This window comes from Balaenoptera borealis (assembly GCF_965194805.1).
Source record: "Balaenoptera borealis genome assembly, chromosome: 8".
Lineage (NCBI taxonomy): Eukaryota > Metazoa > Chordata > Mammalia > Artiodactyla > Balaenopteridae > Balaenoptera > Balaenoptera borealis.
Genome location: NC_138865.1, coordinates 29,572,023 through 29,859,199, shown reverse-complemented (window position 1 = coordinate 29,859,199; position 287,177 = coordinate 29,572,023). Strand labels below are relative to the sequence as shown.

The window sequence follows — 287,177 nt, the reverse complement described above, 5'->3', positions numbered from 1 at the left end:
CCCCATTATTATGTTTCTTGAAGAAATTCCATTTCTGGTTTTCCATCGGAATGCTATCGGTGTACATTTGCGGTCACTCAAAAGTGTCATTATATGTATTGAATATGCTTTGCACAATAGGTTGTTTAGGAGCTGATATGTGGCAGTGGCTAAGTCAGTGGGACCTTCTTTTCAGAGATGGGAAACTATTTCTAGCCTGTTAATGAGGCTGTCCTTGAGATTTACTAAAATAGCCAGGTGACTGGTTTAAAACAACTAGAAAGCAGAATATAGAGTTAGAAAGATAACCTGGAATTCTCTTCCCTCAGAAATAAAAGTGGTAAAGATAACAGGTGAAACCCCTTCCTAACAAAAAATCCCCAAAAATAGCCCATTGGTAATAAATGGATAGATATTTTACCCCTGAGTTGTAAATATTTAAGATCAATAAATAAATGGTCTTTTAAAGCTAAAAAAAAAAAAAAAATACACAGTGTATCTTCCATTTAATTTAGGCTAAGAATGTTGTATAACTTAAGAAATTTTTTTTCTTAATTGTCAGAGTAAGAAGAAAATTGTCAGCTAAAAAGCCGTTATGTCTTAGCACATAGCTTATCTATAAAAGTAACAGGCAACAAAATGATAATATTCGTTGTGTAACAAACTGCCCTCATTTGAATTTCCTTAGAACTCTGTAACTTATTATAACTTAATAGATTGTGGTCTACTTAATTTCTTTTTTCTTTTTTTTTTTTTTACTTCTTTTTTTTTTTTTTTTTTTTTTACTTAATTTCTTATCCCTGGAGCTTTTATTAGTTAGTCAATAAATGTTGATGCAAATTGAATCAAGAAAAACTAGTTAGTTGTCTAATACTAGATAAAAGAACAAAGTGGGAAGGGCTATGTGAGTGTTTTTAGGGCTGGCTGAAGTAAGGTTTCCAAACAAGTAATTGCCATGTGTATGATCCGAAGCAGGTATTAATGTTGTGCTTATTCTAAGAACACCAAGTCCAAAGCAGGGTTAAGGTCAATATTGCTTAAGTGAGTTAAAGCTTAATGAAACATCTACTTACATAGAGAACTTTTGTTCAAAATTAAATATTATTTTTCAAAATTAGTTAACTAATAGTTAATGCCTACTTATTCTTCATTGTATTAATTAAGGTTCATATTTTCGCCCCGCTCCAATCCCATTTGATTGAGCAACTCTAACAATTCTTGTTTTTAGTTAAGCAGGTTGGAGAGGAATCATATGTAAGCATCACCCTCTGCTGATTTCTTTAAAGGTCAGGCACCCTTGGGGAAGTAGGGTCAAGAATATAGTGGCATTATTAACCCTAGATCATGCAGGTGAGGACAGAAGTGGACCCCTCAATCCTATCCATCCTATCACACAATAAACATGGGTAAAGTGGCCTGCCTTACACTCCTGCTGAGCTTGCATCCCTCCCTGTGTCCCCAGCACTTCCTGGTGCCTGGGGCCGAGCACGTTGGTAAATGTTTGCTGAATTAAAACGAATGAGTGGAATCTACGTTCTGGCAGGATGCCTTCCTTAGCTCCCTGCTCTGTGCTTCTCTGTAGCCCTTGGTCTCAACTTAGTGATCCTTGAAGCTCCAGTGGAGGTGTTTCTCCTCTCTTACATTTTGAGCTCCTTTAGGAAAAGGGCTCATCCTCACATCTTCTGCGTGCACCACCGTGGGTTAAGTGAATTCATCTCCTAATCTGGGCCCGACTGTACACAACTGGCATTGACAGCAGTAAATCACACTAGTTGATGATTCTGACATTATACTCACAGTTTCTTTAAAAAGATTGGGCTGGTTTGGCTGCTTTCCAGACCTCTCACAAAATGTCAGCTGCTCTTAAAAATCAACCATACACCTTACCAGAGGTTCTACCCCTTCACGTGGTTGTTTTAGATATGAATTGCTGATGTTAACTTGAGAATGAATTTAAGATTTTAAAAAATGTCCTTGAGATATATACTCTTCATTAGTGAAAGTAATATGTTTATTCATGGTGCCATTTACTTAATTTCCGATCACTGCTTTAACAAATTTTCATGGATTTAGTGACTTAATACAAGACAGAGTTATTATGTCATAGTTCTGTAGGTCTAAAGTACAGTAGACCTGGCTGGGTTCTCTGCTTAAGGCATTTTTCCTGGAGGCTCTGGGGAAGACTTGTCCTTCAAGGTGTCTGGAGATTCCCAGAACCTTCCCCAGGTTCCATGATTTGCTGGGAGGATTCACAGGACCAGTGTGTAGTCATACAGCTATGATTTAGCAGAGTGAAAGGACACAGAGCAAAATGAGCAAAGGAAGAGGGTGCTTGGGGTGAAGCCCAGAGGAAATCAGGCCCAGGTTTCTACAGTCCTCTCCCAGGGAAGTCATACGGGACTAGCTTAATCCCCCAGCAGTGAGTTATAGAAACCCACATGGAATATAACCAACCAGCTGAGCTCATGTACTGGGGGCTGGTCATGTAGGCACCCTCTGCCTTGCATGTAACAAAATCCCAGGCTCCCAGAAGGAAGGCAGGTACTGAGTATGAACCACAGTGTTTGAGCAAACATTAGGCACAGTAAGCCACCTTTATCATTAGAGTCTTGGGAATGGGCCAGCCTTGCAAGCAGGCCTTTCAGAGGGCAGCAGTCAGGACTGCCCTCCTGATGCTTCTGCATACACACTCACTCACTTCCTTGTGGGTGTAGGACTGAGACACTGATCTCCTGTAGGTTGCCAGCTGGGGGCTGGTCTTTGCTCCTAGAGGTTTCCCACATCCCTTATGCTTTCTGTGTGGCCTGTTCTTGCAGCAGGGGGTCAAGTCCCTTTCATCTTTAAATCGCTCTTTGTTCTTGTTCTCCTTCTGCTGCACCTCTCTGATTTCCTCTTCTTCTAGCTGGAGAAAGTCCTCTACTTTAAGGGCTCATGTGGTTAGACTGGATCGACTTGGGTATTCCAGGACAGTCTTCCTAACCATAATCCCATCTGCAGAGTCCCTTTTGCCATGCAAAGTAACATATTCACAGTTCCTTTCTTTAGGGCCTGGACATCTTTGAGGCCTTTCTGCCCACCCCACTGTATTTATACATCTCTGATTTTTTTTTTTCTTTCTGCATTTGGTATCCTTTCCTAGCAAACACATTTCTCATTGGATCTGAAGATGTTTTCCAGAGTCATATGAAGTCATGTTGCAGGGGTATCTGAGCACCTGCTCGCAGTTGGTGTGTCCCAGGTGTCCTCCCTGAGAGGCTGCTGCCCCGCCATCACTAGTGTAGCTCTCACCCACAGCAGTGTCCCCAGCTTGTGGCCTCGCTGATGTAACCTTGACCCCCAGCAAGAAAGACTGTGTATTGGCTTTCTTCTCAGGAAGCCTCCTTCTACTTTTATAAGAAAGTCCAAATCAAGCACTCCTTCTCTGGCCTTAAAAGTTTTGTGGATGTTTTCCCTGTCATAATTATTTTAAGTGACTTTTCTTGTTCTTCTGGGTCTATCTGCTGTCTGTGCTAACTTTGTCCACTAATACATGTTAACTCTTTCCAAATTCCAAAAACTCTGAGAAAAAGGTCTATCCTAACTGCTTACTGAAAATGGACATGAGATGATAATAAGACAGAAGATCTTTACTTATGTTACTTTGGGCAAGTTGTCCATATGCTTTGCCACATGTTTGCCATGGAATATTAATTAATATGTGACATGCAAGGTATACCTCTCTAAATTCTCAAAATTATGAAATTGAGACATGGCTGGCCACAAAGTCTTTGACTAAAGGATTTGAGGACTGCAGGTCCAGTTACTGAAGGCTAGTTATCCAAATTGACTTTCTTAAAAAAAGAAATTATGTTCTTCACTGGTGATATGTTCCACTTTAATATTTTTTCTTAATGAGTGACTGCTTCCATGGCTGAACTGGATTTCTATGTGAAAATAACCCAAAAAATTAAACAAATACTCAGATCTGTGAAATACATTCCAAAAGGGTTTTATTTAAATGGAAATATAGGCATGTGTCTTACATGACAGAAAAGGCATCACCATCTCTCCCCAAGGGATGCACTACATCTCAGGACATACAAACTCTTTTGATGTGCAGAGTAAATGTCCTCACTTGAAATGTAGTGGAAGAAGTATCACTGTTTGAACAAGTTTAGAAGGGGTGCATTTCCTATACGATGTGAACAATCATGGTTTATATCGGTCATTTAGTAAACCAGGTGGCTTGACCAAGCTTGGTGCTAAACGTCCATAGGACTTAGAAGATGAGTTTGCAGCTTCAGCCCAACTAAATCAGGAAGTGGCCAGAGTCTTAGGACGCTGAGGATCATAGACCAGCAGTGCAGTGAGCAGTGCAGCAGATCGGTGGTCACTGACAGAGCTCACTAATGTTGAGTTTCTACTGTTTCCCTGAGAATATGTCAGCCAACACTTACATCAATCTACTGTGACTCTCAGATTCATTACAAGAATTTTGTGGGGCAGCCCTTGCGAACCAGGATTCTTACCTGCAAGCTAATGTGAGCTCTGAGCTCCCTGGGGGCCTCTGGACCGGGCTGGGGAGAGGTGTGGGCGCCAACCACTGTCCTGCTCTGAGTCTGTGTCTGTGAGCATCCTTGGTGGGCAGGAGAGGTCTGTGAGTGGGCAGCCTAGAGCGCTGGCAGTATTCTAGAGGGGTGTTGGGGCAGCTCCATCACCACCCTCCTGGGCACCTATTTGGTCTTCTTGGGACCCTCTAGCAAGCCTTGTCCTTCCCAGACCACCTGCCTGCCCTGACTCTGTCTCTTCTCCCTCCCCGTTCCAGTTGTTTGGGAACAATGGGCTGACTCAGTGAGAGCCAGGCCAATACCCACCTCTCCTCTCGGGAGACCGTGCCTAATGGTGCCCACTGCAATGGTGTCCTCTGTTGAGGCTTATCTGGCCCAGGGACCACTGGGTCCCTATTGGCCATGGGGACCTTTCCTCCTGCAATTCCTGGGTGTTTTTTCTTATATTTTATCAATACTTTGTCTTCATTCTCAGCTCCTTACTATTTCTCCCTCTTCTCCTCTATCCTTCTATTCTTTCCTTATCTATTTTTTCACCTTTCATTACATACTTTTCTCCTTATTTCTCTCTTCTCTCTCCATTTTCCCCTATATCCCTCTTCTATCTGTATTGCTACAAATTCTAGAAAATCAACTTGAATCAGTCTAGGTAATTTGGGAATCCGACCACACGGAGAAGGGGAGGATTTAGCTGGGTCTCTGGAATGGCTGTAACTAAGAGGCAGCCCTGCCCTGTGCCTTCTGTGGATTAGCTTCTGGCATTCATTTTCCTATATTGGTTCAAAAATCTGAGGAAATGCTCGGACTTACTTGGCTCTGGCTGAGGGGAGTCTCAGATCTCACTACCTGTGAAGAGCTGATCTGATCAGGACGGCTCCCAGGCCACCCTACACTTAGCACCGAAGCCCCTGGATTGGGGGGTGGGGCCATGTAAAGACTTGATGTCCACCCTAATGGGGGCACTTAGAAGGGAGGGATGCTGGGAGGGCCATATTATCAAATTTCCTGTTCTTTGTCTCTCTCTCTCTCTCTTTCACTCTCTCTCCATGACCTTTTGCTTTCTTTTCTATTTCTCTGCTTTCCTCTTCTTATACATCTTATCTTTCTACTCCTCACCTTCCTTTTTTGTCTATGAATTAAAGGACCTAGATTGCTATGAGTCCTGCTACTCAACATGTAACCTACGGACGAGCAGCATCACCTGGGATCTTGATACAAATATGGAATCTCAGCCCCCACCCCAACCTATTGAATAGAATCTGCATTTTAACAAGATGAGCAGGGGATTCCAGTACAAGGTAGATTGTGAGAAGCACTGACTGGGATGAACCAAGTCCCATCTGTGGGGGAAATTGTTTTGCCCCTTAACTATCCTCCAGCTGCCTGGATCAGAGGAGACTGTGCCGCCTGCTCTAGGATGCAGCTTATCCCACGCACGTGTTAGCCTGAACAGGTGATGCTCTCTGTAACAGGGCCTCAGGAAGCTTGCTCCAGTGCCCTCTGACTGCAAGACACCCTCTTTCTCCCTGATAGTCACCAACCTAGGGGGGCGGAGCCCAGGTATTTTCTCATTGTTATCAGTGAATAACAATCAAGTGGTTAAAGTTAGTCCTATCTTTGAGAACTATAATATTTCCTGAATCGCTATACTCTGCATTCATTAGGAGTTTATTCTTCATATTAAAAACTCATCAGAACTCTAATTCAGAAGTTATATCCTTTATGAATTTAAGATGGAAATTGTTATTCAAAATGCATTGAATTAAACTTAGAATTTAAGTGCATTTTTCTTCCTATGCAGGCCCTTTGTGTGAAAAAGGCATTCTTCTAGGAAAGGACTGGCAAAATATATTTGAGAAAAATAAGAAAAGAAATTACTTGAAATAAACATAAGTTCTAGTATAAATAATTCTATTTAATAGGTAGCAGTAGGTCCTTAAATGAATATAAAATAGACATAGCAAATCGTTTGAACCTTTGATCTTCTCTAGATCATTTCCAACCTAGAACACCAAGTAGACTAATTAATAAGGCTAATTAATATTGTATTGAAAGATTCACAACAATCTCACAGTGCTCTAAGAGAGCAACAAAGGTGACCCCAAATTTGCAGGGCAGAAAAAAGACACGGAAATACTGGAAGCATGGGGGTTGGGAAGGGGACTGTTTGTTATACCTGCACCACTTCATTTATTTAAGAGAAAGAGCTGATGCACATATGGCAAAATATTTACCTTGTTAAAATAAATCTAGATTATCAGTACATGCATATCTGTTTTGGGAGGATGTTTGAAATATTGCATAATCAAATTACTAAAGAATATTGGATTCAGGTTTAAAAGAATTATGTTTACTTGGTATAAATAGAAAGATCATATGACTGTGTAGTTTCAGAATAAAGAGGGATAAGAATAGTGTCAAATCATAATAAGAAAAACTGGACTCAGAGATAAGGAGGGTTTGTATGTAAGGAAGCAGACACTCTGCTAAGTGTGAAGCTCTATTGGTAGAAGGAGCAGAAATTCTCTTGACAGAGATTCCTGCTAATTCAGTCATTTAAATATATGTTGGTTTATTTCAGGTCTAGGTTAATACATTTATTGCTAATGAGTTGATGACTCAACAGAGCCAAGCCCCACATCAGGTAGGAGGTTGCAAAGAAGGGTCCATCCTACCACATCAGGTAAGAGGTTGCAAAGAAGGGTCTGCAGAGTGTGCCTTGGCTGTCTGAGGCTTGTGCCAGCTCCAGGCTTGCCGATTTCAAGTTTGGCTCTGAGACTGGGTGGTTTTGGGCAGAATAGGAGCAGCATTTCAATGATTCTGTATCGATCTCTTCCATGTACTTGGCCTTGTCAGGGACACGGCCCTCTCCTTCCTAACCATTCACCTCATTACGTCAAGCGCATTGATCCCCGAGGCAGTGACTTTGTACCATGGACAGTCTTGTTGATTGCACTTACCATTGTGGACCACAGTTGAATTTTCTGTACATGTCTCCCTCTCCTGGGCTCTGAGAGCCATTAGGTCAGGGATTAATCTCCCCAGAGGGCCAGGCCTATTACAGATTCTCAATAAGGAGTTGTTAGATTGAGTTAAGGAAAAGTTGCTGTTCTCAAACAGACCTCAACCCAGATGGTTAGTTAAGTGAAAACTTAGCCAACTGTGTGATGCTGCTTGTGTGATGGGAGGCTTTCGGTGCCAAGCCTAAGTGTAACAAGAGGCTTAACACTTCTTCCCCACAAAGTTGTACAAGGACGATGCCCTACTGAACCTGAGAGAGAGGTGGTTCCATTTGCCCTTCATTGCAGGTCTCAGTGACAATAGAGATAAAAGCTGGATTTGGTCTGTCGAAAACTCTCAGAGCAGCTGAAAAGGTTGAGGCAGAGAAGTGAATGAGACACCTGAGCTGCTACCACAAAGTAACCGATGGGTCCCTGGAAACCCAGGATCCAGTAACAACTGCCTCTTGCCAGGGCCAGCTGCATTCGGTGGGTGTGGAGCGTCCTTCCTTCCATTTGTCGATTACAATCCTTCCCAACTTGAAAACCTTCACTCAAATCCCTTTTACTCTGTACTAAAATTGTGTAGACACGCCCTTCTTTTTCTACTCCTAGGATTGTTCATTTTTATTTCTCAAGTATTACTTTTCTTTTGCCATATTTATTCACCTCGTGCTTATTTCACATCAATTCTGGCATCAGGGACTACAGCTTGTTTATCCCGATATCCTTTGTACCTACTTTATTGCTTTGCAAAAGTAATGATTTTGCTCATTTGAATTGCCAGGTGTTATCAGGTTGGGAGGGAGGGGTGTGGTGGTGAGTAGAATTTTAAATATGCAGCAGGATAAATAGCAACTCTTGAGACATCTTACAAATTACAGTTTTACTTTTCCTGGAATGAAGTAGTTCCAGAAGTGGTGTTACTAGAGATATATGGAAATTAGGATATATTTTATGAAAAAGGTAAATCTTAAACAGTAATATGAACAGAGTATGGCAGAGTTGTGGGGGAAATAGCTTTAGAAGTAGACTTTTTTATTCATTTGGGAGATGGCAAAAGTATTGTTTTTGATCAAGAAAAGTAAATGATGGAAAAAGTGAATTTTTACCAAAAAAGGTGCTCCGGCAGCAGACTCATTGAAAGGAAGTGCTGCAGAGCCAAGTTTTGGGAAGGTGGAAGGCAGGACAGCACAGGGAGCATCTCACCAGGGTTTCATGGAAATTCTTCCTCGTGACTGCAGTTCTGGCAGCTTAGCTTCATAGGATGTTGTACTAATAGTTGGTCTCATAGGGAACGACAGTCAAAGTCTACAAATTCTACAATTTGCACACATAATGTAAATGTACAGAAGGCACAGATATGGTATGTACTTCAGGCTATTCATGGGTGATTTCCTGGGTCTGTTGTTTTGACATAAAAGACTCAAGTGGTTTGGTACCAAACTAATTGGGATCTTGCGAAAATGGCCCCCAGCAGAGGTGGAGTGTTTGGAGCACTGCTGTGTTCACAGCCCTTGATAACTCCTGTGGTTTCTGCACTCTGCAGTCCTATGCCACTTAACACTTAGAACAATTTTCTGCCTTTGATGCAGACCACATTTTATATATTTGTATAGACAAAAGCAATGATGATGATGAAATTTTAAAATTTTGCAAAACAGGAAGACAGGCTTTGAGTACTTTTTTTAATATTAATATCACAGTCTCAAAACTCTGAGATGTTGAGAATTTCTGATCAGCAAACCTCAAACTTTCAGAGTGGCTAAGATTAGGGCAGCAGTTGAGAAGCTGGATGCTGTTCAAGCATGTTTAAGGGTCTCAGACAGAGAGAAATATTGGTTTAGACCAGGGGCCAGCCAACTTTCTCTATAAAGGGACAGATAATAAATATTTTTGGTTTTGTAGACCATGCAGTCTCTGTTGTGACTGCTCAACTCTGCTGTTGTGTGAAAGTAGCCAGAAGCAATATGTAAATGAACGAGTGTGGCAGTGTTCCAATAAAACTTTATTTAAAAAGCCACACAGCCAGCTGGTTCTGGCTTTAGGTTGCTTACCCCTGGTCTAGTCCACTTTGTATCTATTTAAGGTATGATGTACGGATTCAGTATGAAGAAATGAAAATTACAACATCAGTGTGACACAATGTAACCTCTCACACTTGAACTCCACAAAACCTTTGCTAATACTCTTGCTTAGGACAGTCCTTTTCAAACTGTGTCCTAGAAAAACTTTCTTTTCATTTTAAATGTATGCATGTAATTTGATGTCTTTCAGAATAAGATATAGATAGTATACATCTGATCTATGATATTATTACATAGCATTTAGCATAAAACTAAGGTTAAAAAGAGAATCAATTTAAAGAAAACTATTAAACCAATAAGAAGTGTTATACTGAGTACTTAGTGAGTGCCTGACACTGCTTCATGCGCTTTATACATATTTATTAAACACATCCTCACAACAGCCCTCTTATGCCCAGTTTACAGAAAAGGACACTGAGGCATGAAAAGTTCAAGTTCACTATCCTCAAATCACAGAACTAGTTAGTGATGTAACAAGGATTTGAACCCTAGCTGTCTGGCTGCAGGGCCCACACTCAAACCACCTTAGCACAGTAGAGAGGATTCATGTTGGAGGTGAATAAAGTGATGATACAGGATGGGGATCCTCTTCCTCAGGGCATGGGAATCAAGCACTCTCAGACAGTGCTGGTAGGAGCATAAAATGGCATAAGATGGGGATATGCCCAAAGCATATACCCAAAGCGGGATCTTGAAGAGATGTTTGTACACCCATGTTCATCACAGCATTATGCACGTCCTTGGAGGACAATTTCTATAAACCTAAGTGTTCAAAAGCACCCGCTATTTAGAGCGCTGAAGATGACAGCCCAAAAGGAGTAATGCTTTTAAGTCCTGTCAATATATCGTCTACACCAAGTAACAATTCCACTTCTAGGAGTTAGTCCCACAGGAACACTCAGAGGTACGCAGAAAGTGCCTGTAAGAAAACTAAGTGCATTGTTTACAGTCAAGATCCAGTTTTCTGTCAATAGGTGAACACAAAGAAATTACGATACTCCATTTTATGGAATAATATAGTATTATATGGAATTCATTCCTTTGAAAACAATGAGGTTATTTAATTAATTGATCTGTTTATTTATTTGAGGTAACGTTGGTTTAAAACATATAAGTTTCATGTGTACAAGATTATCAAATGCATTTATTCGTAATGAGATTTAAGAAACATTTTTTTTTTTACAGCTAGGAAAAGGGATGTATTTATTGTGCTTCCATTAGAAATTTCCAAGATGAACATATACGTATATGTGCATGTAAATATAATTAGACTATTTCTGGAAGCATACAAGATAAATTATTAATAGCATTTCTCATTCTGGGTAAAGATATGCCATGAGTACGTGATGAATGGTATTTTTAAACTACATGTGTATATTGCTGTTCAATTCAATACCAGGTTTTGAAAGGATTAGAGGAAAAAAAGCAAAGGAAATACAAAATAGTTTTTTAATTGTGGTAAAAAAACATAACATTAAATTTACCATCCTTACCATTTTTAAGTGTATGGTTCAGTGGTGTTAAGTATATTCACATTGTTGTGGACTAGATCTCTAGATCTTTCTCATCTTGTAAAGCAAACTTAAACCCACTAAACACAAATTTCCCTCCCCATCCCCTCAGCCCTTGGCAAGCATCTCTCTACTATCTGTTTCAATGATTTTGACTACCGTAGATACTTCATATTAGTGAAATCATACAGTATTTGTCCTTTCGTGATGGTTTATTTCAAGTAGCATAATGTCCTTGAGTATCCATATTATATAGCACATGACAGAATTTCCTTCTTTTTAGGGCTGCATAATATTCTATTGTATGTATATCCCAGATTTTGTTTATCAGTTGCTATGGTCTGAATGTTTGTATCCCACCAGAATTCATACGTTGAAATCCTAACCCCTTAAGGTGATAGTATTAGTAGGTAGGGGGTTTGGGGAAGTGACTAAGTCTTCCACTAAGAAAGGGCTTAGTGACTCATAAAGAGGCTCCAGAGAGATCCCTACCTGATTCCAACATGAGAGAATGCAACAAAAGTGTGAGACCCAGGGCTTCCCTGGTGGCGCAGTGGATGAGAGTCTGCCTGCCAATGCAGGAGACACGGGTTCGAGCCCTGGTCTGGGAAGATCCCACATGCCGCGGAGCGACTAGGCCCGTGAGCCACAATTGCTGAGCCTGCGCGTCTGGAGCCTGTGCTCCGCAACAAGAGAGGCCGCGATAGTGAGAGGCCCGTGCACCGTGATGAAGAGTGGCCCCAATTGCCGCAACTAGAGAAAGCCCTCGAACAGAAACGAAGACCCAACACAGCCATAAATAAATAAATAAATAAAATTAAATTAAAAAAAAAAAAAAGTCTGAGACCCAGAAGAGGGCCCTCACCCAAACTTACTGGCACCCTGACCTCAGACTGTCAGCCTCTAGAACTGTGAGCAATAAATTTCTATTGTTTGTAAACCACCCAGTCTGTGGTATTTTGTTATATCAACTTGAATGGACTAAGAGATCTATTCATCCATCTACGGGCAATTGGGTTGTTTGCACCTGTTGGCTATTGCGAATAATGCTGTGATAAACATGGGTATACAAATATCCCTTCAAGATCCAGATTTCAGTTGTTTTGGACATATACCCGGCAGAGGAATTGCTGGAGCTTATTATGCTAATTCTATTTTTACTTTTTTTGAGGAACCTTCATATTGTTTTTTATAGTGGCTGCACCATTTTGCATTTCCACAAGGGTTCCAATTTCTCTGCATCCTCCCCTAAATAGTGTTTTTATTTGGTTCCCTTACCCACTGAAATAGCCTCAAGATATGTGGGGAGATGCAATCCACATGGACCCTGAGTGCTTGTGTGCTCTTTCTAGATAGGCTAAGAGTGAAGGCTCTAGCTGCATTTTATCCAGGCCATTCTCAGGGTGTGCTAGAGAAACAGCAGTCCTGAGAGATGAGAGGCCAGCCTCCCCCAGGCAAGGAGCAGGTCTGCATCTTCTCATTACAAGAGCAGTGAATCCCCCGAGCGTGGTGCTCGATCCTCTAAGGCAGCCCACTGCCTGCAGCATCATCCGTCCTGGACCCTTTGCATTACCTGTAGCACATAGGGAGGTTCATGGGAAACCGAGGCAGTATTCACTAAGCCGTGTCTCTGCCACGTGAACAGCTTCCAAAATGGTGCCATTTCTCAGATGTCTTTCTGGATGACCATGAACTATACGACGCTCAGTCTCTCTGTGCTGGTGTTTGGAATGCTTTCAGTTATCGTCTTTTCTCTTTCATGGTGCTTTTGTGCTGATCTTGTTTCCCAGATTATACACTCGACCTAAATTATGTCAAATATAAGATCTGTGTACTAACTGTTAGAAGTCAAACCATTTATATGGCCTTTTTATTCAACATAAAAAATATAAAAATATGCTCATTACTTACTTGAGATTTTCAACTCAAATTGGGATTTAGACTTAAGTTTCCTTCATGTAAGTAGATTCTAAGTCATTTCCACAGTGAATATATTCCTAATACAGGCTTTTAGATGATAGAGATAAGAGTAAGTACTATTTCAACTTAAGAAAAACCTTTTTGGGTGACTTTCTTCTTTTTTAAAAATTAATTTTATTGAAATAGAGTTGATTTACAATGTTGTGTTCATTTCTGCCATGCAGCAAAGTGATTCAGTTATGTATATATACACATTCTTTTTCATATTCTTTTCCATTATGTTTTATCACAGGATATTGAATATAGTTCCCTGTGCTATACAGTAGGACCTTGTTGTCTATCCATTCTATATATAACAGTTTGCATCTGCTAATCCCAAACTCCCAATCCATCTCTCCCCCAGCCCTCCTCACTCTTGGCAACTTCAAGTCTGTTCTCTATGTCTGTGAGTCTGTTTCTGTTTCCTAGATAAATTCATTTGTGTTGTATTTTAGATTCCACATAGAAGTGATAGCATCTGATATTTCTTTTTCTCTATCTGAGTTACTTCACTTAATATGATAATCTCTAGGTCCATCTGTGTTGCTGCAAATGACATTATTTCATGCTTTTTATGGCTGAGTAGTATTCCATTGCATATGTGTACCACGTCTTCTTTATCCATTCATCTGTCGATAGACATTTAGGTTGTTTCCATGTCTTGACTGTTGTAAATAGTGCTGTAATGAACATTGGGGTGCATGTATCTTTTCTAATTATAGTTTTCTCTTGATATATGCCCAGGAGGGGGATTGCAGGATCATATGGCAACTCTATTTTTAGTTTTTTGAGGAACCTCCATACTGTTTTCCAGAGTGGCTGCACCAGTTTACATTCCCAGCAACAGCGTAGGAGGGTTCCCTTTTCTCCATATCCTCTCCAGAATTTGTTATTTGTAGACTTTTTAATGATGGCCATTCTGACTGGTGTGAGGTGGTACCTCATTGTAGTTTTGATTTGCATTTCTCTAACAATTAGCAGTGTTGAACATCTTTTCATGTGCATGTTGGCCATTTGTTTGTCTTCTTTGGAGAAATGTCTATTTAGGTTTTCTGCCCATTTTTCAATTGGGTTTTGTTGTTGTTGTTGTTATTGAGTTGTATGAGCTGTTTGTATATTTTGGAAATCAAGCCCTTGTTGGTTGCATCATTTGCAAATATTTTCTCCCAGTCCGTATGTTGTCTTTTCATTTTGTTTATAGTTTCCTTTACTGTACAAAAGCTTGTATGTTTGATTAGGTCCCATTTGTTTATTTTTGCTTTTATTTCTATTGCCTTGGGACACTGACCTAAGAAAACATTGGTACTATTTACGTCAGAGATTGTTTTGCCTATGTTCTCTTCTAAGAGTTTTATGGTGAGGTGGCTTTCTTCTGGCATATATCAGGGTAAGCTAGGGCTTCCCTGGTGGCGCAGTGGTTGAGAATCTGCCTGCCAATGCAGGGGACACGGGTTCGAGCCCTGGTCTGGGAGGATCCCACATGCTGCGGAGCAACTGGGCCCGTGAGCCACAACTACTGAGCCTGTGCGTCTGGAGCCTGTGCTCCGCAATGGTGAGAGGCCCACGCACCGCGATGAAGAGTGGCCCCAGCTCACCGCAACTGGTGAGAGCCCTCGCACAGAAACGAAGACCCAACACAGCCAAAAATAAATAAATAAATTTATTTAAAAAAAAAAGGATAAAATCAATCAGTTCAATTTAAAAAAAATAAAATAAAAAAAAAATAAAAGGATAAGCTGTCTCTGAGATTATATTACATTGGTTTGGATGCATGGACAGGAGTGCATCTGTCTGCCATGCACCCTAAATACCTATAGGGTGAGCTCCGGACCTGAAGCACATGACTCATCTTCCAGTCATTTTCCCAATTACCCTGTGGTATGCTTGAAAACCTCTGCTTATTTTATTGGCATACTCTACCTTTCACTTTGTCCTTGAGGAGGGATCAGTTAAGAGCTAAGGAAGAGCAGTTTTGAAGAAGAGTCGAAGGTCAGGGCATTTTTCTAGAAGGAGCTGTGCATAAGAAAGAAGAAGGGCAGGTGGTGGAAATACCAGAACTTAGCCTCACACTACAGCTATGGCCAAGGGAGAGAAGTTCAAAATAAATAATGTTTGATGTGCATTAGACAAATGAAGTTTATTTGGATTTGAACTCCTGCCTTCTCTTTTGTGTTTTTTAATGTTCTTAATCATTCAACCTGAATGGCTTACCTTCCTCTCAGAGCTTTGAACATTTTAATGATTCAGTATCCTTCTTTTTTAGAAGAGAGAGAAGAGAAAAATCCCTTGAGCAGTGGAAAGAGATCCCTGGGGAGCTCTTGTGTACGCTGCAGCAAATGCTTTATTAGCTAAAGTTCCCACTGATGGAAAATTCAGACATAGGAAAAGCTCCTACATATTGGAAGAAAATTTGAGAGTTTCCAAAAAATATCGTCAGAATGGAATGCAAAATTACTGTGGCAACACTCTTTCATCCATATGTACCCAAGTAATAATAAGTGAAATGGTCAGTGAATTACATCGCCAATAAGTTTTCTATCCTTAGATGAAATAAATAATAAATACATGAGTCACTTATTAAAGGAAGCTGACTGTGATATCTAGGGTCTTTTGAAAACCCTCCCCTGTCAAACAGTACAGGGCACCTTTAAACTGAAAGGAATTAAATCTCTCCCTGTATGAGTTTCCTAGGGCTGCTGTAACAAAGTACTGGAAACTGAGGGGCTTAAAACAACAGAAATTTATTCTCTCATAATTCTGGAGGCTGGAAGTCCAAAATCAGTGTCTTGGCAGGGCATGGGCAGGGCAAGGGTCTCGGGAGAATCTCTTCCAGGTCATTCTCTTAGTTTATGATGTTGTCAGTAATTCTTGGAGTTCTTTGGCTTGTAGATCATCACTCCAATCTCTGCCTCCACTGTCATGGGGTGTTCTCCCTCTGTGTCTTTATTTCATCTTCCCTCTGTGCATGTCTCTTCTCTTCTTGTAAGGACCCAGGTCATATTGGATTAGGGTCCACTGTCATGACCTCATCTTAACTTGATGACTTCTGCAAAGACCAGATTTCCAAATAAGTTCACATTCACGGGTTCCGGAGTAAGAACTCCAATATATCTCAACGTGAACATGACAGTGGCCTGGAAGGACAGAGGTGGCTATAGTCAAACGATGCTTATCGTAAAGGAAAAGAGGCACTTTCTCATTTTGTTTGTTGGGCCCACTTTTTGTAAGGGAAGAAGAAGATTAATCTGGAATTGATGAGAAATTGATAAGAAATGCTCTGGACACCATGGCAAATGGAATGTGAGAAAATGAGCAAACAACACCCCTGAGTACTACAAGGAGTGGCGTCTAGAAAGGGAGGCTGGAGTTTGTGTCAAGGTGAAGAACCGTGGTTGGTGTCTGACATTTACTGAGTGTTTATTGTGAGCCAGGCATGGTTTTAAGCATTTCAGGTGCATCATATCATTTAATCTTTCTCCATGAGTGTCTTCATTTTACAGACGAAGAAACTGAGGCTCAGAGTTACACAATGGTCAATTTCTGTGTTACTCTGGAATATTCTAAGGTATGATTGAAGTAGCCCTTTATTTTCCTGTTTATTATTATGATTAATTACGTGCAGTGAGATAGATTCCCAGAGCACAGAGAAGAAAGAGAGGATGAGAGGGAGGAAGACTGTACAACGCAATCGTGTTCTTGGTGGGGCAGAGGCAAGTCTGGGTCACCTTAGGGCTGGGTTTAGGAGGTGAGGGTGCACCCAAGGGCAGTGGTCAGAAAAGACCTGGAGAACTGCTGACCTCAGGATCCTGAATGGACACCTATGTGCTGTGGTTTTGCTGTTGTCCCAGCCCAGGCTGTGGCTCTGTTCTTAGGGATCTGCCATCTTTGCTCAAGGTTCCACATAGAAACAAAGATGCTGGATTGTTTGGTGCCTTTGTGAATTCTGTCTCCCTACTGGGAGTGAGATGTAGAATAGACACAGATGTTCCTGCCAGGTTTGGAAGCCAGCGATGAGGAGTTCAGCGTTGGACAAAACGCATTCCCTGCTTCATAAAGGGGTGTGGACTTGCTCAGCTCAGGACCTGGGGCGTCTTGGTTCAGGGAAATGAGAGACAGAGCAGTTCCAGGCCAGGCTTTGCTTTTCTGCCCTCTTATCTGGACACAACCTCTCTGAGCATCAGTTTTTCCTGAGTCTTTGTCCTTTACTGGTCCTTTCCTCAGTCATAGGAAGCCCTCAAGATGCATCAAGATGTATATTATTCCCTAAATCAATCTGAACCCAATGCTTGGTCCTCAAGAACTACCTTAGGCCAAGAATCAACCAGGGAAGGGGAGGAAGGATGAAAGGAGGATGCAGGGGAGAGGTGCACAGGTAAGGGTCCTAGCTCAGCTGTCACCTGCAGAACAGAAGCAAGTGGCCTTGATTGTTCACACCTCACTTTACCTGCCTCCAGGTTGGAGCCTGAAGAGCTTGACTGGATTCACTTCTCTCTATTAGAAAGTTGTTAGGTCATTTTCAAATTTCATTTTAATTTATTTTCTCATTTACACTTACTTTGGTTTTGCTTTCTGCTTTTTTCTCCTGATTTTGGCTTTATTACTTTCAAGTAACACTTTTCTTTCAATCACCATTTTCTTCTTCTTAATGCCAGTTTACGTTGTTTGCTAAGGGCTGATTTTGTTACCTTCACTCCTGTTTTGTCTATTTGACAGCCCCCTGAGATGATCTGTTTACTGCACTGTGTTCCCCAAGAAACAGTGGGGAAGCTGCCTAACAGACAGTCTCCTGGGAGACTTTCCGCTACCCGTTTTCAGTGGGAAACAGTTTCAGTCAGAACTGGCTCGCTCATCATAGCTGGGTAATATAAGCATCCGAATCACAGGGGGTGGGAGCACGTGGCCTCTCGGCGTTTATCTTGATTGAATCATGGGTGTGTAACTTTCCGTCGTTCAGCTCTTGATTTGTATTAATGATTCAGAGTTCATTACCTTAAGATAAAAAAGGTGTTCCTGCTGGCAAGAGCTAGATAAGATTGTGGGCAATTTGAGACTCTCACTGTGTGAAGTTGATGATGACTCTATTCCCTGGTAAGAACTGAGAAATTCTGTCCTGTCCTGCCACCGCGTGACACCAAACAAGGTACAGTCGCAATGGGCTTTGTGTCACTGACATGAAATTGAGGGTGGGCGTGGTGGCACCCACCCAGAGTGCCCAGGAAATCTGCAGCAGTGGCTGGGACGAGTAGAGTTTCCCATTACCACAGGGAGTTCATAGGCAGGAAACTTTCTGTTTCTCATTGTATCAGTCTGGGTCTCATTGCTAACATTTCACCTAAATGAAAATGCACTTTTACTTTGTTTAAATTTTTCTTGTGGTAAAATATACATAACATATAATTTACCCTTGTAAGTATTTTAAGTGGCATTAAGTGCACTCACATTGTTGTGTCACTATCACCCCACTATTCATCTTCAGAATTTTTTTGAGAGGTAAAACAACTAATATTTACTGTGTATATTTTTTATACAATTTTTAAAGGTTACACTCCATTTTCAGTTATTACAAACTATTGGCTATATTCTTCGTGTCGTACAATGCGTCCTTGTAGCCTCTCTTACACCCAATAGCTTGTACCTCCCACTCCCCACCCTTTTTTTGCCCCCCTCCCCCCGCTAAACACTAGTTTGTTCTCTATATCTGTGAGTCTGTTTCTTTTTTGTTATATTCACTAGTTTGTTATAGGTTTTAGATTCCACGTGTAAGTAATATCATACAGTGTTTGTCTTTCTCTGTCTGACTTCTTTCATTCAGCACAATGCCCTCCAAGTGCATCCATCAGAACTTCTTTCATCGTCCCAAACTGAAACTTGCTACCCATTAAAATCTAACTCCCCATTTCCTTTCTTTCTCCAGGCGCTGGTAATCACCATGTTACTGGCTTTATAAATTTGAATAGATACCTCATATAAGTGAAATCATATAATTTTTGTTCTTTTGTAACTAGCTTATTTCACTTAATGTTTTCAAGGGTCATCCATTCTGTGGCATGTGTCAGAATTTCCTTCATTTTAAGGCTGAATAATATTCCACTGTATGTATATCCCAGATTTTTTTAATCCATTCATCTGTTGGTAGATATTTGGATTGTTTCCACCTTTTGGCTATGGTGGATAATGTTGCTGTGAACATGAGTGTACAGATATCTCCTTGAGACCCTTCTTTCAACTTTTTTGGATATATACCCAGAAGTGAAATTGCTGGATCATATGGTAATTCTATTTTTAATTTTTTGAAGAACTGCCATAACGGTCTTGCAAGTGGCTGCACTGTTTTACATTCCTACCAGCAGTGCACGAAGTTTCCTATATATCCTTGCCGACACATCTTATTTTCCATTAAAAAAAAAAAATAGCCAATCTAAAGGGAGTGAAGTAGTATCTTAACTGTGGTTTTGATTTGTATTTCCCTAACAAACATCTTTTTCTGTGCTTATTGGGCATTTGTGTATCTTCTTTAGATAAATGTTTATTGCAGTACTTTGTGCATTTTAAAATCAGATTGATTTTTTTGTTGTTGAGATGTACAAGGTTCTTTATATATTCTGGATATGAACCCCTTATCATATATATGATTTGCAAATATTTTCTGTTGTTCCATTGGTTGCCTTTTTCACTCTGTTGATAATGTTCTTTGATGTATCCAAGTTTTAAATTCTGTTGTTATGTTTTGATATTTCTTCTTTTTCAATGTAAGCATTTATAGCTATATGTTATATTGTTATCTATTTTGGCTTATGTTGTCTGTACTTTTGGTTTCATATCCAAGAAATCATTGCCAAATCCAATGTGATGAAATTTTTATACTATGTTTTCTTCTAAGTGTTTTATAGTTTTAGGTCTCATGTTTAGGACTTTGATCCATTTCGAGTTAATTTTTGTATATGGTGTAAGGTAAGGGTCCAATTTTATTCCTTTACATGTGAATATCCAATTTTCCCAGCACCAATTGTTGAAAAGACTGTCCTTTCTGAATACATGGTACCCTTGTTGAAAATGATTTGTAGATCACTTTGTGAAACATTGACATCTTAAAAATATTAAGTTTTCTAATCCATGAACACAGAATGGTTTTCCATTTATTTGTGTCCTTAATTTCTTTTAGCAATGTTTTGTAGTTTTCAGAGTACAAGTCTTTTGCCTCCTTGACTAAGCTTATTCCAAAGTATTTTATTCTTTTTGATAATGTTGTAAATGGAATTGCTTTCTTAATTTTATTTTTGGATTGTTCCTTACTAGTGTATTGAATTGCAACTGATTTTTGGGTATTGATTTTGTATCCCGAAACATTGTTCCCTGATTAGTTCTAACAATTTTGGGGGGGGGGGTGGTGGATCTTTATGGTTTTCTACCTATAAAATCATGTTGTCTGCAGAGATAATTTTACTTCTTACTTTACAATTTGGATGTCTTTCATGCCTAATTTCTCTGGCTAGGACTTCCAGTATTATGTTGAACAGAAGTGACAAAATCTAGCATCCTTGTCTTGTTCCTGATCTTAGAGGAAAAGCTTTCAACCTTCACCAAAAATTATCATGTTCAGCGTGGGTTTTTCATATATGGCTTTTTATTATGTGGAGGTAGTTTCTTCTATTCTTAGTCTCTTGAGTGCTTTTATCATGTAAGTGTGCTGACTTTTGTCAAGTGCTCTTTCTGTATCAGTTGAGATGATCCTGTGCTTTTCCCCTTCATTTCATTAATACTGTATATGACATTGCTTGTTTTCTATATATTGAACCACCCTTGCATTCCAGAAATAAATCCCACCTGGTCATGGTGCATAATCCTTTTAATATGCTGCTAAATTTGATTTACCAGTATTTTGTTGAGGATTTTTGCATCATTGTTTATAAGGCATGTTGGTCTACAGTTGTCTTTTCTTGTAGTGTCTATGTGGCTTTGGTATCAGAGAAATGCTGGCCTCAGAATGAGTTAGAGAGTGTTCCTTCTCCTTTAAGTTTTGGAAGAGTTTGAGAGGATTGGTGTTGGTTCTTCTTAGTTCTTCTAAATATTTGGTAGAATTCGTCCATGAAGTCATCTGGTCCAAGGCTTTTCTTTGCCAGGAAACTTTTGGTTACCTATTAAATCTCCTTACTAGGTCTATTCAAATTTTCTGTTTCTTTTTGATTTAGTTTTGGTAAGTTATGTGTTTCTAGGAATTCATCCATTTCACCTGGATTATCCAGTTTTTTAGTGTACAGTTCATAGTAATCTCTTATAATCCTTTTATTTCTGTTAAATATGTAGCCATGTCTTTGTCTTTATTTCTGATTTCAATTATTTGAGTCTTCTTTTTTTTTATTTTCCTTAGTCAATCTAGCTAAAGATTTGTCAATTTTGTTGATTTTCAGAGAACCGACTCTTGGTTTCATGGATTTTTTCTATTGTTTTTCTAGTCTCTCTTTGTTTATCTCTGCTCTAATCTTTATTATTTCCTTCCTTCTTTGAGCTTTCAATTTAATTTGTTCTTCTTTTTCTAGTCCCTTAAGGTGTAAGATTAGGTGGCTGATTGTGATATGTTTCTTCTGTTTCAATGTAAGCTTTTACATTATATTTTCCTCTAAGTACTGCTTTCCCTGCATCCCATGAGTTTTGGTAAGTTGTGCTTTCATTTTCATTTTCATTTCATTGTTTTCTTGATTTCCTTTAGTTCTTTGTTGGTGTATTCCTTTAACGTTTTGAGCATACATAAGATAGTTGTTCTAAAATCTTTTTCCAGTAAGTCCAAAACCTGTTTCTTGAGGTATGGTGTCTGGATATTTATTTTGTTCCTTTGAATGAGCCTAGTTTTACTGTTTCTTTGTCTGCCTGGTGATCTTTTGTTGAAAACTGGGCATTTTACAAAACAGCCACCTCTCCCAGTCTTCTTATACTTGCTCTACACAGGGGAAGACCTTTGTAATCAGCCTAATGTGATGTCTTAGGGTCTTTTCAGACCTGTGTTGTCTCTGGACCAGTGCGTGTGTTTTTTTTCCCCAGTTCTCCTATTTATACATCTGCTTTTAAATGTCTTGCTTTTCTAAGAGTCTCACTCTTGCTTACTCTTGGGGCCTTAGCTGTCCTATTGTACTCCTCAATCAGTAATCTCTTGTCCTTGGTGTCTGTGGGTCTATAGTTACCTTTGCAACCGTTTTTACAAATCATACCCGCTGCTTCCCATGGCTCCCTTATTCTGAGATCTGAGCCATTTTTGTTTGTCTGAACTCTGAGTTAGGTGTCAAAAGACCAGTCCTTAGGCAGCCCACAGACAGGTTAGAACATTGCAGATCAGTCTGCTCTCTCTCAGGTTTGCAAAAGGGGGCTGGGGATCTGGCTGCCACTTTCCTCAAGCTGCACTAAAAAGTGACTAAAAAATGCCACAGGTTTCCTACCCTTTTAAATGTGACATTTTTTTGATGGTGCGTTCGCTTGGTTGTGGTAGATCTTTGACTCATTTCTAGAGTTTCTATAATGCCTTTTTAGTCTGTTTCTGGTTATGTACTTCAATCAAAACAGGAACATATTCTCGTCACTGCTGGAAGAAAAGAGTCTTTACTCTGCCAACCTGTCACGTGTGATGGATCAAAGGGCCCTTAGGACTGCACGTGGACACTGTCACTTTTTACAGAGAACCAATTGACCTTGTATAACTGGAGATGCTTCCCCTCAAACACAGCTCTGCTCCCTCTGCTGAGGGTGGTGTCAGTCTCTCCCGATGCTGCTGGAAATGGAACACTGCATGCCTGGACACCCCACAAAAATAAAGGGTACTGACGTGCTCCCAGGCCAATACTTGTTCAGGAAGTGAGAGAAGTACTGTAGATATAAAAACATGCCAGTTTCTAAGGCAGCCTTCACTCCACATAGGAAGTACATGGCCAGGATTTGATTTGATAAAAAATTAGTATCACAGTTAGAAACCAGACCTGACCCTGAGCTCCCTTAATGACTTCCTCTAATGTCTCCCTGTTGACCCACCCAGGCCTTATCTTATCCTGTGTCTGGCTATCATTGGCTCTGCCGGTCCCCTAAGCCCTTCCCTGCCCCAGGATCTCCTCTCTCTAGGTGCATTTCAGGTGACCTACACTTACCAATTTCTATCAGATGTTTCCTGAGGGCCATCTGGATGTGATCCTAACAACCCGGGCTGAGTGATGCCACTTTGTGGATTCACTAAATGACACATTTCTGTGGGTCACGTCCTCCCAGCCCAGCGGTCCTAACAAGCACCAGCACGGAAGCTGCTGGCAAACGCTGGGAGGAGCCCTTAGTACTGCAGGGAGCTGCCGGGGGCAGCCTCTCAGGGCCCCACACCCAGGGCTCATCCCAGGAGACACTCCTGAGGAGGGGAAGGCAGGGCTGTGCCCTTGAGGAAGGAGGGACCGCTCACCTCTCTGACCTCGGGCTGGAGAAGGACGAGGGCTCAGGACCGCGGAAGACGGCAGGGAGCTCGCCCTCCCTGAGAGCTCGGTGCCAGGCGAGGAGGTGAGACCCTGCTCACTGCCCCTCCCTCCGGAATGCAGTCACTGCTACTGAGAACTCTACCCCAGCCCTGATTTCATTGTGGCTGGTTAGAAAAAAGGGAAAACAAACAAAACTAAAACCAAAACCTGACTCTGCACCAGAAGATAAATGAACTTCCATGTGTATGTAGCACCTTTTAAGGATTTGTCTAATTCCAAATGAAATGATCTCTATTTTAACTCATTACTGATTACTAATTTTCTTCATTTCAGATACAGTCTATAACAGTAGATTCCCGTCTGTGTTCTGAAGCAAATCCCCCAGCCTCGCCTCCCACCCCTGTGGGGCCTGGGGAGGGGGGAGGCATCTTCCCCCAGAGAAGGTGGGCATATGCCCCCCTCTCCCCCGTGCCTCCCTGGGCACCCCCTTGCCTGGGGACTGCGGTCTCCCTTCCTTACTCTCACACTCAGGGCCCCTCACAGAGTGGCCCTGACCTGACTCCCCAGACTCTTCTCACCATCCTGTTCCCTAAACTTCAGCCAAGTTCCGCCCAGCATCCTGCTTGTCCGGAGAGTGTACCGCCTTCTTCCAAGTCCAGGCCTCTGCATGGAGGTTTGCTCTACCAGAAATGCCCCTCCTCTTGTGGCAACAGTTTAAATTCCTCGTTATTAAATTACAAATCTGCAGCCTCCTCCTCCTTGAGCGTTGCCTGATTTCCCAGCAAACGTATCTGCTGCAATTCCCTGCAGAATCACGTCAGGTCAGGGGCCACTTGGTGCTAGTTTCGGTTCCTGCATCCCAGCCCGTGCATCCCTGAGCGCACAGCTCCGTCTCATTTGTCTCTGCCGTGGGTGTTTCCTCATCAGTTAGTCTCCGTAAACGTTGTGAGTGAAGTATTTTCTACATTTCCAGGTATAAGCAGCTGCCATCTCATAAGATAACTTTCTTAAAAGAAGTGATTCACGGTGTATAGAGCATATTGTAGTTTAACCAGTGGTGGGGGGCAGGGTTGATACAAGTTTCTTCTCATTATTCCTAATACCAGCTCACCAGAGTGATGCTTAAAGGCAAGGACAGTTATGCTAATTTTTGCAGAATAATTTTTAATTCACAAAAACCATTAATTCTAAGACTGAAAAGTTGTATGTGAGATAAGCGTATGGTTACTACATCCACAAGCAAATTTTTACAGCCCTGGGACATTATGATGCCCTTAAATCCTCCTGGAACAGGTTGAAAGTTAAACTGCATTGAGGATTTCTGAATTGCTGATACTATGATATACTATAGTTTTGTTTTTTTTTTTAATTTTATTTATTTATTATTTATTTATTTATTTATTTATTTATGGCTGTGTTGGGTCTTCATTTCTGTGCAAGGGCTTTCTCTAGTTGCGGCAAGCGGGGGCCACTCTTCATCACGGTGCGTGGGCCTCTCACTATCACGGCCTCTCTTGTTGCGGAGCACAGGCTCCAGACGCGCAGGCTCAGTAGTTGTGGCTCACGGGCCCGGCTGCTCCGCGGCATGTGGGATCTTCCCAGACCAGGGCTCGAACCCGTGTCCCCTGCATTGGCAGGCAGATTCTCAACCACTGCGCCACCAGGGAAGCCCCCATAGTTCTATAGTTCATCTAAATTAATAAAATGAGATTTAAAAATCACATTCAAAATTGAGCAAAAGCCAAACTAACTCTTTTCGTATTAATTAAATGATAATAATGAGAAGTATGATTGTCCCTTTTGTAAAACATACCAAAATTGTATGTTAGATTACATTCACTTAGCACAAAATGTCTTTCAAAAATAAATTGTAAGCACTAAACCATCTGAAGGATACGCCTGTATAGTTTTAGTTGCATATCTGCGTGTATCTGACTGACATGCCTGACAGCTTGTAATTCATGTTTTAAAAAATGATTCAGTATTTTAAAAGAATATAGCAGAAGGATAGCTTCTTATGCCTAAATCACCTGTTGTGCAAGGTCCTCACTCTGGTGCATTTTACACAATAGGGTTTTATTAGTCATAAACCATGGCTGACAGTCATAAGCGCCGGTGTAAATGGGGAGAATGAAAATAAAGATGGGGCCTGAGAAACTGAGCTATTGTGAGCCAAGGTCCAGGAAGCAGACTCTCTAATAGCTTATTGGGTGTCTAGGAGCCAACAGAACCTTCTAGATAGTCTGTATAGGAAATCATCTAGCTTTCCCAAACTACATACATTTGGAGTTAAAATTCCATTTGCTGCCAGTATCATTGTAAATGGGGGAGTAAGTCCCCCTTGTAGGGTCTTTAAGGGCCACTGCAATATTTCTGCAGAAGAAATTACAGGGTTTATTATACTCACAGGTCCTAGAGGAGAAGACAGGGCGCACCTCACCATTCAGCAGCCACCTAGCAGGTGGGGAGTCGAGAGAGAGTGAGGACCTTGGGCAAGTCTGGGTGGAGCAGAAACAAGGCTTGAGGAGATTTCATTGTTTCTTGGAATGTCTAAGTCACAGTCGGGGAGGGCAAAAAGGGAATCTTGCGGCAGGAACCAGCCTGGGCACACCCACGCACCTGGTCCCCTGGGTGTTGAGGCAGCAGGAAAATAGGAAATTTAAAAAAAAATTTACAATCCAATCATCTTAACTCTTTATTCTCATTTTCAACCTTATTTTCCAAAATATACAATCCTTAGTTCTCCGAAAGTTAGGGAGAGGAAACTGGCTTCCTATTAGTTAACGGTGATGCAACATTGAAACACTGGACATCCTGCTGAGGTTTCCATGGTGTCTGCTGGGCTCTGCAGCACCCAGCTCCTGGAGCTTTTCAGACTCCTCAGTGAATTCATTATTGTTTAAAAGAAAAGAACACCCCGTCTTTCTGTTTTTGTTCCTTCTGTCACTGTTTTTATTCTACCTTGCCTCATTCTACAAACCATCGGCCATGGAACTCCTGTATAGTTTTTCACTGTACGTAAAACACCAATACATCTTCCATCGTGGAGGTAGTCAGGGCAATCACTGTTACCTCTCTTTTGCACAGAAAAATGGAGGTTCATGGAGATTAAGAGATGTATACAAAGTTGGAATCACAACAGGTCAGGAACTCTAATTTAGTTCTTTGGACTTAAAAAAATATTGTTTTCTCCACAAATTCATCACTGCCTCACTAAGTTTATATGTGCAGCAAACATGGACAGAAGGCTCTTAGGTCTGGGCATTCATCACTACCTCCAGGGAGGGAGCCCAGGGGCAGCGGTGCTGAGCGCTCTCACTGCCCTCAATCTCCCCCTTTGCTCCCCTGAGCTCAGGTAGGACCCTGCGGGCAACTCATATGGTCCCCCAGGGCTCTCCTAATGGGTCCAACATTGAAGCCAGGACACAGACCCCGTGGGGCCTGTAAACTGCCTGCCCATCTGCACGAGGATGACAGGCAGACTCAGTGATGGGACAGGCAGAGCCCACACAGAAACAGTAAGGAAGTCACCTGCTCCTCTGTGCTTCATTGAACCTTTGAGAGACAGGCACGGAACCGAAAATGCCATCCTTGTATCAGGACACCTACCACACTTATGTCACTTTCAAACACAAAGTCAAAGAGACTTTATGTCACTGAAAAACACAAAGTAAAAGCTTCTTCAAGACAGGAGGTGAACAGGAGAATTCTATCTTTGAATATTCCTACAATATTTGTAGTGAGTATTTAACATGAAAAAAGTAGTCAAAGTATTTTTCTTAAAATCACCTCCTATGCAGCTATAAAAATCTTTAAGAAAAGTAGTCCAGGATAGAAATATAATAGAGACTGCACACATTCATGAATTTATCTGCCTCCTAACAAGTCCAACTTGTGAAGTGTAGAGCATTTTATATGTTAGAGGCACAATTATAAATCGCTAAAATACCCGCTTGATCACACTGCAGTACATTGTCATTGCTTTACTTGAATGCTCACCTAAGATTTTTCTCTGAAATGTACTCAGAGCAGAGACAGTTATACAATGAAAGTGAGAAATTGTAAGAGCATAACACTGTCTTAGAAATAGTCCATGTAGAAACCACTTACCCCAGCACAGTCTTGCCACATGTTTTACGTTCTGTCCACAGAGCCAGCCCATGGCAGCTCATAGTAAGGCGGTCAAAGAGAGTGTGCTGTCCTTTCTCTCTTACCTACTCAGACATCAACATTTTCTCCTGCTCTTTCTGTGTCAGCTGCTCTCAGGTGAGAATAAAGGAGGTGAAAATGTGAGCTTTCCTAGGAAAGCACTGCCTCTGTCTCCCATCCTCTTCAGAGCCTTACACGGCGCCTGCTGGCAATTGTGGTTCAAGTAATATTGTTGGATGAATAAACGGATGAGAGACCCTGACTTCAAAGAGTCACTTTGTTGTACAACAGAAACTAACACAGTATTGTGAAGCAATTATACTCCAATAAAGATCGATTTTAAAAAATAAATAATTAATTAATTTTTTTTAAAAAAGAATGCCACAAAGGGTAGTTCCATTTCAGAAAGACACTTCTTAAGATTGGAAAGTCTTTGAGATTCACAGTAAATCAATATTTCGATGCCATGGTGGCCCCTTAGACACTATGGGGAAGACTAGAAGGGATATTTTGAAAGACACTGACCATTTCTAGTATATTTCAAATCGTACCTCATGGTTTGCCCAGTGATTATAAATTTGATGCTGTTCATCATATAGTCCTTTATAGTGAGGCGAGCGGGGGCTACTCTTCGTTGCAGTGCGCGGGCTTCTCATTGCGGTGGCTTTCTCATGTTGCAGAGCTTGCGGGCTCTAGAGCACAGGCTCAGTAGTTGTGGCGCACGGGCTTAGTTGCTCTGCAGCACATGGGATCTTCGTGAATCAGGGCTCAAACCCGTGTCCCCTGCATTGGCAGGCAGACTCCTAACCACTGCGCCACCAGGGGAGTCCCTGTAGTTTGTCTTCTATAGACGTTTATTCATCTGTAGTAGCCTGTAGTAGTCAGGTGTTAAGTTTAAAGCATTAATTCTGCTATCTTGCTTTTTAGCATTTTTGTGAATGAGATAAATCTTTGCTTTTACTTATTTGTAAAGAGTATATTATATTACATTATATATTTGCATTTCTGAAATTTTTATAGCTAAGACATGATAAAAACAGGGGAAGATCTGCTAAACTAAAATGGGGAATTTTCTTCTAAAACTTCGATCTAATGTCTGTGAAATAATCCAGAAGAGAAGTAATAACAAGCAGTTTTCTTTATACACCAGGGAACATCAGTGAACTCTTCCTTGCATTTCAACCAGTCAGACTGATTGAATTCATATTTAGGTGAGAGTGATTACGCTGTCGAGACAATTAAGTGAGGTGATCTAAGCCAAGTGCTTGGCTCAGGGCGTCATTTATGGGAAGCTCTCCACAAACACACAACATCATTATCATTATTATTTCATGAATAATTTGATAATATATTTGCTCCTGGCTTGGATTCTTCTCTCTTGGATACTTTTGCTAGCACAAAATTTTTTTTCAATTATTGTAAATTTCACTAAATTTTGGAAACTGATGATCTTTTGTTGCCTAATGGTAAAATACCATCGGATTCTGATTTGAAATGGTACATAGAAAAACTCCTCTCTCATGCAGTTAAGAAGTGATTAGTTAGCAGTGTGCAAAACATTCAGGTAGAAATAGTGCCTCCAGGAGTCTCTATTTCAGAATTCCCCAGATAAGGGTCAACTCCCTACTCCCTCATGTCAACCGACATGTTCATGTTATTGTAGCATGGTTTGTCATCCCGTTGGTTTGGAAGGAAACTAGGATGGTAGAAAGAAAGATGCAGTCCAACTTAAGTAGAACCTGTTTTTAAAAAGTGACCCTGTGATACTAGCCCATTAAAAGCTCCCTTAGAAACCTCTGACATCCCCAGGGTCAAACGTGCCTCATTCAGTGGCTGTTTCATTATCTCAGTCCAGTGGGTGTCATCCTAGGCACAAGCTCCACCATCACCTTTATTTTTGTTCTTCACTCTGTCCAGATCAGAAGCTGCAAGTTGTTAGGGAACCAAAAGTGCAGCCCCACTAGAAATGGGTAAAAAAAAACCCCAAATGTTTGTTTAGATGATATTATCTATCAGAGCTGGAGAGACAAGAAGCCAATCATGAGAGAAGAAGTCTCTGCTGTATATTAATGTGAACTTTTCTGGAACAACATGCTCTCTTTAGCTTTTCCACATGTCTATAATCACTAAGGGCTTGTCTAGCTACATGAAAAAAACAAAACCAAAAGCCCCACAACTGCCTAGAAGCTTATCAGTATCAGAAGGGTACATCATTTTAAGTCCATTCAGTATAACACCATGCAGCTGTTAAAAAAGAATGAGCAACACTGAGATGTTCTGACATGGAAAGATCTATAAGACTTGAGTGGTTTAAATGGAAACAGGAGGTTGGAGAATAATTTGCAAAATATGATTCCATTTCTGTTAAAATGCATGAAGACAGCTCATGAGTGTTTGCACAGATTAAAAATATGTATGACGATGATGGTAAAGGACTAGAAACACATCCACTGATGGTGACCCCTGGGAAGAGGGTGGGCAGGTGGGTAAGAGATGATTTACATGTTTTACTCTGTACACTTAGTCTTGGAATATTTTATAAGAATGCGTTGATGTCTATAAAGTAAATAATAATAAGAGCAGATGCTTAGCACTTACTATGTGCCTGGCACTGTTCCTCAAAGCATGCTTCTGAAGTGAGTACTGTAATCATTTTACAGATGGAAAAACCGGGACACAAATGGGCTGAGAAAATTGTCCAAGACCCCCCATTTAGTGATTGACAGTGAGGTAAACAAATTTCTTCAATAGCATAAAGAGGGTTGGATCACATGAGCTCTAAGATCTCTCTTATTTTTTTTAAACGTTCGTTGTTGTTCTATTTTATTTTTGGCTGTGTTGGGTCTTTGTTGCCACCCATGGGGTTTCTTTAGATGCACCCAGCTGGGACTACTCCTCGTTGCAATGCACGGGCTTCTCATTGCAGTGGCTTCTCTTGTTGCGGAGCACGGGCTCTAAGCATGTGGGCTTCAGTAGTTGTGGCCCACAGGCTCAGTAGCTGTGGCCCACGGGCTTAGTTGCTCTGCGGCATGTGGGATCTTCCCGGACCAGTGCTCGAACCCGTGTCCCCTGCCTTGACAGGTGGATTCTTAACCACTGCACCACCAGGGAAGCCCTCTAAGATCTCTTGAGTGATCATGTCTCAAAGGGCTAAGAGGCTGGGCTATGGATTCAGATGTCCCTTGTAATAATCCAGCTCTGAAACTGGCTAGTTGTTCACCGGGGGCAGGTAACTGAGTCCTTCTGAGCCAGTTTCCTTATCTGTACAAGGTAGAGTAGGCACTGCCTCACAGCATTACAAGTGAGGACATATAGGGAGGAATGCCTAGAGACCCAGTTTGACCCTCAGAGTTGGTATGGAGATTATTTTAATCTCAAAACATTTGGGAATCAACAGATGCAGAAAGAGCTTTCCTTATTTGACTAAAAGCAGACATTTCTGAGAAATGAGGCTTCTATGATTCCCTCTTCAAGACAGGTCTACTCCCAGGAGAGAACTCAAGAGTAAACCTACCACAAATCCCCTCTCTGGGGAGATTCGCATAGAAGAAGGAAAGACCCCTTGAACGTGCAGACACAAAATAATCACAAAATTACTTATCGTTCATTTATTCTTCTAAAAGAATAGAAGTCCTTTCTTCCACTTTCCTTTTCTCTGCTAAGTTAGATATATAAACCTCTAACTTTAAACATTTAGTGAGATAGTTACTTCTCGTTAGCTCCCATATATATGAATAAACTTCTTCTCCTGTTAAACTATCTTTTGTCATTTTAATTTGCAGGCCCCTAATTACTAAACCTAATAGGGCAGAAGAAAAGTCTGCTTCCTGACACTAGCAATTGGTTGGTGAATGATACCATCATTGCCTGTGACTCTGAAATCACAAGATCATAGATTAATCTGCATATCTAAAGAGTCCAACCTGTACTCTGAGGTTAAAAATAAGATCATCAAAGCATACTGAAGTATGGATATAAACATTTTGAAATGATAAAGATCTGGCTGTACACATAACATGTTTCTTCAATTCTGTAAAATTTTATGTAGGTGGAAATTTTACTGCAGAAACAAACTCAAAGACTGAAATTACATGAATAGAATATGGTGTAGCAAAATTTAGAGCTGAGCAAATGTGACATATAGTTAACGAGATGCATGCTTTTTATTATGTCACATTTTAATTAAAAATGAATGGTAATCAGTTCACAGTAGTGACTTCAGTTGATCCTGCTTCTAAATGGTTAAAGCAAAAATAAGCTCCTGATCTGCTCTTCAGAAGATTAACTATGGCCATGGTAGGTCTTTTTCTCTTTCCCTTTTGGAAGAGAAAAGGGGAGGGTGTCCCCAGGTGACAGGGACTGGAGTCTTGTGGGCCCAGCACACTTCCCTGTTGGGAAGAGGAAGGAGGAAGTATTTGCTTACGTTTCCCCCAGTGCCTGGAACCTAAGCTGCAGCTTCCCTAGAACATTGTTAATGATGAGAAGGATCTCATGGCAGAGGGATGGTGGCCGCCGTGCCTAAACCAGGAACCTGATGCCTTCCCTGTCTTCGATTGTGGACTTTCCTACCAGAAAATCTGAAAAGAAAGGATTTATGGGAAGCAGTAAATGCAGAAGTAAAAGACAATTTTTTTTAAGCAGATATTCATTTTTATTTATTTATTTATTTATTTATTTATTTATTTATTTATTTTTGGCTGTGTTGGGTCTTCGTTTCTGTGCGAGGGCTTTCTCCAGTTGCGGCGAGCGGGGGCCACTCTTCATCGCGGTGCGCGGGCCTGTCACTATCGCGGCCTCTCTTGTTGCAGAGCACAGGCTCCAGACACACAGGCTCAGTAGTTGTGGCTCACGGGCCTAGTTGCTCCGCGGCATGTGGGATCTTCCCAGACCAGGGCTGGAACCCGTGTCCCCTGCATCGGCAGGCAGACTGTCAACCACTGCGCCACCAGGGAAGCCCAGACAATTTTAATAAACCATAAAAATGGTTAAGTTGGTGCTGGGGGAAAGAGTGGCTTCTGTGTTCTTTAAGCTTTTCTGTACTATTTGAATTTTCTAGCCAAGTGTGCCTATATCTATTATTTATTTTTTATTTCACCAGGGATTTTCTGACTAGTGAGACCACAGACTACATTTTTTTTCATTGTTATTTTCTATCAAAAAACAATGCAATACATACCATTTTTAAAAAGGAAACAAAGAAGAATTTCTAATCATGCATCAATAAAAAACAAAAGAGCACAAACATACATATATATTTTAACATATTGAGCAGATCAATCTGTTAAAATATATAAATGTTTGCATAGTGACCTGAAATAAATAGATTATTTAGTCATAGACCTTTTCATATGCATTCTATAGTAAGTCTTCTGAGAGATGAACTTTAATCTTTCCATCCAGAACTTTGGAGTATCTGAGATTTTGCCCTATTTGCAACAAGTTAAGCTGCCGTTTTCCATGGATGCAGGTAGAAGACAGAAGACTTATGGGTCAGAAACAAAGGACTCTATTACTTACTTGGTTACTCATAAACCACTGCAGCCAGCATGGGCATCCGAATATTTGCCTTGGTTCTCCTTGACCCTGAGTCACACAGGGGCTGTGTGGATAGGCCCGGATGGATGCCTGCACACACAGTGGGTTATAATACAAGAGTTCAGGGCATCAGAATCTTTTGGGAGGGAAGCATGCTTGCCCTTACCTCTGGAAGAAGACATTATCTTACAAGGCTGTTTTCTATCTAAACATCCTTGGCAAGATAGCTGAGAATAAAGGGCTGTCGGTGCTTCTGTTTGTAAGATGTGCAGAAATGTGAGAAACCCATGGAGAATTGTCTTACCTCTGCTCTGACTAACACACAGCCTTTTACTTTTCTTCTGAAATGGCAATTACATGTTGCAAAGGACTTATTTCACATTTACTTAAACTTAGTTTTCAAATATATATTTCTTTGTCCTATTCTAAGATTAACTTCTCTTGTGTGAGAGTTAATTTTGAAATTACAGTGTGAACCGTATGACCCTAATCATTTTGGTTTAACAGTATTGCTAACTCAAATTTAAAATGCTGAGAAAAAAGCATCTCTATTTTGTCACTAAAACTACCAAAACAGCTTTAAATACACAATTAGTTTCAAAACAGCTGTTTGATCTTGACATATTTTTTTTAAAGAGCTTTTTGATGTGGACCATTTTTAAAGTCTTTATTGAACTTGTTACAATATTGCTTCTGTTTTCTGTTTTGCTTTTCTGGCCCTGAGGCATGTGGGATCTTAGCTCCCTGACCAGGGATTGAACCTGCACCCCCTTCATTGGAAGGCAAAGTCTTAATCACTGGACCACCGGGGAAGTCCCGATCTTGACCTATTTTTAAACATATTTGGCTAAATCCTATTTAAGTTAACACTTCCTCTGAAATCGGAATTGTGACAAACACTGTAAGAGAGCTACTATTTTTTGCATAAAGGAGAGCAAAATCTTGTGATAGTAAGTATGTTTCCCTTACAAACACAGTATAGGATAAATCTAAATATTCTGATTTGAGAAGAAAATTTTGAATGGAGGAATTTTTCATTCCAGTGTTGCAGGATTGTCTACTTTTCCCTAATATTAAAATGGACAGTTAGCCTCTTGAAAGAGGTTAAAAATCCATACGGAATGTCTCAGAAGGGTTTAGTTGTTCAGTGGCTTTCACTCTTCCTCACAAATTATTTAAAAATGGAATTTTTGTTCAAGATGTCTACCATTAGCGTGAAATATATTTTCCAGTTTTATTGAGACGTAATTGACACATGACATTGTGTAAGTTTAAAGTGTACAACATAATGATCTGATGTATGTATATATTGTGAAATGATTACCACAATAAGTTTAGTTAACAAACATCACTTCACATTGTTACACATTCTTTTTCTTGTGATGACAAGTGTGAAGTTTGATGCTTACCTGGTTCTCTTCTTTTGGACTTTGGCAAATCTAAGAATTAATCCTACCACACATAGCCTATACTAGTCTATCCAAATCTAACAGTTAGTAAAGACATTAACACATTTATCTGTTTGTATGTTTTATTGAGCACAAGATAATAATCTCATTCTCAGAAGCAATGAAATCACCGAAAGAGCCAAATCTTGAGAAAGCCTCGTAGAGTTGCCCTGTTACTAGATAAAGCGCTTGGAATATATAAGTATGTTGTGTCACGCGTCTTCCTGTGACCTGTGATTGTTACTTGAAAGTGTGGAAATGCAGAACAGATCTCCTGTTATTATGAAAGGCCCATCTGTGACAGGTGGAAAGGAGGACGCTATGTTAAGAGCTTGTTCTGTGCAGTTCTCATGGAGGTGACTTGTGTCCTATAGGGAATGTCTCCAGGCTGCATTCCACTCTGGGTTCTTTGCCTCTGGCAGTTCTCCGTGATCACTCCTGTATTGGGGTCCCCCACGCCACTCCCAGGCTCCATGATTCACTGGAAGGACTCACAGGAATCAGCCTAGCGTTATATTCACAGCTGTGATCTATTACAGCAGCAGGACACAAAGTACAGTCAACAAAGGAAAAGGCAAGTGGACCAAAGTCTGGAGGAAACCAGAGGCAAGCTCCCTCGAGTCCTCTGCCAGTGGAACCACACAGGACACGCTTAAGTCCTCCAGCCATGAGGACAACATGTGTGAAATGTTGCCAACGAGGGGAGCTTAGCCTCAGCCTAGGAGCCCAGGCTTTTATGGGGGATGGTCATGTAGGCATCCCCTCCCTGGTACATATCAAAATCCCAGATTCCAGAAGGAAAGCAAGTGTTCAGCACCAACCACATTGTTTGCATAAACATCTTAGGCAGCAGTGAGCCACTCTTATCAATTCTGGGAGTGGTGAAAGCCCTCCCAAAATTCAGGTTCCTAGACACCAGCAAGCCTTTCTCAGGATGGTGACTCAGGCCTGCGGATGTTATCACTGTTATCTCTTTTGGTTCTGATTTTTTTTCTTCCTTTCCTTCAGTCTTTCTTACCTTCAATCTTATATTCTATTATTTTAATAAGATGATCTGATTTAACACCCTTAGTTTCTTACATGAAAATACCAGCATGGTCCTGCGCTAAGGTGGACAGAACACACCAAGTCCTTCTGAAGCTCTGGAGGCTCTGCTCCCGAGGAGGGCACGACCAAGGCCCTTCATTCATTACCTAAGAAATGGTCATTCCCTAGTAAGGCGCTTAATCTGTCCCATTTCAAAAATAAGTGATGCCACATTTCAAAAATAAGGACTCAGGGTAATTTCCCTGAGTCCTTAAGAGCGATGACTCATAGAGAACACCTCTGAACTGGCCCCCTCTATAGGAGAAAACAAGGAGCCTGCGCTAGAAAGAATGGAAAGGCCTAGAAATGACCAATTGGCCCTGAAAATTGAGTCAGTGAACAAGTGTCTGTTAGGCACGGACGGTGTGGAATGTGGTTAAGGATGGTCTGAGTTAGCTAGGAGGTACCATCGTGGTCCTTCTCAGACACATACTCTTCCGGGAATTCAACTGGCAGACACAATTAAACTTGAAAACTTCCTGAATTTCAACAATGCCACCGAGTGCCTTCTGCTTGCCAGAACTAGACTGGTCAGTGATGGTCTGAGGAGAAACTTAAACTACTTTGAAAATAAGGCAGGCAGACTTAGAGAGTGGTAGCGAACATGGCACCCACCTAGCATACAAACCTTGTGAGACCCTGAGGGTCATGAGTATAACGGATTGTGGCTGAGCTGTAAGGGACTCACCGATCCAAGTCACTCAGCAAGGCCACCACAGGCCAATCCAGAAGCTAAGAGTATTATTTTCCTCGGGCTGCAGTAACAAAATGCCACATTCAGACGGTTAAACAACAGAAATTTATTTTCTCACAGTTCTGGTAGCTAGAAGTCCCAGATCGAGGTGTTGGCAGGGTTGGTTTCTTCTGAGGCCTCTCTCCCTGGCTGACAAATGACTGTCTTCTTGCTGTGTCCTCACATGGTCTTTCTCCGTGTGCACACTTCCCTGGTGCTTCTCTGTGTCCAGATTTCCTCTTCTAGTAAGGACACCAGTCAGATTGGATTAGGACCCACCCTAATGGCCTCCTTTTACCTTAATCACCTCTTTAAAGACCCTTTCTCCAAATACAGTCACATTCTGAGGTACTGGGGGTTAGGGCTTCAACATAACAGTAGGTTAAAGGAATTCCCTACCATTTGAAGTAGTTTAATGTTGAACTAAACACATATTGGTATCACTTTAAGTCAATGGAACTTCTTAATGAGAAATCTTCCTAAATTTTGTACAAATGACCCAATTTGCATATTACTATTTTCAACATATACAGGAGGCCACTGGGTTAGTGCTATTCTCCCAGTAGTCCTGAAACAGTCTAGACTCACAGTTAAATACTTTAATTCCTTTAATTTCATTGATTTATTTAATTCCTTGAAGCTGCTAATAGAATATGCCCACTACCCAGCACTCCTTTGAGGCATTCCTTAATAACACTAACCATACTTCATTTTCTTCTTTTGTGTTACTCTTGAAGTTTAGAAGCCAATTCATTTGTCAGAACTAAATTTGTGCCATGTATCAAATAACATACTTTTATTTGCAGTGTTCTAGTATTGTTTTCAACAGCCATATATTGATTTTGAGACAGGCTGGGACCTGGGACCCTTTGCTGCAGTGTTGCAGTGCTTGCACCTCGACACACCTCTCCTCGAGCAACAAAATAACAAAGAAACTGTATGGGACTAAAAATAACGACGTGCATGCCCAGTTGGGGCAAATTCTGGACAAAAGATACAAAGAGACCAAAAAACCCAACTGCCACTTTTGAAGATCCCAGAGCAAAAGCAGGGTACTGCACGTGCCCCCTGCACACAACACCACCTAAGCGGTGGGCAAACCACCTAAGCCACCCTTCTGGCCCGAACCCTGGACACACCCCTGCCCTCACGCCATATAACAGGGGTCCCCAACCCCCAGGCCGCAGCCTGGTAGGAATCAGGCTGCACAGCAGGAGGTGAGTGGCAGGGGAGCGAGTAAAGCTTCACCTCCTGCTCCCCATCGCTCACATTACTGCCTGAAACATCCCCCCCACGCCACCCCCTGCCGGTCCGTGGAAAAATGGTCTTCCATGAAACCTGTCCCTGGTGCCAAAAAGGTTTGGGGACCACTGCCATATAAGCAGCAAGCTCGCCCCCGCTTAGGGAGCACGCAAGCAAAGGATCCTGTTGTTTGTTCTCGCGCCCCCGTGCTGCAGCAGGGGCCCCAATAAAGCCTTGCCTGAATTTCTTGTCTGGCCTTTGATCAATTTTTATTGTTTAAGGACGCCAAGAACCCTGGTCGGTAACAATTTCAAAATACGGTCTTGATGTCATTGGAAGTAATTTTTTTCTGACTTTTTCTCTGTTTTCAACATCTTTGCCAGCAAAAGATATGTTCCCAGATGTCTTCTAAAATGTTTTCTTCCTGATCATTTAGAAAGATTGGGAAAGAAAGAGTATTGAGAAACTTGAGCTGTACTTTTGCTGCACAGGAAGGGTGAGCTGTGTTCCATCCTAGATTAATAATATTTCAAGCAGGAGGGAAAAAAAAAAGTAAAAGCCTATAACTTTAGCAATGTGTTTGAAAAAGACTTGATTTCAACAATGTTTCTATCATGCTTACGTTGCAGCTGTCTAAACAATACAGATAACAAAAGCATGTCAATTAAAAGCAGCATTTAGGACCCAGTTTCACAGATCTGCATTGGCCCTGGGTTTCGGATGATTTCAGGGCCAGGCGCTGGGAGTTCCTGTGTGGTGTAGTTGTGCTCAGCCATGGGGCAGGTGGGTTCCCTCTTGCTGTAGGAGAAGGTGGTGGGACACACGGAGATGGTTATCTCTTTCTGCTTTTGACTCTCCTGACTTGCTTCCACCAAGAGGCCATAAACCCAAACTGGAAATACTGATTAAGTGCATACTTTTTCCAACACATTGACCACAACTTGAGATTTTCATGGCGGAATATATTACATAAATGTCTGGAAAGCAAATATTTTAAGTGCACTTTAGGTAGATGTTTGCTTACTTTAATCAAGCAGAAGGAGAGATTATTCTTTTACCTTCTGGAACGTGTTGAGGTAACCTTATCTACAGAAGGGAAAACTTTAGAGTTCACCTGGTACAAAGCACCCGCATCCGGATAAACGAAGGTTGTTCCCGAGGCCAAGCTTGCTGTGCTTGCCGCACGACAGGCCAGTAAATCAGACATGACGCACTGAGGGAAAGAACACGACTTTATTCGGAAAGCCAGCAGACCGAGAAGACGGCGGACTAAAGTCTCAAAATAACCATCTTATCGGGGTTTGGATGCCAGTTTCTTTTATAGCACAGAGACGGGGAGGAGATGAGGAGGTAAAGTAAAAGGGCCATCAGTTTTGCGAATATCCCCTGGAATGGCCAGCCTCAGGGAGGGGATGTGTTAATTTCTTTTTAATTGCAGCCATCCACAGGTGGGCAGAGTCCGTATGTTTCCCTGAACAAAGGCACTTTGGTTTAACATTCAGGCAGAGGGGCAGGGTTCCAGGAGGCAGGCCATTATGTACAGACAGTATCCTTTTAGTGAACAAAAGCAGCGGAAGGCAAAGGTTAAAGTCAAAGAAACAGATCCACCGTGTAGTCAGATTTGGTTCTTCCCTGTAACAAGGTCTCAAAGAGTGAGTGCCTCCCTCCAGGTCACATATAATAATAATATATATAATAATAAAAATTATTCTGGTAGAGAAAAGAATGCAGAACTCTAGCCACTCTAACTCCTTAGTTAAAAAAATGAGATTTATTTGCAGGATAAGAATGATGCTGCTATTAAAAATAATAATAGCAATAGCAAGTTTGAAAACTTTCACGTGGACCTATTCAGGTGCTTAATTGGCATTTAAGGCCTTCTAAGTATCTGTACTAGCCTCCTTCAGGTCAGCCTGTGTTGCTGGGAAACTGCTTTTCTCACTACTCTCTGGACAAAACTCTGGGTCTAGTTGCCATTATTCCGTGGAGTGTTTTTAGATCCCACCCGTTGTTAAACACACCCACTTTTGTTATTAATACAAGAACAGATTTTTCAGAGTTTTTTCTTTGTCTTTTATTGTTAAAATTTTTTTAATTGAGGTATAATTGACGTAACATTACATTGGTCGCAGGTGTACAATGTCATGATTTGATGTTTGTATATGTTGCAGAGTGATCACCACAATAAGTCCACTTAACATCCACCACCTCACATAGTTACAACACTTTTTTTCTTGTGATGAGAATTTTGAAGAGCCACTCTTCTAGCCACCTTTAAATATGCAATACAGTATTATTAACGTACATAGTCACCATGCTGTGAAAGTTCCATCCCCATGACTTACTCATTTGATAACTGGAAGTTTGTACCTTTTAACCTCCCTCACCCAGTTGGCTCACTCATCCCCTGCCTCAGGCAGCCACCAGTCTGTTCTCTATCTGTGAGCTTGACATTTTTTTGTTTGTTTTATAAGGTCCCATATATGTGAGATGATATGGTATTTATCTTTTTCTGTCTGGCTTATTTCACTTAGCATAGTGCCCTAAAGGTCCATCCATGATGTTGCAAACAGCAAGATTTCATTCTTTTTTATGACTGAATAATCAAAAACAGATTTTTTATTGTTTCTTTAGTAGATGCCAGCTTCTGATATCAGCTTTTAGGTGAAATTATTGTTAATCTTTTTATGTGTGATTTTATGAGTCAGAGTTCAGAAGACCATTTGGATTTGCTATTGTAGGCAGATGTTGAAAATTCAGTTTTTTAATAGAATCTTGTACTGTTTTGTAGATTTTACTTTTTGGATTTGATTCTCAAAAAGAAATCTTAACCTGTAAAATGTTTCTTACTTCCTTTTCTTACCAGGAAGAGATATTAGGAATCATCTAGGAAACAAATGTAGCAGTTTTATGCAATTTAAGCAATAAAAATGAGTTTCAAAATCCTCCTTTACTACCAGTAAAGCTTGAATTTTGTACTTAAATATAATATTTTCCCCCTTCCCCTTTTACCCAAGATTTACCCGCCTATTAATGTGCTGCCCTCGTTGTCTCGGTGAATGAAGTCTGCTACTGGAGAAGGTATGACCAGAAAGGATCACGCCGATGTATCTAACCAGCTGGTACGTATGTTTTCTCCAGGATTGTGTTTAAAGAAATGAATACTTTCTCAGTTCATGCTGCTGTCTTATACCTCTTGTCTTTCTTCCATATCACTTTTCTTCTCCCCCCATCAAAGTAGAATTTTAATATAGAATATATAATATAGAATACTGGAATACAGAAACATTCATTAGAGCCAAACAGTCTTTTTCATAAGGATAACTGCTCATGACAAAGATTAAAGATCACATGCTTGAAACCCACCTCTAATGCTGTATGAGGTAGTTTTTAAATAAAAAAGGCATAAGACGATTAAGTTTTTATTAGTAACCTTTATTAGAGAGTATTTCTGAAAGACTATTCCAACTAATTTTTTGTTTAACATATTAGGCAATCACCAGAACGCTAAGGGATACAGCTGTGTATATTCTATGAAATCCTTGGTTTCTATAGTTCTGAGATTGTATACCAAGCATAATTAAAGAAAAATACATTTGACCTTAAAGTAGAAATGATAAATAAACCTACTGATAACCCAGATATTTTTTTTTGAATAGAATTTAGAGATGGATTTCTCCTATTGCGTAAGTTGTGATTTTTAAATGCTCTACAAAATGGAAGCTCATTGATATATTGAGGGAGTGTATTTTTTGTAGAGTGTTAGTAATGTCTATGTATTGCATGCCTGAAGACTCCTTCCTTAGTGAGACTGCTGTATAATAAAGTCTTTCCAATACTTGCATATGTGAATTATGTTTGGAAATAATGTGAAATACTGTGAAGATAGCTACAGCAATACACTTATAATGCCCAGAGTACCGTTACCATTTATAAAGGTTCATGTAAACCTTTTTTTCTCTTTAGTATGCATGCTATGCTATTGGTAAGGATGTGCAGGCCATGAAAGCCGTAGTTGGAGAAGAAGCCCTTACCTCAGATGATGTGCTTTACTTGGAATTTCTGCAGAAGTTTGAGAGGAACTTCATTGCTCAGGGTAAGATTACTATTTTCCTATGAATAGAAACAGCATCATATGTAGTTTTGAGGACTTCTTTCCTAGTCTGAGAGAATTTACATTGGTCGCCATACAAGTTTCCTTCTGATTAGAGAAGAGGTTCTTCCAGCCGCCTGCCATGTCTTTGTTCTTAGCCCTCTGGTTCCTTCCCCTCTACCTTCAATTTCTTTATCCATTTATTTAGCTCCTGTCTTATTTTATATCTTCCTTACAACCGGCCTTCTGCTCTCCTACCTCCATTGCCACTTCTCCTCGCTCTTAACCTCTCTGCAATGCTCTCCTCTGGCTTTGGGGGTTTTGGACTTTCCCAGTCCCTCTGTTTTCATCCTCCTGATTTCTTATCTTCCTGCTTCTTAATTGTTAATGTTCCCAAAGGCTTCATTACCTGTTCTTTCTGTGCTTTTTTTCCCCTATGCTGATGACTAACTTGCTATGTATGAGCCTTTACCCTCTTTCTGAAGCTCTAATCCCACATCTCCAGCTAGGAAGCCTGTGTTTATGCCACCATCCTCTCTGGCTCAGCGTGGTGAGAACCAAAGTCTTTTCCCAACTGACCACCTGCCTAGCAATTCCCTTTTCAATTTCTGTCTACCTCTGGCATGACCATTACCCTAGTTAGCCCAAGCTCAGGAATTAGGCATTCTTAAGCCTCTTCATTTATTCTCCAGTCATCAAATATTTGCTAATTTGCATTGTTCTCCTTTGAAACATCTTATCCTGTTCTCTTTTCATTCCTATTAAAAAAACTTAGGCCAGTGTTTCTCAAAGTTGAATATGCTTTTGAATCTACCAGGGATCTTGTTGAAGTGCAGATTCTGATTCGGTAGGTGTGGGTGGGGCCAGAGAGCCTGTATTTTGACAAGTTCCTGGGCGATGTTGAAGCTGCTGATCTCTGACCACTCTTTGTGTCCCAAGACCTAGTCCAGACCTTTGTCCCATCATCCTTGGCCGTTAGTGCCAGCATCTTCACCAGTCTCCCTGACTCGCTATGTGCCATTGCCGGGGTAAATTTAGTATTAATTTTATTGATTGTCCTTCTGTTAAAAAGTCTATAATGGTTTTTATTACATAGCATGTGTAGGGCTTTCAAGCTGTTTTGTTTGGTCTCTTCCCTACCACCCCTGCTAATGCTGGTAAACTCTATTTTTGACCTCACTGATACTTACAAACGATGTGTTTATTTTGGAATAATGCATCAGCTGCACACTTAGGATTTGTGCGCTTTTCTATTTGTGTGATACATTTTTTTTTTTAATTTATTTATTTATTTTTATTTATGGCTGTGTTGGGTCTTTGTTTCTCTGCGAGGGCTTTCTCTAGTTGTGGCAAGCGGGGGCCACTCTTCATCGCAGTGCGCGGGCCTCTCACTATTGCTACCTCTTGTTGCAGAGCACAGGCTCCAGACGCGCAGGCTCAGTAATTGTGGCTCACGGGCCCGGTTGCTCCGCGGCATGTGGGATCTTCCCAGACCAGGGCTCGAACCCGTGTCCCCTGCATTGGCAGGCAGATTCTCAACCACTGCGCCACCAGGGAAGCCCCGTGTGTGATACATTTTTTAAGTACCATTAAAATCCCCACAACATATGATTGTTGGGTTTTCTAAAAAAAAAAAAAAAAAAAAATTTATGCAGAACCTTAATATCTTAAAAAGATAAAAATTATTCTGGTAGAGAAAAGAATGCAGAACTCTAGCCACTCTAACTCCTTAGTTAAAAAATGAGATTTATTTGCAGGATAAGAATGATGCTGCTATTAAAAATAATAATAGCAATAACAAGTTTGAAAACTTTTACGTGGACCTATTCAGGTGCTTAATTGGCATTTAAGGCCTTCTAAGTATCTGTACTAGCCTCCTTCAGGTCAGCCTGTGTTGCTGGGAAACTGCTTTTCTCACTACTCTCTGGACAAAACTCTGGGTCTAGTTGCCATTATTCCATGGAGTGTTTTTAGATCCCACCCGTTGTTAAACACACACACACACACACACACACACACACACACGCACGCACGCACGCGCCCAACGTCTCGCCTGCGGGCTTTCTCGCTTTTCTCTGATTCCCAGGGGTACTTACTGTCTAGACCCTCATTTCCACATTTGGTCACATCCAGTCCTGGGAGACCTGACTGCTTTGTGTTTCTTTTTTATATTTCATGCTCACAGTGCTAGACCCATAACAATAAATTTTGAATAACGCTGATAAGTTGGAAGTACTTGGCCTTTATTCATCTAATCTCAATTTTTTGTAAGGTCCTTACGAAAACCGCACTGTCTATGAGACTTTGGACATTGGCTGGCAACTGCTCCGAATCTTCCCCAAAGAAATGCTGAAGAGAATCCCTCAGAGCACCTTGAGCGAATTCTACCCTCGAGGCTCTGCAAAGCATTAGCTGCTACTTCATCGCTGGCTCGATGCTCTTGTGAAATACTGGTTCTGTTTTCTTTATTCCTTTTGCACTCCCCCATCCCCACCTTTGTGTTGGAGTTTACTGTGTTACCCTGTAATTAAAAACAAAGAATAGGTAACATATTGTGCCAGTGTTGCAATGTTTTAAACTGCTAACAGACTTTAAAATATCCCCTGTTCCGAAAACCTGGAACTGCAGTGCTTTGTTTAAAGTAGCTGAGGGTTGGAGGTGAAGTTTTCTTACTGATGTGTGTATTTGTACGTAGTGGTGTAGTTAGCTGCCTAGTGTCCTCATTATTTGGGTCTCTCAGACCTTCCCTGTCCACCCCCTCCAGAGTATCACTATCTGAAGTTACAATGCTTTGATCTCCAAACTAGGGACAAGATAGGGTCTGAAAGACGCTTCCTCTCCTAGCCGAGACGCTTTCCTGAGCGCTTGTTTTTAGACTTTGGTGTGCCTCTGGGTCTGCTCTAAGCAGACGGCTTTTCCTGTCCACCTGCTGTTTCCTATTTAATGAATAGGTTAGAAAAGGAGTTTCCTTTTCCTCTTTGGTGCGCATAAGTTTCAACTCCTGTGTCTTACTGTTCTCCCTCCCTCTGAGTAACACAGAATCATGCAGCTTTTGCCCAACTGGCATTGATCTGATAGTAGTGAGATGCCCTGTCTTGATGATCCCTTACTGGGTTTCCATGCAGAGGAATCATAATGAAAATAATTAATAGAATTCTTGGTTGGAAAGAGTTGGGATACAATTTTTTAAGAAAGAAAAAACCTATATTGGTTCTACATTCGGACATGCTAACAGTGGTTTTAAGTTTCTAAAGTGTTGACCGGATGCTAAAGGCAAGGTGGGGAAGAGAAAGCTCTTCTGTGTATGGAATCTTTTATATATATATATAATCTATGGATATTTTAAACTCTGTTAGATAGCAGCCTTTGGAAAATCCCCTATTTGGTCCTGCTTTCTGACCTATCTGCCTTTTCAGGGTAATCTTGTGGCACAAGTGATAGCATTTAAAAGCTTTAGTCTTTTAATTCCTCCTCTTTCCTGCTGCGAGCCCTGAGCTGTCTTCTGTGCACTTCTGACATGTCTACTGTTTGGTCTCTCTGTGTTCTTTGTTACTTGGGTGCAGTAGCAACTTCTCTGTGCATTCCATCTTTCTTTCAAGTTGTGTAAAGTTCTTCACTTTTTTTCTCTGAGGGTGTAGGGGGTGGGGGGAGTCAGCATGATTATATTTTAATGTAGAAAATGTGACCTGGATATAAAATGAAAATAAATATTAAATTAAATGGAAGTTACCTAACGTGACTCTGTATCTTCTAATCAGAAAAGCAATAGCAACAAGCAAATATATAATAATGCACCTGTCTTTGATTGACAGTTTTGAACATCATAACCAGTATTGTGAACCAGCCCCTTGATTCACAATATTATGAACCATGTCCCCTTTACAGGGACATGGCCCATGTTCTGTACCCTCTGCCTTTTAGGCTGCCCTTTCAAGCTCTTTTCAGTAATACCTCTTCCAACATATTGTAGTTTGATCCAAGGTTGAGAGTTGCTAGGGTGTGGGGTTGTTTGTTTGTTTATTTGTTTGTTTTGCAGATCGTTAGTGGCTGTAAGTTCTCTGAAACTTGAAGTTTTGATTCAGGGTCCACTTAGCATTTTCGAGAGTTACTAAGGTGTTTTATAGCATTCTTTGTTTCAGACATTCTCAGGACCTCTAGAGCCTGTCTGCCATGAATGAAAGAGGGTAATAAATAGAAAATGAAATACATACTGAAGCAAGCCAAAACTTGCTTCAAATAAAATCTGAACTAGATGGTCCAGTATATAAAGGAAACATACTTGTTAAAGCACAGGGATGTGGCATCACGGTGGTCTCCCATTTCTTTCCCCTCTTCAACTCAGAGTGACATTTAGGAGATGTAGAGGAAGAGGCTCAGTCATAGCAAGAGTAGGTAGACCTGTGTTCTGATTCTGGTGCTGCCACTAACTGTATGGTCTTGCTTAGTCATTTAACAGATTTGTGTTCCTTTTAGGGTTATTATAAGGACTAGAGATTTTGCTTTTTATATCGCTTTTTAACTTATGTAAAAAAAAACCAGTTTGTTGTATTGGCATGTGTCTATTTCTGTATTCTCTATCCTATTCATTGAACCATGTATCTATCCTTCCACCAATACCACACTGTCTTACTTATAGCTTTACAGTAGGTCTTAATATCCTCTAACTATATTCTACTTTCTCAAAATTGTTTTACTTATTCTGGTTCCTTTGCCTTTACCTTTTGTTCATACATTTTAGAATAAACTTGTCCATGTTGACAAAAAAATTCTGTTGGAAGTTGACCTTTTATTATGTTGAGTCTTCCAATCCATGAATGTGATATGTCTCTCCATTGATTTAGGTCTTGTTTGGTTGTATCATACAGATCCTCTATTAAAATATTTATAATCAAATATTTCATGTTTTGGAAGCATTGTGTATGGCATTGTGTTGTTTTGTTTTTTTTTAATTTTTCTTTTTTTACTTTTGTCTGTGTTGGGTCTTCGTTTCTGTGCGAGGGCTTTCTCTAGTTGTGGCGAGTGGGGGCCACTCTTCATCGTGGTGCGCGGGCCTCTCACTGTCACAGCCTCTCTTGTTGCGGAGCACAGGCTCCAGACGCGCAGGCTCAGTAATTGTGGCTCACGGGCCTAGTCGCTCCACGGCATGTGGGATCTTCCCAGACCAGGACTCAAACCCGTGTCCCCTGCATTAGCAGGCAGATTCTCAACCACTGCGCCACCAGGGAAGCCCCGGCATTGTGTTTTTAGTTTTGGTTTCCAGTTGTTCATTGTTAATATTTGGAAATATGACTAATGTTTTTGTGTTGATCTTGTATCCTGAGACTTTGTTAAAGTAATTGCCACTTATTAATTGCTTCTTAGAGATTTCTTGGGATTTTCTATGCAGACAGTCATGCTATCCATGAGTATGGACAGTAATATTTCTTCCTTTCTAATCTGTGTGTCTTTCTTTCTTTTTCTTGCCATGCTGCACTGGCTAGTACCTACAGTACTAAGTTGAAAAGGAGAGATGAAAGAGGACATTCTGGCCTTCTTTTGAATTTAGGAGGAAAACATTCATTCTCTCACCATTAAGTATGATGTTCACTGTCGGTTTTTTGTAGATATTCTTTACTGGGTTGAAGTAGAGCCCTTCTATTCCTGAGAGTTTCTGACATGAATGTGTGTTGAAGTTCATCAAATGCTTTTTCTTCATTAATTGATGTGGCCATGTAGAGTTTCTTCTTCAATCTATTAATATGGCAAATTACGCTGATGATTTTTGAATAGTAAACCAAGCTTGTGTTCCGAGAATAGACTCCAGTTGATCAGAGTGTATTGTTATTTGCTGCCTTCTTCATGTGTTGATTTTATTGTGCAATTTTTTTCCCGTTTCCGTGTGTGAAAGCTTAGATTATTGATCTGAGACCTTCCCTCTTTTCTATTATAAGCATTTAGTGCCATTCGTTTCCCTCTTAATAATGTTTTCTCTGGATCCTTCCACATTTTATGTGTTGTATTTTCATTTTCACTCAGTTCTATTTATCTTAAAATTTTTCCTTGAAATTCCTCTTTAACCATGGATTATTTAGAAGTGTGCATCTTAATTTCCAAATGTTTGGAGGCATTCTACTTCTCGTTCTCATTTTTATACAATTTAAAGCTTAGACTTTGGACACAGTGGAATAAAATGCAATTATGTTTGTTTAGTTATTTTATAGAGGTTCTTCAAATATCACTGGAGTGAAGTTTTCAAATATTAGTTTTACATAGTAGTTCTCAGTCTTTTGCACTTGTAACCATAAGAGAGTTCCCTAAAAATATGTAACCCTGGCTGCTGGAGCCATGTTTATCAGGGGCAGTTCACAGTCACAGGAATAGTGGGGAGTTTGTGGGTCCCCACTGCACACTTTGTTCTGGGCCAGCACACAGGGATCCAGTAGGGATCCAGGGTCCAGGAGAGGGACCCAAACTTTGGGCTCTGGTGTTTCTATTGCAGAATCAGGGAAGCCCAGGTCCCGTGTGGGCAGGAACTAGGACCAGCACTGGGACACACAGGACCTAGGTCCAGTCCCTCTCCATGGAACGAGCAGTCAGGCTGAGGGAGGCCCAGCCTCTCTCCTGCTGGTCAGGGCTGAGCCAAGCTGCGGTTGCAGCTGTATTGCTCAGTAGACCCATGGCTGAGTCACCAGCTATGACAGCCGTAAGCCCTGGCTATGGGTAGTGTCCATGAAGTCTTGAGGAAGGCCGGCTTTCCTCCTGCAGGGAGGCAGTCTTGAACAAGTTAGCCCTGCCCTGTCACTACTTCAACAACCAAAATTTTCATTACTCCCTCTTGCTCCCCAACCCCACTCAGATAAAAGCATAGTTTCTCATGGGGTGGCCAACCTTTTATTTTTCAAACATTATCAACATCATTTCATACAAGAAAGGACATTCGAACCCCAATTAACTAAGAAGCACATATTGCAGAATAAGCTCGTTGGCCCTAAAACAAGACCCTTAGCTATTTCCATGGACCATCCTTGATTTCTCCATTATGCTGCTGAGTAGTGCAAAGTTGGTGCTCAAGAACTCCTTGGATGATGGTGTGCTATCAACAGCTGCTGTGAACGCCAGCACCTGGCACCCTCGGTGGCTATATGGGCAGAGGAGTTGAGGAGACAGTAGGTGATGGCTCTGTGCTGTCAGTGAGGGCTGTCCTCTGCCCGCACCCCTTTTAATCCCTTTGTATCCCTACCACCTGAGGAATGAAGGCAGTGATGAGTTATTGGCAGAATTGCCCTGTCTGATAAGAGGGTCACCTGCAAGCCAGAGGGCCCAAATCCTCCCTGGAACACATCACTCCCTACCCACCACTTAACAATTCCCTTCAAACAAAGGTGCAAATTTGTAATAGCTGCACCGTTAAGATATGCCATCTGTGATTCGGACAACTGTGACTCCTTGCCCTGTTCTTGGAGGAACATGACATTTTGTAGGGAGAACCCAGGCCAGGTGGCCAAAGTCTCTGTCAAGTCTGTTTCTTCAGCCAATACTTTGATTCAAGTTGAGGGTGGTGGAGATGAGTGGGCCTTCACCATGATAGCCTTTCCCTGGTATCACTGGCCAAGGTTCCCTTTGGTGAACATTACATACAAAAGCTTGCCCAGCACACGCCTCGCTCTCAGCCGAGCCGTGGCCATGCTGCTCCTAGGATTAGGCACCTCCTTTGCACACCCTGTGGATGGTGCTCATTTCCTTGATTCTGTGAATGGGGCATTTGTTAAACTACTATTTCTTGAGGCCTGTAAACTATTATTTCTTGATGTCTGTGCAAGTTTCAATTCTGCAATTTCTATTTTCTTCTTCTTACGGATTGAAAAACACTAGTGAAATTCCTCATCTTACAATCTCTGCTCCTTAACATTAACCGTAGTCTTCTTAAAGTCCTTGGTCTTGCTCTCTCAAAGGCTCCCTGGGGCTTGATTCCAGTGGGCTGGTGAGGTGGACACCACTGAGCTTGACAACATGCCATACTCCACCCAAGCCTGGAGATCTCCGGTGTCTGGGGGAAAAGGCAGGGGCCGTGAGACAGGAGACAAGAATAGAGGTAAATTCAGGGGTAAAGCCCAGGGAAGAGTCCATATGTCAGTTGCAGGTCAGCTATGTGCCCTGTGTCCGAGAAGACACCCCTCAGTGTGGGATGACCAGCTGCTCTCAGAGAGAGCGAGGCTCCTGGCCCCGGCTTCTCATGTGATACTGGGGCAGATCCTATGCACAGAGGCTGTGGCCTGCAGGGGGCGTGTATCAGCACCTCTGCAGGGTCGAGGGGCCAAAGGGGGCCATGGGCAACCTCTCCCAGGAGAAGTCACCTGCCCTGCGGCTGGGGCATCAGTCCCTCAGACCCACACCATCTACCTTTCTACCTGGGTTCCAAGCCCAGCAAGGCACAATCCTGACTTCCCCAGTGTAGGATTTCCCCAGTGTGTGACAAGCCAGGCTGTGGCCACCTACCCCGAGGGTATAGTTCAGCGGGGCAAAGCCCGTCACTGCCCCCTGGTGAGGCAACTACAACAGAAAGGTGAACTTTTGAGAGCAAGGGTCAGGAGGCAGGGAGGAGAGGCAGAAACCCAAGAAAGGACCCATCGCCTGAGCCCACATCCTTGTCCACCTCTGTGGGGTCAGTCAACCTCCAGTGTCTGCTCTGAGATCACAAGACCCCACAGTACTGGCCATCACAACCACCTGCCTCAGAACAAAACAAGAGGGCACAAGAGCAGGAGGCCCATATGGTAAGTGGGGTCTGTTGCGGAGGTGCTCCCTGGGCCAAGTGACAAGACATGGCTTCTCAGGGCACAGCTGCCCCCAGAATCAGCATAAATGTCTGGGCTGTGAGCCCATTGATTCTGGGAAGGGCACCAGCACAAGGTGAACAGATGCTCCATCCTTTGCGTCAGGCAAGCCAGGAGCCCAGCACTGACAAGCAGCCTGCGTTACACCCTCATGTTTCACAGGGCAGGAGTCTCGGGGTGGGGGTGGGGGGGAATGGGGCCTGCCCTGAGGTCACAGCAGAGAAGGTTTGCTGCTGGAGGGCCACACACAGGACAGCTGTGTAGAATGTGATCAAAGGCTCTCTGGTGCTTCATGCCATTCAAATCCAGGGGCTCTTAAACAGCCCGAGGGTGAGATACCGCCAAATCCTTGCTGAAATTTCTGAGCCCATCCTCAGATCCCAAATTTTGCCCAGATTGCCAAAAGATTCATGGACTTCTGGTCCAGGACCCGATTCATCTGGACTGCTCAGTGCACAGCAAGATTGCCAGGACGGGGCCTAGGGATCTTGCCCACACAACCGTCCCTGACATTTGCTCCTGGAGAACCACCTGCCCAGCTACCGACATCTCCTCCTTCCCTCTCATCAGGCTAAATGCAACTGGGAGAAAGGCAACACAAAAGGAGGCAAATGTGGAAACATAAACCCGACAGTGCTGTCTCCCCCAGCCAAGACTAAGAGTCCATGAGTCTACCCACTGCACTCACTTGAAAGCCCCCACATATCACCAGGAGCACAGAGAGCACACAGGCCATCAGATACACCTGACCTCAATTTCCTCCTGAGAGAGCACTCAGGGGCCTCCCTGGGATTTGGAGGTGTCAACAATTCACTGCATTGTGGCTTATGCCACAGAGCAATTTTGAACAAGGATTATAGTACCGGTAAACTTTAAGCACTGCTTTAAGTCCAATCACTTTATGTTTAAAGAGAGAGGAATTGGGACTTGCCTGGTGGCGCAGTGGTTGGGAATTCGCCTGCCAATGCAGGGGACATGGGTTTGATCCCTGGTCTGGGAAGATCCCACATGCCGCCGAGCAACTAAGCCCGTGCTCCACAATTACTGAGCCTGCGCTCTAGAGCCCACGAACTACGACTACTGAGCCCGTGTGCCACGACTACTGACGCCCGCGCGCCTAGAGCCCGTGCTCCGCAACAAGAGAAGCCACCGCAATGAGAAGCCTGCTCACCGCGACTAGAGAAAGCCTGCGCACAGCAACGAAGACCCAACGCAGCTAAAAACAAATAAGTCAATTAATGAATTTGAAAAAAGAGAGAGAGGAATGGAATATTTTAAACAGAGACATAGGAGCCCTTTAAAGGGCAAAAACATGTTGCTTACAGCTTTTCACATGGAAAAGGAAACAAAAAGTGACTGGGTTTGCCGTTTTCCTTGAATTTGTCTAGTACTAGCACTAGATAATATTGACGATCTTCACGCTTGATCACAAACAACATGATGCTGTAATATTCAAACTGTTGGTGAAACTTTTTTAATCTCATGATTTACTCTGGAACAATTGTGTTGACATAGGTACTGATGGTGCAAAAGCAAAGGTGGCAGAAGTGCTGGCACCTTAACCCAAATCAAGGAGTAGCAGCAAACTGTACTAGTTGGGCTTGTATTCACTATCATACACTTGTATTAACAGTGCCAGTTCCAGTTAAGAATGTTCTGTCTTCAACAGTAAAAATGATTGATGTTAGTAAATCTTGACCATTGAAATTGAATATTTTATAGTGGATGATGAAATTCAACATACAAACATCACACATCTGTATATCAAAGGGAGTGGGAAAAAGTTAGATCAGATACTGATAAAGAGGAAGTGGATGACACGGATGATAGATGTGAAAAATTAGCTAAAATGTAGCACAGAAAAGAAACGGTCAGAAATTATGAATGAGAAATCTATGGACCTAGAGTCTGCTGGTGGCTTGATTTTGGACTTTGCAGCCTCCAGAACTGTGAGAAATATACGTCTTTTGTTTAAGCCACCCAGTCTGTGGTAGTTTGTTATAGCCCTTTGAGCTAAGACATATTTTAGTACCAAGAAGTAGCAAATACCTAAATATGTGGAAGTGGCCATGGAATTGGATAGTAGGTAAAGGCTGAAAGAGATTTGAAGTGCATGCTAAAAAAGAGCTGAAATCGCCATAAAGTCCTTTCAGCCTATACCTATTAAAAGTGATTCTGGTGATGGCTCAGAAAGCAAAGAGGCACACTGGAGAGAAAGTCTCCATCTTTGTAGAGAATACAGAAATAATCATGAACAGATAGAAATATGGACGTTAGATGCTGTTCTGGTGAGGTCTCCAACAGAAATGAGGAACACATTATTAGAAATTGGAGGAGAGGCAATTCTTATTATAAAGTGGCAAAGAACTTGACTGAACTGTGTTCTGGCGTTTTGGGGAAGGTAGACCTTGTAAGTGATGAAATTGAATATTCATCTGAGGAGATTTCTGAACAAAGTTTGGAAGAAGTAGCTTGGTTCCTCATCACCGCTCCTAGTAAAACACATCAGGAGAAAGATAAATTGAAGACCAAATTGTTAAGCAAAAAGAAATCAGAACTTAGAGATTTGGAAACTTCTCAGCCTATCCATATTTGAAAGTGAGAAAGCTTGTTCTGAAGAAACTCTAAGGGTGCAGCTGAGCAACCCTTTGAAGAAGAGATCATAGGTGTGATATTAATTTAATTAGTCATCTCAGCAGAGGCCAGGAGTAGAGAAGGGACACTGCCAGTTTGAACTAAAGGGGACAGAGAAAGCCAGGCAGAATGAGGAAGGCTGTCAGAATTCTTGGATTCTACAGAATGGGAGACTAGAGCCATTTGGCTGTGAATGTGTACTCCTCTTGACGAAAAGGGAAGAAGGACCCCAAAGGTGATTCCGAGGTCATCGGGTCTGTCAATCCCACCACAGGCCCAGGGGGCCTCAGTTTCAAAGTGTGAGATTGTCGCCCTCACAGAGAGTCATGGTGTAGGTGGAGGCCCTACAGAGAGCTGCAGTGTGGGTGGCACCCCACCAAGCTGAAGGAGTGGGGCTGCCCCACCGAGCTGTGGGGATGATGTTGCCACCCCAGCGGGCCTGGAGGGCAAAGCATCAAACTAAAGAGGGTTATTCTCGTTCCTTAAGATCTAATGGGATTGGCCTTGCTAGGCTTTGGACTAGCTTGGAAACTGTCACCCCTTCCTTCTTTCCTGTTTCTTCCTTTTGGAGTAGGGATGTCTATTCTATGCCAGTCCAAGCATCGTATTTGGAAACACTTAACTTGTTTGGGTCACAGATTTACAGCTACAGAGGAACTTTGCCTCAGAATGAATAGAACCTCCAGTCTCACCCATATGTGATTTAGATGGTGTTTAGATCAGACTTTGGACTTTAAATTTTACAGTTGATGTTGGAATGAGTTAAGGCTTTTGAGGCTGTTGGGATAGAATGAATGTATTTTGCATACAATAAGGACACGAATTTGGGGTACCAGGGGCAGAATGCTATGGACGTATATCCCCCCCACCAATTCTTATGTTGAAGCCCTACCCTTCAATGTATTTGGGGATAGGGCCTTTGGGAGGTAATTAGGGCATGGGAATGGAGCTTTCATAATGGGTTTAGTGCCCTTAAAAGAAAAGACACACGAGAGATCCCTCTTTCTCTCTGCCACGTGAGGACGCGGTAAGAAGACAACCATCTGAAAAGGAGGAAGAGAGCTCTCACCAGGAACTGAATACGGCACCTTGATCTTGGACTTCCAACCTTCAGAACTGTTAAGAAATTACCGTCTGTTTTTCAAGCCACCAGGTCTATGGCATTTTGTTATAGCCGTCCAAGCTGATGAAGACACAGAGAATATATAAGATGGTCTAATACACATATATCCAGGGTTCTAGAAGTAGAGACAGGAGAGAATGAGTAGAAGTAACATATGAAAAAGATAATATTATGTTCTAGATGAGATGAAGAATGTGTATTATCAGTGAATGAAGCAAAATAGATCACATGGAGGATACATTTTTTTAACCTGAAACTAATCACACGTCAAGAAACTGGAGAACACAAAAGACAACAGACAGTCTTCCAAAAAACAATTAGCAAGGAAACTGATCACCCACCATGAAAGGGTGTATTGATGGCATAATTTGAAAAAAACAGTAACAAAAGCCATATTCGATGGAATAAATACTCAAAGTTCTGAAAGGAAAAACTTTTCCTCTGGAACTGATTACCCTGTCACATTATAATTTATAAAAGTTCACCAACAAGGGAACTGATAAATTATTTTTAATGTATGCATACAATGCAAAATTATAAATAATTAAAAAATTAAAGAACATCTAATATATCCAATTTTCTTAAAGTAAGAACGTTGAAAGAAGAAGCCAAAGGCAATATGATTTACATGACACCGTATATAACCAAAAATATTGTTATTATACATAATTTTGATTATCTACAGCTCTGCTAAAAGCATAAACATTTTTATAAGATGGATATATACCAAGTTCTTGATGGTGGCTATCTTTCTCATTGTTGGTGAGAGGTGTAAAATGGGACAACCCTTACGGAAAACAATATGAAGTTTCCTCAAAAAATTAAAACTATAACTACCATGTGATCCACTTCTGGGTATGTATCCAAAAGAATTCAAAGCAGGATCTCAAAGAGATATTTGCACACCCGCATTCGTCGTAGCATTATCCAAAATACCCAAGACGTGAAGAAACCCAAATGTCCATCAACAGATGAAGGGATAATGGGGTCTAAAAACACAAGGAAATATTTCCTTCCTTGAAATAAAAGGAAACCATGTCTCATGCTACAACATGGATAAACCTCTAAGACATTATGCTAAGTGAAATAAGCCACTCATCAAAGGACATATCATAGCCACTCACATGAAGTATCTACAGTAGTTAAAATCATAGAAACATACAAAGGTGATTGTCAAGATCTCAGGGAGGAGGAGGGAGAATTAGGGAGTCTCTGCTGTCCCAACCCCCGCCTGGGTCCTGGGGAAGGAGTCAGAACTCAGAACCGGGAGAAGAGGCTTTGGCCATCAGGGAAGGGGGGGTGAGGCCCAGGGCGGGTCCACAAAGGATCAGAGCATCTGAGTGCATTAGGAGGAAGGGGCTTCAGAGGTGGGCCAGCACAGGCCATGACGGGGGCTAAGCAGGCTGTGAGGGGGGGCAGTTCGGGGAGACAGCAGGGGTCTGCTCCCTGCCCCTCATTGTTTGCTCGTCTCACCCTTATGAGCGGGTCATTTCCCCTGCTCTGATGATTCAAAGTCTCTGCCGGCAACCGCAGGACGGTGACTGAGGCCTCCACACTCCTCAGCATGGATCCCAGCTCCCACCCAGATCTGGGGCCGCAGACACCTCTCCCCCACCCCTGCTGCCCCTGTGAGCAAGCTGTTCTTGTGAAACACGGTCATAGTTTGTCAGGAGGAACTGTTTTCTATGGGAATACAAATCAGTGTTGATACCAATACACACACATGTCCAGCCATGGGTGGAAAGGGAAGGGACAGTAGTTCTGGGGTGTCTTTGCACACCCCTAGGCCCCTAAGGCCAGTCCCCACAGCCACAGCCAGATGGGTCCTCCTCCCTCAGTTGAAAGAGATGCTGCTGCACAGAAATCCCACAAGTTCCACAAAGGGGCCCAACTGTCGTTTCCCTTAGACACACCTGTAACAGGTGCCCCATGAATTTCCCCACGCCCATTCCCCTCGTTGCATCCTCACTGGGATTAAGAGGTAGCTGCCTCAACCACTCTCCACACTGCAATAATCCCAGTGGGACTAGAGAACGCTCCCGCTATGATGAGGCAGACAGTCCTGTCCCCATGGCCAAGACTCTTCCTCTCTGGTCAGGCCACCCACACAGGAAACCCTGGATGAGCGGAGGGTCACCCCAGCGCCATCGCCTGGCCACTTCAGGGAAGCAGAGAGCAGCTCCATAAAGACAAGGGCTGTCTCCAGGCTCCGTCCTAGAAACTGGTTAGTGTCCAGAGGGCTGAGAGGCACAAAAGCAGCTCTCCCTCCCCAGACGGTTCAGGGATGCAGAAGATGCTACAGATGCCCCAGAAGGCCCCTAGCCAAGCAGGCTTTAGAAAAGGGGATGGTGAGGGGGTCCCTGGGGAAAGTGAGAGCTATGTGTTCCCAGGGGCAGCCTGAGGAGTCCTTGTCTATGTGGAGGAAAGGTTTGGCCACCTGTAGATCCATAGCTCCTGTGACCTCCCTCACCCTTCCTTCCTCTCAGGTTCGCTCTCTGTGGAGCAGCTCCACACGAAGAAGATGACAGTGGCCTGAGAGCATTTCCCACCAAAACTATCTTTATTCACAATTTTCATACATCACTCCAAAGGTCCTGCCCACACCCACCTCCCCCACCTCCCTAACCCCCCACAATCCCAGGATCAGCTCTGGGGTGAGGAGGAGCCCCTAGGCTCCCCTGGGGGCCGCCCTGGGGGGCTCGCCCTGGAGGGCCGGCCCGGCTGTTCCCTACTGGCTGCAGTGCTTCCTCTTCTTCCTCCTCTTCCCTGTGACAAACGGGTCACGCTTTCTCTTTCTCGGCTGTGAGGGGCGAGCCAGCCCCAGAGCCAAGGCTGGCCTCGCAGAGACCCCGTGGCCAGCCCCGGGGATGGGCAGCTTCTCAGCAGCGGCTGGGCGCCCACACAGAGCCCGCTTCCTCGACTTGGGAGCAGCTGGTGGAGCTGGGCTGGAGCCTCTTCTCTGAGGGGAGGGGGCCTGGGGAGCACTCTGGGCCCCCCAACCTCCAGGGGAGGCCAGGCCTGAGGCAGGGGCAGGAGTCTGGGACAGCCCGCAAGGCGGCAGGCTCTGCGGAGAGGCCAAGAGGGAGGCCAGGCTGGGGAGCGCCTCCTCGTCCTCACTGGACGCGTCCCTGGGCCCTCGGGCCTCCCAAACAGGAGACGCCTCTCTGAGAACAGACGCATCCCTGGGTCCCAGTAGAGGGCCAGTGCGCCTTTGACCCTGGGGAGGGGAGGGCCGTCCGGCCCGGAATGGAGAGACCTCCTGACGTCCTCGAGAGGGAACAAAGACTTTGGGCCCAAACGGGCCAGTGTCTGCTCGGATGGGCCTATGAAGAGCCTCAAAATCAATCTCTGGTGGGCAGGCTTCATCACTGACCCCTCGATGGCGGTCTTGGTCGTGCCTCTGGGCACCTTGGCCGGCGTGGGACTCAGATGGACTTGAGCCCATTCCGGGTGCACTGTGGCTCGGGGCTGCCGGCCCACCTTCCTCCTCTTTCAAGGCCAGGAGTTGTTTCTGCACCAGCTGGTAGGAGGGAGGAGGACAGTGACGGCTCCACGCGCACGTGTGAGAGGAGGAGCACTGGGCAGTGGGACAATGGCCCTGGGGGGGAGGAGGGGACGGGTGACCCCAGGACTAGACTCCAAATACAGACACGGTGGCATTCCTGCCATCCTCCTGCACCTTATTCCCAGCTGTGTGTCCTTCCCTCCGCTCCCGGCTCCCCATCCTCTCCTTCCTATCACCCTGCGCTGCACCCACCCCAGAGAGGGCCCTTCCCCATGCCAGGCCTCCGAGGCAGGGAAGGGACGGACAGAGCCATGTGGGCCTCCTGTTCTGGGGCCCTACCTCTCCCCTGCTCACTGGGGTCCCTCCGTGCCCTGGTCTTCCTGGGTGTCCCTTGTCTCCCCTGTTCTACCTGTGATCCCTCCCTCCTCTGGCTCCCCTGGGCCACCTGGTTTCCCCTGTCCCCTGGATCACCTGGGGTCCCCCCTCCCCTGGAGTCCCCTGGCTCCCTAAGTGTCCCTCTCCCTCCCCTGGCTCACTTCTTCAGGGGTGAGTCCTTCCTCCTGCTTCAGCTCCTCAGCAAGGGCCAAGACATCCAGCTGTGGGTCCGGGGAAAACAATTCTGCCGGGAATCGAGGATGAATGGCTGCCTCCACCTCGGACAGAAAGAAGAGGCTGTGAGCATCCTTGGCCAGGAGTGGCCTGTGACACAAGAAGACCAGGAGGGAAAGTGAAAAGCAGAGACCCACCCCCACTCTCCTCCACAAGGCGGGGATGGTCAGCACACACACACACACACACACACACACACAAACATGCACATACACAGTCACACACAAAAGAGCACATATACAGATGCACATACACAGACACACAAAGGCATACACACAGACACAAACATATACACACATACATCTCCGTAAACCTCCCCTAACACCAGGCTCAGGAACAAGGAGCTGAGCTTAAGTCCCATCGGCCTGAGCAGAACCCAGATCTTGGGTGCTGAGAGTTCCATGCCCTGGCATCTTGTAGACCCCAGGCTCCAGGCCCAGCCTACCTTGGTGACAGAGTGTTCCCGGGAACGCAGCTCGTCAGTGTAGCTCAAGAGACACGGGTCCAAGTAGGTGTCGTCCTCTTCCTGCTTCAGCTCATTTCCGTCCTTTCCACATTCTGCAGGTGACTTGCCTGTGGCTGAGTGGACGGGCCCCACCAGCGCCTCCATCCTGTCCACATACTCCCTCACAGTCTCAGGGGGAATCTCCTTGGGCGCCTTGGGCTCCGGGGGCCACTGGGATCTGTGTGGCTTCGGGTGCGAGGGCTGGGCCCTGGGGCCGGACATCCTGGGAGCACAGGCTGAGGCAGAGCAGGAGGAAGGGAAGGAAGGTGAGGGACTCCCGGTCCACCTCCTGACCACCGAGCGCACGTTGGTGAGGGCATTGTTTGGGGGACGTTGATGTGGGTGTGGGAGGGGTCAGGACAATCTGAAGCCTCATGCACAGTTGGAGAGGGGAGGTTAGGGGGTCATCTAAGAGAGTCACAAGTAAGGAAGTGGGGAACCTCCAATTTTCTAGGGGTCTCCCCATCAAGCCCACTTCTTAGGCAGACTTAGTGTGGGGTCCTTTGACAGGGAGGTGTGAGAGGAGTTACAAAACTGACCAAGTCAATACCCCGTAGTGACAAAGGGCAGCTGAGACCCCACCCCCCCACCCCCCGCCTCGGTGGCTGTTTTGGTTGAAAGACCAATGCCCCTGTCTTGAAGGAAAAGGATCCACATGGGGACGGTGGCCAAGCCTAGGCCCTGTTACCTGTGCCTTCAGCTCCAGTGGGAAGCTGGGTGCCTGGCTGAAGGCGCACTTTCGGGGCTGGGGGCCCCCGAGGATCCAGCTTCGGTGGGGCTGGAGGAGGCAGGTCCTGCGCGCACTGCATCCACTGCAAATGCTGAATGTGCGTCTCCCCCTCGGCCGCAAATTCCATGAACCTGGGGGGTGACGGAGGCACAGGCCACCCTGAGAAAAAGGCCTGGGTTCTGGAGCCCAACAAAGGCAGCCAAGAATGAGGCACTGGGAGAGGATGTGCCTTGGGGCCGTCAAGGCCCTGTGAGGTGCTGTCCACAGCAGAGAGCTGCTCCTGGAAGTGATAACAAGATCTGGGACCCTTCCTGCCTCACCAGCACTGGAGGGCATTCAACAGCATAGACCCAGGTCGCTGAATTGAACCAGGTCAACGGGACACATGGCTGACCCAGGGGGCACCCTCCTCATGCCCCCGTCCCCATCCAGAACCACATGAAGGGCTGACAGCCAGAGGCTGGAACAGGCATGTGTTCCCCACAGGGGTCCTTGCCCGAATCCAGGACCCTGGGCTAGGACTGAGACTCCTGGAACATAGACCTGGAGACAGGGCGCAGGAGAGGCTGGACGATGTGGATGCTGAGCTTAGAGGAGAGGCCTTCCCTTCCTCTGAGAGGCGCTCGTTTGTTTGCTTTTGTTTCTTAAACCAAGGGGATTACCATGGAGCAAACACTGGAAGGGCCGGAGACCCTTGGGCCGACGACAGCTGGCTTCCCCAGCCTCTTCAGGGATGCCAGGGTACCCACACAGGGCACTTTTCATGAGGAGAGGTGGTCCCAAATCTATGTTAGTGGCCGCCAGCCACCCACCACTAAGGAAGCAGCAGGCTGGCGGGTGGAGCTCTTTCCCCGGCCCAGCCCATATGGCCGGAGTTGGACCCCTACTGGACACACAGCTTCACCCTGCCCCGTCCTGAGACCTTCATGTCAAGGCAAGGGTAGGTCAAAATCAGGGGAGGGCAGAGCTCCTGGTGGAGGAAGGACAGAAGTCTCAAACTCTCAAGGTGAAGGATGGGTTTCTGGGGGACAGTAGGGCTCCTGGGCTGCGGGGACCCTGTGCTGGGTGACAGCCCTTCTCCTCTGTCCTCTCTGATGAGCACCCCCACGGCCAGACCCTGCCCTCACCCACTCGCCTCACCCTCCACGCAGCCCCTGGGCCCAGGACGCTGACTCACTTTTCCGCCCTCTCGTAGTAGATCATCCGGTCAAGGTTGCTCAAGCGCCGCCATTCCTGCACGGCCCTCCACAGTCCCTCCTCCAGCGGCATGTAGGGATTCAGGCGGGCCACGGATCGAAGCACTGGGCTGTAAGCCCTCGGGGTCAGTCTCCGGGCCCAGCCCAGCCCGCACCTGCCTGACCCCACCCGCCCATGTGGACCACACATCACTCAACCCAGAATGACTGAGCAACAGGAGGGTGAGAGGCGGGTGTCTGGGAGGGCAAAGACAAGCCTTCCCGGCCACTGCTGTCACCGCCTCACACTCACTCAAGGATGACCATTCGCTCCCAGGCTAGAGCTGGGACATTGTGCCTTGGGGAGCTCTTTTCCTCCTCAAGGCTACATTTTCATAATAAAAATCACTATCATCAATGAGGCATGGCATGTGCCAAGCAATCTGCTAACACTTCATAGATTAGCCCAAGGCGTCTTCTGCACAGTCCTCTGAGTGAAGTGTAATTGTCCCCTTTTTACGAGGGACCGGAGGTTTAGGATGGAAATGCCTGCCAGGCTCACAAGTCTAGTGGGAGAGAGCCCACGCCCTTAGGAGAGCTCTACCATCACCCTGTTCCTCGTGGAATTCTCCACAACGAAGTGGAGGCATGCATAAAGCGCCCTCCTGGGCCCCGCGCTCCTCCCCCTCCTCTGAAGTGACCTCCCCTGGCCATGTACGCTCAAGTCCTGTATGAAGGACACGGCACCACAGGAGAGTGCGGCATCCACTCCTTGGCTCCTCACCTTACACCACGACCCTCTCTGACTGCAAGTCTTCAGTCCAGATTACCATGAGAATCATGGAAGAGCAAGCTGGCCAGACTCACAGGGTGGTGGGGCCAGTTGAGATAGGGCACATTTCAGTCCTGATGTCACGGACTGGCAGGCCCACCCTTGTGACCGACAATGTGCCTTCTCATAGCATGGACATCGCCCTCACACCTTCCTTCCAGTATCCCTAGAAAGCTAACGTGCGAGTCCATCCCCAGTTCCTCTTTATCTAAAAGCTCCCATAAGCTCAGGACCCCCTGAGCGTTCACTCACATGAGAAAGCAGGAAAAAGCTTCTGCATCAGGACTCAGGTGAAAGTGTCTCCGGGCCAGGGGCTTGATGTGCTGCCAACGTCGGAAGTTACTGTACTCTCTCTGGGTGTTAGAGGAGCCATCCTGCGAGGCGTTGGACTGGTTGGTGGCCAGGCGGCCCTCCCTGGAAGTGCCATGTGGCCATGGCCCAGAGTTCACTGGGCGAATGATAGGGGCCAGCTGGGCAGCTGGTGGTGGAGCTTGAGGATGAAAGCCTGGGGTCCAGCCTCCCTTGCCAGCCTGACGTCCTCGAGAGGAAACAAAGACTCTGAGCACGAACGGGCCAGTGTCTGTTCGGATGGGCCTATGAAGAGCCTCAACATCAATCTCTGGTGGGCAGGCTTCATCACTGACCCCTCGATGGCGGTCTTGGTCGTGCCTCTGGGCACCTTGGCCGGCGTGGGACTCAGATGGACTTGAGCCCATTCCGGGTGCACTGTGGCTCGGGGCTGCCGGCCCACCCTTGTCCTCTTTCAAGGCCAGGAGTCGTTTCTGCACCAGCTGGTAGGAGGGAGGAGGACAGTGACGGCTCCACGCGCACGTGTGAGAGGAGGAGCACTGGGCAGTGGGACAATGGCCCTGGGGGGGAGGAGGGGACGGGTGACCCCAGGACTAGACTCCAAATACAGACACGGTGGCATTCCTGCCGTCCTCCTGCACCTTATTCCCAGCTGTGTGTCCTTCCCTCCGCTCCCGGCTCCCCATCCTCTCCTTCCTATCACCCTGCGCTGCACCCACCCCAGAGAGGGCCCTTCCCCATGCCAGGCCTCCGAGGCAGGGAAGGGACGGACAGAGCCATGTGGGCCTCCTGTTCTGGGGCCCTACCTCTCCCCTGCTCATTGGGGTCCCTCCGTGCCCTGGTCTTCCTGGGTGTCCCTTGTCTCCCCTGTTCTACCTGCGATCCCTCCCTCCTCTGGCTCCCCTGGGCCACCTGGTTTCCCCTGTCCCCTGGATCACCTGGGGTCCCCCCTCCCCTGGAGTCCCCTGGCTCCCTAAGTGTCCCTCTCCCTCCCCTGGCTCACTTCTTCAGGGGTGAGTCCTTCCTCCTGCTTCAGCTCCTCAGCAAGGGCCAAGACATCCAGCTGTGGGTCCGGGGAAAACAATTCTGCCGGGAATCGAGGATGAATGGCTGCCTCCACCTCGGACAGAAAGAAGAGGCTGTGAGCATCCTTGGCCAGGAGTGGCCTGTGACACAAGAAGACCAGGAGGGAAAGTGAAAAGCAGAGACCCACCCCCACTCTCCTCCACAAGGCGGGGATGGTCAGCACACACACACACACACACACACACACACACACACACACACACACACACATGCACATACACAGTCACACACAAAAGAGCACATATACAGATGCACATACACAGACACACAAAGGCATACACACAGACACAAACATATACACACATACATCTCCGTAAACCTCCCCTAACACCAGGCTCAGGAACAAGGAGCTGAGCTTAAGTCCCATCGGCCTGAGCAGAACCCAGATCTTGGGTGCTGAGAGTTCCATGCCCTGGCATCTTGTAGACCCCAGGCTCCAGGCCCAGCCTACCTTGGTGACAGAGTGTTCCCAGGAACGCAGCTCGTCAGTGTAGCTCAAGAGACACGGGTCCAAGTAGGTGTCGTCCTCTTCCTGCTTCAGCTCATTTCCGTCCTTTCCACATTCTGCAGGTGACTTGCCTGTGGCTGAGTGGACGGGCCCCACCAGCGCCTCCATCCTGTCCACATACTCCCTCACAGTCTCAGGGGGAATCTCCTTGGGCGCCTTGGGCTCCGGGGGCCACTGGGATCTGTGTGGCTTCGGGTGCGAGGGCTGGGCCCTGGGGCCGGACATCCTGGGAGCACAGGCTGCGGCAGAGCAGGAGGAAGGGAAGGAAGGTGAAGGACTCCCGGTCCACCTCCTGACCACCGAGCGCACGTTGGTGAGGGCATTGTTTGGGGGACGTTGATGTGGGTGTGGGAGGGGTCAGGACCATCTGAAGCCTCATGCACAGTTGGAGAGGGGAGGTTAGGGGGTCATCTAAGAGAGTCACAAGTAAGGAAGTGGGGAACCTCCAATTTTCTAGGGGTCTTCCCATCAAGCCCACTTCTTAGGCAGACTTAGTGTGGGGTCCTTTGACAGGGAGGTGTGAGAGGAGTTACAAAACTGACCAAGTCAATACCCCGTAGTGACAAAGGGCAGCTGAGACCCCACCCCCCCACCCCCCGCCTCGGTGGCTGTTTTGGTTGAAAGACCAATGCCCCTGTCTTGAAAGAATAGGATCCACATGGGGACGGTGGCCAAGCCTAGGCCCTGTTACCTGTGCCTTCAGCTCCAGTGGGAAGCTGGGTGCCTGGCTGAAGGCCCACTTTCGGGGCTGGGGGCCCCCGAGGATCCAGCTTCGGTGGGGCTGGAGGAGGCAGGTCCTGCGCGCACTGCATCCACTGCAAATGCTGAATGTGCGTCTCCTCCTCGGCCGCAAATTCCATGAACCTGGGGGGTGACGGAGACACAGGCCACCCTGAGAAAAAGGCCTGGGTTCTGGAGCCCAACAAAGGCAGCCAAGAATGAGGCACTGGGAGAGGATGTGCCTTGGGGCCGTCAAGGCCCTGTGAGGTGCTGTCCACAGCAGAGAGCTGCTCCTGGAAGTGATAACAAGATCTGGGACCCTTCCTGCCTCACCAGCACTGGAGGGCATTCAACAGCATAGACCCAGGTCGCTGAATTGAACCAGGTCAACGGGACACATGGCTGACCCAGGGGGCACCCTCCTCATGCCCCCCATCCCCATCCAGAACCACATGAAGGGCTGACAGCCAGAGGCTGCAACAGGCATGTGTTCCCCACAGGGGTCCTTGCCCGAATCCAGGACCCTGGGCTAGGACTGAGACTCCTGGAACATAGACCTGGAGACAGGGCGCAGGAGAGGCTGGACGATGTGGATGCTGAGCTTAGAGGAGAAGCCTTCCCTTCCTCTGAGAGGCGCTCGTTTGTTTGCTTTTGTTTCTTAAACCAAGGGGATTACCATGGAGCAAACACTGGAAGGGCCGGAGACCCTTGGGCCGACGACAGCTGGCTTCCCCAGCCTCTTCAGGGATGCCAGGGTACCCACACAGGGCACTTTTCATGAGGAGAGGTGGTCCCAAATCTATGTTAGTGGCCGCCAGCCACCCACCACTAAGGAAGCAGCAGGCTGGCGGGTGGAGCTCTTTCCACGGCCCAGCCCATATGGCCGGAGTTGGACCCCTACTGGACTCACAGCTTCACCCTGCCCTGTCCTGAGACCTTCATGTCAAGGCAAGGGTAGGTCAAAATCAGGGGAGGGCAGAGCTCCTGGTGGAGGAAGGACAGAAGTCTCAAACTCTCAAGGTGAGGGAGGGGTTTCTGGGGGACAGTAGGGCCCCTGGGCTGCGGGGACCCTGTGCTGGGTGACAGCCCTTCTCCTCTGTCCTCTCTGATGAGCACCCCCACGGCCAGACCCTGCCCTCACCCACTCGCCTCACCCTCCACGCAGCCCCTGGGCCCAGGACGCTGACTCACTTTTCCGCCCTCTCGTAGTAGATCATCCGGTCAAGGTTGCTCAAGCGCCGCCATTCCTGCACGGCCCTCCACAGTCCCTCCTCCAGCGGCATGTAGGGATTCAGGCGGGCCAGGGATCGAAGCACTGGGCTGTAAGCCCTCGGGGTCAGTCTCCGGGCCCAGCCCAGCCCGCACCTGCCTGACCCCACCCGCCCATGTGGACCACACATCACTCAACCCAGAATGACTGAGCAACAGGAGGGTGAGAGGCGGGCGTCTGGGAGGGCAAAGACAAGCCTTCCCGGCCACTGCTGTCACCGCCTCACACTCACTCAAGGATGACCATTCGCTCCCAGGCTAGAGCTGGGACATTGTGCCTTGGGGAGCTCTTTTCTTCCTCAAGGCTGCATTTTCATAATAAAAATCATCATCATCAATGAGGCATGGCATGTGCCAAGCAATCTGCTAACACTTCATAGATTAGCCCAAGGCGTCTTCTGCACAGTCCTCTGAGTGAAGTGTAATTGTCCCCTTTTTACGAGGGACCGGAGGTTTAGGATGGAAATGCCTGCCAGGCTCACAAGTCTAGTGGGAGAGAGCCCACGCCCTTAGGAGAGCTCTACCATCACCCTGTTCCTCGTAGAATTCTCCACAACGAAGTGGAGGCATGCATAAAGCGCCCTCCTGGGCCCCGCGCTCCTCCCCCTCCTCTGAAGTGACCTCCCCTGGCCATGTACGCTCAAGTCCTGTATGAAGGACACGGCACCACAGGAGAGTGCGGCATCCACTCCTTGGCTCCTCACCTTACACCACGACCCTCTCTGACTGCAAGTCTTCAGTCCAGATTACCATGAGAATCATGGAAGAGCAAGCTGGCCAGACTCACAGGGTGGTGGGGCCAGTTGAGATAGGGCACATTTCAGTCCTGATGTCACGGACTGGCAGGCCCACCCATGTGACCGACAGTGTGCCCTCTCATAGCATGGACATCGCCCTCACACCTTCCTTCCAGTATCCCTAGAAAGCTAACGTGCGAGTCCATCCCCAGTTCCTCTTTATCTAAAAGCTCCCATAAGCCCAGGACCCCCTGAGCGTTCACTCACATGAGAAAGCAGGAAAAAGCTTCTGCATCAGGACTCAGGTGAAAGTGTCTCCGGGCCAGGGGCTTGATGTGCTGCCAACGTAGGAAGTTACTGTACTCTCTCTGGGTGTTAGAGGAGCCATCCTGCGAGGCGTTGGGCTGGTTGGTGGCCAGGCGGCCCTCCCTGGAAGTGCCATGTGGCCATGGCCCAGAGTTCACTGGGCGAATGATAGGGGCCAGCTGGGCAGCTGGTGGTGGAGCTTGAGGAGGAAAGCCTGGGGTCCAGCCTCCCTTGCCAGCCTGACTAACTCCAACAGCTGGAGCAGTCACAACGGTCCCCATCACAGGGGTTGCTTTGAATACGGGTGCAGGACATGCAGCACTCCTGCTGAGGGCCCCTGGAGCGCTCCAGTTGAGGGGGGCCTGAGTAACGACAAAGGTCTGAGTCTGGGGGGCCTCCACTGTCCTCCCTTGTGACCTGACTTGGACAGTGAGGTTGCAAGCCCCAGGGGCACTGGGGCCACGGCCGCCATTAGCCACCATAGGCGTCCTGGGGAAAGCTGGCAGCAGCAGGCTGCTGCCAGGAGGGAATGCTGGGGTGATGGGACGTGGCAGGTGCTGCTGCCAGGGTGGCCGGTGTTGGGCGCCAGGAATGGGTGGAGGGAAGGGCACTGCCGTGAAAGTAGACAAGGAGGCACCGGGGTTCATGGTCACATCCGTTCCCAGCACTGGACATGCTGTTGAGGCAAAGGAAAGGAGTGAATGGAGGAGGAGAATGGGCAAGTGGGACTGAGGCTTTCTGTGGCATCAGAGTGTAAATCTCCACAGGTGAGGGACACTTGGACAAGGGAAACTGTGCAGCGTGCAAATGTCTTCAAGTGATTTTCATGCCCTGACCTCCAGTGGAGAATTATTCCACTGGTGACCCCGCGCCCATCCACCAAGGTCCCTGACCCCTGTCTGCCGAGAAGAAATCGCCTCAGCAAGCACTGACTTGGAGAGCCTCCCTAAGGCACCCCCTGGCACCTAAGCCTCACAGGCTGTCTCCCAAGTTCTGGAACTGTGTGGACATCCGCTCTGTGAGAAATGCCCCTCAGCCGGCGTACTAGCAGGTAGGAACCTTCTCCAAGGTAAGTTCTAGGCACCCAAAAGCCCTTTGTGGACAGGTATTGTGTAAAATATTAGGGCCCCACCTCCTCCTCAGTCCTCCTTTTCCTGATGCTCAGTAGAAATCCCCTCTTTCTTTCCTAGCCTCACAAAACAAAACAAAATGCTGGAAAATATCTCTCTAATGGAATCCCGATACAAACCCATAACACTGGCCCAGAATGCACCTGCATCTCAGAACAACCCACAGCAGACACGTAACATGGGCCAGGTCCTGCCACCCCCTCCCCAGTGCCCAGAGTCACTGTCATCACTCAGGAGTTCTGTTCCTAGGAGGCGGGGGTGGGGGGAGTGGTGTGTGAGAAGTAGGCGCGTGTCCCTTAGATTCTGTCATTTCACAGCCAGTGATGGCTGCAGAGGATTAAACAAGGGCCAGGGAATTGTCATGTTACATTGGTCATGGGACTACAGACCGCCTGTGGTCCTTCCCCCTCCAGCTCCCAATAACGGAAAGACAATCTGAGAAGCAGGCAGAAGCCAGTTGCCATGGCGATCAAGCTGTCTGGATCACATCCCTGTTCAGGAGAACAAGGTACCCACCACGGTGCACCTAATTAACCAGAACAGGTGTCATAGGACGTTTAATAATAACACAGAAGATCGTCTTCCTGCCCCTGGGCTACACTCCTTCCCCCTTTAAAAGAGGAAGCAGCCTTCACAGACATTCCACCCGAAACAACCCCACTCCACATCTGTCCCCTATCCATGAAGGAGTGACAGGAAATATGAACAAACTCTTCCTCTCAAGGCAGCCTGAGGGTCCACCATGAGATACTGGACGAGATGAAGTAGGTCTGAAGTACTGCGATTCCACAAAAGGAAGAACAATTCAGAGCAACTCAGGAACCTGAGCCCTCTCTTGGCTGAAGTTACACGGTTGCCCATCCCCTGTTGAATCCAAAGCAACAGTTGCCTGGACTGAGAAGTGAGCTCTGGGCTGGGAGGAGTGGACGAGGTGTGGGCTGCGGCAGTTAGAGTAACCTCCTGCCTAGCTCTCGGAGAGGACACTTCACTGCAGGTGTGGCCACACACAGCCCCACTGAATAGTTTTCTCACCAAGACCATCTCTCCCCACGGCCCCCTTAGATACAGTATGCTCCTGTTCAAATCCCTTAGAAAGATATGGTGAGGCAAGCTTCAGGTGCCTCAGGAACACAAGACACGTCTAGGCTTTCCTCATGACCCTCCTTGTGTCACCACCAGGACATCACACACATCCTTACACTCACGTTTCAAAGTGGCTTGTCTCCCTTCTAGAAAGAATCAACCTGCCTGCTGCCATCCTTTCTCCATAGCCAGGGCAATTCCTCTTGATCCACCTCCAATGACCCCTCCTCCCCAGTGCAGTCTCGGGTTCCTTCAGGCTCCCCAGTCTCCCCAGGTGAAATGTCCTCGTGTGTCCAGGGCTCTCTTCTCCCTCTACTTCAGTCCAACTGTGTGCCCACCGTGAAGTGTCACGTGTGAACCCGAAGGATGTGAGGGATGGCAGGGTCTCTGAGAACACACCCCCAGCCTATAGGCTTACCTCCTTCTGAAGCCATCCTGCAGGCTTGGGCACGGACTACTGCTGCCTGGTAGCCTCAATGAGAAAAGTCAAGACCAGGACCCAGAGAGTGACCTGCTTCAACAGACGCTCAGGATCCAACTGAAGGAGGGGCAGGTTTGAATCATAATAGTAGAATGTGGCTGAAACATTCTGCAGTGGGGGAGGGGCAGAGGGCACGTGGGTCTGGGTAGGGTAGGGGTGGGGAGACATTCCACGAGGGCTCTGGCAGGTAGGCAAGAACCGGAAGTTCCTTCCACCTCACACAGTGGCAACACAATTGGCATGTGCCTCTTTACGCAGTTTACAGACTGTTTTTTTGATTCACGGCACCGAGGTTGGACTTGACGGTCCCTTCCTTTCACTTCTTTTTCCATCAACCTAGTTTTGTGTCCCTCAACACACTCTGCTTCCTACCTGGCTCTTGACTTACTTCAACAGAGACTAGACTTTCTGAACAAAATTCAGAACTGTTAGTCTGATAAACACTTGGGTATTTATGGCCACATGGAACTGAGTATTTGAAATTAGGATTGTCTCAGCAGATCCAGTGTCTTTGACTGCTGTATGTACATCACTCCTAAGGGAGTGGTCCTTGTGCTCCAACCAACATCCAGCAGGACCAGCCTTACTAATGATCCTTTGTGCTGGAAAGCCCCCGTCCATCAAAAAACCGTCATGCAGCCCCCATGTCCAAGACCAGAATTCACTAAATGTCTTTCTCATAGTATTCCATGGTTGTAAAAGATTTAGTTTTTTACCTTTTAAATGATTTTAGTATAATATTTTAAGCGAGCAACACCGTCTCATGGTTCAAAATTAAATTGTGCAAAATGGAATATGCAGTGGCGAGTCCTCCTCCCACCTCTTTCCCGTGTCAACCCAATCCTCTTTCCCGGAGGAAACCAGAGTTATCTCTTTCACTAAAATCTTCCCAGAGATACGTCATGCAACTAAAAACGAAGGCAATCTGTTTTCAGTTTTTAAAATGCCTTCATTTTTTTTCTAGATGAAAATTCATATATGTTCCAATATATCTGAGGATATTTCCAATGATTGTCTTTGTACGGGTATCGGGGCTCCTCTGTTTCTGCACTAGATTCCTAGAACAAGACTTTCTAGTCTCTTAAATTTCAAAGCACTGAAAGAATAGGGTGGCTCGATCTAGTAAAGAAAAGTAACAAATGCCTAACTGAATTTGACTTTTGAATTTCACATAAACAATGAATTCATTTTTAGTACAACTTTGTCCCATGCAACATTTTGGACATAGTTTTACGCAAATTCTTTCCCTGTTTATCTGAAATTTACATTTAACTCGAAATCTGTATTTTATCTGGCAACACTACCAAAAAATCAGAACATACTAAGCTATTATCAGTTACTCATCCTTATGAGAAAGAGAACTTGGAGTGATGAGACTCAAGTGTGCACCTTGGCTCCAACAGAAAACACAACTGTAAACATACACAAAATCTGCAGGCTCTTTGGATGAAATGGATTTGGAAGAGCCATCATATAGCACTGAACATCTTGGCTTAGTAGGGGTAAGGACAGAAGTAAGGAACAAGAAGGCAGAAAATCTTCTTCTCTTTCCTTATGTTAAAGGGACTAAACATCCTAGAGCCCTGGTTTTTCTAGGTGTTAAAAGTCCACTACCCATGAGATGGATGTGCACCTTGACACAATGCCAAGAGTTTATCCACCAGTGTCCAATCCCCATTCAGACAAGCCCACTTCCATCTAAATCCTAGCCTGCAAGCCCTGCTTACAAGTTTGTTAATTTCCTGTCTGCATTACATACACTTGCTCTTTACAGTCTAGGCTCATCGTTGCATATGGCCCCATCTGCATGGGAATCATGGTAACATTCCTTTTACAAAACTTGTTTGATTATTATTTTCATATTGAGAATCCATGTCAGTCAGTTTACCACTATCAAAATGATATGAAAGAGTATTCGTATTTTGTGTTGTGAGAAGAGAGGACTGTTAGGAAACTTGTCAAGGGAGATGAAGGCTGAAAACCTCAGAGGATGGCAACCAAATCTCTTGCGAGACGAGATTCTCTCACTGCTGTAGCTGCAGTAGAACTCCAACTGATTGTGGGGTGTTGGGGAAGGAAACAGAGGTTTAGAAGGACTGTTCCACAGTGTGAAAAAGACTCCTGTTGGTGTTTAAGAAGTCCCTTGCCCCTTGTCAGGAAAAACTGACTCAGAAGAAGATGAGAAGATAAGGTGAGAATATTTCAAGCAACATCATGGTGAACTTTATATCTAAAGAAACTCCTGTCGGGGACTGAAAAAAATAAACAGTTTGGGAATATCGCTCAGTACTGGAGGTTTTACAATGAAGGAAAACTCATATGATTTTCAACCAATAACCTCATTCTAGAGGGATTGTGAGGCAAAATATTGTACCCAGGCACTCGAGAAAGGCAGGCTTCCTTGTTGCTTCCTCCCTTTGTTCAGTCATTCAACCAATTATTTACAAGATTCTCACTCATAATTCTGATACAGTATTTGAAGGACTCTTCTCAAGGCCACTGATACAAAAATGGCACTGTGCAAAAATTAGTCAGTCCCAATTCTGCAATCACTTTTGTAATACTTCAAAATCCTACACCCCAGGGACAGAGATAATCAAATTAGCCCAAATGTAATTTGGGAAGAGCAGTCACAGAAGGGAGTATCTAAAAGTCCTTTGGATCATGATCTCTGACTATTCCTGCACAGAGGCTGTGCGCAGGCATTGACTACTGAGAAAAAACAACTCTGGACATGCATCACAAGCCTCAGAAGACAGTTCATCTTCCACTCAATCACGAAACATTAAAGAAACAAAGAGATACCATGTTTGTGTCTTGTGGAGTTTTCAAGTCTGGGCACTTGGAGGCGCTTAGTGCTGTTAGATGTGAGGGGTCTTCAGGGGCATCCTGTTGAGTGAGAAATGCTCTAATCTTGCGGTTGACCAGAAAGAGGATCTGATGATTGAAGTTTCTTTGGGAAGTATTACAAAGTCAGGCCAGTAAGTTGATCCCGCTACTATTTTTGTTGTTGTTGTTGTTTTTAATGCCAACTGAAAGTCTACAAGATATTACAAAAAAGGAGGGAGGGAAAGTAAAATTGTTCCCATACTACCTGCTGTGTTGAAATTGGCCCAGATTGTCCACTCTCTCTCAAAGTTATTTAAAAAAAAAAAAAAAACCGTACAAAGGAAACACCTGTGAATCAACATTTATTGAAAAACCTCCATGTATTAAATACACTGAGAAAAAATATTCTAGTAGAGTAAATGCGTTTGGAAAAACTCTAGGAACGGAGTCAGGAGACAGTATCTTAAGAGTGTTTCCCAGGTCTGAATTCTTTGCTAGAATTGTTCTTTAGCGGAAACTTCAGGCTTGCTAGGAAAAAGGACCTACTGTATTTTGAAAGGCATAAAGAAGAACCAAGGAACTGCAGTCCAAAGGGCATGAAAGCACTTGCCCCAATTTGAGGCTACTGTGCTTAGAGCGGAGCTCTCCAGAACTCTTTGTAGCTAAGTGCATGGGTTTCAGGTGTGCAATAGAAAAATCACGAGTGCACATCTCACAAGAGCTGGTTTTAAGAAGAGACCAGCACGAAACTTCCCGGCGAGGAGCGTCGCCAGAGATGCTCTGCAGCGTGCCCGACACTGCACCTCTCTCCTCTCTGGCAGAGAGCTGCAGGACCAGATGCCCGCGTGCCCCGCGCCTGCACGCCTGCGCACGCCCACTGGGGCGGGGCTCTCGGGCACGCGGACCGCCGTCCTCCCACGGCTCCTGGCGTCTGTTGGGGCAGTTGGCTCCGGAAGACAGGAGCGCATGCGCGAGCGCGGAGGGTGGGGCCCCAACGGCCGTCCGACGGGGGCGGGGCCTGTCATGGCGGCCTCGAGAGTCAATTCCAGGAACCCTGAGGTAAGGGGTACGGGGACTTTTCACCCCTCAGGTGTCACCGCTCTGCGCTGGTGTTCACCCTGTGGGTTATTTGTGCCCTTGCCCGTGTAAGGAGACTCCCCACAATGTGGATTCACGTCCCCATAGAGCTCGATTCCCTTGAGGGGTTTACCCCAGGGTTATTGGCACCACTGGGGAGCCGGCTGCATGAAGGGTTCAGTGATTGCGGGGCCTACAGTCGGGGGGAAATAGTGTGTGTGAGCTATTAAACAGGTGCCCAGGTGCCGTTCTAGGCTGCGCGTTCTGAAGAGTCCAAAAGCTAGAGGGACGTTCTTGCGAGTTGAAAACCCTCATCTGGTTCCAAAGGTGTAGCTCAGGTGATTGGAAAATGAGTGAAGATCGAAGGAACACACCCATGGTTTCACTAGTGTCTTCCTTCTTATCATAAAAACATCAATCACCACTTATGTTCAAACTGCATTCTTTTGTCAGTGATGGGAGCAACTTTGCTGAATGTGGTAGTAAACATGTATTTGTAGTCTGATGTCAAATCATGATTGATTTGCAAGCATAGATGGGGTCTGTACATATTTAATTGGTTGGTGGGAATCTGATATGTAGTCAAATGTGTGGGTTGGTTTTGTCTGTGGATGTTTGTGTCTGAAGGGAGATCATGCCTGTGTTTTTGTGAGAGTGTGTAAGAGTGAGTGTTGTACTTGGAGGGTGTTGAGATGTGACGCAGGCATACTCAAGGAGTTGGTGGTTAGGTGTTTGTAATTAGGTGTTTGGGGAATATGTTTACATGTGTTTTTTTCACCCATGAATTTGGGGATTTATGTGTGTCTAATGGTGGATTTGGAAGGATTATCTGCATATGCATAAGGGCAATGTCAGGAAAAGTAGTGGTGTATATTACTTTGGGTGTCCAGTCTGTTTATTTTGTATATTTGGGGAACGTAGGATGATCATTTGTGTATTCAGGGCATGTTGTATGGTTATGGGGTGTTTGTGTGTGTGCATTTTCAGGAGCTGTCTATGTATATTTGGATGTGTAGAGGGCAAGTCTGTGACTATTTTCTGGGACTGGTGGATGTTGTATATGTAGGTATGTTGTGTTTGTATGATTCTGTATTCTGCAAGATGGCAGAGTTAATTCTGTGTGAGAGGTTGGGAATGTGGGGTTATGTATATGCCAGTAGTGTGGTACTGTATGTGTATTTGGAACAAAGGGCATATAGGATGATATTATTGCATATTTGTAGTGTTCTGGGTAATTGTGGTTGCATTTGGGACTTGTGGAGAGTTATGTGTTAAATGAGTTTGTGTGTGTATTCAAGGGGCATGGCCACTTGGAGGAATATTTGCTGAGGCTGTGCATTTGTAATTTTCAGTAGGAGCCTCTGAAGCTTATGTATTTTGGGAAGTGAGTATATGTGTATCTGATAAAGAGGTGGGGTTCTATGTTTCTACAGGGAAGTTGGACAATTGCATTTCTATGTATTAGAAATATGTGATATGGGTATTTGTTAGTACTTGCATATGTGTGAGCTGGCTCCTAATAGCTAGGGATCATTTGATATATGGAAGTTGTTTCATAAATGGTTTGCTGGAGACACTTCCATGTATCTTACTTGTGTATTCTAATCTGTGTGTGTGTCCATCATCAGGTTCATGCATTATCAAAGTTTGTTCATAAGGTATGGAGTTGTTAGGAGTATTCAAAATGTATTTCTTTGGAGAATGCTAGGGTGTTTATACATGTGTTTGGTAGGAGTAAGAGGTGGTCTGTCTATATATTCGGGGTGAGGGTAGAAATATATATATATAAACACCCCCCCACACATATACAGTTTATATGTTGGGGTGGTGGTGGGGAGCTTGTATTCTGGAGAGGTAGCATAACGTATAGTGTTTGGGAGGGGATCTGTATGTTCAGGGCTTGGGAATATTTGCATGTGTGTGTCCATAGGTGTGTGAGAATTGTGTATGTATATTAGTAAGACTGCAGAGGTTGTCGGTGTTTTTCTGTTTTGAGTGTGTCTGAGCATTTGGGGTGTATACTCATGAGTAGTTTGTGGATGTGTGTATTTGTGATTTGTGAGTATATCAGGAGGCTTAGAGTCCTCTATGTGTCTATTTCCAAATGTAATGCCTGAAGAATTTAGTGGTGTTGCTTGTATGTGTGTTCTCAGTATTAGTGAGGTGGACTTATATGTACAGTTGACCCTTGAACAACACACGTTTGAACCACACGGGTCCACTTCTAGTGGATTTTTTTTCCAGTAAATACTACAGGACTACTACACGATCCATGGAGGCAGAACCACTGCATGGAGGGTTGGCGCCCTAACCCCCAAGCTGTTCAAGGGTCAGCTGTATTTGATAAGAATAGGTTATTTGTGGCTGTGTGTGTTTTTGAGTTCCTGGGGCTTCTGGGGTATGTATTCTGGGGGATGTGAGAGTTTAGTTTGTGTGTTTGGAAACCAGTAGACGGTGTAGGTTATGTGTGTGTGCAGGAATCCTGGAGTATATGTATTTTAGGGCTGTGGGATTGCATATGGGTCTTTTTTGGGTTGCCCATGAGACAGTTGTGTACTTGGTGAGCCTGTGTGTTTAGGTACTCAGTGTGTACATCTGGATGGCATATTGGTTGCACGTGTTTGTTTTCAGGCCCATGTTGTGTGTGTATATATAGTTGTGAGAGTGGAATGTGAATATTCAGGGTGAGTAAGGTTTTGTCTGTAAAAATTTAGGTAGTAAGAGGTAGTCTGTTTGTGTATTTATTCAGGGTGAGGGTAGAAATGTACGTGTGTGTTCAGGATATATATATATATATATGTATATGTACAAACACATATGTGTATGTGGTATCCTTTTGGTTATATATCTGTGATGGGAGTTGAGGGTTCTACTTGGGGTGTAAGTGGATTGTGTGCACAAATTCATAGGAAAAGGTATGGGATGTGCTGGAACTGGTTCATACTATCCTGGGATAGTCAATGGTGCATATCTCTTCCCAGCTCTGTGTTCAGTGATGTCAGGTGGGTAGCTTGAAATTGGTCATGCTGGGAATATTTATACCACGTAGATAGCATAGGTGAAGTCTTTCCCACCTTTCTCGGAGAGTTTTTTAGCACTTACCAGCACATCACTGATGTGCGTGTTTGGATGTATGTATGTATGAAGCAAGAATATTTGGGCATCGGTGGGTAGGTATGGGACACCCATGTGAATTGTGAGTGGGGCATCTGGGGCTATGGGCCCCTGTATATGTGCATTGAACCTGGTAATCGTGAATCATTGCATTGCTCCTATCAGGTTGGTCTGTTCTTTAGGGCCAAAGAATCCCCATAAATGTTGTTGATTCCCAGTAGAAATCATGCAGATGGATACAGGGGTGTCTGTACCTTAGGCAGGTGGACACTCCTTCAGCATTTGGGTGGTCCTAGCATCTGGGTCCCTAGAAGGGGGGGCCTGGAGGACAGATGGCCATGCAGAGCAGAACCTTCACAGGTGTGTTGTTGGCGTGACAGGCAGCAGTCAGAAAGTCACGGGGCTTCCTGGATAGGAGGTCAGATGACCAAGGGCTCTCCCAGGAAAATACCCTGAGAATCAGTTGGACAGCTACAGGCGTTACTGGCTCTTCTGGGGCACAGCTGACGTGCAAGGACACCCTCCACATGGGGTCCAGAGCCACGTGTCCCTGAGCCCAACTGCCCCAGGGTGGTGGGAACTGTTGCGTATCAGGCTGGTCAACTGTATCACTAGGTCTCAACCAACCTGTCTCCATGGAAACCTAAGTCCTCAGGGATAGGCAGGACCTCTAGGGAGCAGTGAGCTGACAAGGACAGAGGTGAGGAGGCTTTGTCCCCGAGGGAGAGTTGGGGACTGAGACCTGGAGAGCCTGGGGAGTCCCACTCTGAGGAGATATGGCTCTGATGTTCCCAAACCCTTTAGACAGGTTCTCTGTTCTTTTCTGAAGGCTCATGATGCTTCTAGCAGTGGGAAGCTTATCTCAGTTTCATGTTTCTCTGATAGGATGAACTGACCCTTTTATTCACTATTCCACATCGAGCTGCAAACCCATCAGATGGAACCATGTGATCATTGTGGCCACCAGCTGACCCCACAGCCACCTTGTGGCTCCCTTGGACCCACCCAGGAATTTCTGAGCCTTCTTTATGGTGAGTCTTGTGGCCTTTTCTCCCTCATTGTGAATCCTCCTGCCAATAAAACATGCTGTGAATGTTAACAAAAGGAAACCTCAACTAGAATTGGAGTCTGGAAGGCCCGTAGAGGGAGCTCTCATGCCGTGTCACTCATCATCAATTACCCCAACAGGAAGAGGTCATTTACTGACCCCAAACAGGAAGTGCAACCACTTTACTACCCCAGCTGGAGGAGGGAAGACTTCCTTCCTGGCCAGCAACAAGAAATAGAAAATAGAAAGAGCTAATAGAAAATTCCGCAGTTTAGCCAATGAGAAGCCATTGTCACCTGAAGTTTCACTTTCCTCCAGTGAACTTTCATTTTTTCCCTTGATGATGACTTTCTTTCCTTGTCCCACCCTCTTTACTTTAAAAGCCTTCTGGGACTTCCCTGGTGGTCCAGGGGCTAAGACTCTGCTCTTCCAATGCACGGGGCATGGGTTCGATCCCTGGTCGGGGAACTAAGATTTCCACATGCCATGTGGCGTGGCCAAAAAACAAAAAGCCTTCCATGTTGTGTAACCCGTTGGAGTATCTCCCTTTCTATCAGTTGAGATGCTGCCTGATTCATGAATCGTTTAATAAAGCCAATTTATTCAAACTTCAAAGTAAATCTTCAAATTTACTCAGTTAAATTTTGTTTTTTAATACATTGGTGGCATTCAGAGGTGGCCACTAACAGTTGAATATGTATCCCTCCAGAAATGTTCTGTATAAAAATATGTATGTGCACTTTTCTAAAATCCACTCTTATGACTCCTCTTGCTAACAGGATGATTTTATGATTAAATGCTTATCTTTTTAAAAGGAAAAAGATAAATATATTGGTGGCAGTGATGGGATCTGAAGCAAATTTCTGATAACATTTGGGACAAGGAGAAACAGGTGTGGTGCCCACAACTCCTTTGAGTTCACTGTCTTTCTTGCCATTCCTGAAGGTTGTTGGTAAGCTCCTCTTGGTTTGAGCTCCATTCTCTTTGATTGAGTTTGTGCTCGCAATCTAATTGGCTTTTCTTTACAGGGCAGGTCAGTTTGGCTGGTAGAGGATTCTCCCTGAGGCCAAACCCCTAGCCTTTCAGATGGAAATTCCCAGGACACAGTAACATCTCTTGGTTATTGCCAGTATATTTTTGAGTGGTAAAGCCTAGCCCCTAATTTTGTTCCCTGGATTCCACATTGGGCACTGCTGGCAGTGTAGTCTGCACTTCCCCATCTGTTTGGAATCAGCCCTCAGTTTCCATGCTTGGAACTGTTGGTGGCGGCTATAGTTCTCCATTTTGTTTGGCATCAGTTTGCAGTCCCCATTCCTTGGGATTTGCTGGTTGGATCTTTTTCCTCAGTCCAAGGATCCCTGGGAATTGGTGGTGGTGCATACCAGGCCTTCTTTTGGCCAGGACATAGTAACATCTCTTTGTTACTGCTGATATATTAAGGCGCAGTTCTTTTGTGTGTTCTTTTGGGTTGACAAAGGCTAGCTAAGGAAATGAGATCCTTTATCACCAAAGAGTTGAGAATGCCAGCTTCTGGCACACCTGCTTATTTTATTTTTGAGAACTACGGTCCTGGAGGCTGTAGATATTTAGAAAGATGGCAAAATTATACTAATATTGATCTAGAATTACAATGGTCATTGTGGGGAATGTTCCAGTTAGACAAGATTGTTCATTTGAGGAAAACACTGGAGAGCAAGGGTTCCCAAATTGGACAGGGAGAATGAGATGCCTGCTTTAATTGGTATGTAAAAGTTTACAGAAGGTTTCAAGATTCCAAAATAGCTTCGTTTAGAGACTTAGAACAAAAAGCTAATGAAAAATTAAAGAGACAAAAGGTACCTGAAACAAAAGACCATAGGACGGATGTGACTGCAGATTTAACTCCTACTGTCCCCCCCTTTCCTTTTCCACCTGAGTACTCTTGTTTTACTCATTTTCTGTCTGAAATACTTTTCTATTCCCAAGAGAATATTTAACAATTGCCATTTAAAGTAAAACTAGCTGAGGTTGCAGGTGAGCCCCCTCAGGTGTCCTTTACCCCTTGGTCAAAGACTGAACTGAGAGCTATAGTCAAAGAATTCTCTAAACCTAGGGAGGAACCCCCAACACTTTTTGAAGAATTTAGAGTCACTGTCACGGCCTATGTCCCCAAACTGCTAGATCTTTATCCGCTTGTACACATGTTGGTAGGACTGGGGGAAGCCCCAGAATGGACGCGGGAAGCAAAATGACATAATCCCTAGGATGATATTCAAGATCCTCAACCTAAAAAGGCTTGCAGAATAACAACTAACCTTTTATAAGCTATTCCTAAAATCTTCCCTGCTCACACTTGGTCTATTATTAATTGGCCTAATAATGATTGGCCTGTTATTCACTCATACAAACAAAAGAGGGGTGAATCTGTGGAAGACTTTCGAGCCAGTTTGTAGGGTCTCTTTTTACGGCATTTGGGGTTGCAAGCAATAAAAAGGCCACTCAGCCTACTTTAACTGCCCTCTTTGTAAATGGATTATCTTCTGAGATTAGTGGATTGATAAAAGGGCAGAAAATAGGCTGGGAGGCTGTAGGCCTGACTGAACTCCTGACTGTAGCTGAGCATTTTGAAAGGACCTTGGAGCAAGATCACAAACAGAAATCCACCAAGCTCATAGCCTTACAGTTACAACAGCTCTAAGGCAAGAGATACAAAATAACACCTAGCCCTCCCCTCATTACAACCTCCTAGGGGTCCATGATCAATTCGATGACCCAAAGTTGATGTTTCATTTGTAATCAGTGAGGACACTAGAAAAAAAGGTGTCCTCAAAGGTCCTATGCAAACTCTTCACAAATGCTCTCATATCTGTCTTAAAGGGAGGGCCCCCCCCATGACCCTCTCCCCTAGTTGGCAGAACTCCAGAGGTTCTCTGGTAAACTATTACCAGCAATTACCTTAAAGAGCCCAGAGGAAAATAGAATGAAAATTGATGAAAAACTGCCAAATTTTAGTTGATACTGGAGCTATGCTTTCTACGTTAAACCCCACTCTCATATTTTACTTTGAAATCTGCATTAAACCTTAACCCTAACTGTAAACATAATTACCTAACCCTTTAACACCCTAGCCCTAGCCCTAACCAGAGCTGTGCTTTCTACTCTAAATCCCACCCTCAAAGAACAACAGGTCCCTCTGAGTCAAGAGGATGTTTCCATAGTGGGAGTACCTAATAAAGTTCAGAGAGAATTTTTATCTCAACCAAGATTCCTTTTTGCTATGCAATATAGCCCCAGTTAATCTATTCGGTAGAGATCTCTTTTCTAACTTAAAAGGGCCAGTACATTTTGCCTCCAGTGGAGATCTCACCTTAAAATTTCCTGATCAACCTGAACCTGATTATTTATGTTCCTTACAATCTGTCCTGGACATAAAAGAGGAAGTTCAGCAAAAGTTCTCTAATTTGGTGGAGATGCCTGCAAATTTGGGGGCTACTTCTGACAGTGTTAACATCAGAAGAATAAAAAAAATGCAAACCTATAAAGATTCAGATAGATGTAGCTAAACCTCTCCCTAGGTTTCCTCAACAACTATTAAAGCCTGCGGTCATACAAGGTCTCACACCTATTGTAGAAAACTTAATTTCCCGGGAGGTAGTCATTCCTGTACTCGTCCCTGCAGCATGCCAATCTTGCCTGGTTGGAAACCTGGCAGGATGGCGATTTGTCCAGGACTTGGGAGCTGTTAATAAAAATAGTTATTCCCTGTTTTCCTGTTGTTCCAAACCTAGCCACCCTTCTGTCACAAGATTCAACTGACTTGGAATGGTGTACTGTTGGAGACCTTTGTTCACCTTCCTTCAGCATCCCGGAGACCCAACAGCCAATATCTATCTGCCTTTACTTGGAACAATCAACAATATACCTGCACTTTTATGCCTCAAGGGTTCACTGGGACCCCTTCTTTTTTCTCCCAAGTACCTCACCAAGATTTAAGTACCCTCTAGTTCCCTGAGAAATCAACATTTTTACCATATGGAGATAACCTCCTGCTGTACTCAGCTACTGTAAAGATTCCATAAGGCATGCATAAAAGATTCCATTGATTTGCTGCAACAGTGAGCTGAGAAAGAACACAAAGGAAAAATTACAATTATCTCTAGACACTGTTCATTACCTAGGACATAATCTAAGCACTGAAGGAATTCAGCTATCTCCAGAGAGAATTAGGCTGATACAGGAACTTCCTAGACTCACAACTAAGTGCTAGCATTGTGGATTTCTAGGTTTAGCTGGTTATTGCAAGCTCCGGGTTCCAAATTTTTCTCTGTTACCTCTTCCACTCTATGAACTTATTAAAGATTTAGTCCCTGAATCCTTTGCTTGGGAAGATAAACATAAGCAGGCTTTTACAAGGCTAAAACAAGCACTGCAAGAGCTGCCTGCCTTAGGATTACCCAAATGATCAGGTTCAGGTTGATCCGGAAACCTTAAGGTGAGATCTCCACTGGAGGCAAAATATATTAGCCCTTTTAAGTTAGCAAAGAGATCTCTACCTAATAGATTAACTTTAGGTTATTCAAAGCCTTTTACTTGATTTGTGCATGAATGGCATAATCAGGCCCCGCGGAACTATGTGAGCATGGTAGTAAACATAGGCCTATTGCCTATTATAGCATGCAACTTGAGTCAGTTGCTTATGCCTATCTCAGTTGTCTTAAGGTTATAGCCACAACTGCAAATTTAGTGGAAGCCTTGGCAGATTTGACTCTAGAAAATGAAGTTTATTTGCAAACTCCACACATTGTCCACAGTCTTCTTAACTCTGAATTGACAACGTTTCACTGCAAGTGTCACTAGATTCACTTCCTGTGAAATCCTGCTTTCACCACCTAATCTTTATCTTAAACTTTACAACGTTCTCAATCCTGCTACGCTACTACCTCTGTCTCACAAAGGTGAGGACCATGACTGCAAGGTAACAGTGTCCCATGGGAATTCCCTGGTAGGCCATTGCTTAGGACTCCGAGCTTCCACTGCAGGGAGCGCGGGTTCGATCTCTGGTCGAGGAACTAAGATCCCACAAGCCACGTGGCGCAGCCCAAAACAAAAACAAACACAAAAACAAAACAAACAAACAGAAAACAATGTCCCATTTTGTGACACCGTGTCCTGAGTAAAGATGTTACCAAGTCCAAGCTTGCTGTGCTTGCCACACGACAGGCCAATAAGTCGGAGATGAGGTGTTGAGGCAAGGAATATGACTTTATTCGGAAAGCCAGCAGACCGAGAAGACGGCGGACTGAAGTCTCAAAATAACCATCTTATCGGGGTTTGGATGCCAGTTTCTTTTATAGCACAGAGATGGGGAGGAGATGAGGAGGTAAAGTAAAAGGGCCATCAGTTTTGCGAATATCCCCTGGAATGGCCAGCCTCAGGGAGGGGATGTGTTAATTTCTTCTTAATTGCAGCCATCCACAGGTGGACAGAGTCCGTATGTTTCCCTGAACAAAGGCACTTTGGTTTAACATTCAGGCAGAGGAACAGGGTTCCCCGAGGCAGGCCATTATGTACAGACAGTATCCTTTTAGTGAACAAAAGCAGCAGAAGGCAAAGGTTAAAGTCAAAGAAAGAGATCCAACGTGTAGTCAGATTTGGCTCCTCCCTGTTCCAATTCCCTACTGTCAATGTCCATTCCACAGTCTTGTGGTAAAAGGGGTGACGGCCCTTCTAATTGCTTCGTCAGATGGAACTTTCCGGGAGTGTCCACCATCGGTGCCAGTGTTCCAAACGTTGTTTGTTTTTTTTTGTTCCTCTCTGGAAAGTGTCTACACCTGTAGCCTTAAAAAAATATTCTCAGCCTAAAAGTTGAGAGTTATGATCTATTTGACGGGAATTTTGAGAGCTTCAAGCCTGGGAAGCAGCATCTCAAGTTAAGGAATTTAGCAGTTTTCTATGTATGGGAAGATGCAAGAGTCTGGGCTCACTGAAATCATTCATTTGATATGTACCTCAGCTACCCGGGGCCTGTATCCTATATTCTCATATCCTGAGTTTCGTCAGGGCTCACTGGCTCATGTTGGAGGGCTGCAATCGCTAATGACTGATGTGTCAGGCAATATTCCATTTCTCAGATCCTCTCCTCTTGGTCAGGATTTTGACCAATATTTGGGAGACACTTCAGGATCAAATTTTGTCCCATGGTGCTGGGAGGCTCATCCCAGGTCAGGGGAGAATTCTTGATATGCCACTCCAGGTGCTAGTTTTTGGACTAGGCCCTATTGATAATTAAAGATCCTCTGGATCCTCTATCTAATTATGACCCAGGAGACATTTTCCCTTGTTGCTTCCTCCCATACCTAGAATCACACTATTACAATTATTTTATGTTATAAATGTGATCTATTTCCTCAAGATGTTTAGCCATAGAAGATATTGTTGGAGGCCTGGTTACATACTGGGTACTGTAAGAGACACCAATCTTATAAAATAGACAGGATATAAGTAATGCAGCTAGTAACGTTAACAAAGACACAGTGCAGCAGGGAGACACAAAGAGCAAACAATCTGGAAACAAAGAACAATGATCAGTATAACTACTTGTAATCCAATTGCAATAGCGAGCGACCAGAGGTACCATAACTGAGTTAGTGAGCCATCCGCTGTTTCAGTGTACCAGCAGTGCATACTTAGACATGCACGGCTTCATCTTTGAGACAAGCATACGCTACTGGCAGGATCAACCAGGTAGAGAGAAAAAGATAAATGTTTCAATTCTGCTTACAAGGGTATAATTTAACAAATTACTGTAAGTCATAATTAGTTTAAGGGGAGACTTTTGCTTACACCTGGAAAACACAGATTTAAAACAGTCATTTTTCAGATAGAAACCATACAAATTATAACCATAGTCACCAGTTTACCCAGTCATGTGCAACTAATCGTTTTTGTTAACAGCTTTATGAAGCCATCAGGTTTCCCATTAGAATTCTTCAAGATCTTACCCAGTTCACCTTTATGGTCTGAAAACCAGAAACTTGTATTTATCCGAAGGTCCCTTCTATAAATCTTCTTGAAGAGGAAGCATTTTTGCAAAGGCATCAGAGTGAAACCATAACTGTGTACAATGACGAAAGACTTAAGAAGGCACTTTTTTTTTTGGGGGGGGGTGTAATTCAGATTTTATTGCTTATTATGTCATTCCACACAACTTTAGGTAAACACGTTGAGAAAATATACTGGGAGTATTAAACAGATGATGGCAATATTGATGAAAATGTTCAAGTGTTTCACATAAGGTAGTTAAGAGGCACCGCTGCCACCATCATCCCCCCCCCGAAATTTGTACATTTCGTGTAAAAAGAGTAAAAATAGTTCATTGGCATTTAACTAGCATTATTCCTTGTAATCTAGGAACCACGATATGCCTGAATAATTTCAGAATCTTCAGAGCAAAACAAAGCATTTTCTTCCACTAGCAGACATAGCAGTTTCCGTTTCTTTAAAAAACAAGCAAACAAATCAGCACAACAAAATCTATACACACAACCCCAAAACAAAAAAGTTGGCATATTCCAGTGGTCCGGAATTTTGACGTTTCTATCGCATTAATTCAAGAAATAAAATGTGATTCAGCCTTTAAAAATGAGACAAGCTTCTTCACCATAGTTATACTTACTTTATAATTGAAACGATTTAACTGAAGCCAATGTTAACCCAGCAAAAACCATGGCTATAACTCAAACTGCTCTTTTGATAAAGAAACTTCTTTAAAAGTTAACTATTCTTTAAAAACTCAGACCCGAGCTGCACAGGTGTAATTGAGGAACCAACAACTGACTCTTCCAGAAACCACAGCAGCAGTTCTAAGTGTTTTTGAAGCTGGGGAGTATATACAGAATCACTGTAAACGGCACATACGCATCAGTAACTTCCTGCTAAAACAGCATTTGAAAGACTTCTATGTCTATTTTTACAAAGATGAGTGGGCTGAGACATACATTTGGCTACTTGAAAAGAAACAAAGAGAAGGCACGTTTAAATCTGATTACGATGCAGTTGACAAAGTAACGTGGTTACTGCGGTGACATGCAACACTTTCCGATAATAAAGAGAATTCTGACTGGTAACATTTTACCAGGACATAACAAATTTTAGGAACTCCATATAATCTGTAGAATACCTGTATCATTTGGCATACAATGTAACCTAAGAAGATTTATTGCTTATTTGACAACACTTCCCGTGTAATTCAACATACCAAGTCAACCGAATTAGTTAATATCTCTCTTTGGGATGTTTCAGGGGCGCTTTGAAGCACCCCAAAGTTAGCTAGAGCTCAAAGGAACTTCATTATAATTTGATTTGGGAAGTTTTGTCCGAAAAATAAGAAAAGGGTTTCAAACAGTCAGGATCACATGTCACTGTGAAACAATAGTTATTCAGTTAGCCAAAGTAACAATAAAAGATTTCAAAGGCAAGTACAGAACAGATCTCTTAAAAGGTAGAAAAACTTAAAATCTGGCATCAAAGGCAGTCCAAAATCTTAAAAAACCTTGTCTTCTTAACAGAGAGAAAAGCGAAATTCAAGTTTTGCACCAGCTTACTTTTAAAATTTATTGACTCAATTAAACTTATTTTAAACTTAGTCAATCCTGACCACGTACAGAACTCTTTTTTTCAGGGTCCACTTTCCATAAACCTTCTGTCACTTATTTTAGCACAATTCTGACTTTCAAGTGGTCAAATATCTGGAGAGACTAATTTTAGATAGACCTTCCTAAAAGATACGTAGTTTAAAAAGTTCACCTAAAGCTCTTATTTCATTTGCATTTTCTTTCCTTAAAAGTTTCTTCACATCAGGTTATTTCCTTGCTGACAAATTTGCAATAGATATAACAAGATTTTATTTAGCTTATATTAAACCTAGGCACAATAAAAGTATTATACTTAATGTTGATGACTCTAACAGCATGTCTATATTAATTAGATCAACAAACGACCGTTAGTACCAGGTCTTAATTAATACTATTTCCCAGTTCACATGAACCTGAAGCTCATTTAGCTCAATTTCTCTTGTATTTAGAATAGTTTGGTTTGTAAGTGCTCACTTTTCTTTAAGCCAATTAAATAGAGCTCATCCACAAATCAACCTCAGCAATGTTATCCAAAGACAAAGACACATACAAGGACACAAACATACAGAGACGTCATAGTTGTCCAAATTCCATAGTTGTCCAAAATTTCCAAATTTCAGCAGGGAGTCAGGTACAGCCATGTGAAACCCATCAGTTTACAAAAAGAGGTTGGATTCAAATTAGGTTTCTGACAGATGGAAAAAATCAAACTCACTTGTCTAGATGGCTGAATTTTTACAGAAAAGACACTTAGGTTTTTTATTTTTCCTTGATAAGTCAATTTCTAAATTACTTTACCCTCTTTTAAAAAGATGCATTTTAAAAAGATGGCAGAGATGAGGGTTCCGGAGAAGACCAGAAAGGACGTTTGCATCTCAAAGATACAGGCAAGTTTTTCCTAGGATGACTTTGTTTCCCCTTTGTTTAATATTTCCAAGCCTCTTAAGATAAACAGGGAGGGTTTGGGGAGTGGTATCTATTGGAGAGTCAATCAACTCGTTCCCCACTGTCAAAGTTCCCTGGGGCTCCTGTGGGGAAATTAGAATGGGGCGCCTCAAGTCCAAGGGCGTCGCCTGGCCTCTTATAGGTTGTCAGCACAAGGGAAATTGCCCTGCTGTGGAAGTGGCTCCCGGTCCAAATTGGGTGGCCTGTGGAGTCTTAGATAGTGATACTAAATCCGGCTCCTGTGCTCTGGGGGTTAACACAGAAACTTCTATTTGATCCCCGTGGGTAGGGGAAACAGGAGGTGGTGAATATGATGGCGGCATGGGGGGAGGGTGGGCAGTTGGAACAACTGCCGGTGCAGCTTGCTGTTTTGCAAAACACTTGTAACTGCGAGATCCTATAAAAGTTGAGTGAGCCATTCAGGGGCTACCGCCCTTCTGATCCTGTATTTTGGGTCCGCACCCTATTACAATAGTATATCATGTGTTTCTTAGTCATAGGCTCAGGGCTATGTTTCACCCATTTTCTAATATAGGCCCCAAAGGGCTCTCCCTCAGGGTAGATGGAGTATTTCCCATTGCGTACACCAAAACGCAAAAGACGCAAGCAAACTCTGGCATCAGTGCACACCAAACCAAGACCAAAACCAACGAACCAGTTCCCAAATCGGTTCTGAGGGGGTGTAGTGAGCAGCCGTCTGGTCCAGAAGCCCACAGGCAGCTAGGAGGAGCTGTGTTAGTCCAAAGGCTCCGGGACACATAGTCCATTCTCAGCCCAGAAGGAGCAGCCAGGGGGAACCAGTGGGAGGGCTTGACTAACTGACCTTTGTGCCTGCTATAAAGCTTATTGTTTAGCTCTTCGCCAGTAAAATATGGAGGGTTTGTACGTGGCTGCATAAATGGGTCTACGAATGATGGACAAGTGTGGTATTTGTTGCCTCCGGAGTGTGAAGAGACCTAAGTAAGACGAGTTGGGCTTGCTATAGTGTGTTGGGGGGCTGAATAGTTAACAGCTGAGGTTTAGCTGCAAGAGGAATTTCCTGGCTTTTAGAGGACCAGTTAATGCCCAGAAATGTAATAGTTGTGGAGAGCCCTTGAATTTTCTGTGGGGCAGTAGCCCACCTGGATGTTATAGATGGGTCACCAACCATGTTAGGGCCTCGTGCACCAATCTCCTGAGGGGCTCTGGATTAGAACATCAGTATAGTGCCAGACGGTGCAAGGGGACACCAGGTCTTGCCAGCAAAGACTGTGGGCAATAGCTGGGCTGTTAAGATAGCCAGTAGGCAGACAGGTTAAAACACACTGGGTGCCTTCTGCAGTAAAAGTAGACTGCAGCTGGGACTCCTCAATAACTGGTACTGAATAGAACATAATAGCTAGATTGTCACAGCAAAGTAATTCCCTGGAGCCCTTTGGATATCCTTAATTAACTGGACAGTGTTGGAAATGGGAGCCTTAATAGTGGGGATCAGCATTGATATTTCCGTAGTTGCTTATAAGGCGCCACTCATTAATAGCAGGCTTTAATAGCAGCCAAATGGGGGAATTGAAAAGGAGAAATGGTGTGTTTAATGACTTCTTCTTGTCCTAAATTTTGAATTTTGGGCTGCAACCCCACAGCCCCCTGTCATACATGTTATTGGGGGATATTTGCTGTCTTAGGTGGCAGTCGTATGGGCTCCCAATATTCAGCTTCCACCAGGAAGACCAGGGATTTGGGTTTGTTCCAAATGGCGTTGCGGTACATCAGGGCATCCGTAGCTGTACCGGGAAAGGGTAGGGCCAAAGGGGCTACCACCACTACAAGATTTTTAATAAAGATTGTTTCAGTAGTGACAGTCAATGGAAGCTGAATGCTTTCCACTCCCCTGACTATTATGCGTTGTAATCTAACGTGTGGCCCTTGCTTATAATTGGAGGGTTTCCCAGGAAGCACTGTAATTTGAGCTCCAGTTGTCAATGAGAGCCATGAGAAAAGTTGTTTATGTGTGTCCCAAGGATAATTAGAGAAGTATATGGGCAGTTGTCCCAGAGGAGGGCCATGCTCCAGGGATCTGCCAGGTCCCTAAGGCAGAGGCCTTGGCAGAGGTCAGGGTACAGGATTCGGAGAGGTGACAGCTGCCCATCACTCCAGTCTGCTGAAGAGTCTGTAACGCCTGAGCAAAAATTTCTACCTTGTGCTTGGGCTGTCCCAGGGTTACGTCATTAGGGACCCCGATCTCCAGAGCTGCCAATACAGGGAGGTCTGTTAGTCATCCCATGAAGGATGGAGCTGTGTGAAGCACCACCCCTTGGTGGAGACCAGTAAGGGTCCCAGAAGCCCCTATATCCCTTAAGGGTCCTCTGTTGGGTTCCTGGCCGATGGGGCAGCGGGGCCCATGTGCCTTTACTGGCAAGCGAGATTTGGGGCTTCAGAAAAATTATCTTTCTCATATCTAGCTACAACATGGATGCAGTCCAATGCCTGTTGTACTGTATCTGACGTTTCTTTGAATTGTAACAGCATGGCTTTATAATTAGGGGGAACACAGTTCTCCCCCTTCCCTTGGAGAAAGTTTTTCTAGAAAAATTTGCATTTCTATCATGGTGTAGTTACATGTCTCTGTTTCTTGTTCATGCTGGTCATCCGATGTTTTGGTGCAGTGGATGGTGACAGGGAATACCTGGCAGGGAGTTTTCCTCTTCCCTGACTCATATGCTGCCACTTCCCGTTTAGGGTGTCCCAGTCAGCCTCGGTGGGGTCAAGGGATGATTTGCAACAGCAGCAAGAATTGCAGCAACATAGGAGGCACTTACCTCAGCGGCATTTGCCCGCTCGGGGTGCCATGATGCCCCTGGTAGAGCTGCCTCTGTCATGGGTTAGGGCTGTGTGGGGAACTCATGGATGTATGTTTGGGGTATAGGACGGTTTGGGGTAATAGTAAAGCTGTGTAGAGACTGTGTATGTGTGATCTGGGGAGAGATGAGGGGCCTGAGTGCCTTTATGAGTGTACGGTTGGTGTAGCATGGTGCGGCTGGGTGGTGGGGCTGGTTCTGGGTGTTTTGAGGCTCTGTGTGCAGGCATTTGAGAAGAGGTAAGGGTATGCATTTTAATGTTTTGTGTGTTGGATCTGTGTGTATTCAGAGTATAGGGGTTATACATATGCTCATCCTGTAGGGTAAGAGTTTAGGGAGTGTATTTTTGGTGTGGAGGAATTTGCAGAGACTGGGGTTGTCAGTGTAAATTGGGGTTGCTAGCTGTGTGTGTATAATCAGGGGATGTGACAGAGGCTGTTTATAGTATCTCAAGAGGGAGATGGGTGTATGTTTGTATTGGGGGTGTGAGTTCATCATGTGTTGTGGGGGGAATATTTAGGAGAAAGTTGGAAACATTGTGTCTCTCTGATGGTATTTTGTGTTTGTCTCAGCTTCTGAGGCATTGTACATACGTGGATGTTTACAGCTGTGGGGGAACTGTATGTGTTATATTTGGATTTGGGGGTTGTGTCTTATATTAAGAAGTATGTGAGTTTGGTTTGAATGTATTTGGCTATTGTTGAAGGGTTTGTGTGTTTGCACTGGGGGGTTATATGGGGTTGGGTGGATTTTTGTGAGATATGAGGATTTAGGTGTTTGATTATCAGGGGCCGTTGGGGGTGTGTTTTTGTATTCAAGACTGTGGCTGTGATTTTATTGGGGTTTGTAGTGCATGTATACTGGAGCAGGAGGGTTCTGGGCACACAGGCATCTGCTTATAGGTAGGGAGTTTGTGTGTTTGAGGATGTTTGGAGCTCTGTGGGGCTGTGTGATGGTGGCACAGGCGACTGTGGGCAGGTGGAGTGTGTGTTGGGCTGGAAGGGAAACTCGAGGGCATGTTGGTGACTGTGAGGCGCCCATGTGAACTCCCACGTGGACTGACCTTTGTTCCTTCTGATCTTCTATGGCTTGTACCCATCCTGATCTTCTGTGGCAGCTACTCCCCTGGAATGTTCAGCAATACTCTGCTCATTCTTAGCCAGATGAGTCAGGAAATGTCACTTCCTCTGGCAGCTGGATGTGTCTCTTGCAAGTGAGTGGTCCTGGAGTCCAGGGTGCAGGACTGGTGGACAGATGCAGAGTGAGGCTGATTCCCATTCCCCCATGAGCCCTCTCCTCAGTGAGGTGGCCAGGAGGTCAGGGCTGTATATCCAGAGGGTCAGACATGGCCAGTCCTCTCTAGAATGTGCTGGAGGGGCCAACTCATTGAACGGACCCTGCCAGGAGATAAACAGACCCCGAGGACAATTCCTAAGGGAGAAGTTTATACCTACCCATCTTCCACTTTCTGCTTTGGATGGCCTCTACCACAAGGTAAAAGCTAAGCCCCCTCATACGGCCCTTCTTGGCCTGGTCTTACTGACCGACCAGTCTCTCCCCACATCCTGGCTCACTCTGGGCCCTGTGGTGATAGCAGCATGAGGCCCCCTTGCATGTCAGTTCTCACCTCCTTCCCTTGGCCCATGCTGCCCTTGCTGTTTGTCCTGCTCTTCCTCCCCCAAGGCTGTGAGTCACCTTCTCCAGGTGGGAAGGATCCACTGAAAATGCAAATTTGGGTAATTACTGCATCATCTGAGTCTCTAGCACGTGCCAGGCACTATGACGCTTGCCAAATCCATAAAAACCCCACAAAGCAGGTGTGCTATTAGTTGCACTTTGCAGGTGATGAAGCTGAGGTTCAGAGGTGAGCAACCATGACCAAGTACCCTGTATGTACCAGAATATCAATCAGACTGGTCAACGTATCCAATAAAGCCAAACATTAGTCTGATCAGTACGCCTAGATGCCAGGCTGTAAAGGCGCAAAATATGTCCCAGCAAGAGAAGGAGCAGTGCCAAGTACCCCAGCAAAGAAGCAGAGTTCATATCCTGCTTTCTTAATCAAAATAGCTGCAGATCAACCCACAATTTCCTACTCTGTTAATAGGAGGAAAATACCAATGTGCGTTGTCCTATAAAACTACCTTAAAATAATATGTATGATCCCGAGTGCTTTGGTAATGATCCCAAATCATCATCATGAAGTTGAGATACTTCTTCAAACACTGCAAGTCTTACACACTGGCATATAGAATCTGTCAAGTCAGTTCTTTGGGTAATGATGGTAGATAGAAGTGGCCCAGAAGGACAGAAGACAGAAAATAGAGCAGAAACTATTTGTCCAGAGGTGACAATGGGTCATAGCCAAGGTTCAAGCATTACTAGGGAGGTGGTGAAAATAGTAATGGGCATAGAGTGTAATAAGTCAAGGATATCTAATGTAGTTTCCAATGAAAGTTTGTGAAAGACATATAACTAAAAAGATAATAGGCTGGGAGGTGAAATAGTACAAAACATTTGATATATTTTTTACAAGGATAAAAGAAGATAGAAATGAACATTAAAGAAGTAGGTCAAATAGAAAAACTGTAAGATGGTAATAACCTCACAATATGATGAGGCAACTTAGATTTATTTTGTTTAAATAAATGGGTAGCCTATATTTAGAGTAGTTTTAAGTTTAAAGAGAATTTGAGCAGAGTATAGAGTTCCCATACACCCCCTCACATCTATTCCCCAAACCAAAGTTTCCCCTATTATTAACGTCTTGCATTAGTGTGGGGCATTTTTTACAATTGATGAGCCAAAGTTCATACATTCCTATTAACTAATATCCATAGTTTACATTACAGTTTGCTCTGTTGCATATCCTATGGGTTTTGACGAATGTATGACAAGCATTGACCATTACAGTATCATACAGAATAGTTTAAGTGCCCTACCTTTTCCAGGATGTCATATAGCTGAAATCATACAGTATGTATCCATTTCAGTTTGGCCTCTTTCATTTAGCAATATGTGTTTAGGGTTCCTCCATGTCTCTTCCATTTAGTACTCTTATAGCTCAAGCTGCCATAACATAATACTATAGGCTTGGTGACTTTAACAACTCATAGTTCTAGAGGCTTGGAAGTCTAAGATCACGGTGCTGGCCAATTCAGTGCCTGGTGAGGGCTCTCTTCCTGGCTTGCAGACAACTGTCTTTTCACTGTGTCCTCACATGGTGGAGAGAGACAGAAAAAACTCTCTGGTTTCCTCTTACAGGGGCACTAATAGAGCCTAATCCTCATGACATCATTTAATCTAATTACCTGCCAAAGGCCTCATCTCCAAATACCATCACTTTGTTAGAGCTTGAATATATGAATTTTGGGGGGACAGAATTCAGTTGATAGCCTCATTCTTCTAACAGTATAAAATATGACGAATAAAGAAAGCTCATCATTAAATTATCTCTTTTCTAGCAATACATAGATATTTACTTGCTTTTTATAAACCATTTACATATTTTAAGGTAAATGAATTAAAGATTTTAAAAAGTCAGGTAGAACAAGATAAGAAATTGTAGGTACAAACATGTTGAAGCAAAAACACGTAAACCCCGCCGTTGCACGGTCTCAAAAATTCAGTTAGAGTTCTAAGGTCTGATTTAGGTTTCCACCTCTGGTTCATGCCATTTGCTCTACCACAACAATAGGGATGGGGTAGTATGCTAAAGTTAGGGCATTAAAAAAACCATTAGAAAACAGATACCTCGTTAAACTGAATGTTTATTTGGTGTGAATTGAGGCTGTTTCTTCTTAACGATATGATTCATATTAAAACTTGTCAGGACACAGTAAATTAACTAAACGTAACTTGGGGAGAAGTTTTACTTTTTACGGAGATAAAATTAACCGTTTTAACTCGCACGATTCAATAGCATTTAGTACCTTCACCATGTTGTGCAACCCTTAGTTCTACGTGGTTCAAAAATATTTTTATCGCTGTAAAGGGAAGACCTACCCATGCTTTCTTCTACCTAACCCCTGGGCAGTCACCAATCTGCTTTCTGTCTCTATAGATATATCTATTTGGATATTTCATATAAGTGTAAATTATACAGTATGTGACCATTTATGTCTGGCTTCTTTCACATAGCATAATTTTCAAGGTTCACCCATATTGTAGTATGTATCATTACCTCATTTCTTTCTTCTTCCCATCTTTAATGAGGTATAATAGAGAAATAAAAATATATATTTAAGATATACAACTTGATGTTTTGATATGCATATACATTTTTGAAATAATTGCCACAATCAAGCCAATTCACATATCCATCACCTCATATAATTACCACTTTCTTTTTTCTTTCTTTATGGTGAGAACACTTCAGATCTACCCTCTTAGCAAATTACAAGTACACAATACAGCATTGTTAACTATATGCACATTGTTGTACACTAGATTTCCAGAAATTATTCACCTTGCATAACTGAAACTTTGTACCTTGTGATCAATACCTGCCAATTTTCCCATCCCCTCATCTACTGTCAACCACTGTTCTGCACCCCACATCTATGACTATTTCAGATTCCACATAAAAGCAGCATCTTGAAGTGTTTGTAGCTGCCTTTCTGTATCTGGCTTATTTCACTTAGCATAATCTCTTTCAGGTTCATCCATGTTGTCACAAATAGCAGCATTTCCTTCATTTTAAAGGCTGAATAATATTCCATCGTATACAGGCATACCTTGGATATCTTGCAGGTTTGGTTCCAGACCACCAAAATAAAGCAAATATTGCAACAAAACAAGCCACATGAATTTTTTGGTTTACCCGTGCATATAAAACTTATGTGTAGGGCTTCCCTGGTGGTGCGGTGGTTGAGAATCCGCCTGCCAATACAGGGGACATGGGTTCGAGCCCTGGTCTGGGAAGATCCCACATGCCACAGAGCAACTGGGCCCGTGAGCCACAATTACTGAGCCTGCGCGTCTGGAGGCTGTGCTCCGCAACAAGAGAGGCCGCTATAGTGAGAGGTCCGCGCACCACGATGAAGAGTGGCCCCCGCTCGCCGCAACTAGAGAAAGCCCTGGCACAGAAACGAAGACCCAACACAACCATAAATAAATAAATAAATAAATAAATAAATAAATAAATAAATAAATAAATAACTTATGTGTATACTATATTATAGTATGTTAATATGCGACAGCATTATGTCTAAAAAACCAATGTTCATACCTTAATTTTAAAGTAATGCTAATTGGGAAAATGGCACCAATGGACTTAATGCAGGATTGCCACAAACCTTCAATCTGTAGACAACGTAGTATCGGCAAAGCACAATAAAATGAGATATGCCTGTTTATATACCACACTCTATTTATCCATTCATGAATCTACAGACACTTCGGTTGATCCAATATCTTGGCTACTGTGAAAAGTAAACATGGAAGTGCGTATGTCTCTTCACGATACCAATTTCATTTCCTTTTGCTGTATACCCAGAAGTGGGATTGCTGAGTCATAAGGTAGTTGTATTTTTAATGTTTTGAGGAACTTCAATACTGTTTTCCTTAGTGGCTGTATCAACTTATGTACTCAACAAAAATGCGCGAGGGTTCCCTTTTCTCCACATCCTCATCAACACTTGTTATCTTTTGTCTTTTTGATAATTGCCATTGTAACAGGTGTGAGGTGATATCTCATTGTGGTTTGACTTGCATTTCTCTGACAGTTAGTGATGTTGAGCACCTTTTCATACATCTGTTGGCCATTTATATGCCTCCTTTGGAGAAATGTCTATTCAAGTCCTTTGCCCATTTTTAAAACTAAATTTATTTTTTTTATTTATTTATTTTTGGCTGTGTTGGGTCTTTGTTGCTGAGCGTGGGCTTTCTCTGGTTGAGGCGAGTGAGGGCTACTCTGTTGTGGTGCACGGGCTTCTCATTGCAGTTGCTTCTCTCATTGCAGAGCACGATCTCTAGGTGCGCGGGCTTCAGGAGTTGTGGCTCACAGGCTCTAGAGCACAGGCTCAGTGGTTGTGGCGTGTGGACTTAGTTGCTCCACGGCATGTGGGATCTTCCTGGACCAGGGCTCCAAGCAGTGTCCCCTGCATTGGCAGGTGGATTCTTAAGCACTGCACCACCAGGGAAGTCCCCCATTGGGATTTTAATAGGGATTGCATTGAATCTGTGGATCACTTTGGGTAGTATGGATATTTTAATGATAGTAAATCCTCCAGTTCATGAACATGGGATATCTTTCCATATTATCAGTGTCATCTTTAATTTTCCTCATCCATTTTTTATACTTTTCAATGTAGAGATGTTTCACCCCTTTGGCTAAATTTATTCCTAAGTATTTTATTCTTTGTAATGAAATTAAGAATGGGGTTGTTTTCTTAATTTCCTTTTTTGGGTAGGTCATTCCTTTTGCATAATGACTTCTATATGCTGATTTTATATCCTGCAACTTTACTAAACTCACCTATGAGTTCTAACAGTTTTTTGGTTTTTATTTATTTATTTATTTATGATTTGGTGTGTTGGGTCTTCGTTTCTGTGCGAGGGCTTTCTCTAGTTGTGGCAAGCGGGGGCCACTCTTCATCACGGTGCACGGGCCTCTCACTATCGCGGCCTCTTGTTGCGGAGCACAGGCTCCAGACGTGCAGGCTCAGTAGCTGTGGTTCACAGGCCCATTTGCTCCGTGGCATGTGGGATCTTCCCAGACCAGGGCTCGAAGCCGTGTCCCCTGCATTGGCAGGCAGATTGTCAACCACTGCACCACCAGGGAAGCCCCTCTAACAGTTTTTATTGCTGTTGTTGTTGAATCTTTAGGATTTTCTACATGTATGATCATGTCATCTGCAAACAGAGGTAATTTTATTTCTTCCTTTCTGATTTGGATGCATTTTATTTCTTTTTCTTGCCTAATTCCTCCGTCTTCCAGTGCTATGTTGAATAGAAGTGGTAAGTGTGGACATTCTTGTGTTCTTCCTGATATTAGAGGGACAGCTTTTAGTTTTTCACTGTTGAGTAAGATGTTTGCTGTGATCTTTTCTTTTTCATATGCCTTTATTGTGTTGAGGTACATTCCTTCTACACCTAATTTGTTTAGAGTTTTTATCATGAAAGGATGTTGAATTTTGTCAAATCCTTTTCTGCCTCTATTGAGATGATCATATGATTTTTCCTTCATTTTGTTAGTGTGGTGTATCACATTGGTTGATTTGTGTATGTTGAACCATCCTTGCATCCCAGAAATAAATCTGACTTGAGCATGGGGTATGATAATTTAAATTTATTGTTAAAATTGGTTTGCTAATACTTTGTTGAGGATTTTTGCATCTATGTCTATCAAAGATATTGGCTTTAATTTTCTTTTCTTCTAGTGCCTGTGTCTGGCTTTGGTATCGGGGTAATGCTAACATTGTAAAATTAGTTTGGAAGTGTTCCCTCCTATCCATTTTTTTGGATGAGTTTGAAAAGGATTGGTAGTAATTCTTCAAATATTTGGCAAAATTCACCAGGGAAGCCATCTGGTCCTCGATTTTCTATTTTTTTTTTTTTTAAATTATTGATTCAATCTCCATATTTGTTATTGGACTGTTCAGACTTTCTGTGTTATCTTGATTCAGTGTTGGTAGGTTGTATGTTTGTAGGAATTTATCCATTTCTTCTAGATTATCACATTTGTTGGCATAATTGATAATGGACCCTTATGATTCCTTTATTTCTGAGGCATCACTTGTATTGTCTCCTCTTTCATTTCTGATTTTATTGAGTTGTCTTTTGTATTTTTTTCTTAATTCGTGTAGTCAAGAGTCTTTCAAGTTTATCTTTCCAAAAAACACCACTTAGTTTTGTTTCTATTTTCTATTGTTTTTCTATTCTCTATTTGATTTATTTCTGCTCTAATCTTTACTATTTCCTTCCTTCTGCCAAATTTGAGATTACTTTTTTCTTCTTTTTCTAGTTCCTTGAGGCATAAAGTGAGATTGTTTACTTGAGGTTTTACTTCTCCTTTAATGTATGCATTTATCACTACAAACATCTCCTGTAGTACTGCTTTTGCTGCATCCCATAAATCTTGGTGTGTTGTGTTTCATTTTAGTTTGTGTCAAGATTCTTTTAAAATTCCCTTTTGATTTTCTCTTTGACCCAATTGTTGCTCAAGACTGTATTATTCAACATGATAAATATAATTAACATTGCTCTGTGTCATGCATGAAGGTTAAGAGAGTAAATCCTAAGAGTTCTCATCACAAGGAAAACATTTTTTTCTTTTTCTTTTATTTTGTGGCCATATGAGATGATGTTCACTAAACTTACTGTGGTAATCATTTCTTGATGTACGTAAGTCATATCTTTATGCTGTACACCTAAAACTTATGCAGGGCTCTATGGCAGTTATATCTCAATAAAAGTGGAACGAGGGAAAAGAGTATATTGTTTAGTTTCCACATATTGGTAAATTTTCTTGTTTTCTTTTCTTTATTAGAATTTTGTTTTTAATTTAATTTTTTGCTGTGTTGCATCTTCGTCACTGCATGCAGGCTTTCTCTAGTTGCAGTGAGCAGGGGCTACTCTTTGTTGTGGTGCACAGGCTTCTGATTGCGGTGGCTTTTCTTGTTGCGGAGAACAGGCTTTCAGGTGCACAGGCTTCAGTAGTTGCAGCACTCGGGTTCAGTAGTTGCGGCACATGGGCCCTAGAGCGCAGGCTCAGTAGTTGTGGTGCACGGGCTTAGTTGCTCTGTATCATGTGAGATCTTTGCTTACCAGGGATTGAACCCATGTCCCCTGCATTGACAGGCAGATTCTTAAAGCACTGTGCCACCAGGGACGTCCAGATATTCCTGTTTTGTTACTATTATGGGATTTCTAGTTTCATACCATTGTGATCAGAAAAGATACTTGAAGTTATTTCAGACTTCTTAAATTTGTTAAGACTTGATTGTGGCCTAACATATTATCTATTCTGGAGAATGTTGTGTGTGTACTTGAAATGAACGTGTATGTGCTGCTGTTGGATGAAATGTTTTGTATATGTCTGTAAGGACCATATGGTCCATAGTGTTGTTCAAGTCATATTTGTTGATTGATTTTCCGTCTGGGTGTTCTATCCATTATTGTAAGTGGGTTATTGAAGTCCCTTACTATTCCTGTACTGCAATCAATTTCTCCATTTAATTTCGATATTTCCTTTAGAGCTTTATGTGCTCTGATGCTGGATGCATATATAATTGTTATATCCTCCTGTTGAGTTGACTCTTTTATTATCATATAGAAACCTTCTTTGTCTATACAGACAATTTTTGACTTAATGTCTATTTTGTCTGTTATGCATATAGGAACTCTCACTTTGTTTTGGTTGCCATTTGCATGGAGTATCTTTTTCCATCCCTTCACTTTGAGCCTGTATTTGTCTTTTAATCTAAAATGAGTCTCTTGTAGACAACATAAGGTTGGATATTGTTTTTTTATCCATTCAGCCACTCTATGCCTTTTGATTGGGAAGATTAATCCATTTATATTAAACTAATTATCAATCAGTAAGGACTTACTATTGCTGTTTTGTTAATTGTCTTATGTGTGTTTTGCAGCTGTTTTGTCTTCTTTCTCTGTAGCTTTATTTCATTGTTGTTTGATCTTTTTTTGTAATGATTTACTTTGATCCTTTTCTCTTTATCTTTTGTTTATTTATAGTAGGCCTTTTCTTTGTGGTTAACTGAAGGCTACATAGAAACCTTGTAGTTCTAAACATCTATTCTTTTACTCCCACCCAACCTTTGTGTCCTTATAGTCAGTTTCCTTCTTTGTATATTGTTAACAAATTTTAACTTTTATCTCAGGGTTAAAGTACTTTATACAGCACCATTACAGTGTTATTATGCTATATTTGTCTGTGTGTGTATGAGTTTACCATTGAAATTTATGCTTTTGTTTGCTTTTGCATTTCTGTTAACATGTTTTCATTTCAAAGTGATCTCCCTTAAGCATTTCTTATAAGGAAGGTCTAGTAGTGATGAACTCACTTTGATTTTGTTGACTTTATCTCTCCTTTATTTTTAAAGCATAATTTTGCTAGGTATGGTCATTTTTGCTTACAGGTTTTTTTTTTTTTTCGGTACTTTGAATATATCATCCAACTTTCTCCCGACCTTTAAGGTTTCTGCTGAGAAATTCACAAATTGTTTTCTGGGAGTTCCCTCATATGTTCCAAGTCACTTTTCTCTTGTTCCTTTCAATATTCTCTCTTTGTACTTCACACTTAACAAGTTGATTATAACGTGATTGCGTGTAGTCTTCTTTGTGTTGATCCTATATTGAGCCCTTTGAACTTACTTCTACTGCTACACTATTTATTTTCTAGATATCTTATATCCTTTTTGTTCTTCAGTTCCTTCATTATTACATTCTTTTGTGGTTGATGTGTTTCCCAGTTTACCATTTTGATTCTCTTCTTATTTCTTTTCTGTATATTTGTGAGGTAGTTTCTTAGTGCTTATCCTAGGGGTTAAAGTAAACATCTTAAGTTTATGAAAAAACAAATTTGAAGTAATGACATTTTCATTTAATAATAACACAAATTCTGCTTATTTACATCCCGCATCCTCGTTTACACTGCACTTGTCACAAATGACATCCTTATGCATTGTGTGCCCATTAATAGCCTTATAATAACTATTTTATATATTTGTCTTTTAAATCACATTTTGAAAAGAGGCGTTACAAACCCTAACTGCAAATGTGTTGGCCTTTTAAACTTAGTGTAGTTACCTTTACCATTGTTCTTTAATTCTTCATATGATTTCAAGTTTCGTTTCATTTCAGCCTGAAGGATTCCTTTAACAGTTCTTATTGAGCAGATCTACTAGTAATGAACTTCATCAGTGTTTCTTTATATGAATGTCTTAATTTTCCTTTATTTAAAAAAAATCTGGTAAAATATACATAACATAAAATTTATCATCTTAACAATTTAAGAGTGCAGGCCAGAGGCATGAAATATATTTACACTGCTGTGCTATCATTACCATCATCCATCCACAGAACTTTTCATCTTGCAAAACTATAATAGTCTGTACTCATGAAACAACAACTCTCCATTTCCCTTGCCCCCTCACCCCTGGAACCCACCATTGTACTTTCCATCTCTGTGAATTTGATTACTCTATGTACTTCATATAAGTGGGATCATACAGTATTTGTCCTCTTGTGACTGGCTTATTTTACTTAGCGTAATGCCTGAAGGTTGATCCATGTTGTATCATGTGTCAGAATTCCCTTTCTTTTTAAGACTGAATATTGATTTATTGTTTGTATAGGCCACATTTTGTATATCCCTTCATCCCTCAATGGACCCTTGAGTTTTTTCACCTTTTGCCTATAGCGAATAATTCTGCTATGAACATGGGTGAACACATAACTCTTTGAGTTCATAATTTCAATTCTTTTTGAGTATTTAATAGGAACTCGAATTATGGGATCATATGGTAATTCTATTTTTAATGTTTTGAGGAATGACCATACTGTTTTCCTTTCTGTGTGCACCATTTTCCATACCCACCAACAGTGTACAAGTGTATACATACTGGATATTAACCTTATCAGCTATAGGATTTGCAAATATTTTCTCCCATTCAGGAGGTTCGTTTTATTTTTTGATGAAAGAAGTATTTTTAAATTCTGAATACCTAGTTTATCTATTTCTTTTATTACCTCCACTTTTGGTGTCATATTCAAGAACTCGTTGCCAAATTTCATGTCATGGTTTTCTTCCCAGAACATTCTTCTAAGAGTTTTATAGTTTTAGGTCTCACATTTAGGTCTTTGATTCACTGAGTTAATTTCTGTATGTGGTGTAAGGTAAGGGTCTACCGTCATTCTTTTGAATGTGGATATTTTTTTTCCAGTACCATTTGTTGAAATCGCTATCCTTTCCCCATTAGGTGGTCTTGGCACTCCTGTTGAAAATCATTTGGTGATGTATATACGGGTTTACTTCTGGGTTTCTATTTTGTTCCACTGGCCTAGTCTCCGTCCTGTATGTGTGTTTATGCCAATACTATGTTAATTACTGTGGTTGTGTAGTCGGTTTTGAAATCAAGAAATTTGAAACTTCAAATTTTGTTCTTTTTACACATTATTTTGATTATTCAGGCCTTTTAAATTCCATATGAACTTTAGGATGAATTTTACTACTTCTGAAAAAACCTCACTGTGATGTTTAAAGAGATTGCTTTTAATCCGTACATCCCTTTAAGTCGTGTTGACATATTAACAACATTAAGTCTTCCAATCTGTGAACTCAAGATGCCTTTACATTTATTGGTGTCTTCATTAATTTCCTTCAGCAACATTTTCTAGTTTCCAATGTACATGTCTTTTGTCCCGCTGGTTAAGTTATTCCTCGTTTTTTACTATATTTCATGATATTTTAAATGGTATTTTTTTTTTTTACTTTTCTTTTCAAAATTTTCATTCTTAGTGTATAGAGAAACAACTGATTTTTGAGTGTTGATTTTGTATCTGGCAAATTTTTGAAATTCATTTATTAATTCTAACAGGGTTTTTTTGGTGCATGTGTGTTGTCTCTGAACAAATATAATTTCATTTCTTCCTTTCCGATTTAGATACCTTTTATTTTTTATCTTGCCTTATTTATTTGGCTAGGAATTCCAGTACTTTGCTGAATAGAAGTGGTGACAACAGGCATCCTTCCTTTGTTCCTGATCTTAGGGAGAAAGATTTCACCACTGAATATAATAGCTGTTGGTTTTCTATCTGTGACCTTTGTTATGTTGAAGTCATCAACTTGTATTCCTGGTTTGTTGAGTTTTTTTTTTTAAATCATAAAATGGCATGGAATTTTGTCAAATGTTTTTTCTGCATCAATTAAGATGATCACATGGAGTTTAGTCCCTTCAATCTGTTTACATGCTATACTACATTGATTGATTTTCATATGTTGAACCAACCTTGCCTTGCAAGAATAAATCCCATTTGGTCATGATGTATAATCCTTATAATGGGCTGTTCTGTCTCTTATTATTTTTTAAAAGGTTTTTGCATCAGTATTCATAAGGGATATTGGTCTGTAGTGTACTTTTCTTGTAGTGTCTTTAGGTTTGTAATTGATGTAATGTTAACCTCATAGAATGAGTGAAGATACATTCTCTCCTCTTAAATTGTTTGGAAGAACTTGAGAAGGATTGATGTTAATTCTTCTTTAAGGTGTTGGTAGAATTCACCATGAAGATACCTGGTGCTGGGCGTTCAGTTGTTGGGAGATTTTTGATAACAGATTCCATATCTTAACTTCTAGATCTGTTCAGAGTTTGTATTTCTTGGTAGGATGTGTGTTTCTAGGAATGTGTTCATTTCATCTAAGTTATCAAATTAGTTGGTATACAACTGTCAATAGTACTCTATTGTAAGCCTTTTTATCTCTACAAAATTGGTAGTAACGTCCCTTTCTTCATTTCTGATTTTACATATTTTGTTCTTATCTCTTTTTTTAATAGTCAATCTAAGTAGTTTTGTCAATTTTGTTGATCGTTTTCCTCTTTTTACAGCTATTTTGAGGCATAACTGACAAAACTGTAATATATCTAAAACGTATAACATGATTATTTGATATACGTATATATTGTGAAAGGATTCTCACAATCAAGTTAATTAACATACCCATCACCTGTCATATATTTACTTTTTGTGTGTGAGGACACAAATTCTACTCTCTCAGAAATTTTCAGTTACAGAATACAGCATCATCAGTTAGTCCCCATGTTATACATTAGCTCCTCAGACCTTATTCCTTCATTTTATCTCTCATGTTATAACTGAAAATTTGTATCCATTTACCAGCGTGTTCCCATTCCCCCCCATGCCCAACTGCAGGCAACAATTCCTGCTCTGTGTTTCTATGATTCCAACTTTTTTTTAGATTCCACACATAAGTGATACCATGCAGCATTTGTCTTTTCTCCATCAGGCTTATTTCACTTAGCATAATGTTCTCCAGGCTCATTCATGTTCTTGCAAGTGTAAGGATTTACTTTAAGGCTGAATAATATCTCATTGTGTATGTTATGTATGTATATTTGTGTGTATGTGTGTGTGTGTGTGTGTATCAGATTTTGTTTATCTAGTCATCTGTGAGAGACAGGCACGTTCTTTCCATACCATTACTGTGAATAACATTTCAAAGTTTGTTTTTGTTTTGGTTTTGTTTTTTTCCCGTACCACGTGGCTTGTGGGATCTTAGTTCCCCAACCACGGATTGAACCCGGGCCCTCCCCTCAGCAGTGAGAGCACGAAGTCCTAACCACTGGACGGCCGGGGAACTCCTAAAAAAATATTGTTTCTTTTTGCTATATGACCAGAAGTGGAGTTGCTGGATCACATGGTATTCTAATTTTATTTTCTTGAGGAATCTCCATACTGCTTTCAGTACTGCTTGTACCAATTTACATTCCCAAAAACAGTGCACACAGATTCCCTTTTCTCCACATCCTCACTGGCATTTATCTCTTGTCTTTTTCATAATACACATACTAACAGGTGTGAGGTGATATCTCATTGTGGTTTTGATTTGCATTTCCCTGATGATTGGTGATGTGAATCACCTTTTCATATACCTGTTCTCCAAATGTTTGTCATCTTTGGAAAAATGTCTTTTTAGGTCCTTTGCCAATTTTTAAATTGTGTTATATGGTGTTTGTGCTACTGAGTTGTATGAGCTCCTTGTATACTTTGGATATTAACTTCTTTTTAGATACGTGATTTGCAAATATTTTCTCACACTCCATAGGTTGCTTTTTCTTTTTCTGAATGGTTACCTTTGCTGTTCAGTACCTATTTCGTTTGATGTAGTCCCACTTGTACATTTTTGCTTTTGTTGCCTTTGCTTTTGGTGTCAAATCCAAAAGAACAGTGATGAGATTAATGTCAAGGAGATTACCCCCTATATTTTCTACTAAGAATTTTAAGGATCAAGTCCTATGTTCATGTCTTTAATTAATTTTGAGCTTATTTCTATGTCTGGCGTAATGTGACTTTTGCATGTGGCTATGCAGTTTCCCCAAAAACCGTTTATTGGAGAGACTCTCCTTTTCCCATTGTTTATTCTTGACTTCCTTGCTGAAAACTAATTGACTATATATGCGTGGGTTTATTTTTGAGCTCTCTATTCCTTTTTGTTGATCTGTGTTTCTGTTTTTTGCCAATACAGTACTTATGTGATTACTATAGCTTTGTATTATAGTTTGAAATCAGGAAGTGTGATGTCTCTAGTTTTGTTCTTCTTTCTCAAGATTGCTTTGGCTCTTTGGAGTCTTTTGTGGTTTCATATGAGTTTTAGGATTTTTTTTCTATTTCTCTAAAAAATGCTTTGGAATTTTGATAGAGCTTGCATTGAATCTGTAGATCACTTTGGATGGTATGGGCATTTTCACAATATTAACCCTTCCAATCCATGAACACAGAATATCTATCCATTTGTTTGTGTCTTCTTCAATTTCTTACATCCGTGTTTTATGGTTTTTAGTGTATAGATCTTTCACCCCGTTAGATAAATTTGTTCCTAAGTATTTTACTTTTTTTCATACTATTGTAAATGAGATTATTTTCTTAATTTTTCTTTCTGATAATTCATTGTTAGTTGATATTCGTTCATATACAAATGCAGCTGATTTTTGTATATTGATCCTGAAACTTTACAGAATTCAGTTATTCTAACAGGTTTTTTTTTTTTTGCAGTGTGTTTAGGGTTTTCCACATATACTATCATGTCATCTGCCAGCAGACTTATTTTACTTATAACTTTACAATTTGGATGCCTTTTATTCGTTTTTCTTGCTTAATTGCTGTGGCTAGGACTTACATTCATATGGTGAATGAAGGTGCAGAGAGTTGCATCCTTGTCTTGTTCCTGATCTTAGACGATCCTGTTCCTTGCTTCAGCTTCTCACTGTTGCGTGTGATGTTAGCTGTAGTCTTATCATATATGGCCGTTATTACGATAATGAACATTACATCTATACATAACTTGCTGAGTTTTTTTTTCACACACACACACTGTATTTTATTTTTACAAGAGTTAAACTGACACGATGCATTGTAAATGGATGACCACAACAAAAGCAACAATGATTGCAATTACCAAACACGAAACACACTCATACTGTGTCATAATATTGACATTCAGTCCAGCAATCCTCCACTGTAACAGCTCCTTTACTTTGCAGTGAAAATTGATTTGTATATTTTTTGCCTCTGAGTCCTTGTGGGATTTTTTCTTTATTCAAACAGAAAGTCACAGAAATTATAATCATCCTCATCAGTTCACTCAGTTCCATGTAATTAATTTTTTTTATCTTGATCTTTTGTTAGCACTTTTATGAATTCATCATTTTTTCATTAGAGTTCCGAATATGCTTATTCATTCAGGTCAGCAGTATAGTTAGTTACCAGAAACGTGTACTTGTCAGAGTCTTTTCCATGAATGCCTTGAATATGAAACCCTTTTATAGGAACATTTTTGCGAAAGCATCAGAGTACACCCAGAACTGTCTGTAAATGACAAAAGACTTAAAAATGACCACGGTTAAAGATTTGATGAAAGTTTATAATAATGCAATTGACAAGGAAATTTAGTTATTCCTGAGATATACATTTTAAAGTAATAACTAGAATTATGACTTATAACATTATACCAGAACATATAAGATTTTTAGAAATTTCATGTACTGTCTGAAACATTTATATTAACATATTTCCATACAAATAACCCAAAGAAAGTTTCGTATTAGTTGTTTTTTTGTTTTTTTTCTATACTGCAGGTTCTTATTAGTTATCAGTTTTATACGCACCAGTGTATACATGTCAATCCCAATCGCCCAATTCAGCATACTACTATCCCCACCTCACCGCGGTTTTCCCCCCTTGATGTCCATATGTTTGTTTTCGACATCTGTGTCTCAACTTCTGCCCTGCAAACTGGTTCATCTGTACCATTTTTCTAGGTTCCACATACATGTGTTAATATATGATATTTGTTTTTCTCTTTGTGACTTACTTCACTCTGTAGGACAGTCTGTAGATCCATCCACGTCTCAACAAATGACTCAATTTCGTTCCTTTTTATGGCTGAGTAATATTCCATTGTATATATGTACCACAACTTCTTTATCCATTCGTCTGTCGATGGACATTTAGGTTGCTTCCATGACCTGGCTATTGTAAATAGTGCTGCAATGTACATTGGGGTGCATCTGTCTTTTTGAATTACGGTTTTTTCTGGGTATATGCCCAGTAGTGGGATTGCTGGATCATATGGTAATTCTATTTTTAGTTTTTTAAGGAACCACCATACTGTTCCCCATAGTGGCTGTATCAATTTACATTCCCACCAACAGTGCAAGAGGGTTCCCTTTTCTCCACACCCTCTCCAGCATTTGTTGTTTGTAGAATTTCTGATGATGCCCATTCTGACTGGTGTGAGGTGATACCTCATTGTAGTTTTGATTTGCATTTCTCTAATAATTAGTGATGTTGAGCAGCTTTCATTGTACTTCTTGGTCATCTGTATGTCTTCTTTGGAGAAATGTCTATTTAGGTGTTCTGCCCATTTTGGGATTGGGTTGTTTGTTTCTTTAGTATTGAGTTGCATGAGCTGTTTATATATTTTGGAGATTAATCCTTTGTCCGTTGATTCATTTTCGAATATTTTCTCCCATTCTGAGGGTTGTCTTTTCGTCTTGTTTATGGTTTCCTTTGCTGTGCAAAAGCTTTGAAGTTTCATTAGGGCCCATTTGTTTATTTTTGTTTTTATTTCCATTACTCTAGGAGGTGGATCAAAAAAGATCTCGCTGTGATTTATGTCAAGAGTGTTCTTCCTATGTTTTCTTCTAAGAGTTTTATAGTGTCCGGTCTTACATTTAGGTCTCGAATCCATTTTGAGTTTATTGTTGTGTATGGTGCTAGGGAGTGTTCTAATTTCATTCTTTTACATGTAGCTGTCCAGTTTTCCCAGCACCACTCATTGAAGAGACTGTGTTTTCTCCATTGTATATCTTTGCCTCCTTTGTCATAGATTAGTTGACCATAGGTGCGTGGGTTTATCTCTGGGCTTTCTATCTTGTTCCATTGATCTATGTTTCTGTTTTTGTGCCAGTACCATATTGTCTTGATTACTGTAGCTTTGTAGTATATTCTGAAGTCAGGGAGTCTGATTCCTCCAGCTCCGTTTTTTTCCCTCCAGACTGCTTTGGCTATTCGGGGTCTTTTGTGACTCCATACAAATTTTAAGATGATTTGTTCTAGTTCTGTAAAAAAATGCCATTGGTAATTTGATAGGGATTGTATTGAATCTGTAGATTGCTTTGGGTAGTATAGTCATTTTCACAATATTGATTCTTCCAATCCAAGAACATGGTATATCTCTCCATCTGTTGGTATCATCTTGAATTTCTTTCATCAGTGTCTTATAGTTTTCTGCATACAGGTCTTTTGTCTCCCTAGGTAGGTTGATTCCTAGGTATTATATTCTTTTTGTTACAATGGTAAATGGGAGTGTTTCCTTAATTTCTCTTTCAGATTTTTCATCATTAGTGTATAGGAATGCAAGAGATTTCTGTGCATTAATTTTGTATCCTGCAACTTTACCAAATTCATTGATTAGCTCTAGTAATTTTCTGGTGTCATTTTTAGGGTTCTCTATGTATGGTATCATGTCATCTGCAAACAGTGACAGTTTTACTTATTCCTTTACAATTTGTATTCCTTTTATTTCTTTTTCTTCTCTGATTGCCTTGGTAGGACTTCCAAAACTATGTTGAATAATAGTGGTGAGCGTGGCCATCCTTGTGTCGTTCCTGATCTTAGAGGAAATGCTTTCAGTTGTCCACCATTGAGAACGATGTTTGCTGTGGGTTTGTCATATATGGCCTTTATTATGTTGAGGTAGGTTCCCTCTATGCCCACTTTCTGGAGAAAACCCATTTATCATAAATGGGTGTTGAATTTTGTCAAAATCTTTTTCTGCATCTATTGAGATAATCATATGGGTTTTATTCTTCAGTTTGTTAATATGGTGTATCACATTGATTGATTTGCATATATTGAAGAATCCTTGCATCGCTGGGATAAATCCCACTTGATCATGGTGTATGATCCTTTAATATATTGTTGGATTATGTTTGCTAGTATTTTGTTGAGCATTTTTGCATCTATATTCATCAGTGATATTGGTCTGTAGTTTTCGTCTTTTGTAGTATCTTTGTCTGGTTTTGGTATCAGGGTTATGGTGGCCTCATAGAATAGTGTGGGAGTTTTCCTTCCTCTGCAATTTTTTGGAAGAGTTTGAGAAGGATGGGTGTTAGCTCTTCTCTAAATGTTTGATAGAATTCACCTGTGAAGCCATCTGGTCCTGGACTTCTGTTTGTTGCAAGATTTTTAATACAGTTTCAATTTCATTACTTGTGATTGGTCTGTTCATATTTTCTATTTCTTCCTGGTTCACTCTTGGAAGGTTATACCTTTCTAAGAATTTGTCCATTTCTTCCAGGTTGTCTATGTTATTGGCATATAGGTGTTTGTAGTAATCTCTTATAATCCTCTGTATTTCTGCAGTGTCTGTTGTAACTTCTCCTTTTTCATTTCTAATTTTATTGATTTGAGTCCTCTCCCTCTTTTTCTTGATGAGTCTGGCTAATGGTTCATCAATTTTGTTTATCTTCTTAAAGAACCTGCTTTTAGTTTTATTGATCTTTGCTACTGTTTTCTTTGTTTCTATTTCATTTATTTCTGCTCTGATCTTTATGATTTCTTTCCTCCTGCTAACTTTGGGTTTTGTTTGTTGTTCTTTCTCTAGTTCCTTTAGGTGTAATGTTGGATTGTTTATTTCAGATTTTTCTTGTTTCTTGAGGTAGGCTTGTATAGCTATAAACTTCCCTCTTAGAACTGCTCTTGCTGCATCCCATAGGTTTTGGATCCTCGTGTTTTCATTGTCAGTTGTCTCTAGGTATTGTTTGATTTCCTCTTTGATTTCTTCAGTGATCTCTTGGTTATTTGGTAATGTATTGTTTAGCCTCTAAGTGTTTGTGCTTCTTACTGTTTTTTCCCTGTGATTGTTTCCTAATCTTATAGCGTTGTGGTCAGAAAAGATGCTTGATATGATTTCAATTTTCTTAAATTTACTGCAGGTTGATTTGAGACCCAAGATGTGATCTATCCTGGGGAATGTTCCATGCGTACTTGTAAAGAAAGTTTAATCTGCAGTTTTTGGATGGAATGTCATATAAATATCAATTAACTCTATCTGGTCTATTGTGTCATTTAAAGGTTGTGTTTCCTTACTTTTCTGTTTGGATTATCTGTCCATTGGTGTAAGTGAGGTGTTAAAGTCCCCCACTATTATTGTGTTACGGTCGATCTCCTCTTTTAGAGCCGTTAGCAGTTGCCTTATGTATTGAGGTGCTCCTAGGTTGGGTGCATATATATTTATAATTGTTATATTTTCTTCTTGGATTGATCCCTTGATCATTATGTAGTGTCCTTCCTTGTCTCTTGTAACATTCTTTATTTTAAAGTCTATTTTATCTGATATGGGTATAGCTACTCCAGCTTTCTTTTGATTTCCATTTGCATGGAATATCTTTCTCCATCCCCTCGCTTTCAGTCTGTATGTGTCCGTAGATCTGAAGTGGGTCTCTTGTAGACAGCATATATATGGGTCTTGTTTTTTTATCCATTCAATTTGCTGAGTTTTTATCATGAAATAATGTTCACTTTTGTCAAAAGCTATTGCTGCATCCATTGAGCTGATCATATGATTTTATCCCTCATTTTATTAATGTGCTATATCACATTTATTGATTTACATGTGATGAACCATCTTTGCATCCCGGGAATAAACCTGCTTGGTCATGGTGTATGATTCTTGTAATGTGCTGTTGAAGTTTGTTTGGTAATATTTTGTTGAGGATTTTGGCATCTGTGTTCATCAAGGATGTTGAGCATTAATTTTATTTTCTTGTAGTGTGCTTGCCTGGCTTTGGTAGCAGGGTAATATTGGCCTTGTAAAATGAGTTTGGGAGTTTTCCCTCCTCTTCAGTTCTTTGGAAGTGTTTGAGATAGAATGGTTAATTTCTTTACAGTGTTGATAGAATTTACCAGTGAAGCTATCTGGTCTTGGAACTATTTTTGGTTGAGAGGTTTATTATTTACTGATTCAATCTCCTTACTTGTAATTTGTTCATATTTTCTATTTTCTTATGATTCAGTCTTGGTAGGTTGTATGTTTCTAGGAATTTATCCATTTCTTCTAGGTTATCTAATTTGTTGGCATAAAATTGCTCATAGTAATTTCTTCTGATCCTTTATCTTTGTTGTTACTGTTACGTGTGGTGATATATCCCCTTTCACTTCGGATAATACTGAGTCTTCTCTTTTTTGCCTAGTTAGTCTAGCTAAAGGCTTGCACATCTTTTTTTTTTTTCTAACTTTTAAAAAACCAGCTCTTAGTTTCAGTGGTCGTCTCTTGTATTTCTAGTCCCTGTTTCATTTATATGTGCCCTAATTTTTATTTCCTTCCTTCTGTTAACATTAGGCTTAGTATGTTGGTTAGTTCCTTGAGGTTTTTTTAGTTGTTTTTTTTTTAGGTTGTTTATTTTAGACCTTTCTTTTTTCTTAATGTAGACTTTTATCATTATAAACTTCCCTGTTAGAACTGTTTTTGCTGCAGCTCATAAGTTGTAGTACATTGTGTTTCATTTTCATTTGTCTCAAAATATCTTGTCAATTACCCTTTGATTTCTTCTTCAACCCTTTTGTTTAGGAGCCTGATGTTTAACCTCCACATATTTGGGATATTTCTGATTTTCCTCCTATAATGTATTTTAGTGTCAAACCATTGTAGTCGGAAACGATACAGTGATTTCAGTTATATTATGACCTAACAGATGATCTATCATGGAGAGTATTCCATGTATGCTTGGGAAGAATGTGTATTCTTCTGTTCTGCATATGTCTGTTAGGTCCATCTGGTATTATGTGTAGTATGTGTAGCTTAAGTCCAATGTTTCCTTATTGATTTTCTTTTTGGATGATGATCTATGCATTGTTGAAAATGGGGTATTGAAGTCCCGAAATACTGATTTGCTGCCTATTTCCGCCTTCAGGTCAGTTACTATTTGCTTTATATATTTAGGGTGCTTTGATATTGGAGGAATACAAATGTATAATTGTATGTCCTGTTATAACTAAATTTATTCTTTATCTTTATATAATGACCTTCTTTGTCTCTTGTTACAGTATTTGACTTCAAGTTTATATAAGTATAGCTACCACTGCTCTCTTTTGTTTTCCATTTGAATAGAATATCTTTTTCCATCCCTTTACTTTCAGTGTAAGTGTGTCATTAAAGCTGAAATGAGACTCTTGTTATCAGCAGACAGTTGGGTCTTCTTTTTAAATTCATAAAACCACTCTATGTCTTTTAATGCGAGAATTTAATTCATTTGCATATAGAGGAATCATTGACAGGTAAGGACTTACTAATTCCATCATATTAAATGTTTCCTGGCTTTTTTGTCATTCTTTTACTCCTTTCTTCTTTTCTTGCTGTCTTTCTTTGTGAATTGATAATTTGTTGTGGTATGCTTTGATTCTTGTCTCTGTTTTTTGGGCATCTACTAAAGGTTTTTGATTCTTTGTTATCGTGAGCCTTTCATACAACCTCTTAGACTTATGACATACTATTTTAAGGTGATAACAACTTAATTTTGAATACATACAAAAGCGCTACAATTTTACACTCTCCTTATTTTACGCTTTGATGTCACAATTCACATCTTTTTATATTGTGAATCCATTAAAAAATTATTGCAGTTATAGTTGTTCTTGTCTTTAACTTTTATACTAAAGATATAAGAGGTTTACCCATCACCATCACAATATTAGAGTATTCTGAACTTAACTATCTTTTGACCCATGAGTTTTATACTTTCATGTGTTTTCATGTTCCTAATTAACTAACATGCTTTCATTTCAGATTGAAGAACTTTTAACAACTTTCATATAAACTCCTTCAGCTTTTGTTTGTCTATGAAAACTCTGTCTCTCCAATTCTAAAGGACAAGTTTGCTGGATAGAGTATTCTTGGCAGTTTTTTTTTTCTTTGCACACTTTGAATATATCGTTCCTATCCCTTATGGGCTGCAATATTTTTTGCTGAAAAATCTGTTAATCTTATGAGGATTCCCACGTATTAAACAAGTGGCTTTTCTGTTCTTGCTTTTACGATTCTGTCTTTATCTTCTGATAATTTCATTATAGTCTGTCTATGTGTAGATCTCTTTGGATTACTCTTCTTTGGAAGTTTTTGGGCTTCCTCAATCTGGATATCTCTTTCTTTCCCCACATTAGGGAAGTTTTTAGGCATTATTTCTTTGAATATGCTTTCTGCCCTTTCTTTCCTTCTCTTTCTTGAAGACCTGTAACGCATATATTGATCCACTTACTGGTGTCCCTTATGTGATCTTCACCTTTTTCTAGTCTTCTTTCTTTTTGCTCTTTTGATTAGATGACTTCCACTGCCTTGTCTGATTCTTTCTTCCATTTGGTCTAGTCTGCTTGTGAAGCCCTGTATTGAATTTTTCGGTTCATTTATTCTTGAAATCTATGATTTCTGTTTCGTACTTCTTAATATTTTCTGTCTCTTTGTTGAAACTCACACTTTGTTCATGCTTTATTCTCCTGACGTCAGTAAGCATCTTTATTACCATTATTTTGAACTCTCTGTTGGGTAATTCACTTATATCCACTTCATTAAGGTCAGCTCCTAGACGTCTGTTTATTTGTTTGAAGCATCCCCGTTTCTTTACTTTCCTTGACTCTCTGTGTTGGTTTTTGTATAAAACAGCCACTTTTCCCAGTTTTGACAGATTGGCCTTGTGTAGGATATGAACCTCCTTAATCAGCCTGGCCTGGTTGTTGAAACCATTGTCTTTGTTCTTAGTGACTTCCAGTAGTTGAGGGTGTTCCAAGACCCATCAGTGTCCTCAAAGATGTGGTTAATGCTCATATGCCTGTTTAGGCTTCTGGACAACTGCCAGTTGCCTGCCGCTTTAACTCCCTGATGCAGGTTAATTGGAAGCCCAATTATCAGGCAGGAGTTGGAAAAGTCAGAATATGACATATGTAGTCTAGCCCCTATGAAGAAGAATCCAGAGCTGGAAGAGTTTTTTCTTCCTCACTCTGTGCTGAGCCAAGGGAAATAGTTGCTCTGAATGCTTCTCTGTCCAAGTAAAACAGCCTTTGTTTTTAGTGGTCCCAGGGACTCATGAAGGCTGAGCCCTTTCAGCTCCCAGAGCTAGGTGAATTGGGGGCTAGTCCCTTAGGTGGCAGTTGAAAACTGGTGTGCTAGAGGTGTGGACAAGCTCCTTCCAGGAGAGAAGATAAAAATTTGGTCTTACTTGGAGCTGGGGGAGATGGCAGGGGACATGCCCACCATACATTTAGTACAGCTAGCCTGACCAGGAAAAAGAGAGAAAATTCAAAATACTCTAATCAAGAATGAATGTGATGGTAGTTGTTAAAACTCTTAGCACTCTACACCAAAAGGAGTGAATTTACTGTATATAAGTAACAAAAGAAAAAAGCAGCCTGGACTTTCCTTAAGAAATTGCAAGTACAAATAAGTATAAGTTTCTTTTAATGAGAAGAGTATTATAAATCCACATAAATTAAAAGTCCTAAAAAGTGGCCCTTGGACAGCGTGATGGGTCTGGACCCCTCCTGTATACTAAGACACTTCCAATTCTACACTTACGAGGGGTAGAGTTTAAGCAGTACAGAAGCATAAGCTGTGCAGAAGATGGCCCACCTAATGGATAGAAAAGACCCTGTAAGTCAGCACGGACCTAAGGGCTATACTGAATTCCCCATTATGGGCAAGTAAATTATACCAAGAGTTTATAACCTACTCATTGGTTGGAATTAATTAATTATTGACTCATTCTTCCTGAAATTTTTTCTGACACAGCTGATTTATTTACAAACTGTGACTTCAGATGTTACCTTGTGCTTGTTAGGAATTTCCTGTCAGGTTCCAGAGAATTAAAAAAAGGGAGAGGAGGGGACTTTCCTGGTGGTGCAGTGGTTAAGAATCCACCTGCCAGTGCAGGGGACATGGGCTTGAGCCCTGGTCTGGGAAGATTCCCACATGCCACAGAGCAACTAAGCCAGTGGGCCACAACTACTGAGCCTGCGCTCTAGAACCTGCAAGCCACAACTACTGAAGCCTATGCATCAAGAGCCTGTGTTCCGCAACAAGAGAAGCCACTGCAATGAGAAGCCCGCACACCACAAGGAAGAGTAGCCCCTGCTCACCACAACTAGAGAAAGCCCGCACGCTGCAACAAAAATCCAACGCAGGCAAAAAAAAAAAAAAAAAAAAAAAAAAAAATCACTAAAATAAATAAGTAAATAAATAAAAAAAGGGAGAGGAGAGATTTCCATTTCCCCATTTTTCTATGACCCTTACTTAGGTTTTCACTAAGTATGGGAATATATCATTTTGGCACCCAGAAATAAAACCAGATTCATTCAATATTATTCCACAAAGAACAAAATCTATAAACAAATAAAAAATCTTAGCTGTAAAAAAAAAAAAAAGAATGAAAAACATCACTACTGACCTAACAGATGTAAAAAACAAAAAGGATTATATTGGAATACTATGAACAATTGCATGGCAAAAGAAGCTAGATAATCCAGATGAAATAGACAAATTTACAGAAAGACATGGACTCCTGAAGTTGTTCAAGAAGAAAAGAAACTTTGAATATATACATAGCAAGTAATTAATAATCATAAAACTTCCCACAAAGAAAAGCCCAGGAATAGTTTCACTGGTGCATTCTCTGAAATGTCTAAAGAATTAACACCACTCCTTCACATATTTCAAAACACAGAAGAGAAGGGAACACTTTCCAACATATTTTATGAGTCCAGTATTACCCTGATACCAAAATCAGACAAAGATATCAGAAGAAAACTATAAACTAGTATCCTTTATAGATAAAGTGGATATGGATAATGAAAATGGACTTTAAAAATCTTCAACAAAATACTGGCACAGCAAATCAAGAAAGTATAAAAAAGATTATATCAAAATAATGAGAAGACAAACCACAGACTAGAAGAAAATATTTGCAAAAGACAGCTGATAAAGCACTGTTATCCAACCTGATTTTAAAATGGGCAGAAGGTCTGAGCAGACAATTCACCAAAGAAGATATACAAATGACATATGAAAAGATGCTCTACATCAAATGCCATTAGGAACTGCAAATTAAAACAACAATGAGGATACCACTACACACATATTAGAATGGTGAAAATCCAAAACACTGACAACACCAAATTCTTGTGAGGATGGAGAGTAAGAGGAATGTTCATTCATTGTTGGTGATAATGCAAAATGATACTGCCACTTTGGAAGACAATTTGATAGTTTCTTACAAAACTAAACATACTCTTACCATTCAGTTCAGCAATTGTGCTCCTTGGTATTTACCCAAAAAAGTGGAAAACTTAATTCCACAAAAACACCTACACGTGGATGTTTATAGCAGCTTTGTACCATAATTACCAAACCTTGGAAGCAACCAAGGTGCCCTTAAGTAGGTGATTGGGTAAATAAACTGTGGTATATCTAGACAATGGAATATTTTTCAGTGCTAGAAAGAAATGAGCTACCAAGCCACGAGAAGGCATAGAGGAACTTTAATTGCATATTACTAAGTGAAAGTAGCCAATTACTGTTTGATTCCAACTACATGATATTCTGGAAAAACCAAGACTATGGAGACAGTAAAAATTTCAGTGGTTGCCAAGGGCTGGGGTGAAGGGAATGAATAGAATGAGCACAGGGGACTTTTAGGCAGTGAAATAATTATATATGATACTATAGTGGTGGGTGCATGCCATTATACATTTGCCAAAATCCGTAAAATATACAACACCAAGAGTGAACCTTAATGTGAACTATAGACTTTAAATGATAATGAAGTGTCAATGTTGGTTCATTAATTGTAGTAAATGTACCACTCTGGTGCAGGATGTTGATGGTGGGGGAAGCTGTGTGTGCAGAGCAACAAGGAATATAAGGGAACTCTCTGTACTTTCTGCTCAGTTTTGCTGTGAACCTAAATCTTCTCAAAAAATAAAGTATCTGTGTGTCTGTGTATGTGTGTGTGTGTTTAAAAGACTATACACAGCAACCAAGTAGGATTTGTCTCAGGAATGCAAAGTGCTCAACATAAGAAAATCAATAAATGTAATATATCATATTGATAAGGGACAAATCTCACATGCTAATTTCAATAGACACAGAAAAAAGCACTTGACAAATCGAAACCCTTACAGGATAAAAATATTCAACAAAATAAAAATAGGAGAGAACATCCTCAACCTAATAAAGGCGTCTATGGAAACCCCACAATTAACATCATACTTAATGGTGAGAGACTGAAAATTTCCTCCCGAATATCAGGATCAGGACAATAATGTCTGCTCTCTCCACTTACAGGCAACATTTTACTGGAGGTTCTAGCCAGGGCAATCCGATAAGAAGAAGAAGTAAAAGCTACCCAGATTAGAAAGCAAGAAGTAAAACTATCTCTATTTGTAAATAAAAAATACTAAGGAATCCACAAGAAAACTATTAAGCTAATAAAGTTCAACAATGTTGTAGGACACAAGATCAATATACAAAAATCAGTTGTATTTCTATAAAGTAGCAATGAACACTCTGAAAATAAAATTAAGAAAACAATTCTATTTACAATAGCATAAATTGAATAAGCTTCTTAGGAATAAATTTAACAAAAGTAGCACAAGACTTATGCACTGAAAACTACCAAAAAAAAAAAAAGATATTAAAGAAGATCTAACTAAATAGAATGATATCCTGTCTTCATGGATTAGAAGACTTAATATTCTTAAGATGGCAATACTCCCCAAATTATGTACAGATTCACTACAATCTCTACAAAATTGACTTTTTTCCCCACAAATTAGCACGCGGATCCTAAAATTCAGATGGAAATGCAAGGGACCCAGAATAGCCAAAACAATCTTGAAAAATAGGAATATAGTTTAAGGATTCACATTTCCCAACTTCAAAACTTACTACAAAGCTACTGTAATCCAGACTAGGTGATACTGGCATAAGGACAGACATATAAATCAGCAGAGTAGAATTGAGACTCCAGAAATAAATCCAATCATTATGGGGAGCTGATTTTTGACAAGGGTTCTAAAACAATGCAAAAAGAGAAGAATAGTCTTTTCACAAACACTGATGGGACAACTATATATCCTCACGTGCAAAATAATGAAGTTGGACCTCTACCTCACACTATCTACAAAAGATGGATGAAAGACCTAAGGGTAAGAGCTAAACCTGTGGAACTCTTAGAAGAAAATATAAGCATAAATCTTTGTGATCTTGGATTAGTCAATGATTCCTTAGATATGCTACCTAAAGCACAAGCAACCAAAGAAAAAAATAGATAACCTGAACTTAATAAAAAAAAATTGTGCTTCAAAGGACGCTATCAAGAAAGTGAAAAAAAAAAACACACACAAAAAAAACAACCCCTGAGTGGAAGAAAACATTTGCAAATCATATATTTGATAAGAGTCTAGCATCCAGAATACATAAAATACTCTTACAAGTCTACAATAAAAACACAAATATCCCAAACACAAATTGCTCCAAAACACAAATTTCTCCAGAGAAGATATACAAATGGCCAAAAAGCACGAGAAAAAATGTTCAACATCATTGGTTATTAGGAAAATACAAATAAAAAGCAGAGTGAGATACCACTAGGATGGCTGGAATAAAAAAGATGGTCAATAACACATGTTGGTAAGGATGTGGAGAAATTGGAATCTCATACATTTCTGGTGGGAATGTAAACTGTTGCAGTTGCAGCTACTTTGGACAACAATGTGTCAACTCCTCAAAAAGTTAAACATAGTTAACATATGATCCAGCAATTCCACTCCTACAAATACACCGAAGAAAATTGAAAACATAATTTCACACAAAATCTTGTACATGAGTGTTCATAGCAGCATTCGTCAGAGTCAAAAAGTGGAAACAAATGTCTATCACCTGATGAATGGATAAACAAAATGAAGTATATCTGGATAGTGGAATATTATTCAGCCATAAAATGGAATGAGTACTGATGCATGCTACAACATGGATGAACCTTGAAAACATTATGCTAAGTGAAAGAAGCCAGACACAAAATGTCACATATGTATGATTTCATTTATATGAAATGTCCAGACTAGGAAAATTCACAGTAATAGAAAGTATATTAGTGGGTGTCAGGGGCTGGGGCGAGAGGGGAATGGGAAGTGACTGCTAATTGGTATGGGATCTTATGGAGGGTGATGAAAATATTCTGGTTTAGATAGTAGTGATGGTTGCAGTCTTGTGGACATATTAAAAATCTTGTGAATATACAAAAAACGACTTAATGTACACATTAAAAGGGGAAATTTTATGGTATGTGAATTATATCTCAATTTAAAACAAAAACATTTGACCATACTTGAGTTGGTCTATTCTTGGACTGTATTCTATTCCATTGATTTATGGGTCTATTTGTCTGCCAGTATCACACTGTCTTGATTACTATAGATATACACAACTCCGTAAATTTGGGTAGGGTGACTCTTCAAACTTTATTCTTCATTTTCAAAACTTTTAAAAATAACTGTTCCAGTTTCTTTGCCTTCCCACAAAATCTGATAATCAGTCTATCGACATCTACACAAAATACTGTAGGCATTTTGTTGATAGTGTCGTTCTTCCATACCCGTGCTGCTTTTATCTGGTGGTTCTATCGATGACTGTGAGATGCGTGTCAAAATCCCTGCCTATAATTGACCATGTGTCTGCTTCTCTTTTCAGTCCTATCAGTTCTGTTTTTTGGTGCATACACATTTTGGATTATATTTTCTTAGTGAATCGACCCTTTCATCATTATCATCTCTCTCTTTGACGCTGGTAATTTTCTTTGTTCTGAAGTCCATTTTGTCTCACATTAATATAACCACTCCAGCTTTCTGTGATTAATGATATTAATCACAGAAATCACAATAATGACATTACTGTTCTAATGATATATTTTTAGAGGAAACTTTAAAATTTAGAATAGTTTTAGATTTACAGAAAAATTGCAAAAATAATACAGCTTGCATATACCTCACATCTAGTTTCTTCTATTAACATTTTGTATTAGTATGGCACATTTATGACAATTAATAAATGAATATTGATACATTATTATTGACTAAAGTCCACACTTTATTCAGATTTCCTTAGTTTTTTAAAATTAATTAATTAATTAATTTATTAATTTATTTATTTATTATTTTTGACTGCATTGGGTCCCCGTTGCTGTGCACAGCCTTCCTCTAGTTGCAGCAAGCGGGGGCTACTCTTCATTGCAGTGCACGGCCTTCTCATTGCGGTGGCTTCTCTTATTGCGGAGCACAGGCCCCAGGCACACGGGCTTCAGTAGTTGTGGCACATGGACTCAGCAGTTGTGGCTCACGGGCTCTAGAACACAGGCTCAGTAGCTGTGGCGCACGGGCCCAGCTGCCCCACGGCATGTGGGATCTTCCCGGACCAGGGCTTGAACCCTTATCCCCCGCACTGGCAGGTGGACTCCCAACCACTGCACCACCAGGGAAGTCCCTAGATTTCCTTAGTTTTTACCTAAAGTGTTTTTTCTGTTTCTAGTATTCCATCTAAGATACCAAGGTACATTTAGTCTCCTTAGGCTCCTCTTGGCTGAACTGTTTCTCAGACTTTCCTTGGTTTTGAAGACCTTGACAGTATTGAGGAGTGTTGGTCACCTATTTTGTAGAATGTCCCCTATTTGGGATTTGCCTGATGTTTCCTCATGATTAGATGGATGTTATAGGATTTGGGGAGGAAGACCACAGATGTAAAGTGTCATTCTCTTCACATATCAATGGCACATACTATCAACATGACTTATCCCTAGTGTTGTTGACCTTAGTCTCCTGGCTGAGGTGGACTCCTGTCAAATTTCTTCGCTGTATAGTCTGTTTATTCCCTTTCCATATTGTCCTCTTTGACAGTATGACACAATGTACAGCCCACAGTTAAAAAGTGGGGAGTTATACTGCACCTCCTGAGAGCAGAGTATCTATATAAGTTATTTGGAATTCTTCTGTACAGGATACTTTCTATTATCCTTCCTTCCTTCCTTCCTTCCTTCCTTTCTTTCTTACTCATTTATTTATTAATAAGGATTCATGGATATTAATTTTATACTTTGGGTTATAACCCAATACTAAATTATTTATTTTATTGGTCAAATTGCTTCAGCTTTAGCCATTGGAAGCTCTTTTAGTTGGCTCATGTAGACCTTATTTATTTATTTATTTATTTAGAAGTTTCTTTTTATTTTTTTGAAAGTCTGTCTTTAATATTTTATTTATTTATTTTTCTTTTTTTAAAAAAATCTTTATTGGAGTATAATTGCTTTATTCCAATAATGGTATGTTAGTTTCTGCTTGATAACAAAGTGAATCAGCTATACATATACATATATCCCCATATATCCTCCCTCTTGCATCTCCCTCCTACCCTCACCATCCAACCCCTCTAGGTGGTCACAAAGCACTGAGCTGACCTCCCTGTGCTATGTGGCTGCTTCCCACTAGCTATCTATTTTACATTTGGTAGTGTATATATGTCCATGCCACTCTCTCACTTCGTCCCAGCTTACCCTTCCCCCTCCCCATGTCCTCAGGTCCATCCTATACATCTGTGTCTTTATTCCTGTCTTGCCCCTAGGTTTTTCAGAACCTTTTTTTTGTTTAGATTCTATATATATGTGTTAGCATATGGTATTTGTTTTTCTCTTTCTGACTTACTTCACTCTGTATGACAGACTCTAGGTCCATCCATCTCACTACAAATAATTCAATTTCGTTTCTTTTTATGGCTGAGTAATACTCCATTGTATACATTTGCTACATCTTCTTTATCCATTCATCGGTCGATGGACACTTAGGTTGCTTCCATGTCCTGGTTATTGTAAATAGAGCTGCAATGAACGTTGTGGTACATGACTCTTTTTGAATTATGGTTTCCTAAGGGTATATGCCCAGTAGTGGGATTGCTGGGTCATATGGTAGTTCTATTTTTAGTTTTTTAAGGAACCTCCATACTGTTCTCCATAGTGGCTGTATCAATTTATATTCCCACCAACAGTGCAAGAGGGTTCCCTTTTCTCCACACCCTCTCCAGCATTTATGGTTTGTAGATTTTTGATGATGGCCATTCTGACCGGTGTGAGATGATACCTCATTGTAGTTTTGATTTGCATTTCCCTAATGCTTAGTGAAGGTTGAGCATCTTTTCATGTGTTTATTGGCAATCTGTATATCATCTTTGGAGAAACGTCTATTTAGGTCTTCTGTCCATTTCTTGATTGGGTTTTTTGTTTTTTTGGTATTGAGCTGCATGAGCTGCTTGTAAATTTTGGAGATTAATCATTTGTCACTTGCTTCATTTGCAAATATTTTCTCCCATTCTGAGGATTGTCTTTTCGTCTTCTTTATGGTCTCCTTTTCTGTGCAAAAGTTTTTAAGTTTCATTAGGTCCCATTTGTTTATTTTGGTTTTTATTTCCATTTCTCTAGGAGGTGGGTCAAAAAGGATCTTGCTGTGATTTATGTCATAGAGTGTTCTGCCTATGTTTTCCTCTAAGAGTTTGATAGTGTCTGGCCTTACATTTAGGTCTTTAATTCATTTTGAGTTTATTTTTGTGTATGGTGTTAGGGAGTGTTCTAATTTCATTCTTTTACATGTAGCTGTCCAGTTTTCCCAGCACCATTTATTGAAGAGGCTGTGTTTTCTACATTGTATACTCTTGCCTCCTTTATCAAAAATAAGGTGACCATATGCGTTTGGGTTTATTTCTGGCCTTTCTATCCTGTTCCATTGATCTAAATTTCTATTTTGGTGCCAGTACCATACTGTCTTGATTACTGTAGCTTTGTAGTAAAGTCTGAAGTCCTAGAGCCTGATTCCTCCAGCTCCGATTTTCTTTTCTTTTTTTTGAATTTTTGAATTTTATTTATATTTTTATACAGCAGGTTCTTATTAGTTATCCATTTTATACATATTAGTATATATAAATCAATCCCAATCTCCCAATTCATGACACCACCACCACCACCCCTGCTGCTCTGCCCCTTGCTGTCCATACGTTTGTTCTGTACATCTGTGTCTCAATTTCTGCCCTGCAAACTGGTTCATCTGTATCATTTTTCTAGGTTCCACATATATGCGTTTATATACGATATTTGTTTTTCTCTTTCTGACTTACTTCACTCTGTATGACAGTCTCTAGATCCATCCACGTCTCTACATATGACCCAATTTCGTTCCTTTTTATGGCAGAGTAATATTCCATTGTATATATGGACCACATCTTCTTTATCCATTCGTCTGTTGATGGCATTTAGGTTGCTTCCATGACCTGGCTATTGTAAATAGTGCTGCAATGAACATTGGAGTGCATGTGTCTTTTTGAATTATGGTTTTCTCTGGGTATATGCCCAGTAGTGGGATTGATGGGTCATATGGTAATTCTAGTTTTAGTTTTTTAAGGAACCTCCATACTGTCCTCCATAGTGACTGTATCAATTTACATTCCCACCAACAGTACAAGAGGGTTACCTTTTCTCCACACCCTCTCCAGCATTTTTTGTTTGTAGATTTTCTGGTGATGCCCATTCTAACTGGTGTGAGGTGACACCTCATTGTAGTTTTGATTTGCATTTCTATAATAATTTGTGATGTTGAGCAGTTTTTCATATGCTTCTTGGCCATCTGTATGTCTTCTTTGGAGAAATGTCTATTTAGGTCTTCTGCCCATTTCTTGATTGGGTTGTTTGTTTTTTTAATATTGAGCTGCATGAGCTGTTTATATATTTTGGAGATTAATCCTTTGTCAGTTGATTCATCGGCAAACATTTTCTCCCATTCTGAGGGTTGTCTTTTTGTCTTCTTTATGGTTTCCTTTGCTTTGGAAAACGTTTTAACTTTCATTAGGCCCCATTTGTTTATTTTTGTTTTTATTTACATTACTCTAGGAGGTGGATCAAAAATATCTTGCTGTGATTTATGTCAAAGAGTGTTCTTCTTATGTTTTCTCTGAGAGCTTTATAGTGTCCGGTCTTACATTTAGCTCTCTAATCCATTTTTTAAAATTTATTTATTTATTTATTTATTTATTTATTTATTTATTTTTGGCTGTGTTGGGTCTTCGTTTCTGTGCGAGGGCTTTCTCCATTTGCGGCAAGCGGGGCCACTTTTCATCGCGGTGTGCAGGCCTCTCACTATCGTGGCCTCTCTTGTTGCAGAGCACAGGCTCCAGACGCGCAGGCTCAGTAGTTGTGGCTCACGGGCCTAGTTGCTCCGCGGCATGTGGGATCTTCCCAGACCAGGGCTCGAACCTGTGTCCCCTGCATCGGCAGGCAGATTGTCAACCACTGTGCCACCAGGGAAGCCCTCTAATCCATTTTGAGTTTATTTTTGTGTATGGTGTTAGGAAGTGTTCTAATTTCATTCTTTTACACGTAGCTGTCCAGTTTTCCCAGCACCACTTATTGAAGAGACTGTCTTTTCTCCATTGTATATCTTTCCTCCTTTGTCATAGATTAGTTGACCATAGGTGCGTGGGTTTACCTCTGGCCTTTCTATCCTGTTCCATTGATCTATATTTATATTTTTGTGCCAGTACCATATTGTCTTGATTAGTGTAGGTTTGTAGTGTAGTCTGAAGTCAGGGATTCTGATTCCTCCACCTCCGTTTTTTTCCCTCAAGACTGCTTTGGCTATTCAGGGTCTTTTGTGTCTCCATACAAATTTTAAGATTTATTGTTTTAGTTCTGTAAAAAATGCCATTGGTGTTTTCATATGGATTGTATTGAATGTGTAGATTGCTTTGGGTAGTATAGTCATTTTCACAATATTGATTCTTCCAATCCAAGAACATGGTATATCTCTCCATCTGTTGGTATCATCTTTAATTTCTTTCATCATTGTCTTATAGTTTTCTGCATACAGGTCTTTTGTCTCCCTAGGTAGGTTTATTCCTAGGTATTTTATTCTTTTTGTTGCAGTGGTAAATAGGAGTGTTTCCTTAATTTCTCTTTCAGATTTTTCATCATTATTGTATAGGAATGCAAGAGAATTCTGTGCATTAATTTTGTATCCTGCTACTTTACCAAATTCATTGATTAGCTCTAGTAGTTTTCTGGTGGCATCTTTAGGATTCTCTATGTATAGTATCATGTCATCTTCAAACAGTGACAGTTTTACTTCTTCTTTTACAATTTGCATTCCTTTTACTCCTTTTTCTTCTCTGATTGCCGTAGCTAGGACTTCCAAAACTGTTGAATAACAGTGGTGATAGTGGACATCCTTGTCTCATTCCTGATCTTACAGGAAATGGTTTCAGTTTTTCACCATTGAGAATGATGTTTGCTGTGGGTTTGTCACCTTTATTATGTTGAGGTAGGTTCCCTCTATGCCCACTTTCAGCAGCTTTTTTATCATAAATAGGTGTTGAATTTTTTGAAAAGATTTTTCTGCATCTATTGTAATGATCATATGGATTTTATTCTTCAGTTTGTTAATATGGTGTATCACATTGATTGCTTTGAGTATATTGAGGAATCCTTGCATCCCTGGGAAAATCCCATGTGACCATAGTGTATGATCCTTTCAATGTGTTGTTGGCTTCTGTTTGCTAGAATTTTGTTGAGGATTTTTGCATCTATATTCATCAGTGATTTTGGTCTGTAATTTTCTTTTTGTGTAGTATCTTTGTCTGGTTTTGGTATCAGGGTGATGGTGTCCTCATAGAATGAGTTTGGGAGTGTTCCTTCCTCTGCAATTTTTTGGAAGAGTTTGAGAAGGATGGTTGTTAGCTCTTCTCTAAATGTTTGATAGAATTAACCTGTGAAGCCATCTGGTCCTGGACTTTTGTCTCTTGGAAGATTTTTAATCAGAGTTTCAAATTCATTACTTGTGATTGGTCTGTTAATATTTTCTATTTCTTCCTGGTTCAGTCTCAGAAGGTTATACCTTTCTGAGAATGTGTCCATTTCTTCCAGGTTGTCTATTTTTTTTGGCATAGAATTTCCTGTAGTAGTCTCTTAGGATGCTTTGTATTTTTGTGGTGTCTGCTGTAACCTCTCCTTTTTCATTTCTAATTGTATTGATTTGAGTCCTCTCCCTCTTTTTCTTGATGAGTCTGGCTAATGGCTTATCAATTTTGTTTATCTTCTCAAAGAACCAGCTTTTAGTTTTATTGATCTTTGCTATTGTTTTCTTTGTTTCTATTTCATTTATTTCTGCTCTGATCTTTATGATATCTTTCCTTCTGCTAACCTTGGGTTTTGTTTGTTCTTCTTTCTATAGTTCTTTTAGGTGTAAGGTTGGATTGTTTATTTGAGATTTTTCTTCTTTCTTGAGGTAGGCTTCTATTGCTATACACTTCCCTCTTAGAACTGCTTTTGCTGCATCCCATAGGTTTTGGATCGTCGTGTTTTCATTGTCATTTGTCTCTAGGTAATTTTTCATTTCCTCCTTGATTTCTTCAGTGATCTCTTGGTTATTTAGTAACGTATTATTTATCCTCCATGTGTTTGTGTTTTTTACCTTTTTTCCCAAGTATTTGATTTCCAATCTTATAGCATTTGGGTCAGAAAAGATGCTTGATATGATTTCAATTTTCTTAAATTTACTGAGGCTTGATTTGTGACCCAAGATGTGATCTATCCTGGAGAACGTTCTTTGCGCACTTCAGAAGAAAGTGTTATTTGCTGTTTTTGTATGGAATGTCCCATAAATATCAATTATACCTATCTGGTCTATTGTGTTTCCTTATTAATTTTCTGTTTGTATGATCTGTCCATTGGTGTAAGTGAGGTGTTAAAGTCCCCCACTATTATTGTGTTACTGTTGATTTCCTCTTTTAGAGCTGTTAGCAGTTGCCTTATGTATTGAGGTGCTCCTATTTTGGGTGCATATATATTAATAATTGTTATATCTTGTTCTTGGACTGATCCCTTGATCATTATGTAGTGTCCTTCCTTGTCTCTTGTAACGTTCTTTATTTTAAAGTCTATTTTATCTGATATGAGTATTGCTACTCCAGCTTTCTTTTGATTTCCATTTGTATGGAATATCTTTTTCCATCCCCTCACTTTCAGTCTGTATGCGTCCCTAGGTCTGAAGTGGGTCTTTTGTAGACAGCAGATATATGGGTCTTGTTTTTGTATCCATTCAGCAAACCTGTGTCTTTTGGGTGGAGCATTTAATCCATTCACATTTAAGGTAATTATCAATATGTATGTTCCTATTACCATTTTCTTAGTTGTTTTGGGTTTGTTTTTGCAGGTCCTATAATTCTCTTTTGTTTCCCACTTAGAGAGTTCTTTTAACATTTCTTGTAGAGCTGGTTTGGTGGTGCTGAATTCTCTTAGCTTTTGCTTGTCTGTAAAGCTTTTGATTTCTCCATCGAATCTGAATGAGATCCTTGCTGGGTAGAGTAATCCTGGTTGTAGTTTCTTCCCTTTCATCACTTTAAGTATGTCATGCCACTCCCTTCTGACTTGTAGAGTTTCTGCTGAGAAATCAGCTGTTAACCTTATGGGAGTACCCTTGTATGTTATTTGTCATTTTTCCCTTGCTGCTTTCAATAATTTTTCTTTGTCTTTAATTTTTGCCAATTTGACTACTATGTGTCTCGGCATATTTCTCCTTGGGTTTTTCCTGTATGGGACTCTCTGTGCTTCCTGAACTTGGATGACTATTTCCTTTCCCACGTTAGGGAAGTTTTCAACTATAATCTCTTCAAATATTTTCTCTGGTGCTTTCTCTCTCTCTTCTTTTTCAGGGACCCCTATAATGCGAATGTTGTTGCATTTAATGTTGTCCCAGAGGTCTCTTAGGCTGTCTTCATGTCTTTTCATTCTTTATTCTTTATTCTGTTCCACAGCAGTGAAATCCACCATTCTGTCTTCCAGGTCACTCACCGTTTTTCTACCTCAGTTTTTCTGCTATTGATTCCTTCTAGTGTACTTTTCATTTTAGTTATTGCATTGTTCATCTCTGTTTGTTTGTCCTTTAATTCTCCTAGGTCTTTGTTAAACATTTCTTGCATCTTCTCGATCTTTGCCTCCATTCTTTTTCCGAGGTCCTTGATTATATTCACTGTCATTATTCTGAATTCTTTTTCTGGAAGGTTGCCTATTTCCACTTCATTTAATTGTTTTTCTGGGGTTTTATCTTATTCCTTCATCTGATATATAGCCCTCTGACTTTTCATGTTGTCTATCTTTCTGTGAATGTGGTTTTTGTTCCACAGGCTGCAGGACTGTAGTTCTTCTTCCTTCTGCTGTCTGCCCTCTGGTGGACGAGGTTATCTATGAGGTTTTTGCAAGTTTCCTGATGGGAGGGACTGGTACAGCTCTGTTTTTCTGTCTCAAGATTGCTTTGGCTATTTGGGATCTTTTGTGTTTCCATACAAATTGTGAATTTTTTTGTTCTAGTTCTGTGAAAAATGCCATTGTTAGTTTGATATGGATTGCATTGACTCTGTAGATTGTTTTGGATAGTATAGTCATTTTCACTATGTTAACTCTTCCAATCCAAGGACATGGTATATCTCTCCCTCTTTTTTGTATCATCTTTAATTTCTTTCATCAGTGTCTTATAGTTTTCTGCATACAGGTATTTTGTCTCCTTAGGTAGGTTCATTCCTAGGTATTTTATTCTTTTTGTTGCAATGGTAAATGGGAGTGTTTCCTTAATTTCACTTTTAGAGTTTACTTCATTAGTGTATAGGAATGCAGGAGATTTCTGTGCATTAATTTTGTATCCTGATTTTTTTTTAGCAGTTTCTTGCTTTCTGTTTTAAATATTGTTTGTGTTAAATGTTATCTGAATACACTGAGAACTACTTCAAACAACGCTATATATTTTGTTGTTTTTCAATAGCAAACAATTTTTAAAACCTCAGTGGAGAATAATCTAGTATCCTCACCAATATTAACCCTTTCTATTCTTCTTTTTTACTCTTGACATTCCCTGTTTCCTTCTGTTATCATTCCCCTTCTGTCTCAAGAACTTCCTTTAGCAATTTTCAAATTAAGTCTGCTGGCAACAAATTCACTCAGTTTTCCTTCATCTGAGAGTGTCTTCATTTCACTTTCATTTCTGAAGGATATTCTCACTGGATATAGAATTCTGTTCACAGTTCCTTTCTCTTAGCACTTGAAAAATGTGCTATTTCCTTCTGGCCTCCATGGCTTCTAATGAGAAATCACAGGAATTAGAGACAATCTGCCCCAGGAGGCAATGTGTCATCTATCTATGGATGTGTTCAGGAAGGTTTTTATTGTTTTTTGTTTTGTTTTTTTTTGCTTTTTTTTCCTTTAGTTTTCAGTAATTTGATTATGTTGTTTCTGGGCATTATGATGTTTGGGGGCTTATTCTTACTCAGCTTCTTGAATCTGTAGGTTGTGCCTTTCCCCAAATTTGTGAAGCTTTCAGTCATTATTTATTCAAATATTATTTTTCAGCCTTGCCCTCTTCCTCCTCTCCTAGATGTTAGATCTACTGCTATTTTCCTACCAGCCCTTCATATTCTGTTTATTAAAATTTTTTTTTATTTAAATAGTTTTAATTGTGGAAAAGAACACATATAAAATTTACCATTTGAACTATTTCTAAGTGTACACTTCAATAGTGTTAAGTATATTTACAGTATTGTGCAACCAATATCCAGAAGTTTTCATCTTGTAAAACTGAAACTCTATACTCATTAAAAAACAGCACCTCATTTCATCCTCCCTCCAGGACCCAGTAACCATCAATCTAATTTCTGTTGATATGAATTTGACGTCTCTACATATTTCATATAAATGGAATCATACAGTATTTTTCTTTTTGTGACCTGCTTATTTCACTTAGCATAATGTCCTCAAGATTCATTCACATTGTAGAAAGTGTCAGAATTTTCTTCCTTTTTCAGAATGAATAGTATTCCATTGCATGTATATACTGCATTTTGTTTATTCATTTCTCTGTCTATGGACACTTGGGTTGCTTCCTCCTCTTGCCTATTGTGAACAGTGCTACTAGGAAAATGGGTGTGCAAATATCTCTTCAAGATCCTGCTGTTAATTCTTTTGATATATACCCAGAGGTGGAATTACTGGATCACAGAGTAATTCTATTTTTAATTTGTGAGTAACTGCTATATTGTTTTCCGTAGCAGATGCACCATTTTACATTATTTTCTGTCAAGTTTCTTTGCTGAACATTGTGTTTGGGATTCATCCATGTTGTTGCCAGTAGTTATGGTTTGTTTATTCTCATTGCTGTGTAGCACTCCATTGGGTAAAAATCCCACAATTTATTTATTTATTTTACTATAGACTTTGGGGTTGTTTCCAGGTTTGGGCTATTAAAAAGAGTGTTGCTATGAATATTCTTGTGTGTTTCTGGTGAATGTATATGTGTGTGTATGTATATATATATATATATATATATATATATATATATATATATATTTACACATTTCTGCCACGTTAAATTCCTAGGAGTGGAATGATTCTGGTGATTATAGTAATATTGTATTACAGTTTTGATTTGAAATTTCCTGATGACTAGTGGAGTTAGCACAGACCTTTTCAAATGCTTATGGGCCATTTGGGTATCACCTTTTGTGAAGTGTCTATCACAGGTTTTGCCAATTTTTCTGAAGGTTTGCTTCTTCTTTATGATTTTGTAAGAGTTCTTTATAAGTTCTGGATATGAGTGCTTTGTCAGATACATGTGTTACGATACCATGTCCCTTTTTGTGGCTTTGCTTTTCACTCTCTAAATGGTTTCTTTTGATGAACAGATGTTCTTACTAATGACGAAGTCCGACTTCTAATTTTTATTTCCCTTTTAGTATTCTCTGTAACCTTATTTAGAAAAGGCTTACCTAACCCAAAGTCATTAAGATATCATGTTTTCTTCTAAGAGCTTCATTGTTTACCTTTATATTTAGGTATGCAGTCCATCTGGAATCAGTTTTCGTTTATGATTTCAGATTTGGGTCAATAGACATTTCTTCCTCATATGACTTTTCAAATGACCCGTACTATTTTTTGAAGACCATCTTTTCCAATTCCACCACTGTGTCTACCCTCACCATTTATAATAGCTGTAAAGCATGTCATTCTAAGTTACTCTCATAACTTATTCAGCCACTCTTCCATGGGATATTTGGGTTATTGTCTGGTCTCTGCCATCATCAAACAGGGTGAACATCTTTGTATGGACATCAAGGCCTTCTTCTGAAGTTGTTAGAACAGAGTAGAATTTCTGAGCCTGAAAATTCTTACTTTTTTAAAGAATTAATAAATTATACAGTTCACATCTCAAAGAATACGAAGAGCCCCAGTGAAACATTTGCCTCCTACCCTGTCCACAACCCTCCCAGTCCCTTCACCAGGTAAGCACAGTCATGAAATCTAGAGTATTTTCCAGATATCCTGTAATGCACAAAAATTCATTCTTTATATTCTTTTCTTCTTTTCTTTTTACACGGCTAGCGGTACTGTATATGCTCTGTTCTTCATCTTGCCTTTCTAACTTAACAATACATCTTAGAAATCTTCCTATTATTGTAATAAAAAAGCATCCTTGTTCATTTTTAAGGTAGTGAGCATAATTTTTCATTTGATGGGTGTATCAGAATTTAGACAGTCTGCTATTGATTGGCATCTATGGTGTTTCTAATCTTTTGCTATTCAAACTATGCTTCAATGAATAACTTTGAACATGTCATTTCGCTGTGTGCAATATATCTGTTGGAGGTACTTCTAGAAGAGACCTTGCTGGGTCCAAGGGGATATGCAGATGTAATTTGATTAGCAGTGCCAATGCTTCAGCAATATATGAAAGCTCCTGTTTTCCCACAGCATGGCCAATGTGAGGCAGGAGATAGAGGGGCTCCAGGCTAGACATTTACAGCTGGCCTCCTGTTTGCCCTTCCTGGGGTGAGAAGAAGTTGTGCTCCAGGCCGGACATTCATAACCAGCCCCCTGTTTACATTTCCTGAAGCAAGAGATAAATGGGCTCCAGGACTACATATTTATGACTGGACTCCTGTCTATATTTTGAGATGTGCACCTCAGTATAAAAACCAGCAACAGAAATAGGGTAAATAACTGGACACTGGACATTTTTATGGCAGGGACAGAGTGGGACTAAACCCTGTGAAAAGATCAAGGGGTCATACATTTCCCACCCTTGGGGCACATGTGCAGAAAGGCTCGTTGGGAGTCAAAAGGGAGGGGGCACCACCCCATAATATGTGATGCTAAGGTCATCCCATAGGCCTCTGGGCTGTAATCCATCTTGGAAAAAAGTTGCACATGCACGTTGGGGAGGGTCCTAGGGCAGGTCAGGTGTGGAAAAGGAAACCAGATAATTGGCCAAAGGTACACAAAGACCCAGAAGAACTGCCCTATATAAATGACTTAACCTCCTCTTTACTGTGCTCCTCCTCATTAGGGAGGACACCCACACCCTTTGTCTCCAGGTGTGCATCTCTGCCTTGCTTCTATCTTAACTAAACAAACTGTTTCTCTGTGTGCTCTCCCACTTGTTGTTGTTGTGCTGTGTCTCTATTAATAAACTTTGTACCTGTTTTTACAGTTTTGCCTCCATGAGAAATGCATTTTTCACAGGGGGCAAGAGCCAAGGGGTGGTGGTTAGGATTCCTGGTTTTCATCTAGGCTACCCAGGTTCAATTCCTGGGCACGGAATTAAGATCTTGCTTCACGCCACCACTCACTGCTGCCTCTCCAAGATTAAATGGACTGTTAGATCTGAGATCTTTAGCTATCCCAAAGATGGAAAATTGTAGATTATTTTACATTTATCTCATTGTGTATGAGATTGAGCACCTTTTCAGAAGTTTAAAAAGCTAATTGTGTTTTTTTGTCAACATCCTTTCATGGCATGAACTTCTTAAAAATCACTCAGGCTGCAAATTCCTCCAAATGTTTCCTCATGAGAAGCCCTTAGACATGGACTTTCTGGGTCAGACTTTTTACTCTTTAAACGTTGTCTTTACATGTTGCCAGCTGACGCTCCCTCCACAATGCAGACCCGAACCCGTCTCGCTTCAATCATCATTGGCTTTGGGGCTCATAGGTGGAAATGGCACCTGTACGTTCTCACAGGTGGAAGCTTGCACCTCTAGGTATGGGGGCGAGGGTACCCTGGCCTGCCAGAGTAGCCAGCCGGCCCCGCCCCGTCACCTTTCGGCCACGCCCTCGGCGCCACGGTCCCGCCCCCGGCTGTGAGGCCCCGCCCCGTGCCCCAGCTCGCCCCGCTGAGTGCCCCGCCCGCCTCACTGAGTGCCCCGCCTCCACCCCTGAGAGCGGCTCCACCCTCCCGCCTATGTAGCCCGCTCCCAAGGCTGTTCCGCCTTGCTCGCTGGCTGCATGCCCCCGCCCCTCTGCGTAACCTGGCGTCACTCGTCACGTGACGCCCGGCAGTGCCGCGAGGGGTCGGCGGTGGCTCTCGCTCCCGCTGGCACGGTGTGTGCACGGGTGATTCCCGCCGAATGAAGCGCACTGAGGCGTGATGGCGAGGGCCTAGGGGAAGGCGCAGACAGGCCTGGACGCCGCCTGTAGCTGCCTTCGGCCTCCCAGCCTCTGCGCTCTTTCCTGCGCCGTTGCTAGGCAGCCGCATCTGGGCGCGGGAGGCAGGGCGGGCTAATGCGGAAAGGTACGGGTGCCGGGGAGGGGCTGTGATTGCAGAGGGTCCGGGTGTCTGGCAGAGGGCTATGGAGCAGTACTGCATCCTGGACCGCATTGGGGAGGGCGCGCACGGCATCGTCTTCAAGGCCGAGCACGTGGAGGTGAGCACCCAGCCCTTCCTCCTTCGGTTCCATTGAGATCTACCCGTTGTCCCGACCCACGCTTGGGCTCCTGCCTCCCCGCAGCTTTTCGTGGCGTGCTCCCGCCTCCTTTGCTCTCTTGAGTGGAGGCCGTCCAGCAACCAGCGGTGCTTTCTTCGGGCGAGTGCCCCCTAGGAGGGTGGCGTGGATGTCTCTGAGCTGCTTGCTCAGCGCTGCGCCTGCTGGCCCTGATTTCCCTCCAGCCCGGGGTGGGGGGCGCGTCCCAACCCCACGAGGGCCTCAGGCCTCGGCGTCGCATCCCCTTTTCCAGCCGGGGATGGGCCTGCAGTGTCTGCGTCCTGTCCCAAACAGACTGGAGAGATCGTTGCCCTCAAGAAGGTGGCCCTGCGGCGGCTGGAGGATGGCATCCCCAACCAGGCCCTGCGGGAGATCAAGGCCTTGCAGGAGATCAAGGACAGTCAGTATGTGAGTGGGGCTGGTGTTCTGAGGTGCTGATTCCCGCCCTCCTCCACTCACTCCCACTCTGAGGTCCTGCAGTCACTCTGTTCACTCATTTGCTTCCTCACCCCTCACTCACTCCCTTTTTTCTCCACTTGTTGTTCACCCTCATTCACTCAGTTACTTCACTCATTCATTCCCTGTCGTTCACTCGCTTATTTCTTCGCGTACTCATTCGCTCATTCACTAACTTATTCCTTTTTTCTCAAAACACTTGGTGATTTCTGATGATAATGATAATTGCCAGCTATTGAGCTCCTGTTATGTTCTGCATGCCAGGTTAACTGCTTTATGTATATTGTCCTTCTGAGTTTCGCCCTCTGCTCCGCAAGGCACGCTCAGGCTCTCCCTATCTCAGGCCAGGGGAGGAGGCGCAGCCACCAGCTTACGGGTGCTCAGCTTGTTCCGCTTGTCTGTGGAGGCTTTGGCCCAGGTCTGATCGCAGAATCAGGACGATTTAACACTGGGGCCTCCCATAGACTCTACCCTCTACTGGCTACTGGCAACACAGAAACCAGCCCCTACCCTGCTCTTGAGAACTGAAGTGTGGTAGGGGAGATGGCCAAAGGCTACAGCGCCCATCTGGCGTGGTTTGTGCTGTGACAGGCCTGGGAGGGGCTGTGGGCACACGAGGAGAGACACCTCACACACCCAGTTTCATTCTCTTTGTGGTATTCTCTCTTGTCCATGTCCTGAGTAGAGGATGTGCTTAACTTCCTGGGAAGTGACAAGGGTAGGTCCACCCACCTAAGGGTGGGTGATACTCTGACTTGTTTCTTATTCTCTGGAGATGTCCTTGATATATTGGGTGACACAAGCATGTTATAAAACTGTGTGTGTCATCTTGGTTTTGTATGAAAATATTTTGTATATATATACGAATACATGCCTGTGTGTGCCATGTCTCTTGTAAAGTCTGGTGGAATAGACTCCTAAGGTTGACTGTAGGTGATAGGATTTTTCTCTTGCTGTTTTTTTCATTATAATTTTGGGTATTATCTAAATGTATTTGTTTGTCCCAATCTGTAAAATGAGTGTCTACTACCCTCAACATCAGAAAAACAGCAATATGGCCATTCTTGTTTTTTGAGGAAAGTAAAAGGGCTTTGCTGACAGCTTGTGTGTGGGAGAGGTGGAGGGCCCATAGGAAGCTGGTGATACGGTCCCATGTCCTGTGCATCAGCAGGCCTGAAGAGTCTATCTTTAAAACACTCCAGATCTTACCCTGGCCCAGGCCATCCTCACCTCTCATCAGAACAACTACAGCAGGCTCCCCTGCCCCCCCGCCCCCCCGCCACTGCCTCCACTCCACAGTCAAAAAATGTACATGAAATCATCCACTCCCTGGCTTGAAAAGCTCCAGAGGCTTCTCTTCACTCCGAAAGAACTGTCACCATCTGCTTCCACCCCGCTCCAGCCTCTTTTTTCATTCACAACTTCTTAAGTGTCTGGCCCGTGATAAGCACTGTCTAGGCTCCAGGAGTGCAGAACAGAGCAGCCTCCTTCCTGTTCTTGCCTCCGGGCCTTGTGTTTGCTGTCCCCTGGCCCAGAGCTCCTTCCCAGACGCCTTCTCTTCTTTCTTCATCAGAATCTTCATCAAAACACCCTATACGTTTGTTGTTTGGTCATTTGTCAGTCATTTGTCCCCTGAGCTCCTTCAAGTCCTTCGGGACCCACCAGCCCTCGCTCCTGTTCACTACTGTGCAGCCTGCCCTTGTGACCTCGTGGGCCCTCAGGAAGTATATGTGACATGTCTCCTGCTCTCCCAGTGCTGGGAGTTGTGATCACCTGTGTGTGTGTGTGTTTCCAGGTGATTTTCCAGTTCGTGGGCTGGGTGGGGGACCAGACACTGCCCTAAGTCGCCTTTCTTAGACCTCCTTTTCCCTGAGTGTTTACTGGAGCATTAGAGTAGGGACTCGCCTTCTCCTGGGAGAGGGAAGCAAGAGATCACCAAGCTCCCTGATTCTGAGCTCAGATCTCATGCCACCATCTCTGCCTGCCTGGTCCTCTGTTGGTGCAAGGGCTGAGGGTCCCAGAGAGAGTCTGAGCCATGTGAGTCTGGAGGCTGACGGGATGCCCCGCTTGCAGGTGGTATAGCTGAAGGCCGTGTTCCCGCATGGCGCAGGCTTCGTGCTGGCCTTCGAGTTCATGCTGTCAGATCTGGCTGAGGTGGTGCACCACGCCCAGAGGCCGCTGACCCAGGCGCAGGTCAAGAGCTACCTGCAGATGCTGCTCAAGGGGGTCACTTTCTGCCATGCCAACAACATTGTACATCGGGTCAGTTCCAGCATGGGCTGGGGTGGGACCGGGGGGGTGGCTGGGCTGTGGGTAGGCCAGCCCTTGATGAAGGGCATGGTTAGAAAAGGGACAGAGGGGGCAGGGCCTATGGGTAGGAGGCCAGGGCTGGGGCCCTGGAGGAGGTCAGGTCTTGCGCTGACCTGGGTGCCCAGCCTGCCAAGTCCTCCTGTCCCGAGGTCCTGTGGGGGCTCTGGAGGAACTGATGCCTCTTTGGGTGCTCTCAGGACCTGAAACCAGCCAACCTGCTTATCAGTGCCTCGGGCCAGCTCAAGAGAGCGGACTTTGGCCTGGCCCGGGTCTTTTCCCCAGATGGCAGCCGTCTCTACACGCACCAGGTGGCCACCAGGTAGGGAGGACCAGTTCCCAAGCAGGACCTGGCAATAGACAGGCCCCAACCCTCCTGCTGGGAAGAGATGCTTCTGGACCTTCTGTCCAAACAGTGCTCTTGGGGCTGGTGTGGGGGCCAGGATGACCTTCCGAGGCAGCTTCCTGACAGACCGGTGACCTGGCTGTGACCACCTGCCCTCCTCTCACAGGTGGTACCGAGCCCCTGAGCTCCTGTATGGTGCCCGCCAGTATGATCAGGGTGTCGACCTGTGGTGAGACGCCTATGGGCTGGGCAAGGGGGAGTGTGGGTCGTTGGGTCACCTTTTCCTCCTGGGCATTGAGGTCTCTAAGCCATTTGCGGGTTTTCCTGCTGTGAGCTCTAGGTTGCCATGGGGGTGTCTCCCCTGGTTAGAGTATCTCTGAGGAGTTTGGGATCAGTGTTCCTCCCCATGACAGTTTTGAGCTGGGAGGGGTCAAGTGGGATCAGAGTGGTTGTCCCAGTAGGAAGCTTCTGGGCTGAGGTCGGGGAGGTGGTCCGAGGCATGGGGCGTCTAAGCTGCTATGCAGGGGGTGATATCCCAGGATGCAATGTTCCTGAGCTATCTAGAGGCCTGGGTCCCTGGATATGAAGGCCCTGAACCTTTATTTGGGGTAGGATGGTTTGTATATGCCTAAGAGTTTGAGATTTGGGGGCCGTTTTGGAGTCTGCCCCAGAATGGGAGGAGGTGGCAGTGTGTCCCAGAATGTGAGGCTCTGAGAAGTCTCAGAACTGTTGAGGGGTTGATGTGTGTTCCAGAGTTGAGGCCTGAGAGCTGTTTAGACAGGGGGATGTGCTCTGTGTTCTAGGCTTGAAGTCTTTGACTGTTTGGGGATCTGTATCCTTAGCTATGAAGCCTGAAGGCTACTTTGTGGGTATCTTGAGCACAGTGTGAGGTGTGGGTGCTGGTGTGGGGAGATCTGTTTCCATGGTGTGAGATCTCTGAGTTGTTTGGGTTCTGTATCTGCAGGGCTGTGGGCTGCATCCTGGGGGAGCTGTTGAACGGGTCCCCCCTTTTCCCAGGGGAGAATGACATTGAACAGCTTTGCTGTGTGCTTCGAATCTTGGGCACCCCCAGTCCTCAAGTCTGGCCGGTTTGCAGGGGCCTACAGTGGGAAGGGGGTGGGGGCGGGTGGCTTCTATTACCCCAATAGCTAGTGACTCCCCTGCCCCGCACCTTCTCTCTCGTGGCCCCATGCCTCCTTGACTTGCCGGACCTCGGTCCTGGCCCAGCGTGGGGTCTCCTCCTCCCCTGCCCTGCTGGAGGTGCGAGGGCCAGGGCCCAAGCTCTATCCCTTCCCACCCGTCCCCAGCACACACGCATCCAAACCGAGCTGGGCATGGAGCAGGCGCCTGAGATGTAGAGGAAGCACTGAAGGACTGAGTGAGCACGTGATGTCATGAGTGACATGTGAGCAGGGGTGCATGGATGGGGGAGTGATGAGTGAATGGGAGCAGGTAGGTGACAGGGAGCGAGAACTGACACCTTAAGGGGGCTGGCGGGGTGGGTGCCGGCCCTGATGGACCCCCTTCTCCTCCAGGAGATCAAGGACCTGCCTGACTACAACAAGATCTCCTTCAAGGAGCAGGCTCCCGTGCCCCTGGAGGAGGTGCTGCCCGATGCCTCTCCCCAGGCCTTGGACCTGCTGGGGCATTTCCTCCTCTACCCTCCACGCCAGCGCATTGCAGCCTCCCAGGTAGGGTGACACCCGTTGCCCTGACCCTCCTCGTCCGTGTCCTTTTGACCAGGCAGGTTGAGATTCTCAGAACCTGTGATGGGCTGGGACCAGAACCCCTGGAGCCAGGGTTAGGAGGGTGCAGGGCAGGTGTGCCTCTCCTGAGTGGACCCTAGAGCGGACCCTAGAGGGCAGGTGGCCAGGGGTGGCCCATTAGAAGGGCATGCACACGTCGCAGAAGAGTGAGTCTTGGGTTATTGGTGACTCACTTCTTCGTCCCTTCATTCCTTCAACAAGAATTTACTAGCATCTGGCACGTGCTGAGCATTGTCCTGGACCCTGATCCAGAGTGAACAGACGTGGCTTGTGCCTGTGGGGTCTCCACCCTGTGGTGAGGCAGGGCCGTCAGTCTGTGGGAGCCGAGGGGAGGGATGTTGGGACTGACTTTGGGGTCATGCAAGGCTTCCTGGAGAAGGGCAGGTTTAAGCATGGGGAGCTGTTTTCCCAAGAGAAATGATGAGCAGAGGCCTGGAGAGGAGGACCCAGGAGGGGTGGGTCGTGGCTAGAAGGCAGGAGAGGAGGGGAGGACCATGGGCTGATGGCTGATGGTGTGAGGGCCTCTGTCAGGTGTATCTGTCCATCTGGCCTCATGGCAGCCTCCCCTCCCTGCCCTCGGCACTAGCAGTGTGTGTTTACACATGCCCCTGGCGAGTTCCCATGTCAGCAGCACCTTCAGAGTGTACTGAGGCCAACTGACCACCTCTCAGCCCCCTGCTGCTGCCCCCATTCTAAGTGCCCCCCCCCCCCATTGCCTCCCAGAATCTGCTTCTCCTGCCCATTTAGTCTTTCCTCCACGTGGCAGAGAGAGGGACCTTGTCCAGGTAGGCTGTCGCATCCTCGCCTGCAGGGCCCTCCTGGGGCTCCCTCAGAGGAGAAGCCAGGTCCTAGTGGCCCACAGCCATCACACATTTGGGGCCATCACCTCTGTGACTCTGCCAGCTCCCATTCCCCTTGCTCACTCCCCTCGGGCCCCAGGGCTTCTCCATGTCCTGGGGGTCTGTGCATTTCTGTCCCTAGGCCTCACTCATTCACCTTTCAGGTCTCTGCTTGAGCGCCACCTCCCAGGGGCCTCCCTTCACCATTCTTCAGGCCTGCAGCCCCTCCAGTATTCCTCATCCCCCCCTCATACTTTCTCTTTCCCACAGCACTAATCATTTGATGCACTGTTTGTCTTACTTCTTTATCGTGTTTATTACCCCCACCCCTCACTATGTGGAAAACTTGAAGGCAGAGCTCTTTGTTCTGTTTACCGCTGCATCTCCTGTCTCTGGAGCAGTGCTCAAACAGTGAGCGCTCCGAGGTGTTGGAGTCACCTGAACGATGAGCAGATGAAGGAAAAATTCTCTCCAGGGCAATGTTCACATCTCCTCCTCGGAGGGAAGTGGCTGAAGCTGGGACGGGGAAGTGACCAGTTTCCTTTTGCTGCCCCTTGCTTGCTACCCTCAGGCCTTCCTGCACCAGTACTTCTTCACAGCTCCCCTGCCTGCCCACCCCTCGGAGCTGCCGATTCCTCAGCGCCCAGGGGGACCTGCCCTCAAGGCCCCCCCAGGACCCCCCCCACGTCCATGACCTCCACGTGGACCGGCCTCTCGAGGAGTCGCTGTTGAACCCGGAGCTGATTCGGCCCTTCATCCTGGACGCTGAGACGTTGGGCCAGGCCCCACAGGCGTGTCCCCCCCTTCCCTCCCCAGGACAAGCCAGGCCTCTTGTTCTTCTGCTCCGGCCTGATTCGACCACAGTGGTCCTGCTCCTGGCCAGGCCATCCAGCCTCAGCAGAGGGGACCCTCGGCCTGTGCTGTCGGCCTCCCGTCTGTTGCTGGTAACAGATCCATCAGAAGGAGGCGGTGAGCTCCGCTGGCATGCCTGCCATGGGGCTGGTTCTCTAGTTGCTGCCTTCCTGGTCAGGGGCAGTCCTGGTGGAGCCGTTTGGGGGAGCGCTGAGTGTAGGATGTCCTCATGTCGGAAATCCAAGTGGGAAGGAAAGTTTGGTTTGATTTTGTTCTCAGAGACATTAAACACTAGTTCACTTTTGAGATTTATTATAAAAACGCCCGGTAGTTCTACGTGACGTATGCCCCTCTTCCTTTCCAGTTGAGGGAAGTGGCTGAGGTAGCATCATCCCCTGGCCCTTGCTTCCCTGTGGTCACTGGGAAAGTGGCCCCATTCATGGCGACTTTAGTCTTGGGAGATTGCTAGGTGCTTCATGTGACAGAGCTCCCTTTTGGAGGTGAGTTGGCAGAAATCAGGAGCCAGGAATGGCTCAAGTTGGGGACCCAATAAGTGACCCTCCACACCTTAAGCTGGTTTACCAACATCACCCTCAGGATACGGGTGAGCCTGGACCACATGGGCCTCCTCTTTACTCAGAGATACTGGGCAAATAAGAAGACAGACATTCCTGGAACTCATTTGTTAATTCAGTAAATCCCAATACAATCTGAACTGGCTCTTGTTTTTCTTATTAAATAATTTGGTAAGCCAATTCTAAAATATATGCGGAAATGAAAGGGTTAAGAGGAGGCAGAAGCAGAAGAAAAGGCAAAAAATGATGAAAGGACTTACCCTATCAGATACCAAGACTATCATAGGGCTGTAATAAATAAGCAATGTGGTATTGGTTCACAGATAGATAAAAACAGATAAGTCAGAGAAACTTATTCTTAGCAATCTTGTATTCTTAAAATATTCATTTTGTGCTCATGTGGCTAAAATTCTGTAAGCACTGCAGTCACAGAGGTGACTAACAGTGCCACAGTCACTGCTCTCCAAGCTCCTAGAGGGCACAGCACAGTAAACTCTAGTTGTTGCTTTCAGGGAAGAGTCTGAGTGTCCCATATGTCTTTAAAGATGTTTTAAGGATCTGGCCTCTGCCTGTTTGTCCAGCCACATCTGTAGACTCTAAGCTTCAGTCTAGCTCAATTTCTGGTGTCTCTCACCTTCTTATGAACGCAAGTCTGTACCCAAACCCTGACCACTGACCCTCAGCCAGTTCCACTCACAAAGACTCTTAACGCTTACTCCACCCTGACATTGACCCTCACCTTTACCTTAAACCTTACACTTAACCTGACCCTATCACCCTGACCCTGACATATACACTGACTCTCACCCTCACTCAATTCTTTGCCAGCCCCTTCCCCACCCATGCCTGGCTTTGATCTTGGCATTGACTCTGACCCTCACCCAAACTCTGACCCCGTTTGACCTAGAACTAAACCTTGTCCATGAACTTGGCTCTCATCTTAACCTTAACCCTGAGTCTCTAATTGACATTCCTCTTACCTTGATGCTCATTATGATCCTGATCCTGACCATTAACATGTCCCTGACACTTGCCCTGAGCTTGACTTATCTTTGACAATGACAGCTTCTCTCACACTGATTGTGAATACTGTGATAAATGAGATACTCACCACCTTCAATCTGATTCTGACCCTCAACTTCACTCTGCCCCTAGACTGAATCCTCACCTTGACAAGGACCATCATACTGACACACCCTGCCCTTGAACTTGCGCCTTGATGCTGAACTACACTGTACACTCAAGCTGAAACTAGTCTGCACACCAAGCCTGACCATGATCCTGATCCTGACCCTCATCTTGACCTAGACCTCAACTTCATCCTGACCTGGGTCCTCATCCTAATGCTGAGCCTCACACAGAACATGGACTCACACTTGGCTGTCACCATTGACACCCTAATCCCATCATGACCTTGAACCTAATCTAGACCCTGACCCTGAATTGAATTTCACACGGACACTGACTTTCATTATTATGATGACTCGTCCTCAGCCTGATCGTCACCTTCATCTTGACCCATCCTCACTTTGAAACTTAACCTTGAACTTGATTTTGACTATAAACCAAACTCTGACCCTCTGTGGTAAGCAGAATAATGTCCCCCCCCCCCCACCAAAGATGCCCATGTCCTAACCTATGAATACATTGCCTTACACACAAAAGGGACTTTGCAAATGTGATTAAAGCGTACAGACTTTGAGATGGAAAGAGTGTCCTGGATTATGCAGATTGGGCCAATGTAATGGGGGTTGGGGGGAGGGAGAGTTGGAGGAGGAGGACTTAATTCCTTCCAGCAGCAATAGAAAAGGGACCCACCTTGACTTTTAATTGACCTTGACCTTCACAATGACCATCATGCTCACCCTGACCCTGACACTACCTCACATTGATCTTGACCCTGAACCTGACACTGACTCTAATCCTGAACATCAACCTCACCCTCACCTTGACCCTGAATCCTACACGGAACTGGACATCCACTGTCAACTTGAATCCAACTTTCAATCTTACTTTCACCCTGACAATAACCATCATCCTAATCCTGACATTCATCCTCTCACTGATCCTCTCTAATGGAGCCTCAACTTGATCCTAACCTTGGCTCTCACACTGATCTTGAACTTGATCTTGAACCTAACCCTGGATCTAAAATTTCCCTCATAGTGATCTTGTCCTTGAACCTGATTCTGACACCATGACCCTGACCATTGTCTTATCTTGATCCTTAACCTGACATAGAATTTTACCTTGAACTGGACACTCACCCTCACGCTGATTCTGATCTTCATCACTCTGTCTCTGATCTTACCCTCATCCTGACTGTGACCCTGGCTGCTCTGACATTGAGCTTGATCATGACCTTCACCCTTACACTAACTCTGATCTGATCTTGGCCAGGGCCATGACCAAAACCAGGGTGAGGTCCAGGGTTGGGGCTAAGGCTAGGTAGGGTGAGAGCCCGGGCAGGGGCCCTGATGAGGGAAGTACCAGGTTAGAGCCAGGGCTTGGGCAAGGGCCAGTGCCAGTGTAAGACGGAGGCTGAGGGTCATTCTGAAGGTGATTGTGAAGGCCAGGGTCAGGGCTAGGGCAAAGCTCAGGATGAAGGTGTGTATTAGGGTGAGTCAGGGTCAGGTGAGGGTAGGGACAGGAGTATGGTAGATGTCAGATGCTAATGAAATCAAGGGTGATGATTAGGGCGAGGTTGAGGAAGAGGGTCAAGGTCTGGATAAGGGCCAGCACCAGGGCAAGGGCTCGGGAGGTGCTGGGTTCAGGGGCACCACAGGGTCCCGCGTGAGGGTCAGGGCGAAGGTCAGAACGAGGATGAATGTCAGTATAAGGGGGTGGGCGAGGGTCTCAGCGAATGTCAGGACAAGGGTTAGAAGCCAGTCTAAGGCCAAGTAGAAGCAGGGCCGGTGAGCGGATTAGTAGAAGTGGGTGTTCCGAACGGAAGCGCGGAGGCTGGGCGAGGATGAAGCGAGCGGGCGGGGCTCGGCCTGCGGGGGCGGAAGCGCAGCGAAGGCGTAGCCCGACCCAGGCAACCACGGGGGCTGGCGCCGTGGAGCCACAGATGGGTTTGCCCGAGCTGCTGCACGTCTTCTCCTTCTTGGAGGCCCGAGACATGCTCTGCGTCGCCCAGGTGGATAAGGTAGCGCGTCCTGTCCCAGGCGGGAGGCAGGGCTGGGCTCCTGGTCACTGGCGTGTCCATGGTCGGCCCGTCCCCTCGGAGCCTCCGTTTCCCAAATCTGGGAGGGGGCGTCGGACGGCCCTGAATCCGCGATCTGCAGAGGACGCTCTTGGCCCCCGGGGTGGCGACCTCGGCGACCTATGAAGGGGTTGCTCTGAAAACCTCTTATCCCTCTGTTCCTCCGTCTGTCGGTGTGTCCAGAGCCCCCTGCGCGGTTGGCTTGCACTGGGCACCTGTGAACAGGGTTCACCCCTAAGATTGGCCTAGGGATCCCACCTCTTCTGGAATATTCTGGAATTTCCCTTCTGGGGCCTGCCTGGAAAGCCGTGCCCTCCCTGTGAGTGGCACCTCCTCCTGCGGGCTCCGCCTGTCCCTTCCCAGCCAGTCGAACTCCTGTACTGGCTGTGCTCCCTAAGTGCCTGTTTAGTGCGTTATTCTGATCTGCGCTTCTGCCCCTGTTGTGCTCCGAGCTCTTCCTCCTCTGTGCTCTTACTCAGCACAACTGTGACTAAATGATCACATACTGTGCTTGTTAAATGTTTGCTTCCCCCCCACCCCCGCTAGACTCATTCTTTTGTCTCTTGCATCACTGTGTGTATAACCACTGTATGATCACTGTGTGTATACACTCAGCGTATGGCTTGATATTTAGTGTACTCTAAGTAAATGTTTGTTGAGTAAATGAATTTCTTTACTTTTAAAATACATTATTATATCATTTGACAAAAAGATTAATAAACAGACCCTTACCTGAATTGTGTAATTATAACTTAAATGTATCAAGTAAAATACTGGGTTGTTATCCCCATTTTTACCAACCAATAGGGAAAGTGAGTATCGTGCTGAGAGTGCATTGGCTGAGGTCACCCAGGTAGTCTCCCAGCAGATTTTGAAAGGGAGGTGCCTTTTACCCTTTGATAGCAGCAACTTCTCCAGGTTCTGGTTTCCCTGTTAGGTAAAATGAGGTCAATAAACCCTGCCTCACAGTGTCATCATGAAGATCAGCATCTAACAGAAGCATTCTCCAAGGTGGGTAACACCCATTTTGCAGGTTATATTACATATTATAATTTTATGTTAGGGAAGTAAGAACATCTCAGTTGGGTTTTGAACTGGGAACTATAGAAAAAAAGAATGCGGAAGTCTTCTTACCTGGTTTGATTATTGCAAAATATCAACTTTACATTCCTACTAGCCAAAAAGATTTCTTAAGGACTGAGAAACTTTGATCTCGGGTGAGTGAGGGCTGTGGAAGTAGGAACCTGGGCTCAGACAGGGTGGTTGTTATTTCTGCCAGGGCCTGGAAAGCCACGTATCTGGCTGGGACCCTCAGTAGGTCTGGGCCACAGAAAGCTCCAGAGTGGTTTCTACTGAAGCTGTATAGGCTCCAGAACCCAGGGTGGCCCAGCTGGAGAGGCCAAGAAGTTCCAGGATGCAGGTGTGGGCCTGAGGGAGGGGGAGGCAGGGTACTGTGATCCCTTCCCAGGGCCACCTGAGCCTCTTCCAGATACTTCTGCAGAGAGCAGCCTGTGTGCCCTCCCCAGGTAGCAGTTCTGTTCCTCCACCTTGGCATCTCTGGGACATCCCTTTAGCCAGAGCCTTAATTTACTCCATTGCAGCAGCCTTCTTATGGGTCTTGCTGCTCTGCCCTCGTTTCCAGTCTTTCCTTCTCTCTCTCTCTTTTTTATTCAGTTGGCCCTACCACGTGGCTTACAGGATCTTAGTTCCCCAACCAGGGATCCAACCCGTGCCCCCTACAGTGGAAGCTCAGAGTCTTTTTTTTTTTTTTTAATATTTATTTATTTATTTTGCTGCATCGGGTCTTAGTTGCGGCACATGGGATCTTTGTTGTGGCACGTGGGATCTTTCGTTGCAGTGCACGGGCTCTCTAGTTGTGGCGCATGGGCTCTAGAGCGTGCATGGGCTTAGTTGCCCCAGCATGTGGGATCTTAGTTCCTCGACCAGGTATCCAACCCATGCCCCCTGCATTGGAAGGCGGATTCTTAACCATTGGACCACCAGGGAAGTCTCCAAGTCCTTCCTTCTCATAGCAGCCTAAAACACAGTTTGACTTGCCACTCTTCCATTCACAGTTCTCAAGTGACTTCTCACTGTTTTTGCCCTTCTGACTTCCAAGAGTTGGTCTAAGCCTGTCTCCAGCTCCTTTCTCTATGTTCTGATTAAGGCAACTTACTCATCATCTTTTTCATACTTCTGAATCTTTGCCCAAGCGGATCTTTCTCTCCCTGAAATGCTTCAGCCGTTTTCTTAGAGGATAACTACTCATCCTTCAGGAGTTGATCAGTAGTTACTTCTGAACCCCTTGGCTCCAACTGAGTTGGTCATTCTCTCCTTTGTCATTCATTATTTGGTGTGTTTTATTTGATGGTCTGAATTTGTCTCTAACTCCCCAGGGTGAGTGTTCTTGAGTGCAAGCACTGGGTCTCATTTAGCTCTCTGTCCCCTCCACAGGGCCTGGCAGGCTAGGCACTAATTGCATGTTGACTGACCAGCTACTCTTCTGGGTCTGGAATGAGGCTTCAAGGACCAAGGAACTGTGGAGGTGAGTGGAGGAAGAGCCAGGCCTGCTCAGGAGAGTATCCCTCAAAGGAGAGAGGGGTGTACTTTTCAGCACTCACTGCGTTTCTGTTAAGTAGACAAGAAGGGACAATCCACAGCCCTTACCAGCAGGAAACTCCTCCCTAGTTGGGGGTGTGAGACTTTTTTTATAGTATATTGAAATATAAGCGATTTTGTTAATCAAGTGGAGGTTGATGTAGGTGGGGGTACCAAACTCAGGGGCAGAAATGTACAGCAAATTGAATGCAGCTGGCTGATAGACAAATCAATAGACAAATAAACCACTTTTATTTGATTTCAACTTTGGTGTAACAACATAGTTATATAAGCATGTTTGATATTAGAACTTAAATAAAATTCAAAAAATTAAAAGTAGAAAATAAAAAATATTTTAATCATTAAATTATTAAATTTTTCTTTTCTGTTCATTCCTCCTTTGGAACCTGACATCTTTTCTTTTGTCCCAAGAGGTAAGTGTCAGATCTTCTGCCTCTTGCAGAATATAGGACAGACTATATAGCCTTGACTATCAACTAGGAACTATATTTAGTTTTAGTCTTTCCTGATGGAAAACAACTGTTCACATGAAGTTTCCTCCAAACATGGAGGGAATCTTTGCTTGATGGTTTTTATTTTTAGAATAACTGTGAATTGATATATTTGAGAATTGTGGAATGCCAATCTTACCATATTTATTTTTCAGTATCATACAGCACTGTTCTGTTTGTTGCTTTTTATTCATTTTTTTATTGCTAATAATATTAATTAGAAAAATGATGTTAATCTCTAGTCAATTTTGAAGTAAGGGAACTTTTATTGGATTTCAGTCTTTATCTCTACAATTTGGGGGATGTACTCTAGATAGAACATTCAATTCTGGAAATTGATTTCTCTGTAGATAAGTGGACAAGAGAATGTCTTGCCAAATGTGATTCTCAAAGACATTGTGTCACTAGAAATAAATGAGTTGACTCATAGATTGGTGTAACTATTTGTGGAAGCCCTTGGAGGGCAGTTCTCACAGTTGGAATGGGTAGGATGCCAACCCTAAACCCTAGTCTTTGTTCTCATCTTTAAGCTGGGGTAGGATAAGCTGGGGTAGGAATTTCCCTTTGAGTAACATAAGCAATATATTTCTTTCAGCAGTTCAAAAAATCTCTTGTGCAGCTTATCACCTAACCCCCACATACATACATGTGTTACCATATTGTGTGTACCTCCAGGTTCCTCAAGCAGATTCTTCAGCTGTCTGCAAGCCAAGTCACGAATGGGTTTTCGGTTCATTACTATTTTATAGTTTTTGGTGCTAAACTCTTTTTGGCATACAGTCATTCTTTGGGATGGTATCCTTGACCCATGTTCATAAAAAAAACACTGGGTTTATGTTTCTGGAACTGGGACAACTGCAACAGCATTCCAGGAGCATCGTCACATGCACGTGTCATTTCTAATGTTGTACCTGTCATGAGTACTAGGCCCCAAAACTCTCCAGGCCCATAGGAACTCTTACGGACACAGTAAATGAACATGGTTAACCGGTCATATGTTTTTAATATGTACTCTATAATTCTAATTTAAAACACTGCAAGTTACTTCTTTAAAATGCTTCATGACCTTTTAAATTCTGCCATCTCTTTAACACACTATGTGTTAGATTTTTGGTTAAAAGGAAAATTGCAAATATTTGCTTTTGTTTAAGGTACAAATATTTTTTTTTTGTTTGTGTACAGTAGATTGTTTTGCTGTTAATTGCTATCTGAAAGGTTTTGGTGCCATGGTGTTTTTTCACTTGATACATCCTTGTATTTCAGAGGCTTGTATTTCTCATACTTTACTCATGTGCACACTTTAGCCTTGTTGACAGTCTGCCCTTTTTTTGGTCAAATCACTTGGTGTTATTTCTTCTGAATATTGGTCATGGTTCCTACTTATGGTTTGATGTATAATGGCCTTAAATATGTAGAAATAGACTTCACTTCCACAAAGAAATGTTACCCCCCTTTTTCTTAAACCACATTATCTTCTTAGTCTAGCTTTTATTTTCACACTGTTTAGGTTGAGATATGGGTACAAGAAATTTCCCTTTCTGATTATTTCAACTAAAAGAAAATCAACAACATAAGAATGATGATGTGAGGCAGCTGATACTCAGCCTCTTAGTCCAAGAGATAAAAGGGATGGTGAAGGCCACGGTGGAGCTGAAAGCTCATTCTTTTTTTTTTTTTTTTTTTTTTTTTTCGGCTGTGCCATGCGGCTTGCAGGATCCTAGCTCCCCGACCAGGGATAGAACCCAGGCCCTCAGCAGTGAAAGTGCAGAGTCCTAACCACTGGACCACCAGGGAATTCCCTGAAAGCTCATTCTTGTCTGAAGAGTACTGTTCTGTGTGGCCCCAGATAAATTTTTCCAGGTGAGAATTTGATTTCAGTATAGTTAGATCTTCTTCTTTTACCTAATTAGTATGTGAAATCTCTTGATTTTTAAGTATTGGCAGCTAGTTCACATAGGCCAATCCTATGCAGGCCAGACAAGGTAAACTGGATGCCCATTCTGCCTGCAGGCTGTGAGTATGCTACTTCTGGTAGAAGGAACAGGGTTTCAGTGGGTACAGGAAAACCCATATCCAACATAAGCACTGGATCCTTCACAGTGTGTTAGAAGGTCACTGGTGCCTAGTACAGAGCCTGACACATAGGTGCTCAGTGAGTGTACAGGCTTTGAATGGAGAGAAACTCTTTGTGTTGTACTTATTGGGACCATGGGCTGTGAGCTACTTATTTCCCACCCAGCCTCATTTTTCTCCTCTGTGAGATATGACTGGAGTCCTCTGATGCTGTATCAACTCTGGTGACTGTAAATTTTGAAAGCCTTTGTCCATGAGGCCTCCCTAATCCTCTCCAGATGTTCACTCTCCTTGTGTTTTACTCCCATGGCACCATAGGCTGCCCCTTCTGAAACCTAGCAATTCTCTCCAGAATTTTAGTTTTACTTGTCCTCCTAACCACCAGCTGCGAGTACTCATAGGGCAAGGACCATGTCTCACTCACTTTGGGGTCCACAGACTAGGTGGGGATTCAGTATTCTCCATAGTGTGGATGAGCTAATGTTTTATCTTCAACAACCTTATAAGCGAGTTGCTGTCATAGAATTGACAGTAGTTATTGATACATACAAGTTAAGGATGCAGACTCTTGGAAAATGGTGGATTAATGACTTCTGAAAATTTTCTCCTCCGTAAAAGCAATGAGAAAACTGGCATAAATTGTCAAAATCAACTTTTACAGAACTCTGGAAATTAACCAGAGACTTACAGTAGTCTGGGAAATGTTTATTCAAGAAAAAAATGGCTTATTCTCAGTAAGAGCAGCAAGTGTTCACTTGCCCTGTTCCCATAACAACCTTCCAGCTTTGTGTTAGCCTTGAATACCAACAGTTCACAATCACAGTGAAAGCAGGAGCCACAGTCACTGGAAGGGTAAGAATGGAATGAGAGATTCTTCAAAGCCTTATTCCCAGAGAATTGTCATTGTTCGACCTGTCTGGTGTTTCCTGGAAGAGCTCACGTGTAAGCTGTCTTTATTTTACCTTGCTTGGTGTTCATCCAATGTGAAAAACCTTTACCTTGGGGCATTTGTCAAAACAACTAAAGAGAATTGATTAACTTTTTAATTAGTCTTTAATCAGAGTTGCTGAATGATAGTTAAGGAAACAATAGGCTAACCAAAGAGTTTAAAAGGAAAAGCTGGGAATGTGATGTCCTTAGGGGTTTTGGAAAGCTCCAACACATTCCTAGGAATCTAGAAGGCCAAGTGCTTGTGCAGGGCTGTGTGCTAACTCAGGGCAGATATAAAAGCGCTCTAAACTTTTACCTCTGGTTAACCTTGAGGTTCTGTGGAAGCAGGAAGTGAAGACTAAGGCAGAGAAGTCAACTGCCTGGCTGAGTGTTGCACACATGCCCCAACCTGCACATAGAGCCTTTGGCAATGACTAGGAAACTTAGTGGTTCCAGAAATTTAGGAAATCTCTGTCCTCTCATTACTGCACATTAATTTAACTGAGCAGAGACATAAGTGGCCCTACATAACAAAGAATACAGACTTTCAGAGTTACTTCAGAAACTTTTCAGAGTTACTTCACTAAACAAACCAAAAATAATAGCGGCAATAATAACAAACCGGGGGTGGGGTGGAATCAGATTTCCAGAGTTCTACATTATGTTATTTAAAATGTTCAGTTTTCAACAGAAGTTATAAGTCATGCAAAGAAATAAAGTGTCGCTAATATGCAGGAAACAAAGCAAACAATAAAGACTGTCCCCAAGGAAGCCCAGGCATCAGACCTACTAGACAAAGACTTTAAATCAACTATTTTAGTATGTGCAAAGAACTAGAGGAAACCACGTGAAAAGAACTGAAGGGAAGTATGAGAACAGTGTCTCATTTAATAGAGAATATTAATAAAGAAAAATTATAAAAAAAATAACTAAACAGAAATTATGGAGTAGGAAAGTACAATATCAAATTAAAAATTCAAGAGCAGATTTGAGCAGGCAGAAGAAAGAATCAGTAAACTGGAATATAGGTCAGTTGAAATTATCCAGTCTGAGGAATGCAATGAAGCTGAAGATGAAGAAAAATGAATAGTGCCTAAGAGACCTGTGGGACACCATCAAGCATGCAAGCAACAGATAATAGGGAGTTCCAGATGAGAGGAGAAAGAAAGTAGAAAGTATTTAAAGATATGACTGAAAACTTCCCAAATTTGATGAAAAATGTTAATTTACACATCCAGAAGCTCAGTGAGCTGCAAGTAGGATAAAGTCAAAAGAGTTCCATGTCGAGACACATTATAATCCAACTTGAAAGCCAAAGACAGAATCTTGAAAGCATCAAGAGAGAAGCAACTCATCATGTATGGGACAACCCCAATGAGAGTAATGGTTGATTTCTCATAAAAAACCATGGAGCCCAAAAAGGAGTGTGCTGATATGTTGAAGGTGTGGGAAGAAAAAGATTGTCATCAAGAATTCTATATCCTTTGCTGTGCAAAAGCTTTGAAGTTTCATTAGGTCCCATTTGTTTATTTTTGTTTTTATTTCCATTACTCTAGGAGGTGGATCAAAAAAGATCTTGCTGTGATTTATGTCAAAGAGTGTTCTTCCTATGTTTTCCTCTAAGAGTTTTATAGTGTCCAGTCTTACATTTAGGTCTCGAATCCATTTTGAGTTTATTTTTGTGTATGGTGTTAGGGAGTATTCTAATTTCCTTCTTTTACATGTAGCTGTCCAGTTTTCCTGGCAACACTTATTGAAGAGACTGTCTTTTCTCCATTGTATATCTTTGCCTCCTTTGTCATAGATTAGTTGACCATAGGTGCCTGGGTTTATCTTTGGGCTTTCTTGTTCCATTGATCTATGTTTCTGTTTTTGTGCCAGTACCATATTGTCTTGATTACTGTAGCTTTGTAGTATAGTCTGAAGTCAGGGAGTCTGATTCCTCCAGCTCCGTTTTTTTTTTTTTTTTTTTTTGCACAACAAAGGAAACCATAAACAAGACAAAAAGACAACCTTCAGAATGGGAGAAAACATTTGCAAACGAATCATTCAGCGCAATATTAAAGAAACAAACAACCCAATCGAAAAATGGGCAGAAGACCTAAATAGACATTTCTCCAAAGAAGACATACAGATGGCCAAGAAGCACATGAAAAGCTGCTCAACATCACTAATTATTAGAGAAATGCAAATCAAAACTACAATGAGGTATCACCTCACACCAGTCAGAATGCGCATCATCAGAAATTCTACAAACAACAAATGCTGGAGAGGGTGTGGAGAAAAGGGAACCCTCTTGCACTGTTGGTGGGAATGTAAATTGATGCAGCCACTATGGAGAACAATATGGAGGTTCCTTAAAAAACTAAAAATAGAATTACCATATGATCCAGCAATCCCACTACTGGGCATATACCCAGAGAAAACCGTAATTCAAAAAGACACATGCACCTCAATGTTCATTGCAGCACTATTTACAATAGCCAGGTCATGGAACCAACCTAAATGCCCATCAACAGACAAATGGATAAAGAAGATGTGGTACATACATACAATGGAATATTACTCAGCCATAAAAAGGAACGAAATTGAGTCATTTGTTGAGACGTGGATGGATCTAGAGACTGTCATATAGAGTGAAGTAAGTCAGAAAGAGAAAAACAAATATCGTATATTAACGCATGTATGTGGAACCTAGAAAAATGGTACAGATGAACTGGTTTGCAGGGCAGAAGTTGAGACACAGATGTAGAGAACAAACGTGTGGACACCAAGGGGGGAAAACCGCGGTGGGGTGGGGATGGTGGTGTGCTGAATTGGGCGATTGGGATTGACATGTATACACTGATGTGTATAAAATTGATGACTGATTATAAATAGATAAACAAATAAATAAATAAATAATTCTATATCTAGCAAAATGAAGGAGAAAATTAAGACATTCCCAGATTAACAAAAGCTCTGAGAATTTGTTGCTAGTAGACTTGCCCTACAAAAAATACTAAAGAGAGTCTTTCAGATTGATATGAAAGGACATTAGACAGGAACTTGAATCCACGTGAAGAAGTAGCACCAGTAAAGTAACCATATGGGTGTATATAAAAGGCAACATAAATGAATTCTTTTGTTTGTAACTCCTTTTTTCCTATGTGATTTAAAGGACAACTGCATAAAACAATAATTGTGACTCTCCATTGGGTACATAATGTATGAAGATGTAATCTGTATGACAATAACGGCATGAATGAGAGGGGCATAAAATGGAGCTACACAGGAGCTAAGTTTTTTGATACTATTAAGTTGCTATTAATCAAAACTAGATTGTCATAAATTGAGATTTTTATCCAGTAATCCCCAAGGCAACCACTAAGAACTAAAAGAATATACAGTTGAAGAAATGACAAGGCAATAGGACACAAGAAAATACTTAATACAAAAGAAGGCAGTAATAGAGGAATAGAAGGAAAAATGCATAGAAATAAGCAAAATGACATGTAAATCCTATCTTATCAGTAGTTGTATTAAATATATATGGATTAAACACTCCAATGAAAAGGCAGAGATTGGCAGAAGGGATTAAAAATATCCAAGTATATGCTGTCTACAATAGACACACTTTAGATTCAAAGATACAGGTTGAAAATAATAGAATGGAAACATATACCATGCAAACAGCAACCAAGAGAGAGCTAGAATGACTATGCTAATATCAGACAAAACAGACTTTAAGACAAAAAGTGTTACTAGGGACAAAGAAGGATATTTTATAATAATAAACAGATCAATCCATCAAGAAGATCTAAAAATTATAAATGTAAATGGACCTAATAACAAAGCAACAAAATGCATGAAGGGCTGACAAAATTGAAGGGAGAAATAGTTCAACAATAGTTGGCGGCTTCAAAAAAATGCAGACTCTTGAGTTCCAGTTGCATGACCAAGGCTGCATGACCCTGGGTTAGTTGTTTAACCTCTCTCTCATGTCTAAAATGGAGATGAGGACCTACCTTATGGGGTTGTTATATAGATTGACTGGAAACACGAAAAGCACCTATTCCCGACATGTGGTGAGCACTCGTTCAGTGTCATATCATTATCCCCATTTAACAGTGGAGGAAACTGAGGCCTACATAGGCAAAGTGAGTTGTCCAAGCTAGTAGATGGTGAAGCTGGGAATCAAAGCTAGGCCTATTGATGCCAAAACACCTTCTAATGACTCCTTTTCTGCCTGGGACTGTGGGTCTTTGTTTCAGGCAGCTGTGTCTGAGACGCTGGTCCTCCTGTAAAGCCTCCCAGACGACCCTGGGCACACAGACATGGAAACAGTACTATCTCTGCTGATCCGAGCTGGAGTTCCGAATGGAATCTGGGTGGCCAGAGAAGGACTTTATCTGCAAAGCCATTGCTGGGCACAAAGGTACGGGGTGGGGAAGGTGGTAACTCTGTGCATTCCCACTCTTTCCCTGGTCAGATCTCTAGGGATTTGGTTTTTCAGCCAATTAGTTGGAAAATGCCACATAATGAGGACATACCCTGCTATGTTCTATACCTGTGTTATCATTTGATCCTCACAGAGATCATTACATCTATTTCAGAGTAGAAAGAAACAGAAACTAAGAGATAAGGATGTTGTAACTGTTGTTCACAGTAACATGGCTGGTGGGTGGTAGGCAGTCCTGGGCATGATGCCCAAACTGTAAGTCTGAAGTCCCAGCTCTTTCTGTCCACCACTGTCCCCAGAATCAGCACCTGTCATGCTCCTGAGAGAGAAGAGGAATGACTTGCCTGCCTCCCCTTCACCAAGTTGAATGTTCACATGCCAGGCATCCCTGTGTGTGCTTACGGCAAGTCTGTGTTCTCTTTCAGGAGAGATAGATGAGCTGGCCTACATCTCAACCAGAGTACTGGTTTGATGGGCGGGAGAAGTCCGTGGTGTGCACCGTGTCGTCAGATGGCACCGTGTGTGCCTGGGATCTGCAAGAGGTGAGCTGTCCAGGAGGGGGCCAGGAGGAGAAGTGACCAGATGCTGCTATGTCCTCAGTCTTAGCGAGGCCCTTTGCCTTTATTCTCTTTAACCATCACAGCCAACTTGTGAGGTGAGGAGTGGGAGCCCCATTGTACAGATGAGAAATCTGAGCTGCAGGAGGCTCAGTCGCTGTGCCAGGTCACACTTCAGACTTGAGTCTGATTGATCGCAAATGCCCTTGACTCTCTGCTGTCCTGCCTCAGGGAGATGGGCATTTTTGCAGTGCCTGATGGAGGCTGTTTATGCAAGGGGATGACAGCTGCCATGCCCAGTTCTGTGATGTCCACATTGGAGCCAATGCCAGCCTCTGGGTGGTTTTGCCCAGATAATGCAGCTTTTACTCACCCCACTTGCAAACTTAAGTGTTACAACCTCGATAACTTGATTAGTATTTTGGACTTGGTTGGTACTAATTGTTAAAAAGCTTTCCTATCCATTTTCATATTCTCTGATTGCTCTTTTTTGTTGTTTAAAGGATACAGTTATTTGCATCATATGTCTTTCCTCCGTGGTCAGTTTTTCATTTGTTTATCATGTTTTTTTTTTCTTTTCCACGTGCTTTATTTTCCTCATATACAGTGATGTTTGACATTATAATTTCGAGTGAAGGTCTCTGGTGAGTGATGGGTGCAGGTGGCTGGTCTCTGTTTCATTGCAGTTGTGTTGCCCTGAAAGAGACCCACCTTAGGCTGTGGACATGAGACCACACAGGCTTAGATGAGGGGCTCTTGGGCAGGAAGAAGACCTGAAGGCTGGGAGGTTCCATAGTTGCCAAAACAAAAAGGTCTTGACTTGAACATAAAGAGCTTTGGTGCTGGGGTGGCAGACCTTTTCTGTAAAGGGCCAGAGAGCAAATATTTTAGGCTTTGCAGACCACGTGGTCCTGTTGCAACTACTTAACTATGTGGCTGAAAAGCAGAAGCAGCTGTAGACAAGAAGTAAACAAAAAGGGAGTGGCTGTGTTCCAATAAAACTGTACTTATGGACCCTCACATGTGAGTTTCTTGTTTTTTTCATGTGTCATGAAATATTCTTTGATTTTTTTTTTTAACGAAAATACAAAAATGGTTAGTGGGCTGGGTTTGGCTGTAGGCTGTGGTTTGTTGAACTCTAGTGTGGTCCGTTGGTCACAGTGTGGGACTGTTAGACAGGGCTAGACCCCTCTGCACCCATTCTGCCTGGCTTGCCAACCTGAATCCTCTTTGTGAACACATCTCCAATCTTATTTTATTTTTAGAAAGCTCAGTCATTTTGTTGGAGTCATGCAGTATGTAGCCTGTTTCTGCGCTCTGTTCCCCTGGTTGCTACTTTCTATTCTGAAATGGGAAGGGGAGTTTCACTGCTTCTTTGCCCACTTCCATACTACTAGCCACTGGTGAATAATGTGTATTCTCCGAGACCTAGTTGACATGACCCAGTCACCGGTGCCAAGTTCCTACTAGTAATAGTCTTGTTAGCTGTTTAAGCAACAGAAATCAACTGTTGATTTGTTGATGTGAGGGGGAAGAAAGAAAAGAATGGAAGAATACTGGGATATCATGATTGGAAAAAGATCATGCTAACATGATAACACCTGATAGAAAAAGGACCGTAATAACTCCAAATTGGAAAGAAACCCCATGTGGCAACTCTGAGAAACTCAGAAACAGCAATTAGAGGATTGGTTCTCTGACGCCCTATCCTAATGTACCGTGGGCCTGCTGGACCCAGGCTCTTTACCTCGCTGTTGTAGCTTTCAGAATCCTGGGAGAGACCATGTATCTGGGAATCAGCCCATCTCGGACCAGTCATTTTCCTCTGTGCTAATGGCCGTGACAGGGCATGGGCCTTCGCCAGGCCTGGCCCGCGGTGGCACTGCTGGGTACACCACTGGGAAGGGCATGTTCTGAGCAGGGCAGTTGCAGATATGCAACAGAAACTGTTTACAACCACAAGGCTGAATGAGCTTATCTGTAAACCTGGGTTCCTTGGGGACCAAGTGAGACGTTCCACGTGGAAGTTCACTTTATGCAGCCCTGCAAAGCCCAGGTCCTGAGTACAGCCCAGGTCCCCAGCACAGCCTGGGTCCCAAGCACAGCCCAGATCCCGGGCAGGGTGGGTAGTGTTGGGTCCTGCCTCCCTGCCCAGCCTTCTTCAGTTGAGCCATAAGTAACCACTGGGAGTGCTTCAGACATCCTGTGCCCAGTGCACATGAAGGACCCCACCCTCAATCCCCCTGCAATGGCACCAACCCCAGGCAGTCTCAACACCCACGCTCAGCCACTGCTCTCCTCCAGGACACACCTGTCTCCTCTCTGGTGGAACATTGCTTCTGTGTTGTGTTCCCTACCATGCTGTGCGGCCTGTGAGGATGGGCATCATATCCTTTACACCTACATGTCCCCAGTGTGCACTGGGTGATGGTCGAATGAATGAAAATAATAAGTGTTTAGGAAATAAATGGGCCCTATGTGAGTTGTTACATTAATTTTGTTGTTGCCTAGGGCACGGAGATCTGTCGAGCCCTCTACAGCCTGCAGCTCTGGTGAATTTGGTGACTTACCCTCGGCTGCAACTGGTTGTCACCGTGGACGAGCAGGGACTGATCAAAGTATGGAAAGCAGAGAACGGGTGTGAGCATGCCTCCTGCCTGCCTACATACTCGTCTTCATTGGAGGCCTGTGACTTTCCAGAAGGCCCCCTCCTGCTGGTGAGTGACCCAGCTCTCAGGAACCTCTGCTGTTTCCCAGGGTCTGTGGACCTGGCACCAGACCACTGTGCCAGGTGGCACTTCAAGCCAGGCCCTCCACATGGCAGACCAAGTGACCACATAATTCTGCTCGGTCCCCCAAGCTCCTCCTTGCCTGCCATGTGGAGGGCAGACTCCTCATCCCCCTTCGGCTCTAGTGTGCCACAGCCTGTTCCTTGGCCCCATCTCTGCAGCCTCTCACCCTTTCAGAGTGAGGTCCAGCCCTGTGGGCTGCCTGTGTTTTCTTGTCCACGGGCCCCTGCTTTCCTGTCTCCTGGTCCTACTCATAGTCTTTCTTCCCCTTGCAGTTCCTTCTCACTACTGCATTCTCACCCTTCTTTCCCCCTTTTCAAGTCTCCACGAGGGCCCAACTCAAAGGAAAACTGAGGCATGTTCGACAGAATGCAAGCATTTGCCTCAGATGATGAAGGCCTTCTGCTGCCAGGACATTTGTTTTAGAGGTGATTCTTGGGCATTGGGAGGGAGCATTTGGCCAGAGAGAAATGGCAAAAGTGGGTGTTAGCTGGCAGATTGAGGAAGTAGCTTTCACCTGGGGGCAGTATCCTCCTCCTGGAGGGAAGGAGGTCTTTGCAAGTGTGGGCAAACTGGCATCCCAAATATCAAGATGAGCAGACATCCAGGAACAGTTTCATATGTAAACAGAACTAACTCTGTAAAAGAACTAAGCTCTTAAACAAAAAAAGTAAAACCTGATGAAACACATTTCACATAAACAACTCTAGTTGTTTAAAGAAGACTTTGGAATAAGTGTAATTAACATCTCCAGAGCAATTTGAGAATATATTGTGTAGGTGAAGAGGAAGCCACTAAGTTTCTCTCCTGGGACTGGTAGAGCACATGATTCACACATACTTGGCAGTGAAGGACAATTAGAAAAATTAGAATATATATCAAGTCAGAGAGCTAAAAAGAGCAAACGGTTTCTAGGCCAAGATTCAGAAGATGGCAGAAATCAAAGTGCTGAGCCTAACAATGGGGCTGCTTTTGCCCTGGAGATGTTTACTACAAAGCTAAGGGGCTGAGCAGAGCTTAATAGCCAAGTAGACAAAAGTTGGACTGCAGGGCCACCAAGGAATGGAGCCCTGTGAATCCTCTTACGTTGGGTGGGTTATCAAGTTTCAGCCTAAGAGTGAGGGTGGTCTGAAAGTAAACAGTCCCTGAACTGGCTGCAGCTGCCCAGTTACTGGCTGGGAGTAAATGAAAATCCTTTCTGGAGAAGGTTAACAACTCCCAAGGCCTCTCTTTTCAAATAGAGTGTTCAGCACTCACTTAGAGATAAGTAGGCACATGAGGTAAGATGATATGAACTACCCAAGGCAATCTACAGATTCAGTGCAATCCCTATCAAACTACCATTGGCATTTTTCACAGAATTAGAGCAAAGTTTTTTTAAAATTACATGGAAATACAAAAGACCCCGAATAGCCAAAGCAATCTTGAGAAAGCAAAATGGAGCTGGAGGAATCAGACTCCCTGACTGCAGACTATACTACAAAGCTACAGTAATCAAAACAGTATGGTACTGGCACAAAAACAGAAATATATATCAATGGAATAAGTTAGAAAGCCCAGAAATAAACTCACGCTCCTATGATCAATTAATCTATGACAAGGGAGGAAAGAATACACAGTGGAGAAAAAGCAGTCTCTTTGATGTGTGGTGCTGGGAAAACTGGACAGCTACATGTAAAAGAATGAAATTAGAACATTCTCTAACACCATACACAAAAATAAACTGGAAATGGATCAAAGACCTAAATGTAAGGCCAGACACTATAAAACTCTTAGAGAAAAACATAGGCAGAACATTCTTTGACATAGACTGAAGCAATATCGTTTTTGACCCACCTCCTAGAGTAATGAAAATAAAAACAAAAATAAACAAATGTGACCTAATTAAACTTAAAAGCTTCTGGACAGCAAAGGAAACCATCAACAAAACAAAAAGATACCCATAGAACGGGAGAGAATATTTGCAAATAATGCAACTGACAAGGGGTTAATCTCCAAAATATACAAACAGCTCATGGAGCTCTATGTCAAAAAAACAAACAACCCAATCAAAAAATGGGCAGAAGATCTAAACAGACAGTTCTCCAAAGAAGATATACAGATAGCCAAAAAGCATATGAAAAGATGCTCAGCATCACTAATTATCAGAGAAATGCAAATCAAAACTACAATGAGGTATCACCTTGCACCTGTCAGAATGGCCATCATCAAAAAGTCTACAAACAGTAAGTGCTAGAGAGGGTGTGGAGAAAAGGGAACCCTCCTACACTGTTGGTGGGACTGTAAATTGGTACAACCACTATGGAGAACAATATGGAGGTTCCTTAAAAAACTGAAAATAGAGCTACCATATGATCCACCAATCCCACTCCTGGGCATATAGCTGGAGAAAACCATAATCCGAAAGGATACATACGCCCCTGTGTTCATTGCAGCACTATTTACAATGGCCAGGACATGGAAGCAACCTAAATGTCCATCAACAGAGGGATGGATAAAGAAGATGTGGTACATATATACAATGGAATATTACTCAGCCATAAAAAAAGAATGAAATAATGCCATTTGCAGCAAAATGGATGCTAAAACCTAAAGATTATCATACTAAGTCAAGTAAGTCAGACAAAGACAAATACCATATGATATCACTCATATGTGGAATCTAATTAAAAAAAAAAGATACAAATGAACCCATTTACAAAACAGAAGCAGACTTAATAGATATCAAAAACAAACTTATGGTTACCTAAGGGGAAACGTGGTGGGGAGGGATAAATCAGGAGCTTTGGACGAATACACACACTACTATATATAAGATAGATAACAAGAACCTACTGTATAGCACAGGGAACTTTACCCAATATTCTGTGATAACCTGTATGAGAAAAGAATGTAAAAAAGAACGAATATATGTATATGTATAACTGAATCACTTTGCTGTACAGCTGAAACTAACACAATGTTGTAAGTCAACTATACTCCATAAAAAAGAAAAAAAGATAACATGAACTAGAACCTGCAGGATAAACAGCTGACAATGTCAGTAGAGCCCCAGGGGATTTGGAATTGTAGTTAATAGACACAAACACTAGCACACCTGTGGTTGCCATGCTCAAGGAGATAAATTTCAACAGAGAACTTAAAGCCGTGAAAAATGACATACAGATTTGGAAAAGAACCAAGTAGAAAGAAATTCTGGAGTAGCAAAACTGAATAACAAACGTTAGGACTCAGCGGATGAATTTAATAGCAGAGTGGACAGTTGAATCCCACAAAAGTCTGGGGTGGGTGGGGGGAGCTTTTGGGCCACTGGCAGTGTTCTTAACTTCGGTGGTGACATGAATATTTACTTTGTAAAAATGTACTGAGCTCTTATGTTTATGTCTTGTGCAATTTTCTATGTGTATTATATACATCAATTAAGAAGTTAAGAGTATGAAAGAATTAGTGAACTGGAAGATAAAAGTAATTATCTACAATGGAATGGGGAGACGAGGAGTGGTAAATGTGGAAGAGAGGCTGAGAGATGGAGACCAGTGCTTCTCAGACTTGAATGGGATGTGACTCACCTGTGGATCTTGTTTAAATGAAGATTCTGATTCAGTGGATCCCTGGGGATGCCTGAGATGCTGAGTTTTTAGAAGCTTCTTGAGAATATTGATGCTATCAGGTCATAGACCACACTTTGAATGGCGAGGCCATAAAGAATCCATGAAAAAATTTTAGTATTTGTTTATTTTATATCCTAGGAGTAGGTGAGGCAGGGACGCATAGGAAACATTTGAAGAGATGATGGTAGATATTTTTCCAAAATAGACTAAGGACAGTACTCCATGGAATCAAGAAGGCCCTGCAAACCCCAAGCAGGGTAAATAAAAATAAATCTGCATATAGACCCATCAGAGTGAACTGAGATAACTGAAGACTAAGAAAAATGTATTTAATAGCAGCAAGAGGAAGTAAAATGACCTTCGTGTAATACTAATGAGACTTCTTCAGGCAGAGGGAAAATGATCACAGACGAAATGTCAGAGAAGCAGGAAAGATCGATGAGCAGCAACAGTGGTAAATATGAGGAAATCTAAATATTGACTGTATAAAACAGCAACAACAATGCCTTGTGGACTTTAAACTATATGTAGAAATAAAATGCATGACTTTAGCATTTAGGCTAGGGGAGGTTTATGAGGAACTAAAAGGTCTAAGCTCCTTGAATTGTCGGAGAAGATTAAATGTACCAATTAGCAGTATACTTTATAAGGCAGGCTGCAAATAGTAATCTCTCGTCTAACTCCTAGAAGAATAGTATACAGCATATAGCTTCTAAATCATAAGAGGAAGATGAATGTGTCTTGTGGTTGCACCATAGGGGGCAGGATCAACCTGACCCAAAATGTGGCTTGGTTATTGTTGACTGAAAAAAAAAAAATGCACAACCTAAAAGTTGAGAGTTATGTTTTATTGGGTGGACTTTCTGAGGACTTCAGGCCCGGGACATGGCATCTCAGATGACATTGCAGAAACTGTTCCGAAGAGGCAAGGGTGGGGAGCCAGGATATATAGGAGATTCTCAACAAAAGACCAGGTAGTCAGAACATCAAAAGATTACTGTTAATAAAAGAAAACCAGATTTCTCAAGTTATGGAATTTAGCACTTTTCTATGTTGGGGAAGATGCAAGAGCCTGGGCTCACTGAAATCATTCCTTTGATATGCACCTTCAATATCTGGGGCCAGTATCCTGTGTATTCTTATCCTGAGTTTCCTCAGGGTACACTGGCAGAACCAGGGGGTGTGGCAGTGGCTGAGGGTTTGGCAGTGAGCAGCCCGTTTGTCTACATCCTGGGTTCCCTTAGGGCTCACCCTCCGGTGGCTGTAATATGATGGCTTGATGGCTGCAACATCCTTTGTTTACTGATATGGCAGGCAACATTTTAGTTCTCATTATCAAGACTGATGATGCCACACATGCAGCGAGTGGGAGTGAAAAGGTCCATTTTTCACAGAATGAGACTTTGCTGGGAGAGCAGGGTGGGCTCCCAGGAGGCAGCTCTGGAAATGGCCTGAGGAAGCAGGGAGGAGTTACTGACTCTGGCTTTCCCTGTGGTTTGGGAGGTGGGGTTCTTACCCTGGGCCAGGGTTTACTGGTGTGAATTCTCTGCAGGTGCCCCTTTCTTATCAGCTTGCCCTGGGGTAAGAGAGGGGGGTGGTCCTTAAAGGCTATCAGCTGTCAAACATCAAAAATGGAGTAAGTTATTATGATGCATTTCTGATGTTTGATGACTGACAGGTGCATGTTTCATTTCCCCGAACCTGAACTTGTATAAGTAGGCCATATGGTCCTCTGTGAGGCCTGCGTTCTAAATTGGCAGATGAAGGGAAGTTCTCTTGAATGACTTGCTCAAGAGCTTGGTGTTGTGTGTTTTTAAAGTGAAATGAGAGTCTTGGTCACTGTTGGTAATGTCTGGGTCTCCAAAGGGGATAGGAGTGCGTGCTATGTGCAGACATGTGTGACTATCATTTATATTTGGGGTGTTTGGGGGGCAAGAGGTCCTGAGGTCTTCCTCCCAAACGGGAAAGCTTGGATGAGAATTTAGTTTCTGCATTGGCTGGCCACATGGCCATGCCACTGGCAATGGCCAAAGAGTGTAAACATGCTGGTTGTTTGCTGGGGCATCAAGGGCTAAGGTGACTGAGATGACAGCCTGAAGGTCAACCATTTGTGTGGACTGTTGTGTCTGTCCTTTATCAGGGACACCTGGTAAGGTACGGGCAGCAGCAGTGCTCTGGTGGGCTGTGTGGCATGGGACAGTGTCAGTGCTGTCTACACCACGAGAGACTTCCCTTTCTTGTCTACTCAGAGGGTGGCCTGCTCTAGTGTCATTGCCTGTGGCAAGGGTCTGAGGACAACAGGAAGCTACTTCCTCCTGCACCAGATGGCCAGGCCTGCCTTCCTCCTGAAGATGTCATTTCTGTCTTAGCAAGGAGGCTTCAGTGGCTGTGTGGAGCCTGCAGGATGCTACCTCCACGTCCCAAGGCATAATACGTACCTGGGAACAGAGAGTCACCTGTGATCTGAACCTGAACCTGTGATCACCTCTGTCACCGCTAGGGCCCAGATGTAGCCTGCAGCTTTCACTTTGATGGTGCGTTGTGCGGGGCTGAGGTCGGTAGGTTTTGTATCAGAAGCACTGATTTTCTTGAGGTTGCCCTGTCGGAGGATGGGGCAGGATCAACCCCCTACACAAAATTTGGCTCAGATTTGGAGACTGCTGACTTTACACATGCACCAGTGGGGTAAGGAAAAGGGTATCCCCCCAAAATTCAGGTCTACCCAGAGCCTCAGAATGTGACCTTCTTTGGAAACGGTGCTGCTGCGATGTATTTTATTTATTTATTTATTTATTTATTTATTTATTTATTTATTTATTTATTTATTTAACATCTTTATTGGAGTATAATTGCTTTACAATGGTGTGTTAGTTTATGCTTTATAACAAAGTGAATCAGCTATACATACACATATACCCCCATATCTCCTCCCTCTTGCATCTCCCTGCCACCCTCCCTATTCTGCGATGTATTTAGTTAAGGATCTCAAGATGAAATCATCCTGGATTTAGTCTGGGCCTTTAATCTAACGGTATCTTGCTAAGAAGAGGAGAGGGCACAGAGACACACACAGAGAAGCCATGTGCAGATGCCGCAGACATTGGAGTGTGCTGTTACATGCCAAGGAAAGCACTAGAACCTTCAGAGGAAGCAGAGCCCTGCTGGTACCTTGACTTTGGGCCTCTAGCCTCCAGAACTGTGAGGGAGTAAATTTTTGTTTTTTTAAGCCACCCTGTTTTGTTACTTCAGCCCTAGGAAATTAATACAAGACTCATCTAAAACAGAACACTTAAGGAGGATGGAATTAAAAGGATGGGAAAATGATAGGCGTTGGAGATGCCAACCAGAAGCAAGCTCACACAGCTGGTAATGTTAGACGAGAAGACCGGAAGATCAAAGTTTTTACTAGATCTTAGGGGTCATTTCAAAATAATAATTTGATCAGCCTCCCAGAAGGATACAGCGAGGCTAATTTTGAATGCACTTTAAAGTATGGCCTAAAATATATATGGAACAAAAATGTGTGGAATTTCAAGGAGAAATGGTTAAAGTTGCAAGCATCACGAGAAATTTCTGTTACCTGGCTAAAGAGTGATGATCTGGGCGGGCCCACTTTAATTCCATGAGTGCTTCAAAGGCAGAGAGTTTTCTCTGACTGGTCACAGAAGAGGAAGTCAGAGACTCACGGGTGCGGGGGCCTCACGTGCTGGCTGCCAGGCTGTCGGTGGGCCTGAGGACAAGAATAGTCTCTGCCACCAGCCAGCAGGCAGGGAAACCTTAGTTCTGTAGCCACAATGTCCTGGACTGCCAACAACCTGAATGGGGCCCCAATGAGAACCCAGCACCTTGACGCCTTGGCTTAGCTTTGTGTGACTTCGTCTCACGGGTTATTGGGAAGATGATCTACATATAGGTCTGTGGCTCATTTCAAGTTAAATTATATTTGTGTGCATGGTCAGCGTCAGGGTTCATTTTTATTTACAAATGGGTATCCAGAATTTGTAGGAAAGACCATCCTTTCTTCATCAAATTATATCATCACCTTCGTTTGTCAAAATATCAAATGACTGTATGTGTTATATGTGTTATATGTTGAACATGTGGGTCAGTCTCCACTGATCTGTTTGTCTGTCCTCATGACAGTAACACAGGGTCTTGTTTCCCGCAGATTACAGTTAAGTCGTGACCTCCAGCATTTTCTTTTTTGGAAAATATATCCATTTCCATAAAATTTGTCAAGTCAGCTTGGAAATTTCTACAAAACTGCTTACTGGGACTTTGATTACTTTGAATCTATAGATTGATTTGGGGATAACTGACATCTTAATGTTTAGTCTTCTAAGCCATGAACATGGCATATATGACCCCATTTATATAGGCCTTCATTTATTTCTCTCAACAAAGTTTTGTAGGTTTAAGTGAACAGGGCTTGCACATATTTTGTTAAAATTATTCATAAGTATTTTTATACGATTTAAATGTTATTTTAAAATTTGATTTTCCAATATTTTCTTTGCTAGTATACAGCATATATAGAAATACATAAATAATTGTATGATCAAGCCACCCAAGATGGCTCTTCTCTTGCTCGCTGTACAACCCCTGCCCGACCAGTCCTCCTTCATCTACACACTACTCACATCACCAACCTTCCCTCCTAATACATACTTGCCCCCGGCCCCAGCTGGTGATTGTTCTAATCTTTAGATCAGAGCACCTCCACGGTGATAGCTTATCAAAGGGACGGTGAGGGACGTGCCCCTCTGCTTGTTTCCCTGGTAACCGATGAGCCAACCTGATGTCAATTCCCCCTATAACCGGTGACCTCCCCGAGCCCTGGGAGCAAAGACTACTACCATGTCCTGCCCGCTGTCTGCCGCACACCGTGGAGTGTTGCTCCAGGACATGTAAGCTCCTCCATCCATTAAACCACTGATGTCTATGTCGCTAACTTCAGGCTCTTTCTTCGGTCTCGAGGCTGGGCAAGTGCAGGGCTTGCAGGCCTGTAGGGTGCAACGCAACAGTAATACATAGGGGTATGTATAGTTTTGTATTTACAAAAAAATTTCTGTGCATACTATATGTAGCATACGTAGAAATCATTTGTGTATAAATATAAATAGAAATGCATTCGATTTTTGTATATTGACCCGTATTCAACTGCCTTGCTAAATTTACATATTAATTCTTTGTGTGTGTGTGTGTGTGTGTGTGTGTGTGTGTGTGTGTTTTGAGCACTTAGAGTAAATCTAATTTCTTTTTTTTAATAAACATCTTTATTGGAGCATAATTACAAGGTGTTAGTTTCTGCTGTATAACAAAGTGAATCAGCTATATGTATACATATATCCCCATTTCCCCTCTCTCTTGCATCTCCCTCTCACCCTCCCCATCCCACCGCTCTAGGTGGTCACAAAGCACCGAGCTGATCTCCCCGTGTAATCCAGCTGCTTCCCACTAGCTATCTATTTTACGTTTGGTAGTGTATATATGTCCATGCCACTCTCTCACTTCGTCCCAGCTTATCCTTCCCCCTCCCCATGTCCTCAAGTCCATTCTCTACATCTGCGTCTTTATTCCTGTCCTGCCCCTAGGTTCTTCAGAACCTTTTTTTTTTTTTCTTAGATTCCATATATATGTGTTACCATATGGTATTTGTTTTTCTCTTTCTGACTTACTTCACTCTGTATGACAGACTCTAGGTCCATCCACCTCACTACAAATAACTCAGTTTTGTTTCTTTTTATGGCTGAGTAATATTCCATTGTATATATGTGCCACATCTTCTTTATCCATTCATCTGTTGATGGACACTTAGGTTGCTTCCATGTCCTGGCTATTGTAAATAAAGCTGCAATGAACATTGTGGTACATGACTCTTTTTGAATTATGGTTTTCTCAGGGTACCTGCCCAATAGTGGGATTGCTGGGTCATATGGTAGTTCTATTTTTAGTTTTTTAAGGAACCTCCATACTGTTCTCCATAGTGGCTATATCAATTTACATTCCCACCAACAGTGCAAGAGTGTTCCCTTTTCTCCACACCCTCTCCAGCATTTATTGTTTGTAGATTTTTTGATGATGGCCATTGTGACCGGTGTGAGATGATATCTCATTGTCGTTTTGATTTGCATTTCTCTAATAATTAATGATGTTGAGCATTCTTTCATGTGTTTGTTGGCAATCTGTGTATCTTCTTTGGAGAAATGTCTATTTAGGTCTTCTGACCATTCTTGGATTGGGTTGTTTGTTTTTTTGATATTGAGCTGCATGAGCTGCTTGTAAATTTTGGAGATTAATCAATCCTTTGTCAGTTGCTTCATTTGAAAATATTTTCTCCCATTCTGAGGGTTGTCTTTTGGTCTTGTTTATGGTTTCCTTTGCTGTGCAAAAGCTTTTAACTTTAATTAGGTCCCATTTGTTTATTTTTGTTTTTATTTCCATTTCTCTAGGAGGTGGGTCAAAAAGGATCTTGCTGTGATTTATGTCATGGAGTGTTCTGCCTATGTTTTCCTCTAAGAGTTTCATAGTATCTGGCCTTCCATTTAGGTCTTTAATCCATTTTCAGTTTATTTTCATGTATGGTGTTAGGGAGCATTCTAATTTCATGCTTTTACATGTAGCTGTCCATTTTTCCCAGCACCACTTATTGAAGAGGCTGTCTTTTCTCCACTGTATATGCTTGCCTCCTTTATCAAAGATAAGGTGACCATATGTGCCTGGGTTTATCTCTGGGCTGTCTATCCTGTTCCATTGATCTATATTTCTGTTTTTGTGCCAGTACCATACTGTCTTGATTACTGTAGCTTTGTAGTATAGTCTGAAGTCAGGGAGCCTGATTCCTCCAGCTCCGTTTTTCTTTCCCAAGATTGCTTTGGCTATTCAGGGTCTTTTGAGTCTCCATACAAATTGTGAGATTTTTTTGTTCTAGTTCTGTGAAAAATGCCAGTGGTAGTTTGATAAGGATTGCATTGACTCTGTAGATTGCTTTGGGTAGTAGAGTCATTTTCACAGTGTTGATTCTTCCAGTCCAAGAACATGATATATCTCGAGTAATATAATTATATATGTATGTATTATATATATAATATATTAGAGTTAGATATATTTATAAATATAAAATATATCATAATTATGTTATTTATATAATAAATATAAAATAAATACATTTATATTATAATTATATATATATAAATATATTATATAATATATATATTTTTTATATATAAAAATATATATACTTTGTGGTATAAAATTGGTTAAAGCAGTCAGAAAATAACTACCCATAAGGAATAGATTTATAATTTAACTACATTAAAATGTAAAAGTTCTGTACATTAAAACACTATTTAAAAATTGAAAGATAAAGTAATGAGTGTCAGAGAATATTTTCTAAAGTTATAAACAATAAAGCATTAAAATGTATATACATATATATTTTTTTAAATTTAAACATATAATTTTAAATCTCTGATTCAATAGGAAGGCAGGCAATGTATAGAAAATAGGTGGTGCTTCATAATAGAGAAAATAAAAATGGCCAAAAAGATATGAAAATTTACTTAAAATCATTATTATTCAAGGAAGTGCATATTAAACTATGGTGAGATACCACTCTATCCCCTCAGACTGGCAAACATTAAAAACCTTTAGAATTATGAGTGTTGTTGAGGATATGTCACAACAAGAACTCATTCAGCACTGGAGGCAGTGCATATTAATCCGTCCCTTTGGAAAACAAGTTGTTATTAAATGGTAAAGTGGTGATATTCCTATCACCACCCCTAGGAATATATAACTTTGAGAAGCTCATGCACACATGAACCATGACAGTATGAACAAGATTGTTCATAAAAGCAAGCATAGTAGTCCCAAATTAGAAACAACCCAAGTATTCATAAATAGTAAAATGGATAAATATGCTGCAGTAGAGTCATACAATGGAAATATTCTACAGAAATGCAAGTAAACAAACTAGAGCTCCATACAACAACATTGATGAATCTTACAAAAGGTTGAACAGAAGAAGGCATAAAAAAGTAAATCTGTGATTCCATAGATTCCATTTATATGCAACTCAGAAATAAGCAAAACTAACTTGTATTGTTTAGAGATGTAAACATAGGAGATAAAATCATAAAGCAAAGCAGAGAAATGATCACTATGACAATCAAGATTGTGATTGCACATAAACTGGAGCAAGAGGGTTTTGATCATGAAAGAACACTCATATTCTTTTTGGGGACCTGCAATTTTTAATTTCTTAAGCTGAGTAGTAATTACATTAGTGTTTGCTTTATAATACTTTGTTAAATTGTACATCTATGTTTTGTTTGCTTTTGCACATACATTGTGTTTAACAATAAAAATTTTTAAATTATATATTACTTATATGTTGTAAAAAGATTTACCACAAAATTCAACAGTTTAAGTAGGCAAATACTTATTATCTCACACATTTTCTGAAGGCCAGGCCTTTGTGAGTGTCTTAGCCGGGTGGCCTTGGGGTCAAGCCATTGGCCAGGGCTGTAGTCATATGGCTTGACTGGGGCCGGAGGATCCACTTCCATGAAAGTTCACACACATGTCTGTTGGTTGGGGGCCTCAGCTCCTTACCATGTGGGCCACTTCACAGGGCTGCTTGAGTTTCCTTACCACATGACAGCTGACTTCCTCCAGAGTGAATGATTCAAGAGAGAAAGAGAAGAGAGCAATGCCTTTCATAACCTAGTATCAGAAGTCAAACATTGTCAATTTGCCACATTCTATTCATTAAAAGGAAGTCATTAAAGTCCAGTCCATGATGAAGATAGAGGAATTAAACTCCATCTCTTCAAGGGAATGGTATCAGAGTATTTGTGGACATATTTTAAATCACCATAAATTTTATCAGAAGTCTACTATAAACAAATTCAATGTAGAGTACCTATATTAGGAAAAGTATTTGCAACATATAGGAAAGCAAAATGACTTAATCTATTATAAATGAGGATAAGAACTCAATATACACACTGAAAAAAGACATGAAAAAATTCTAATGAGCATATAAGAGGAAAAATATAAACATTGCTAGTGAAAATGAAAATCTGAGTTTTTACAGCTTTTCTGGAAGAAATGTCACGTATATTGTATATTAGTGTGGAGACTTAAACCACTTAATATACGAAGAATTTATTTCTTTAAAAGGGAATAAAGACACAGACCTACTAGAGAATGGACTTGAGGATACGGGGAGGGGGAAGGGTAAGCTGGGACAAAGTGAGAGAGTGGCATGGACATATAAACACTACCAAACGTAAAATAGATAGCTAGTGGGAAGCAGCCGCATAGCACAGGGAGATCAGCTCGGTGCTTTGTGACCACCTAGAGGGGTGGGATAGGGAGGGTAGGAGGGAGGGAGATGCAAGAGGGAAGAGATATGGGGACATATGTATATGTATAACTGATTCACTTTGTTATAAAGCAGAAACTAACACACCACTGTAAAGCTATTATACTCCAATAAAGATGTTTTAAAAAAAAGGGACCAATATGTATAAAATATGTATGGAGATGTTTATTTTACATTATTTGTAGAAGAAAAAATCTGAAACAAATGGAATGACCAATAAGTACAGAAATGTTTGAATACATTATGACACATTCATGATGTGAAAACATTTTTAAAACTTTCTATTGACAAATAGTGTACATACAGAAAAGTGCAATATTGCATGCATAAAGCCCAAAGAAATATCACTATCTGGTCATACTCATGATACCAGCATTCTAATCAAGAAAGAGAACAATGCCAGAACCCCCAAAGCCCTCTCAGCTTCCTTGTAGTCTCAAACTTCTCTGAGTAACCACTATCCTGACATCTGAGAACATAGATTAATGTTGCTTTTTTTGGTACTTTGCATGCGTGAAATCATATAGTATGTTATGTGGTATATTATATAGTTGACGCTTGAACAACACTGCTTTGAACTGTGGGTTCACTTATATGTGGGTATTTTTCAATAGTAAATAGTATAGTACTACACAGTCGGTGGTTGGTTGAATCTGCAGATGCAGAGGAACCAGGGATATGGAGAGTTGACTATAAGTTATACATGGCTTAACTCCCATGTTGTTCAAGGGTCAACTGTAGTTTTATTTTCCTTTGTATTCTATTTGTCAGATTCATCCATACTACATGTAGTTATAGGTAATTGATTCTCATTGCTGCATAGTACTTTATTGTGTCTCAACTCATTTATCCACAACAGTTTTAACAGGTATTTAGTTTCCAGCTTGGGACTATTATGATTAGTGCTATGAATATTCTAGTACATGTCTTTTGGTAAATAAATGTGCATATTTCTGATAGATATATACCTAGGAGCAGAATTGCTGGGTCATAGGATATGCATGTGTTTGGCTTTAGTAGACTCTGCCAAGCAGTATTCCAAAGTGGTTGGACCAATTTATGCTCCCAGTAAGAGTGTATGAGATTTACTGTTGGTCCACATTCATACCAACACTTGCTTTTTCCATGTTTTAGATTTCAGCTTTTGGATGTGTGTCATGAAGTGGTTCTCATAGATTTTCTTCTAGAAGCCTAATTGTTTTTTCTTCACATTTAGGTATGCAATCCATATGGAATTGATTTTTATGTATGGTATGAGGTGTCAGGTCACACTTATTTTTTCATATGGATATTCAATTGACCCAGCACCACTTATTGAAAAGATCCATCTTTACCATACTATTTTGATGATGATAGCTTTTTCGTATAGTTTGAAATCAGGGACCATGATACCTCCAACTTTGTTTTCTTATCAAGGTTGTTTTGACTATTTGGGTCTTTTGTGTGGAAAGATACACTGTGTTCATGAATTGGAAGAATTAATATTGGTAAAAATGACCATACTACCCAAGGCAATCTGCAGATTCAGTGCAATCCCTTTCAAAATACCAACAGCATTTTTCACAGAACTGCAATAAATTATTCTAAAATGTGTATGAAAACACAGAAGACACAGAATAATCAAAACAATCTTGACAAAGAAGAACAAAGCTGGAGGTATCATGCTCCCTGATCTTAAACTATACTACAAAGCTACAGTCATCAAAACAGTATGGTACTGGCACAAAAATAGATACATAAATCGTTAGAACAGAATAGAGAGCCCAGAATTAAACCCACACTTATATGGGCAATTCCTCTATGCCAAAGTAGGCAAAAATATACAATGGGGAAAAGATAGTGTCTTCACTAATTGGTGTTGGATAAACTGGACAGCTCCACGAAAAAGAATCAAACTGGACTACTTTCTCACACCATAAAAAAAAAAAAAAACCAAAAAACTCAAAATGGATTAAAGCCTCAAACGTAAGACCTGAAAACATAAAACATCTAGAAAAACATAGTCAGTACACTCTTTGACATTGGTCTTAGCAATATTTTTTTGGATATGTGTCTTCAGGCAAGGGAAACAAAAGCAAAAATAAACAAATGGGACTACATCAAACCAAAAAGCTTTTGTATAGCAAAGGAAACTTTTAACAAAATGAAAAAAACAGCATGCTGAATAGGAGAAGGTATTTGCAAATGATATCCAATAAGGGGTTAATACCCAAAATATACAAAGAACTCATATAACCCAAAAGAACTCATATAACCCAATACCAATTGAAAAATTTGCAGAGGACCTAAATAGACGTTTTTCCAAAGACATACATATGGCCAACAGACACATGAAAAGATGTTCAGCATTACTAAATATCAGGGGAATGCAAATCAAAACCACAATGAGATATCACCTCACACCTGTCAGAATGGCTATTACAAAAAGACAAGAAATAACAAGTGTTGGTAAGGATGTAGAGAAAAGGGAACCCTTGTGCACTGTTGGTGGTACAAATTGGTGTAGCCACTATGGAAAACAATATGGAGGTTCCTCAAAAAGTTAAAAATAGAACTACTATATGATCCAGCAATTCCACTTCGGGTATTTTTCCAAAGAAAACAAAAACATTAATTAGAAAAAATATATGCATCCCTATGTTTATTGCAGCACTACTTACGAGAGGCAAGATATGGAAACAACCTAAGTGTCCATCAATAGATAAATGGATAAAGATGTGGTATATTATACACAGTGGAATATTACTCAGCCGTAAAAAAGAATGAGATCTTTTGTGATTTTGATGTGACAACATGGATTGACCTAGAGGTTATTATGCTAAGTGAAATAAGTCAGGCAGAGAAAGAAAAATGATGTATGATTTTAACTTATATGTGGAATGTAAAAAACAAAGCAAATGAACAAATGAACAAAATAGAAACAGTCTCTTAGATACAGAGAAGAAATAGTGGTTGCCATAAGGTAGGGGGTGGGGGGGTTGAGTAAAATAGGTGAAGGAGATTAAGAGGTGTAAACTTCCAGCTGCAATATAAATGAGTTGTGAGGATGAAATGTACAGCATGTGGAATATAATCAGTAATATTGTAATATCTTTGTATAGTAATGTACTGTAACTAGATTTATCATAGTAACATTTTCTAATGTATAGAAATATTGAATCACTATGTTGTACACCTGGAACTAACATAGTGTTGTAGGTCAATTATACTTCAATTTAAAAAAAAAAAAAACTAGTTCTCTGAAAAGATCAATAGAGCTGATGAGCCTCTAGCCAGGCTAACTAAGAAAAAAAGAGAGAAAATACAAATTAGTAACATCCAAAATAAAGGAGGGACATTACTACAGATCCCATGGATAGTAGAAGGATAATCAAGGAATACTATGAACAACACTATGGCCACAAATTTGATAACCGAGATTAAATGGAGTAATTCCTTGAAAGACACATCTGCCAAAACTCACACAAGAAGAAAGAGATGCTGAATAGGCCTGTATCTATTAAATAAATTGAATCAACAATTAATAACCTTCCAAAACAGAAAGCAGCAGGCTCAGATAGGTTCACTGGTGAATTCAAACATTTAAGGAAGAAATTATGCCAATTTTATACAATCTCTTCCAGAAGATAGACACAGAGGGGAAACCTCCTAACTCATTATATGAGGCCAGCATTACCCTAAAACCAAAACCAGATAGTCTTTAAAAGAAAACTACAGACCAATATCTCTCATGAACACAAATGCAAAAATCCTCAACAAAACATTAGCAAATCAAAACCAAAAATGTATGAAAAGAATTATACACCATGACCATGTGAGATTTATCCCAGGTATGCAAGGTTGGTTTATCATTTGGAAATCCATTAATATAATCTATCACATCAACAGTCTAAAGAAGAAAAATCACATGATCATATCAATAGATACAGAAAAAGTATTTGACAAAATCCAATACTCATTCTTGATAAAAACTCTTAGCAAGCTAGGAATAGAGGGGAACTCTCTCAAATTGATAAAGACCATCTATACAAAATCGATAGCTAACATTATACTTAATGATGAGAAACTAAGTTTTTCCACTAAAAGCAGGAACAAGGCAGATGTCCTCTCTCACCACTCCTTTTCAACATCATACCAGAAGTTCTAGATAACTCAATAATACCAAAAAAGGGAAATAAAAGTTATACAGAGTGTAAAAGAAGAAATAAAACTATCTTTGTTCATGGATGACATGATTGTCTATATAGAAAACAAAAGAATTAACAACAAAATTTCTGGAACTAATAAGTTATTACAGCAAATTTGGAAGATGTAAGGTTAATGTACAAAAGGTTAACACTTTCCTTATCCCAGCAATAAACAAGTAGAATTTTAAATTAAAAACATATTGCCATTTACATTAACACAAATACTTAGGTGTAAATCTAACAAAATACGTACAAGATCTATATGAGGAAAACTACAAAATTCTGATGAAACAAATTTAAAAAAGAACTAAATAAGTATAGAGATATTTCATGTTCATGGATGGGAAAACTCAATTTTGTCAAGATGTTGGTTCTTCATAACTTGATTTATAGATTCAATGCAATCCCTATTAAAATGCCAGCATGTTATTTTGTGGATGTCAACTAAGTGATTCTAAAGTATATCTGGAGTGGCAAAAGACCCAGAATAGCCAGTATTGAAGGAGAAGAACAAAGCAGAAGGACTGACACTGCCTGACTTCAAGACTTACAATAAAGCTATAGTAACCAAGTGTGGTGTTGGTGATAGAACAGTTAAATAGACCATTGGAACAGAATAAAGAGCCCAGAAAGAGACTCACATAAATATCACTATATTTCTGTGAAAATATCACTGATCTTGATGAAATACAACGGTAAAATGGAGAAAAGACACTCTCTTCAACAAATGGTGCTGGAACAACTAGACAGCCACATATTAAAAAACATAAGAATCTAGAGACAGACCTTTCAAAAAAATTAATTGAAAATGGATGATAGACCTTAATATAAAATGCAAAATTATAAAACTCCTAGGAGTTAACACAGAAAAATTCTAGATGGCTTTTGGTATGGTGATAACTTTTCAGATACAACACCAAAGGTATGGTCTGTGAAAGAAATAATTGATAAGGTGGACTCATAAAAATTAAAAAAAAGAAAAACCTTCTGCTCTGTGAAAGACACTGTCAAGAGAATAAGAAAACAGCCACAGACTGCGAGAAAATATTTGCAAAAGATTTATCCAATGAAGGACTGTAATTCACAATATACAAAGAACTCTTAAAATTAAATAATAAGAAAATGAACATCCTGATTTAAACATGGGCAAAAAACCTGAACAGATACATCATTGAGGAAGATAAAGAGATAACAAAATAGCATACAAAAAATGCTCAACATTATATGTCATTAGGAAATTGCAAATTAAAACAATAGTAAGATACCACTACACACCTATCAGAATGGCCAAAATCTGTAACACTGACAACACCAAATGCTGACAAGGATGTGGAGCAAGAGGAACTCTCATTCATTGCTAGTGGGAATGCAAAATGGTACCACCACTTTGGAAGACAGTTAAGCACTTTCTTACAAAGCTAAACATACTCCTACCATATGATCCAGCAATTGCACTACTTGGCATTTACCCAAAGGAATTGAAAAGTTATGAACCTGCACGTGGATGTTTATAGCATCTTTATTTATAATTGCAAAAACTTAAAAGCAACCAAGTTGTCCTTCATTAAGTGAATAAATAAATAAACTGTGAAACATCCAGGCAATGGAATATTATTCAGCACTAAAAAGAAGTGAGCTTTCAAGCCATGAAAAGACATAGAAGAAACTTAAATGCCTATTACTAAGTGAAAGAAGACAATCTGAAATGACTACGCACTGTATGGTTCCAATATATGAAATTCTAGATAAGGTAAAATTATGCAGACAGTAAAAAAGAACAGTGGTTTCCAGGGGTTCAGAAGGAGGGAGGAATAAATAAATTTGTGGAGCACACAGGATTTCTAGGGCAGTGTACCTGTTCTGTATGATACTATAATGGTGATACATGTCATTATGCATTTGTCAAAACCCACAGGGTGAACCTGGATGAACTTTTGGTGATAATGATGTGTCAATGTAGGTTGATTATCAAATAACCTGCAAATGTACTCTCTGGTATGAGACATTGGTAGTGGGGGAAGCTGTGTGTGTGTTGGGGCAGGGGGTAACTTTTATACTGTCTCCTCAATTTTCCTATGAATATAAAATAAATAGAGCTTCTTAAGAAAATATTTTCAAATTAAAAGATAGAAAAGGAGAGATTCCTAACTCATTTCTGAGGCTAGTATTAGCCTTAAAAGGCCTTGTAAGAAAGTTACAAATCAATATCCCTTATGAAAATAGACATAAAATTTTCTAATAAAATTATAGCAAATTAAATCCAGAAATTTATAAAAGGAATAATACATCACAACCAAGTGGGGGTTTTCTTGTGATGCAAAGCTAGTTAAACAGACAGAGATCATTGATGCAATCCACTATATTAATCAACTAAAGGATGATTTGGCAATTGTTTTTCAGTAAAGAACCAGATAGTAAATAGTTTAGGCTTTGTGGGTGACATACAGTTTTTATAGCATATTCTTCTTCTTTTTACAATACTTTAAACATGTGAAAAAATCATTTTTTGGCTTGTGGCCTCTAAAGAAACAGTCAATGGGCAGGATTTGGCCTGTGAGTCACAGTATGCTGACCCCTGGACTAAAATAAGTAAAACCACATGATTATATCAATTGATACAGAAAAAGAACTTGAAAAATTCAACATCCATTCAACATTAAAACTCTAGTAAATTAGGAATAGAAAGCATCTACAAAAAAATTGTATAGCTAACATCATAGTTAGTAGTGAAAGATTTAATGTTTTACCCCAGGATCAAGAACAAAGCAAAGATTATATATTTTTACCACTCCTATTCAACACCATAGGTTGGTTGACAAGCCAGTGTGATAAAGCAAGGGGAAAAAAGCTTAGAGATTGGAAAGGATGACATGATTGTTAAAGTAGAAATCTCCAGAATCTATTTTAAAAGCTACTGGAATGAATAAGTAAATGTAGCAAAGTTGCATAATAAAAGGTCAATGCACAAAAATTAAAATGTAATTTATATAATATTAATGAAAAATAGGAAACCAAATCTGTTTTTTAAATACCATTTACAATAGCTTCTTTTTAAAAAAGGAAATACTTTGATATAAATCTAACAAATGTGCAGGAGCTGTACACTTAAAACTAAAAAAAGCTAATGAAAGAAATCAAAGGATGTCTAAAAAATCTAAATAAATGGAGAGATATATCATGCTCATGGATTGAAAGACTCAATATAGTTAAAATGTCAATTCTTTAAAAAATGATCTATAGAGTAACACAATTCCAATGAAAATCCCAGCATCACTCACTGTATATATTGACAAGTTAACTTTAAACTCTTTATAGAAAGTCATAGGAATTAGAGTAGCCAAAATAAATTTGAAAAGAAAAAAATTTGACTTTAAGACTTACTGTAAAGTCACAGTTATTAAGACAGTGTGGTAATGGTGAGATGATAGACACGTAGATCAATGGAACAGAACAGAGAGTCCAGGTATGAATCCACGCAAATACAGGCTTTTTTACTAAGGTAAAATTTACATGAAATGAAATTCATCATGTTAACCATTTTTAAGAGTACAATTCAGTGCTATCGTTAGTACTAAGGTCCGTAGTAATTTCCTCACTTTCATTTCTGATTTTAGTAATTTGAGTTTTTCTCTTTTTTGGTCACTCTAGCTAAAGGTTTGTCAATTTTGTTGCTCTTTTAAAATAAATTTGGTTCATTTATTTTCCCTCTTGTTTTTCTATTCTCTATTTATCTCCACCCTAATATTTATTATTTCCTTCCTTGTACTAGTTTTGTGTTTAGTTTGCTCTTCTTTTTCTAGTGCTTTACGGTGCAAAGTTAGGTGACTGATTTGAGATATTTTTTAATGTAGGCATTTAAAGCTATAAATTTCCCTCTGAACTTATCTCACTGCATCCCATTAAGTTTTGGTATAGCATGTTTATGTTTTTGTTTTCATTTGTCTTAAGGTATTTTCTAACTTCTCTTGCAATCTTTTCTTTGGCCCATTCGTTGTTTAAGAGTGTGTTGTTAGTGTGCACATATTTGTGAATTTTCCAGTTTTCCTTCTGTTAGTGTCAGGGCAATTTCATAAGAATTTCTTGACTTACTTGGGCAAGGGAAGAAATTCATGAGTAGACCAGAAGAAGCAGAAATTTTGTGGAATGGATTCTGGCTCTCTTCACAGGGCTACTTTTTTCAACATTTAATAAAATAAGGTTATATTTTACTGAAATGACTCTCGCCAGCATTGACAGTGACAACTACAGGGAAACTTAATTTTTGATCCTGAGATGGGGGGGAGGAGAAAAGGTCGACTAGAGACCTGCCTTCTCCCATAAGAATGAGAGATGATAATACAGATGCTCATTCCTTCTACTCCAGCAATAAGATGTAAACCTTGCATTTGGTATGGTCTGGAAATAGAGCACTCTGTTTAGTCAGATATGACTGTTGTCAGAAAGTTACATACTTTCGTTTAAAATGCCAACTTTTCTACGTTTCACACTAGTAAAGGCACATTTAAGTTGATTTTATTTATAACGGTCATGAGATAATGATAGCTGTAGTACCATAGTTCATTTCACCGCATCTCCAATTCCTAGAAATTCGACTTCATAGAAATGCCCAATGAACAACTGACTGGTAGCAGTTTAATGGTTCTCCTGTGAGACCTCTTAGAACTGATTTCAGATTGGAAGTATTACTACAGTGAGAAGTGAATTACTATAATACCTTTTCTGTTGGCTAACATTTTACAAATTCTTCTCTGAAGGGTTTCACAGATGTGATTTCAGGATGGAGTTGGAAAAGTGAGAGTCCACTACTGCAGAAGAAACAAAAGGACAGGTTCCTCTTCAGCTATATAATACCATAAATAAATGATCATATTCGCCACTTTTTGAAATTACGATGGCTATCCTCAAGGGGAAATTGGAAGAGGTGGATTTCGAATTGCCAAAATATCTTGGCCTGTTTTTAGTTTCCTGAACAAGGTGCTGAGCTAGAGGAGCTCTGAAGTCCATTGCATCTCAAGGTTTTTAGTCTCCCTGACCAGAGAGCACAAGGGAAGCCGGCAGCCATTTCGGGGCTGATGGAGGTGTGCTGGGTTTACAGATGCCAAGCTGGCAAGCCCCAAGCTGACTCCATGGGGTGAGCCTCTGCTCTCAGTTCATGCTGGAAGCCACCCCCAATTAGGACATAACCTGCACTGAGGTTAATTACTGAGGATATGGGTACCCTGTGGGTATTTTCAGAAATGCCGAAGTTCACACACTGTGGTTGTTTGACTGTAATGGCTAATAAACTTTAACAATGTTTTTGCAAGGAACTTTATGACGAACACCATACTAGGCTGATTGTATGGCATTGTTAATGGTGTCTTCATGAAATTTATTACATATATTTATTTACTCATGAACTATTAATAATTTATGGGACATCATACTTGCTTTCTAATCCTAGTGATATTGTTTCCTACCAGAACAAAAAATTAATTCTGTGTCAAAGAAGCCTTGGTTTGATTAGATTCTTATGGAAATACTCAATACTGATAATCCTCTAACAGATGTATTCTCACCAATTTTTCTTCTATTATGAAAAATTGTGTCACATGTTATATTTATATACAAAGTGTGTGTGTGTATAGAGACAGAGAGGTTGGATTTCAACTTTCAGAAGTGACCTAAATTTGTTTTTATTCTCATTTTGTATTATACAACTCTAAGCCATTATTAATATTTTACTTCATTTTAAAGTAAAAATAAAATGATGGTGTTGGTTTTGAGGCTTCAAGTTGTCTCAGGGATTGAGGCAGGAGGTAGATGGGTCCCAGGCTGAACAGTTTCTCCCCTGTGGACAGGAACTCCATAATAGCAGGAACCCCATAAAAGCAGGATGATGGAGGAGGTTGGGCCCTGCTCAGATAAGAGATAAAAGACCACATGTTCCTCATTCTTGAAGTCAAGGAGACCTTCTCGACTATACATGCACAGAAAGGCTCCATGGAGGTCAAAAAGGGAGGGGGGGGCCACCCCATAGTAAGTGATGTCAACTACCTATAGGCCTCTTCACCAGAATCCAACTTGGCTAAGAGATGCGCACGCACACATGGGAGGACCCTGAGATAAACCAAATACAGACTCAGAACCAGGCAAAGCAAGATGATTGGTCTAAGGAAACCCAGAAGAAATGCCCCATAAAAGTGATACAAACTACCACGAGGGTGCGACTCTCTCTCTGAGCCCACCTGTGTGTCCATCCACATGTACTGTACTCTTTTCCTCCTAATAAACACTTTACTTGTTTCACTACTTTCCGTCTCTATGTGGAAATTCATTTCCACACAGCTGACGGGCCAGGGACTTGTCCCTGGCCACTGGTCCCTGGCAGTGTGGTGGCTAGGATTCAGCGCTCTCACTGCCATTGCCCGACCTCAGTCTCTGCCTGGAAACCGAAATCCTGCTTCAAGCCGCTACAGGCCAAGGCCACCTGCGATCAGGATGATGCTGTTTTACCAAACAAACATTCTTTTCACGTTAACAGGTTTAAAAATTGCTCAATATCAAAGTATTTCTTCAAGTCATCCTTTAAGAAATTAGATTTCCCCACAAATGCAGAGCTTTGAATTCCAGCATATAATTTATTAAATTCTTTTTTCATACTTGAAATAATCACAAGAGTTGGTGGATGCCACATTTCTGAAGCCCTGACATTAAGGAACTAAGCTGAAAGGATATTTCCCAGGCTTAGGGTTTCAGGAAATTGCAGGTGGAGTAATGTCAACAATTCACAGGACTCTGATATAGATCACTAGTTTTCATTCTCCCAAATAGAAAAACTCGCCATGTGACCCTTCATTGGCTGCTCTAGTAAAGCAATTTGAATTTTGCTGACCTAAAGTAAGTGAACAGTTTATACAAGCTTTAAGTATTGGTCATTTGAAAGAATTCTCTTGTTTCTGAGTATCGTGCCTTTTATGTTTCTAATGATACTTGCTTGGAATTCCTAAAAAGTATAATTATTTTTACTTTGGAAAGTGCTGAAGTATAGAGTACAGTATAGGATAGATATGTGGTATGAGGTTTGTTATTTAATTTCCTTAATTTAGGGTTGTTAATAATTTTCCTGAATCAAACCATTTCATTTGTATACTGCCTTTGTCATGATTTTGGAAATGTACTCTATGTCTTATTGTCATTATTATTCATGAAATTCTTTAGGAATTTACATTCTTTCTTCGGTTGGGCTGTGCAAATGGGAAGCCACTTTTCTTCCTGCCATATACAAATTTATCCAGCCCACCATAGATATGTAAAACTGCATGAGATTTTTTCAAAGAGAAAAGTTAATACACATCTTTCTTTTTTTATTTCCACAATTACCTGAACCATAACCATTTTATTTTGAGGGATGATTAGTGTACTGAAGGAGAGTGATGATGACAACTGCTTTTCTTGCTGAACTTGAGAAGATAAAAAAAATAAAGAGGTGAAGAACAGGTTAGTGAGGTGAGATTATATTTTTATTTGTTATTTCCATGCTACTGAACCTCAGTATTAAAAATACTTCAGATTAAATATTATCTTCCTTATGATAGCAATTATACTGCCTTTGTGAATGTTTTACTATACCTTTAGAGCTATGAATCTGAGATTGTAAGTCTCCATGTCATGATAGGAGTTACTCATCTGTACTTTTGTCCAACTCTCCCATTTTTCTGCCATGTTGCCTATTTTTCATTAATTTGCAAGAGTTGTTTATATATTCTTTCAATGAGCTGTTTGATACTTACAGTGTAAACTGCTGATCACTTTTTTTGTGGTGGTTTATGATAAACAAAGTATTCCATTTTAAGTTCCTAAACATCAATATTCTCTTTAAAGCTTAGGGCTATTTATTCATTTTTTTGGTGACACATTACAATTTTATTTCATTTTCTTACTTTTAAAGTTGAGGTAAAATTCATACAACATTACATAAAATTCACACAAAACAAACCATTTTAAAGCAAACAATTCAGGGGCATTTAGTATTTTCACAATGTTGTGCAAACACTGTCTCTATCAAAACATTCATCACATATTCATCGCCCCAAAAGAAAACCCCATACTCACTGAGGAGTTACTCCCCACCCCCCTTATTGTTAGGGCTGAATAATATTCCATTGTACGTATACACCACAATTTGTTTATCCATTCATGTGTTGATGGACATTTGGGTTAACTTTCTGATTATTGTGAATAGTGCTGCTATGAACATTCAATAAGTTTTTGTGTAGACAGATGTTTTAAATAATCTTGGGTATACACATAAGAGTGGAATTGCAGGGTCATGTGGTAACTTCATGCTTTCCAAGTTGGCTGCACTATTCTACATTTCCACTACCAATGAATGAGGATTCCAATTTCTCCACATTTTTGCCAACACTCGATACTGTCTGCCTTTTTAATATATCCACCCATATAGGTGTAAAGTGCTATCACATTGGGTTTTTTTTTTAAACATCTTTATTGGAGTATAATTGCTTCAGAATGCTGTGTTAGTTTCTGCTTTATAACAAAGTGAATCAGCTATACATAAACATATATCCCCATATCTCCTCCCTCTTGCGTCTGCCTCCCACACTCCCTCTCCCACCCCTCTAGGTGGTCACAAAGCACTGAGCTGATCTCCCTGTGCTGTGCGGCTGCTTCCCACTAGCTACCTATTTTACATTTGGTAGTATATATAAGTCCATGCCACTCTCTGACTTCGTCCCAGCTTACCCTTCCCCCTCCCCTTGTCCTGAAGTCCATTCTCTACGTCTGCGTCTTTATGCCTGTCCTGCCTCTAGGTTCTTCAGAACCTTTTTTTTTTTTTTTTTTAGATTCCATATATATGTGTTAGCATACAGTATTTGTTTTTCTCTTTCTGACTTACTTCACTCTGTATGACAGACTCTAGGTACATCCACCTCACTACAAATAACTCAGTTTTGTCTCTTTTTATGGCTGAGTAATATTCCATTGTATATATGTGCCACATCTTTATCCATTCATCTGTCGATGAACACTTAGGTTGCTTCCATGTCCTGGCTATTGTAAATGGAGCTGCAATTAACATTGTGGTACATGACTCTTTTTGAATTATAGTTTTCTCAGGGTATATGCCCAGCAGTGGGATTGCTGAGTCATATGGTAGTTCTATTTTTAGTTTTTTAAGGAACCTCCATATTGTTTTCCATAGTGGCTGTATCAATTTACATTCCCACCAATAGTGCAAGAGGGTTCCTTTGTCTCCACACCCTCTCCAGCATTTATTGTTTGTAGATATTTTGATGATGGCCATTCTGACCAGTGTGAGGTGATACCTCATTGTAGTTTTGATTTGCATTTCTCTAATGATTAGTGATGTTGAGCATCCTTTCATGTGTTTGTTGGCAATCTGTATATCTTCTTTGGAGAAATGTCTATTTAGGTCTTCTGCCCATTTTTGGATTGGGTTGTTTGTTTTTTTGTTATTGAGCTGCATGAGCTGCTTGTGTATTTTGGAGATTAATCCTTTGTCAGTTGCTTCATTTGCAAATATTTTCTCCCATTCTGAGGGTTGTCTTTTCGTCTTCTTTATGGTCTCCTTTGCTGTGCAAAAGTTTTTAAGTTTCATTAGGTCCCATTTGTTTATTTTGGTTTTTATTTCCATTTCTCTAGGAGGTGGGTCAAAAAGGATCTTGCTGTGATTTATGTCATAGAGTGTTCTGCCTATGTTTTCCTCTAAGAGTTTGATAGTGTCTGGCCTTACATTTAGGTCTTTAATCCATTTTGAGTTTATTTTTGTGTGTGGTGTTAGGGAGTGTTCTAATTTCATTCTTTTCCATGTAGCTGTCCATTTTTCCCAGCACCACTTATTGAAGAGGCTGTCTTTTCTCCATTGTATATTCTTGCCTCCTTTATCAAAAATAAGGTGACCATAGGTGTGTGGGTTTATCTCTGGGCTTTTTATCCTATTCCAATGATCTATATTTCTGTTTTTGTTCCAGTACCATACTGTCTTGATTACTGTAGCTTTGTAGTATAGTCTGAAGTCCAGGAGCCTGATTCCTCCAGCTCCGTTTTTCTTTCTCAAGATTGCTTTGGCTATTTGGGGTATTTTGTGTTTTTATACGAATTGTGAAATTTTTTGTTCTAGTTCTGTGAAAAATGCCATTGGTAGTTTGATAGGGATTGCTTTGCATCTGTAGATTGCTTTGGTTATTATAGTCATTTTCACAATGTTGATTCTTCCATTTCAAGAACATGGTATATCTCTCCATCTGTTTGTATCATCTTTAATCAGTGTCTTATAGTTTTCTGCATACAGGTCTTTTGTCTCCTTAGGTAGGTTTATTACTAGGTATTTTATTCTTTTTGTTGCAATGGTAAATGGGGATGTTTCCTTAATTTGTCTTTCAGATTTTTCATCATTAGTGTATAGGAATGCAAGAGATTTCTGTGCATTAATTTTGTATCCTGCTACTTTACCAAATTCATTGATTAGCTCTAGTAGTTTTCCGGTAGCATCTTTAGGGTTCTCTATGTATAGTATCATGTCATCTGCAAACAGTGACAGCTTTACTTCTTTTCCGATTTGGATTCTTTTGATTTCTTTTTCGTATCTGATTGCTGTGGCTAAATCTTCCAAAACTATGTTGAATAATAGTGGTGAGAGTGGACAACCTTGTCTTGTTCCTGATCTTAGAGGAAATGCTTTCAGTTTTTCACCATTGAGAATGATGTTGGCTGTGGGTTTGTCATATATGGCCTTTATTATGTTGAAGTCAGTTCCCTGTATGCCTACTTTCTGGAGGGTTTTTATCATAAATGGGTGTTGAATTTTGTCGAAAGCTTTTTCTGCATCTATTGAGGTGATCACATGGTTTTTCTCCTTCAATTTGTTAATATGGTTTATCACATTGATTGATTTGCATATACTGAAGAATCCTTGCATTCCTGGGATAAACCCCTCTTGATCATGCTGTATGATCCTTTTAATGTGCTGTTGGATTCTGTTTGCTAGTATTTTTTTTAAATAAATTTATTTATTTATTTTTGGATGCGTTGTCTTTGTTGCTGTGCTCAGGCTTTTCTCTAGTTGTGGCGAGGGGGTCGACTTTTCGCTGCGGTGCGCGGGCTTCTCAGTGTGGTGGCTTCTCTTGTTGTGGAGCACAGGCTGTAGGTGTGCAGGCTTCAGTAGTTGTGGCTCGCGGGCTCTAGAGTGCAGGCTCACTAGTTGTGGCACATGGGCTTAGTTGCTGTCCATCATGTGGGATCTTCCCGGACCAGGGCTCGAACCCACGTCTCCTGCACTGGCAGGCAGATTCTCAACCACTGTGCCACCATGGAAGCCCTGTTTGCTAGTATTTTGTTGAGGATTTTTGCATCTATGTTCATCAGTGTCATATTGGTTTTTAACTTTTTTATTTCCTTGGGACTTCCCTGGTGGCAGAGTGGTTAAGAATCTGCCTGCCAATGCAGGGGACACGGGTTCGAGCCCTGGTCTGGGAAGATCCCACATGCCGCAGAGCAACTAAGCCTGTGCACCACAACTACTAAACCTGCACTCTGGAGCCTGGAAGCCACAACTACTGAGCCTGCGTGCCACAACTACTGAAGCCTGCGTGCCTAGAGCCTGTGCTCTGCAACGAGAAGCCACCACAATGAGAAGCCCGTGCACCTCAACGAAGTGTAGCCCCCGCTCGCCGCAACTAGAGAAAGCCTGCACACAGCAACAAAGACCCAATGCAGCCAAAAATAAATAAAGAAATAAATAAATAATATGTGAATAAAATTTGTATTTCCGTAATGTCTGCTGTTGTTGAGAATCTTTCCATGTGCTTATTGGCCATTTATATACCTTCTTTGGAGAAATGTCTACTCAGATCCTTAGCCCATTTTAAATTGGATTATTTATTTGTTATTGATTTGTAAGAGAGTTCTTTATATATTCCAGATACACATCTCTAAGATACAGGATTTGAAAAAAATTCCTATTGTGTGCATTTCCTTTTATCTTTCTTGATAGTGTCTTTTGAAACCCAAAGCTTTTACTTTTGTTTGATGAAGTACAATTTATCAATTTTTTTCTTTGGTTGCTTGTGCTTTAGTTGGCATATTTAAGAAAACATTGCCCAATCTGAAGATTTACATCTGTTTTCTCAAAGCTTTATAGTTTTACTTCTTACATTTATGCCTATGATCTATTAATTTGTGTGTATGCTGTGAGATAAGGGTCCAACTTCATTCTTTTGCATGTGGCTATTCAATTGTTCTTAGCACTATTTGCCCATTGAATTTTCTTGGCACCCTTGTTGAAAACCAATTGACCATAAATGTATGAATTTTTTCTGGACACTTAATTCTATTTCATTTATCTCTATGTCTATTCTTAGGCCAGTACCACAGAATCTTCATTACTGTAGCTTTATGGTATATTTTGAAATGTGGTAATGTGGAGTCCTCCAACTTTTTGGGTCCTTGAGACTGGCACTTCCCCACTGAATGGTCTCAGCACTCTTGTCAAAAATCATTTGATCCTATATGTGAGGGTTTATTTCTGGGTTGTCTATTCTGTTCCATATATATATATATATATATATATATATATATATATATATATATATATCTTTATGCCAGTACCACACTGGTTTTTTTTGTTTGTTTGTTTTTTAATTAATTAATTTATTTATGGCTGTGTTGGGTCTTCGTTACTGTGCAAGGGCTTTCTTCTAGTTGTGGCAAGCGGGGGCCACTCTTCATCGTGGTGTGCGGGCCTCTCACTATCGCGGCCTCTCTTGTTGCAGAGCACAGGCTCCAGACGCGCAGGCTCAGTAATCGTGGCTCACAGGCCCAGTTGCTCCGCGGCATGTGGGATCTTCCCAGACCAGGGCTCGAACCCGTGTCCCCTGCATTGGCAGGCAGATTCTCAACCACTGCGCCACCAGGGAAGCCCCACACTGTTTTGATTATTGTAACTTTTTAGTATATTTTGAAATCAAGGATGGTGATTTCTCTAGTTTTGGTCTTCTTTTTTCAAGATTTTTTTGGCTATTTGGGGTCCCTTGAGATTTCATATGAATTTTATTTCTGCAAAAACCTCTGTTGGGTTTTTGACAGGGATTGCATAAAATCTATAGATCTCTTTGGCAAGCATTTACCTATTACCAACATTAAATTTTTCAATTCATGAACATAGCATGTCTTTCCATTTATTTGTGTCTTCTTTAATTTCCTTCATCAATATTTTATAGTTTTCAGTGTACTAGTCCTTCACCTCCTTAATTAGGTTTATTTCTAAATATTTTACTATTTTTGGTGCTATTTATTGTAAGTGGAATTGTTTCTCAATTATCTTTCAAATTGTTCATTGTTAGTGTAGAGAAATCTGATTTTTGTGTTGATTTTTTATCCTGCAACTTCACTGAACTTATTTAATGCTTTCCTTTGCTGTGCAAAACTTTTAAGGTTAATTAGGTCCCATTTATTTCTTTTTGCTTTTATTTCCATTCCTCTAGGAGAGGGATCTAAAAAATTATTGCTGTGATTTATGTCAAAGAGTGTTCTGCCTATGTTTTCCTCTAGGACTTTTATAGTATCCAGTCTTATGTTTAGGTTTTTGATCTGTTTTGAGCTTATTTTTGTATATGGTGTTAGAGAATGTTCTAATTTCATTCTTTTACATGTAGCTGTCCAGTTTTCCCAGCACCTCTTGTTGAACAGACTGCCTTTTCTCCACTGTATATTCTTGCCTCCCATGTCATAGATTAATTGATCATAAGTGCATGGGTTTATTTCCGGGCTTTCTATCCTGTTCCATTGATCTATATGTCTGTTTTTTGTGCCAGTACCATACTGTTTTGATTGCTGTAGCTTTTCTGAAGTCAGGTAGTGTCATTCCTCCAGCTCTGTTCTTCTTTCTCAAGATTGCTTTGGCTATTCAGGATCTTTTGTGTTTCCATAGAAGTTAAAAATTTTTTTGTTCTCGTTGTGTGAAAAATGCCATTGGTAATGTGATAGGGATTGCATTGAGCCTGTAGATTTCCTTGGGTATTATGGTCATTTTAACAATATTGATTCTTCCAATCCAAGAACAGTAGATCTTTCCATTTGTTTGTGTCATCTTCAATTTCTTTCATCAGCATCTTATAGTTTTTGGAGTACAGGTCTTTTGCCTCCTTAGATAGGTTTATTCCTAGGTATTTTATTCCTTTTTATGCAATAGTAAATGGGATTGTTTCCTTAATTTCTCTTTCTGGTATTTTATTGTTAGTGTATAGGAATGCAACAGATTTTTGTATATTAATTTTGTATCCAGCACTTTATCGCTGAGGTCTAGGAGTTTTCTGGCAGCATCTTTAGGATTTTTTATGTATAGCATCATGTCATCTGCAAACAGTGACAGTTTTACTTTTTCTTTTCCAATTTGGATTCCTTTTATTTCTTTTTCTTCTCTGATTGCTGCGACTAGGACTTCCAATACTATATTGAATAAAATTGGCGAGAGTGGGCATCCTTGTCTTGTTCCTGAACTTAGAGGGAATGCTTTCAGTTTTTCACTGTGAGTATGATGTTAGCTGTGGGTTTGTCATATATGACCTTTATTATGTTGAGGTATATTCCCTCTATGCCCACTTTCTGAAGAGTTTTTTTATCATAAATGGTTGTTGAATTTTGTCAATTTTTTTTCTGCATCTTTTGAGATGATCATATGGGTTTTATTCTTGAATTTGTTAATGTGGTGTATCACATTGATTGATTTGTGGATACTGAAAAATCTTTGAATCTCTGGGATAAATCCCACTTGATCATGATGTATCATTTTAATGTATTGCTGGAGTTGGTTTGCTAGTATTCCATTGAGGATTTTTGCATCTATGTTCATCAGTGATATGGGCTTGTAATTTTCTTTTTTTGTGATATCGTTGTCTGGTTTTGCAATCAGGGTGATGGTAGCCTCATAGAATGAGTTGGGAAGTGTTTCTTCCTCTGCAATTTTTTGGAATAGTTTCAGAAGGATATCTGTGAAGTCTTCTCTAAATGTTTGGTAGAATTCACCTGTGAAGCCATCTAGTCCTGAACTTTTGCTTGGTGGGAGTTTTTAAATTACTGATTTAATTTTATTACTGGTGATTGCTCTGTTCATATTTTCTATTTCTTCCTGGTTCCATCTTGGGAGATTGTACCTTTCTAAGAATGTGTCCATTTCTTCTAGGTTGTCCATTTTATTGGCATATATTGAATAGTTGCCTGTAGTAGTGTCTTATGGTCCTTTGTACTTCTGTGTGTTTTTCATTTCTAATTTTAAGGATTTGGGCCCTCTCCCTTTTTTGTCCTGATAGGTCTGGCTAAAGATTTGTCAGTTTGTTTAACTCTTCAAAGAACCAGTTTTAGTTTTATTAATCTTTTCTATTGTTTTTTAAGTCTCATTTATATCTGCTCTGACCTTTATGATTTCTTTCTTTGTACTAACTTTGGGTTTTGTTTGTTCTTTCTCTAGTTGCTTTAGTTGTAACATAAGGTTGTTTATTTGACATTTTTCTTGTTTCCTGTGGTAAGTTTGTATCACTATAAGCTTCCCTCTTAGAACTGCTTTTTTGTGTCCCGTAGGTTTTGGATCATCATGTTTTCATTTTCATTTGTCTCTAGGTATTTTTTGACTTCCTCTTTGATTTCTTCAGTGATCCATTGGTTGTTTATTAGCATGTCATTTAGCCTTCACATGTTTGTGTTTTTTGCAGTTTTTTTGCTTATAGTTGATTTCTAGCCTCATAGTGTTGTGGTCAGTAAAGATGCTTGATATGATTTCAGTTTTCTTAAATTTACCAAGGCTTGCTTGGTGGCCCAGCATGTGATCTATCCTGGAAAATGTTTCATGTGCACTTGAAAAAGGCTGCTGCTTTTGGATGGAATGCTCTATAAATATCAGTTAAGTCTATGTGGTCTCATGTGTCAGTTTCCTTTAGTACATTCACAATATTGTGCAACCAGTACCTATAAGTTCCAAAACATTTTCATCACCTCAAAAAACACCACATACCCACTGCACAGTCACTTCCATTCTCCCCTATTCTAACTCCTCATAACCATCCGTCTTCTGTGTCTATATGTTTACCTATGGCTATTTCATATAAATGGAATTGTAAACTACATCATCTTTTGTGTATGACTTCTTTCATTTAGCATAGCTTTTATTTTTATATATTTATTTATTTTGTTTATTTTTATTTTTGGCTGCATTGGGTCTTTGTTGTTGTGCATGGGCTTTTCTCTAGTTGTGGCGAGTGGGGGCTACTCTTCGTTGCAATGCACGGGCTTCTCATTGTGGTGGCTTCTCTTGTTGTGGAGCATGGGCTCTAGGCATGCGGGCTTCAGTAGTTGTGGTGCACAGGCTTAGTTGCATCCATGGCATGTGGGATCTTCCTGCACCAGGGCTCAAACCCGTGTCCCTGCATCGGCAGGTGGATTCTTAACCACTGCACCACCAGGGAAGGCCCTAGCTACCTTTTAAATATTCACCCACATTGTAGCATTTATGAGTACTTCATTCCTTTTTATGGCTGAATAACATTTCATTGTATGTATATATTACAATTTGTTTATCCACTTATCTGTTGATGGACATTTGGGTTGTTTCCATCTTTTGGCTATTATAAATAATACTGCTGTAAAGATCTGTGCTCAGGTTTTGGTTTGAACCCCTGTCTACAATTAGTTTGAGTCTATAGTTAGGAATGGAATTGCTGGGTTGTATGGAGTTCTGTTTTTAACTTTTCAAGGAACTGTCAAACTGTTTTTACACAATGACTGAACCATTTTATACTGCCTACAGCAATGTACAAAGGTTCCAATTTCTGCACGTCCTTACCAACACTTGTTATTTTTTTCTTTCTTTTTTTAAAAATTTTAGCCATCCTAGTGGGTGTGAAGTGGTATCTCATTGTGGTTTTGATTTTCATTTTCCTAATGACTAATGATGTTGAACAGTTTAAATGTTGGAGAAATGTCTATTCAAGTCTTTTGCCCATTTTTTAATAGAGTTGCTTTTTGTTGTTGAGTTATGAAAGTTATTTATATATTCTGGATACCAAACATTTATCAGGTATGTGATTTGCAAATATTTTCTTCTATTCTATAAGGTTATCTTTTCACCTTTTGATAATCTCATTTGGTGCACAAAAGTTTTTAATTTTGATGAAGTTCAATTTTTTCATCCTCAATAATATTAACAGCTAATTTCTCATCAGAAACCATGGAGGCCAGATGCAGTAGTATTGCAGGAAAATGGGGCATAAGAGGATGGTCATGTCTCAGGTCTCAGGTGAGTTCCTGGGATGGACTGCCAAGAAAGGGTCCCTGGCTTCACACAGGAAACAATTCAAGAGCAAGCCATAGTAAAGTGAAAGTGAGTTTATCTAAAGTGATACACCTTCAACAGACAGAACGCAGGCCATCTAAGAAAGTGAGAGTGGCCCCGAGGTATGGGGTTGTTAGTTTTATGGGCTGGGTAATTTCATAGACTAACAAGTGGGAGGATTATTCCGACTGTTTTGGGGAAGAGGCAGGGATTTCCATGACATGGGCCACTGCCCACTTTTTGGCCTTTTATGGTCAGCCTTGGAACTGTCATGGCACCTGTGGGTGTGTCACTTAGCATGCTAATGTATTACAATGAGCATATAATGAGGCTCAAGGTCTACTGGAAGTTGAACCTTCTGCCATCTTGGACCTAATCAGTTCTAACCATGTTTTGTCGTATCCCATTCTTCTCAAGGGCTATGTCATTCTTTTAATGGTTGTGCCCTGCCTCCTTCCATCTTGTCTCAGTATGAGGATATATTCAAGTGCTGAGAGGAAAAAAAGCTTGTCAAATGAAGTATTCTATATCCAACAAAACTATTCTTCAAAAATGAAGAAAAATTAACATATTTTGAGCTATACAAAAACAAAGAATTCATTGGTAACAGACCTACCTCACTAAAGGAGTGACATTAGCAAAAATGTCAGAGTAGATAGTTCCAGGGGCCTACCCCTCAATAGAAACACTGAAAAATCGAGTAAAAATGATAAGAATCAACTTAGTTAGAATTGTTGAAAACAGAGGTTCATAGCAACCAAGAGAAGGCTGAATCAAGAAAAGGTCAACTTTAAAATGGTAGGAAAGCATTGCAACCTTTTTACTTGTACTTGACCTACACCCTTCATCAGCTTGGCAGTGGTCTTGAGAAAAGAAGCTTTCATTTCCAGCATGGGACCCTGGTCCCTGGTTCTAGAGGGAGCAGAGAAGCCCTTATTTGCAAAGAATAGTGTTTGTCTGCTTTGACCTGTCTTGTATACTACCTGAAAGACTGATAGAAGGTGCCTGTCTGTTTCATCTAATTTGGAATTCTCTCAGGCCAAAAAATTGGCTACACAGATGGCATTCCTCAGAAACATTGTAAGGCAAATGAACAAACTTCTTCAGCCCAGGGCAAAGGATTACAGTTGAGGAAAATAATAAATATGCAAAAGCCTGGGAAGAAAAGCTAGGGAAAGACTTCCTTTGGGAAATTAGGGCTTTCAAAAGTGCCTGTGTATAGTGGGTAATTTGGAAAGACATGCATATAACCTAGGCATGACACATGCTCAGAAAAGACCTGAGAAGATTCTGAGCTTTCATCTCTGGCTGATCTCTAGGCTCAGCACAAACAGGAAGTGAAGGTGAAGGCAGAGTTGTAATTGGCCTGGCTATGCAATAAAGGAGTGCCTAAACACAGAATCAATCTGAGAAAACTGGGAGAAGTTTTTATTTTCCTTTTTTTATTCTTAGGCATTAGGGGACTTTTAGCTTCCTAGCAACTTTTCAAACCCTTATGAACATCTCATTACCCAGTTTTTCCTTTTACACTATTTGGCTGGTCTATTGTTTGCCCCCACTATTATTCACTGCCTCAGGTCACTGCAAATGTAAACAATTGCCTGTAGTTGTTCCTGACAAACACCCCCAAAGAAGGCTTTTCACACTGAGCTCTAAGGTCAAATAAAGTTAGTCCTCAAAGCAGGGTTTCCAGGGAACCACTGGTCAGATCAAGTCATGATAATTCTCTGGTAATGGAGCTTTGAAAAATCTCCAAACTTGTTCTGATCCTTCCAGTGGCTGGCAGGCTGCTGGTTTTCACTGTGATTGGGGGATGTTAGTTTTCAAAGCTACCATGGATCTGGAGAGTGGAGGATGGAACTCGTGCAAGTTAAAACACAACAAAACAAACTTGAAAGTTTTTGCACAGCAAAGGAAAACATAAAGGGAACAAAAAGACAAGCTATGGACTGGGAGAAAATATTTGCAAATGATGAGACTGACAAGGGCTTAATTTCCAAAATACACAAACAGCTCCTACAAGTCAATAACAAAAAAACAAGCAACCCAATCAAAAACTGGGCAGAAGATCTAACTAGATATTTCTCCAAAGAAGACATACAGATGGCCAACAGGCACATGAAAAGATGCTCAACATCATTAATTATTAGAGCAATGCAAATCAAAACTACAATCACGTCACACCAGTCAGAATACCCATCATTAAAAAGTCTACCAATATAAATGCTGGAAAGGTTTTGAAGAAAAGGGAAACCTCCTACACTGCTGGTGGGAATGTAAATTGGTACAGCCACTATGTAAAACAATATGGAGGTTCCTTAAAATACTAAAAATAGAGTTACCATATGATCCAGCAATCCCATTCTTGGGCATATATACAGAGAAAACTGTAATTCAAAAAGATGCATGCACCTCAATGTTCATACCAGTACTATTTACAGTAGCCGAGACATGGGAGCGACCTAAATGTCCATCGACAGATGAATGGATAAAGATGTGGTATGTATGTATATGTACGTGTGTGTATATATATATATATATATATATATATATATATATATATATATATATATATATATATACATACGTACATATACATACCTATAATGGACTATCACTCAGCCATAAAAAAGAGTGAAATAATACCATTTGCATCAACATGGATGGGCCTAGAGATGATCATACTAAGTGAAATAAGTCAGACAAGAGAAAGACAAATATCATATGCAATCACTTATATGTGTAGTCTAAAACATGATACAAATGAACTTATTTACAAAACAGAAATAGACTCACAGACATAGAAAACAAACTTATGGTTACCAAAGGTGAAAGTGGGGGGTGGGGAGGGATAAATTAGGAGTTTGGGATTAGCAGATACAAACTACTATATGTAAAATAGATAAATAACAAGGTCCTACTGTATAGCACAGGGAACTATATGCAATATCTTGTAATAAACTATAATGGAAAAGAAAAAAAATAAACTGTTGGAATGAAAAAAAGATAACAAAGTATTTTTACTGAGATTCAGTAATCTTCCTTGAATAGACAGTCCTTGGCTTTCTGCAGATCTTTGCTTAATTTCCAGAGTTCTGAGAAAACATGATTGTGACAAATTTGGGGGCCAGTTTTCTCAGTTCTTTTATAGAAAAGGGAGTTTTCTGACATTCTTACTCTGCCATTTTCATTGATATCACTTATTCTCCTGTGTCCTTTCACTATGTTCCCATCAATAATCATTTCATTACTTTCTGGCACTATGGGATGTTCCAGCTCATTTTTTACTTGAACTCCCCCAGTATGGAATCAGCCACTATTCCAAGGAGGCTTTGTTCCTATTATTAAAACACACACACACAAAATATAAATTAGCTAAAGATACCCCTGTATATTGGTCCTTCAATAGTCTTTTTCAACATAGCAGGCTGACTTTTAGCTGAAAGTCCAGCAGCACCAAACTCAAATTTTTCCATATACAATTGCCTTAAATATAGCCAAAATAAGTTTACTTTCACCTTTTAGAGACTGCCTGCTTTGCATGCCCCATGAAACTGCACCCAACATTAGCTAGCCATAGATAAGCTGAATCCTGGGATATAAAAAGCCCCAAGCTGCTGCTGCTCTTTGGAGCTCTCGGAACCAGAGACTCTCCATCTTGCTGCTAAGCAACATCGCCTAAACACCTCTCTAATTTCTCTCTCCCCCACGAGTTTCCTTGCCCTCTTCCCCTTCTGGGTGCTGGTGGTGCTGTCTCTGGAAGGTCTCCTGTTGCGAGGGACTTTCTCTCTCGGGCAGCCTCTCAAAGTAATGCCCAAATAAAGCTTGCCATGTGCTACTGCCATCCCATGGTTTTGTCTTTTCCTTGATCACCACTCCCCCCACCAAACTTCGAACTCATAACAAGTGGCACTGAATACAAAAATTTGGTTATGATCAAGGAATTGGTATGGGGTCTACCCAGTCAGTAGGACAATCAATTGGCAATTTGATCCTGAATAGTCTTAAGTGGTTGGGACTCAAAATTTGGAATGCCTCTGCAACAATTTGGTTGGAATCACTCCTGTGTACTGCTCTCTACATTTTTCACAGTCTCCTCCTCTGTCTCATTAGCCTGGCCAAGAGGTAGCACCAGTATCTGAGTGCACCCACACTATTAGAACTGACTTCTGGGGTTAGAAACACTGAGTCATCCAGAGACAGATGGTTAGCCCATCTGCCTGGGTCCCCCACTGGGCAGGCAGGGGACACTGTAAGACCTATAGGCTTGGATAGAAAAAAGGGGGGGGATGCACCCCTCTGGACTGAGGGTGGGCTCCCCTAACCCTGGCCCCATCACAGTAGAAGCTTCCCATAGTGTGTTGGTAGTTTGGAGTACTCTGAGATAAGAGAATGTCTTCATCCCTGGTGACTGCTATGGCAGGTAAAGAAACTGATAAGGCAGAGGTGGAGGCTGGATGTCAGGTGGGGAGACACCTTTGCAAGCAGCTAGCATGCCTCTTCTCTTGTGATAATCTATCATGCTGTTATGGATGTTGTCATTCTAGCCCCTCCCCAGTGCTTGGGCTGAGCTGGCTAAAGCATTACTCAAAGGACCAAAGTCAAGGAAGTTTATAGCCCAGCCCTTCCCAGGACCCTGAAGGAGGTGGACACCTTGCTGAGCAGATGATCCAAACCACAAGATATGTGTTAGGGCTTGCTCACCGCTGCTTCTCACCCAGGCACTGCCTGGAGAGGAGGCAAGATCCCAAAGTCCCAGGGCAGACCCAATGGAGGGGAGGACCCTGGGGAGACTGACTGGAGTCCTGGAGAGGAAGATGCAGCACAATGTCCTCCTGATAGTGACTGGGATAATTTACCCTCTGCTTTGTTGGTAATCACCTGCAAAGTAATACAGACAGAGAAGACAAAAGGGAAGGGCCAAGGGGGGCCTTCCCTTGTTTGAAGGAGGAGACACATTCACTCCCTTGTCCTGAGGCCCAGTATCTCCTTTGAAAGACCCTGCCCAGGAACCAAATGAAAAAGGGCTTCCTGGCTGTCTAGAATGTATCTGGCGGGGAGCAAGATTCACCTAACAGGGGCTGCCATAGTATGGGATGTAAAATGGTATCCCAGTAAAGGATCCCACACAATTAGTGTGGAAGGTGGGAATGACCCCCATAGGTGGCTTTGGACCCTGGTCAATATGTATTTTGTGGGTGTGGAGTTTCATGGCTTGTAAGGCCACCTGCCCTACATTAGGCCTCATAACAGCCTGGCAGATTGTCAATGGAAAATGTTAGCTGAGGCCAAAGATCGCCTCTGCCAGTTGGGGACATTGGAGTGGGCCTGTCAGGCAACAGATGATGTGCATCATGATGACTTGGCAAGTTGACGGAGGCTGAATTGAGTCCTGAGTCCACCCAGTTTTTTCTCAGGGGTGCCCCCTCACAAATAAAAGTTCTCTTTACTGACAATGACGGTGAATGCTGAAACAATTCAAGAGGCCGTACCAGCCCTACACTTAAAAGAAGCTCTGGAGAGACAAACTCAGAGTCAAGTTCCTATTAATTCTACAGCAATATCCTGCCCAGCCTAAAAATTACACCAACAGTGAGGCTGCCCCCATTCTAGGCCAAACAAGCCACCTACAACCATACCTAAATATGAACCCCAAGATGACAAGAGATATTGTGTTGGAACCTAAGGGACAGGGGGTGCCAGTTTGGATGGTCTCTAGAAAATCAGTAAGCAGTTACAATACTAAGGTTAAGTTACAGTTGATGACAGGCATCACCTTTGGGGTCATCCCCACCTTCTGTGCCTAACCCTGATCTCTACCAGTGGCAGGGACCTACCCCACATAGGGATCCCACCATCATGGAAGCAGTCCCCTTCTGGCAAACAACCACCTACATTAACCGTGGTTTGGGCTCAAAAATGAACAATGCTGGTGGCTCTGTTGGACACAGATGCCCAAATCTCCCTAATCCCAGGAAGCACTCTTTCCCTAAAGGGACACCTCGAGGAGGTGACAGCCTTGGGAGCAGGATTGATAATGGTTAATTACCAACTTTATTAAAATTGGCCCAGTTTTGCTAAAAAGATGTTTCTATTCTTGTTTCCTCCAAGACGCCCTATTTTTCCATTATTAGAATACACCTCCCTCATGCTGACTTAAAAAAATGCGCAACGTGAGAGTTGCGAGTTAAGTTTTATTTGGGGGAAAATGAGGACTGCAGCTCGGGAGACAGTGTTTCAGATAACTCTGAGAAACTGCTCCAAGGAGGCGAGGGGAGGAGCCAGGATAAATAGGAGTTTGGCAACAAAGGGCAGGTAGTCAGGAACATCAAAAGATTATTGTTAATTAAAGAAAACCAGATATCTCAAGTTAAGGAATTTAGCGCTTTTCTACATATGGGAAGATGCAAGAATCTGGGCTCACTGAAATCATTCCTTTGACATGCACCTCAGCTATCTGGAGCCAGTATCCTGTATTTTCACATCCTGAGTTTCCTCAGGGCTCATCGCAGGGAGTGGCTGCAGTCTGATGGCTGCTAGATGGCAGGTATTCTTTTCAGCCCTGAGTTTCCTCAGGGCTCACCGGCTCACATTGGAGGGTTGCAGTCTTTGATCACTGTGACATCCTTTGTTTATTGATATGGCAGGAAATATTCCGTTTATAAATATTCCATTCCATTTATAAATATTCCATTTATCACTCAGCAGCAGGTAACCTCAGGAAACAAGCCTAAGGCTTTTATGCTATTGGTTGGTATCATTCAGTGGGAACAAATTAATCTTCCCTACCAGTACAGGTGATAAATATGTCACAGTACTAGCTAGCTAAGGTAAGGCACTGAAGGATAAGGGGCTATCAGAGCTGACCTAGGTAAGAAGGGATATTGATTCCCACCATCTCACTTTTCAGTTACCTTGTATTTCCAGTGCTTAAAGCCACTACTGATGACTGGAGGTGAAGTATAGATTATAGAAAGTTGAACAAGGTTATTTTCTTTATTAGGGTACCTCTACCATCCTTGCCTTGATGCATGACATTCATAACAACATGGGTAAATTGTTTGGAATTATAGACTTGGGTAACATGATCTATTCAGTAAAAATTTTGCAGTCAACCACAATTCACCTTCTCCTTTGAGGCTCAAGAATATACCTTTACCTGATTACCTATTGAGTTCTTAAATAGCCCTGCAATTACACAAGGGCTTTGCAGCCAGGGCTTGGATGCCTGCCCGACACTTCCATCAGAAACTCAGCTTTGGCATTATATGGATGACATCCTCCTCATTGGACTTGCCCAAGACTATGTCTCATAGGCCAGTACAGCCATGAGTGAACAACTCACTGACGGGATGGACAAGTATCCCCCTAAAGTACAAGGCCCCTCCTAGTCTATTAAAATGTTAGGTTACATTTACAATTCAGAAGAGTGAACTATCCCCAATCCAGTAAGAGACAAGCTCCTAGCACTTTAATTTCTCACATTGCTAAAGGGATCCAACTAACATTTGGTAGGAACGTTCATTCTGGCACCAACGCATTATTTCCCCCAGTAGTCACTGTCCCCTGTCTTATCAAGTTACCTGCAAGTTTTTCACTTTTCAGTGATCAAAGCTGAAGTTCTTACTGGGGCAGAGAAAATTACCCTATGAACCAAGATTTCTGTTATGACCTGGGTAATGGTAAAAGCTCCCTGTAGAAGTGGATCTGAATCAGAAGTCTCCTTGTTAAAATGGAAATGGTATCTACAGCATTGGGCAGAACTCATACCTACTGTAGGGTTATGCTCTACGAGGAAACAGCCACATATCCTGCCACTCAGGTTAACTTGATGAAACTGCAGAAATGCCTCCACCCTTTGCCCAAGGGGGGCTAAAGGGAAGATGGTCAGCACTCTTAAAACAAGAAAACCAATAGTCATTCTTTACCAGTGGAGTGAACAGTGGGTTTAAGGGAGCCACACAATGGCAGCTGTAGCCTGTCTCCCCTATTCAAATACTCCAATTTCCATATATGCAATACTCCTAGCAATGGAGTATTCCCTTGATAAAAACTTTCCTAAGGTTTGTATTTTCACAGATATGTTCCTGGTTGGTGGCTAACAGGCTAAGTACTTGATTGGGACTTTGACAAAATCAGGGCTGGAAAATACAAGGCCAAGACATTTGGGGTAAAGAGATATGAGGGAAAAATAGCTACACTGGTTCCCATTCTACCAAGCTGGGTGCACCATATCCTGGCTTATACTAAGCAAGACATGTAAGAGGCATAATACAACAACAAAGCTGACAAACTAACCAATCCACCAAAACAGGAAGGAAAGTCCCAGAATTTTGTCCCTTCTACCAGTGGGCACATGAGAGATCAGGGCATTTGGGCATCATGGAGTGAAAAAAATGGATTGTTAATAGATGAGCTGACCCAAAAGAGAGGCATCTACAAAAAGCCACTGGGTATTGTACCATATGCCAGAAATTTAGATACTGGGCCTACCACATCAGAGGAAAAGTTTGCAGAGAAGGGCCACATCAGAACTTGCAAATCAATTTCATTGTGCCTCTCTCAGCAGCATCAGGGGCCACTGAATTTGCCTTAACAATGGTAGTTACCTACACAAGCCTTCTGTTGCCTTACCCATGCAAGGCATCAACCTCTGCTAATGTCACTGAGGTGTAAACAAAGCAGCTTTTACAACCTTTCGGAGTGCCACAAGCTAAAAAGTCAGATCAAGGCTCCCACTTCACCATGAAGCAAATGCAATAATGAGCATTATGAAATGACATTACAAAATAACAGTGGTAGGTATCACATAAATACATAAAGGACTTTTAAAACAAGGGCTGTTGAGAGAACTTGGAGGACAACTGTCTCCCAAGTGGTCAAAAAAGCTACCCATTCTCCTGATTACATTAAATCCACACTCCCTGATTACATTAAATTCATGGAATCTATAGCATAACTATACCATATTTAAATTCACAGCAACTGAGGGAACCACCAACAGAGACGCTGCAGCCTCTAATGGTGTATACACCTGCATCAGAAACAACACAATGACCAGTTTTCACAGATATGGTAGCTCTAACATTGCTGCCCACAGCAAAGGAACATCCCGCTCAGTACCTGCACCGTTCCCTTCTCCCTCATAGAAAATACAGAGCCTGACCACTTCCCCCTTGATCCTGATAAGAGCCTGATGTGGACCACTGGCTCTGGGGCCATTCTCAGCCTGAGTTTGCTCATCGTCAGCGAGAGCCAAGCAAACTACCCACACCACTTGGATAGGCTGCCCACATACTTTGTGGAACCAACATGGACCTGATCCTGACACCCAGGAGGTGTAACTAATCACCCTCAGACTGGGTACTAGCACTTGGATGACACTCAGGGGACCATCACTATCCTATAGCTGGCTGCAGACAACCTCAGACTTTAATCTCTACTCTATTGCTGTGTCCCTTCCTTACCTGAGAAGTTCCTATCCACACCCACTCCATGTCCTTGGCATTCACATCACAGAAAGAAACACAATATGGGTTAGACTGGGGGAACCACACCATTGGCTCTTTGGGTTGGTCAGTCAGCACTGAGGCTGGCACTCCTCCTCCTATCTCTACTACCGCTGGCAATAGTCCTCTGGATAAGCTAGACTCTGTGATACCACTTGTGACTTATAGGTGCCTTCTAAGCCCTATAGACCAACTTTAACTTCAAATCAGATGAAACCCACTATTATTAACTAGTGCCATTAAAAATTAGAGCAATGGCCATTACCTATCGAGTCTCATCTAAAAAATGCCCAGATATAGTGTGCACTCAAATTACAACCAGGATGCTCGGGATTGGTACAATCAAATGAAAAACTCTGTAATTCAGAGACTATACCAACGAACCTTATGGGATTATGGAGATAAAAGTATACCTCCTGCTAATCCCTGAGATGATGATAAATATAAACCCTGACAACAATGTATACCCTTACAGTTATTGGCCTCTCTTTCTTTTATTTTTTTCTTTGAAAGTGATAATTGCAAGGAGTGGTAAGATCAATAGACAGGTTTTTTTCAGGTGTTTTTTTAAAAAATTATTTATTTTTGGCTGTGTTGGGTCTTCGTTTCTGTGCGAGGGCCTTCTCCAGTTGCGGCAAGCGGGGGCCACTCCTCATCGTGGTGCGCGGGCCTCTCACTATCGTGGCCTCTCTTGTTGCGGAGCACAGGCTCCAGACACGCAGGCTCAGTAGTTGTGGCTAACGGGCCCAGTTGCTCCACGGCATGTGGGATCCTCCCAGACCAGGGCTCGAACCCGTGTTCCCTGCATTAGCAGGCAGAGTCTCAACCACTGCGTCACCAGGGAAGCCCTGGCCTCTCTTTCTATTCTTTACAATGATCTCTCTCCTTCGCCAGTATGAGCCTCATTTATTGAGGTGGAAAGAAATTGCACTAACCAAGTGGCCATGGGCACATTACCATGGACCTCTTCCTTGGATACTGATCAATATATTCAAGGAAGGCAATGTGTACAATATAATGTTACCTAAGCTAAGGCATATCTAGGAAATTAGAAACTGGCTTGAGAATGCTCCATAACCTAACCTCCTCACATACCAACTGCAAATTTTATGTACCACTCAGTAGGGGTGGGCTCTACAATAATTGCAATACTGGCTGCCCACAGTGAATAATCATATCTCTTGGGTATTATAGCAGACAATTCTCATGAAAAGCATATTTGATCATATTGATAGAGAAATCTAACTGCTCTCTGCATGAGAGTTTCTCTACGCAACTATTTTCTATCCAACTACTTGCTTCAGCTATTACAGAATTTTCTAGACCTATCAAAACCACCATTAATAAGTACTTGGGAAATATTTGAGGGTAATTTCTGCCCAATGTTATTGTTCTGGGACCTTATTTTAGAAACCTACATAAAGGCATCCAATCAGAAGAGAAGAAGTAAAACTGTCTCTATTTGCAGATGACATGATATTATATTTAGAAAACCTTAAAGACTCCACCAAAACACTGTTAGAATAAACCAATTCAATAAAGTTGCAGGATACAAAAACATTATACAAAAATCATTGCATTTCCATACACTAATAATTAGCTATCAGAAAGAGAAATTAAGCGCTTCCCTGGTGGCGCAGTGGTTGAGAATCTGCCTGCCAATGCAGGGGACACGGGTTCAAGCCCTGGTCTGGGAAGATCCCATATGCCGTGGAGCAACTAGGCCTGTGAGCCACAACTACTGAGCCTGTGTGTCTGGAGCTTGTGCTCCGCAACAGGAGAGGCCGCGACAGTGAGAGGCCCACGCACCACGATGAAGAGTGGCCCCCGCTCAATGCAACTAGAGAAAGTCTTCGCACAGAAACGAAGACTCAACACAGCCAAAAATAAATAAATAAATAAATAAATAAATAAATTTTAAAAAAAAAGAGAAATTAAGAAAACAATCCCATTTACAATTGCATCAAAAAGAATAAAATACCTAGGAATAAATTTATCCAAGAAGATGAAAGATCTGTACACTGAAAACTATAAGAAATTGATGAAAGACATTAAAGAAGACACAAATAAATGGGAGTGTATATCATACTCATGGATTGGAAGAATTAATATTGTTAAAATGTCCCTACTACCCAAAGAAATCTATAGATTCAGTGCAACACAATCAAAATCCAATGGTTTATTTTTTCACAGAAATAGAACAAACAATCCTAAAATTTATATGAAACCAAAAAGACTCTGAGTATCCAAAGCAATCTTGAGAAAAGAACAAAGGTAGAGGCTTTTCTGATTTCAAACTATAGTACAAAGCTCTAATAATCAAGACTGTATGATACTGGCAAAAAAATAGACCCATGCACCAACTGAACAGAATAGAGAGCCTAGAAATAAACCCACACGTATATTGTCAGTTAACTGATGATAGAGGAATCAAGAATATACAATGGGATAATATAGTCCCTTCAGTAATGGTGTCAGGAAAACTGGACAGCCACAGGCAAAAGAATGAAGCTCGGGGCTTCCCTGGTGGCGCAGTGGTTGAGAATCTGCCTGCTAATGCAGGGGACACGGGTTCGAGCCCTGGTCTGGGAAGATCCCACATGCCGCGGAGCAACTAGGCCCGTGAGCCACAACTACTGAGCCTGCGCGTCTGGAAGCCTGTGCTCCGCAACAAGAGAGGCCGCGATAGTGAAAGGCCTGCGCACCGCGATGAAGAGTGGCCCCCACTCGCCGCAACTAGAGGAAGCCCTCGCACAGAAACGAAGACCCAACACAGCCAAAAAAAATAAATAAATAAATAATAATTAAAGGTGCTAATAATTTAAAAAAAAAAAAAAAAAAAAAGAATGAAGCTCGACCACACTATCTTACACCATACACAAAAATTAACTCAAAATGGATTAAAGACTTGACTATCAGACCTGAAACCATAAAAATCCTAGAAAAAAGCATAGATGGGAGGTAACTTCCTTCACATAGCTCTTAGCAATGTTTTTGTGGATCTGAATACAAAGGCAAGGGAACTAAAAGTAAAAATAAACAAATGGGACTACATCAAACTAAAAAGCTTCTGCACAGTAAAGGAAACCATCAACAAAATCAAAAGGCAACCTAAAAGATGGGAGAAAATACTTGCAAATCATATCTAAAAAGGGATTAATATTCAAAATACATAAAGAATACATACAACACTATGAAGTAATATGAAACAAGAACAAAATAAAAAATAATCTGATTTTTAAAATGGGCAGAGGACCTGAATACAGTTTTCCAAAGAATACATACAACTGTCCAACAGATATATGAAAAGGTGCTCAACATCATTAATCATCAGGAGAATGCAAATAAAAACCACAAAGAGATAGCACCTGACACCTGTTAGAATGGCTCTTCTCAAAAAGACAAGAAATAACAAATGTTGGTGAGGATGTGAAGAAAAAGGAAAACTTGTATACTGTTGATGGAAATGTAAATTGGTACAGCCTCTGTGGAAAAAAAGTATGAAGGTTCCTCAAAAAATTAAAAATAGAACTACCATATGATCCAGCAATCTCACTTCAGGGTATTTATCTGAAGGAAATGAAATCACTATATCAAAGAGATATCTGCATCCCCACGTTCATTGCAGCATTATTCACAGTAGCCAGGACATGAAAACAACCTAAGTGTCTATTCATGGATGAATGGATAAAGAAAATGTGATATATATGTATATGTATGTATATGTGTGTGTATATATATATATATACACACATACATACATACACACATACATACATATATATGAAGTATAATATAATATAAATATATGTATAATGGAATATTATTCAGCCATAAAAAAGAAGGAAATTCTGCTATTTGCGACAACATGGATGGACCTCAAGGGCATTATGCTAAATGAAATAAGTCAGAGAAAGACAAATGCTATATAATCTCAATTATATGTGGAATCTAAAACAAAATCAAAAACCAAAAAAACCCCAGAACTCATAGATAACAGGAAACAGATTCGTGGTTGCCTGAGGTGGGGGGTTGGGGTGGGAGTGGGGGAATTGGGTGAAGGTGGTCAAAAAGTACAAACTGGAAAGTTATAAGATAAATAAGCCCTAGAAATGTAATTTACTGCATGATGACTTAGCTAACAATATTGTATATTTGAAAGTTGTAAAGACAGTAGATCTTAGAAGTTCTCATCACAAGAAAAAGAATTGTAAACTATGTGTGGTGATGGATGTTAACTAAACTTATTGCGGTTATCATTTTGTAATATATACATATATCAAATCATTATGCTGTACACCTAAAGTGAATACAATATTATATGTCAATTATATCTCAATTTTTAAAAAACCTAAAAATCCCACCTTACAGAATATAGAAACAATAATGAAAAGACAAGTAGCAAAGCTAACCTGGGAGGACATTTATTGGTGTAGTCACAACACCACCTCCCAAGGGGCCACTATGAAAGCTGTTCTAACGTCTGCCCTAGGAAGGTTTGGATACCATGGAGCAGAGGGTCCCACAGTGAAACACAGCAAACTTGTAATAAATAGGGATAGAATTGGGACAAATGTATAATACAATTGATGTCTGCTTTTAGAAATAATTTGGCCCACTTGGGAGGATCCCATATGTGAGTGCCCCATGGTTCAGGAACTAATTTGGTGCATGTCTAAATTAACTTTTTATCAGACTGCTGAGAGTATCTGTGAAACCTATCCCATGTCCATGGGCACACACTGATGCTACTTATTATGGCAGTCAGCAGGAAACTCAATCACTAATGCTCACCAATCTGAACGAGAAGGAATATACAATTGCCCACCAAACCAAATCTGCATACAGCCTTAGCCACGGCAATACATATGTATGCAGATCTAACTGCATGCTGGGTTAGATTCCTACAACCTGATTTTAGTACACAGCATAACGGCCAAACTCTCCTATAAACCTCACCCATCAAGATGAGCCTCTTCCCTTCACCATTAACATCCAACAACAGCATCAACATCCAACGAATTTATGTGAGGCTTGCCACATAAATGTGTAGACAGTGGTGGGCTAAGCACATAACCCATTAGTTGACCCAGGTGCTGAGTGTGAGGTAGAGAACATTCAAGTCTGTTCGACCATGACATTGTATGCTCCTATTCACACCACTTGGAATTGCACTAAGCTGTGCAAATATACCTTTCCTACAAACACAGAGCATATAGGCAGCAGAGGGAGGCTGGAGGACCTGAAAGAGAATCAAATAGTCTCCCCTATCACAAGCTTCCTCCCACCCAACACTGCAAAGTTTTCCCTGCACTTGAATTTGGCTGAAAATTCCAGTAGATTTTTACTCAGCAGCAGAACATCCCAAGTCCTTGTTTTCACAAGCCACACTAGCCACAGCTCTCCAATGACACAAACGAGCTCTGCTAATAGTCCCCCTGGCACTAATCACTCTAGGTTCACTAACTCTGGAAATAGAACAGCATATGCGTGGGACACTTCACAAAGAAACACAGATAGCCATGTCCAAGGAATTATCCACGGAAATGAAACAAATGGCCCAGGGATTAGAACTCTTGGCTGAATCTCAGTGTACTTTAGGGACCATGGCATTAGACAACTGCATAGCCCTAGATTATTTATTAGCTGTTAAAATGGGGGTGTGTTTGTGTCTGTGCACTTCCTCACATATCTTGCTGCATGTGAGTCATAACACCTACCACGTTTTAAAGATAGCCAGGGACATGTATCAAAGGAGTCATAATGTCACTCTATTAACTAAATTGATTGAACAAGTCAAAATCTTCTCCTTTTCTGATCTATTCTCCTGACTTCCCCCCACTAAGTGGGTCAACTGGCTGAAAATGGGCTTTGAAATGGGCTTTATGCCCTTGTAGGATTTGGGGCATTTAGAATGCTTTATTGCTGGCTGCAGACTCAGACATTACAAAGTTATACACAACTTAGATTATAAAACAACATGGAGCCAGGGGATATATTATTGTATAAATGAGCCAAAGATGTCCCTGTATATTGGTCCCTATGCTGTTTACTTTTTTTTTCTTTCTTTTTATTTATGTATTTATTTATTAATATTTTCTTTTTATCTATTTATTTATTTGGCTGCGTTGGGTCTTGAGTTGTTGCTGTGCGTGGGCTTTCTCTAGTTGCGGTGAGCGGGAGGCTACTCTTCGTTGCAGAGCACAGGCTCTAGGTGCTCAGGCTTCAGTAGTTGGGGCTCTTGGGCTCAGTAGTTGTGGCTCACAGGCTTAGTTGCTCCGCGGCATGTGGGATCTTCCCGGACCAGAGCTCGAAACCGTGTCCCCTGCATTGGCAGGCGGATTCTTAACCACTGTGCCACCAGGGAAGTCCCATGCTGTTTACTTCTTAACAGCAGGCTGAGACCTCTAGCTCAAAGAGTGATGGTATCAAACTCAAATTTTTACAAATTGAATTCCTTTTTTTTTTTGGCCGCGCCACCATGCATCTTGCGGTATCTTAGTTTCCCTACCAGGGATCTAACCTGGGCCCTCAGCAGTGAAAGTGCTGAGTCCTAACCAGGGAATGCCCCCAATTGCTTTAAATATAGTCCAAATTCTTAGCTACTTATAGCCTGTCTTCTTCATAAAACCTGTGAAACTATACCCAACATGTGCTAGCCATAGATAAGACTAGTCTTGGGGCTGTAAAAGACCCCAAACTGCTGCTGTTCTTCAGAGCTCTTTGATCCAGAAACTCCCTGTTATGAGCTCAGTCGTGTCCCCCCAGATTTATATGTTGAAGTCCTAACCCTCAGCACCTCAGAATGTAACTATATTTGGAGATATGGTCTTCAGTGAGGTTATTAAAGTAAAATGAGCTCATTAGGGTAGACCTAATCCAATCTGACTGGTATCCTTACAAGAAGAGGAGATAAGGACACAAACACAGACATGCACAGAGGAAAGCCCATGCGAGGACACAGGGAGATATCCATCTGCAAGCCAAGGAGAGAGGCCTCAGGAGAAACCAGCCTGCTGACACACCTGAACCTCCCACTCTCTAAAACTGAGAGAATGAACGTCTGTTGTTCGAGCCACCCGGCCTGTAGTGTTTTGCCACAGTAGCCCAAGCAAACGAGTACACGCCCATCTTGCTGCTGAGCAACATCACCTAGACACTTAAGCCCCCTCTCCAGTTCCCCTCTCACGCAGGAGTTCCTTTGCCCTGTTTCTCTTCTGGGTGGGGGTCCCATGCCACAGCCTCCAGCAGGCCTCCTGCTGTGAGGGACGTCCCTTCTCATGCAACCCATCAAGCACTGCCCAGATAAAGCTCACTGTGTGCTACTGCTATCCTGTGGTCATGTCTTTTATCAGCCTCTAAATCTTTGAGTTTATCTCTATCTCTATCTATCTCTATCTCTGTATCAGCTTTTTTGGATACACGTGTATACATTTCTACTGCAGGTGGTTTAAATCTAGCTAAGCAGATCATTATACCTGAGATCCAAGAGTAATGACTCACTCTATGAGTGTTGAGATCGTCCATAAAGTCATTTCTCAGCCCAGAAGCTCCACTTGTTGCCTATTCCCAGTAATAGTAACCACAGCAATTGCATGTAATGAATGCTTACAATATATTAGATATTGTGCTAACAGATTTATATGTGATATCACAAGAAGACATCACAACAGTCTTCTGAGTCAAGTACTATTATTTCCACTGTACAATTAAAAAATCTAAGCAACTTAAGGTATACATGAAGGTATACAAATATTAGCTAACTTGCCTAGTATTAAACAGCAATATCTGGCAGAATCCATGTCTGTTTGACTGCAGAGCCTAAACAAGTAATAAAGACATGGAACTTAATCCAAGGACTTTCAAGAAGTGAGTCGCATTTGGTCTGCAGTCACCCAGCAAATATATCATGAGAGACTGCTAAGAATATATATTTGAATAGCATGTATCTTTAAACATGAGATTGGTAGATTAGTCATGGCTAAACAGGAATATATATCCAAACCCATAAGTCACCTTGACATGCGTTCTGATTGCTGGATCCTTTCTTTGTCCTGTAAGCACATTTCAAAGTAGAACTATGGAGTTTTAGTTTCAAAGAATTTAAAGCTGGAAAGGGCCTTAGACATGATCTAGTCCAGTTCTCACATTATAGCTTTGCACAAACCAAGGCCTAGGAATGGAAATAGACTTGTCTAGTGACCCAGGATGTTAGTAGAAGAGCTAGACATAGAATCTGAGCTCCATTATATAGTAATAAAAATAATAATTATAACAAAATTAATTATAATACTAGCTATTACCATTTGGGGGTACCTGCAATATGCCCTGTACGTATACTGTCTTATTTAATCCTTAAAGCAGTCTTTTGATATAGGTATTTTTATCTCTATCTTGATTAAAAGAAAAGAGTTTCTAAATCCAGGATCACATAGGTAATACATGATAAAACCTAGATCTGAATCAAGGTCCCTTATAGAATCAAGATTCTAAGGTTTTCCTACTATAACATTATTTTCAAACTAACTTTTGCCTCAAATGTTATTCATGCTATGAAAACTATAGGAAAATAATTGAAAATGACATCAATGAGAAAAGAACAGGATTAAGACAAATATGTATATTCCACCATCAATATCAGAAAGAGTTCTACAATGGCTAAGCTTTATTCTGATCTCAAGGAAAGTTTGAATGGAAATAATGTATGCACTGCATATTACCACTTCAAGTTGTAAAGATACGGAATCATCTGGAAATAACGACGACTTAGTGTCTCTTTTGTAGGAGATACCTGTTGATTCTCTTCTAGACATTCCATTTTTATCTTCAATTCTATAGTCTTTTTTCTTTTTTGACTTGTCCCAGTGGTTTTTAAATAATGCTTTCTTGGGTCACACAGAGATAACAGAAGGAGACACAGATGTGTTTTGTATTGAAACTTTTCCAGGAGCTCCTCATCTACAGTGGCACTGGTCACCAGAAGGACATTTGAGGAAAATAGCCAGTTGTCTTCTGAAGCTTTCCCCAAAATTTCCTCAAGGCTGCTTTCTCTTTATCGATCTCCCTGAACCGGATATTTAAAGCCTTCTGGAGTTTTTGAATGTGGAGCTTGGTCCTCTTCTCCTCTCCAAGGTTGTACACAAGGGCCTTCCACAGGTATACAGGATCTCCTGTTTTTATGGTGCTCTTCTTCATTGTGTAACTCATTCCACCCATGTTCAAACTCTGGCAGAGGGGGTTCAAGCCAGGAGAGTGGGACTGCCTGTAAATGTCTCAGTAAAATGATTCTCCTGTGGTTTGGAATATTAGAACCATGGCACCATGGGAGCAGAGACTCACAGAATCTTGGAGCTGAATGGCATCAGAGATCCACTTAGCTCAAACCCTTATATTTATTGATAAGAAGAAGTTTTTAAGCTTGCATGTATTCTTAGTTTAGAAATAGGAATGAATATTTCAATAGACCAGAATGGCATCAGGATGACTGCTGCCATTCTGTGCTTACACTTATGTCTAATGGTAAGTGACTTTAGGTGCTCAAAATCAGGACCACAATGTTTATGGACAAAGAAAAAGAGAAAGTAGATTCAATAGTTCAGTTTAGTTTTTGAAGCTATTTGTCATTTCTTTACATATCCAGTTGAAGTTGCCAAATAATTGAGATTTTGTCATTTGTCTAGGTATTAGATTAGACTTAAGGATAAGAACTTCCTCATGAAGTGTCTACTTTTCATACAAGAGAGGACAGGAAACAGGAAAATATACACGTGTGCCCAAAAAACCCCACAGAAAATATAAACTAAAAACTAATGAGATGACGGAGATGGGAAGGGGCAAGTGGAAAGGATGGGGAAATGGGAATAGAGGAATAGGAATAGGAAGAGGGACACTGCTTTGAGTATAATGTTTAACTGTTCTTACAGTTAGAAATATGTTAATTTTTATGTGTTCAAAAATAATTAAAATAAAAAAGGATTAGGGTGTGGTACCCCACACTTTTTAATGTGTATTCTAGGATTGAGTAAGGAGTGAATATATTATGGATAATGAGACCCACGTTCTCTCTGTTGGAGAAAGAAACTACAAATAAAAGAAGAAGGCTATAATGTACTCTGTGGTGCTGGATTAGAATTAGAGATAGCAGTATGAAATTATGGCTCTATCAATCAGTGTGAATTTATGGTTCTATGAATCAGGTGAATCCATGGTTCTGTGAATCAGTATGCATTCATGATTTGATGAATCAGATGAATCCATGGTTCTAAGAATCAGTATGAATTCATATGAAGAATGGCTCACTAGAAACTCTGGTCTCCAAACATGCCTTAGAGACTTGGGACTTTGTGACTCTCCCCAACGTGACTTGAGCCCCATTTACTCCTAGCCTCAAAATTCTGGAATTCGTAGATAACAGGTTTAATGTCCCCCTCTTTCGGTTTTAGCTATTATTTTCACCTAAGCCTCGATTATGTTATTTTATTCCTTTTAACCTCATTATGAGCAACACATATATAGTTCTTCCAGACCACTTTAGTCGGGAGCAGAGAACCTGAACAATGTGGAATGTTCCTAAGTAGCACATTTTTTTCCTAACAGGAGAATTTTACTAATTTTCTTTTTTAAATTGAGTTATAATTGGCTATTACATTATATTAGTTTCAGATGTACAACATAATGATTCCATATTTGTATATATTGTGAAATGATAACCACAATAAGTCTAGTTAATATCCATCCCCATACACAGTTACAATACTTTTTTCTTGTGATGAGGACTTTTAAGATCTACTCTCTTATCAACTTTCAAATATTCAATATAGTATTATTAACTATAGTCACCATGCTGTACATTACATCCCCATGATTTATTTATTTAATAACTGGAAGTTTGTATCTTCTGACCCCCTTCATCAATTTCACCCACCCAAAACCTCTGCCTCTGCCAACCATCAATCTGCTCTCTGTATTTATGAGCTCAGTTTTGTTGTTGTTGTTTTTTATGTCATTTTGTCCTGTTTTTAGATTCCACATATAAGTGACATTATATAGTATTTGTCTTTCTCTGACTTATTTCACTTAGCATAATGCCTTTAAGGTCCATCTAGTTGTCTCAAATGGCAGGATTTCCTTCATTTTTATGGCTGAATAATATTTCATTGTATATACATACCACATTTTCTTTATCCATCCATCTATTGATGGACACTTGTTTCCATGTCCTGGCAATTGTGAATAATGCTGCAATGAACATAGGGGTGCAGATATCTCTTTGAGATAGTGATTTAATTTTCTTTCAATAAATACCCTGAAGTAGGATTGCTGAATCATATGGTAGTTCTATTTTTAATTTTTTGAGGAACCTCCATATTGTTTTCTACAGTGGTTATACCAATTTACGTTCCCACCAACAGTGCATAAGGGTTCCCTTTTCTCCACATCCTTGCCAACACTTGTTACTTTAATTTTTTAATTAAAAAATTTTAAATTGAAGTATAATTGACTTACAACACTATGTTAGTTCCAGATGCACAGCACAGTGATTCAATATTTCTATACATTACAAAATGATTACCAGGATAAATCTAGCTACTGTTTGTCACCATACAAAGATATTACAACATACTAACTATATTCCCCATGCTGTATGTTTCATCACCATGACTCATTTATTTCATAACTGAAAGTTTGTACCTCTTAATCTCCCTCACCTATTTCACTCAACCCCCCCACCACATCCCCTTCTGGCAACCACCTGTTTGTTCTCTGTATCTATAACTCTGTTTCTGTCTTCTGTTTGTTCATTTGTTTTATTTTTTAGATTCCACATATAAGTGTAATCATACAGTATGTCTTCCTCTGTCTGACTTATTTCACTTATTTTCACTTATTTCACCTATACCCTCTAGGTCCATCTATGTTGTCACAAATGGCAAGATTTCATTCTTTTTTTAATGGTGAGTAACATTCCATTGTGTATATATAACACATCTTCTTTATCTATTCATCTGTTGATGGACACTTTGGTTGTTCCCATATCTTGGCTATTATAAATAATGCAGCAATGAACATAGGGTGCGTATGTCTTTTTGAATTAATGTTTGTTTTCTTCAGAAAAATACCCAGAAGTGGAACTGCTGTATCATATGATAGTTCTATATTTAATTATTTTGAGGAACCTCCATACTGTTTTCCATAATTGTTGTACCAATTTACATTCCCACCAACAGTGCACAAAGGTTTCCTTTTCTCCACATTCTTCATAATAGCCATTCTTTTTTTTTTTTCCATAATAGCCATTCTAGTAGGTATGAGGTGATACCCTGTGGGCTTTTTTTTTTTTTTTTTTTGTATCTCCCTACTAATTAATGATACTAAGTACCTTTCATGTATCTGTTGGCTACTTGTATGCCTTCTTTGGAAAACTGTCAAAATGGAAAACTGTCTATTCAGGTATCTGCACATTTTTTAATCAGATTACTTCTTTTTTTGCTAGTTGTATGAGTTCCTTATATATTTTGGATATTAACTCCTTATCAGATAGATGGTTTGCAAATATTTTCTCCCATTGTGTAGGCTGCCTTTGCATTTTGTTGATTGTTTATTTGGCTGTGCAAAAGCTTTTTAGTTTGATGTAGTCCCACTTATTTATTTTTGTTTTTGTTGCCTTTGCTTTTGGTGTCAAATCCAAAAAATCATCGCCAAGACCAATGTCAAGGAGCTTACTGCCTATGTTTTTTCCTAGGAGTTGTTATGGTTTCAGGTCTTACTTCAAGTCTTTAATCCATTTTGAGTTAAACTTATGTATGGTGTAAGATAGCGGTCCAGTTTCATTTTTTGGTTTTTTTTTTTGCATGAGGCTGTTCAGTTATCCAACACCATTTATTGAAGAGACTGTCCTTTCCCCATTGTATATGCTTATCTCCTTTGTCATAAATTAATTGACTACATATGGGTGGGTTTATTTCTGGGCTCTCTATTTTGTTCCATTGGTATAGGTATCTGTGTTGATGCCAGTACCATACTGTTTTGGTTACTATAGGTTTGTGATAAAGTTTGAAATCAGGACGGGTGAGTCCTCCAACTTTGTTCTTCTTCCTCAGGACTGCTTTGGCTATTCAGGGCCTTTTGTGGTTCCAAACAAATTTTAGGATTATTTTTTCTAATTATGTGAAAAATGCCATTGGAATTTTGAGAGGGCTGGCACTGAATCTATAAATGGCTTTGGGTAGCACAGAAATTTTAACAGTTTTATTCTTCCTTCCCATGAAAATAGGATCTCTTCACATTTATTTTGTGTCATCTTCAATTTCCTTTATCAATGTCATGTAATTTTCACTGCACAGAACTTTCACCCCCTTGGTAAATTTTGCCAAATTATTTCATTGTTTTTGATATTGTTGTAAAGAGGATTGTTTTCTTTGTAGCTTTTTCAGATATTTGGTTGCTTGTGTATAGAAACAAAGCTAATTTTTGTATGTTGATTTTGTATCCTGCAACTTTGTTTATTAGTTCTAACAAGCTTATTTGGTGGAGTCTTTAGGATTTTTCTATATACAAGATCATATCATGTACAAACAGAGACAATCTTACTTCTTCCTGTCCAATTTGGATGTCTTTTATTTCTTTTTCATGCTTAATTGCTCTGGTGAGGACTTCTAGTACTATGTTAAATAGGAATGATGAGAGTGGATGTCCTTGTCTTGTTCCCAATCTTAGAGGAAGAGCTTTTAAACTTTCACCATTGAGGATGATGTTAGCTGTGAGCTTTTCATATATGATTTTTATTACTTCTATACTCAATCTGTGAAGAGTATTTTTTTTTAATCATGAAAAGATGTTGAATTTTCTCAAATGCTTTGTCTGTATCTATTGATATGGTCATTGACTTTATCTTTCATTCTAGTAAGGTGATGTATTACATTTATTCATTTGCATATGTTGAACCATCCTTGCATCCCAGGCATACATAAATCACACTTGATCATAGGGCATGATCCTTTTAATGTATTGTTGAATTTGATTTGCTATTTTATTTTGAGAATTTTTGTATCTATAGTCATCAGGGAAATTGTCCTGTAGTTTTCTTTTCTTGTAGTATCTATGACTAGCTTTGGTATCAGGGTTATGGTGGGCTTGTAAAATGAGTTTGGGTTGTTCCCTCCACTTTAATTTTTTTGTAAGAGTTTGAGAAGTATTGGCATTAATTCTTTAAATTATTGGTAGAATTCACCAGGGGAATCTGGGCTTTTCTTTTGGAGAGGTTTTGGATTACTGATTTAATCTCCCTACTTGTTAATTGGTCTGTTCAGATTTTCTAAGTCTTCGTCATTCATTCAAGATGCCTTCATCTTGGTTGGTTGTCTGTTTCTAGGAATTTATTTCTTCTAGGTTATACAAAACACTGGCATATAATTATCCATAGTAATCTCTTTTGATCCTTTGATTTTCTGTGATATCTGTTCTGTGTTATCTGATTTTCTGTTTTATTGTGTTATAATGTCTCCTCTTTCGTTTCTAACTATTTGAGTCTTTTTCGTTTTCTTAGTCTAGCTAAAAGTTTGTCAATTTTATTTTTTTAAAAACATTTCTTAGTTTTACTGATCTTCCTATTGTTTTACTGGTCTATATGCCATTTATTTCTGCTCTGAACCTTGTTATGTCCTTCCTTTTGCTAACTTTAGATTTGGCTTGTTCTTCTTTTTGTAATTCCTTGAGCTGTAAAGTTGACATTTTTTTGTTTGAGAAGCAAGTATATTTCCTGCTGTTGGATGGAATGTTCTATATATGTCTATTAAGTCCATTTGGTCTAAAGTATAGACCATCAAATAAAGTATATTTCCTTACTGATTCTCTGTCTGGACAATCTATCCTTTGTTGAAAGTGGTGTACTGACACACTCTACTATAATTATATTGTCTATTTCTCCCTTCTGATCTGTATTATTTGCTTAATATATTTAAGTTGGGCGCATATATATTTGTGATTGTTATATCCTCTTGGTGAGTTGGCCTCTATCTTTATACAATGACCTTCTTTTTCTCTTGTTACAGCTTTTTTTCTTATTGAAGTATAGTTGATTTACAATAATGATTTACAGCATTGTGTTAGTTTCAGGTGTACAGCAAAGTAATTTGGATATATATATATATATATATATATTCTTTTATTTTATTATTTTCCATTATAGATTACTACAAGATATTGAATATAGTTCCCTGTGCTATACAGTAAGTCCTTGTTGTTTCTTGTTACAGCTTTTAAACTTTTCTTTGTCTCATGTTACAGTCTATTTTGTCTAATATAAGTATAGCTATCCTGCTTTCTTTTGTTTTCCATTTGCATGAAATATCTTTTTTCCATCTCTTCAATTTCAGTCTATATGTATCCTTGAAGCTGAAGTGATTCTCTTGTAGCAGCATATGTCTTTGATTGGATAATTTAATCCATTTACATTTAGAGTAATTTTGATGGATATGCCATTTTTTTAACATCTTTACTGAAGTATAATTGCTTTACAATGTTGTGTTAGTTTCTGCTGTACAACAAAGTGAATCAGCTATATATATATACATATATCCCCATATCCCCTCCTCCCTCTTGAGCCTCCCTCCCACCCTCCCTATCCCACCCCTCTGGGTGGTCACAAAGCATCGAGCTGATCTCCCTGTGCTATGCAGCAACTTTCCACTAGCCATCCATTTTACATTTAGTAGTGTATATATGTCAATGCTACTCTCTCACTTCATCCCAGCTTCTCCTCCCCACCCATGTCCTCAAGTCTGTTCTCTACATCTGCATCTTTATTCCTGCCCTGCCACTAGGTTTAGCAGTACCGTTTTATTAGATTCCATATATATGCATTAGCATATGGTATTTGTTTTTCTCCTTCTGACTTACTTCACTCTGTATGACAGACTCTAGGTCCATCCACCTCATTACAAATAACTCAATTTCGTTCCTTTTTACGGCTGAGTAATATTCCATTGTATATATGTGCCACATCTTCTTTCTTCATTCATCTGTCAATGGACATTTAGATGGCTTCGATGTCCTGGCTATTGTAAATAGTGCTGCAATGAACACTGTGGTACATGTGTCTTTTTGAATTATGGTTTTCTCAGGGTATATGCCCAGTAGTGGGATTGCTGGGTCATATGGTAGCTCTATTTTTAGTTTTTTAAGGAACCTCCATACTGTTCTCCATCGTGGCTGTATCAATTTACATTCTCACCAACAGTGCAGGAGGATTCCCTTTTCTCCACACCCTCTCCAGCATTTATTGTTTCTAGATTTTTTGGTGATGTCCATTCTGATTGGTGCGAAGTGATACCTCATTGTAGTTTTGATTTGCATTATCTCTAATGATTAGTGATGTTGAGCATCTTTTCATGTGTTTGTTGGTAATCTGTATGTCTCCTTTGGAGAAATGTCTATTTAGGTCTTCTGCCCATTTTTGGATTGGGTTGTTTGTTTTTTGATATTGAGCTGCATGAGCTGCTTGTATATTTTGGAGATTAATCCTTTGTCAGTTGCTTCATTTGCAAATATTTTCTCCCATTCTGAGGGTTGTCTGGGTATGCCATATTATTAACATTTTCTTGCTCTTTTGTAGTTCCCTTGTTCCTTTCTTCCTCTCTTGCTGTCTTCCTTTGTGAAATGATTTTCCATTATATATGCTGTGATTCTCTTTATCTTTTGTGTATCTACTGTAGGTGTTTGCTTTGCAGTTACAATGAGGCTTACACAAAACAGCTTATAGATAAAAAGTTTATTTTGAGCTGATAAAAACTTAAGTTTGATCTCATAAAATCCTATCCTTTTACTTTTTCCTCTCTTATATTTTCAATGTCACAATTTACCTCTTTTTATATTGTTTGTTCATTAACAAATTATTATAGTGTTTTTACTAGAGTTGAAGTCATTAATACGCTACCATATTATAGTGTTAGAATGGCCTGAATTTGACTACATATTTATCTCTACCAGTGTGTTGTATATTATCATATGTTTTCATGTGACTCACTAGCATCCTTTCATTTCAGCTTGAAGAACTCCTTTCAGCATTTCTTGTAAGGCAGATCTAGTGGTGATGAGTTTTCTCAGCTTTTGTGTGTTTGGGGAAGTCTTTATCTCCTTCATTTTTAAAGGACATCTTTGCTGGATAAAGTATTCTTTGTTGGCAGTTTTTTCTTTCTTCACTTTGAATTTATCATCTCACTCTCTCCTAGTCTGTTTCTGCTGAGAAATCTGATGATAGCCCTTTGGGTGTTCCCTTGTAGGTGATACGCTTCTTTTCTCTTGCTGCTTTTAAGATTCTCTCTAAATATAATCTAACCCAACCTACAAAATAAAACTGATGTTTTGACAGTTTTATTATAATGTGTCTTGGAGGAGATCTTTTTAGAGTCGAATTTCTTTGGGTACCTATGGGCTTCATGGACTTGGATGGCCAAATTTCTTCCCACATTTGGGAAGTTATCTACTATTATATCTTTAAATAAACTTTCTGCCCCCTTCTCACTCTTCTCCTCTGGGACTATAATAATTATTAGGTTACTTCTCTTGATGGTATCACAAAATACATGTAGGCTTTCTTCACTCTTTTTTATTCTATATTCGTTTTTTTTCTCCTCTGACTGGATAATTTCAATGGTCCTGTCTTCTACTTCGTATAATCCTCTGCTTGATCCATTCTGATGTTGATGCTCTATTGCATTTTTCATTTCATTCATTGCATTCTTCAGCTCCTTAATTTATTTTGATTCTTTTTATGATTTCTATCTCGTTTTCTTGATTTTTTGAATTGTCTTTTTGTGTTTTCTTGTAGCTCACTGAGCTTCCTTAAAAAGCTAATTTGAATTCTTTATGAACTAAATCACATATCTCCATGTCTTTGGGATTTGTTATTGGAAGATCATTGTGATCCTTTTGTGCCATCATGTTTCCTTGAGTTTTCATGTTCCTTGGAGACTTGTGTTGCTGTCTTCACATCTGAACTATCAGTCACTTCTTTTGGTCTTTGAGAAATGCCTTCCGTTAGCCCTGCTAGGGATTCTGTGGCTTCCTTAGACATTCTGTGGGTATGCTTCACACTTATTCCTTCTTGTGACATTATTAAGCTTGTATGCCTTCCCTCAATCCTGCAATGCACCAGGCTGGGCTTTTGCTTTCCCAAGAGCAGTGCTAAATGCTTAAGAGAGACCTGGGTCTCTCTCAAGTCTGCAGACTCAGGCTGGCTTTCTACATATGCTCATTAGTCATCTGCAAAACCCTGTTCTCTAAACTGTTAGGAGACTGCACAGAGAGCCAACCAAGGAGTGGAAGTGTGTGGGGGTGATGTGTGTGTAGCACTGTAAATACCCATGGGGCAATTGGGGTAATACATGGGTGAGTGGTCCAGCAGCTTGTTGGTGGGTCTCCCAATGGAGTCTGTGGTGTGGTTAGTAGAATCCACATCCCTTTGATACCATCTGAGCCCTAGCTGATGTGCTACCTACTCACCACGCCCCCGTCACGCAGCTCATGACTCAGTTACTCTGGATGGGGCAAGAGAAATAATGTTCTTCTTTGGGAGCTTCCTGCACAGCAGGGTAAGCTGAGTGCTCACTTACACACCCTCACTCTCCCCCAAGGGAGAAATCATGGGCCAAGAAGGGCTCTCTCTTTGCCTTAAACTGTGATTCTTTGGAGGAGGGGTGACACAGGTAAAGTCTTAATTGTTCCTCTTATCTTCCCCAATGTATTCAATCTTGGATTATTTTGCTCCAACAGTGTGCCAGAGCTTCTTCACTGGAAACCTGGATTCTCACAAAGACTCTTTTATTGTGGGTGATTATCTAAGCCACTGTTCTCCAGGGGCTCTTGGACCATGGCCAAGAGGAGCTGGAGCTGGAACACAGGCCACTTCAGGGTCCACAGCTGGACCAAGGTCTGTATGCCCATTACTGGATACACAAGTATGTGAGACTCCTCTCTGGCCACTTGTTGTTTGGTGCTGGATTCCACAGCTCCCACAAAAACACTTTTGTCTATGGACAGATGCCCAGTTGTTATTGAGAGTGGGATATGATGAGGGACAACTTATTCGACCTTCTTGTTGATGTCACTTCTTGTAGGCTGCTGTTAAAGAAAAAAAGTATTCTGATTTTTATTATAGATAGTAAGGAACTCCTTATTCAGGACTGTTGGAATGGACGTCAATATTATTTCAATAGGGGAAAGTGACTGGGATCATCTATGAACACAAAAAGGAAAAGTGGCGATTTATAGCCAAGGAGCAGGTTGAGGGGTCAGTGGGTAGAAATTACTGGGAAGGTGGAGTACTTTTTGCTAAACTAATCTAGCAGAATTTTTGATGAAGGGAGGCCAGAGTGATCAGACATCACTTGGAGGATGGTGGGGGAGGAAGAATTTGGTCATATATCAAGGGTGATCAAATATGGAGGATTCTGGCTAAACTGATTTGACAGGATTCTTGATAAACCTAGGCAATGCAAAGATGGACACAGAATCCCAAAGTCAGGACCTAGTTGAGAAGAGGGTTCAGAGGAGCCTGACTAAAGTTTGGTTAAAAAAGGAATCTTTGCAACTAGAGATTATCATAATAAGTGAAGTAAGTCAGAAAGACAAATACCATATGATATCACTTATATGTGGAATCTAAAATATGACACAAATGAACCTATCTACAAAACAGAAATAGACTCACAGACATAGAGAACAGAATTGTGGTTGCTGAGGGGGAGGGGGTTGGGGGAGGGATGGAGTGGAAGGTTGGGGTTAGCAGATGTAAGCTATTATGTATAGAATGGATAAACAACAAGGTCCTACTGTATAGCACAGAGAACTATATTCAATATCCTATGATAAACCATAATGGAAAAGAATATAAAAAAGAATGTATATATATATATATATATATATATATATATGACTGAATCATTTTGCTGTACCACAGAAATTAATACAACATTGTAAATCAACTATACTTTAATAAAAAAAATAAAAATAAAGAAAAAAAGAAAAAAAAAAGAATCTTTGTCACTGCTCAACTGAGTCTCCCCATTCTGTAAGAGATTGCATTGGCCTGTCCTTTTAGAGGGTGACCCTGGCAAAGAGTCCAGGTGTCTGTCTCAGGTACACTATAGGAACCCACTGGGTTCATCATGGGGTGCTCTCATGGAAGCCATGGCACACAAAAGAGCTTAAATGTTGCTTGAAGGCAAATTTTTCTGTTGTTGCTTAAGTTGCTTCTGTTGCATTTCATACTTCAATACAGTAGAGTATAAGGTATCCCATTGATGAAGACTGGTGGCTCAGTGTTTAATGAAAAAGGGAAAGGGTGTTAAAGAAAAAATAATATTCTAACTTTTAAACAAGAAAATTATTCATGACGCTTGTTAAAGAAGGGTAAGACTTTATTCAAGGGGGACCATCACGATGGTTGTAGGGACCACTGCAATAGGGTCTTGAAGTGGCAGGTGGAGAGATTGGGCTTAATTTTGAATATAGCATGGGTAAGTAGGGATTTATACCCAAGGAGCAGCGTGTGGGTCAGTGGATGGAAAACGACTAAGAGGAACATCAGTGGTAAGGGGTTTCTGGCTAAGCTTACCTAACAGGATTCTTGCTAATGGCAGGCTTGGGTAATCAGACATCACCAGGAGAGTGGTGGAGAATGAGGAACCTAATTAGATATCCAGGGTGATCAGATATCAAGGCTGGGGGATTCTGGCCACACTGATGTGGCAAGATTCTTGCTAAAATCAGACAATGCAGATAGGAATATAGAAGAAAGCCTAGTTGGAAAGTTTAGGGGAGCCTAATAGAGTTTGGTCAAGGTAAGAAGCTTTGTCAAAGAGAAGGAGCACTTCATTCTCATTCCCCCTAAGATAGCTGAGGAGGTTTATCAACTGATTTGAGATTACAGATCTCCTGCTTGGAATCTCCTAAGTGCTGCTGCCCATTAGCATGCTAAAAGTCTCCTAATCAAAACCACACTGTCACAAAATCAGGATGCCACAACCACTGCTCTCTTGGATGTGGACCCTGGGCCCTCTAAAGTTGACTGGGACACCCTAGAAAGGGAGGCCACCGCTTGCAGCAGGGGTCACTCAGGACCACTAGGACACCTAAAGAAAGAAAAAAAGGGAAAAATGGCTGGGGACAGAAAGGAGACCAAAATGAGAAGAAAAAAGATAGAAAAAAGTCTACACACCTAAGGTACAAGCCATTCTAAAAATTTGTGTTTGTAAAAAAACAATAAATGTTACCTCAGTTTGGTTCCCTGGAATTGTCTTTGCGTCAGAGTTTTGTGAGCAGGATGTTTTCTTTAAAAAAGAACTGGGAAAAAAAAAAAAAAAGGGAGCATCATTGGGCTGAGTAGAAATCAGACTCAGGTTCCCAAACAGTTTCACTGGATCTAATGTGCAGTCATAGGGCTAAAAATTAATTCTTGATAGAATTGTCTTCAGGCTGATTTGTCCCTTGCTTGATTTGGCCACTGGATATGAAGCCTATCCAGGGAGAGATAAAAATTGGCAGGGCACTGTGTATAGCTAAAGCAACCCTAAGGGACCAGCAGCCAAAGCTGTCTTCCAACAGCACATCAGCAACCAGTAAAGTAGGTACTTTGCTGAGACAGGATCTAGGTTGCAGGTGCCAGTATTCTACAGAGTCCACCCCATACACCCTGAATCCTTTTTTTTAAAATAGTTATGAATTACTCTTTATTTATTCATGGAAAGGTATTTTATTTTAAATATAACAGTGTATACATGTCAATCCCAAGCTTCCAATCTATCCCTCCCCCCCACCCTTCCCCCTGGTAACCATAAGTTCATTCTCTAAGTCTGTGAATCTGTTTCTGTTCTGTAAATAAGTTCATTTTTGTCATTCTTTTAGATTCTGCAAATAAGCGATATTATATGATATTTGTCTTTCTCTGTCTTACTTAACTTAGTATGATAATCTCCAGTTCCATCCATTTTAATTTTCATCCTGAGGGTGGGAGAAAAATGTGCATGTTCAGGTTGTGGGAGTTGTGTGTGTGTGTGTTCAAGATAGTGTGTCTGTCTGTGTGCACACTTCAGGTTGGCAGTGTGTGAAAATGGGATTTGAGGGGCTATGTATACATTAAGGAAGCTTGAAATCTCCTGTTTGTGGTGGGGTTGAGGGTATGTATGAAGGTATATGTGAAGGTTCTTGTGGGTTATGTTGCAAGCTAGAGTTTGGGTGGTTTATGTGAATATTCAGACTGTAGGGAGAGTGCATGTGTATCTGAGGAGGGTGAGGCTATGTGAAATACATGTTGAATTCTGCTGGGATAGGGTATGTGTGAATTCATAGCTTGTGAAGGTTTTATGCATGTATTTGAGAAGGCTAGGATGACATATATATGCATTTGGGGATGGGGATTGGTGTGTCTATGTGTATTTGGGTCATGTAAAGTTCTAGATGTGTGTATTTTTAACTATAGGGAGTTGGGGATGCATATTTTGGGAGTTTTGAGGGGATGTGGGTGTGTGTGTGTATTTTGGGGGCTGAATGGTTGTATCTATTCTGAGTCCAGCTGGGTGTGATAGGCATTTTTCCAGAGTATTAATATATTGTATGTTTATATGGGTGGAGTTTGGAGGTATGTGTGAATGTATGTGTGTGTGAGCATGTGTATGTGTGGAATGTAGTGTTTTCTATGCTTTGGTATGTGGGGTATGCTGGAGTATCCAATGTAACAAATAATTCAGTGACTTCCAACAACAAAGGTTTGTTTCTCATTTATGTTTCATATCCTCCATTGGTTAGTTTTAGATTGGTTCCCTGTCCTCTTCACCTTGGATCTAGATGGATGAAGCAGCCCCATCTGGAACAGCAACAGAGGGGAATGTGTCTTATCAGAAGTTATACATGGCATTTTCACTCACATTTTATTGGCCAGAGTAAGTTACATGGCTACACCTGAGTTCAACTGGGTGGTATGTATACTCTCTTAGACAGAAACACCACAGAAAGGGGCAGTACATATTCTTCTTAATGATACAGTCTACCACATTGTATCTGTTCAGAGCCTGTTCCTTTGCTGTGTGTGTATTTTGCTAAGGAGTATGAGGAAGCTAAGGGCAAATGTGTTTAGGTGTGTAAAGGCCAATGTATGATTAAGGCCACATTGTCACGTGTGGGTTGTTTCATAACAGATTTGTGGCTTCACATCTGGGGAGGTGAATGTTTGGGTTGAGTGTTGTTCAAGTGCTCTATATCCTTATTGAGCTTCTAACCATTACTGAAAGTGCAGTGTTGAAGTCTACTCACATTGTAGAGCTGTCTATTTCTCCCTTCAATTATGACAATGTTTGCTTCATATATATGGGAGCTTTGCTGTTTGTTGCACATATAATTGTAATATCTTCCTGTTGGATTGACTTTTATCATTATATAATGTCCTTCTTGCCTCTTTTTTATTTTTAATTTTTAATTTTAATTAATTAATTTATTTATTTATGGCTGTGTTGGGTCTTTGTTTCTTTGTGAGGGCTTTCTCTAGCTGTGGCAAGTGGGGGCCACTCTTCATTGCGGTGCGCGGGCCTCTCACTATCGCGGCCTCTCTTGTTGTGGAGCACAGGCTCCAGATGCGCAGGCTCAGTAATTGTGGCTCACGGGCCCAGATGCTCCACAGCATGTGGGATCTTCCCAGACCAGGGCTCGAACCCGTGTCCCCTGCATTAGCAGGCAGATTCTCAACCACTGTGCCACCAGGGAAGCCCCCTTCTTGTCTCTTGTTACAATTTTTTTTTAACTAAAGTCTATTTTGTCTGATATTAGTATAACCACCTCTGCTCTCTTTTGATATTTGCATGGAATATCTTTTTCCATCCTTTGAACCTATTTGTGTCTTTAGGTAGGTGAGTCTCTTGTAGAGAGCATGCAGTTATATCCTGTTTTGTTTTTTTAAATCCACTCTGCCAGTCTATGTCTTTTGATTGGAGAGTTTAACACATTTACATTTATAGTAATTAGTGTTGGTGAAGGACTTAACTGTTGCCATTTTATTTGTTGTCCTTAAGTCTTATAGAATATTTTGTCCCTTATTTCCTCCATTAATGCCTCCCCTTGTGTTCAGTTAATTTTTGTAGTAACACGTTTGGATTCTCTTCTCATTCCCTTTTGTGTATATTCTATAGATATTATCTTTGTGGTTAACATTGGGGATGTTATAACATTCTAAAGTTATAACTATTTAAAATTCATACCAAACCAATTTTGATCACATAAAAAAACTTTACTCCTTTACATCTCTGCCCCCTCTTTATTTTATTGATGTTGTAAGTTGCATCTTTATATACTGTGTACCTACTAACATATTTATAAATATATTTTATGCTTTTGTCTTTTAAATCCTGTAGAATAAAAAGTGGAGTTACAGGCTCAAATGACAAAGTAATGATTTTTATATTTGCCCATATATTTACCTTTATGGGAGAACTTTATATTTTCATATGGCTTCTAGTTATTGTCTAGAATCCTTTAATTTGATCTTGAATGACTTTAGAATTTTTTTTAGGGCAGGCCTAGTGGTAATGTATTCCCTCAGGTTTTATCTGGAATGTCTTAATTTCTCCCTCATTTCTGAAGGATAGTTTTGCCAGATATAGAAATTTTGGTTCACAATTTTTCTTTCTGCATTTTATCAGCATTTTAGTAAATATATAATCCCACTACTATATGGACTGTGTAAGAGTCCTGCCAAGAAATCTGCTAATATTCTATTGAGGATCCCTTGTATGTGCTGAGTCACTTTTCTCCTGCTGCTTTCAAGATTCTCTTGTTGCCTTTGTCTTTTGACAGTTTGATTATAAAGTGTCTCACTGTGAGTCCCTTTTTGTCCTACTTGGAGTTGGTTGAGCCTCTTGTATTTCTATATCCATGCATTTCCTCAAGTTTAGGAAGTTTGGGGTGATTATTTCTTCAAATAATCTCTCTGACCCTTTTTCTTTCTCTTGCTCTTCTCCTTTAAGATCCCCATAATGTATATATTAGTCTGTTTGATGGTATCCCATACATCCCTTAGACTCTGTTCACCTTTATTTTCTTATTTCTCAGATTCAATAATTTCAAGTGACCTGTATTCAAGTTCACTGATTCTTTCTTCTGCCTGTTGGCAACTGTTTTTGAACTCCTTTAGTGAGTTTTTCAATTCAGCTCCTGAATTTTTAGATCCAGAATTTGGTTTTCTTTATAATTTCTCTTTGTCAATGTTCTCATTTTGTTTATATACTGTTCCCCTGATTTCCTTTAGTTCTTTATCCATGTTCTCCTTTTTGCTCTTTGAGAATATTTAAGACAGTTATTTTCAAGATTTTTCAGGGACAATTTGTGGATATTTATATTGTTTTCTTAAATGGGCCTGAAAGTATGTTGATATTAAAGGAAAAAAAGTTTGAAATCTAAGGAGAAAAAAGCTTATCTGTGGAAAATTCTCCCAAGTATTAGGTCATCAGATGTGTAAATCTGTAAGCTACATATTTGGTTTGAATATCTTCCCAGTCAAAACAGAAGTTTTAACCTGTACTTATTAATGCAATAAACACACACACACACTTACTTTTTGAAAATCAGAATGCCTATGTTTGTAGGATAAAGACTTCTGGCAGTACTACAGTGATTCCATTTGTGTATGAAGTCACACATTTTATAAGCCCAACATAATGGGCTCTATCTTAGGGTATCTGATATTTGCTATCATAATGAAGTCTAACAGTTTCATATAAAAGAACAGAAAATTGACCACTTATATGAAATTAGCTGAAATCCTGTAGCTAATAAATGAAATAATTTTGATAGGGTTTTTCTTAAATGTGACAACAATCCCAAAATTTTCCATAACATTACCACTAATGATTTGTGAAGCTAATGAATTTTCTATGCCACCTATAATAAACACAGTCAAGCATGACATCAGAATCTATTTTCTCTATAGAAAAAAAAAAAAACCCTGCAAACTTACTTTCAAATGAGAACCAATCAAAGAATAAGCAGCCATTGAAGTATAGAAAAATATATTACAGAATACACTAGACAATTAATATAAACATTATGGTATTTTATATACTTTGTGATATTTCTGTAGTTTTCAAAACTTTCCTAAATATGTAATTCATGAAAAGAGGAACCAAGATGGCAGAGTAGAAGGACGTGCTCTCACTCCCTCTTGCGAGAACACCAGAATCACAACTAGCTGCTGGACAATCATTGACAGGAAGACACTGGAACTCACCAAAAAAGATACCCCACATCGAAAGACAAAGGAGAAGCCACAATGAGACGGTAGGAGGGGCGCAATCAGATTAAACTCAAGTCCCATAACTGGTGGGTGGGTGACTCACAGACTGGCGAACACTTATACCACAGAAGTCCGCCCACTGGAGGGAAGGTTCTGAGCCCCACGTCAGGCTTCCCAACCTGGGGGTCCGACAACGGGAGGAGGAATTCATAGAGAATCAGACTTTGAAACCTAGTGGGAATTGATTGCAGGACTTTGACAGGACTGGGGGAAACAGAGACCCCACTCTTGGAGGGCGCACACAGAATAGCGTGCGCATTGGGACCCAGGGGAAGGAGCAGTGACCCTGGGGGAGACTGAACCAGACCTACCTGCTAGTGTTGGAGGGTCTCCTGCAGGGGCGGGGGCTGGCTCTGTTTCACCGTGGGGACAAGGACACTGGCAGCGGAGGTTCTGGGAAGTACTCCTTGGTGTGAGCCCTCCCAGAGTCTGCCATTAGCCCCACCAAAGAGCCCAGGTAGGCTCCAGCGTTGGGTTGCCTCAGGCAAAACAACCAACAGGGAGGGAACCCAGCCCCACCCATCAACAGTCAAGTGGATTAAAGTTTTATGGAGCTCTGTCCGCCACAGCAACAGTCAGCTCTACCCACCACCAGAGCCTCCCATCAAGCCTCTTAGATAGCCTCAACCACCAAAGGGCAGACAGCAGAAGCAAGAAAAACTATAATCCTGCAGCCTGTGGAACAAAAACCAGATTCACAGAAAGATAGACAAGATGAAAAGGCAGAGGGCTACATACCAGATGAAGGAACAAGATAAAACCCCAGAAAAACAACTAAATGAAGTGGAGATAGGCAACCTTCAGGGAAAAGAATTCAGTATAATGATAGTGAAGATGATCCAGGACCTCGGAAAAAGAATGGAGGCAAAGATCGAGAAGATGCAAGAAATGTTTAACAAAGACCTAGAAGAATTAAAGAACAAACAAACAGATATGAACAATACAATAACTGAAATGAAAACTACACTAGAAGGAATCAATAGCAGAATAACGGAGGCAGAAGAACGGATAAGTGACCTGGAAGACAGAATGGTGGAATTCACTGCTGTGGGACAGACTAAAGAAAAAAGAATGAAAAGAAATGAAGACAGCCTAAGAGACCTCTGGGACAACATTAAACGCAACAACATTTGCATTATAGGGGTCCCAGAAGGAGAAGAGAGAGAGAAAGGACCAGAGAAAATATTTGAAGAGATTATAATCGAAAACTTCCCTAACATGGGAAAGGAAATAGCCACCCAAGTTCAGGAAGCACAGAGAGTCCCATACAGGATAAACCCAAGGAGAAACATGCCGAGACACACAGTAATCAAATTGGCAAAAATTAAAGACAAAGAAAAATTATTGAAAGCAGCAAGGGAAAAATGACAAATAACATACAAGGGAACTCCCATAAGGTTAACAGCTGATTTCTCAGCAGAAACTCTACAAGCCAGAAGGCAGTGGCATGATATACTTAAAATGATGAAAGGGAAGAACCTACAACCAAGATTACTCTACCCGGCAAGGATCTCATTCAGATTTGATGGAGAAATCAAAACCTTTACAGACAAGCAAAAGCTAAGAGAATTCAGCACCACCAAACCAGCTCTACAACAAATGCTAAAGGAACTTCTCTAAGTGGGAAATACAAGAGAAGAAAAGGACCTACAAAAACAAACCCAAAACAATTAAGTAAATGGTCATAGGAACATACATATCGATAATTACCTTAAACGTGAATGGATTAAATGCTCCAGCCAAAAGACACAGGCTTGCTGAATGGATACAAAGACAAGACCCATATATATGCTGTCTACAAGAGACCCACTTCAGACCTAGGGACACATACAGACTGAAAGTGAGGGGATGGAAAAAGATATTCCATGCAAATGGAAATCAAAAGAAAGCTGGAGTAGCTATACTCATATCAGATTAAATAGACTTTAAAATAAAGAATATTACAAGAGACAAGGAAGGACACTACATAATGATCAAGGGATCAATCCAAGAAGAAGATATAACAATTATAAATATATATGCACCCAACATAGGAGCACCTCAATACATAAGGCAACTGCTAACAGCTATAAAAGAGGAAATCGACAGTAACACGATAATAGTGGCGGACTTTAACACCTCACTTACACCAATGGACAGATCATCCAAAATGAAAATAAATAAGGAAACAGAAGCTTTAAATGACACAATAGACCAGATAGATTTAATTGATATTTATAGGACATTCCATCCAAAAACAGCAGATTACACGTTCTTCTCAAGTGCGCACGGAACATTCTCCAGGATAGATCACATCTTGGGTCACAAATCAAGCCTCAGTAAATTTAAGAAAATTGAAATCATATCAAACATCTTTTCTGACCATAATGCTATGAGATTAGAAATCAATTACACGGAAAAAAACGTAAAAAACACAAACACATGGAGGCTAAACAATACGTTACTAAATAACCAAGAGATCACTGAAGAAATCAAAGAGGAAATCAAAAAATACCTAGAGATAAATGACAATGAACACACGATGATCCAAAACCTATGGGATGCAGCAAAAGCAGTTCTAAGAGGGAAGTTTATAGCTATACAAGCCTACCTAAAGAAACAAGAAAAATCTCAAGTAAACAATCTAACCTTACACCTAAAGGAACTAGAGAAGAAGAACAAACAAAACCCAAAGTTAGCAGAAGGAAAGAAATCATAAAGATCAGAGCGGAAATAAATGAAATAGAAACAAAAAAAACAAGAGCAAAGATCAATAAAACTAAAAGCTGGTTCTTTGAGAAGATAAACAAAATTGATAAGCCATTAGCCAGACTCATCAAGAAAAAGAGGGAGAGGACTCAAATCAATAAAATTAGAAATGAAAAAGGAGAAGTTACAACAGACACCGCAGAAATACAAAACATCCTAAGAGACTACTACAAGCAACTCTATGCCAATAAAATGGACAACCTGGAAGAAATGGACTAATTCTTAGAAAGGTATAACCTTCCAAGACTGAACCAGGAAGAAACAGAAAATATGAACAGACCAATCACACGTAATGAAATTGAAACTGTGATTAAACATCTTCCAACAAACAAAAGTCCAGGACCAGATGGCTTCACAGGGAATTCTATCAAACATTTAGAGAAGAGTTAACACCTATCCTTCTCAAACTCTTCCAAAAAATTGCAGAGGAAGAAACACTCCCAAACTCATTCTATGGGGCCACCATCATCCTGATACCAAAACCAGACAAAGATACTACAAAAAAAGAAAATTACAGACCAATATCACTGATGAATATAGATGCAAAAATCCTCAACAAAATACTAGCAAACAGAATCCAACAACACATTAAAAGGATCATACACCACGATCAAGTGGGATTTATCCCAGGGATGCAAGGATTCTTCAATATACGCAAATCAATCAATGTGATACACCATATTAACAAATTGAAGAATAAAAACCATATGATCATCTCAATAGATGCAGAAAAAGCTTTTGACAAAATTCAACACCCATTTATGATAAAAACTCTCCAGAAAGTGGGCATACAAGGAACCTACCTCAACATAATAATGGCCATATACGACAAACCCACAGCAAACATCATTCTCAATGGTGAAAAACTGGAAGCATGTCCTCTAAGATCAGGAACGAGACAAGGATGTCCACTCTCACCACTATTATTCAACATAGTTTTGGAAGTCCTAGCCACAGTAATCAGAGAAGAAAAAGAAATAAAAGGAATACAAATTGTAAAAGAATAAGTAAAACTGTCACTGTTTGCAGATGACATGATACCATACATAGAGAACCCTAAAAATGACACCAGAAAATTACTAGAGCTAATCAATGAATTTGGTAAAGTTGCAGGATACAAAATTAATGCACAGAAATCTCTTGCATTCCTATAAAATAATGATGAAAAATCTGAAAGAGAAATTAAGGAAACACTCCTATTTACCACTGCAACAAAAAGAATAAAATACCTAGGAATAAACCTACCTAGGGAGACAAAAGACCTGTATGCAGAAAACTATAAGACACTGATGAAAGAAATTCAAGATGATACCAACAGATGGAGAGATATACCATGTTCTTGGATTGGAAGAATCAATATTGTGAAAATGACTACACTACCCAAAGCAATCTACAGATTCAATGCAATCCTTATCAAATTACCAATGGCATTTTTTACGGAGCTAGAACAAATCATCTTAAAATTTGTATGGAGACACAAAAGACCCCGAATAGCCAAAGCAGTCTTGAGGCAAAAAAACGGAGCTGGAGGAATCAGACTCCCTGACTTCAGACTATACTACAAAGCTACAGTAATCAAGACAATATGGTACTGGCACAAAAACAGAAACATAGATCAATGGAACAAGATAGAAAGCCCAGAGATAAACCCACGCACCTATGGTCAACTAATCTATGACAAAGAAGGCAAAGATATACAATGGAGAAAACACAGTCTCTTCAAGGAGTGGTGCTGGGAAAACTGGACAGCTACATGTAAAAGAATGAAATTAGAACACTCCCTAACACCATACACAAAAATAAACTCAAAATGGATTTGAGACCTAAATGTAAGACCGGACACTATAAAACTCTTAGAGGAAAACATAGGAAGAACACTCTTTGACATCAATCACAGCAAGATCTTTTTTGATCCACCTCCTAGAGTAATGGAAATAAAAACAAAAATAAACAAATGGGCCCTAATGAAACTTCAAAGCTTTTGCACAGCAAAGGAAACCATAAACAAGACGAAAAGACAACCTTCAGAATGGGAGAAAATATTTGCAAACGAATCAACAGAGAAAGGATTAATCTCCAAAATATATGAACAGCTCATTCAGCTCAATATTAAATAAACAAACAACCCAATCCAAAAATGGGCAGAAGACCTAAATAGACATTTCTCCAAAGAAGACATACAGATGGCCAAGAAGCACATGAAAAGCTGCTCAACATCACTAATTATTAGAGAAATGCAAATCAAAACTACAATGAGGTATCACCTCACACCAGTCAGAATGGGCATCATCAGAAAATCTACAAACAACAAATGCTGGAGAGGGTGTGGAGAAAAGGGAACCCTCTTGCACTGTTGGTGGGAATGTAAATTGATACAGCCACTATGGAGAACAGTATGGAGGTTCCTTAAGAATCTAAAAATAGATTTACCATACGATCCAGCAATCCCACTACTGGGCATATACCCAGAGAAAACCATAATTCAAAAAGACACATGCACCCCAATGTTCATTGCAGCACTATTTACAATAGCCAGGTCATGGAAGCAACCTAAATGCCCATCGACAGACAAATGGTTAAAGAAGTTGTGGTACATATATACAATGGAATATTACTCAGCCATAAAAAGGAACGAAATTGAGTCATTTGCTGAGCCGTGGATAGATCTAGAGACTGTCATACAGAGTGAAGTAAGTCAGAAAGAGAAAAACAAATATCATATATTAATGCATGTATGTGGAACCTAGAAAAATGGTACAGATGAGCCAGTTTGCAGGGTAGAAGTTGAGACACAGATGTAGAGAACGGACATATGGACACCAAGGGGGGAAAACTGCTGTGGGGTGCGGATGGTGGTGTGCTGAATTGGGCGATTGGGATTGACATGTATATACTGATGTGTATAAAATTGAAGACTAATAAGAATATGCAGTATAAAACAAACAAAGAAAACAACTAATACTAAACTTTCATTGGGTTATTTGTATGGAAATATGTTAATATAAATGTTTCAGACATTACATGAAATTTCAAAAAAAAAATATGTAATTCATTGTGATTTATTTTCTTGTTATAGACATTCATAAGCAGAGGTAATTTTGTACCTATTTTGTCTTCTTTTATTTAAAGAGTTTCCCTTAAAACTCTGTAAGCATCAAGGCCTATAGAGTTTTGGACATCACTGACATGTTCCCTGGACTAAGTTAGTTTACCTGTGTAATCCTAGTCCGAGGAGGAGGTGGGTTTCTCAGAGAAACAAACATGCAATACCCATCACTGCCATGGGAACATGAACTCACTGAAGATTAGGAGAGTGGCAATAGCTCCTGGCCTGCAGTAGCATATATTTACTAAGACTTTCTACTGTTTAAATGAATTAGCTACTGCTGTGTAATAAAGTACTACAAACACTTGATGGCCAAAGCAACAACCACTTATTTAGCTCCTGAGTGTCTCTGTTGATCTGGGCCAGGTCCAGCTAATTTTGGATAGGCTGCTGGTGCTTCTGCATCAGCCATCCAGTGGGCCAAAAGTTGGCTGGTTTAGGATGGTCTCAGCTGTGATGACTCATCTCCACTCATCTTCCAGGTAGTCAGTCTCTCATCCTCTAGGAGGCTAGCCTGAGTGTTCATATGGTAGTTGGGTAGGTTCCAGGAGAGAGAACAAATCACATGGGGCTTCTTGAGACCTGGATTCAGAACTGACCATCACTCTTCTGTTGCATTCTGTCAGCCTAAGCAAGCAGATGTCTCTCCTTTCCCTAAAGCAGTTAAGGAACACCCTGGTAAAGGAGACCCAGCATCTTTGACACATTTGATGGTGACCCTTTGCTATTGGCCTGAATTGACAGTGGGAGATACTACCATGGCAATACCAATGAGGATGTAGAGATTCCAGAATGGCAGAAACCAAGAGGCAGCACTTAATTATCAGTGGGAAGGTGGATATAATTACATAATACAGCAGTGCAAGAGTGGTTACCAAGTACCTTGACCTTTGGATTGTATAACAGTGGCTACTTTGTCATAGTGTCCCTAGGGGCAAGGTAAATGTAGAGCACACTAGCATTTCTTTAATTGCATGATACTGGCTCCTCCCCTAGTACACAGAATTCGTGTCAGTTCACAGACACACAAACCAATCAATGAGGGGACTGTTGACTGTTTTTCCTATCTGAAGAAAAACATGGTAATACCAGTGTGTGCGTGTGTGTGTGTGTATTGTCCTATTTCCCAAAGGTTGTTGAAGTTATTATTCAGAGTAACTGTGGGGATGGGGAATATGAAGACTCTTCAAAGCCTCCATAAACCCAATCTGTGAATAGCCCCAGCTCCACAATGTATAAGTGGGATAGATGTGGGAATAGATGCTGCAGAATCCTCACACTGATCTTCAAACTTGTAGAGTAAGAGCTATTTCAATAGAAAGAGCCAAGTGGAAACCCTGGAAACTGACATTTTAGCCAAAACAACAACTCAGAAAGAATAATGCACTTCAGGAGGATTTACTGAGATTAATGCCAGAAGAGTCATAAAAGATGTAGTGGTAGTAGTCTCCATCATATTCCTTTTCCATTTATGACCCTTGCAAAACCAGAAGAATCATAATGGATAACAGTAGTCTGCTATAACAAAGTATGGTAGTCTCAATTTATAACTTCTATGCTGAGTGTTGAATCGTTGCTAAAAGACATCTACCAAATTCAGACACTTAGTATGTGGTGTTGACCTGGTGATCACATTACTTTCCATTCTCATTAATGAAGAGGCTGGGCTTCCCTGGTAGCGCAGTGGTTAAGAATTCGCCTGCCAATGCAGGGGACACGGGTTCGAGCCCTGGTCCGGGAAGATCCCACATGCTGCGGAGCAACTAAACCCGTGTGCCACAGCTACTGAGCCCGCATGCTGCAACTATTGAAGCCCACGCGCCTAGAGCCCATGCTCCGCAACAAAGAGAAGCCATCACAGTGAGAAGCCCATGCACTGCAACGAAGAGGAGCCCCCGCTCACCGCAACTAGAGAAAGCCTGCGTGCAGCAATGAAGACCCAATGCAGCCAAAAATAAATAAATAAATAAATAAATAAATAAATGTATTTATTTTAAAAAAAAGAGGCTCATGAGCAGTTGGCTTTTTCATGGGAAAACAGAAGTATACATTCATTGTCTTGCCAGGGGCCCATGTTAACATTCTTGCTCTTTGTCACATATAGTTCACAGGGACCTTGACTTTATGCAGAAATACCACAACAGTCCACAATAATATCAAAATCTTGATTGGACCTGGTGAACAAGAGTGACAAACAACTCAGATGACCTAGTAATTTACATTTGAGTTTAGCTGATCAGTAGGGCTGCCTTAGGCTGACTCTGTCTCTCAGCTGAGGTCACTGCTTCTCTCAAGGCAACCTTCTGCACATGAATTTCACCTTCTGTGTTCCAGCAACCCTCAGTGCTCCTCCTCACTTTGGTCTTGGAGTTAGCAATAGCTCCACAGGTACAAGTTCTGGGTGTATCACTATCTCTTGTTTGTTTCCCTACCTCCTGCTCACACATTTAAAAGTTCCTGTATTAAACCCTCATAAGTTGCCTGAAGTATCCCATCTGTACTCTGCTAGGACCTTGGTGGGACATGTCCCAGTGGTTGGAAATTCTCAGGAGAGAATATTTTCTCAATTCACCTATAAGGGATGACAGCTTTCCATGTATGGAAAGTCTATGTATGTCTCTGTCTTGGCCTCCCAATTTCACATAGGTCTCAATGTTTGTACTGTGTCTTTTTGTACTGCAGTCTTTTAAAGTTCAGCTGTGGGGTTCTAAAGTAAAATGCTTTAGTGTTTGCTTATTTTCATGGATTCATAATCACAGGTGACTTTGATTACTTGCAGCAATTAACTCTGAAGGATTCAGAGGATTTTCCTCTCAAACCAGCCCCAGTCTGAATTCAAAATACTAACCTCCCTCCCCCATATACTCTCATATTCCTTAGATTGAAATTCTATTATGGTATGTTTGTTTGCTACCTTTATCTCCATCTAATTAATACTCTGCCCAGGATTAGAGCAAATGTTTCTTACTACTCTTACTCCACAATGCCAGCTGAAGTGTCTTTTTCTGATCCATAGAAGGCAGTTTTTTCCTAATACAGTTAACATAATTATTCTGGGCTTGCCAATCAAAATCTACTACACCTAGAATGATGAGACAAAATTTACTTCATTTTTTACCATAACACATTTTCAAAGAGTACATCACCAGAAAATTGTGTCCAGTTTTTTCTTGACATAGCACACTCTATGCTCACATCATCATGTCTGGCTTTGGATATGTAGCTGCAGACAGAAGGGACATCATCACCAATGGGGAAACAGGCATGCAGCTGGTTCTATTACCAAACATATAAAGCAAAGGTTGGACAGAGATATAGCTCACGTTGGAAAAACCAGACAAGCCTATGCTTAATTGGCTCACTCTTGGATTTGGATTTGAACACATGAATTATCTGAGAGGGTATCACTGCATTTTTAATCTCAGGAGGGACTGAGATAATAAAGGCACCCAAGTTATAACTCTGCCCGGAGTCTTGAGCTCTGTCTGATTTGAAAGGTTCTCTGGTTCATCAATTATGAAAGAGGATTTTCACCAAAAATGGCTTTCTGTTTGTGTCAAGGCTATTCAGAGAATGTTATAATTATCTATTTTCCAAAACTACTCAATTGACAGATAAGTGGAACAACTAAAACCGAACTATTTTTGTTATCCAAGATTGTTTTTCATTTTTAAATTTGTATATTTTCCTAAATATTTATAACTAAGGTATAGAGTATAACACAAGAAAATTATTTTTTTAATCCCTTAAAAATATACATTAACAGGTATCTAGGACCCAAACAAAAATGTAGGCCAAATATACACAATTGTGGAATTTTAAGCAATATTTAAGGAACAGCAGTTAGATGCTAATTACACTTCATAAAGTCAGGCTGATCAAATATGCCTTCCTTGGGTCTCATGGATGTACAGGCCTAACATTAGGTCTGTTGTATTATTTTAAAACATTTCCCCTTGGCGCTTTAACATTAACGAGGTATGATCACAGCACTTCTCAGTATGATACACTGGCCCTGAAGGTAAGTGACAGACCTGCCAACTGCTGACTGCCAACTGGCAAGTGGTGGTGAGAGCTAGAGTGTGAATCCTGGCTCTAGCACTCACTTGCTGAGTGACTTCAGACAAATGATTTCCATCTGAGGCTCAGTTAAAATATTAAATATGTACTTTATTTCTTGTAGAACTTTTGAATGACTAGTATGGTACTAAGCTAGGTGCTGGGGTTCCACACGAAAGTCTCAGTTTTGTCTTTATGAGGCTTGTGGTAAAGGAGAAAGAAACAAATAATCACAAACACACATAATTACAATATGTGATTGGTTCTATAAAGGCAAAACATAGCATGCTATGTGAGACCATAACAAGGACAGTGAATTATAATTGTGGGTGCCATGGAGAAAGTCTTCTAAGAAAGTCATAACTAAGCTACAGCATGAAGAATAAGGAAAAGTGAGACCAGCACAGTGGTCAGGAGCAGTAGTCCAAGCAGGGACCAGAGATGTGAAGGGTCTGATGGGAACATCATGTTCTTGAAGGAACTGGAGGGAGGTCAGTGTGACTGAAGCACAGACGAAGATACCAAAGAACAAGGCTGTAGACATTGGCTGGGCCTCATCAGCCATTATAAGGATTTTTAAAGAATCTTAAATGCAAAGGAGATCCTTCTTGGGCTTTTAAGCAGGGGTGTGAAATGATTTGAATTGCACTTTAAAAACCTCACTCTGGGCCCTACAGAAAGGATAGATGGCAATGGAAAAGGAAGGACTTTGGGAAAGACAGTAAAGAGCCTGGGAAAGCAGTGTAACTCCAGGTGAGACGTGATGACTGAGAATTTTTCAGACTGTATGAAAATACATGAATCCTTGAGAAAGAGCACAAAAATTATCAAAAATGTGAAATAAAAATTGTACATCTTTTAAGATTCAGAGCACCAAAGGCAAAGGAGAATTTTTAAAAATAGAAGAAAGCATATGAGTAGTAATCAATTGCATTCTTATATACAGCAAAAAAACTAAACAGATTTTTAAAAAGATAATATTTATAATGACAAATACTATCAATATATTAATTATATACACGATACAGAATAAATTTAATAAAACGTGAAAAAATAAACAAAACTTCAGTGAGACATGTTAAATAAAAATTAGATAACTGTTAATTATATATATGTATGTATGTATATATATATATAATTAACATATAATATGTATGTGTGTGTGTATATATATGTATATATATATATATATATATATATATATATATATATATATATATATAACTATGGATGGGAAGAAAATGTCATAAAGATGTCAACTCCCAAATATAACCATATATGCAATGCAATTTCAATAAAAATAATGACAAGGATTTTTATGAAAATTCCAAAGCACATATTAAATTTCTTATGAAAGATAAAGAAGCCAAACATAGCCAAGACAGTTTTGAAGAAGAGCAAGGCAAAATTCAGTGTAGAAGGGGCATGTTTTAAAGTTTAATAAGTTTTGATAGGCAATAATGTAGCAAAGATAGGGGTGAGATAAGAGAAGAGAATAAAAAATATGCAACATAATCACAATCATATGGAAATTTGATATATGACTAAGGTGACACTGAAGATAATTTGGCGAAAGAATGGATATGCTAGAGTCAAGACGGCATACTAGGAGGACACGGAATTCACGTCTCCTCACAACCAGGGTACCTACCAGGCACCAGTGGGGGACCACAGACACCTAAAGGGAAGGGAGGAACCCCCAACGACCGAGTAGGACACGGGGAATGGGGGGAGTGAAGGGGGAGAAGTGGAGGCGGGACAGGACTGGCACCCCTGAGGGGTGGCTCGGGGAGGGGAAGGGATCCCATGCCCGAAGGGGGAAATTGGGGAACCATTGGGAGGGCAGAGGATCAAAAGGGAGTATGGCCAGGTTTCCCCTGCCCACTTGGACCCCCAGGAACCTGTTGGGATCCTGGGCCTGATCCTCTGCCCACCTAGACCCCCTCCAGCCACGCAGGCCCTGAGGGAGTGGGAGGGAGGGAAGGGGGAGAAAAAGTAAAGGCTGGAGCTCCAGGACTGGCACTCTGAGTGGTGGCTGTAGTTTCTACACCCAGCGGGACCCACCTACAGTTAGGGGTCCAGCGGTGACAGGGGAGACCGTAGGGGAGGGGCACAAAGGAACGGAAGGGAATGCAGCCAGTGCTTTCCCTGTCCACTTAGGCACCAGGAACCCTGTTGGGTTCCCAGGCCTAATGCTATACCCTCAGAGCCTCCCTCCTGCCACGCAGAGCACAAGCCCCACCCCTACATCCCCACCCAGGGCCCTACTTCTACACTTGGAGAACCCCTCCAACGAGCTGGGCCTAAACCCCCCACACACACTCTCACTCAGGGACCTACCTCCAAACTCCGGAACACCACACTCCAGAGGCCCTCTCACCTTCTGTGCAGGTCCTAAGCAGAGGCCCGGCCCCATGCTTGAAGGTCGCCCCACCTAGGCCCCATCCAATGCTCAAACGTAACCACCCCACCTGCCTAGGTCCTGCCCCACCAAAAACCACACCCCTGCCTAACTTCCACCCCTGCTTAAACTCCGCCCCCATAGCCAAGGCTTTTTTTTTTCCCCCCTCTTTTAGATTGGGGTCCTATTTTACCTTGTTGATTCATTGTTGATTCTTTTATATTTTTATTTTTCCTAATACATCTTTTATTTTTCTAATTTTATTTTATTCTTTATACTTTGTTAGTGTTCTCTCCTTTTGGCTTGCCACCCCCCCCCCTTTTTTTTTCTTTTTTCTGTTGTGGTTTTATTTTACCTTGTTGCAGTTGTTTCAAATGTAGTTTTATTTTTCCTAATATATTTTTTATCTTTCTAATTTTATTTTGTTTTTTATTCTTTGATATTGTACTGCTCTTTTTTTTCTTTTTTTCTTCTTTTTTTTTTCCCCTCACCATGAAGCTTGCAGAATCTTGATTTCCAGGCTGGAGGTGAGGCTCAAGCTCCTGAGGTGGGAGCTCTGAGTCCAAACTGCTGGACTAACAGAGAACCTCAGACCCCAGAGAATATCAATTGGGGTGAGGCCTCCCAGAGGTCCTCATCTCAGGACCAAGACCCAGCTCTATCCAACTGTCTGTAAACTCTAGTGCTGGACAGCTCAGGCCAAACAACCAGTAAGACAGGAATACAGCATCACCCCCCCCAAAAAAAAAGAAATGACAAAAAAATTTGTTACAGACAAAGGAGCAAGGTAAAAACTTACAAGACCAAATAAGTGAAGACGAAGTAGGCAACCTACCTGAAAAAGAATTCAGAGTAATGACAGTAAACATGATCCAAAATCTCGGAAAAAGAATGGAGAAAATAAAAGAAACATTTAACAAGGATCTAGAAGAACTAAAGAGCAAACAAATAGTGATGACCAACACAATCACTGAAGTTAAAAATACTCTAGTAGGAATCAATAACAGAATAACTGAGGCAGAAGAACGGATAAGTGAGCTGGAAGATAAAATGGTGGAAATAACTGCCAGGGAGCAGAATAAAGAAAACAGAATGAAAAGAATTGAGGAGAGTCTCAGAGACCTCTGGGACAACAATAAACGCACCAACATTCGAATGATAGGGGTCCCAGAAGAAGAAGAGAAAAAGAAAGGGTCTGAGAAAATATTTGAAGAGATTATAGTTATAGAAAACTTCCCTAACATGGGAAAGGAAATAGTCAATCAAGTCCAGGAAGCACAGAGAGTACCATACAGGATAAACCCAAAGAGAAACCCACCAAGACACATATTAGTCAAATTATCAAAAATTATTTTCAAAGAAGAAATATTAAAAGCAGCAAGGGAAAAGCAACAAATAACATACAAGGGAATCCCCATAAAGTTAACAGCTGATCTTCCAGCAAAAACTCTACAAGCCAGAAGGGAGTGGCAGGACATATTTAAAGTGATGAAAGGGAAAAACCTACAACCAAGATTACTCTACCTAGTGAGGATCTCATTTCAATTCGATAGAGAAATTAAAACCTTTACAGATAAGCAAAAGTTAAGAGAATTCAGCATCACCAAACCAGCTTTACAACAAATGCTAAAGGAACTTCTCTAGGCAAGAAAAACACAAGAGAAGGAAAAGACCTACAAAAAAAACCCCGAAACAATTAAGAAAATGGTCATAGGAACATACATATCAATAATTACTTCAAATGTAAATGGATTCAATGCTCCAACCAAAAGACACAGACTGGCTGAATGGATACAAAAACAAGACCTGTACATATGCTGTCTACAAGAGACCCACTTCAGACCTAGGAACACATACAGACTGAAAGTGAGGGGATGGAAAAAGATATTCCATGCAAATGGAAATCATAAGAAAGCTGGGGGCTTCCCTGGTGGGTCAGCGGTTAAGAATCCACCTGCCAACGCAGGGGACACAGATTCAATCCCTAGTCCGGGAAGATCCCACATGCCACAGAGCAACTAAGCCTGTGCACCACAACTACTGAGCCTGCGCTCTAGAGCCCATGAGTCACAACTACTGAGCTCACATGCTACAACTACTGAAGCCCACACACCTAGAGGCCGTGCTCCGCAACAAGAGAAGCCACTGCAATGAGAAGCCTGTGCACCACAAGGAAGAGTAGCCCATGCTCGCTGCAAATAGAAAAAGCCTCTGCACAGCAAGGAAGACCTAAAGCAGCCAAAAATAAATAAACTAATTTTTTAAAAAAAGAATATTTGACATTGTAACATTTAAAATATTTAGGGCTTCCCTGGTGGCACAGTGGCTAAGAATCCACCTGGCAATGCAGGGAAAACAGGTTCAAGCCCTGGGCCGGGAAGATCTCACATGCCACGGAGCAACTAAGGCTGTGTGCCACAACTACTTAGCCTGCATGCTAGAGCCCGTGAGCCACATCTACTGAAGCCCACGTGCCTAGAGCCTGTGCTCTACAACAAGAGAAGCCATCGCAATGAGAAGTCCGAGCACTGCAATGAAGAGTAGCCCCCACTCGCCACAACTAGAGAAAGCCCACGCACAGCAACAGAGACCCAACTCAGCCAAAAATAGGAAAATAAATTAATTAATTTTAAAATATAATATTTTTTAAAAAAGCAAGCTAGAGTAGCAATTCTCATATCACACAAAATAGACTTTAAAATAAAGACTATTACATGAGACAAAGAAGGACACTACATAATGATCAATGGATCAATCCAAGAAGAAGATATAACAATTGTAAATATTTATGCACCCAATATAGGAGCACCTCAATACATAAGGCAAATGGTAACAGCCATAAAAGTGGAAAACATCAGGAACACAATCATAGTAGGGAACTTTAACACCCCACTTTCACAAAAGGACAGATCATCCAAAATTAAAATAAATAAGGAAATACAAGCTTTAAAGGATACATTAAACAAGATGGACTTAATAGATATTTATAGGGCATTCCATCCAAAACCAAGCAAATACACTTCTCAAGTGCTCATGGAACATTCTCCAGGATAGACCATATTTGGGTGACATATCAAGCCTTGGTAAATTTGAGAAAATTGAAATCTTATCAAGTATCTTTTCTAATCACAATGCCATGAGACTAGACACCAATTACAGGAAAAAAATTATAAAAAATACAAACACAAGGAAGCTAAACAATACACTACTTAATAACCAAGAGATCACCGAAGAAATCAAAGAGGAAATCAAAAAATACCTAGAAACAAATGACAATGAAAACACGACGGGCCAAAACCTATGGGATGCAGCAAAAGCCGATCTAAGAGGGAAGTTTATAGCAATACAATCCTACCTCAAGAAACAAGAAACATCTCAAATAAACAATGAAACCTTACAACTAAAGCAATTAGAGAAAGAAGAACAAAAAAACCCCAAAGTTAGCAGAAGGAAAGAAATCATAGAGATCAAATCAGAAATAAATGAAAAAGAAATGAAGGAAACGATAGCAAAGATCAATAAAACTAAAAGCTGGTTCTTTGAGAAGATAAACAAAGTTGATAAACCATTAGCCAGACTCATCACGAAAAAAAAGGGAGAAGACTCAAATCAATAGAATTAGAAATGAAAAAGGAGAAGTAACAACTGACACTACAGAAACACAAAGGATCATGAGAGATTACTACAAGCAACTATATGCCAATAAAATGGACATGCTGGAAGAAATGGACAAATTCTTAGAAAAGCACAACCTTCCAAGACTGAACCAGGAAGAAATAGAAAATATAAACAGACCAATCACAAGCACTGAAATTGAGACTGTGATTAAAAATCTTCCAACAAACAAAAGCCCAGGACCAGACGGCTTCACAGGTAAATTCTATCAAACATTTACAGAAGAGCTAACACCTATCCTTCTCAAACTCTTCCAAAATATAGCAGAGGGAGGAACACTCCCAAACTCATTCTACGAGGCCACTATCACCCTGATACCAAAACCAGACAAAGATGTCACAAAGAAAGAAAACTACAGGCCAATATCTCTGATGAACATAGATGCAAAAATCCTCAACAAACTACCAGCAAACAGAATCCAATAGCACATTAAAAGGAACATACACCATGATCAAGTGGGGTTTATCCCAGGAATGCAAGGATTCTTCAATATATGCAAATCAATCAATGTGATACACCATATTGGCAAAATTGAAGGATAAAAACCATATGATAATCTCACTAGATGCAGAAAAAGCTTTTAACAAAATTCAACACCCATTTATGATAAAAACCCTCCAAAAAATAAGCATAAAGGGAACCTACCTCAACATAATAAAGGACATATATGACAAACCCAAAGCCCACATCATTATCAATGGTGAAAAACTGAAACCATTTCCTCTAAGATCAGGAACAAGGCAAGGTTGCCCACTCTCACCACTATTATTCAACATAGTTTTGGAACTTTAAGTGACAGCAATGAGAGAAGAAAAAGAAATAAAAGGAATCCAAATCGGAAAAAGAAGTAAAACTGTCACTGTTTGCAGATAACATGATACTATACATAGAGAATCCTAAAGATGCCACCAGAAAACTACCAGAGCTAATCAATGAATTTGGTAAAGTAGCAGGATGCAAAATTAATGCACAGAAATTTTCTGCATTCCTATACACTAATAATGAAAAATCTGAAAGAGAAATTAAGGAAACACTCCCATTTACCATTGTAACAAAAAGAATAAAATACCTAGGAATAAACCTACCTAAGGAGACAAAAGACCTGTACGCAGAAAACTATAAGACACCGATGAAAGAAATTAAAGATGATACAAACAGATGGAGAGATATACCATGTTCTTGGATTGGAAGAATCAACATTGTGAAAATGACTCTACTACCCCAAGCAATCTACAGGTTCAATGCAGTCCCTATTAAACAACCAATGGCATTTTTCACAGAACTAGAACAAAAAATTCCACAATTTCTATGGAAACAGAAAAGACCCCAAAGAGCCAAAACAATCTTCAGAAAGAAAAACGGAGCTGGAGGAATCAGGCTCCCAGACCTCAGACTATACTACAAAGCTACAGTAATCAAGACAGTATGCAACTGGCACAGAAACAGAAATAAAGATCAATGGAACAGGATAGAAAGCCCAGAGATAAACCCACGCACATACGGTCACCTTGTCTTTGATAAAGGAGGCAAGATTACACAATGGAGAAAAGACAGCCTCTTTAATAAGTGTTGCTGGGAAAACTGGACAGCTAGATGTAAAAGAATGAAATTGGAACACTTCCTAACACCATACACAAAAATAAACTCAAGATGGATTAAAGACCTAAATGTAAGGCCAGACACCATCAAACTCTTAGAGGAAAACATAGGCAGAACACTCTATGACATATATCACAGCAAAAGAAATGGAAATGAAAACAAAAATAAACAAATGAGACCTAATGAAACTTAAAAGCTTTTGCACAGCAAAGGAAAGCATAAATAAGACGAAAAGGCAACCCTCGGAATGGGACAAGATATTTGCAAATGAAGCAACTGACAAAGGATTAATCTCCAAAATATACAAGCAGCTCATGCAGCTAATATCAAAAAAAACAAACAACCCAATGTAAAAATGGGGTGAGGACCTAAATAGACATTTCTCCAAAGAAGATATACAGATTGGCAACAAACACATGAAAAGATGCTCAACATCACTAATCATTAGAGAAATGCAAATCAAAACTACAATGAGATATCACCTCACACAGGTTAGAATGGCCATCATCAAAATATCTACAAACAATAAATGATGGAGAGGGTGTGGAGAAAAGGGAACCCTTTTGCACTCTTGGTGGGAATGTAAATTGGTGCAGCCACTATAGAGAACAGTATGGACGTTTCTTTAAAAACTAAAAATAGGGGCTTCCCTGGTGGCGCAGTGGTCGAGAATCTGCCTGCCAATGCAGGGGATACGGGTTCGAGCCCTGGTCTGGGAAGATCCCACATGCCACGGAGCAACTAGGCCCGTGAGCCACAACTACTGAGCCTGCGCGTCTGGAGCCTGTGCTCCGCAACAAGAGAGGCCACGACAGTGAGAGGCCCATGCATCGCGATGAAGAGTGGCCCCCGCTTGCCGCAACTAGAGAAAGCCCTTGCACAGAAACGAAGACCCAACACAGCCAAAAAAAATAATAAATAAAAAATAAAAATTTTTTTAAATTAAAAAAAAATTAAAACAAAAATGTACCCTTATATCCTTTAAAAAAAAAAAAAACTAAAAATAGAACTACCATATGACCCAGCAATCCCACTACTGGGCATATACCGTGTGAAAACCATAATTCAAAAAGAGTCATGTACCACAATGTTCACTGCAGCACTATCTACAATAGCCAGGACATGGAAACAACCTAAGTGTCCATCGACAGATGAATGGATAAAGAAGATGTGACACATATACACAATGGAATATTGCTCAGCCATAAAAAGAAACGAAATTGAGTTATAGTGAGGTGGATGGACCTAGAGTCTGTCATACAGAGTGGAGTAAGTCTGAAAAAGAAAAACAAATACTGTATGGTAACACATATATATGGAATCTAAAAAAAAAAATATGGTTCTGATGAACCTAGGGGCAGGACCGGAATAAAGACACAGACATAGAAAATGGACTTGAGGACATGGGGAGGGGGAAGGGTAAGCTGGGACAAAGTTAGAGAGTAGCATTGACATATATATACTACCAAATGTAAAATAGATAGCTAGTGGGAAGCAGCTGCATGGCACAGGGAGATCAGCTTGGTTCTTTGCGACCACCTAGAGTGGTGGGATAAGGAGGGTGGGAGGGAGTCGTAAGAGGGAAGGGACATTGGGATATGTGTATGCATATAGCTGATTCACTTTGTTACACAGCAGAAATTAACAAAACACTGTAAAGTAATTATACTCCAATAAAAAGTTTAAAAAAAAAAAAGAATGGATATGCTATATTTGGAATTATGTCTTCCTGATGAATTGATCCTTTTTTGTTTAATAAGGTTTTTTTAAAATAAATTTATTATTATTATTTTTTTAAATTTTTGGCTGTGTTGGGTCTTCGTTGATGTGTGTGGGCCTTCTCTAGTTGTGGTGAGTGGGGGCTACTCTTTGTTGTGGGGCACAGGCTTCTCATTGTGGTGGCTTCTCTTATTGCGGAGCACTGGCTCTAGGCACGTGGGCTTCAGTTGTTTTGGCACACAGGCTCAGCAGTTGTGGCTCGTGGGCTCTAGAGCGCAGGCTCAGTAATTGCAGCACACAGGCATAGTTGCTGCACGGCATGTGGGATCTTCCCAGACCAGGGCTCAATCCCATGTCCCCTGCACTGGCAGGTGGATTCTTAACCACTGCTCCACCAGGGAATTCCCTGTATTGATCCTTTTCTCATTTGAATTATATCTGTTTTTTTATAATACTCCTTAACTGGAGATTACTTTTTCTAATAAACCACTATAATTTTCTAAGGAAAAAAAAAAAAAGAATGGATATGTTAGGGGTTTTAAACACTGGCTATGCATTTAATTCAACTGGGGAGTTTATAAAATAATTTCCCGGCCTCAGCTCAAAATCACAGACCTTGAAATAGGGAAAAGACTGAAGGTTTATGTTATATGAAAAATTTAATGCAGTTATTCAGCCAAAGAGACGATTTTCAAAAGTGAACACAGAGGCCAAGGGTTCAACTTCTAAGAATGGTGAAGTAACAGGTAATTTTAAACAATAAACACACTGAAAATGACTAAAAAATGATAAAGAATATTTTTTTTCAGAATATTTTAAAATCTGTTGTGAAGGAGAAGAATGTTCTAGAGGTATATTCCAAGAGCCTAACTTTTTTTTTTACCTGTAGAAAAAAAAGAATTTACCAATTCTATAAATGGCAGCAAAAAAACCTGAGGAGAAACCTGAGGAACTGATATATTAATGGAACTAACATATAAAAACTGATGTGAAAATCCTCACAAAGGAGAAGGCCCTTGTAAACCATGGAATGGCTATACACCATGGGTTAGGATAAGTGGAAAACAACCCAGCTTACACAGAGATTAAAACCCAGCTTTTAATCATCTCAATCTCTTATTGGACTAAGAAGATTGGAGGTTACTAGTGCCTGAGTATCCTTCCAGAATCAACTATAAATCCAAATTCCCTATTCAACTTTCCAAAACCAATTTCTAGTATTCAAACAAAAATAACCAGATATAAGAAAAGACAATATCCAAATAACCCAAAACAAACAAAAAGACCTTTGAAACAAAATCAGAGATACAGATAATGAAATAACTATGCATGTATATAAAGTAAATATCCTTAATATTATTTGAATAATTAAAATGTAAGATTGTAATATTCCATTGTATATATGTACCACATCTTCTTTTACCCATTCCTCTGTCTATGGACATTTAGGTTGATTCCATGTCTTGGCTATTGTAAACAGTGCTTCAGTGAACATTTGGGTGCACATATCCTTTTGGACCATATTTTTCTCTGGATATATATACAATGGAATATTACTCAGTCATTAAAAAGAATGAAATAATGTCATTTGCAGCAACATGGAAGGACCTAGAGATTGTCATATTGAGTGAAGTAAGTCAGATAGAGAAAGAGAAATATCGTATGATATCCCTTATATGCGGAATCTAAAAAGAAACGATACAGATGAACTTACTTACAGAACAGAAACAGACTCACTAACTTAGAGAACGAACTTATGGTTACCAGGGTGGAAGGGTGGGGGAAAGGGATAATTAGGTAGTTTGGGATTGACATGTACACACTGCTATATTTAAAACAGATAACCAACAGGGACATACTGTATAGCACAGGGAACTCTGCTCAATGTTATGTAGCAGCCTGGATGGGAGGGGAGTTTGGAGGAGAATGGATACATGTATATGTATGGCTGAGTCGCTTTGCTGTGCATCTGAAACTATCACAACATTGTTAATTGGCTATACTCCTATATAAAATAAAAAGTTTAAAAAAATCAATAAAATAAAATTTACATGAAAAAGTAAAAAAAAAAAAGTAAGATTATAATCTAGGGCAGAGAATCCAGCAGAATTCCCAGGCTTGAAAAATATAACTTAAATTACAAACTCATTAAATGAGTTTCACTTCAGATTAGATACCGCCAAAGAGAGAATGAAGTGTTCTAGAACAGTGCCTCTCAAAGTTTGGGCAAATCACAGCAACATAAGCATCAGCAAAGAGCTAAAAAGAAGTGCACATTTTAAGGTCCCACCCCAGAAGTACTAATTGAGAATTATGAAGGTGGACCCAGGAATAAACTTTATCAAGATCTGGTGATGAAGAATTCTGGGAAGGCTTGGATGGGAAATTGTGCTTAACTTCAGTCAATTTCAGCTCTTAGCATAGTAGCAATTATCCATCCCCCACCCCCAGCCACATGGCAGGCAACTGTGCACATCTCCTGAAGCAGCTTGTACACAGCTTGTGGGAGTCAGGGTGGGAAAAAAGGATCCTATGCTCCAAATATTAGGGACCTGTGCTCTGATTTCTGATCGCTGCTTCTGATCACAGAGGTGCAGTCAAAGAAGTCAGTGGCCATTTTTGTTGTACCTACCGTAACTGTTACAAACCCCTCCCCCTCCAGCTAAAGTAACTTCCATGGGATATAAAGGGCCAGTACCTTTTCTTTCCCCCTCTTCATTTTTCTACTTTTCCCCTTTTAGGAGACATTAAGACACTCAAAAACAACTTCAAATATGGGGAAAACTAGAAATGCCCAGGAAAAGTTGCAGACTAAGAAAAGACCTGAGAAGAACTAAAGTTTACACCTCAGGCTGATCCTTGCCACAGAGACAGTCTACAACAATAAAATAAACAAACAAGACAATAACAAAAAAAGCAAACCATGGGGGAGGGAGAGAATCTGATATTCTGAGTTACAACCTCATTAGATTCAAATAGCCAGTATTCAATAAAAAATCAAAGAGCATACAAAGAGACAGGAAAGTATGGCTAATTCAAAGGAAAAAATACGTTAACAGAAACTGTCCCAGAAAATGACCTGATGGCAGACCTACTAGACTAAGACTTTAAAAAAACTGTCTTAAAGGTGTTCAAAGAACTAAAGGAAGACATGGGGAAAGTCAAGAAAATAATGTGTTAACAAAATGGAAACATAAATATAGAGAAATGAAACCTAAAAAGAGACCAAACACTAAATTCTGGAGCTGAAAAGTACAATAAATTAGATGAAAAATTCACTCGAGGGATTCAAAGGCAGATTTGAGTAGGCAGAAGAAAAAATCAGTGAAATTGAATATAAGACAATGGAAATTATTGAGGTTGAGGAACAGAAAGAAAAAAGATTTTAAAAAGCAAACAGACCCTAGGAATACCCTAGGAGACCCTAAGAGAACCCTAAGAGAACTATGGGACACCAAAAGAAAGACCAACATACACATCATGCAAGCCCCAGAAGGAGAAGAGAGAAAAAGAGGCAGAGAGAATATGTGAAGAAATAGTGGCTGAAAACTTCCTAATTTGATGAAAGTCATGAATATAAACAGTCAAGAAATTCAATGAACTCCAAGAGACCCACAATGAAATAAAATAAGACCCCCATCGAGACACATTATAATCAAATATTTGGAAGACAAACACAAAGAGCAAATCATGAGGGGAGCAAGAGAGAAGTGAATACTAGGGATCACATACTAGGGATCCTCAACAAGATTAGTGGCAAATTTCTCATCAGAAACTTTGGAGTCCAGAAGACAGTGGGCTTGTATTTAAAGTGCTAAAAGAAAAAAAAAACCTGTCAATTCAGAATCCTAAACTCAGGCAGAATCCAATTTAGGCAAAACTGTCTTTGAATAGTGAGGGATAAATCAAGATTTTCCCAGATAAACAAAAGCTGAGTGAGTCTGTGACCATTAGATCTGCCTGAAAAAAATGCTCAAGGGAGTCTGCAAGGTGAAACAAAAGGACGTTGGACAATAATTTGAAACCATGTACAGAAATAAAGATATCTATAAAGGTAAATACATGGGCAATTATAAGAGCCAGTAGTATACTTTTTAAAAATTTCTTGGCTGTGTCACGCAGTATGCGGGATCTTAGTTCCCTGACCAGGGTTTGAACCCATGGCCCCTGCAGTGGAAGCATAGAGTATTAACCACTGGACTGCCAGGGAGGTCCCAAGAGCCAGTAGTTTTTTAACAATGGTCTATAACTGTATTTTTTGTTTGCTAAAAAAAACCCCAAAAAACAAAAATTAATATGTTTAAAAAAAATTAACATAAAAGCTATTATTACTGTACCTTATTTTCTATATAACTCAGGAGACTAATGCGTTTAAATCATTTGTTTGGGAGCACACAATGTATAAAGATGTAATTTTGTGATATCTACAACCAAAAGGGATGGGAATGGAGTTGTAAAGGAGCAGAGTTTTTATATGTTATTGAAGTTCAGCTGCTATAAATTCAAATTTGCATGTTATAACTTTATGATTAAATGTAATCCCCATGGCAACCACAAAGAAAATACCTACAGATTATAAACAAAAGAAAATTTACAAGGAATTTAAACATCTCACTGTGAGAAAACCCAACTAAACGCAAAAGAAGTCAGGAATGTAGTCAATGAGGAATGAAAAAGCTGTAGGGCATATAGAAAACATTAGTACAATTACAGAAGTAAGTCCCTGCTTACCAGTAATTACTTTAAAGGTAAATGGATTAAATTCTCCAATCAAAAGATAGAGATTGGCAGAAGAGATAAAAATACATTACCCACCTATATGCTGTCTACAAAAGACTCACTTGATATCCAAAACACAAACAGTTTGAAAATAAAAGGATGGAAAATGATAGTCCATGCAAACAGTAACTAAAAGAATGCAGGAGTGGCTATACTTATATCAAACTAAATATACTTTAATCAAAAAAGTTTACAAGAAATAATGAAGGCTACTATATATTAATAAAGGCCCAATGCAGCAAGATGTAACAATTATAAACAATTATGCACCTAATGACAGACCATTGAAATACATGAAGCAAAAACTGACTGAATAGAAGGGAGAAATAGACAATTCTGCCGTAATAGTTGGCGATATTAATCTTGCTCTTAAATAAAGGATAGAACAGCCAGACAGAAGACAAGTACGGAAATAGAGAACTTAACACAATAAACCATTTATATCTAGTAGACATATACAGAACACTCCTTCCAACAACAACTGCACACACGTTTTTCTCAAGTGCACATAGGACATATGCCAGGGTAGACCATATGACAGGCAACAAATCAATTCTCAAGATTTTAAAAAGATAAGTATCGTACAAAATATCTTCTCTGACCACAATGGAATGAAGTTAGAAATCAATAACATAAAGAACACTGGAAAATTCACAAAACTGTGGACATTAAATAATACACTTTTAAGTAATCAGTGAATCAAAGAAGAAATCACAAGGAAATTAGAAAATACTTAGAGATAAATGAAAACAAAACACAACATACCAAAACCTATGGATGCAGCAAAAGTGGTGGTAAGAGGGAAATTTGTTAAATTAAAAAAGAAATTTCTTGAATCAACAATCTAACTTTACAACTTTAAGGAACTATAAAAAGAATGAACTAAATCCAAACCTAGCAGAAGGAAGGAAATACTAAAGATTAGAGCATAGGTAAATGAAATAGAGAATAGAAAAATGAAGATAATCAATGAAACCAAAAGTTGATTCTTTGCAAAACGTCAACAAAATTGACAAATCTTTAGCTAGATGGACTAAAAAATAGAAGACTCAGATTGCTAAAATCACAAGTGAAAGTGGGGACAATACTCCTAAATCTACAGAAATAAAAAGGATTACAAGAGAGAACTATGAACAATTTTATGTGAACCAATTGGATAACACACATAAAATGGACAAATCCCTAGAAAAACAAAACCTACCAAGACTACATCACACACAAAAAGAACAATCTGAAAAGGATCAGCCATGATGGTAGAGTATAAAGACTCTGAGTTCACCCACTCTCACAGGCACACCAAAATTTAAATTATTTACAGAACACCTATCAAAAAGACCAGAACCTACCAGAAAAGAGCTTCTATAAAGAAAGATATGAAGAAGGAACCACAACTAGGTGGGTAGAAGGGGTTAAGTGGTGGTATAGTCAAGACCCATACCCGTGGGTGGGTGACCCACAAACTGGAGAATAATTATAATTGAAGAGGTTATCTCCAAAGAGTGAGTGGTCTGAGCCCCACATCAGACTCCTCCACCTGGGGGTCCCAGAACATTTGGCTTTGAAGGCCAGCAGGACTTAATTTTGGGAGACCCAGAGGGCTGTGGGAAATAGAGACTCCATTACTAAAGGGCACACACAAAATCACATGCTACAAGATCCAAGGCAGAAGCAGTAATTTGAAAGGAGCCTGGGTCAGACCTACCTGCTGATCTTGGAGAGTCTCCTAGAGAGGCAGGAGGCAAGTGGAACTCACCCTGGGAATACAGACATTGACGGAAACTACTTTTGAGAGCTCATTCTACTACATGGACACCAGTACTGATAAGCACCATTATGGAATACTCCCTCTAGCTTATTAGCCTCAAGAACCAACCTCCAACTCCACCCCCTGGCCATCTAACAGCCTGTAGGCACCAGCACTGGGATGCCTCAGGCAAAGTATTAACTGGGCAGGACACAGCCCCACCCACCAGCAGACAGGCTGCTTTAAGAACCCCATAGCCCATAGCTACCCCTGGACATGGACCTGCCCTCCAGAGGGCCCAGAACCTGGCTTCCCACACAAGTGCACAGACACTAAACCTAGGACCCCCAATGCCCTGCAGTCAGAGACCCTGGGACCGAGCTGTGTGCACCAGAATGCAGGCAGCAGCCAGAGAATCTACAGCCCTGGCCGTCAGCAAGCCTGCTTTAGCTTTGGGACCAACCTCACCCACGAGTAGGTGGACACTGACCCCACGGCAACTGTACTCCTGCAGCCTATGGACCCAGCTCACATACCAGCAGGCCTGCACCGGCCCTCAGACTGGCTGGGCCCAGCTGCATCCAGCTTCCAGCCACCACAAGCTTCAGGACACCTCAAACCCTGAAATCAGCTGTGTCAGGAACCAGCTCAACCCACCAGCAGTCCAACACCAGCTCTGGGAACCCTGGGCCCTGCAGCCAAACTCCATGTCCCAGCATTAACCCTAGGACCTGGCTTCATCCATCAGAGGGTAAGCACAGGCTCAGGATCACCTGGACACTGACTCCACCCGCCAGGAAGCCAGCACTAGCCCTAGAATCCCCCAGGGTTCAGCAACTAGCTGCCTCATGACCTGGCCCTGCCAACCAGAAGCTGGCAGCCTCCACACAAGGTAGGGCTTGGCAACCAACCATACCGGGGGCCAGCCAAGCCTACTAGACTGCCCATTAGTAGTCAGCCCAACACAACAGAAGGACCTATGCAGCCCACATAGGCAGCAGCCCTAGAGCATATAGCTTTGGTGACCAGAGGGGAGCACACCGCTGGGATGCATAGGATGTCTCCTACAAAAGGCCACTTCTCCAAAGTTGGGAAATGTAACCAACTTAACAGATAAACAGAAATAAAAACAGGAAGTTAGGCAAAATGAGGTGACAGAGGAACATATTCCAAATGAAGGCACAAGATTAAAAACCCAGAAGAAAAACCAAGTGGAGAAAAGTAATCTACCCAAGAAAGAGTTCAAGGTAACAATCATAAAGATGATCGAAGAAGAGAAGAGAAAAACGGATGAACAGAGTGAGAAGAAATAGACATTGTTAACAAAGAGAAAACATAAAGAACAATCAAAGAGAGATGAAGAATACAGTAACTAAAATGATAAATACACTAGAAGGAATCAGCAGTAGAATAAATGATACAGAGGAATGGATCAGTGAGCTGGAAGACAGAGTAGTGGAAATCACTGATGCTGAACAGAGAAACGAAAAAGGAGCAAAAAAAAATTAGATGGTCTAAGAGACCTCTAGAACAACATCAAATGTACCAGCATTCACATTATACAGGTCCCAGATGGAGGAGAGAGAAAGGGGCAGAGAATGTATTTGAAGACATAACTGCTGAAAACTTCTCTAACCTGGAAAAGGAAACAGACTTTCAAGTCCAGGAATCAGAGTCCCAAACAGGATCAACCCAAAGAGGACCACACCAAGACAAATTGTAACTAAAATGGCAAAAAAATAAAGATAAAGAGAGAATATTAAAAGCAGCAAGGGAAAAGCAATGAGTTACATACAAGGAAACATTCATAAAGCTATCAGCTGACTTCAGCAGAAACTCTGCAGACCTCAAGGGGAGTGACATGATATATTTAAAGTGATGAAGGGAAAAACCTACAACCAAGAATACTCTACCCAGCAAGACTCTCATTCAGATTTGATGGAAAGATTAAAAAAGTTTTACAGACAAGCAAAACCTAAGAGTTCAGCACCACTAAACCAGCTTTACAAGAAATGTTTAAAGGATTTCTCTAAACAAAAAAGAAAAGGCGACACTAGAAACATGAAATTATGAAAGGCTAGACCAACAATAAGAACTTAAGGGATACACAAAAAATTAGATGTAAAATATGATGTCAAAAACAGTTATCGTGAGAAGAGGGTAAAAATGCAGAGTAATTTAAAAGTGTTTGAAATTAAGAGATCAACAAATTTTTAAAATCATTTATACATATAGAGTTCTATATACAAAACTTGTGGTAACCATAAAACAAAAATCTATAATTGACACATGCCCAGAAAAAGGAAAGGAATCAAAATAGAACACTAAAGACAGTCATCAGATAACATGAGCAGAGAGAAAATAAGAAAAAAAACAAAAAAGAACCACAAAACAACCCAAAACAATTAACAAAATGGCCATAAGTGCATACATATCAATAATTACTTTAAACATAAATGGACTAAATGCTTTAATCAAAATATATAGAGTAACTGAATGCATATAAAAACAATACCCACGTACATGCTACCTACAAGAAACTCACTTCAGATTTAAAGACACACAGACTGAAAATGAAAGGATGTAAAAAAGTATTCCAGGCCAATGGAAACCTAAAGAAAGATGGGGTAGCAATACTTATATCAGACAAAATAGACTTTAAATCAAAGATTGTTACAAGAGACAAAAAAGGACATTTCATAACGATCAAGGGAGCAATCCAAAAAGAATAACAATTGTAAAGATATATGCACCCAATATGAGACAATCTAATTAACTAAAGCAAGTATTAACAGATATAAAAGGAGAAATTGACAGTAACGCAATAATATTAGGGGACATTAACTCCTCACTTACATCAACAGATCATCCAGACAGAAAATCAGTATGAAAAACCAGGCCTCCAGGCCTTATATGACACATTAGACTAGATAGACTTAATGGATATATACAGAACATTCCAACCCAAAGCATCAGGATACACATCCTTTTCAAGTGCACATGGAACATTCTTCAGGGTAGATCACATGCTGGACCACAAAACAAGTCTTGGTACATTTAAGAAAATTGAAATCATATCAAGCGTCTTTTCACACCATAAGGCTATGGCACTAAAAATCAACTCTAAGAAAAAAACTGCAAAAAATGCAAACATGTGAAGGCTAAATGATATGCTACTAAACAACCAATGGATCACTGAACAAATCAAAGAAGAAAGTTTTAAAAACACCTGGAGACAAATGAAAACAAAAACACAACGATCCAAAATCAATGGGACACAGCAAAAGCACTTCTAAGAGGGAAGTTTAGAATGACACAAGCTTACCTTGGGAAACAAGAAAAATCTCAAATAAACAACCTAACCTTACACCTAAAGGAACCAGGACAAGAAGAACAAACAAAACCCAAATGTAGTAGAAGATCAAGGCAGAAATAAGTGGTATAGAAACTCATAAACAGAAAATGAAACTGAAAATGAAACAATGAAATTAATAAAACAGAAAACTAATACAATGAAACAATGAAACTAATAAAACAGAAAACTAATAAAATGAAACAATGAAACTAATAAAACAGAAAATGAAACAGAAAATGAAACTAATAAAACAGAAAATGAAACAGAAAATGAAACAATGAAACTAAGAACCGGTTCTTTGAAAACATAAACAAAATGGATAAACCTTTACTCAAACTCATCAAGAAAAAGAGAGGGCACAAATCAATAAAATTAGAAATGAAAAAGAAGTTATAACCAACACCACAGAAATAAAAAGAATCTTAAGCAATTACTACAAATATGTATTTGTCCAATAAAATGGACAACCTAGAAGAAACAGACAAATTCCTAGAAATGTGTAATCTCCTTGAAAACATAAACAGACAAATTACCAGTAATGAAATTGAATCAGTCATTTTAAAACTCCCACAAACAAAAGTCCAGGAACAGATGGCTCACAGGCAAATTCTACCAAACATTTAGAGAAGAGTTAACACTTATTTTTCTCAAACTATTCCAAAACCTGAGGAGGAAGAAAGGCTTCCAAACTCATGTTAGGAAGCCAGCATCACCCTGATAACAAAACTGGAGAAAGATATCACAAAAAAAGAAAATTACAGGCCAATATCACTGATGAACATAGATGCAAAAATCCTTAATAAAATTTTAGCAAACCAAATCCAATGATACATTAAAAGGATAATACACCATGGCCAAGTGGAATTTATCCCAGGGATACAAGGATGGTTCAATATCTGAAAATAAATCAATATGATGCACCATATTAAAAAATTGAATAGTAAAAAACATATGGTTATCTCAGTTAATGCAGAAAAAGCTTTTGACAAAATTCAGCATCCATTTATGATTAAAACTTCAGAAAGTGAACTTAGAGGGAACACACCTCAACATAATACAGGCCATATATGACAAACACACAGCTAACGTCATACTCAATGGTGAAAACCTGACAGCTTTTCCTCTAAGATCAGGAACAAGACAAAAACGCCCACTCTTGCCACTTTGATTCAACATAGTATTAGAAGATCTAGCCACAGCAATCAGAAAAAAGAAAGAAATAAAAGGAATCCAAATTGGAAAAGAAGAAGTAAACCTGTCACTGTTTGCAGATAACATGATAATATACATAGAAAATCCTAAAGGCATCATGAAAAAACTACTAGAGCTCATCAATGAATTCAGTAAAGTTGCAGAATACCAAATTAATATACAGAAATCTGTTGATATCTGTTGATATCAGAAAGGGAAATTAAGGAAACAATCCCATTTACAATCACATCAAAAACAAAAAAGTACCTAGAAATAAAACTACCTAAGTATGTAAAAGACCTGTGCTTGGAAAACTATGAGATACTAATGAAAGAAATAGAAGATGACACAAACAAATGGAAAGATATATCATGTTCATGGATTGGAAAAATTAATATTGTGACAATGACCATACTATCCAAGGCAATCTACAGATTCAATGCAATCCCTATCAAAGTAACAATGAAATTTTTCACAAAACTAGAACAAATAATTTAAAAATTTGTATGAAAACACAACAGACCTCTAAATAGCCAAAACAATCTTGAGAAAGAAGAACACAGCTGGAGTTATCACACTCCCTGACCTCTGAATATGCTATAAAGCTACAGTAATCAAAAGAGCATGGTACTGGCACAAAAACAGTCACAGAGATCAATGGAACAGAATAGGAAGCCCAGAAATAAATCCACATACTTGTGGTCAATTAATCAATGATAGAGGAGGCAAGAATATTTAATGGAGAAGAGACAGTCTCTTCAATAAGTGGCGCTTGTAAAACTAGACATCTACATATAAAAGAATGAAATCAGAACTTTTTCTCACACCATATACAATAAATTCAAAACAAATTAAATAATTAAACATAAGACTAGAGACCATAAAACTCCTAGAAGAAAACATAGGCAGAACACTCTTTGACATAAATAGTAGCAATAATTTTTTGCATATGTCTCCTAAGGCAATGGAAGTAAAAGCAAAAATAAACAAATTGGACCTAATTAAACTTAAAAGCATTTGCACAGCAAAGGAAATCATCGACAAAACAAAATGACAAAAAAACAAAAATATAACATACTGAATGGGAGAAAATATTTGCAAATGATATGACTGATAAGCAGTTAATATCCATAATATATAAACAGCTTGTACAATACTAAAAAAACAAACAATCTGATTAAAAAATGGGCCAAAGACCTCAATAGACATTCTTCCAAAGAAGAAATACACATGGCCAATAGGTACATGAAAAGATACTCAAAATCACTAACCTTTAGAGAAATGTAATCAAAACCAGAATGACTTCCAATACTATGTTAAATAAAAGTGGTGAGAGTGGGTGGTTTTGTCTTGTTCCTGATCTTAGAGGAAATGTCTTCAGATTTTCACCATTGAGTATGACGTTAGCTGTGGGTTTGTCATATATGGCCTTTATTATGTTGAGGTATGTTCCCTGTAAGTTCACTTTCTGGAGAGTTTTTATCATAAATGGATGTTGAATTTTGTGAAAGGCTTTTTCTGCATTAATTGAGAGGACCATATGTTTTTTCATCTTCAATTTGTTAATATGGTGTATCACATTGATTGATTTGTGGATATTGAAAAATCCTTGCATCCCTGGAATAAATCCCACTTGATCATGGTGTGTGAACCCTTTAATGTATTGTTGGATTCAGTTTGCTAATATTTTATTAAGGATTTTTGCGTCTATGTTCATCAGTGATATTTGCCTGTAATTTTCTTGTGATATCTTAGTCTGGTTTTGGCATCAGGGTGATGGTGGCCTCATAAAATGAGTTAGGAAGTCTTCTTTCCTCTGCAGGTTTTGGAATAGTTTGAGAAGGATGAGTGTTAAGTCTTCTCTAAATGTTTGGTAGAATCACCTGTGAAGCAATCTGTTCCTGGACTTTTGTTTGTTGGGAGTTTTAAAATTACTGATTCAATTTCACTACTGGTAATTTCTTCCTGGTTCAGTCTTGGGAGACTGTACATTCCTAAGAATTTGCATATTTCTTCTAGATTGTCCATTTTATGTCCACTTTAATAGTTGTTTGCAGTAGTTTCTTATGATCTTTTGTATTTCTCTGGCATCGGTTGTAACTTCTCCTTTTTCATTTCTGATTTTATTGATTTGGGCCCTCTTCCTTTTTTGTTGATGAGTCTGGCTAAAGTTTCATCAACGTTGTTTACCTCTTCAAAGACCAGCTTTTAGCTTCATTGATGTTTTCTATATCACCTCACAGCTGTCAGAATGGCTATCAGCAAAAAGAACACAAGTAACAAATGTTGGCGAGGATGTGGAATAAAGGGAACCCTTATACACTGTTGGTAGGAATGTAAATTGGTGCAGCCACTGTGGAAAACAGTATGGCAGTTCCTCAAAAAATTAAAAATAGAGCTACCATATGATCCAGCAATTCCACTCCTGGGTATATATCCCAAGAAAAGGAAAACACTAATTTTAAAAGATAACATGCACCTCTATATTCATAGCTGCATTATTTACAATAGCCAAGATGTGGAAGCAACCTAAGTGTCCATCAACAGATGAATGGATAAAGAAAATATGGCATATGTATACAATGTAATATTACTCACCCATAGAAAAGAATGAAATCTTGCCATTTGCAACAACATGGATAGAGCTGGAGTGTATTATGAAGTAAGTGAAGAAAGTCAGACAGAGAAAAACAAATACTGTGTGTTATCACTGTTACATGGAATCTAAACATAAAACAAATGAATGAAAATAACAAAACAGAAATATATGCACAGATACAGAGAAGAAACTAGTGAAGAAACTAGTGATTACCTAATCACTAAGAAACTAGTGATTACCTACCTAGAGAGAAGGGGGGAGGGGCAAGATTAAGGTAGGGGATTAAGAGATACAAACTAATATGTATAAAATAAATAAGCTACAAGAATATTGCACAGCACAGGGAATATAGCCAATATTTTAAAATAAATATAAATGGAGTATAATCTGTAAATATGTTTAATAACTATGTTGTACACTTGAAACCAATATGATATTGTAAATCAACTATATCGCAACTAAAAAAAAGAAAAAAAAAAAACGGGGTGGTGGGGGTTCCCTGGCAGTCTAGTGGTTAGGATTTGGTGCTTTCACTGCCATGGCCTGGGTTCAGTCCCTGGTCAGGGAACTGAGATCCTGCAAGGCACGCAGCAAAGCCAAAAACAAACAAACAAAAAGGTATCTAGAGGTAAATTCATACACCTCTCCCCCAAAAAAGATACAGACAATCAGAACTCTAAGTAGTAAGGAGATTGAATCAATAATCAAAAATCTTCCAAAAAAGAAAAGCCCTGGACCTGATGGCTTCACTGGCAAATTATACCAAACATTTAAAGAAGAACACTAATCCTTCTCAAACTTTTCCAAATAATTGAAGAGGAGGAAACACATCCTAATTCATTCTGTGAGGCCAAAATAACCCTGATACTAAAGCAAGACAAACACTATAAGAAAACTACAGATCAATAACCTTTACAAACATTGGTGCAAAAATCCTCAAGAAAATACTAGTGAACAGAATTTAGCATATATTGGAAGAACTTTACCCCATGACCAATTGGGATTTATTCCTGGAATTCAAGGATGCTTCAACAAACAAAAATCAACCAATATGCCACATCAACAAAATGAAAGAAAAAACACACGAACATCTGAATGATGCAGAAAAGTCATTTAGCAAAATTCAACAGCCTTTCATGATTAAAACCCTCAACAAAATAGGAATAGAAAGAAAGTACCTCCACATAATAAAAGCTATACATGAAAAACCCACAGCCATCGTAATTCTTAATGGTGAAAAACTGAAAGCGTTTCCTCTCAGATCAGGAACAAGGCCAGGATGCCCACTTTCACCACGTCTATTCAACATAGTACTGGAAGTTTTAGCCAGAGCAATTAGGCGAGAAAAAGAAATTAAAGGCTTCTAAATTGGAAAGGAAGAATTAAAATTATCTTTGTTTGCAATTAATATGATCTTATATCTAGAAAACTCTAAGATTCCACATCAAAAAAGTTAGAACTAATAAATGAATTCAGCAAAGTGGCAGGATATAAAGTCAACACACAAAAATCAGTTGCATTTCTATGCACAAGCAGTGAGCAATTTGAAAAAGAAAACATTTTTAAACCCATTTACAATAGCATCAAAAAGAATAAAATACTTAGGGATTAGTTTAACCACAAAAGTGAAAGATTTGCAAAATGAAAACTACAAAACATTGCTAAAAGAAATAAAAGAAGACATAAATAAATGGAAATACATCCCAGTTTCATGGATTGAAAGACTTAATATTGTTAAAATGTCACTATTACCCAAAGTTATCCACAGATTCAATGCAATACTTATCAATATCCCAAAGATATTTTTGCAAAAATAGAAAAAAACCTAGCCTAAAATTCATATGGAATTTCAAGGGACCTCAGACAGCCCCAAAAAATCTTGAAAAAAACAAAACTGGAGGGCTCACACTTCTTGGTTTCAAAACCTATTACAAAGCTACAGTAATCAAAACAATATAGTATTGGCATAAAGACAGACATATAGAGCAATGGAGTGGATTACAGAGATCAGAAATAAATACATATACAATCAAATGATTTTTGACAAGAATACCAAGACCATTTAATGGGTAAAGGGTAGTCTTTCCAACAAATGGTGCTGTTGAAAATGGATATACACATACAAAAGAATGACATTTGATCCTTACCTAACACCATATACAGAATTGACTCAAAATGGATCAAGAACATAAATATAAGACCTAAAACAACAAAACTCTTAGAAGAAAACACAAGACAAAAGCTTCATGATATTTGATTTGGTAATGACTTCTTAGAGAACAATGAGTACTGACAATGATGTGGTGAAATTGGCACCCTTGTGCACTGTCAGTGGGAATTTAAAATGGTACAGCTACAACGGAAAAAAGTATGGAGGTTCCTCAATAAATTAAAAGTAGAATTACCATATTACCTAGAAATTCCACTTCTGGGTATATACTAAAAACCAAGTAGGGTCTTGAAGAGATATTTGTTCACTCACATTCCTAGCAGCATTATTCATATTATTTAAAACATGGATGTAACTCAAGTGCCCATTAAATGAGGAATGAATAAGCAAGATGTGGTATATACTTACAATGGAATATTTCGTTGTTTTATTCTAAAAACTTCCTTTTTAGGAAGGAAATTCTGTAATATGCTGCAACATAGACAAACCTTGAATACATTATGTTAAGTGAAATAAACCAGTAACAAAAAGACAAAAACTATATGAGTCCACTGATATGAGGCATTTACAGTAGTCAAAATCAAAAAGACAGAACATATAATGGTGGTTGCCAGAGGCTGGGGGAATGGAGAAGTTGAGTTGTTCAATAAGTATACAGTTTCAGATTTACAATGAAAAGAGTTATAAGGATGGATGGTGGAGATGGCTGCACAACAATGTGAATGTATTTAGTACCACTGAACTGAATGCTTACAAATTATTAATATGGTAAACTTTATGTTAGATATATATTTAACTCAATAAAAAAGAAAGGTTAAAAAAAAGAAAGGAAAAAAAAGAGACATCACTGAAAGCTAACATGAAACAAAGCTGTGTCTGGGTCCCAGTCTGCATCCCGTCTGGGTTTGCTGGCATCACAGAAACCCATCTGGGTACTTGGCAAGTTTGAGAACAGGATGTGGGCACCTGTAGGAAAGTTCAATGTGTTCATGACAAATGCTTCCCTGCCACTTGGAAGGGCACCACACATTGGGTATAATGAATTAAATGGTTCCCCCACTGAATATGTCCATGTTCTAATCCCTAGAACCTGTTAGTGTGACATTATTTTGGAAAAGGGTCTTCGCATATGTAATTATATCAAAAACTAATTTGCAATCATTCTAGATTATCCATGTGGGCCCTAAATCTAATGACAAGTGTCCTTATAATAAGAGGAGAAGACACAGACAGAAAGGAGGAGAAAGACCATGTGAAAATGGAGGCAGAGATTGGAGTGTGCAGCCACAAGCCAAGGAATGCCAACAGCCATTCGCTGAAGTTGGAAATTGCAAGGAAAGGAATCTTTTCTAGAGTCTCCAGAGAGATCGTGGCCCTGCAAACACCTTGATTTTGGACTTCTGGCCTCCAAAACTGTGAGAAAATAAATTTCTGCTCTTTTAAGCCAAAAAAGAAAGAAAGAATGGCTGATACCTTCCCAATCTGGGGAGAGAAGATTTGGACATACAAGGTCATGAAGCTAATAGGTCAACACCAAATATCAACCCAAAATGATCTTCTCTAAGACACACTATTAAAAAACTGTGTAAAATCAAAGACAAAGAGAGAATTTTTTAAACTGTCAAGAGAAAAACAAACCCTCACATAATAAAGGAACCCCCAATAAGGCTATCAGTGGATACTCAGTGGAAACCTTGCAAGCGAGGAGAGAGTGGGATGAAAAATTCAAAGCGCAGAAAGAGAAACACTGCCAAAGAAGTTTATCCAGCAAAGCTATCTTTCAGAAACGAAGAAGAGATGTTTGTTCTCAAACAAAAGCTGAGGGAGCTATTCTACACTAGACCTGCCTCACAAAAAATGCTGATAGGATTTCTTCAAGCTGAAAGGAAATGACGGTAATTACTAACATGAGAACATATGAAAATATAAAACATTCTGGTAAAGGTATGTATATAGACAAATTCAGAATACTGTAATATTGTAATACAGTGTTGTGTTAATCACTTTAGTATAAAGGTTAAAGGACAAAATTATTAAAAATGACAATAATATTAATTTGTAAAAATATACAATATACAAAGAGGTAAATTTTGACATGAAAAACATAAAATGCGGGGTCGGGGAGTAAAAGGGTAGCATTTTGGTATGCAATTGAAGTTAAGTTGTCATCAACTTAAAATAAACTGTTACATCTATGTTTTATGTAAGGTTCATGGTAACCACATAGCAAAAACCTACAATAGATACATAACAGTTAAAGAGAGAAGAATCAAAGCTTACATTACAGGAAATCATCAATTCACAAAGAAAGCAAGAGAGGAAGAAAGAACAATGGAATTACAAAAGAGTCAGAAAAATATTAATAAGATGGCATTAGTAAGTCCTTACCCATCAACAGTTATTTTAAATATAAATGGATTAAATTCTCCAGTCAAAAGACAGAGGAGCTGGATTTTTTTAAAAAAAAGATCCAACTAAATGCTCCCTACAGAAAACTCACTTCAGATTCAAAGACACATACAGACTGAAAGTGAAGGGAAAAAAAAATATTTCCTGAAAATGCAAACAACATGAGACCATGGATAACTATACTTATATCAGACAAACGACTTTACTTAATTCTTTTAACATTTTTATTGGAGTATAATTGCTTTATAATGATGTGGTAGTTTCTGCTGTATAACAAAGTGAATCAGCTATACATATACATACATCCCCATATCTCCACCCTCTTGCATCTCCCTCCCACCCTCCCTATCCCACCCCTCTAGATGGACACAAAGCACCGAGCTGATCTCTCTGTGCTATGTGCCTTCTTCCCACTAGCTATCTATTTTACATTTGGTAGTGTATATATGTCCATGCCACTCTCTCACTTCTTCCCAGCTTACCCTTCCCCCTCCCCACGTCCTCAAGTCCATTCTCTATGTCTGCATCTTTGACAAAGAGACTTTAACTCAAACACTGTAACAAGAGACAAAGAAGATCATTACATAATGATAAAGGGGTTGATTCACCAAGAGAATATAACAATCGTAAATTCATATGCACCCAACATTGGAGCACCCAAATATATTAACAGTGAAGAAGGCAGAAATAGACAACAATACAATAATAGTAGAAGACTTTACTATCCCACTTATAACAATGAACAGACCATATAGACAGAAAATCAATAAGGAAACACTGGACTCAAACTATACCTCAGGCCAAATGGACCTAACAGACATATGCAGAATATTCCATCCAAGAGCAGTGGAATACATATTCTTCTCCAGTGCACATGGAACATCCTCCAGGATAGATCATATGCTAGCTCACAAAACAATTCTCAGCAAGTTTAAGAAGACTGAATTGATACCAAACAACTTTTCAAACCATGACGGTATGAAACTAGAAATCAATTAACAGTAGAAAAACTGAAAAACTCAGAAATATGTGGAAATTAAACAGCACACTCTTCAACAACCAGTGGGTCAAAGAAGAAATCAAAACAGAAATAAAATATCTTAAAACAAATGAAAATGGAAACACAACACACTAAAACTTATGGGAAGCAGCAAAAGCAGTTCTAACAGAAGTTTGTAACAATATATGACTATGTTAAGAAAAAATAAATATCTCAAATAAACAACCTAACTTCACACATCAAAAAATTTAAAGAAAAGAACAAACTGCACCAAAAGTTAGCAGAGGAAAGGAAACAACAAAAATCAGAGCAGAATCAAATGAAATAGAGACCAGAAAAACAATAGAAAAAAATTGAACAGCACATTAAAAGGATCATACACCATGATCAAGTGGAATTTATCCCTGTGCTGCAAGGATGGTTCAACATATGCAAATCAATAATTGTGATACACCACACTAATAAAATGAAAGATAAAAATAATATAATCATCGCAATAGATGGGGAAAGAGCATTTGATGAAACAAAATATCCTTTCATGATAAAAAAAAAAAACTCTTCACAAATTGAGTATAGAATACGGGTCATATTCAACAATCCTACAGCTAAAATCACACTCAAGAGTGGAAGGGTGAAAGCTTTTCCTCTAAGATCAGAAACAAGAAAACAAAACAAGGGTACCCAGAGTGGCACCACACATATTCAACATGATACCAGAAGTCCCAACCAGAGAAGTCAGGCAAAAATAAGAAATAAAAGGCATGCAAATCAGAAAGAAAGGAGTAAATCTGTTTGCAGATTTATGATCTCATAGATAAAAAATCCTGAAGACTCCATCAAAAACTGTTAGCACTAATTTTTAAAATTCAGTAAAGTTCCAGGATACAAAAATCAACATCCAGATATCAATTGCATTTCTATACTCTAGCAAACAAATATCTGAAAAAGAAATAAAGAAAACAATCTTATTTATAATAGCATCCAAAATAATTAAATACTTAGGAACAAATTTAACCAAGGAGGCAAAAGATCTGTACACTGCAACTATACGACTTTGATGAAAGAATTTGACAGACATAAATAAATGGAAAGATACCCCATGTTCATGGATCAGAAGAATTAACATTGTTAAAATATCCACATTACCCAAGGCCATCTACAGATTCAATGTCATTCCTATCAAAATTCCAAGGGCATTTTTCACAGAAATAGAAAAAACAATCCTAAAATTCGAATGGAACCACAAAGACCACGAAAAACCAAAGCAATCTTGACAAAGAATAAACAAAGCTGGAGTTACCACACTTCTTGTTTTCAAACCTTATTACAAAGTTATAGTAATCAAAAGAGTATGGCATAAAAACAGACACATAAAACAATGGAACAGAGTAGACAGCCCGGAAATAAACCCACACATATACAGTCAATTATTATTTGACAAGGGAGCCAAGCATACTCACTGGGGAAAGGATAGTCTCTTCAAATAATGGTGTTAGGAAAACTGGATATCACGTGTAGAAGATGAAGCTGGACTCTTAACTTACACCACTCACAAAAATTACCTCAAAATAGATTAAAGACATAAACATAAGACCTGAAACTGTAAAACTCCTAGAAGAGAACATAGGGTAGAAGCTCCTTGACATTTGTCTTAGTGATATGACATCAAAAGCACAAACAACAAAACAAAAATTAAAAAATGGGACGACATCAAACTAAAAACCTTCTGTACAGCAAAGAAACAATTCACAAAATGAAAAGGCAACATATGGAATGAGAGTAATATTTGTAAACAAACTAATAAGGGGTTAATATCCAAAATACATAAGAAATTCATTTAACCCAACAGCAAAAAACCAAGCAATTCAATTTAAAAATGGACAGAAGATCTAAATGGACAGTTTTCCGAAGAACACATATAAATGACCAACAGGTGTATGAAAAGATGCTCAACATCAATAATCATTAATGAAACACAAATCAAAACCACAATAAGATATCACTTCAAACCTATTAGAATGGCTATCATAAAAAAGACACAAGATAAAAGTGGAGGAAAAGGAATGCTTGTACACTGTTGGTGGGAATGTAAATTGGTACAGCCATTATGCAAAACAGTATGCTCAAAAAATTAAAAAGAGAACTACCATATGATCCAGCAATCCCACTTCTGGATATATAGCCAAAGGAAATGGAATAAAATTACTATCTCAAAGAAATATCTGCACTCCCATATTCACTGAAGCATTATTCACAATAGCCAAGATATGGAAACAACCTTAGTGTCCATCAACAGAAGAATGGTTAAAGAAGATGTGACAAATATATCTATATATATAGATATACACACAATGGAATATTATTTAGCCAAGAAAAAGAATGAAATCTTGCCTTTTGAGCAACATGGATTGACCATGAGGGCATTATGCTAAGTGAAATAAATCAGAAAGACAAATACTGTGTGCTATCACTTATACATGGAATGTAAAAAAGCTGAAACTCACAGAAACAGAGTAGGATGGTAGTTGCCAAGGTCTAGGAATTGGGGGAAATGGGGAGATGTTGATCAAATGGTGGAAACTTCCAGTTATAAGACGAATAAGTTCTGGTCATCTAACGTACAGCATGGCGACTACAGTTAACTATACTGTATCATATACTTCAAAGTTGCTAAGAGAGCAGATCTCAAATGGCTTAAACACACACACACAAAGGTAACTGTGTGAAGGAATGGAAAAGTTAACTGACCATACTGTGGTAATCATTTTGCAATTATGTATGTGTAGCAAATCATCACATTGTATACCTTAAACTCACTCAATGTTATATGTTAATTATTTCTCAATGAAGATGGAAAACAAAACAAAACTGCAGTCCACCATTGTTCGCTTAGTTGATCAGACTGGCATCCCAACACAGTCTATTGGAGGAAGCCTCCCCTCACTCACTTTTGGGAGAAGCCTCTGCCTTGTATGTTAACTAGTTATTCTAGTCACTCCTAGAGTCACCAGCCTAAAAAGCAGGTATGCTGATCTCAGACAAAAAGAGACTGATGAGATGAATCTGTCCTGGCTAAGGTGCCAACTAGTGAATTATAGCCTTTTCAGACCTATACTATAGCACCTTTAAGTTACAGAAGGAGCTGAGAAGGACCTTAAGGACTACTCCTTCAAGATCCTATAACAATTTAAGTTGGAATACAGCATATGGTAGACACAGCACAAAGTGGCAGCAGCCAAAGTGCAAATGCACCAAGAACTAACAGTGCCTTCTTAGGCAGAACTTGCTGTGTGGTAAAATCAGTTAGAAAGCCAAGAGCAGCCCAGAGGTGGCCCCTCCATTGAACACTTGAGTCGTTCTGCTCACTGTGCCAACTGTTCTAAAATTATGTCCAGGATTTAATTTACGGAGGTGACCAAGTGATGATAGAGAGGCCAATGCCTTTGAAACTCATTAGTTACATTTCCTGAAAGAAGGGGACATGCAACACCACACAGGGCTAGTGGGTAAGTACCAGGTTTGGTCAGGAGGCAGAAGCAGGAACAAGGAGAAAGCCTATGCCAGAGCGTTTATTGGAATTTTGACAGAAAATGTAAGGGAGGGCAGAGTAAACAATTTAGGATTGCTTAGTTTGAATAATTCTGGTGGGTTTTAGGCTATAGGTGTGGTCCCTAGTTGCCTGGTACCTGACCCTGGGACATTTTAGGTCAGGGGAAATATTGGCTTAGTGTGTAAGTTAGATAAATGGGGTAATTGGGGCTCTAGACCCCAGACTGGTTGGTTGATTTGCATATGAAAGACAAGCTCCCAGAGAGCCCTTTGCTAGCCCAGTGTGGGGCAGTCTCTCCCTGGCCAGACAGCTTTTTAAGGTGTCAAAACATCACAAAATACAGAAAATGAAAACTTGATTAATACACTGCTGCTGCTCTACATGGCCGTTTGTCCACCAGGCTCACTCATCTCAAGACCCATATGCCAGGACCACACAAATGCTGAAGGAGTGTGAATCTGCCTAGGTACAGACACCCTGAACCCATCTGCACGAAGAGGGGCCAGAAATCATCAACATTTATGGGGATTCTTTGGCCCTAGAGAATGGACCAACTCTAAAAATAGAGTTACCATGTGATCTTGCAATCCCACTCCTGGGCATATATCCAGAGAAAAGTCTAATTTGAAAAGATACATGCACACCAATGTTCATAGTAGCACTATTAACAATACCAAGACATGGAAACAACGTAAGTGTCCATCAACAGATGAATGGATAAAGAAGATGTGCTATTTATATGCAATGGAATATTACTCAGTCATAAAAAGAGAATGAAATAATGCCATTTGCAGCAACATGGATGGACTGAGAGATTATCATACTAAGTGAAGTAAGTCAAACAGAGAAAGATAAATATCATTTGATATCACTTATATGTGGAATCTAAAAAAAAAGATACAAATGAACTTATTTATGAAACAGAAATAGATCCACAGACATAGAAAACAAACTTATGGAACCAAAAGGGAAAGGAGGGGAGGGATAAATTAGGAGTTCAGAATTAACATATACACACTACCATATATATAATAGATAATCAACAAGGACCTACCATATAGCACAGGGAACGATACTCAATATTTTGTAATAACCTGTAAGGGAAAAGAATCTGAAAAGAATCACTTTGCTGTACACCTGAAACTAACACAACATTGTAAATCAACTATACGTCAATAAAAAAAATACAATGCTTCCTTTGGAATTTTCCTGAAGGTCAATGACCAGTGGGTATCTTTACTGTGCATTGGCAGGAGGTTATCTTAACCCATGAACTGATTATTTTGCTATCGATGAATAGAAAATTTAGTCCATACATAACAATTTTTTAAAAAGAGACAATTTATTTTTTAAATATTTATTTATTTATTTGTTTGTTTGTTTGTTTGTTCGGCTGTGTCAGGTCTTAGTTGCTGTGTGCAGGATCTTCGTTGCGGCATGCGGGATCTTTAGTTGTGGCATGCGAGAATCTTTTAGTTTCGGCATGTGGGATCTAGTTCCTTGACCAGAGATCGAACCTGGGCCCCCTGCATTGGGAGCGTAGAGTCTTAACCACTGGACCACCAGGGAAGTCCCAAGACAATTTATTTAAGAAACTGACAATTCGTCCTTATCGTTTTGAGTGCAATTTGAATCCACCCTCACTTCTAAATTCCACTGCCACTTACTTATTGAGTCACTTCACCAACCAGAACAATTACTGTGATCCCCAATTCCACTCTTTCAATCTTGCAGTAGTGCCTCAGCTCAGCTTCTAAAACTGCCATTTTCTTGTTTAAAACCTCGCCTGGGAAACTGTCCAGCTACAGATTGTAATGGTGACCACCTGAATCTGAATCTCTTCAACCTTCCAAACCAGAAGATCAACAATGACAAGTAAAACAACACAAATAAAGAACACTAATAAAATTACTATTGGCCATACTTTAGATATACTAGGGTACAGAGAATACCACGAACTTCTAATTATTTACAAGTAGAGAAATGAAAAACAAGTTTCAACAGGCTCTCACTGAGACAGGCCTGGGACCTGGGACCTTTTGCTGCAGTGCTGCAATGCTTGCACCTGGACAAACCTCTCCTCAGGCAAAAAAATACAAAGAAACTATAAGGGGCTAAAGATAACTGCATGCATGCGCAGTTGGGACAAATTATGTACAAAAGATACAAAAAGAACAAAAAACCTCCCTACTGTCATTTCTGAAGACCTAGGAGCAAAAAAACAGGGTGTCCGGAGCAAAAGCAGGGTACTGAGCACGCCCCCTGCACTCAACACCACCAGAGGGGTGGACAAAACACTTAAGCCACCCCTCTGGCCCGACCCCTGGACACCCCCTACGCTCACCCCATATAAAGAACCAGCTCACTTCCCCCCCACCAAGGGAGCAAGTGAGCAAGGGAACCGGTAACTTGTTCTGGCTCCCCACTGCTGCAGCAGGGGCCCCAATAAAGCCTTGCCTGAATTTCTTGTCTGGCCTCTAGTCAATTTCTGTTTATTGAGGAAGGCCAAGAACCCTGGTCGGTATCATCATGGCTGGTAAAAGTCTACAGGCATGAAGAATGAGGGAAGGCGAACTTAAGAGATTCTGTGAAAAAGAAAAGTGGAACAGAAGATGCAGATAAAGATAGACAAAATCACTTCCAGAAAGTGAGATTACAAGAGTAAGTGTCAAAATGTTAAACACAAGTTGAAGAATTGTCAATTTCTGGCATCAGCTATAAGAATTGGGCTTGAAAGTAAGCAGAACTCTAGGTATTAGCCTTTGGGAAGCATTGCTTCTTGGGGGAGAATCTGCCAAATGGAGAAGTGGTGGCAGTGAAAAGAAAGAAGGAAGAAAAAGGAAGAAGTAAAAGTTAAGGATCCTACAGAAACCAAAGACAAACATGTCACACCACCTCTCCTCTCTTTCTGCCGCCATCCCAACCATTACCAACATAATCAAAAATTTTAAATGCATTTTAAAATACTGGTAAAAGAGGGCACTCTTACACCAGGAAAATTATCAACAAAAAGCCTAGGATTGAAAAAAAATTAACTCAATTCAACATAAAGTACTACAAAAAGTAAATAGAAAATTCAAATTAAAATATTTCCTGTGATAGATATTCTTTCCAAAAATTAGTAAGGGAGCAGAAGAATACTGTAACAAACTTCTAAATTGAATTAAATATTCATAAACAAGCAATTAGTTTTAAAACAATAAGTTTTTTAACATTGAATGCATGCATTGAATCAGCAATTTTAAAAACTAATGACAAAAAAGGACAAAACACACAAAAAATTCAATGAAAGTCAATCAAGTTCAGAAAACGAATTGAAGAAAAAGACAAATTCCACCAGGGAAGGAAGAACAAATTAGAGGGTGCCCAAGAGAGTACAGATTGGAATAAAATTTTAATAAGGGACTTTGAGGAAAGGCAGGAAGACAACCAAGAGAGTACATCTGAGATTTTTTTCAAAGAGTAAAAATGTTTAAGGAGAAAGTGGATGAAATGCCAGGCAGGCAAGAAAAAAAAATCTGATCTTTATATAATTAGAGTTACTAGAAATGAAAAAGAAACACAACAGAAATAAATATTGATATTTAAATCTGTAAGGCAAGAAAACTACCTGGAAATAAAAGATAACTTAAATTGACATGTTGAGAGGGCCTACCTTGTACCCGGGAAAATGATTCAAAAACAAATCACTTTGAGAAACATGTTAGTAAAACGACTCTAAGGAAAAAAATCATCAGGTCCTCTAAACAAAATAATCAAATTACCTATAATGAGAAGAATATTAGTCTAGCACCAGCCTCTCAAGAGCAGCATACAATGCAAAGCAACAGTGGAACAGCATTTTCAAAATATTCCATAGAACAAAAGTTACCCAAGGTTTTTATATTCAGCCAAGCTGCCTTTAACGTATCAAGTCTATAAGTAAACAGTTTCGACTGTGCAAGAACCCAGGGACTATTGTGCAGGTGAGTCATTCATGAGGAATCTACAATAGGATGAGCTCATGTCAACAGCACACACTGAGGAAACCTTGGTAAATGATTGCTGGTGATTATTTAACATATTTAATTGTAAATCAAATACTAACACAAGAGTAGGGTAATGGGTGAGAGAATAGTGTTTAATTGTTACATGTTCCGAGTATGTGGAAAGAATTCCATTAAAAATGGGAGGAGAAGAGAGGGAGAAGAGTGAAATTTGAAAAAGGTAACTGACTGTTGTATATATGAGTGTCAGTGAGTACCATTTAAAACTGACAGACTAGATAGCAAAAGCTTTTTAAGAAAAAGGAAAATTAAGGGCACTGTAACAGGTATACATATAAAGAGTACTTAGAGCAAAACAGAATCTAAAAACCTAATAAAATAATAAAAGGATATTTTGTTATATTTATTGTAAATAAAACATATCAATTATAGCATAAAATAATATGTCAGAATTGAAACACAATGTACTTGTAACATTAAAAGTACATGGGCAAGGAAAAAAAAAAAAAAGAATGCACCAACTTGATCGACCAGGGTCAAGGCACAAATACCAAGGCCCACAGCCCCTGAATGCCCCACTCAAAATTCTCATAGAGTCTCCCATACACGTACGCACTGATGCCTGAATATTCTTACTTCACACACACACACACACACCGGTGATAAATGCTGATGAATGCTTAATAAAATGCTTTCCAAGGGCAGGTAGGAAAGCTTTGATTTACGGAGCTTCACAACTTACCTGGTGTAACTATTCTCAGCATGACTAATTTCAACCTGACGTCACAGAGCTGGGAAGAGATATGCACCATTGGCTATACCAAGCTAGTACGGGCCACTTCCAGCACACCCTATCCCCTTTCATGTGAATATGTGCACACAGTCTGACTGCACCCTGAGTGACACCCTGAACTCTCACCCCAAATATACAAACAAAACCACACTACATATCCCCAGAACATATCTCAGAACATACAATCTTTCATATACACTAAATACACCCATACAACTGCTACCTGAAACCTGAATGTACATACAAAACACCTCTCACTACCTGATTTTTACACAAAACCACTCACCTTGAATGTGCTCAAATACCAACATATGCAACCAACACACTACCTGTATATTCACAACAAATAACCTGTAGACACATAGGCTCTCAAAAAACACCAAGTATACAGTTGTTTCATGAACCACCAAAAAAATACCCACACACAATCCCACAGTCCCAAAATACATATACTCCACAATTCCTGAACACACAACCTATACAGCCTCTCTGTTTCCAAATACATACACTGAACCTCTCCCATATCTCAGAATACACACCCCGTAAGCCCCATGAACCTAAAGACACACACACAGGCACAAAACAACCAAACTTACCAAATATATACAGGACCATCCCACGAACATTGAAAATACACATATAAGCAACTCCACCAAGTTCTTCAACCAGTACATTCCAGAAGTGACACAAAGAGGATCCCTGAATACTTTAATACACACACAAAGCCCTTATGCACACTCTCATAAACTAACCATGAACATACACCCCTCATGCTCAGATACATACAAGACACAAAAACACCAACAATCCCTCAACTGTAGCTACTATACACTCATGACCCCCACACACTCATGGACACACACACCAGCAAATATTCCCAATCTCTAAATATATATATCCCCCCAAACACTATACATCATCCTTACATTTCCAGAATCCAACATTACCACCACAATCCCCAAACATTTCCAAACACAAAAATCCCAGCATTCCGGGAAACCACTGTGACCATTTCTGACAACCTCAAACCTTATGAATTCACCCATGCCCTGATGGATATACACACAAACCAGTACACACTCCTAAGACACATGGACACATCTCCAGCATATCATATATAAATACACATAAAAGCCCTTCCAAGTCCCAAATTACACATCTTAAACCTCCATACCCCTAAATACTTACTTAGAACCATATCATATACTTCCAGTACAAATAAATTCTCCCATTCTCCTGTATACACATAACTACATTACTATATCAACACAAAAATACTCACTTCCAGATACAAATAACCCCCAATGAAAAATGTAAACACATACTCTAGTAAATATTCATCTAATCGGCTACGCTCCTTGAATACACACACAAACTCAACATACATGTTTCTCACCACAAGCCCCAAATATACCCCCAATTACTCAGCATACTACACATATGGAAATATACCAACCTATAACCAAAAATAAACATAAGGCTTCACACTATCTGCATATACATAATCCCACACTCCCAAATACTCACACTGAAATAACACCACCTGCTTCCAGAACACAGATTCATATAAACCCCACACCAAACAACACATTCATATGCACATATACATTATACCACCAGTCCCATAAAATAGTCTTAAACCTGCCCTCACACACCCCAAAACACACAATTCCTGAAAACCACCAGAAGAAACGCACAAAATACAGCATGCCCTAAATATACAAATGATCCCTCTACATTTCAAAAATAGGCAAAACACATGACCCTACACCAAAAATAATAAACACAAGTACTTTTTCCAACTTTTCCACTATGTACATGCAGCTAACCCTTCAAAACCCACCATCAGACACGCATTTCTAACATGCTGGGAGAAAACACACAAATAAACGCACATTCCCAAAGTCTTACACTACAAATACATAACCCAAACAACTTGACTACATCTGAATTACATCTCAAACCCTCTACATAAACTCAAATACATCCACTCTCACAACAACACACTCATGTCTTCCACTGAACCCCAAATATCCACACAGACATCACCAACCCACAAATACAAATACACTACTCAGATTCTCACCAACTCCATAAATACACAAATAAACCTCACGCCAGGAATTCATGGAAACACATTCCCAATAGACTCCCAAATAATGATATACATAAAACCACCCACTGCCCATGAGGTCCTACAATCCCTGGAAGATCTACAAATACGCATATACAACATGACACTTCCAGATACACATAAACACCCACAACTCCCCAACTGCCAAAAACAAGGATGTAACTTCTTAATATCCTTAAATACAGACACTGAACTCCAACAAGCCACAAACGCACATATATGTAATTCACACTACAAACACACCCACACAGTACTTTCACAACCTCAGAATACAAACATAAACTACCTTAAGCCCCATACGCACCTGCAGTGGTGTGTCATCAAGCAAAGCCTTAATAACCTGAATCAGCACTCCCTAAAGAAATGTGGAGATATATACCATATAATTAATTTTAAAGATATAATGGATGTGTGCACAGAATTTACAAATAACTTAAAATGTACACTATTCTTCACTGTAAATTCTATATACCGAATTGATTCTTACCTAATCCTTTCGTTGATTTTTGCTGAACTTTTGCATCACCAGCCAAACTATGCTTGCAATTCCGTCATGATCTGAGAGTATCAGACTACGAATAAATGCTTATTGTTAGATTCAGGAAACTTACTCCTCTCATTGACAAAAGAGTACAGTTTGAACATAAGTGTTGATTGATATTTTTATGTTAAAAAGTTACTAGTGAAGCTGTGAGGATGTTCGCTAGATCTTCACTCATATTCCAGTGACCTGAGCTACACCTTTGGAACCAGATGAGGGTTTTCAACTCGCAAGAACTCCCTCTAGCTTTTGTACTCTTCAGAACGCACAGACTAGAACGGCACCTGTTTAATAGCTCGCACACACTACTTACCCCCCACCGTAGGCCCCGCAATCACTGAACCCTTCGTGCAGCCGGCTCCCCAGTGGTGCCAATAACCCTGGGGTAAACCCCTCAAGGGAATCGAGCTCTATGGGGGCGTGAATCCACATTGTGGGGAGTCTCCTTACACGGACAAGGGCACAAATAACCCACAGGGTGAACAACAGCGCAGAGCGGTGACACCTGAGGGGTGAAAAGTCCCCGTACCCCTTACCTCAGGGTTCCTGGAATTGACTCTCGAGGCCGCCATGACAGGCCCCGCCCCCGCCGGACGGCCGTTGGGGCCCCACCCTCCGCGCTCGCGCATGCGCTCCTGTCTTCTGGAGCCGACTGGCCCAACAGACGCCAGGAGCCATTGGAGGACTGCGGTCCGCGTGCCCGAGAGCCCCGCCCCAGTGGGCGTGCGCAGGCGTGCGCAGGCGTGCAGGCGAGGGGCGCGCGGGGATCTGTTCCAGGAGGTCTCTGCAGGAGAGGAGAGAAATGCAGGGTCGGGCACGCTACGGAGCATCTCTGGCGACGCTCCTTGCCGGGAACCTTCGTGATGGTCTCTTCTTAAAACCAGCTCTTGTGAGATGTGCACTCCTGATTTTTATACTGCACACGTGAAACCCATGCACTTAGCTACAAATAGTTCTGGAGAGCTCCGCTCTAAGCACAGTAGCCTCAAATTGGGGCAAGTGCTTTCATGCCCTTTGGACTGCAGTTCCTTGGTTCTTGTTTATGCCTTTCAAAAAACAGTAGGTCCTTTTTCCTAGCAAGCCTGAAGTTTCCGTTAAAGAACAATTCTAGCCAAGAATTCAGACCTGGGAAACACTCTTAAGATACTGTCTCCTGACTCCGTTCCTAGAGTTTTTCCAAACGCATTTACTCTACTAGAATATTTTTTCTCAGTGTATTTAATACATGGAGGTTTTTCAATAAATGTTGATTCACAGGTGTTTGTACGGTTTTTTTTTTTTTTTTAAATAACTTTGAGAGAGAGTGGACAATCTGGGCCAATTTCAACACAGCAGGTAGTATGGGAACAATTTTACTTTCCCTCCCTCCTTTTTTGTAATATCTTGGCAGACTTTCAGTTGGCATTAAAAACAACAACAACAACAAAAATAGTAGCGGAATCAACTTACTGACCTGACTCTGTAATACTTCCCAAAGAAACTTCAATCATCAGATCCTCTTTCTGGTCAATTGCAAGATTAGAGCATTTCTCACTCAACAGGATGCCCCTGAAGACCCCTCACGTCTAACAGCACTAAGCGCCTCCAAGTGCACAGACTTGAAAACTCCACAAGACACAAACATGGTATCTCTTCGTTTCTTTAATGTTTCGTGATTGAGTGGAAGATGAACTGTCTTCTGAGGCTTGTGATGCATGTCCAGAGTTGTTTTTTCTCAGTAGTCAATGCCTGCCCGCAGCCTCTGTGCAGGAATAGTCAGAGATCATGATCCAAAGGACTTTTAGATACTCCCTTCTGTGACTGCTCTTCCCAAATTACATTTGGGCTAATTTGATTATCTCTGTCCCTGGGGTGTAGGATTTTGAAGTATTACAACAGTGATTGCAGATTTGGGACTGGCTAATTTTTGCACAGCGCAATTTTTGTATCAGTGGCCTTGAGAAGAGTCCTTCAAATACTGTATCAGAATTATGAGTGAGAATCTTGTAAATAATTGGTTGAATGACTGAACAAAGGGAGGAAGCAACAAGGAAGCCTGCCTTTCTCGAGTGCCTGGGTACAATATTTTGCCTCACCATCCCTCTAGTGTGAAGTTATTGGTTGACAATCATTTAAGTTTTCCTTCATTATAAAAGCTCCAGTACTGACCGATATTCCCAAATTGTTTATTTTTTTCAGTCCCCAAGAGGAGTTTCTTTAGATATAAAGTTCACCATGATGTTGCTTGAAATATTCTCACCTTATCTTCTCATCTTCTTTTGAGTCAATTTTTCCTGACAAGGGGCAAGGAACTTCTTAAGCACCAACAGGAGTCTCTTTCACACTGTGGAACAGTCCTTCTAAACCTCTGTTTCCTTCCAACACCCCACAATCAGTAGGAGTTGTACTGCTGCTACAGCAGTGAGTGAATCTCGTCTCGCAAGAGATTTGGTTGCCATCCTCTGAGGTTTTCAGCCTTCATCTCCCTTGACAAGTTTCCTAACAGTCCTCTCCTCTCACAACACAAAACACAAATACTCTTTCACATCATTTTGATAGTGTTAAACTGACTGACATGGATTCTCAATATGAAAAAAATAATCAAACAAGTTTTTTAAAAGGAATGCTACCATGATTCCCGTGCAGATGGGACCATATGCAATGATGAGGCCTAGATTCTAAAGAGCAAGGGTAAGAAATGCAGACAGGAAATTAACAAACTTGTAAGCAGGGCTTGCAGGCTAGGATTTAGATGGAAGTGGGTTTGTCTGAATGGGGATTTGTAACTGGTAGATAAACTCTTGGCATTGTGTCAAAGTGCACATCCATTTCATGGGTAGTGGATTTTTAACACCTAGAAAAACCAGGGCTCTAGGATGTTTAGTCCCTTTACCATAAGGAAAGAGAAAAAGATTTTCTGCCTTCTTGTTCCTTACTTCTGTCCTTACCCCTACTAAGCCAAGATATTCAGTGCTTATATGATGGCTCTTCCAAATCCATTTCATCCAAAGAGCCTGCAGATTTTATGTATGTTTACAGTTGTGTTTTCTGCTGGAGCCAATGTGCACACTTGAGTCTCTTTACTCCAAGTTCTCTTTCTCATAAAGATGAGTAACTAATAATAGCTTGGTATGTTTATACTTTCTTGGTAGTGTTGCCAGATAAAATACAGATTTCAAGTTAAATGTAAATTTCAGATAAACAGGGAAAGAATTTGCAGTAAAAGTATGTCCAAAATTTGCATGGGACACCGTTATACTAAAAACGAATTCATTGTTTATGTGAAATTCAAAAATCAAAATCAGTTAGGCATTTGTTATTTTTCTTTGCTAGATCGAGCCACCCTATTCTTTCAGGTACTTTGAAATGTAAGAGACTGTAGAAATTCTTGTTCTAGGAATCTAGTGCAGAAACAGAGGAGCCACGATACCCATACAATCAATGGAAATATCCTCAGATATATTAGAACATATATAAAATTTCAACTAGAAAAAAAAATGAAGGCATTTTTAAAAATGAAAACAGATTGCCTTCGTTTTTAGTTGCATGGCGTATCCCTGGAAAGATTTTAATGAAACAGGTAACACTGGTTTCCTCTGGGAAAGAGGTGGGAGGAGGACTCGCCACTGCATATTCCATTTTGCACATTTTAATTTTGAACGATGAGAAGGCGTTGCTCGCTTAAAATATTATACTAAAATCATTTAAAAGGTAAAAAACTAAATGTTTTACAACCATGGAATACTATGAGAAAGACATTTAGTGAATTCTGGTCTTGGACATGGGGGCTGCATGACGGTTTTTTGATGGACGGGGGCTTTCCAGCACAAAGGATCATTAGTAAGGCTGGTCCTGCTGGATGTTGGTTGGAGCACAAGGACCACTCCCTTAGGAGTGATGTACATACAGCAGTCAAAGACACTGGATCTGCTGAGACAATCCTAATTTCAAATACTCAGTTCCATGTGGCCACAAATACCCAAGTGTTTATCAGACTAACAGTTCTGAATTTTGTTCAGAAAGTCTAGTCTCTGTTGAAGTAAGTCAAGAGCCAGGTAGGAAGCAGAGTGTGTTGAGGGACACAAAACTAGGTTGATGGAAAAAGAAGTGAAAGGAAGGGACCGTCAAGTCCAACCTCGGTGCCGTGAATCAAAAAAACAGTGTATAAAGTGCGTAAAGAGGCACACGCCAATTGTGTTGCCACCGTGTGAGGTGGAAGGAACTTCCGGTTCTTGCCTACCTGCCAGAGCCCTCGTGGAATGTCTCCCCACCCCCACCCTACCCAGACCCACGTGCCCTCTGCCCCTCCCCCACTGCAGAATGTTTCAGCCACATTCTACTGTTATGACTCAAACGTGCCCCTCCTTCAGTTGGATCCTGAGCGTCTGCTGAAGCAGGTCACTCTCTGGGTCCTGGTCTTGACTTTTCTCATTGAGGCTACCAGGCAGCAGTAGTCCGTGCCCAAGCCTGCAGGATGGCTTCAGCAGGAGGTAAGCCTATAGGCTGGGGGTGTGTTCTCAGAGACCCTGCCATCCCTCACATCCTTCGGGTTCACACGTGACACTTCACGGTGGGCACACAGTTGGACTGAAGTAGAGGGAGAAGAGAGCCCTGGACACACGAGGACATTTCACCTGGGGAGACTGGGGAGCCTGAAGAAACCTGAGACTGCACTGGGGAGGAGGGGTCATTGGAGGTGGATCAAGAGGAATTGCCCTGGCTATGGAGAAAGGATGGCAGCAGGCAGGTTGATTCTTTCTAGAAGGGAGACAAGCCACTTTGAAACGTGTGTGTAAGGATGTGTGTGATGTCCTGGTGGTGACACAGGGAGGGTCATGAGGAAAGCCTAGACGTGTCTTGTGTTCCTGAGGCAACTGAAGCTTGCCTCACCATATCTTTCTAAGGGATTTGAACAGGAGCATACTGTATCTAAGGGGGCCGTGGGGAGAGATGGTCTTGGTGAGAAAACTGTTCAGTGGGGCTGTGTGTGGCCACACCTGCAGTGAAGTGTCCTCTCCGAGAGCTAGGCAGGAGGTTACTCTAACTGCCGCAGCCCACACCTCGTCCACTCCTCCCAGCCCAGAGCTCACTTCTCAGTTCAGGCAACTGTTGCTTTGGATTCAACAGGGGATGGGCAACCGTGTAACTTCAGCCAAGAGAGGGCTCAGGTTCCTGAGTTGCTCTGAATTGTTCTTCCTTTTGTGGAATCGCAGTACTTCAGACCTACTTCATCTCGTCCAGTATCTCATGGTGGACCCTCAGGCTGCCTTGAGAGGAAGAGTTTGTTCATATTTCCTGTCACTCCTTCATGGACAGGGGACAGATGTGGAGTGGGGTTGTTTCGGGCGGAATGTCTGTGAAGGCTGCTTCCTCTTTTAAAGGGGGAAGGAGTGTAGCCCAGGGGCAGGAAGACGATCTTCTGTGTTATTATTAAACGTCCTATGACACCTGTTCTGGTTAATTAGGTGCACCGTGGTGTGTACCTTGTTCTCCTGAACAGGGATGTGATCCAGACAACTTGATTGCCATGGCACCTGGCTTATGCGTGCTTCTCAGATTGTCTTTCCGTTATTCGGAGCTGGAGGGGGAAGGACCACAGGCGGTCTGTAGTCCCATGACCAATGTAACATGACAATTCCCTGGCCCTTGTTTAATCCTCTGCAGCCATCACTGGCTGTGAAATGACAGAATCTAAGGGACACGCGCCTACTTCTCACACACCACTCCCCCCACCCCCGCCTCCTAGGAACAGAACTCCTGAGTGATGACAGTGACTCTGGGCACTGGGGAGGGGGTGACAGGACCTGGCCCATGTTACGTGTCTGCTGTGGGTTGTTCTGAGATGCAGGTGCATTCTGGGCCAGTGTTATGGGTTTGTATCGGGATTCCATTAGAGAGGTATTTTCCAGCATTTTGTTTTGTTTTGTGAGGCTAGGAAAGAAAGAGGGGATTTCTACTGAGCATCAGGAAAAGGAGGACTGAGGAGGAGGTGGGGCCCTAATATTTTACACAATACCTGTCCACAAAGGGCCTTTGGGTGCCTAGAACTTACCTTGGAGAAGGTCCCTACCTGCTAGTACGCCGGCTGAGGGGCATTTCTCACAGAGCGGATGTCCACCCAGTTCCAGGTCTTGGGAGACAGCCTGTGAGGCTTAGGTGCCAGGGGGTGCCTTAGGGAGGCTCTCCAAGTCAGTGCTTGCTGAGGCGATTTCCTCTTGGCAGACAGGGGTCAGGGACCTTGGTGGATGGGCGCGGGGTCACCAGTGGAATAATTCTCAACTGGAGGTCAGGGCGTGAAAATCACTTGAAGACATTTGCACGCTGCACAGTTTCCCTTGTCCAAGTGTCCCTCACCTGTGGAGATGTACACTCTGATGCCACAGAAAGCCTCAGTCCCACTTGCCCATTCTCCTTCTCCATTCACTCCTTTCCTTTGCCTCCACAGCATGTCCAGTGCTGGGAACGGATGTGACCATGAACCCCGGTGCCTCCTTGTCTACTTTCACGGCAGTGCCCTTCCCTCCACCCATTCCTGGCGCCCAGCACCGGCCACCCTGGCAGCAGCACCTGCCACGTCCCATCACCCCAGCATTCCCTCCTGGCAGCAGCCTGCTGCTGCCAGCTTTCCCCAGGACGCCTATGGTGGCTAATGGTGGCCGTGGCCCCAGTGCCCCTGGGGCTTGCAACCTCACTGTCCAAGTCAGGTCACAAGGGAGGACAGTGGAGGCCCCCCAGACTCAGACCTTTGTCGTTACTCAGGCCCCCCTCAACTGGAGCGCTCCAGGGGCCCTTAGCAGGAGTACTGCATGTCCTGCCCCCGTATTCTTAGCAACTCCTGTGATGGGGACCGTTGCGACTGCTTCAGCTGTTGGAGTTAGTCAGGCTGGCAAGGGAGGCTGGACCCCAGGCTTTCCTCCTCAAGCTCCACCACCAGCTGCCCAGCTGGCCCCTATCATTCGCCCAGTGAACTCTGGGCCATGGCCACATGGCACTTCCAGGGAGGGCCGCCTGGCCACCAACCAGTCCAACGCCTCGCACGATGGCTCCTCTAACTCCCAGAGAGAGTACAGTAACTTCCGACGTTGGCAGCACATCAAGCCCCTGGCCCGGAGACACTTTCACCTGAGTCCTGATGCAGAAGCTTTTTCCTGCTTTCTCATGTGAGTGAACGCTCAGGGGGTCCTCAGCTTATGGGAGCTTTTAGATAAAGAGGAACTGGGGATGGACTCGCACGTTAGCTTTCTAGGGATACTGGAAGGAAGGTGTGAGGGCGATGTCCATGCTATGAGAGGGCACATTGTCGGTCACATGGGTGGGCCTACCAGTCCGTGACATCAGGACTGAAATGTGCCCTATCTCAACTGGCCCCACCACCCTGTGAGTCTGGCCAGCTTGCTCTTCCATGATTCTCATGGTAATCTGGACTGAAGACTTGCAGTCAGAGAGGGTCGTGGTGTAAGGTGAGGAGCCAAGGAGTGGATGCCGCACTGTCCTGTGGTGCCGTGTCCTTCATACAGGACTTGAGCGTACATGGCCAGGGGAGGTCACTTCAGAGGAGGGGGAGGAGCGCGGGGCCCAGGAGGGCGCTTTATGCATGCCTCCACTTCGTTGTGGAGAATTCCACGAGGAACAGGGTGATGGTAGAGCTCTCCTAAGGGCGTGGGCTCTCTCCCACTAGACTTGTGAGCCTGGCAGGCATTTCCATCCTAAACCTCCGGTCCCTCGTAAAAAGGGGACAATTACACTTCACTCAGAGGACTGTGCAGAAGACGCCTTGGGCCAATCTATGAAGTGTTAGCAGATTGCTTGGCACATGCCATGCCTCATTGATGATGATGATTTTTATTATGAAAATGCAGCCTTGAGGAAGAAAAGAGCTCCCCAAGGCACAATGTCCCAGCTCTAGCCTGGGAGTGGATGGTCATCCTTGAGTGAGTGTGAGGCGGTGACAGCAGTGGCCGGGAAGGCTTGTCTTTGCCCTCCCAGACACCCGCCTCTCACCCTCCTGTTGCTCAGTCATTCTGGGTTGAGTGATGTGTGGTCCACATGGGCGGGTGGGGTCAGGCAGGTGCGGGCTGGGCTGGGCCCGGAGACTGACCCCGAGGGCTTACAGCCCAGTGCTTCGATCCGTGGCCCGCCTGAATCCCTACATGCCGCTGGAGGAGGGACTGTGGAGGGCCGTGCAGGAATGGCGGCGCTTGAGCAACCTTGACTGGATGATCTACTACGAGAGGGCGGAAAAGTGAGTCAGCGTCCTGGGCCCAGGGGCTGCGTGGAGGGTGAGGCGAATGGGTGAGGGCAGGGTCTGGCCATGGGGGTGCTCATCAGAGAGGACAGAGGAGAAGGGCTGTCACCCAGCACAGGGTCCCCGCAGCCCAGGGGCCCTACTGTCCCCCAGAAACCCCTCCCTCACCTGGAGAGTTTGAGACTTCTGTCCTTCCTCCACCAGGAGCTCTGCCCTCCCCTGATTTTGACCTACCCTTGCCTTGACATGAAGGTCTCAGGACGGGGCAGGGTGAAGCTGTGTGTCCAGTAGGGGTCCAACTCCGGCCATATGGGCTGGGCCGGGGAAAGAGCTCCACCCGCCAGCCTGCTGCTTCCTTAGTGGTGGGTGACTGGCGGCCACTAACATAGATTTGGGACCACCTCTCCTCATGAAAAGTGCCCTGTGTGGGTACCCTGGCATCCCTGAAGAGGCTGGGGAAGCCAGCTGTCGTCGGCCCAAGGGTCTCCGGCCCTTCCAGTGTTTGCTCCATGGTAATCCCCTTGGTTTAAGAAACAAAAGCAAACAAACGAGCGCCTCTCAGAGGAAGGGAAGGCCTCTCCTCTAAGCTCAGCATCCACATCGTCCAGCCTCTCCTGGGCCCTGTCTCCAGGTCTATGTTCCAGGAGTCTCAGTCCTAGCCCAGGGTCCTGGATTCGGGCAAGGACCCCTGTGGGGAACACATGCCTGTTCCAGCCTCTGGCTGTCAGCCCTTCATGTGGTTCTGGATGGGGACGGGGGCATGAGGAGGGTGCCCCCTGGGTCAGCCATGTTTCCTGTTGACCTGGTTCAATTCAGCGAC

At 41.0% G+C, this 287,177-nt stretch overlaps 2 protein-coding genes, 2 long non-coding RNA genes and 1 pseudogene across 12 annotated transcripts; 4 read left to right on the top strand and 1 right to left on the bottom strand.

Moving 5' to 3' along the window:
* The first annotated feature begins 7,133 nt into the window (after window positions 1-7,133).
* Window positions 7,134-45,536, top strand: LOC309634354 (V-type proton ATPase subunit B, brain isoform-like). The gene is made up of 4 exons (XM_082404307.1): window positions 7,134-7,209; window positions 40,732-40,836; window positions 41,681-41,810; window positions 44,080-45,536. Exons 2-4 carry the CDS (start codon window positions 40,774-40,776, stop codon window positions 44,217-44,219), a joined length of 333 nt encoding a protein of 110 aa, XP_082260433.1. The 5' UTR covers window positions 7,134-7,209; window positions 40,732-40,773; the 3' UTR covers window positions 44,220-45,536.
* Window positions 45,537-73,197: 27,661 nt separating this feature from the next.
* Window positions 73,198-133,299, top strand: LOC309634359. The gene is made up of 4 exons (XR_014248022.1): window positions 73,198-73,250; window positions 77,268-77,413; window positions 86,855-86,929; window positions 133,137-133,299. It is a non-coding gene; the product is annotated as an uncharacterized lncRNA (long non-coding RNA).
* A 120-nt stretch (window positions 133,300-133,419) lies between these two features.
* On the top strand, window positions 133,420-180,496 carry LOC309633816 (cyclin-dependent kinase 20-like; annotated as a pseudogene). Its single transcript, XR_014249553.1, has 15 exons — window positions 133,420-133,895; window positions 134,247-134,360; window positions 136,491-136,670; window positions 136,916-137,037; window positions 137,228-137,290; window positions 138,026-138,149; window positions 138,597-138,752; window positions 140,238-140,635; window positions 146,753-146,843; window positions 149,122-149,268; window positions 154,665-154,828; window positions 155,278-155,394; window positions 157,921-158,126; window positions 172,417-172,458; window positions 180,142-180,496. The product of XR_014249553.1 is annotated as a cyclin-dependent kinase 20-like (transcript).
* LOC309634352 (uncharacterized protein) lies at window positions 162,637-278,771 on the bottom strand. Of its 5 annotated transcripts, XM_082404305.1 has the most exons (6): window positions 278,670-278,771; window positions 277,897-278,164; window positions 225,072-225,101; window positions 223,513-223,582; window positions 166,666-166,812; window positions 162,637-162,806 (listed from the first exon to the last, which is right to left on the bottom strand). In XM_082404305.1, exons 2-6 carry the CDS (start codon window positions 277,911-277,913, stop codon window positions 162,804-162,806), a joined length of 267 nt encoding a protein of 88 aa, XP_082260431.1. In that variant the 5' UTR covers window positions 277,914-278,164; window positions 278,670-278,771; the 3' UTR covers window positions 162,637-162,803. The 5 variants fall into 5 exon arrangements, 1 of the variants encoding a protein (XP_082260431.1); XR_014248009.1 differs by lacking the exons at window positions 162,637-162,806; window positions 166,666-166,812; window positions 225,072-225,101 and adding an exon at window positions 221,263-221,359; XR_014248010.1 differs by lacking the exons at window positions 162,637-162,806; window positions 166,666-166,812; window positions 225,072-225,101 and adding an exon at window positions 222,722-223,371.
* On the top strand, window positions 181,396-226,523 carry LOC309634358. Of its 4 annotated transcripts, XR_014248018.1 has the most exons (7): window positions 181,396-182,875; window positions 192,622-192,695; window positions 210,806-211,396; window positions 214,147-214,194; window positions 217,428-217,467; window positions 221,012-221,168; window positions 225,044-226,523. It is a non-coding gene; the product is annotated as an uncharacterized lncRNA (long non-coding RNA). The 4 variants fall into 4 exon arrangements; XR_014248019.1 differs by lacking the exons at window positions 192,622-192,695; window positions 225,044-226,523 and having other exon boundaries at window positions 181,752-182,875; window positions 211,188-211,396; window positions 221,012-221,140; XR_014248020.1 differs by lacking the exons at window positions 192,622-192,695; window positions 210,806-211,396; window positions 225,044-226,523 and having other exon boundaries at window positions 181,756-182,875; window positions 221,012-221,140.
* Window positions 278,772-287,177: the final 8,406 nt, after the last annotated feature.

What these genes read in the sequence shown, in the direction of transcription:
- LOC309634352 (XM_082404305.1), bottom strand. An exon ending in TTCATCCATCTAGATCCAAG is followed by an intron (nt 223,583 to 225,071) that starts GTGAAGAGGACA and finishes TTTTTTTCCCAG; the next exon opens with TTCTTTTTTAAAGAAAACAT. An exon ending in TTCCAGGGAACCAAACTGAG is followed by an intron (nt 166,813 to 223,512) that starts GTAACATTTATT and finishes TGCACCCTACAG; the next exon opens with GCCTGCAAGCCCTGCACTTG.
- LOC309634354 (XM_082404307.1), top strand. Translation starts at nt 40,774, where the DNA reads ATGAAGTCTGCTACTGGAGAAGGTATGACCAGAAAGGATCACGCCGAT. An exon ending in CCGATGTATCTAACCAGCTG is followed by an intron (nt 40,837 to 41,680) that starts GTACGTATGTTT and finishes TTTTCTCTTTAG; the next exon opens with TATGCATGCTATGCTATTGG. An exon ending in GAGGAACTTCATTGCTCAGG is followed by an intron (nt 41,811 to 44,079) that starts GTAAGATTACTA and finishes ATTTTTTGTAAG; the next exon opens with GTCCTTACGAAAACCGCACT.